At 45.8% G+C, this 272,685-nt stretch overlaps 3 protein-coding genes, 2 long non-coding RNA genes and 1 other non-coding gene across 15 annotated transcripts; 3 read left to right on the top strand and 3 right to left on the bottom strand.

Moving 5' to 3' along the window:
- Nucleotides 1–37,114: 37,114 nt before the first annotated feature.
- TRNAP-AGG (transfer RNA proline (anticodon AGG)) lies at nt 37,115–37,186 on the top strand. The gene has a single exon. It is a non-coding gene; the product is annotated as a tRNA-Pro (tRNA).
- Nucleotides 37,187–40,345: 3,159 nt separating this feature from the next.
- Nucleotides 40,346–132,868, top strand: LOC119179832 (uncharacterized). 7 transcript variants are annotated; one of them, XM_075882131.1, is made up of 14 exons: nt 40,346–40,368; nt 51,035–51,199; nt 63,437–63,583; nt 68,628–68,747; nt 70,259–70,391; nt 72,317–72,454; nt 115,773–115,868; nt 121,005–121,100; nt 121,954–122,076; nt 123,532–123,591; nt 123,733–123,795; nt 126,249–126,347; nt 128,214–128,259; nt 131,450–132,868. In XM_075882131.1, the coding sequence occupies exons 3-14, from the start codon at nt 63,518–63,520 to the stop codon at nt 131,592–131,594; spliced, it is 1,185 nt and encodes a 394-aa protein (XP_075738246.1). In that variant the 5' UTR covers nt 40,346–40,368; nt 51,035–51,199; nt 63,437–63,517; the 3' UTR covers nt 131,595–132,868. The 7 variants fall into 7 exon arrangements, with proteins under 7 accessions (XP_075738246.1, XP_075738243.1, XP_075738244.1 ...); XM_075882128.1 differs by lacking the exon at nt 40,346–40,368 and adding an exon at nt 48,814–48,960; XM_075882129.1 differs by lacking the exon at nt 40,346–40,368 and adding an exon at nt 48,951–49,087.
- LOC119179866 (uncharacterized) lies at nt 44,431–48,726 on the bottom strand. The gene is made up of 2 exons (XR_005110891.2): nt 48,483–48,726; nt 44,431–46,180 (listed from the first exon to the last, which is right to left on the bottom strand). It is a non-coding gene; the product is annotated as an uncharacterized LOC119179866 (long non-coding RNA).
- On the bottom strand, nt 132,816–152,279 carry LOC119179821 (diuretic hormone class 2). 2 transcript variants are annotated; one of them, XM_037430944.2, is made up of 4 exons: nt 152,138–152,279; nt 139,087–139,170; nt 137,719–137,799; nt 132,816–133,732 (listed from the first exon to the last, which is right to left on the bottom strand). In XM_037430944.2, exons 1-4 carry the CDS (start codon nt 152,173–152,175, stop codon nt 133,588–133,590), a joined length of 348 nt encoding a protein of 115 aa, XP_037286841.2. In that variant the 5' UTR covers nt 152,176–152,279; the 3' UTR covers nt 132,816–133,587. The 2 variants fall into 2 exon arrangements, with proteins under 2 accessions (XP_037286841.2, XP_075738251.1); XM_075882136.1 differs by lacking the exon at nt 152,138–152,279 and adding an exon at nt 150,055–150,158.
- A 30,484-nt stretch (nt 152,280–182,763) lies between these two features.
- LOC119179800 (putative fatty acyl-CoA reductase CG5065) lies at nt 182,764–251,986 on the top strand. Of its 3 annotated transcripts, none has more exons than XM_075882126.1 (12): nt 182,764–182,972; nt 228,777–228,893; nt 235,583–235,758; nt 236,828–236,900; nt 238,415–238,521; nt 239,190–239,367; nt 240,232–240,276; nt 241,224–241,342; nt 244,606–244,848; nt 247,050–247,179; nt 247,716–247,837; nt 249,990–251,986. In XM_075882126.1, the coding sequence occupies exons 1-12, from the start codon at nt 182,865–182,867 to the stop codon at nt 250,132–250,134; spliced, it is 1,563 nt and encodes a 520-aa protein (XP_075738241.1). In that variant the 5' UTR covers nt 182,764–182,864; the 3' UTR covers nt 250,135–251,986. The 3 variants fall into 3 exon arrangements, with proteins under 3 accessions (XP_075738241.1, XP_075738242.1, XP_037286818.1); XM_075882127.1 differs by having other exon boundaries at nt 182,782–182,972; nt 250,002–251,986; XM_037430921.2 differs by lacking the exon at nt 182,764–182,972 and adding an exon at nt 218,267–218,760.
- LOC119179816 (uncharacterized) lies at nt 191,565–216,232 on the bottom strand. The gene is made up of 2 exons (XR_005110883.2): nt 216,109–216,232; nt 191,565–191,727 (listed from the first exon to the last, which is right to left on the bottom strand). It is a non-coding gene; the product is annotated as an uncharacterized LOC119179816 (long non-coding RNA).
- Nucleotides 251,987–272,685: the final 20,699 nt, after the last annotated feature.

The raw sequence follows: 272,685 nt of genomic DNA, 5'->3' as shown, positions 1-272,685 counted from the left end.
CGGATTTATGGCCGGATAATCCGTTTAACACAGGCCCCCAGATGTCCGTCGTTGTCAGAAAACGAAGGCCGGCGCATAAAAGATAGCACGTAGACACGCATGCAACTACGGGCGCACGAACACGCCAGGCCATCGCCTCCAAAAAGAAACACTCACATGCATGTTGGGTTAGCTCACTCGTGAAGACTTGCTCTATAAGTAACATGAAAATAATTTTATGGCAGCTTATCGCTCATCATGACAAGACACGCACACACACACACACACACACACACACGCACACACATGTTATGAAATGGAGATGCTGTTGAAGCGCGTCATTTGTGGAGCTTGTTTCTGAGCCGACATAAAAGGAGATAATGCGTAATTTTGTAACACCGTTGCATCGGGGGTGGCGCCAGGATTTTCTCACTTGGGAGAAAGGAGGGGCGTAAACAGTGCGCGACATTTACTTCAAATTAAGGAATGTGACCGTATATGGAGACAGATCGAAAGAAGGGAAATTGTAAGGGCAGTACATCGTGTGTGAGGACCTTGTTTTATAATTTGATCTGCTTGGACCAAGAATGGATGCAGTGGCGTCGCCCTGTCTTACAAAGAGTCGTGTCACTCGATTAGCTAGAAGTAGGTTTTCTACAGCTGTAGAAAACTGGTAGATTTCTACAACTGTAGAAAACTGGGGCACCCACTAACTACGTTGCTATGTGGCGTGATACGCCGCCGTGACTTGTATAGTGTAGTGCACTGCGTTCCTTCCGATGTTTCACCGCAGTAATTTCCGCACTGCTGTGAAGCCCTCCCTCGGCGACAATTTTCCTTCGTTTGACTGACCGTAAGCAGTCGGCGACGGTTCCCCAAGGACGTCTTTCAATTTCTTTCTCACATGCAACACAATTTTAGTCTCGCAAAGGGCTGCTACGACTGTTTATTACTTGGCGCTCTGATCTGAAGCGTGTACTTGTCATGATGTCATTCACTTATCTCCGAGTAATAGTATGTGATCTCAGTGTTTTCCTTCAATAATTTTTTTTGTTCCCACGTCTATGATGAAAACACCAATACCACTCTTCAACAGTTCGCACAGATAATTGAAAAAAAAAAGTCTGACTATGACTGAGTCCTCTTCTTCTCTCGTCCTCGTTCCATCCACTACTTGAGGTCTCTTTGAGGTCCATTGAAGAAGATGGCGGCCTTTCATGTGAAGTTGGATGAACAGCTCGCAGACGATGGCGTGTTTCACGCCAGATGTCGTGGCTGGAGGCAATACAGACTTGCTCGCTTCACTGGTCGGGAAAGATGCGATGTTCTCGAGAGGCAAAGCGGCTAACTCCTCTCTAATACCGAGTCTGCTGGAGAATCGGCACTTGCAGTCGGGTTCAACAAGTTATTCTAACCTAAACCGAACGTCGCGGACACATCGCGCGGCCTTCTCGGTAGCTAACACTCTGAGCTGTTGCCATGGTGAACGTCCTTGGTTATATAAGAGACGCGCACTCTGCCTTTGGTGACCCTGAATATGCGCTGCAGCTTAGAACGTGAACTGAATCTTTCCTTTCACGACGTATCACAGTAAATTCAAAACTTGTTTTTTTTTTAAGTTCCACGCGGCGCAACATTTCATTTTTACTCTCTACACGGCATAATCTTTCTCCGATGTTTTGTGGAGAAAGGATGCATTAGACGACTGAGCGTACATTAGTGTAATGCAAAGCCCGTAAAAACAGAAGGAAAGACAAACAGGTGCCTGTCTTTTTTTTTCTCTCGTTCTTCTCTTCCGTTTCTTTTACAAACTTCGCGCCATACAGGACGCTCAGTAAACGCCAAATCCCCTGAGAATAAGTCATTCTGAATTATTAGAAGACAGCACAGAAGCTTTTTGAACCCTGGCATGCATTGCCCTAATGTAGGCGTCAAACGAGGCAGCGACAAAAATCAAAGGTCGGATACATGCTTCCATGGACTGCGCCAAATTAGCACCATACACGCAGAACAATCTATTCTACTTTGTTCATTAGGACTCGTATTCACAAAGCGTCTGATTCTTGAAATTCTGTTTACCATCACTGGTCGGCCATTCTCGTTATCGCCACTGTTTTTTGTTTGTTTGTTTGTTTTTTGCACCTGCTCTGACGTACAGCTCAAGCGCAAGTGTTTGTTATTATGGATAACAGCTCCAACTCTGATATTTTAATTCATTCCTCGGCGTTCTCAATCTTTAGTTCCAAATATATTCGCTTAAACAACGACTATACACGCGGGGCACTCAAAGAAACGTGAGCGACAGCACACAAGTACACCGCCCTTGCACGAAATCCAACTCGCCGTTTTCCTTTATTTCAGGCTGGTACTTCGGTCGCCAGCGGAGCGTTAAACTCACCACCTTGTTATTAGCTCCGGCCGCGCAGCGCTTGCTGGGAGCGGCGGCAACGGCAGTGCATAGGTCGCTCGCTGTCCGAGCGACGTGTAAAAGAACTGCGTCAGCGCGACGAGAGTCTGAGCACGCCCGCTGGTCGAGCGGGCCCATCCGGACGTACTCCTGAGCGGTCTTATCTCCCCCGTTGGCCGACAACGCGGTTCAGCCACCGACGAGGGGTCAAGACGCTCGCGGGCTCTCTCTGCAAGAACGACAAAACTCGGGATGCGCGCTTGACGATCCTGGCGTGCCTACAGTATTACTAGAGAGTTATATTCCAATGGCGGAGTCGGAGCAAGTTTTTCTGCTCCTTTCAGAGCAAGTTTGTTCCAATGACAGAGTGAGAGTGAGAGTCAAAAGTTCCAATGAGAGAGCCGGAGGGGATTCAGAGCGGGAGTCCCTCCGTGGAGCAGGAAAAACTGCTTCGCCGAAATCGGTGGAGTGGACCGGAACTCAGCGTGACGCATTTCCTTTAACACGTTTGCCTGCTTGGGGGCGCGGCTGGCGCGGCGCGAGTTGTGTTGATAATGGCGGACGGCTCGCCTACCTCGGCAAAGCGTGCGGCAATGCTTCTGCTACTCGATAGCGACAGCAGACATCATGGGCAATAGCTGTTGCACGCTTGGCGTGATATCCATTCCACACAGGTGAATAGCGCTGAACAAGCAAACGAACGATGCGGCGATGCTGGTAAACCACGTGGGAAACAGACAGCGGAAGAGACCACGCGCAAGGTATCCTGGGTAACGCGGCAGCTTCCGCCTTGCTCCAGCAGGGCGGGTTGTGTTCCGACGGCGGATTTGGAGGATTTGCTCTACGCCAGAGTCGAGTGCTCGCTCGCGAAGTCGGTCGGCTGCACCCACTCCGCCATTGGAATTCAACAATAGTATACCGGGCTTACCGTGATACCGGGCTTACCGTGATACCGGGCGTACCGTGATACCGGAATCGAAGTGCGCATGCGCATATACGTACGTTACGCGTACCGCTTACCGTACGCACGGTAATTCTTCAGATTTAAGGTAGCGTAGGTGCACATAGTGTACGTAAAGATGGCGGCGCTCTCGGACGCCCGCTTCTAAGTGATTTTGGCGCAGTTGTTGAAAGATTCACCTTGTTCGCAGCAAACGACTGTTCAAAGTGGCTTCGCTTGCCTTCAGTTAGCTTCGATGACTGAGTATTACGGATAAGTTGGCGTAGTTTTTGAGATAGCTTCCCATTTCGAACGCGCCTAGGCCTAACCACAAGATCGATGTAAACGAATCGGCAACGTAGATGTTTTCGCGTTTTGTACGTGGTTCATATTTATTTACTTTTATTATCATAAAAATATACTTCTAACAATGCTTTGCGCGGTGGCATAAGCAAACATTCTCGTTTTCTTTTCATTTTTCACTGTTTAACTTATTAACCATCTAATAGGTGGCGCTACCATCCCACTTGGAGCACGTAAACTACGTAAGCGCTATTTCGCTAAACTATAAGACGCTGCCTACAACGAACGTTTGCTGCATGGTAGCGCCATTCCCTTAACCTACGCCATCACGCTAACGCTAAACTCGAACTGTTTATTGTACGGTTTAGCCAGATGGCGTACGAGGTTTGGAGTTTGTATTATGACGATATTTTAGCCGTACGCAACACAGAGTTTCCCAAAATTAACTAGAGGGCACTCTGGCGCTGCGATCGTTCAGCGAACAGGGGAATGATGGGTAGTACACACATTTGCCTAGTATTCGTGCTTGCGGGCGGCGAATCGTACTTGCGGCTTCGTTTATTGCTGGTTACGGTTTTGTTTTGAAAGAAAGAATGAACCCTTTTGAACTTAGTGACTTGATTCAAAATGTTAACCCAAAAAGAATAAGGTTGTGAAGCGCAAACAGTGAACATTTGCTAGTTCATGTTTTCGTGAAAAAAACAGCTCTAAGCCACAAGAACACACACGGAGCCAGAAGCAGGCAAGAAGTACGAAAATTAGACAAATGTGTGTACTACCCATCATTCCCATGCTCACTGAAGCACCGTGCGTTGCAGCTGCCATAGACACTAGCGCCAGAGTTCCCTCTAGTGTATATTAGGAAACTCTATGGTGCACAAAGCCTGCTCTCGCGAGAACTGAAACTTCATCCAGCAAGGAGAGAGAGGGAGGAGGTTCAACCGTACTTTATTTTTATTTACAAATACTGCAGGCCCTACTCGGGCCCAAGCATGAGTGGGAATATCGTTAAAAACAATACCAACAATAAAGCTTAGAACTATCGACAACTTAAGTATAGTAAACCACAATTAACAAGCAAAAGAAGATGAATAAATAAATGCGCATCACAATAACAAACACACGACATTATAAATGATAAAATATGCTCGTACAATATTTTAATACATGAGATGAACACTATGCATGAAAAAAGTGAACGCGAGAATCAATTGCAACAAAGCTGTTCAGCATAAACAGAACTTTACACATCAAATGGAAGGTTATTTAAAAAGTGAACAAATGATTCGGCTGTGTTAGCGTTTACTACATCTCCGGGTAATTTATTCCATTGTGATATAGCATGTGGAAAAAAGGAATACTGATCTATATTAAGATTACTAAACGGTTGCTTGATTGTTTTGTTGTGGTTTGTATGACCAGACCGCAAAGGGGGCTCGGTTATGCAGTTTTCACGTGGTATTTTGTAGTGACCGTGGTACCGCTGACATAAAAATTTTAAGCGAGATACAGTTCTGCGATGAGCTAGTTTTTTTTTCAATTTGGCCCTGTCGCGAAGAATTGACACACTCGAAAAGCGCGAGTACGTAGTGTATATAAACCTCAAGGCCAAGTTTTGCACTCCGCCCCACCGTGGTGCTCTAGTGGCTAAGGTACTCGGCTACTGAACCGCAGGTCGCGGGCTCAAATCCCGGCTGCAGCGGCTGCATTTCCAATGGAGGCGGAAATGTTGAAGGCCCATGTGCTCAGATTTGGGAGCACGTTAAAGAACCCCAGGTGGTCGAAATTTCCGGAGCCCTCCACTACGGCGTCTCTCATAATCATATGGTGGTTTTGGGACGTGAAACCCCACATATCTATCTATCTATCTACCTCGTTACGAGCATGGCTATCCGTGACCGTGAAATCGCGCGCTATCCGCGAGCCTGCTCGTTAGAGTTACATTCGAGTGAGTTAACTGAACCATCTAGATGGGCTGGGAACCACATGACGTGGTACCCGCCTTCGCTGTACACTCCCGCGTTTGTTGAAGTGCTTTCATTGCGACACTGTTTGCGTGTTCATACACAAGGGTTACAATTCGCAGTAATAATACATGTTCGAGCGTACATTTATGGATTAAAAGTAGTAATGCACTTTTAAAATGTACGCATGCGTGTATGTTCTCGGGGAAGGGGGTGGTATCAGTAGATGAGGGATGGCGGGAGGGAGGAGTATATTCACACCTTCGCACAGAAAAGAAAAAAAAAAGATCTCTGAGGCACACCAGAATTCAAGCACTTGTTATACAGTTGGAATAGTAAAATGTGTCAAACGCCAGGAACGGAAGTCGCCATCACTAGACTGCGCTGTCGAATTCCCCAGCTAAATTTATAGTTGCGCAGAGCTGGTCTGGTAGCCTCCCGTCATCGTCCTGTTTGTGGAGTAAATTAGTCAACTGAACGTTACCTCATTTACTGTATTAGATTCTCTGCCTTGCGAAAAAAACACTTTAGGTGCCGTTTGCCACCTTCTCGGAATAGATTAAAATGCTCAAACTGTGCTTTATTTCGGGGCTTTGTCTCTTGGCCACAGCGACGGGAAGATTGTTGACGCATTGCAGGAGTTCGTCAAAAGTTCAAAGAGGTTCAAGTGTTGAAATCATTCTTTGGTAGATTTTTACTCTTCCAAATTCACGTTAAATCAAATAAGCCGCTTTATTGCATTAAGGCTACAGATTACTTACAATTCAACCATCAAATTCGTCCTGTTGCGTCTTTCTTTTATTTTCCGTAAGCAGAATAATGTTAACCTGTTATTAGGGAAGAAATTTACGAAAACTTTTCGGTTCTTGGCCAATCCCCCGGCGTGGGTATGCGCCACATCGTCTAGGATCTTGACTTGACTTGACTTTTCGTACGAGCAGCTTCCAGCCACTGCTTAGGTAAGGCTATCGGCCGATGCTATGAAGCTCTTGCGAACCATTGCGTATTCGACCTATTGTCCCTTGGTAACAGAGACAGATAGAGAGGACACCACCAGAACGCCACAAGAGCATCCGGACAAGCCGGGTGATAAAGCCAAACTAATCAACGTGCAATTAACTGAGCATGGTGGGGAGAAGCAATAAAGGTATTCCAAAAAAAGAAACAAAAATGACATGAGCGACCTTTAGCGACAGTCGAAGCAACATAGGATTTCGAATGAGCCGTGGATTTGTTCTTCGTACATGTCGGTGATAACGCAGAAAAAAGAGGTGCGAAGAAAACAGAGATGAAATTGAGGCCGACTGCTGCAAATGCTTTTGTACAAAGTCTAAAGGCATTACGACAAAAATATTAACGCTCACGTGAGAAAATAACTGTGGCACACAGTCTCTTACACAAGCAGTTTTTCCTGTATTTCGTTTTAGTCCAAGCACTCTCCAAGGCACATTGCCCCAAGTCTTTAATCGTGATGAAGCAGCTGCGAAGGTCTTCATTTGCGCACTCCCTGTTTTCCCATAGTTTATATCTGCCTCCTCTTAGTCAGGAGTAATACTTGCGTTTTCGTGGAAGGATCGAGTGAAATCATGAGAGTGCTGTCAGGTTGCTGTATTTATCTCGCCTTCGATGTATTCCCATATCGCCTTCAGCAGTTAAGCGACGTTGTGAAAGTTGGGGCACATAGCCAGGACACGTAATGTGGCAACAACCAGTAAAGTCTGTGCCACCAACTTACCTTTTAAAAAAATGAATTAACCGAAAATGCTCCGTAATGAAGGAGAGGAGAGATATTAAAATGAGAGGCAGGGAGCTCAACCAGAAATGTAGCACGGTGGGTGATTACACTAGCGAGAGGTATGCCGTCGAGCCGTAAGAAGTAAACTGGGGGTATATACAATGGATATTCATACAAAGTCATTTCGAGGGCGTAACAAGGCAGATTGTTAATGAGTAGACGCAGAAAAGGTGATGCGTAAGGTGAAGTTACAGGAAGAAAGCAGGAGATTTTCTGAAAGCAAAATGGAGAAAATTGTTAGTTGGTGCACTGCCTTTTCGTGTGCAACTGTTTTTAACCTGTAATTGAGTACGATATGGAAACAGTGTTACCGTGTTTTAGCATTGCCCGACGAAGCGTCATATTGTTGGCTAATATTGTTGGCTAATATGGTGGCCTTCGGTGAAAATGGCGCGTCCTTTTGGCATGATAAAAACCGTTCAGATGTCATTACAAAACGACAATTATTATTTTCTTGCGGCTTGATTGGTTCGTCATCGGAAGCACGTATAGAATTTATAATGTTACTTAGAACGCAAGTGTGACGTGTATCGAACTCATTCAGGCATCGTTCATATGCCAGGAGCACGAGGGAACATGCTCGACAAGATTTTTAGGGGCGAAGCTCCGAAAAAGTGGCACCCGTTTGTCTCTCGTAGTTGTCGCAGTCGTAGTCGTAGTGTGTAACCAGTCTTACATTTTGACATGCAAGGTGGTGCTGGTGGGAGATTTCTCCTGTGCGTTGCCTGAACAATAAAAAATTCGCAGCGTGTGCGTTAACTAAAAGCCGAGTTCTCCTGTCTCTCATTCCCCATTAGCAGCCATTGGCATGTACATTGAGCACTATCTGATAAGAAAGGGTTGCTACGTTATACTCGCTGGGCGTAACCTCCTTGGTGTTGGAAAGGTTTAGTGAGCGTTGGCCCGCAGTGCCATGAATACTAGTGAACTAGTATATACCATGAACTCGAGGTGGTTAAAGGTGGGAAGCAGACACGAAGCTCAAGCCGTAAGAAAGTGTGCGTGTGCCACCTCTCGTTTAGTCCTTGGAATGTCCGCTGGATGGCGGTTCTTCTATATGGGAAATATACGATGAAAAGATGCGAGATGGTGGTACTTGGAGTGTTGAATAAATGGACGAACGGACGTACAGACAGATGCATGGACGGACGCACGGATGGCTGCACGGACGGATAGACGCATGGACGGACGCAAGGGCGGACGCATGGACGAACGCAGGGACGAACGCACTGATGGACGTATGGACGCACGGACAGACGCACGCACGGGCGGCCACACAGACGCTCCCATGGATGGACAGAAGCAAGAACGAATGGACGGACGGATGTTTCGCCCCACTCTCCATCATTCACTCCGTGGATATGCCGCCATTTTTTTGTTCATTGCTATCAACAAGTTTTTGTCAATAGATGGCAGCGGCTGTGAGCAGTGTTGGCCCTTCGCATGGCCGATCAATTCGCTCCACGAAATAAAGCGGAAGTGCATGCCCACCAATGCCGCAAATTGAAATCGAACTAGTCTGCGGCCAATCACGTGTTAGAAACGAGTAGCGAATACGACGCGATTGAGGCCTGTTGAGTGAGAAAGCACTTTTGAAGACCATCTATTTCGCGCGCATCGCAACGTATGCGTGAAAGAATGCGTATATATAGTGCGCTGACTGCTCAAGTTTCTCACGCACTCTATCACGCTTATAGCACAATCTCTCACGACATCACATGAATTGCGGCTTTCCATTGTCGCCACACTGATGCTGCTCGAGTATTCCTCCTGAATTTGAATTGGCCAGAATGCTTTGGATGTTTGAAAATTAAATTGAGACCTTATCATCCCATTTATCCGGGGCTTCTTACAAGCAAACGTTGCCGTCCCAGGCAACAGTGGATTAGATCTTGACCGCTTTGAGATTGTAGTGTCGATTACCACGTTGCTACACGAACGGCGTTAGCATGGCAGGTATTCACCACGCGGAGGGCTGAGCGTACTAATCTATGTACACGAGCGCTTCTGAATTTTCGCCCAGCATTGAAGCGTGGGCGCCACGACCGAGAATCGAACCCGCAGCCCCTGCAGAACAACCCCCTAGCGACAGCAGCCGTCATGGCGGGCTTTACTTTCGTTTCCAGTTTCATTCGCGTGAAGGACGTTGGGCATTTCCTTTCGCGCGTCGACTGTACCGGCGCTACCTGTGCAGCCACAGAGGAAGGCGGCCATTGGAGAAGGCTCGATTCGATGCGTCGCGCAAGGCGTCTGCTGACACCCGATGCGCTGGGACACCTGCGCGCATGCACAGGCTCGCGCCGTCACGTAGTGGCACCGAATTGGCGCTGGCGGCGTCGTCACAGTCGTCTGGCGCTCGTCTATAGACATGCGACACCGACTCAGCGTATCCTTTCCTGCTGCAATATCCCCGGCCTTGTCGGCTGCAACGACGGCGCCACCAGCCACGTGGAACTCGCATGGAACAGTATCCCGCTGCCTCCCGCTCCGAAGACAATGGCTGGTGGGCACAACGCGAACCGTTTCCCGTTTCATTCGCGTGCTGGCGCTATGACGGCGGAATTCGCGGTATGGAGGGATCCGTTTCACCGCACTGTCTCCGCACGAGGAGGCGGCGGTTCTGCGTAGGTGTGCACATCGTTCTAACGGAGCCGCCTTGTTGCCGGGGGCCCGTTGTGCGCTGTACACGACTTTGTCTGCAATATGCGCACTGTATGCACTCGCCGAAATCGAACGAATCAACGCACTTTACTAACCGCATAAGTGCACTTTCTTTCATTCGGCATGAATCATCGTCCTTGGGTGGAAAATATTGAACGCTCATTTTACACCCAACCACGCTGCAGACACGTTTCATCACGGGTTATACAAATAAACGTCCTTGCTACGCTCAAGCATCTACTGCTATGAGCAATATTCATAGTATTGTGAGTGGTTCTCATGCGCATCACGTCTATATCATCATGATCGTCATCATCATCATCATCATGTCATCTCTTCTTCTTCTTCTTCTTCTTCTTCTTCTTCTTCTTCTTCTTCTTCTTCTTCTTCTTCTTCTTCTTCTTCTTCTTCTTCTTCTTCTTCTTCTTCTTCTTCTTCTTCTTCTTCTTCTTCTTCTTCTTGTAACAGATGATGATAAAATCGGGACAAAAAAGCGCCATCGTGCAGAATATGTATGGCATTATGGAAATTCCGACAGACAGAGAGCCAGGCAATGAACTTTGTTAAGGTACTGAGGAGCTGCTAGGCAGTGCAGTGCTACAGAGCACCTCTACCTTGCTGTCTGTTGATTTCGCGTTGGAGCCTGGAGGCCATGCCTCCCCGCTCTCTCACGGGCCATCTGGACTGCCCTTCCAGTGTGGAGCTTGTGATGGCATTTTGCCAGTCCTCGCTGTTGTTGAAGTCCTGTAACACAGGGCACAGCCAGAGCATGTGGGCTGAAGAACAAAAACATATAAAAAAATGCGGGCAATGAAGATCTATCTCTGTGTGGAGCCTGCTAAGAAAACATCTCGATGGGTACTAATACGTCTGAAGCATTCTGGGCGTACAACACTGTGCTCTACTCAGTTTTGGATGGAAAGGTTGAGAACTTCGCCACTCCCGTCAATAATGAGCCGTTATTTCGGAAAAAATGTTATTTCACCGTGCCCAATAGTCTTCGAATCCGTTGAGGTCCGCCGCGGTGCATCAGTTCTCGCACACGGTGGTGGCAATCTCATTGGAGTTCAGGCAACCGACAGCTCGTGTGTTGGCAGACGATGTGTTTTCTTTCTTTTCTATATATATATATATATATATATATATATATATATATATATATATATATATATATATATATATATATATATATATATATATAAATTTATCCTTCTTCCTGATCGTTTTGAGAGGCACGGCCGTCATGCCGCGAAAGGTCAATTTGGGATCACATTTAAGTGTCCCTCCTGACCAATAACATTAGCCACGGGCGCGACCTAGCAATTAAAGGGCATGGACACAAAAATGTTCTGTTGTCTTTTTGCGTCAGATGAAGGCCAAAGCCAAGAGCCTATAGTAAATGTATCCTACTGGTATGTGTTAGTGCACCACCAAAAGTTCATTACAACATGTTTTCAGACCGTCGTTTCGGCTACTTCTGTGCCCTGGCGTCACAATGCGGTACGAGTTTCTCGTCACGTGCTCGTATTGTAGATATCGTGAAGTTTCCATGGTAGCTCCTCTGCGTGGCTCCCTTGGTGACGCACGAAAAGCCATTCGTATTTTTTGGTACCTGACGTCACCACAACTATAGCCATGGTGGTTCGTGAAGGCGCCAGATAGTGTAAACTGACGTTACACTACTGCTGATGTCAGTAGGTGCACCATGCGGAAATTAACTTGAATATCGAAATAAAATATCCTGTCAGCATTTATTCAGCTTCATACTTGCATAGAATATTTGTGTGACTGAGTAAAGTCTACTTCAAAAGCTATAGCATGTCGATGCAGTAAGGTCAACAGCTGGGCTATGTATGGTTCAGTTTGAGATTTAAAATGCCCATAAGTCACGTCCAATAACTTTTTGAAAAAAAAAACACTTCAAGCAAACGCGCTCGTGGAGTTCAGAATGCGGTCGCGATCAACAATGTCTGACGCGAATGCTCTACGAGTCATGGGTGTGCTACAAATTCCAAGAAACAATCTTTTCTCCTCTCCGGGGTCTTTCGGTAATCGCCTGTGTCGGCCCAGACGTCCGCAGACAAAAGTCGACAAAAGAAACGAACATTCTTGTCTAATGGTTTTGTTTATATACCTCTGGTTTGGAAATAGGCAGTGTAGGGCAGTTTACAGGCATTATATGCTGTTGTGCTCCGTCGAATGCTTGATATACGGTTCAAATAAAACTTCGTAAGAGTGCCAAGTCAAGCTATTGGGTTATGTCCTTTCGTTTATAATGAACCATGCATACTTAGATTCATTTTTTTATTCTTTTCAAACTGAGATGACGCGGAGAACACTACACCCGAGACCATGTGTGCCATAAAACGGCTCTCGCCGTATAGTATACTATAGGGAAGAGTCTTGCGAAGGTGAGACGCTTTTTGCGCACGTCAACCATGTCGCACGCATTGTGACGTCGGCGTAATCAGATCAGGTGGAAACGTATGCACGCTCGCTTTCGCAGGAAGTGGGTGTCCCTTCTATTCCCATTGGCTCCTGCATCGCACCGCCCCATGGCGACGTCATCGCATGAATCGTATAAAAGCGCAATGGTATTGCTTTGGCGTGGCAAGCAAGCCTACGAAGAGCCATCCGCAGGGTCCTGCAGCGTCCTGGCTCCCGGACTGGCTGGCCGTCTTGTCTCCCCGCTTCTGCCCGTGCACCATGGAGCCGTCCAGGAGTCTCTCTGGCAGGATCGGCTCAAACCACGGATCTCTGCGCTGCGACAGTCTGGTTGGTGCCTTCAAGTCCTCAAGTAAGTGGCTTTTCTTGTTGGCGCTTTGTGAGAGCGCCCTCTTACTGACTACCTTACGGATAGATTTTGTTTCCGTCACATTTGGCTGTTAACCTGACCATTCTGTATCGTTAACAACTGTGTACGAGCAGTACTACGGTGGATGCATATAAATGTAGACGGCTGGGTTGGTGGATTAGATGTTCTGTGATCTTATCACTTAATGTCGCGATACACAAAATTAATGATACATTCGTTGAGCTGCCTAAACTGGCGGCGCTTGCATAATAGTCACACGCTTGACATGTACAGCGATGATTAAAAATTCTCGGCTCACGCTGCCGTGTAGGAATACATGGGGAAGTGACCTGGGAACTTTTACCCTCCCTTTCACATTTTCGTTGTAGATTAGGTCGAGCTATGTGTCATCGTATGAAGTTTTAAGGTCTGTAAATCAATTCCGCGGACACTTACATTAAAATTTGATGCCAGAAGAGAGAGAGAGAGAGAGAGAAAATTCAAGTTAATTTCCTTGATGAGGTTGCTTATGCTCGGAGCATGGCGCTCACCTCATTCCAGGTAGCTGTGGGCTGATAGCCTAGTCCAGTTCACCAGCTTCAGCTCATCTTTAGAATTTCGAAATGGCTGAATCGATTCATACTTTTGCGCCACGGCAGTGGTTATCACGCCGAAGTGATGAAACAGCCACGTTATTAGCCAGACTTAATTACACGCGAACACTTGTTCTGCCATTATTGCACCTGATTAGTTAGCGCAGCAGCAGTAATCATAATCAGTAGCGCACTTTGCACGGAGACGACGCAGATAAGAGGGACACACGACACTCGTAACTACGTTTATTTCATAAAAAAATACTTCATATATATATGTACTCCCGCACACCTGAGCGACGCAGAAATGAATAAACAGTCAATGCAAACTTATCAAAGAACAAAGTTGTGCGAAACTTCAAACGATATGATGATCGACGCACCTGTAGAAATGATCTAACAGTCTACGTATTCTCTTATCTAAAAACAAATTTATGGGTGCATCCGAGAGATAAAAAACGAAGTATGGGCAGCTTATATACTTTAAAAAATAGTGTACAGTCGAGGGTAATTGCAAGATGCTCCAGCAGAAGCTTACACGTGCTTCAAACGGAAGTGGACAACACGAATAATAGCGTAACGGATGCATAAAATACCACTGCAGATAAAGTCCTTCCAGGAAAGTGGTTCGAGAGTTCAATACTGCCCCCACCCCCAATTTATATATATACTATACTGCGTGTGTATGCTATATCTGCGCCCAAATCCGAAAGCAAACACGCATCACGCACAAACGAGCCCCCCCCCCCCCCTTCCATCAGTTAGGAACATGTGGCTACGTCCTTGGGCTCGTGCCTTGACGTCTGTGACTGCGCTTCTGTATGTATCTGTAATTTAGAAGGCACTATAAGCTCGGGTTAGTTGGTACAGATCCACAACATCTGTAAACGCGAAAGACACGTACGTAAGGCGAAGGAAGTACAGAGGCCAGTAGCTCGAAAATGCAAGTATTTGAAGAACCCTCTAATAATCCCCTCGCGCGCAATAATCAGCAACAGATGCGAATGCGCACTTGTACCTAAGAAATACGTTTCAGAAACAAGGAGTTTATTTTACGCAGCCACCAACAGCGGCGTGCACTCGAGCTGATAACGTTCACTTGCGCTCATTTGTCTTAAGGTTGCATGCACCCTAAAGTTGGGAAGGCTTTCGTTTTAATTCTGATTTTTTTTTTTGCTAGTCTCATTATTAAGTTTCATGAATATCCGGGTGTCCACTGGCCTTTGGCTGGCAGGGAACATCTTTCTCTTCATACCCCAAACTTAAAACTACTCCCCCCCTTTCGGTCAATCATGCAATGTGTTTTTATCAGTAGTCACTAGTCCCTATACTAGGTCGACTTATCGGCTACCCTTTTCACCCGGATTCTTACTAATATAACATTTTGTGTGTGTGTGTGTGTGTGTGTGTGGAAATATATATATATATATATATATATATATATATATATATATATATATATATATATATATATATATATATATGAACATGGAAAATTGAAGTGTTGAACGTTTTATTGTGATGGGAATATGATGCGATGTGATGATGATGTGATGCGAACTCGAAAAGACGAAAACTGAGTAAGACAGGTTGGCCGTTCACGTCCATTCTCTTCTATATTCCGTCTTAGTCGTTTTCGCGCGCAAGCATAAGCCAGTAGTTTTTGGCCTGCGCTGATTATCGTGACTCACCATGCGGGTTTTTGTTTCTTTTGACTCCAACGCAGGCCCGCAGCCGCCCGCAAAGCATGCCGGAAGAGGAAGTTTCTCGACTATACGGTAACGTTCCCGTGTCATACGGAATGGGCAACATCGCAACCATGATGGCCACGGTAAAAGGTAAAGCCCCGGGGACATTGCTAAAAAGGGGCAGCGACTGCGCCAAAAACGTAACGAAACCCTCCATTATTCGCGATTCCCAGTGACCTGCGTAAGCCACCGAATGAAAGGGACCTCGCAGCACTTTTTCAGCATGGTCGAGAAACGCTACCTATCGGCAGTCGAGGCTTGGGAGAACACGCGAGGCACGAGCCAAGAGTTATAGCGCAGCACGCGGCCTAGAACATGCAATTTATTCTCACTAGTCACGAGCTAGACGTCGTTCCTACACTCCTTTCCACAAATGATGCCATATACCCAAAATGACCGCACCATATGCCCAAAATCACGGTACTTAACTGAACTGAACATCGCGAGCTGACACTTAACGTTGTCGCCGCGATACGAATGATTGTTTTATCTTGAGTACAACTGCGTGATGGTGTCGCCACGTGCTTACGCTCGCTTTGAGGGCAAGCCGCGTTCGCAGAAAACAAAAAAGGTATAAAGAAAAACTGCTCGAGGTGATGACGGATGCGTGACGCAACCCCTTTCCCGCGTGTCACCCTTCCCTGCTTAGTTTCCAGCACTCGTTAGAACGAGCTGAAGAGAGAGAGAGAGCAACCTGCGATTAATCCCTGCACTAATCTAGACTAAACTTTTCTAGTACTTGACAAAGTCAGTGGGTAAAGACTTCACTGAGAAAGCCCGGTGTGGCATTTAGAGGGGGTGGGGCTACAAGCACCCCAAGCGCCTCGAGTCCTTGGACACGGGTTGCTTATTGGGCGTGCCGGGCGGCTCACACGGATTTCGCGGTGATTGGCTCTTGGGGCGAAAAACTCCTTTGACGAAGCCATTTGATTGTTGATTGAAAAAAGTGTAGCAAGGCCTCTTTAATGTTACAGAATTCTCGGTCGTTTAAAAGGATTTTTCCCTTTCGGTTTGATTCAAGGGCGAAAACGATCGCGAAAGTTGCTGATCGTAAGAGGATGGTCGAGCTGCTTCGCGCATTTGAGACATGAATTCGATGAACATTTTCATTTGTCTGGTTAAGGTTGTCGTTGGAACCAACAATGCTCGAGCGAAGCACATAACAGACTGCAGGTAACTACTTTCGTTATGGCAGTCATGCATAACATAGCCCAAATTAACATTGATTTAAGGGAACTGAAGGCTGTATATGAATTTGTGAAATTAATTCCGGAACTTTTTCGCGACAGTGACAGAATTATACATCGTTTTTGTAAGCTTCTAAATATTATTACAGGTTTAGTTAACACAAGAAAAGTCATTTCACGTTTATAAAGCCCGTGCCTCGTTTACTTATCTACCCGTTGTCTATTGCTTTGAACAATCATTTGCTCACTTGTGCCAATCCAACTGACACAACGTAAGGGTTGCCCTCCCTCCCCCAACAAATTTTCAATCTTGCACGGTCAAAGGCGACCGCTCAAAGTTAGTGTCCCCTCCCCCGATCATCTGAGGAAAGCCCCAAGTCTGCCCCATATCATTATTCAGTGGGACCTCTCCCATCGTCGTATGAAGTTCAAGGCTATGCCATGCAAGTTTTCAGCGAATACTGCGGCCGACGGCCACTGACGTGGCATTCCTAAGACTGTTAAGCTCTCATTTTGACACCCGGAAAGCCGGGAACCCAAGACCGGCCGTCGTGCTAAGCACGTCATTCCCTAATTTTCATTTTTGCATCCACTGCGAAGCTCCCTTTTTTTGTTTTTTTGAATATGACCAATCGGGGTTGAGAGGTGGGAGGGCAGTTTGAAGACTTCCGAACCAGCCCCCTAGCTACGCCACTGTCTGCGACTTCTATCGACTAAGCAATGGGCTTCTTTCCAGATTTGTTTCGTTTTTTACAAGCAGATCCACCTGGCGTGGGTATTCGTTTGTTCCTGCTCTCGTTTGATGACGTCTCCTTCAAGTTTCAGCCTCACACGTGAGTTGGAAGTTGCTCGAGCGGCGTAACGTAAGTTCCTGCGGCCGGAAGGAGTGCAACACGGGCACCCTTGCTAGCAGTCGCTGTCCACGTCACAAGGGTGACGATCGCTTTCTTGTGCGTGTGACAGCGGCTATTGGAGAGTGTCCCCTGCATCACGAAGACTTCAGTGGTGTCCCTGTCACCTTCATGGCAATGTCCAAGCTGTGCGACTGATGCCCGGATGTAACGAGACTGACTGTGCCGCTGATTGATCTCGTAAGCAGCTTTTATCAGGAAAAGGTATAGCCACTGTTACTCCGTATACACTAATGGTACGTTTGGCTCGTGGGCTTCTCAAACTGCTCTTATGGCGAACTGCACTGCATGTAAACGTCCCAGACTAGTTTGTTTTAAAGAAATTTTAAAAGTTCGTATTCGTATATAAAAAAAAACATAGGTCACCTTATGCATTCGCTTAATTAATGCAACTCGAATGTGAAAGCTATCCCGTATGGCTGTTTTTGGCTTGCACTTGCAGCTTTACTCTTTTTTTTCACAGCACTTGCAGCTTTACTCATTTTATTTTCTTCACAGGCCTACGCCCAAGGACAAAGTGAACACGCAACTCGTGCCCCTCGATCCATGGTTGCACGTCGCGGTGGTCATGCGACTTTCGTACCACAGACAGCATTTTCGCCGAAGGCCCACGTTCGATAATCGTAAGGCAACATAGCTTAAATGTATTCAATGTTCCAATCCCTCTTCTTTTCTCTTCGTTTTTTCGTTTCTAACAATAAATGATACATTTCCACGAGTCGCATCGTTCTGTCCTCCTCACGACCGCGGGACAGTGCGCTGCAGTCGGCGTTTGATGAACCAGGTTGCTCTCTCAAACTTCGCGGCACTTCATTATCGGTGTTACATTGCGCCCCACGTGCTTTCCGCATCGCGAGGCAGTGCCTCCACACAAAATTTATCTGTAGTACCGTCAAGGTGTAAGATGCAAATGGGAGATAAGGCCAAACCTCATAAGCGCGAAAATGCACGCGACAGCGACAAGCGACGCGACGTAGATCGGCTTCGCGCGATCAGTCGCTAGCGCAGGCAAACCTCATTCACGCGACGGCTTCGGCGAGTGAATTCCACTGTTGCTGACATGAGGCCGTCTACTCGCACCAAGAAAACCGCGTAGCGAGCGGTATGCAATTTAAAAATAAGATATATTGTTGTGTAATGAAATGGAAAGTGTTTATTATTGCCTTGCAGCACTTTTTTATATGCACATGCGTAATAAACAGTGCGTTATTTCTTGTTGCGCATACGTGACTCGGGCAGGGTCACGTGCGCCTATGTAGTCTTTGTCTTTTCCGGTTTTTCGCTATTGGCTGCTAGAGTCCAGCACTTCCGGGCGATGAGCGACGGTTTCCAAATCTGGAGAACCGAGCGATCACGCGAAAACGAGCACGCGACACGTCGCGCGAACGCCCTGTTTCGTCGCTCATAGCGTCGCTCGTCGCTGTCGCGTGCATTTTCGCGCTTATGAGGTTTGGCCCATATTCATAGAAAAAACATCAACAACGAGTATAGCTTGAGCTGGGAAGCAATGTACAGAAAAATTACACGCATCTGCATACGTCAGACCAAAGTTTCGCATGCGTATAGCGCCACCGGTCGGCACAATTTTGGGTAGTGCAAAGTCCGACTCTTTTGCATAGGCTGTTGTGCCTTCAGGTGCAACTAGCGCGTGCGAGAAAATGATTGAGCGACATATTAGGTGTGTTTGCGCATTTAACACTTTAGAAAAGCTACGGATTTCTATCTGCTATATACACTAGAACACAGCGAGCTCGGTGCTTGCCGCCATATTGAAAAGCGCGTGCCGCCATCTGTTGCAAGCACGGCGAAGCAACACTCTCAACTGACACGCGAGCAGACGCTCTGCAAACCAAACGCGAAACTTCACAACCCGAGCGCGGCTGTAGTCATGTTTTTTCACGCTGTTCCTGTGCAGGAATGTCACGGTGATTTCGTGTGAAACGTCGAGGAGACCTTTTTTGACAGTCCGGAATGCCTGCAGCACGTGCATTGCAGACTGCGGAAGCAACTTCGTCAGGCACGTATTATCCGACTGAAAGAAGCGCGAACAGCATTAACTGCAGCATGTGTTGACTGTGACAAGGCAGAATTCGTGCTGTAAGCCAGCGTCAACGTATACCGCTAGAATCTGGCTCAAACTTACGCTCATGAACCGCAAGTGTATCAATTTCCAGTCCTGTCAGGCACTCGGAACGCACACTGGGTGCAAAAGTGCCACCCAGAACAAGATTTTAAAATGCTACCGTGACGCCGGCAGCCCATGTAGATTCGCCTAGTGACAGTCAAGGCATGTCGCAGTTCGGCCGAGTCGAAAGCCATGCTTTTCGCTCCGTTCACATCTCTTTTCATCGTGATAGTAGGCCGTTACAGTTGTGCTAAACATGCGCGGCGCGTGCATCCACGCCTGAGTCGTAATACGTATATCATATTAGTGACGTGCAGCCTGCGAAAGAGTATATTGTTTTGTGCCTCATACTACGGGCATACTCCATGCAAATCGCTGCTGTAAAGTGGAACAGCTGGAGTCACGCTTGAATAAACGCAATAAGTATACTTACTCGTATACTTTACTGGGCTCATAGTTTTTCCTGCAGATTGTGATTATATCCTGTAGGGCGGCCGAGCTCAGCGTTTTTCGTTGTGGACGGAAATTTGTGCAATCGCGAAACACCGCATCGGCACAATTTCCGTGATGTGCTGTGAACTACACAGGTAGTGCTCAGCAATCTCTTCTTGCGCTGATTGTTGTCGCATCAGATGACAGCGCAGTGGTACCAAGATTATGGCGACGCTGCCTACGTAGGAATAAGGGTTTTCGTACTTGGCCTTTGAGATTAGCAGTTTTGGCGTTTGCTACTAATTTCAGAGGATGCCTTGTATTAAAAAAAGTTGCTAGTTGAATGGCGGCGTCACTTACGTAGAGTTATATTATAATTACGTTTACGCCTTTTAAAAACATTTTTACGTTATTTTTGTTACCAAGAAGCTCCGAAAACGTAAAAAGTTATTTGAAGACACCCCTACTTGAGTAGCGCCACCACCGTAGTTCCTACAACCGCCGCTCCCCAAGTGACCGCCGATAATCCGGCAGGCACGAGAGATCTAGGAGGCGTTGGTGGTACACACATTTGCCTATATAGTCTTCGTACTTGCGGGCCACGGAGGAAGGAACCTTTTTCCTTCCTCCGTGTTGCGGGTGGTGAATCGTACTTGCGGCTTCGTTTATTGCTGGTTACGGTTTCGTTTTAAAGAAAAGAACGAAACCTTTTGAACTTCGTGACCTGATTTGAAAAGGTAAGCTTTAAAAAATAAGGTAGTGAAGCATAACCGCTGAACATTTGCTGATTTTTTGTTTTGTGAGAGAACAGCTTCAAGCCACACGAACACACCTGGAGCCTGACGATAGTTATAGCGCGAGAACAAAACGACGACACAGAGACAAGAAGGACACGAAAGACGTGTCCTTCTTGTCTCTGTGTCGTCGTTTTGTTCTCGCGCTATAACTATCGTCATGTCATACCAACTAGCCCAAGCTGCCACACTTCTAAGGCACGTGGAGCCAGTAGCAGGCCAGAAGTACGAATATTAGACAAATGTGTGTACTACCCATCATTCCCATGCTCGCAGAAATGCCGTGAGTTGCAGCTCTCGTAGACAGCGCCAGAGTTCTCTCTAGTATATATTAGGAAGAGCGTCTCTCATAATCATATGGTAATTTTGGGACGTTAAACCCCACATGTTATATATTAGGAAACTCTGTGGTCACCGCTGTTGCCGGAGCTCTCTCGAAAGACCCGGTTTTGCCTTTCCTTGTACACCGAGAAAGTGGACACACATGCATGTCCCCATTTGGGGTGTATATAAATGAAATACAACCGTCAACATAACATTCTAGGATGTGTAATAGAACAGTTGGGTGCACAGAATGCGAGAGATCAATGGATAATAAAACTGCAAAGGCCAAAATCACCGGGTCCGTTCGTACCGGATGAAGTGACCATTGATCGTAAGATACATTGCTTGCGTATGCACTTCATCACTTTGACATCATGTGTATGCCCAATTTTAACGCATGTAGGCGTTTCACAAGGCACGTCGGAGTGCTTGCCTCCAACTCGATGTCATGCGATGCTCGCTAGCACTGGCATTGCGAGTTGTAGCACGGCCGAATGACGTAAACATATTTTGCCTTCTACTCGCAGTTCGCTTTGATGAGCTTCCTACTTTTCCGAAGCGAGGTTGTATTGACAGAAGAAGTTTTCCAGTTCCTTGATTTTCAGGAAACCGCGCCTAAACACCAAACAGGAGAGCCTATGCACGTTCGCATGCGGACGTATTTTTCTGTACCTAACTAGAGTGTACTAAAAGATCCTTCTAGTACACTCAAACCTAACTATGGCCAGCGTGGTGATAAGGGCGCTTGTGGCGGCGTTTTTTGCAGCGCCGCCTGAGAAGAGTGTGACGTCTACTCGAGACTCCAGTTGAGCGCTCGCCATCTAGCGACCACGCCTGAAAATGGCGCTAGCAGCGTCAACCTTGAAAGGAGATATGTTACCGCGTTGCGCGCGTTCAGAAGCGGCCACATAGTTTCTTTATTGTCGTCATGCCACGTGCGCGTGCCCGAAAAAAAAATAAATTGATGTTCAAAGACCGTTGCAGTGTGCCGCGGTTGTCGATTGGAGACTCGATGCCGCATATGCGGAGCCATATACGGGGCTGGTCATAGTACTGCTGAGTGTCAATCAGACAATAAGACATGCTGTTTGTGCAAGGCAAATCACGCTGCAGACGATCCTAACTGCCCTGCAAGATCAAAGGAACTTCAGGTGATTGAAATCATTGAAAGGAGACGATGCTCTCGTAGAGAAGCAATTGCAGAAATTCAAAGCAGGAGTCAGGGTTATGCTGGTATAGCAGCTCGTCCACCTCATTCTATGGATGCATCACTTTCTCAGTCCATTTCTGCTATGGTAGAAAAGGCCGTAGAAAAAGTATTAGAAAAATTTTTACTCAATCTGTCCGACTCACTCAATAGTATTATGGGTTCACAGATGTCGGGTGCATCTGATCGAATAACTAAGCGTATCCAACCTCCTAGTGCCTCAATTAGTAAACCTGCCGAACATCAGTCAGATGTCTCTATCGATAATGAGGCAATGCTTTCCAGTCCTAACACAACTGAGCAGGAAGGTATATCTGATTCAGAATCAATAATTAATCGGGATGTAGATATGGATGCTCGCCTTTTGAAACGCACCAGATCACCCACTAGCAAACTTAATAATTCTTCTCATCCGAAAACAAAAAAGAGTGTGAAGGAACCTAGGACTAAAGCGGACTTCTTAAAAGATAGTATCTTAGATCAAGCAGTTGCTACTGCTTGCTTATCATCATAGGGTACCTTAGAGTACTTCAGTGGAACTGCCGTTCAATTCTCTCTGCAACTACAGACTTATTATACCTAATTTCTCAGCAATCTCCAGACGTCATAATTTTACAAGAAACTTGGCTGTCTTCTGATCAAAACTTCTATCTAAAAGACTATCAGTGCTTTCGACTGGACCGAGACTCACGTGGTGGAGGATTAATGTTTTTCATTTCATCCAAAATTTGCCATAAAGCACACTTAGTTTACCAACAAATATCACACGATTATGAAGTATTGGTTCTGGAAATTCACTTTCCCGGATGCGCGCCACTATCTATAGTCAACAACTACTTTCCGGCTGGAATACAAGATGAAAGAGCCCTTGACGTGACTGCGACTTTTTGCAGAAACAGTATGCTATTTGCGGGAGACTTCAATTCCCATCACGTTTCATGGGGATTCCGCACTGATTCATCAGGAAAACGGTTGTGGGACTGGACTAACCGGAATAACCTTATTTGTTGGAACTCCAGAGTTCCGACATTCGTTCGATGTAATTCGAGGTCCGTCTTAGACTTGACATTTGCTAGCTCAAGTGTGACAATATTGTCTTGGACTGTTCTTGATACTGCTACAAGTAGTGATCACTGCCCCCTGGTATTTGAAGTCAGCATTCCTTTAGTGACGGTAGATCGCCAGGTGCAAAGTTTTGTAAACTACTCTAAATTTAAAAAGAACTTACAGTCAACGCTGTCTTCCTTGCCCAATATGGAAACAAATATGAAAGCTATGAGCCTTTGTTCCACCCTAAAGTGTACAATTAAAAAAATCACAGTTCACTATATCTTCAACAAAGGGAAAATTCATATATGCCTGGTGGAATGCGGATTGCGCCAGAGATTATAGACGCCGCAACGCTGCATGGAAAAAACTCCTCACCAACCAATGTCCGACTAATTGGAGAAATTATTTATTTGCTAAAGCTACCTTTAGGAGAACAGTTTCATTAGCGAAAGACGATTATGAAGAAAAACGGTACAGCTACTTATCCAAGAGTGGCAACAAGAAAGCTCTATTCAGATTTCTGCGTAATCGTAAAGCTATTACAGCACACGTAAATATTGACTCGGTTATTTTTTCTCCAACTGATTTGGAAAATACATTAACGGAAATTGCAATAGAATTGGAGAAGAGATTTACATCACAAATCCAAATAAAGTGTGCAAAACCGTCATTCGGAAATGATTTTATTGAAGTAAGTAGGGATGAACTTGCGCACGTCGTTCGTATTCTGCCAAACACAGGTCCTGAACCAGATGGCGTCACTTCGGAAATGTTAAAAATATTATTAGACATCTCTCCTGAAGACCTCCTTAACGTTGTCAACTATTCACTTGAAAATAGTTGGATACCTCCTGACTGGAGACTTGCAAAAATAATACCGCTTCTTAAAAAACAGGGACTAGGAATGCAGATAGATAACATTAGGCCAATCGCTTTAACATCACACGTAGTTAAGTTAATAGAAAGAATACTTTACATTAGAGTTACGAAGTTCATAACAGATAATGCGATACTCAGTGCGTGCCAGATTGGATTTAGACCAGGTTACTCTATATGGTGGGCGCATGTTGATTTAGAGGCTCGTATAAAGCTTGCTCGGCACAGACGACAATACGCGGCCCTAGTAACCCTTGATTTAGCCAAGGCATATGACAGTGTTGAATATGCTATTCTTATCAATGTCCTAAAAGAGCTTACGTTCCCGCAGTACATAACAAATTGGATATACGAATTTTTAAAAGACAGAAAATTTTATTGCTTCCAACGAGGTATTTCCACGCCGAAGTATAGCCAAACGAGAGGTGTTCCTCAAGGCTCTGTTCTATCGCCTGCGCTATTTAACATTTTGTTAAGTTCAATACCACAGAGTGATAAGGTACACGTATATGTATATGCAGATGATATCGCGTTCTTTGCATCTGACAACGATATTTATTCATTCGACTTTACAGTGTTATTTGGCAACATTGAAAACCTGGTTTCAGAAAATTCATATGAACCTGAACGTAACTAAAAGTGCTATAATAGTTTTTCCGTTGGACGCACCAGTTACTATTTCTCTTCAGTACCATCAAGAAATAATACCCCAGGTTAATTGTATTAAATATCTGGGTGTACTGTACGATCAAAAACTGAGCTGGCGTGACCACATTGAATATACTAAAATTAAGGCTACACGCGCTGTTGGAATGATAAGTAGGCTTGGCCGCCTCCGTTCCGGTCTTCGCAGAGATACGATGATCATGATTTATCGCATGTACGTTCGTCCGATTCTTGAATTTGGATGTGTACTATTCTCTGGTGGACCAGCATACAAAATAAACCCCCTCATTCTCTTAGAGCGGGAAGCCCTACGTAGTTGTTTAGGTGTGCCAAAATTCACAGCTAACAATGTTTTGTATCAAGAAGCTCGGATACCCACCCTTGCTTGCAGATTTCGTATTTTAACAGTAAACACCTATTTAATATTTTCTGAATCCACTTTAAGAAGGCGACAATTTGTATTCTTTGCCGAGCCTGGTGTCTTTTTCAATGAGCATTGGTCCCGTGCATATAAACCCCAAGTGCTATTTGTTCAAACACTTCTAGATGCTTTAAATGTTAATATATTCGAGATCACACCATCTGTCAAACCAATCGGCTAAGTGCAAATAGAATTTGACGATATCTTCCCCATGAACGCTAAACACTTGCCCTCTAAATATTTGATTGGTTTATTACAAAAACACCTGTCTCAATTAGGTACTAATACAGTAATTGCAACGGATGCATCTATGAGTGGCGAGAAGGCAGGTGTGGGTATTTTTTCTCTCTCATTATTCTGGTCATTTTCATTACGCCTCCCAGATTATACACCAATATTTGAAGCGGAATTAACGGCCGTTATACTAGCCATTCGTAAACTTCCTGCGACTCATTCGACAGCTGTGATAGTGACTGACTCGTATTCCGTGTGTTCATTCTTATCATCGTCGTCGACATCAGCAGTACTGGAGACTTTTGAATCATTAATCCCAGCAAACATTCGTCTAGTGTGAATGATATGGGTGCCAGGCCATCGTAGTATATTTATAAACGAGATGGCTGACAAACTTGCGCGAACATCTCTTGATCTTCCGATTGTGCCAATCATGCCTCCTACAGCTTATGTCACAGCAGCGAGGTTTAGAAAACTTTCCCTTCTTGAAGACTCATCAAAAACCATGATACCGAATCCAGATTTCTCGCACCTGCACTTCACATGGAATAATAAATGGTGTCCCACGCGTAAATTGGAAGTTTTGGTAACAAAATTACGTTGCCGTGTACCACCTCTTAATTTCTACTTAAACAGGTCTGGTCTGGTGCCATCCCCTCTGTGCTCAAGTTGTAACGAACCTGAACATATCGACCATTTTCTTATCACATGTCACCGATTCAAAAATCAAAGAAAAAACTGCTTCGAAATTTTATTCAGAAAATTAGGAATATCACTTAATACTCCCAATATTTTGTCTTTTGGGGCCATTTCATTGGGACATAGCGACACGAATATCTGCGGGGCTCTCTGCGAATTTATATATAACACAAGAAGATTACCTTGCTGAGTCAGCCATCAGCTCTCGAATTTTACTAGTCACACTACCACTTATTATTTAGCTGATACACTGCAATGATTCAACTTTCAGGAGAATTTCATATAACGATTCCACCACAGATATCCAACAAATTCTATTATTTCTCTCCCCCCTTTTCTTCTTTTTTTTTAACATTGCGCCAAATCAATTTTACAGTCAAAACACAGTAATCATATTCCCCTAATCTAGAAAATCTATAGGTATTTACTTGCATTAACCACCGGCTTCTTGGCCAATCCCCCTTAGTGGGTGAGAGCCACAAAATAAAGGAACAAGCAAGCAAGCAAGCAAGTGTGCCGCGATGCGTGGCATCGTGGAGGAAAAATGGGAACGTATCGTTCGAACACTTCCCGAAGGATGCAGATCGACGAGCGACGGTGAACAACGCCAATCAGAAACCTTTAGGAGGAAGGCGGCGGACACTATACGGTAGTTTGTTCTAATCAATTCTCAAGCGACGACTTTATTCTACTCGGTGAGTACACCATTATTTAGCGTATGTGCGTTATTATCAATATTCGGGCTCCTCTAAGCGTGGAGTATATATTTTCGTGTATATGAGTGCTTTAACAAATTTGTTGCGTTACGTGTGTGAGTGTATATTTTTCGCATATGCTCGTTTTCTGCGCAAGTCGTAGTAATCCTTCCCTTTGACGCGCGCGCGAAGTTGGCGCGTGCATTCGTAATGTGCGTGAGTGTGTCTGCTTTGAATGTCAACTACTGCCAACATGAACGAGCGAATGCTCGGAAGCCCACGACCTTATTCGTTAGAAACCCAGTAAAATAGATTGGAGTGAGCGAAACGAAATGAGCACTTCTATTATAATCGAAACGACGATCTCTAGATAAACTTATCTCAAGATACACTGGCCCAGGCATAGATTCATTCTGTAATCAAGAGAAACGCATGCGTATTCATTTTTTGACGGGACAACGGAACTTAATGGGATACACGCAATCGTCAGCACGAGTCGGAGCGTAGTTGCCTCGAAAACTGCAGCAGCGCAGCGCGAAAGTGACAGCACCTTACGGAGAGACCCGCTACACACTGCAGTTGCTTTTTTTGCTATGTTCAGACTGGTTCCGCCATTACTCCGACTGGTTCCGCCATTACCACTTGACGTGTCGTGACCGCTCTCCTGTTTTATAAAAGAGTGCCACTCTAAAACGCCCCATTATAAAATAAATAAGTATGATATTTAGGGATTAACATGCCAAAACCACCATATGATTATGAGAGGCGCCGTAGTGGAGGACTCCGGAGATTTTGACCACCTGGGGTTCTTTAACGGGCTCCCTAATCTGAGCACACGGGCCTACAGCATTTTCGCCTCTATTGAAAATGCAGCCGCGGCAGCCTGGATTCGATCCCGCGACCCTGTGGGTGAGCAGCCGAGTACCTTAGCCACTAGACCACCGCGGCAGGGCGTAGTTGCTTTCTTTAACCTTGGGTTCACGTGACGCGTTCATCAAACTAGAAGTAAATCTGATGCAGTTCGTCAAAGAGGCTCGATGTTTGCGCGCGCAGCACAATTAATTCCGCTGCTTCATCAGTGAAATACCGAATGTGGCGGTTCGCAGACAGCACCTTTTCGATGGATGGATGAATGGATGGATGGATATGGCTGTAGCCTTTTGATCGGGCGGTGGCTAGCGCCACCAAGCCGTAATACTTAATGAATCAAAAACTAGATTTTTCCCCCTTAAATAGTGAGGTTGAGGATTCGTACTTTGCAGTGAAGGGTTTAATTTTCACTCGTGCCTTGACTTTAGCCACCCATCAGATAACCTCCTTCTAGTTAATTCTACCCGCTTAATGTCTATTTTGCCCTCCCTGTCCCTAAACCCCAGTGCTTTGAGAAACTCTGCGCCATCATCCTGAACTGTAGGGTGAAGCCCTTCACAGAACATTATCGAGTGTTCGGCAGTTTCTTCTTCCTCTCCACACGCACTGCATACCGTGTCTACCCCTTCGTATTTGGCCCGATATGTCTTGGTTCGCAATACTCCCGTCCTGACCTCAAACAGTAGAGAACTACCCCGAGTATTATCATAGATCCTTTCCTTGGCAATTTCCTGCTTAAAAGTTCGATAGATCTCTAGTGCGGACTTCTTAATCATGCCAATTCTCCACATATCGGTCTCAGCTTCCTTCACCTTCTTCTTAACCGATAATTCTTTTTGGTTTGGCCCCCTGTTGTTTTCTAAGTATTTACCAGTCAATTTTCTGGTTCGCTGGCGCCATTTTGTATCGACATTCTTCATGTACAAGTAGCTGAATACTTTCCTAGCCCAACGCTCCTTCCCCATTTCTCTCAATCGCTTCTCAAATTTTATCTTGCTGCTAGCTTCCCTGCCCTCAAATGATGTCCATGCCATATCACCTTGTACTCCCTGATTTGGTGCATTCCCGTAAGCTCCTAAGGCAAGCCAACCTATATTCCACGTTGCTTAATTTCTAATCTTGCTTGAACTTCTGATCTCATGCACAAGACCGCATTGCCGAACGTCAGACCAGGAACCATGACCCCTTTCCATATTGACACAAGGTAGGCTGGCAACTATAGTAGCAAGCCTCTGAGGAGGACAACGAAGTAGTTCTGTGTGCGCGTGCTCTGGTATTCGCGTTTCTGGCCCTTGGGTTACGAAAATAAACGCCCTATTTTGTACCTGCGTACCTGTGTCTTTGCGGCATTTTCTGGTGGAGGTACCAGAAACGCGAACACCAGAGCACGCGCACACAGAACTACTTCGTTGTCCTCCTCAGAGGCTGGCTACTATAGTTGCCAGCCTACCTTGTGTCAATATTCCTCTCACAACATCATACCTATTGTAATTCCACAGTGCCCTGTTTTTCATTACCGCTGCATTGCTGTTACCTTTTGTTGTCACGTATATTTCGTGTTCCCTTAGGTACTCGGTCCCATTGCTCATACGCCCAGATATTTGTATTTATCTGTTATCTCTAGCGTGACCTCCTGTATTCTAAGCTCACTACCTTATGTCATTTCGCCTTAGACGAAGCCGCGTGATAGGACGGTACAATCAAGAAAATTCAGCACAGCGCCAAGTGAAAGTGTGTCACTGACGTTGTTCAGCATAGCCATCTTTGTTTTTTCGACCAGTGTTTGCCAGCACAAGGAGCTTTTTTTTTTTGGGGGGGGGGGTCTATATCTTTTATGTATGTTCATGCGTGTATAATATACGAAGAAAATTTGAGAAGGAAAATCGGCGAAGGAGTTCTGAATCCCCCTCCCCCCCCCCCCCCATGGCTACTCCTGGTCTAGTAAAAATTCTTACGCCGAAGGAACAAACGTGTGTTGCTGCAGTAAGCTTGATAAAACGTTCAGTGCAGTTTGATGAGATATGTCTGTTATGAAGTTAGGCAAGTGATCGCAAAGGATTGAGAGCCTGCAATAGTTTAGAAATATGGTGCGTTGATGTTATGATGTTTGTTAATCCCGTATGCGTAGGCAGGAGGGGGGGGGGGGTGCCCTAAGGACCTGGGCTCTCCTTGAAATTCGGTTGAATGGGTTGTTTTACCGTGGAAAAATAATAATATGTGTTATTTAGGACTGACAACTCTCCAGGACGCGTGATTACTGCCCATGGCCGAAAATGAAGAGACCCGTGAATTGTGCCAGTTTTAGCATCTTTTTCGCGATGAGAGTGAAGACCTACGTTTAGGAATAGTGTTTAAGAGACAAACACACACGTATGTCACGCAGTGGAAAGGATGATCCTTGCAGTTGGATTATGGTGGCGTTCAGTAACAGTTTTATTTTACTGCACGTATATATAGTCTCATGCTTCTAGGCTCACCGTAAGAATTGCTGAAAGTTAATATATATATATATATATATATATATATATATATATATATATATATATATATATATATATATATATATATATATATATATTGTGAGAATTCATTGTACGTCATCTTCCTCATCTATCAATTATCATCATCAGTCTTCGGCACGTTCCTCTTCATGATCGGCGCCATTTTGCTGTTGCTTCAATAAAGCGTCAGCTGCACCGTTGTATTTCAAGTGGTGGAAGGTGCTTCCCGATCTCTTCGACCTCTCTCCATCCAAAGCCAGCTCCTGGAGCTCCGTTCGGGACGTCGCTTGTGCCAGCAGAGCACCATGGCCCAAGAGCAAGCCCAACCGAACCACTCGCCGGCGCAACCACCAGCCGCCAACCCTAGCCCGGTCAACAACCCCCCTCGGGAGCCTCCAATCTTCTCCGGTCTGCCTGGCGAAGATGTCGAAGACTGGCTCGACAACTATGACCGCGTAGGTGTCTACAACAACTGGAACGAGGCATCGAAATTAGCACGCGTCCAGTTCTACGTCTCTCAGGTTGCCAAGACGTGGTTCCTGAACCATGAGAGCGACTTCCGCGATTGGTCTTCCTTCAAAGACCAGCTCCGACGCATTTTCGGTACACCAACCGTCCGTTCAGAAGTTGCTCGCAAGAAACTGGCAGAGCGCGTTCAACATTGCGGTGAGTCCTACACTTCCTATATTGAGGATGTGCTTGCACTTTGCCGCCGTATCGACGACACCATGCCAGAAGGTGATCGTGTCCGGCACCTTCTGAAGGGTATCGGACCTACCGCTTTCAACGCCCTCGTCGCACACAACCCTTCGACGGTTTCCGACGTCGTCTCGGTATGCCAGCGGCTTGATACCCTGCAGTCAATCCGCCTACGACCCGACTTCTCTGAGAATCCCCTGGCAAACAGTATGGAGCTCCGAACCATCATTCGAGACATTATTCGTGAGGAATTGCAAGCCTACACTTTACCTCCTTCTAACAACGTTCCCGCTCAACCCGCCTCTAGCGATCTGCGTGGAATTATTAGGGAAGAAATGTCAGCGTTCCAAAGCATTCACCGTGCTCCACCATGCGCCCAACCCCCCTCGTATGCACAGATCGCTGCAATGCAACCCTCGCCGTCTCAAGCACCACCACCTGTACCTGATCACGAACATCTCGCACCTCTAGTCGCCCGTCCACCGAACCCTACCTACCATTCTTCCTGGCGGGCCCCACGTCCTATTTGCTACTACTGTGGAATTCGAGGACACATTTCCCGGGTCTGTCGACGTCGGCAGCAAGATGAACGTCGTGGTTATGCCGCTTTTGAACGAGACGACACATATGCTCGAGGTTACTACCGTTATGCCGACAGTCCTTCCAACCACCGATCACCGTCTCCTGTGCGCATTTCCAACACGACCAACAATACACGTGCATCCCGACCACGCTCCCCTTCGCCACTCCGACGCTCTGTTTCACCACTTCGGCCTGTCTCTCAACTGGCTGCCCAGCGATCGGAAAACTAAACAGTGCAGTTTTTGGAGGGAAAACTGCATCGCGGCGAAATGACCCAAGTCCTCCTGAACGACCGTCAAACATGTTATTGGTAACTGTGGAAGGTGTGCGGGTGTTGGCTTTGGTGGACACGGGAGCAACTATTTCAGTTATGCGTGCCGACTTGTGTTCTCGATTGCGGAAAGTGAAGACACCCTACCTTGGATCATCTTTGATTGGGGCCAATGGAGCAATAATTAGACCATCGGCCCAATGTACAGCGCGTGTCTTCATTGACAGTATTCTTCATCACATCACCTTCGCTGTCTTAATTTCATGTGCTCATGAACTAATTTTAGGCTGGGATTTTCTCTCATCAGCATCTGCATTAATTTCTTGCCGTCAACGTGTAGTCGAAATGACCGAGACCGATCACTGCAGCGAACGCGTCGACGAAAGACCATTGCGTTTCTTCACAGCTTCCGAATCCATACTACTCCCGGGTCAAGAGCAACTCATCACCATCACTTCTCCGAATATTGCCAATGGTGACGTCCTCATCACCCCTTCCAGCAGCTGTCTAGCTCGCGGCGTTGTAGTCCCCTCCAGCCTGGTGCGGTTCAAAGACAGTGCAGCGATAATCATTGGCCTGAACCCTACCCCAGAGCCCGTCCTCCTACCCCAAGGTTCTGCAGTGTCATGTTATGTGGATACCCAACCGGTTTCTTTGGTCTCTCTTGACGCCTTGACAGCTCAGCCACAACAGGCCCAGTCTGTTACGTCCTCCTCCTTTGCTCCCGGGATAAATCCTGACCTTTCTGCTTCTCAGCGTGAGGCGTTGCTGAATTTGCTCAGGAAACACCAGGCCTCCTTCGACGCCAATGCTTCGGCACTAGGACAGACCACAGTTGCGCATCATCGCATCGACACTGAAGGTCAGACTGTTGTACGCCGTCGTCCCTACCGAGTCTCCTTGGCCGAGCGCAAAATCATCGAGGAGAACGTGACCGATATGCTAAACAGAAACATCATACGACCCTCTACCAGTTCTTGGTCATCACCCGTTGTGTTGGTACAAAAGAAGGATGGATCGGTACGATTTTGTGTTGATTACCGCGCGCTCAACAAGATTACCCGAAAGGATGTATATCCGATGCCCCGTATAGATGATGCACTTGACTCATTGCAAGGCGCCCAATACTTCTCCACCCTTGACCTTCGGTCCGGGTATTGGCAAATACCAATGGACGAAGCAGACAAAGAAAAGACCGCCTTTTCTACGCCGGACGGTCTTTACGAGTTTAACGTAATGCCATTCGGTCTATGTAATGCTCCCGCCACATTTGAAAGGATGATCGACACTGTTCTTCGTGGCCTCAAGTGGAAAACTTGTCTATGCTACCTCGATGATATCGTCGTGTTTTCTTCCACTTTTGATGATCATCTGCAACGCCTAGATCAAGTGCTTACATGTCTCTCCAACGCTGGACTTCAACTAAACACAAGGAAGTGCCATTTTGGCAACACAGCTATAAAAGTACTAGGACATCTCGTTACTAAAGATGGCATCCAGCCCGATCCGGACAAAATTTCCGCAGTCCTCAACTTTCCGCGACCCTTTCGCTCCAAAGAACTACGCAGTTTTCTTGGACTCGCATCGTACTTTCGCCGCTTCATTCGCAACTTTGCCACTATTGCCGCTCCTCTCCACAAGCTCCTTGCTAGTACCGGTTCCTTCGATTGGAATGATCAATGCGAAGCCTCATTCCAAGAACTCAAGCAGGCACTGACATCCCCACCGGTGCTTTGTTATTTCGATGACAAGGCACCTACGATATTACACACTGACGCAAGTGGACAAGGAATCGGCGCCGTACTGCTCCAGCGCGACCATGCCTTTCGCGAGAAAGTTGTCGCGTATGCAAGCCGCACTCTGACCACTGCAGAGAAGAGGTACTCGATAACCGAACAAGAGTGCTTGGCTGTTGTCTGGTCCATCCAAAAATTTCGTCCGTACCTACATGGTCGACATTTTACTGTTGTGACAGACCACCATGCTCTTTGCTGGTTGTCCACAATCAAAAACTTGTCGGGACGACTTGGCCGCTGGATTCTCCGATTACAATCTTATGACTTTGACGTCATCTACAAGACTGGAAGACAACATCAAGATGCCGACGCTTTGTCACGATGCCCTTTGCCGCAGTTTTCGGTGCACGTCACATCCCCTTGTCAAATTGGCTATACGGAGGACGCCTCGTCGATATCATCCATTTCTTCCCTACCTTCATCCACCCGTTCGTCAGCACTTGCTACTCACCAGCGAGCCGATTCTTATTGCACTGACATCATTGGTCGGCTTACCGGTGCTTCGTCTTCCCCTAATGCCAGGCTCCGGAAACAACTCCGACTATTCAAGTTGGAGGACGATGTGCTATATCGATACATTTTGCACCCGGAAGGCCACCGATGGGTTCCCGTCGTACCACGCGCACTACGCACTGAAGTTCTGCGCGCTTCCCACGACGACCCGACGTCAGGACATTTGGGTTACTACAAAACATACGAGCGCATCCGCAGTCGATTTTTCTGGCCAGGTCTTTCCACGACAGTAGCTAAATATATTGCCTCGTGCGCACTTTGCCAACACCGCAAGCGGCCCACTACTCCTCCAGTCGGGACCCTACAACCACTTCCTTGTCCATCGGAGCCGTTCTCTGTCGTCGGAATTGACCTCTTCGGGCCCCTCCCAACTACATCAGACGGCAAGAGGTGGATAGTCACCGCGGTTGATCACTTGACCCGGTACGCTGAGACGGCCTCAATCACTTCAGGAAGTGCTTCGGAAGTAGCAACTTTCTTCTTGAATGCTATTTATCTACGTCATGGAGCCCCTCGTGTCCTTTTGAGCGACCGGGGAAAGGCATTTCTTTCAAGCACGCTCAGTGAAGTTCTTCAAGCATCAAAAACAGTTCATAAAACAACATCTAGCTATCACCCGCAAACCAATGGCTTAACGGAAAGATTTCATCGCACGCTGTGTGACATGCTGTCCATGTATATCCGACCGGACCATCGCAATTGGGATGCCATACTACCCTTTGTCACGTATGCATATAATACGTCAGTTCAACGAACCACAGGCTATTCTCCATTTTTCCTAGTATACGGACGCCAACCGACATCACCACTCGACGTTTCATTCTTTTCTGGCCCCGTCAACTCTTCACCATTCGTTTGCGACCAGTTTCTGTCCCGCGTTGCTCGATGCCGTCGTCTTGCCCGCGTAAACACCGAAGCTAGCCAAGAAGATCGCAAACATCGTTACGATGCCACTCACCGCGTCGTTCTCTACCGCCCTGGCGACAATGTACTTCTGTGGACTCCTGCGCGAACGCCTGGCTTATGCGAAAAGTTTGAGTCACGCTATCTTGGCCCTTACAAAGTTATCGAACAGACCTCACCGGTGAACTACCGTGTCACACCTGTTCATGTTCCCACTGACCAACGCTGCCGCGGGACAGAGATTGTGCATGTTTCGCGTCTCAAGCCCTATTGTATGCGTTCCACAGCGTAATTCGCGGCCAGGCTGGCCGCTTCCGTCGACGGGGGAAATTAGTGTGAGAATTCATTGTACGTCATCTTCCTCATCTATCAATTATCATCATCAGTCTTCGGCACGTTCCTCTTCATGATCGGCGCCATTTTGCTGTTGCTTCAATAAAGCGTCAGCTGCACCGTTGTATTTCAATATATATATATATATATATATATATATATATATATATATATATATATATATATATATATATATATATATATATATATATATATATATATATATATAGGAAAGAAGTCTATTTTTGAGGGCTCGTTTTTCCGTGTTTGACGCAATAAAAACGAGATCAAACAGACAATAATGCCAAGGAAAATATAGGGGAAGTTATAAGACCAAATTGTAATGTAAATATGAAGAAAGACAAGTGGGTGAAAAGATGACTTGCCGTGGGCAGGAGCCGAACCTGCGACCTTCCAATAACGCTTTATCTTTTCACCCACTTTCCTGCACCGCATTGCACGTACGCGTCCGCTTCAGCTACGAGAAGTGCGGGGTTCGATCCCCAGTGCCGGCCGGCCACCCACCGGTTTATAAACAGGGGACAGACAGGCGGGCTTTGGGGCTGTGACGTGTCGCCCTGTGGTGAAGCTTACTGTGCCTGGAGGACTCCCAACCCGTTGCGCGGGGCCCGGTGCATCCCTGCTCTCTTCTGTGCTGCTCACTAGTTGAAAAAAAAAAAATGTATCCTGGGAAGCGGCGCTTTTATTGCGCGCACTAGTGAAACGTATCAAGCTGCAGCGCATGCTGCACGTGGTGTGCAGTACACGCATGCGGACCAAATGACTCACTGTACTTTTACTTAGCCACCATATCCTACTGGTTGCAGCATGGTGCATGCGCTGGACCTTGAACACCATTGCCATGCCGTTCTGAAGGTCAATTTGTACGTGCCGTCCGTGCGTCGGCGTATAGGAGGTGTTCCGGATGTCTCTGACCATTCAAGTTCCCGTACGTATCTCAAAACAATGCGTGCGGCGTCTTTTTTTTTTTTTTCGCGCGTAAAGTGAGAGCGCAGGCTTTCAAAACGTCGACCCCGATGGAATCGTGCCTCACAGACGACGTCAAGTGCTCGACGTCATCCGCCAGGAGCACCATACTTGCCGCGATCCATTCCTTTCTTGGACATACTGACCAGTAAGCTTTTCGTTGTGCTAAACAGGTAGTACCATAAAAATATGTTTTCGATATCTTTAACACTCGTTACGTAAACTATGGTGGTTTAATAGACAGACGGTGCCAGCTACTTCCTCGGTGTGTGGTCCACACGAAAAATGGCAGCAAAACGACATTTTTCAAATAAACCGCTTCAATACCCCGCGCCTTCTTCAAATGTTGATAGGTGGCAGCGCCAGGCAGACGGTTCTACCTCTTTTTTTTTCTTTTGTGCTTGAACATACAACTAAATAAATTTTTATAGATTTGTTTTTTTTGACAACTAAGCAGGTAAAGAGTAGAACATATTCATTTAAATAATTTAGACACAGACAGCGTCGTATTGCTGCGAATATAAAAACAAAAAAACAGTGAGAATTTAAAAACAATGGTCACTGCTCACTGTAACGCAAGTTATCTTCTCAAAACAAGTAGGAATTAGGCCCGCACGCCGTTCATCGTAAGTTTTTGACCATGACAAAACATATTTATGAATAAGTAGACGTAACATCTTGAACATATGTGAGCAGCATTACAGAAGATGTACGCGACGCCAATATAAAGCTTTCGAAGTTCAGCTACACGTTTAGCTGATGACATCTGAAAAATCTTGACTTTAACCGCAGTATTAACTACAATATTAATCAACCAATTGGGTGATTCATTCATTAGCACTGCCAATCACCGCGGCTCGTTGGTCTAGGGGTATGATTCTCGCTTAGGGTGCGAGAGGTCCCGGGTTCAAATCCCGGACGAGCCCGTTTTTTTTCTTTTTTACTCAGTCATCATCTTGAAGGCCCTTCTCTCCTGTGTAAGGTAGCAAATTGGACTTAGTCTAGTTAATCTCTCTACCTTTCTGATATTTTTCTTCACTTTCATCATCTTGATCAAATAGGGCAACCTTTTACATGATGAGCCTTTTAACATTTTGCAAACAGATAAAAAGTGTAGTTGCCATTGTCAAAAAATGTATTTTTTAGCAGCTTCAAATTCGCCTGACAAAATGCATTTAATCTGAATACCATTTAATACCATTTAATTTCAAGGACTTCACAGTCTCGTACTGAATATTGTGAAACAACCAATTTGATGCATGCAGTCCTGCTGCTGTGCATGCTTTTTGATTGTTTTCAATGAATGTCATTAAACACTTCTTTCGAATTGAAGTTATTATTCCTTCAATGACAAATTACTCATCCACAAGCTAATGCGGATGACCGCATTTGATGTGAAACAACATTTGGCCACAAAGAGAACAGTACAAGCTATGTGAGGATAATAAAGAGTTAGCAAAAATGGTTTCTTTGAGCGTTACCGGCAAATTATGTTCTCTATTAAAAGATTCCTGAACGGCTTTACCAAGTACTAGTCATCAAATGATTTTATTATCGGAGTTTAATGCCCTACAAATTGACAGCTCCGTGAATTTCTCGAATCCATCAAGAACCATGAGTGCACTAGAGGCTACAGAGAGAGTTAGGGCATGAGAGAAAGAAAGAAACTATGTCAGTGTGCATCACTTGAGTGCCCGAAATTAAATGCGATTGCGCTTTCTTGTTGGGATTCCTTTGAAAGATTATGGTTCACTGTGTAACGAGCAGGCTATACAGAGTGTGGCAACGGCGGTTGGGTGGCACCCCGTGGTGCATCTGATCGAAACTCCACTCTTGGTTTTGGGTTAGCTATAGGCCAGCAGCAATTCGCTGTATGTAGATATACAAAAAAAAAAAAAAACACCCCGCCCACCGAAGAGAGCAAGCACAAGTGTCAGTATGAAGAGAGCAGGCTTGAAAAAGTTGCAATTTTGCACTGCACTTTGAAACGATCTTCGTCATGCACAACTGAAAGATTTGTCTCAGCTGTTCAGAGCAGCACCCGATTTTCATAGGATGCGTTTTCTCAAAAAGTTCAAGGGGCTGTTCATTATCCCTTTCAAGGCGGAGCAGATGTGGCTACGCCTTACATGTAATGTACACTGTGCCATACAGCTCACGTAATCTGCTTTTTCAGCCTTAATTTTGTCACATTGCAAAGAGCCATCCAAACATCCCCACTGAATGACTTTCAGGAATCATGCCAGGAGCTGCAACACACCTCGACTGTGCAGCTGGCATTACTCACACTATGAATGAAGGAAAGAAGCAAGTTTAAGGGTTCGTTTTGTTTATTAGATTGAGAACAAACAGATAATTGTGCCAAGGAAAGTATAGGGGATGTTATTAGAAGTGTTTGAAATGTAAAAAGTGAAGAAAGAAAAGTGAACAAAGAGATAACTTGCCACCGGCAACGACCGAACCTGCAACCTTCGAGTTGTGTGTTCGATGCTCTACTACTGAGCTACATTGGCGGACATCCCTGCATCCACTTTAGAGGGTATATATGCACACTTAAATATGAAAGCGTCAGTCCCTTCCACAAGCAGCCATTACGGCGAGTGTGGCACATTCTTTTCTTTGTGCCTAGTATTGGCGTTACATATTATCCTATTACGTACGAACGACAGTTGACCAATAATTCCTTGACCAATAATCTCTTGCATAATCCCTTGCATACACACACACAAAGTCAGACCCGTAAATTGCCATAATATTGAAGGGGGGCACCGGGATGAATCTTCGTCCTTCATGAAGGGGAAACCTGTGCACGCCTCTGTTCAATGCAGACTTGGTGTGATGTCACTAAAACTTTCATTGCCCTTTTCGGAGCTACGTCAGTGTTGAACACGCTAGCAAATGGGCTTCGATCGGGAGAACAGCAATTTAAGCACACTTAGGAAGTGAACTAAAGTACATTACAAACCTTTCCTGTATCCAACCATTTCTGTGGAGTGTATTTGCAGACAGAGAAACTTTGAAAAGGCTTGCTTTAGCCTCGAAATTTGATGGCACCACCTCTTAATGTATTATTGCCTTTTTGTTCTCATTATTATTGTGTCACACTGTAAAAACAATTATAATGTTTATGTAAGGAATTAATCTCAATGAGACCTCATTCTTTTATTGGGCTCTAGTATGTTGTTTATCTTGCACAGCTCATTGGGTCCGCCGTGTGTGCCACTTCATTTATCATCACATTCAATTAAATCAGCACACTCGGATGGCTGCTTTGATAACCTTCTCAGTTTTTATTACACAGTGTCTCTCTCGTGTTCCTGCCAGCTCTACAATTTACAGGGAAGCTGTACATGACTATTAACAACTTTCCTAGAAAGTCATGTAAATACACGAGAACACAAGAACCACTAGTAGTGCATTCACAAAATAATCCCGATGATGTCATAATTACTGCCTACAATTATTCACTAGTGATCGAACTAGCTGCACTAAATGAAGAACCTTCTGTGCATCAAGAGACGTCATAACAGGCAGGCTGCTCTTTCGTCTCTGTTTGATTCATGGAAAAAGAAACCGCTGGACGTTACTATGGGGAATGCCACAAGTGGTTCAAAGGTTAAATTTTCGCCTGGTTAAAATGGACAAGTCGTGCTATCTAGCGAGGCCTAGTTGAACCAAGCATGCATGCCATCTTTGAGGCCACAGCAGGAAATTGATCAACGGCCGTTGATGCTGCTGACACTTTGCAAGCGTATAACATGTACAACTGCCTGTAATGAAAGGCATACAAGTGAAAAGTTGTTAAGCAGAGGGTGCTGTTGAAGTTGCAGTGACAATGAAGACAACATGGTTGAGCTGGTAAGATATATCTGTCATTTGACGGTACAAACATATTTATAAGACAAGGTAGAAAAGTGCTACAGCATGACAAAATTGCAATGTAATAGTGCATATACTCAATTTGATTTATTTTTAATAGTAAATTATGTATAACGATTGTACATTATTTATTTTTGTTGACTTGCAGTATGTTGATTGAATATCTAAGTTGATGGGCCAGACCGGAGATGAAAATTCAAGCTGAAGGCAAAGAAATGCTCCTAACATGGTGAGTTTAATGGTAAAAAAAAAAAAAAAAAACCTTCTTTGATATCACATGCCCGTAGCCTGATAAGTGGTGTCGCCGTGATATAAGCTCGCTGCATCTGCACACCATCGCATCTATATATTTCATTGAAACCTTTGGAATAAACCAGTCGTTAGTAGTGCCTGTCTGTCATATTCTGTCTGACACATGTTGCTGTCTTTTGTACTGCTAACATCACCATGTTATGTATAATTACCAACTCACCGAACGACAAGTTCTTATTAAATAATCTTTACACCATTCTGTAGATATTAGATAGTTATGTAAATTGTGACAAAAAATTTCATGATTTATTTTGTCTAGCTTAAGAGACACTAACAGAAAAAGCAATAAATGAATCAACAGGGCTCAATAAAAATGTCATAATAATGGCTTAAGCAGCAGAATTAGGTAAATATCCTGATGTTTTACAGTAACACATTGCTAAATATTGACAGTGCAAAAATAGATGATGAAAAAGATGAGAAAGACAAGAGATGAAGCACACCTTTCTCATCTCGCTTGTCCTTGTTTTTTGGCCATTGAGACTCAACAGGCATTGTAAACTTGTGCAAAGAATCAATTTTCACTGGTGTTATTATTGAACAGCCCTGGAACAGGTTTTGTGTGAAGGTAGTACCTAGATACTAGTCGTAGATTGATCCCATAGACATTGTCATCTGTCATTAATGTGGAGGAGGGCATTCGCACTTGAATGACACTAGTTTTAAATCTGACAAACTGAGAAGGGAATGATGAGCAGTTGTTGCTACATTCAATCTACATCTTTGGGTATTGCACATTCAGGAATACAGTATCGCTCCACTTCGTCATGGTCTTATAGACATCAACTCTGGTACCATCTGCCCAGTCCTGTTTGTATGCGACAGCACTCGTGTTTTTGCCCGCCGGCAAAAGCCATGCTACACATAACACACTTGTACAGCTTTTCACCCGCATGCGAGTGCAAGTGTTGTGTCAGGTTCTTCATCTCAGTGAACTTCGCTGGACAAAATTGGCAGGAGAATGGCAACTCGTCTGTGTGCGTGTGTTGGTGTTCCAGGACATCGGCCAGTACGCTTGAGCGGTACCCACAGAACCTGCAAGCAAAGCTCAAGGCGCATGCTTGGTCCTGGCCCAGAGATGGCCGTGAACCTCCTGCATGCACAGTAATGGTAGCGTGTCATTATGCTCACATAGACTGCTATGCATTATAACCTGGCACAAGAATGCACTCAGACTACCTGAAGTATGACTGTACCACAGTATGAATGATATCAGTGAACATGTCAGATTTGTTATTGCCTACTCCTTGCAATTTTCTATTGTTGCTATCTCAAATTAGGGACACCTTATGTACTAAGGGAAACTTATAAATTTATCGATATTTTTGTTGCAATGGCAAGCACAGACTGCCCAATTCTTTTACAAGCAACACCACACACTGTATCCACTGATGACTCCCTCTTCATTTGTGGTCGAATTTGTCAATTTCTGCCACATTAGGGAATCTCGAGAACTAAAGCTCCAACAGAAAGTTCTGTCAAAATTAGCTGCTAGCGTGAGTCACAGTTTTCCAAACAAGCAGGACAAAACATACAAATTGGATGACATCCTTGCGCAATTCTCAAATAAGAGCCGATGATGAAGACTTAATTCCAAGCTCTTCCGTGTTTCAAACTTCTCCTCTCCTATAGCTACAGCCTCTCCTACAGCTAGAATGGTTTCTATTAGCAATATGGTTTCCGTTAGCAATATTTCATTTCTTCCTACCATGTGCCGTTCTCATTTATAGTATTATAACTTTAACGATAGACATACTCTCTCTTTGAAACAGTGCTACTTGCTATTTGGGGTCATCGCACAGCAAAAAGCATATCGTCTTTTAGCAAAGCCTATGTAAACACCCTTATCCTCGGCTAGCAATACTGAATTGAATTGGATGCGTTCTTTGAAACAATACTTGAAAAGACTGAAAGCAAAGGCGCCGCAAAGGTCCCCATCTCAACATACGTGGCAGCTCAGCAAGCAAAAAAAAAAGGTGATATAAGAACCAAGTGCACAAACCGAAATTAATTGACCAAACAAGACAAACAACTATTTCTATAACTTGTTATGAATACACAACACTGCCTCACTGAAAAACAAAGCAATATAAGAGCATCAACATGCAGAAAAACACATTTAAATGAGATGGAGAGACATCTAATGTACTGAAGATCTGCATGTTTTAAGGCACTCATATTTCCACTCCCTATTCAAGATAAGCCCTTATATAGAATGAAATGCCACTAAAATTAGATTATATCTTAAAATATAAATTTGCATGATTGAGTATTCTTTATATGTTTCTTAAGTGCTACAGGTATTGGAGAAGTCTACATTGCCTTCAGTTTTATTTGATATTTACTTGCACTGATGTAGAAAGATCTGTTCAGCACACATTTTCCTAATTAAGGGCTTACAAAATATTTGCTTTGCAAGGAATATCATCTTGACTGTTCACTAACAGCATGGCATAGCATACATCTTTCTATCTCTTAAGTTATGATTTCAAGCATTCCATAAATTTCTCTATTGAGGCACTGAGCCTGTAAAAGATAGGCTGAATGCTACAACTACATCAAATGTGCCCAGCAACACTTTTCCAAGTAATCAGAGTATGACCTAAATACCGGTGAGTATTGCCTCACAAATCAGCTGCCACAAAGATTTTTACAATCTGTCATGTACAAGTGGAGTTCAAAGGATTTGTTGCATGCTTTAATGCTTTATTTCTTTTTGGGCCAGTGAACGAGTTGAAAGTAAAGTGAGGGTGACCAGGGGCCATTCAACTACATCCGTACGTCAGCACGCGTCATGATCTTGAGCACTTTCTTTCTTCTGAGCGTGTGGCTCACTTTCACCATGATCACGGACACACTGTTGTAATTTTTGCACTGCAGAGCAAAAATTACACAAGAGTGATACCCCATGGCAGCCATAGTAACTATATACAGCTTACGATGCTCAAATCAGATGGTTATGTCTCTGAGCATATGATGCAGTCAGGCTGGTGTCTGTGGAATCAACCGTCAAGACAAGAGTGAGCGATTTGTAGCCGACTTTGAAATGTAATTGTAGATTTCATGCTGTGTGTTGTGCCAAAATCTTTGGCTCGCAGGTTCACAAGAGCTTCTAGCAATCAGCGAAATTTTCTGATAATCTTCAAAAAGTGTGGCCGGGTCTCTTTAGGTTGCTGCCAAGTTTAAGCGAAAAGGCAATGCTGTCAATTTCGGCACACATTTTTTTGTTTTGTAATACGAAGAGCTTCTTACCGTAACATTTACAGTAATGTCATATAAGGTGCACAGCTTTCTCAACAAAATAATTTATAAAAAATAGATTGGATGGCTCCAAGCTTACACATGTAGCCACAACAAATGAGAACACGCCATTTCAGCACGAAATGATGCGCCATGCTAGTTTTCTCGTGGCACTTTTCCTTCTTGCTAAGACAATCTTATAACGAACTCAAATGTTTCAACAGCCCTTGCATTATTTGACCATGACATTAATTGAGGGATTAAAGGAACATTAATGGCAAATAACAATTTATCTTATGGTGAAAAACCAATGTTTGATTACATCTATAATGTCAATATTATGCACAGCAGCACCATAGTAATAGAAAAATTAAAGTGAATTTAGGACATGAGTCACCAGTGGCACATTCTGGTAGCACTCTGTCTCACCTGATGAGGAAGTAAGCCATCAGTACAAATTAATTGCTGGTACTCAAGCCACCTAATTAAACAGGAACATTGCAGTGTATTACAAGAAAGAATGAAATGCAGCTTTCTGCATTTCAGTTTGAGTTATGGAAAAATGAACTTGGTGACATTCCCTTGCGAATAAAGCAGCCAGTGCAAAAGTTGAATTCTCAGTGCATTGTGCTTCACCCTGCCACAGTGACAACTGTGGGACAGTAATGGGCGGGCATGGCAATTTCTACATCATGGGACCCTGGTCACAGGCACTAAAATAAATTGTGGTGACAGTACGCACATCACTAAAACATGAGTTTATTTATTTTCAAATTAAACATTTCCTTGACACTGAACAAGCACTATGAGTAATCTAGAATGCTATTTGAACAACTATTGTCAGTTTAATATTTGCTTTAACTGCCCCTTCAGAAGGAAACAACACGAAATGAAAGGAACACAGTGGTAATAGTGGTGACACGTCTGACTGACCAGGAACATAGGGGGGCACATATTCAAGCAGTATGTTTTACAACCACTTCGCCTTTTCTTGATTTTAAATTCAATTGTCTTGATCTGTGGTTGGCAACAAACTTCGTCAAAGTTTCACTGTACTTGCATGGCATGGTTTCAACACTTACTGCCCCAACAAATGCTGTAACTAACATGGACAAGAAGTCTCCATGAGGATGCTCAACAATGTCCACATCTGCTCCCTCACACAATAGGCACTCACTGAGAGCGATAACCCTGAAAGGTATCCCGTAATTTTATTTGCCATTTAAAGTAATTATGAATGTACACAGAGCTCTAATGTAAAGCAGTGCCATTTTATAAGACAAAGTAAACTTATTCACCTGGGAACAAAACTGGGCTCTCCTTCCTACTAATTTAATGTATTGTACACATGTTGAAAATCTTCTTAATCCCCCCCCCTATGTGATGCCCTCCCGGGTCCTTAGGGTATGTAAAAAAATGAAAAAAAAAAACAGCAATAAAATATAGCTATGCTAGACTAGAAAAAACAACCAAGGTATCGAAAATCAAACACGAAGACAGCTGAAAGTAAATAAGCTGCCAACATAGTCAATGATTCACAGCATCCCTTAAATATAGAAGATAAGTACACACTCTACAATACACTAAGTTTCAAACAGCTGGAAAGCCAAGATGTTGCGACATGGTCAGCGATGTGCAAACACACAAATGAAATTGATACAAAGATGAAATAATATGTATTATCAGACATAAAAGTTTGTGGGGTCACACTTTCAAGGATAGCAAATGTGTTTCACTTTCTTAGAAAATGTACATTTGAAATATAATTATGATTGACTTGTTTCATTTTCAGCACAGAATGGGCAGCATTTGCCATAGGGCATGCCATGTTTTACTGCTGCGCACCCGTTCCCCTCCCTCCACTTTGGTAGAGTTCAGAACAAACTTCACAAGTGATGCACTATTGAAAATGAGACTCTGACGTCTTCCTCACGTGCCGGCCCTGGTCTCCCGATTTCCGGAAATAAAGGTCAAGGGCAAACCATTCTTTGAATTCAACATTTGGGGTCTTTGGCTGCTAAACAGTGATGGGTCAGATTTGATTGAGTAAAGGTATGAGGCAGACTTGGCACCCCCTTCAGGCAATTAGGGGAGGGCGGCCGCCCATCACTACACTTTTCGTGTCTTGCGTGTGCGCTTATGGTTTCGACATTTCGTCACCAATAAGAAGCTGTAAAATTATGCACTGTGATGGCTATACTCATGTCTGTCACGTGTGTAGGCTCTGAAGAAGGCGAGACCGTAGAAACGGCACTTGTAAGGCTTTTCTCCCGTATGCATGCGCACATGTCGAATCAGGCAGGCCTTTTGAGCAAACCGTGCAGGACAGAGATAGCAATTAAATGGTCGTTCCCCTGTGTGGGTGCGCCGATGGTTCATCATGACAGCCTATTTTTGCGATCGGTACTCGTAAAAGTTACAGGCAAGGGTCTTCTGGCCTTTCCCACCAACATGGTCACCATGATGAACAAGAGAGCTTGGCAAGACTCCTGCAGAAATTAGACACAAAGTAAATATCACTTTTTTACTTTTATTTTCAAAGTTTAATCACTACTCTTATTATTTCACATATAAGAATAAGTGTAGAAATTCATCAGTGCATAATAGTTTGTTTATAGTGAATTATTGATGTGCTGTGCAAGCAGAAAGGAAGACTGCACTCCATTCTACCTTCTTTTTCCTCCTTTCAGCTAGAGCAGCATGTCAATGGTTTAGTAAGAGTAAGCACTTTGTGAACAGGGAACTGAACCTACTGTTAGTTTTTGCAGACACACACATGTACAGGCATGCAAACAACCCTTACAGTAATTTATCTACCATGGGAGTGACTCTAGAACTTTAATAATGTGAACACTACCATAAAGTGTTCAAAGCTTTATGCATCTAGGAGTTGCTGGATGTGATCATCTAGGGCTATAATGCGAATATGTAAGAACACATCAGAAACTGAACAGCAACACCTCTTAAAAGAATTACGATAGGTAGAGCAACTTTTTGGGTACAAATCATGTTGTGCTACCCAGTACATACTGAAGGCAGATAGTACAAGAAGACCACATTTTGCTGACTCCACAAAAATTCACTTGCATGTCGCTATTTCAAAAGACTGATATCCTTGTTTTGCTGTCAAACAAGAAGGAAAAGTATCTGAAGCTTCCTGCATGCTCTCTGACAAGTTAAGTTTGTGCTATAGAACTGCTTTGATCGAGATAGAAGCTTCTGTACTTTCTCATGCAGTAGCAATGAAGTGAAATTGGGTACCACTAAAACTCATGTGCATTGCACAAGATGCTCGAAGGTTAACGAGCACCAGCCAAGGTTTTAGGCAATACTAATGTTTCCAACCAATTTGGTTTCTTCCTCAGGGGTCGACTAAAGCGGTTAAGGAAGCACTGTCATTTTTTTTCAATAACAGCTTTTCTTTGGGGAATAATGCTTGGAGTGTTCATTTTTATGGAAGAGAACATGCGAGTGCGTGACTTGCATTCTCGCGTGGCTAGCTACTGCATCATCAGCCGACAGATAAAGAAAGCACTTCCGCTTTTGGCGCCATCGCTGGATGGGAGTGCAATCTATCACCGCTTGTCCAAAGGCTGTGGCTCGTTGTTTTGTTATCTAACAGATGAAGCGAAACGTGGATGTGCTTCATCTATCGCTTGGCACTGTAGACAGCTGCAGCAGAGCGCAGGCCACAGGCTCGCATGTTCCCTTTCACGAAAAAACAGTGTGCATATTGTACGCATGCTCCTCCTCATTTTCGCTGCTTGCATATTGCTGCTGTTTTGTTGTCTCCTTTATCTAGTGAAGGTTGTCATTAAACACAGCAAGCAATGTTCCCAACAAGTGATTGATGTTGCTGAGAGTCATAGCAAGGTCTGAACACTTTAGCTGGTGTCAATCAATGCAGCCAAGTGAATTTCCCGCTGATCCCGACAGACAGCCCTCAAACTTCATTTAGGACCACATACCATGAATCATCAGAGGGGACTTGATGCCTGCTATTTTAGTGACCAACTGTCTAACTTTCTTTGACCTACTAAGAAGTTTTAGCATTTTATATGTGTTAGATGACAACTACTGTGCTATTCCAGTGCAAAAATAGAATCCCTAAGGCATTCTATCATTTAACCTTCTCTGTTCCTTAACTGTGCCTGTAGAATGCACTGCAACATATTTGTAGGAGATATAATGAGCACATTAAGCTGCGGCCACAGCAGGCATGAGGCTCTGAACAAGCTACCTGCTGTTGTCATAGCAAAGAAAAACACCTCCACTTCTGCATACCAACTGCACCACACAAAACTATATGGTATTACCAAGTCTTTCTTTAGCTATTATCTGAAAATATGACACCAGTTCTAAAAGCCAATATGCTGTTTTCACTTTCACATACTAGCATCCTGGCTCAGGTGAATTTTGCACCATATCTATTATTGACGTCAGTTCACAATCACGCCACAAAACAACCGCATAAAAAATGCATGTATCGGTTTTGCACATGTAGCTACAGTAATGTCGCATTAGGCCAAGTTTCTTGAACAGAAACTTGACTTCAAAAACGGTCACCAGAGAGACGGAAGGTTCCACGACACGTGAAAGAATCTAATAACGTAGATTACATACGCATGCAGAAAAACTGCAACCGAATGAGAAACTTAAATCACAAATATCTGCGACAAGCACACGAGAGAAACGATAATCGTCATTGCTTGTTCACCAAGCGCAATCATTTGATACCGCCGCTTTTGAAGTTTCACTTTCCCTCAAAGTCGTAAATGGGAAGCTACGCACAGACGCACGCTCAACACTCTGCTGTCAATGGAGTTTATTTTCTTAGTCCATGAAGATATCGCTAACACAGCAAACACACGTTTCAAAGGAATATAAAAATGACAAGACAGCCGTCTCCAAACACTGCGAAGGAAAGCGCACAAAACAAAACAATAATCTAATCACGATGGCGATGATGGTTGGTATTGCTCTCGAGTTCATCTCTCGATAAAAAAAAATATATATATTTTTTCAGCTGACGTTCTGAGAAATTCGGTCGACTGCGAGGAGGCATTCCACTTCGCCCAACACTTGAATTATGCTTGGTTCTGCGAAAATCCCACTGTCGGTTTTTCCGATTAGTGTTTTCGCTTTTGCGTCGAAAACAAAAGGGAAACGACTAGCCTGCTTCCTAATTTCCAGCTTGCTCGTCGTCCGACAGCGCCATCTATTTTTGTTGCTCCTAGTTCTTGCTCTTCAACTGTGCCATCTTGAGCAAGTAAGTTCCGACGATTGCTTACCCGTTTCGGGGCACCGCTCTCGATAATTTGTCATTTGTGGTCACCCGGAGTTAATTGAATATGTGCCTCTGTTACTCGCCGATGATGTGAGCCCCTCGCACTCGCGTAAGAGCGCCGTGCATCTTTCCATTTCAGATGTTAAGCCTAAGCTGAAAACGTGTTGATTTTCGATTGCTTCCGATCCTCGCTCGGTCTTAAACAGAACGCGAGTTAATGTTCCGTTGCTTCGAGGATGTCGCCAATTTGACAGAGTGGTTTAAGGGATTAGAACTTCGCCTTCGCGAGCGATTCAAGCTGCCACAGAGACGTCGGCGGACAGAACCCTGCAGTTCTTTATATTTTTTTCCACCGTGTCGTTGGACGAAAACATCTGCACCTAATTTCTCTCCCCGACGCCCGAGTTTTCCGAAGTTCGCTTGCGCGCCTGGCCGACTGCCGTGTGAAACTCGTGCACACCGCACGCAAATGTCGCCGGCTGGTGTGGACATTCGGCGGTAGTGACCTTTCTCTTCGCCAGTCGGGATTGAATGACGCCACATCTTGGCCGTGCCGAAATTCGGCGCTCGTCGGCCGCTTCATTCCGGCTTTTTGACGACAATCTTCTCGAGGAACGGGATTTGCATTCGCACGTTCAGAGGTGTTCTTTGCAGCGCAGTTTCCGTCATGGTGTGAAGTAGTGGGTGTTCTTGACGGAGCCAGCAGTCGAACGCTGTTCTGCAGCTTTCCACCACGCCTCTCTCTGGCGCCCTCTTGACGGTACTGTCGCGAGCTCGCTCAACACCAGTTCATTGTAGTACAAGAATAGCGCCTCCGTTGAAGCGCCCAACTGACACGGCGAAAACGCCTTTCATTAGTGAGCGTCCGCACGTCTCCTTTAGGTTTGGAAGATGCATACGAGTACCGTGCTTGATTGCGCAAGCGCTGCTTTCGTTTTCCCAGCCGGCACCTTGGTTCGCGGAAGTGCCATGCCCGCGTGCTGTTGCATTCACTTAATTCATTTTCGGGACGACGCCGCTAGCCTTAACCACCACTTTCTGAAGAAAGGTTTTAGAACAGGCTCGTTCCTGCGTGATTTTTTTTAGTTTTCGGAAACTTCGGTATGAACGAGACCGAGCGAGATAAGGCACGAACGCTTTCCCCGTTTTAAACGTGCACGTGGGCATCCTGGCTCCGTATTCGAGACGCCGTTTGCTGAATGTATGTCTTTTTTGTTTGTTTGTGGTCGCCTTAGCGCTCTTTGTAATCGCAGAATACCTGACTTAATATGTGAGGTTTAACGTCCCCAAAATACCATACGATTATGAGAGACGCCGTAGTGGAGGCTTCCGGAAATTTCACCAACCAAAGGTTCTTTGATGTGCACCCAAATCAGATCGCAGAATACTTACGGAGAAAGTTGTCAATTTTTTTCACATTGGATAGTTCATGCACGTTTTTCTTTTTGGTCACGGCTTTACCTCGAGTACATAAGCAATGAGCCAATGTGTTCGTTGAGTTGTCGTATTAAACCGAGGCCACCATTATGGCCCATGCGTAATTGCAGTTAGAATTAGCTTGCCAATCTGGGCACATTAGTATGAACTGGCATGTGTTTGTACTCTGGTAGGAGAGTTACAAAACCTTGGGAACTAACCTTCGCTTGCCTTGTACCCCTTGTGGTCAAAACTAACATGTAGCCCCTTGGCTGTGTCATCCACTACGCAGAAGCAACCTCCATAGTTGGAATGTGTTCAAAGCCTGCAATACTCTCAATTTAATGTCGTGGATGGCTCTTGCATACTAGGGTGAAAAGTCTGGCGCGAGCTAATTGGAATTTGTGCTGAGCTGTATGCCTGAGCTGGTTATGTTTTACTAAGGTCACCGGACAGTACGTGTTTCTTGAATGCAGTGTGCCTCAACTCAAAAGCTAAATTTGTATTACCTTGTGAGTCATTGTCGTATTTTCGCAGCTGTAACAAATTGTCTTGGAACTTGTCGAACCCACACTTCCCCTTGATTGCCATAGAAATGTCTGCGAACAGGCGACACCAATTTATTTTCTTTCTTGTGCAGGCCGTTATGTCTCTTGGCAGCAACTAGGATGCCCGGCCAACTGCCGTGCCCACGTCACCCGCTGTGCTTTGTCGGTATTGACCTGTAAGCACTCGGCAGCTCCTGCTGAACATTGTCGTAGGCACACAAAACACACACTCACCAAAGAAAGGCACTTCCTGTCAAGTGAGTAGTTGTCGCACACATTTTTCCCTCTTGTTTCTTTGATTTCCTGGGAGTTTGGTTTGTTGGTTGTATTGTATGAAGTTGGCCCTCCATACCTGTTGTACTCATGTTAGATTCGCGATGGTGTTGCTTGCGCATAGCGGCGCTTTGTGTGGAAACAATAGTTTGCTTGACTTTAGACAGGCATTACCATAATTAGTGCCTGATGACTTGAGGAGGACATGTTCAACAACTGCCCAAAGTGTTTCTTGTTTCAAGCACACATATACTTTGATCACATATACCAAGCATTTAGCAATACAACTAAAACTGACTGAAAGGATCTTGGCCATATTGTAGCATTTGTACAAAATTGGGAGCCAAATTGTCTAATGAACTGGTGTATCGTTTGCTGATAATCAAGCCTCGTAAATGTAACAAACCTCTATATTAAGGGGGGACATGGGACCCGATAGTGAAATATATTAGTATTAGGCCTAGAGACGTGATTTTTTCAAGAAATATTGAGCTTTGTACACTGATTGAAAATATGTAGTTACATTTTCTTTACATCAATCCAAAAAAAAAAGTTGTAACTATTCTTATTTTATGAATTTTGGATGTGACTTGCATAAAAGGTAATGCATCAAAAGAGCTATAATTGAATCTGTATATTCCTGAATATTCAAATAATGCGAATATGCAATTTCATGTTAGTATCTAAATTTTACCCGAAGTTATGAAGCTTTTATGTCGCAGCCTCTTAGCTCTGAATGTCCTTAAACCTTTTATCAAGGTTTTCTTGCACACTTCAATACCCTAGCATTCAAACAAAGCAAAGATCAAGAAAATCGAATCAGTATTAGCGACAAAGTGTTCATTCCAAAATTCAAAACATGCAAAAATATCTGTTTGAGAAGAACTAAAAAAACTGAAAAGGTTGTGAAAATGAAAATTTCATGCATGAAAGCCACAGCACTTGTATTCACAATCACTCAGAAAGCCCCCGCGGAGTAGTCTGAAGCAGGCTTTTGCTTGTACTTCTTTGCGGCTGCCTGGAACGCCGCTGAAGGTGCACGTTTCCTCTCCGAGCCGACGGCACGGCGATAGTCTTTCTCAACCGCCCGCTGGTTACCTGTGCATGTTTGATCTAGCTGCAGTTCACGCAAAGGAAGGGAACTAGATTTCTTGTTCCCTAAGTTGAAACGCATAACAGTATCTGCCATGGCAGTCTGAACGCCAAACAGTGACACGTTCTTGTCCTTCGGTGAGAGGCTCCATATGACCGAATGCAAGACCTCATTCGCATTCTGCGTCTTCCCTCTGGTGTATCTCTGCAGGAGCTTCTTGTCGGATAAGCGTTCATAAACAGGACGTAGTGCATTGCTCACAGCCTCTGGCAAATTGTACTTGCTTATTGGGGTGGGCTCATTCCTTGCCATGGCTGCATTGTGCTTGCACCAAGACTCGGAACCGTGTGGACAAAAGCTGTTGTTTGATTTCTCGTCAGTGGATGTCGTATGATGATACGTAGCCCATACAGCCGTGTGCATCTCATCCACATTCTCAGAATGAGATTTCAAAGCCCAGCCGTAATAATTCGTCAATTTTGTGATGAGGTCACCCGTAAGGCGGCCCTTGCCACTGATGCGCTCACTGCTGTCCCCTTGTGCTGCTGCATGAGGTTCCGAAGTGCAGTCCCCACGCGCTTCTGCACTTGGTTCGAGCAGTCTTCTTTTTAAACATTTATGAAGCCGTACACCTTAGCTTCTTTGACGGCACTGTACGACCGGCTGTCACCATCACAAAACATGGTGGTGTACCTGAGGCCATGAAGCGAAAGGGAGTGCTGAAATAAAATCATTGCTGCCTCTACTTTCATTTGGCCAGCCTTGCATGAGGTATTTTTCTGGCATGAATGTTTGTCTTTCCATTCAGAGTATTCTGGGTTCTCAGGTTTCGGGCCACATTCACAGCCGAGGCAAAAATTAGAAAGCACAGCATTGTCTAGCACATAACCTGAAAATACTTCCATCACTGTAGCCATTCCAATGTGAGAGGTGTGTCCTCTTGTGTGCCAGCTTCCATCAAAAGACTGCAATATTTCCGGGGTTGCTGAAATAGAGGTCCTTGTAGAGGCACTTTACCATTTGGGGTCAGCAGGCTCAGGCCTGCTGACCCCAAATCGTGACTTTCGCACAGTGTTTCTACTGATAAGCGTCAGAAATTGTGGCAGAAAGCTGGAGCCAACGTTTATAGAACCTGTTCAGTTTGATAAATTAGCGGTGGCTGGAAGTAACACTGCTGTTGCGACAGGTTTCAGCCATTCCAGCAACGTGCGCCAGATAGTGTGTGTGTTTGGCTGCACTTGCGCTGTGTTTGTGTGTTGCAGTACACAGACTGAACAGATTTTGCGTGCTGTTGTGTTCTATATTGGCCATGAGGGCCTCCACTGGAGGAGCCAGCGCTGCGATCGTTTCGACGTCAGATAGGACGCTCTTGCTTGACCAGTCTTGCTGTGGCTCACCTCGCTGCATACTTATTGTGGAATGCGACATTCAGGTGAAATTTCAGTGCGCCACGTTCAATTGTCTGCGTGAGAAGCTTTCTTTGCCAGCTGGAAATATTATAACCGAATAAACAGCACTAGGCTGCGTGCAAGCAGCTTCATCTTGTTGGTCTATACGGTTTGATGCCTCATTGCTATATGTATTAGACAGATCCTGCTGAAAGTTTTCACCATTCCCCTCAATGTATAGAAATGCGCAACATTTAATTGGTAATGCCGTGAATGGGGAAAAGGGGCCAACGAAGCTCCATAGACAAATCTGATACTATCACTGCGCTGTCACACCTGACCGAACTGCTCGCGCATGTTGGGGCACGGAATTTGTGCCTGCAGGCTCCGAAAGAGGCAGCTGTTGTGAAGTATTAACCCAAAGCATAAGCGGCATACTTTGTTCGAGGTTGAAGCTCTCTAGCTCACTTGGTGCCTTTCTGCAACTTGTGCAGATGAGCCAGCGAAAAAATCTGGTACTGACTGGGCTGAATCACTATGGAAGTGTGTAGCGACACATGCATGACGTAGTCATGCGCTTGCGAGGGTTGATTTATGCGAATGTGCTGTGCCACAGTCTAATTTGCTTGTCAAAGGTAAGCGATGTTTGTTAGTTTTCTTGACGATTCTTCAGCACTTGGCACAAGCTATAATGGGTAATGCAAAGGATGTGAGCAGATCCCGCTGCACGACTGTCACGGCTCCAACGAAACTCTGATTTGTGGGGTTTAACGTCCCAAAACCACGCTATGATTATCAGAGACGCCGTAGTGGAGGGCTTCCAACGAAACTCTGCCGTTATGTATTTTCAAAGGACCTACCAGAACCTTTGGAGTCTTCCCCATTAGCTGAAAAAATTGTTGCTTAGACAATGAACAACACTAATGCCTGTTGCACTGAGCTTGAGAGCCGCAGCATCCGCCGATCACTGGGTGTCTCTTATAATTTTCGCAACATAGAATGCGCTTTCAGAGATTTTTGCTAATTAAAGCGTCACGATTACCTAGCAAGAAAAACTAGTCATTGTCGTTGTTGCGTTTTTAAGCAATTCAATATTAGTGCGGATAACACCTGCATGCACATTGTGCACTCGCGCTTTGTCTGCTATGAGGAGCCTGTTGCTGCGTTGGCGCCACCTAGACAGGAAGCAAGTTTTGCGCTGCTTTCAGTGTATGGCAGAGGCGAAGAGTTTGGCAGCCGTACAGGTTCTATAATGTTGGCTGTAACTACATAAAAACATGAACAAGCTTAGTGTGAAAGTCTGGCTGGGCAGGGCACAGTAGATCTTGTGGTGTGCCTGAGCCGTAGCTCAGAGTTCTGGGTCAGGCACGTGTTTGAGGTGGCAGGGTCAGACTGTGACGGCAGGCTTGTTGATATATTGTTAAGACCGTTCTATGCGAGTTGCTTATATGTATTCTTGGTAATTTATCTGAAACATGTGTGTGGTACAACTACTAAAGAAGTTTTATCTAAAGAATTTGTTACGCCACTTTGATTGATAGCTGCCATAGGATTCAATGTATTGGGAACACCGCTGTTACGTCACAACTGCGGGACCATTTCCGTATGATACGTTAACAAATGCACTCCTAGCTGGCCAAGCAACCATGAATGAAAGTGGGTAGGTTCACTTTTCACACAGCTTGGCCTGGCTATATCATATTAGCCTCGTGGTAAAGTGAGCAATGCGCATAACATATTTCGGTGACGGCAAGCTAAAGCGCAGCCTTCAGGAGTCTTGTTATAAATATGGGATTTATGATCTAAATGGTTTTAAACTTGTTGAAAGTAAAGCAATTACATCATGAAGTGAAAGTGCAAATAAGGCCTTTGAAATCTGCATATGGTTTTCACTGTCACATATGTATGGACTCGTTATTTTTAATTCAGTGGAGTAAAGCAATTACATCATGAAGTGAAAGTGCAAATAAGGCCTTTGAAATCTGCGTATGGTTTTCACTGTCACATATGTATGGACTCGTTATTTTTAATTCAGTGGAGTTCGTGTAATTCGCGGTTGGACTTGTTATGCTGGTCATGTTGCGTGTGCTCAGTTCCATCATTCTTACAGCTGTGGTTGTCAAAAGAATGGCATACATCGATTACATTTTTGTGGATGACACCGTTGTTCACTCTGTGGTTCTATTCTTTGGTTAGAGACGGCTGAGTGCACCAGTGCGTGCACCAGTGACAAAGTTTGGTAGTCATTGGAGCGGGCGTAATTTTCTTCAATGATTGGTTATGAGGATACCTTCACATGAGCGAGGCAACTGTCTACAAGCTATGGGTGTCTGACATTGTCAACAGTGCTAAATTATCACTTCGAGACGTTGACGCATCTGGTGACAGTCTTCCGAAGCTTTCGCCAAAAGTGACCACTTGCCAGGTGTCCGCCATGCTTCAGCTGCTTGAAAAACTTCTTGGGCTTCTTGGTCATGAGTGAAATAAGCACAGAAGGCTGGATTGCAGGGGTTTTTCAAGTGTATGTATTGAAATAAGGTTCTATGCCACCTAATTTTTTTAGTTTTTCCTGTTTCTCAGCTCTTGTGTTGACTAGCTTTTGCGTTTACCGTAAAAGCCTATGTATAGCCCGAGGTTTTGCTTCAAGATTTTAGGGTGCGAAATTTCGGCCCCGTACTATATGCAGGTCCCAAGAATTTTCGGCCGAAATTCAGTTTTGGTTTTGTCATAGCACGGTGCTGTCATCATCAGATGTTCGGGACCTTTTGTGCTAGGTGCTAGGTAGTGTCAGTGGCAGTAGCATGCGTTAGTCTTACAGACCCATGCATGCAACAGCGGTCAGTGGCCTTTGCTTCAACTTGGTGCTCATATCGACGGCTACAATTTCGCTCCCGTGATTTTGCTTCATGTCAGCACCGTGTAGGCAGTACTCGGCTGCTTTTAAAAGGAAATTTATCGCTGCTGCCGAAACCATTGGCTGGCAGCTGTGCTGTGCAGCGGCATTTCTGAGTCGACGAGCAGAGCAGAGTATTTGCGGTTGGTGAAAGCAGAAAGGCACCCTCTTTGCTTGCAGCGGCCAGCAAAGAAGTTTCCGCGGACCAAAAAGTGGAGCATCTCTTCACGTGGAACAAGAACTAGCAGACTTTGTGCGGGAGCAGCGAGCTGCACATCTCGCTGTTAACATCGACTGCTACAAGCAAAGGCACGGGAGTTTGCCAGAGACGAAGGCATTCAGCCGGAGGATTTTAAAGCGAGCTAGCGTAGGGTGTCTCTCTTCATGCGCCACGCTGAACTCTCCCTAGGTCGGCGTACATCAATCTCGCAGAAGCTACCAAAGGGCTACGAAGAGGACCTTGTGAAGTTTAAAAAGTATGTAATTGCGTTGCGAAAGGCTGTCCTCTTTCATCTGGGCCAGATCCGCAATGGGTATCAAATGCCGGTCTACCTGGATATGCCCTCAGCGCTGACGGTGCATCAGAAGGCTTCAGGCAAGTTATCGTGCGATCTACTGAGAACAAAAAAAAAATAAAAAAGGCGGGTGACTAATGTTGTCCTGCATTGCAGATGGTTGCAAGCTACCTCCCTGCATAGTGTTCAACCGAAAGACGCTGCCAAAAGGGGAGGAGTTTCTAAAAAAATGTTGTCTGCTGCCAGGACAAGAGGTGGATGGACAAATCGTTAGTGCTTGATTGGATTACCGCAATTACTCGAATCGAATGCGCACCTTTTTTCCGGTTAAGTGAGTTCATAAATCGCATGCGCGTTAGAAAATCGAGTACGAACAAAAAAAATTACGGTCAATCTATTGCCATCGGCAAATCCCAAATGGCCGCCCCCTACGTGCGTCGGCATGACGCGTCGGCCATTTCTGCCTATGTGTTTCCCATGTGCGGCACTTCGTACGTGTGCTGAGGAGTTCGTCATCTAATAGTGCATTAGCATCGACGGCGTGGAAGGGCCGACTCCAAAAACTCGAGTGCACCACGATGCCGCTTTTAAAAGAAAAGTCATTGCGTGTGTAGAAACGGACGGAAATGGGCCGCATCGCGGTCGTTTGGAGTTCTCGAAACGTGCGTGCCGGACTGGCGGAAACAAAAGCAGAAGATTGTCGACAGCAAAGCTTATTGCAAAGGCGTCAGTGGACCACAGCAGGGTCGGTTTCCGCAAATTGAAGAGCTGCTCGGCGAGTATGTGCTTGAGCAGCGAGCGGCACAGCGGCCCGTGACGACAGAAGTGCTCCAAGTGCGGGCTATGCAGTTAGCCTTAGAATATAAAAAGGGTTAATGCGGAGCCAGTTTAAAGCGAGCAGGTGCTGGCTAACTAACTTTATGAAGAGGAAAAGCTTTTCCCTTCGAAGGCGAACGGGCATATGCGAAAGTTTTTGCTGAGTACGATGAAAACCTTCACAGTTTTCAGAGGTTCGTCCTTAACTTGCGACGCAACAACGGCTACCTGCTTGGGCAAATCAGGAATGCCGATCAGACGCCTCTTTACTTCGACATGCCTGGCACCACAACCGTCGAGAAGAATGGGGCGAAGCAAGTTCGCGTGCTGACATCGGTTCACGGTAAAACTACAGTGACGGCAATGCTCTGTTACACGTCACATGGGCACAAGCTTCGCCCGTACCTCATATTTAAATGGAATACGCTCCCGAAAGGAGTCGTTTTTTCGAGGGGTGTGATCGTGCGGGCCAGCGAGAAAAATGGGTGCGCGTTGCAATCGATGTCTTACGTTTTTTTTTTTTTTCGCAATGGAAATCGGGTGTGCATTACAATTGAGGGGGCGGTAGAATCGAGTAAATACGGTAAGTCCATATGGTGTCGATGGCCCGGAGCACTGCTGGGGCTCCCTTCAATGCTTGTGCTTGATGAGTTTTGGTGTTACCTGACAGACTCGATAAAGCGATTGCCGCACTGAGCTGGGATGACATCACAGCTGCAGCCGCTTGATGTGTGCCTTAATAAGCCATTGAAAGACCCATCTTGAAATGTTTGTGCACGCAGACGGGGACACAGAATAGAATATAATGGGGCACAATTTCTAACCACTGGATTGTTTTTCGAAATAATTCACTTAGTACTCCTCAGATCTGTGCCATTTGGTTACCAAAAAAACATTTGGACTCCGCACATATCACAACTTACGATCACAGGCCCACTGAACACCAGACAGAAGCGAAATTTCTTTTGCTAGTAAGGCAACCGAAGGCTGGCTAACACGCATCTTTCAGCTTGTCACTGAAATGAGCTTCCATTATTTCTCTTGAAATTCTATATCAATGCCAATATTCCAAGGTAGTATTGTTACAACAAGGAGAACATGCACACTCGTTGCAATGCATTGCTAAATGCACCCGTTTGTGTTCTCTTCTGTGTCCCTGTGTGCCTGCGCAAACATTTCAAGATGGATTTGTTTCAATTAGGCCAAATCGCAATTTTGCTTACATTAAGGACCATGTCAAGCACCTGTATGTGGAGAGGATGAAGTCCGGAGAAGCAGAAGTGACCCCTGCCGGACAGCTGCAACGGGCCTCGCCAGCGATGCTGGGCTTGTGGAGTCATGGCTTGCGCCTGTATTCCCGAGGTGCTAGTTTGCCGCACGTTAAAAAAATGCTCAATCTCGGAAGGTGCTTGATGGCGCTGCAAATGATGTGCCGTGGGAGAACATTTCAGACAAGGGAGCTTCGAAAGAGTGTGTCTGACGGCGATGATAAATGAAGTGTGTCGATAAATACATTTTTCTGTTTTACTCGGGCTATATTCAGGTGACAGGGTGTCTACCAACCTGGAAAACCTGGAAAAGTCAGGGAATTTGAACACGCCTGGAAAAGTCAGGGAAAAGTCAGGGAATTTCTGAAAAATCCCGCCAGGTCATGGAAACTGACTGTAGTCTTTCAGATCGCCACGAAAATATTCATTAGCAATAATCAAAGCTTTAAAAATCGCTCCTTAAACCACACAGAACAGCTAAGCAGAAGCATAGTTAAAAAAAAGCAGTGCATAGCTGGCACTTCTACTTTCGGAGTACAACGTTACTCACGCGCATAAAATTGTGCATGTTTGTCTTGGCCGCGATCTCGGCTCGGCTTGGGCGTTTTCTGGTTAGGCTGGAAGTGCCATCAGTAGAGGGCAAGGTGCACAGAATATGCGAGTCGTAATTATTTTTTAACTGAAATGTGTAGTTTACAGGTGCGTAAATTGGACTGGGATACAAAAACAGTAGTAGAGCAAATATGGTAATCCAGATCGGATCCAATCCAATCCAATCCACATATCAAGATGCCTGGGCTGCAGCCATATTGCCATTCTTCTTGTGATGCCGTGACCATGCAGTGAGTTGCTATGCCTCTTGCGAAGAAGTGTTCGTTTAACCCTGATTGGGTGAACGCGGAAATATCCGAGCACGCCTCGTGGATTAGAGCAGTGCCGAACGATACAAGTAAGGCTCACTGTGCAGCATGCCAGAAGACTTTCTCGCTTAGCAATATGGGCATCGCTGCTGTCTCCAGTCACGCTGTGAGCAAGAAACACCTAACTGCTGTGAGCATTGTGCAAAGTGCTTCCCAGACAAACATCCGCGCGTTTTTCGGTGCTGGACCCAACTTGCCGTGTTCCATGACTGCTACGACTACGAGTGAATGTGTATCGACTGTGTCAAGCACGAGTGCTGAAAGCGTGCCTGCTAAACCGGTGGCCGTCGCGCCTGACGGGAAGGCATCCTTAAATGGGTTTCTGGTCAAAAAATGTGTCACGAAAGCAGAAGTTGTTTGGTGTTTGAGCACTATAGCGACCCATGGATCGTTTCATTCAGCAGCAGCGTCAGCGGCGCTTTTTCCCATCATGTTCCCCACGTGCGACGTCGCGAAGAAGTTGCAACTTGGTAAGGACAAAGTTGGCTATACAATTTGTTACGGTATAGCCCCGTACTTCCGAAACAGGCTGCTATCAAAGCTGCATAGTGTCCCACATGTGGTCGTGGCTTTTGACGAGTCCCTGAACAAAATTGCTCAGAAAGAGCAAATGGACGTTTTGATCAGGTTTTGGGACCCAGCTGACGACGTTGTTAAAACCCGCTACCTGACGTCCTGTTTTTTAGGACACACTCGCGCAGAAGATTTAGCTGCCGCTTTCAAAAAGGCCACTGAGAACATTGAGCCGGCAAAAATACTTCAACTTTCGATGGATGGTCCAAACGTCAATTTGAAGTTGTTGAAGTCGTTGAAGCAAGAGTTTTCTGCGTCTGATGGAAATCAGAATATTGTGGACATTGGAAGCTGCGGACTGCACGTTGTGAGTGGTGCATTTAAAACAGGCCACAATGTGACAAAGTGGAACACAGTAGTGTTTCTTAGAAGCTTGTACAATTTGTTCAAAAACGTCCCTGCACGCCGAGTCGACTATGTCAATTTCATAGGGAGCATACTGTTTCCGCTAAAGTTTTGCCCAGTGCGCTGGCTTTAAAATGGCAAGGCTCTTGCTAGGGCACTGCAAGTCCTCCCAAATGTGGTCAAATATGTTGAGCATGTCAAGAAAGAAAAGAAACTTCCAGCGTGTGGCAGCTATGCTCATGTCGAGACGGCTGTGAAAGACGAGATGCTGCCAGTAAAGCTGGCCTTTATGCTTTCAGTTTCAGAAGAATTGGAGCCATTTTTGGCTGAGTTTCAGACAGAAAAGCCGATGCTACCTTTTCTTGCAACAGCACTGGACGGCCTGTTGCGGTCACTGCTGGGACGAATCGTGCTAAAGGAAAAGCTGGATGCTGCAGGCACATTTTCAAAACTGATAAAAATTGATCTGGAGAACCCAAACAACATCATTGGTATAGCTGCCTTTGACATAGGCCTTGCCGCCAAAAGTGAGTTGCGAAAGATCACTAAACCATCTCACACTGCGGTGGTAAGTGTCAAAAAAGAATGCATCTTATTTATTAAGGCCTGTTCAGCAAAGATAATCGAAAGATCACCTCTGAAATACAAGCTGACAAGGGGGGCCAGTTGCTTAAACCCAGCAGTTTGTGCCGCTTCTGTGGAAGCTGGCCAGAAGCAGCTAAACATTGCACTTGAAGTACTTATAGAGCATGGGCGCCTTACAGGCCTACAAGGAGAGAGAGCAAGTAGATCATATGTACAAGTGTGCTCGAACAGCACTGCACAAGTGCGTTTGCGAAAATTTTATCGTGCAAGAGAGCGCTTGGAGAAGCTGTAAGTGGAACTCTGTGCAAGTTCTCATGAAGAGCTACTGCTGTTTGTGAAGATTGTGCTGTGCCTTTCACATGGAAATTCTTCCGTGGAGCGGGGATTTTCAGTGAACAAGGAATGTCTTGTGGAAAATATGAAGGAGGAGTCACTTGTAGCACACAGGTTAGTGTACGATGAGGTGTCTGCAGCAGGTGGTGTTGCAGAAGTTGACGTAACAGACAAGATGATAGACATGGTTCGAAGTTCCAACATCAAATGGAAGGAAGACCTGGAGAGGAAAAAGAAGGAACGGTTGGACGTATTGGATGCTGAAAGGAAAAAGAAGAGGACTGCGGCTCTTGTGAAAGAGCTTGAATCAAAGAAGCAAAAACTGATGGAAGACGCACAGCTTCAGGTCTCCATGCTGCAGCAAGAGATTGAATCCTTGAAACAGTGAAGGCATTGCCGATGCAAGTAAACAAGCTTTTCTGTTTGTCGAGGGACAATTATTGTGTCTTTGAATATTTTATTTATTGTAAAAAATGCTTTCAGACAAGGGAATGCCATAAAGCAGCATGGTTTCCATTTTATATGAGCGCCTCATAATTTCTTTTTACCGCTCAGGAGTTTGTTTTCCAGTGCGCAGTTTCTTCCAAGCAGACGTACCGGTCATGGAATTTGCTTGAAATGGTCATGGAAAACCTGGAAAAGTCAGGAAATTTGGAAAAATGTAATTGGTAGACACCCTGGGTGAAAACATTTTTTCTCGCGTTTGCTATCCCCAAATTACACCCTGGACTATATATGGGTCTAAGCTATATACGGGCTTTTATGGTATTGTTTATCGTCCCCCGATAAACATATCAGTGAGGGTCTGCTGTAATAGTTAACTTATGATACAGTAGTCTTGGTGATACAAACTCTGCTGTGATACGAATTTGGGAAATTCTCCTGCGCTAGTTGGTCTAGGAGTCGTGATAGTTGGCGGTCATGATGTGGGAATGTTTACTGCATGTGTTTCAGCTCAACCTTAATCTGTGCCGAATATGCTTTCAAGTAGGCTTCCCTGTTGGTAGTTGAACTAGATGTACATTCTCTTCCACAGTCTCACTACCTCTAAGACTTGTCTCATTTGAGACTGGCAGCTGTAAATGCTGGAAGGTACGTTCTCTCATTAGTACCCATCAAAGGTAATGGTGGTTACAATTGAGGAGCGATTGAGGTGTCCCCAGCTATTTATGATATAGCCTGTTGAATGAACTTTGCTATATTTGTTGTTGCTTTTTTTTTTGACTGGGCAGTGGCCCTAATGTGATAGTTTTCATGAATGTGAACATCAATAGCTTAGCAGATTTGTGTTTTAAGAACTTGCTTAGCTGTTTTACTTTGTTACTAATAAGCTATAAAGTGCCTGTACAGTCGGGGCCTATCTAGCCCCTGCATTCATTTAAGGATAGACGTGGCAAAGGCAGTTAGCAGAAATAGCTGTTACTGTACCTTCTGTACGAAGGCATAAACTTTTGTATGAGATGATCTAAAATGGTAACATTCTCACTTGCAGGAAAGGAGCAAGGCAGCCTACTCGAAACTACAATACAGCTAGGAAACTAACAACAGCCCAAGGTAGCGCCAAGCAAAAGTGATGGCTGCCAACCATGATCGAAAGAATGATGACTGCTACTTTTACTTTTACTCGACGTGCACCAAGGTGAGCCATTTTTGTAATGCCCACATTTTCTCTGAAGGCAATAGGTCTTCCACCTACCATTGTTTTACAGTGTAAGCCATTATGACCTCGCTACAATAATGGTTCTTCTTTAGTGGTGTCTGCTGCTGCTTGTATCCGTAGCTGCTAAATTTTACAGCGACAGGAATAAAGGCATCTTGGTTTCTTACCAGAATTGAACCCAAGGAGGCAGCATGCTAGTCATGAACCATGCTATTGACTTTAGTGCATGCTGCTCCACAAGGAGGCCCTTTTAGAGTTGTCTTCTAGCACAAGGAGAGACTCATTCAGGGGCATAGCAGTTTTGTAGTGTCATACTGTGTTGTCAGCATCATGCCATATTAAGGGAAGACGCGGCTCTTGGGACGCGAAAATTTGCCTGAAAATCGAATTTTTTTAGAACTGTCATTTTTGTATTCTTTCTACTGTCGGGCACCTGTGTGCAAGTTTTCGTTTCAAAATCCCACGCATTAGCGGCATAACAGTTAGCCAAAGATGCATTAGCGCGCCCCCAGCCCTTTCAATTTTGAACAAATAGCACTGATTTCGGCTGCCTGTAACTCTTGAATGGCCCGCTTCAACGCGGCCATTTTGGTGTCATTGAAAAGCTCTTGTGTTTGGCTTTCTTTATTGCTCGGTCCGGCAACACTCAGCTTGCCACCTTATCAAATGAAAATGAACAAACAGTCACACGAAGAATGGAAAGCAGAACGAAATGTGCTCACGTTTCTCACGGACAAATGATGCACGAAACGTACTCACAGGTACACTTAAACATGAATAAGTTCAGTTGTTACTTTGCTGTGTCTAAAAAGCACACCCTTTTTGCAAATGGAGACTGTGTAACAAGTGCAGTGACCTTTGTGTGCCCGGTAAATACAACAGAATCGTTCCAGTAAAAGCCCAAGGCGCACGCTTGAGTGTCCACTTCCCCTCTCCGTGGGGCAAACGTGTGGGAGATGAGGGAGAGAGTGGGCCGTCGCATTGTGACGATCTGGCGAAGCACGCTCATTGCGCCATCTCACTGGTAACGCTGAAAATACGATAGTTCCCCTAAGACGCCCATCGCCAGCGATAAGTGGTAGATACTATAAATAGCTTGCCGCCCTTCGTGGCTCAGTGGCTAACGGCTTGCCCTCACAATTCAGAAGTCGTACGTTTGATTGCACGTGCCAGTCTTTTTCTAGCTTTCTTGCGTTTTCATACATATAATAGTACGTATACGGTAAATGGCAGCGACGCCGGCGGCAAAATCTAGCTGAGCGTGTTTATATATTTGCTATCACAACAAAAAAAGTAGGCATAAATAGTTGTCATTGGCGACATCAGATCATGTGGCTAATATGCCGTCTGATTGGCTTGGGCGCTGCATTTGAAAACCTGGCTAGTTGGGGCGCCATTTTGGCTTAGGTTACAACCATACTATGAACATGTCTGGAGGAATGGTTGAAGGCGAGCCTCTTGGCACGACATTGCTTCGGCACCCGATAACTGCAATGGACGTGATTGGGGTCCGCTCCACAAAGGCACGGTGTCGCGCTGCTCTGCAAGTGGTAAACAAGTGACTCGTAGCGCTGGGGCATCCAACATCATAGGTGCAGGTGATAGTGGGCCGCAAGATAAAAGCATGCCATGGCGCGGCTTCACAAGCGATCAGCAAGCTACCTGCTACAATGCATCCGACAGCGATTCACCGGATAACGACGGCATTCTTCGCGTTAGCTCTAGCTGTGTGCGAGTTGACGTTGAAGTTGTGGCAATGTTCTGCTTGGTGCTGCATAAATTCGTTACCAAATTTAGGTGTCAGTGTTGCCAGATTGCTGCCATATTTGGCTGGTAAATTTGCTCTTGTAGCCGTTCCTTTCCCGTGAGAGCTCTGTGTCGTCCGCAGTGCATTTTCGTGAGTGCCTGTGCGACGTAGGCTGTTTTAATAAACAGAACGAAACTACAACGCGCGTTGCAGAAGTAGGTGCATGTGCGCAGCTGTACAAATAATAGGTCGGACTCTATCGTGTCTGAGAATTAGGGAATCAACACGCGACGACGTTTTTGAGTACACGCTCAAGGAGAACGGAATTTGTGCGCCGCATTTCACTTCATTGGACTCGTGTCACCAAAGCACTAAATATTTGTGTGTACCTAGTCGACTATACAGAGCAACGAATTTTATTGCTGAGTGCGCTGCTCTGCAATTAAGAGATCGGACTAGATCGTTTCTTAAAGTTAGGGAATCGACGCGCAAAAACGCGTATGAGTACATGCTCAAGAGGAAGTGAATTTGTGTGCTGTGTTTCAATGCATGGGACTCGTGTCGCCGAAGCACGGAATATTTCCGTAGCTGTACGTACCTTGTTGACTGCGTGCAACGACGCGTTTTCTGGGGAGTCTGAGTTGAGTCGCAGGAGGCGATGCGTTCCCTATTCTGAACGTGTCGGATCGTGTCTCAGAGGTAAAGAGTCTACACAACACAACTGATAGTGCCGCGTCGACCACGCATGACGATGGGAACGCTACGGTGCTTCCGCTCTTTGTGTCAGCGCAATACATATAGTTCAGACTCTCGTACTAATGAGGATTAAAACTATCTTGAAATAATTTCGCCGGCACAGGGGGACACCGAATAGACGCACAAACTGGCGCACTCTAACAGCTGTTTTTTTTAAACATTCAAGTAATAACCCTGAGATCTGTGCAATATGGTCACAAAAGACATTTGAACTGCACACATGGCACAACTTATAATCGCATGCTCACAGAACAGCAGACAAGAGCGAAATTGCTTTCTCTAGCAAGGCAATAGCAAGGCAACCTATGGGTAGATTACACTTTTCTTCCAGCTTGTCAATATCATAGGCTCCCATTAATTCTCTTGAAGTTCGGTTTCAATGCCCATTAGTACCAAGGATGGATGAACGAGTTGCGCTTAGCTCCAGCAGTGGTGATAAAGCAGCCTGCCTGGCCTATTCCGTGCTTTGGCGACACGAGTCAGATATATTGAAAAGCGGCGCACAAATTCAGCTCCCCTTTAGTGTGTACTCAAAACGCGTTGATTCCTTAATTCTGAAACATGATCGAGTCTGACCTCTTAATTGCACAGCTGCACACATACCCCAACTTCTGCAACGCTTGTTGCACTTTCATTTCGTTTATTAAAATGGCCGACGTTGCATAGGCACTCGAGAAAGGCACAGCTACAGGAGTAAATTTATCTGCCCGATCTGGTGACAGATTTATGCGATGCCAAACAGAACTTCGAAATTGTCACAAGCAGCGACATAGACCAAGTGAGTGCTCGTGCGCAGGTCATGGTTGATAGAATTGAGTCGACACCGGAAACAGTGCGAAAGACTGCAGTTTTCACCGATGCACGCAACACGTCATCGGCCTCTGGCGCGGACACTGCAGCTTTGTATTTTATCGTCGACGTGGAGATCTTGAATGGGCTGCTTGCTGCTTCCCTACGGTGCGAAGTATGTGGCGGGTGTGCGAAAGTAGTCACAGGTGACCGCGACTACGACCTCGCTAAGAAACTGATAGTGAAGTGCGACTGTTGTGGTGAAATGACGATGGCATGTAACTTAGCAGAATCAATGGTGAAAAGTCATGAAATGCATTTGAGATAAACATTTGATCCACGCATGCAATGCTCTGTAGTGGGATCGGCCATACAGTCGTGAACAATATTTTCGTGTCGATAGGTCTTTTGTGGCGGGGTCTCTTCAATAAAACATTTCAATGGCAATTTTTTCTTTTTTTACCTGTTTCACCTTGGTGGCATTTCTGATGGTTTTATATTAGAGCAACATCTCAGGTTCTACTCAACTAGTCTTAATTTTTTTTTTTTTTGGAAAGGGGATGAATTTGCAAGTGCAGTAGGACCAATATATAATTTGATGTCATTAAAAACATTCACAAAAATAAATTTTTTATATCTATTATTGGGTTTTTACAAGTAAATTTTGAAATGCTCTAATTTTATGCAAGATTGTTGCAAAAAATTTATTCTTGTCCATTTGAACCCATATATTATCCCCAATCACTCTACTCTTCAAGAGATTTCCATAATTATTTCTAACTTGTCTTGAACTTTTATGTCTCATTTTCTCAAAACAGCATTTTACATCGTGGTGTAGCTTTGGAGTGACATATATCTCTGGTCGTAGTTATCCTATTGCAGCAATTTTTGTTAGAAAAAGGGACTGCAATAGGCTTAAAATTTGAACATGTTTACGAAAAGTTTTCTCCAGGTTGCTACTTAAGCCTCTTTGCATGTTGTAGCTTTGGCCTAAATCAGTCCAGAACACTCATTCTTGTAGCATTGCAAGCTCTTACCATACATCATTTTCATATGATGATAGTGTCTTTGATCGCTACCAGCATTCAAGAGAAAACTCTCCAATTAGCCGAAGCAAGAAAACACAAATTTCTCAGTATTTTGAAAAGTACTTGTTGCACATAAAAGTTATTGTTTGAAATCGGCATGTCCAAGTACACAAAGGATGGAAGTTTGATCAGAATTCACCCATAAATAAAACAGAATTTCTAAGTATGGTATCCCCCTTAAGTACGCTGGCCAGGTGGTGTGTGTACTTTCGTAGTCTTACGCTGATATGAGATGTGCGGTGCACTCCCCCTCCCCTTTTTTTACTGCACTGCTTGCGCTGCTGCAAATTTGGAGCATTTCACTGCAATTTGTAGAATGCTCCTAAAGGAGCAGAGCTCATACCTTCGTGCGTGTTCACAATCCTGATATGTTGAACTTCACATATTTCTGTTTCTAGGCTGTACACATGTTATTGAGCAGATCTGTGGCAGCAGTGGCGATAACAGCTCTTTGTGCCTGAAGCTTCTGCATAATTGCTGTTGGAATTATTAGGAGCCCTTTAACGATAATCCCTCATAGAACTTGTGCGGACAGTATGGCAGTGCAATTAATGTCTAAGAAGTGTATATGTGCAGTTGAAGAAACAGTACTGTTACTTTTTTGGTTTCATGGAAAGATGATGAACAGCATTTTGTCTTTTAGGGGGATGACTGTCCCTTCCGGCACTGCGAAGCAGCTCTGGGCACAGAAACTGTGTGCCCAGCCTGGAAGGAAGGCAACTGCATGAAGAAGTCGTGCAAGTTCAGGCACATGGAGAGCAGGGTAAGAATGATAGTTCGATGCACTGTTGTAGCAATAGTCTGTGGGGTCTGAGAAATCATCGCTGTGTAACACAAGGACACAGCCACGTGGTCAGCAAACCCACAGGTTCACCTCACAAGAGCCTCTTCGCTGCTTTTACATCTCGATAAATATGCTAGCCAAGTGTAATGCACCACTATTGACATGCTACATAACCCACAGAAATTGCCTATACAACACACCAACATATTAGACGCAAGGTACCGCAAAGGCGGCGCAGCGGACATCAGACACTCTACAAGGAATTCACGGGAAATAACCTGAAGTGCCACGCAGCACCCGCCCATCAATGTGCGCTGGTTCGCGTGCACCGGCCTGACCTCTCTACTGCTAGGTGGACCTTCTAAAACCATCACTCTAACCCTAACCCACACAAGCACAGCACCACTTCTTGCTCAGTGATTGTTAAAGGGACACAAAAGTCAAATAACAATTTACGTCAGAGTGAACGCTCAATGCATGACGTCTAAAATGACAATATCAACAGCAGTGCCCTACTTAACGAGAAATTAAGGTAAATGCACGAGAACACATGCACTTTACGTAGAGAATTCGAAAAGTGATCCCGATGATGTGAAAGTTACTGCCTACAAATAATCGCTAATAATCAATCTAGCTGCACTAAATATAGAACCTTCCGTGCATCATGAGACGTCATAAATGCTTGTTTGTTTGTTTGTTTGTTTGATTCATGTAAAAAAGAACTGCTGGATGTGACTATGGAGATTGGCACGAGTGGTCTAAAAGTTAAATTTTCGCCTGGTTACACTGGACAGGTCGTGCCATCTAGCAGGGCCCAGTTGAACCAAGTACGCCTGCCATCTTGCAGGCTATGACAGGAAATTGTTCAATAACCGTTGTTGCTGCTGTGGCCCTCGCTACTTGCTGTTTCTACTTGCTCTCGCTGTTTCTATGTTTCAACATCGACTAAGTAGAAGTTGAAACCTAACTGCGGCTAATCCACGAGATGCGCATGTACCATGAGGTGCAAATCACATTTCAGGCAGTGATAACACCCAGACAAGTCGCATACAACTAAATATGAGATGCAGGGGGATCAAACGGGGAAAGAAAAGGCAAAAAAAAAAAAATGTTCTAAAAATCCCATTTGCAGTTTTTGTAGTCATTTTTCTATCTGGGGGTGAGACAGCTGCACATACTGCACATTTTTGATAAGTTTCAGTTTTCTTGCGCCAAGCTGCTCTAAAACAGCCTTAAAAGCAAGAATTTTGATGCCAGCCTCAGCTTCAGTGGGGAAAAAAAGCTGAAATATACTGAAGTGAAAGTTTCAAAAGATTTTTAATCCATATTAAGAATGATTCATCCAAGGGTGGTTGAGCTTGCTGTGTACAGGATGGTTCAAGTGACCTGTCTAAAAGAAGTCTGCTGAAATTGTGTCATGCTATTGCTTAAGTTGTACTTTACGAGTGTTGAGTGTTTTCATATCTCTCTGCTGTTGTTTGGACTTGCAGAAGAACAGGTCACAAATCCCGTGTTACTGGGAGAACCAGCCATCTGGATGTCGCAAGCCCCACTGCGTTTTCCTGCACAGCCGGCCCCGTGCTGCCATCCCAGATGTGCTAGGCGCCCAGAGGGCACCCGGCCGTAAGTGGCAATAATTTTTGGCGCTTTGACCGTTAATCTATTAGTTCAGACAGTTGAGGAAGCCTCCTTTTGAAAGAGGACAGTATTGAGGAGGTTTGTGCAAATAGTGAATTTTAGGCTTAGGCATATTTCTCATGACACATGTGATCTGCACAATGTTGTTTAAAAAATTTGAAACGAGGCCTGTGTAAATATTCTCTATTTTCCTTTAAAGAAGGTGAGAACTTTGAAAAGTAGCAGGATCTGCCTTTTAGGAAAATGCAAATTACAATCTGCAAAATAAGTTATGCTTTAAAATTTACTATATTTCGAGCATATTAAGCTTGTATAACAACATTTTAATTTTTAGAAGTGATGAATCAATGTGAGCGTAATATGTTCATTTGACTTTGAGGTGGAGCGTTGCTGCAGTCAGATTTCTCCTAGGTAGGCGTTTTCACGGCTAAGCGGTCACTTACTGCTCTGCAACCACCTCTACAGCTGGATACGTGTGAACTAATGTATATTCAGACAGGCGCTTTCATGACTTAACACGCCTTCACTGCAATGAAAACACTACAGAGGTTATATGCGGGCTAATCTGCATCTATTTGTTCATCTCGAATACATCGAAATTTTTTATTATTTAAATTCGAATCGGAAACGAATTCAAATACTGTAATACTAATTTGAATATTTACGGGGCGATCATTTATCAGTCTGCAGCAACAAGTGTCCTGCAAATGCTTGACCCTGTCCACCATTTGGGCATCTGCCTTTCTACGGGTGCTTTTCGCACCAGCCCCGTAGAAAGTTGTACGTTGAGTCAAATGAGTGGTCGCTTCATCTGCAGAGACCTTACATGTCCTTTTGTATGTTTCCTTAAGATAAAAGCAGACAAGAAGCACTCCTCATACTACACAAATAATGATTTGTCGAGCTAAAAAATGTCTCTAAAAAATGTCAAAGACCTGTCTGCCCCCTTAATTTGTCTCTCAAACGAAAGCTCAGGGATTACTGGCAGAGCAAGTGACATAGACACACACAAAACGAACTACATGTTATTGAGCCACACCTTGGTCATTGGCCGCCAGTATCGAAATCATGTCGTACAGAGGTAAACTAATAAGGTTCATGATAGGACACATATACATAACACACTCATATCATTTGTCTGCTGGCGATCCACCCTTGTGTGACAATGTGGTGAAGCACTAACAGTTCTTCGCATCTTAATCCAGTGTGAACAATTAGGCACTCAAAGAAAACACTTTCCATTACCCTATCGCCACCATATACCATTACACACTGCAATGTTCGTCGGTAGGGAACCACTTTTCACTCATAAATCTGTGCTAGCTTTTTAAAGAAATATCTGATTCTATCATGTAATATATGCAGGCATTGCGTATCGCGACTTCTCAAGAGAGGTTGCTGCTGCGGTAGATACATTGAAAAGCACTTGTCTCATGGCCCTTGGACACAAGGGCGCTGATAAAGCACTTGTGCTAGTGCTCAATATCTTCACACGTGGTTTTATTATCAGAAGGTTTTGCCACCCATTTCTATACAAGTCATTGTCATTATTTTATTACTTATATGTTTTACCCACTTTAGCGCGATAATTTTAGGCCCTTATACAGCCACCCAACAATTCAATGTTCACATCTCGTCTTATGACCTGGAGCTCTTTGGCCTTGAAATGGCCTTTGCGCCACAAAACACCACACATCATCATCGTTTCAATATTCCAATGTCTTGAATATTCACTCACAAGCCTAGTGTCGTATTTACTCGCGTAAGTCTTGCACTTGCTCAGCCGTGGTGGTATAGTGGCCAAGGTACTCGGCTGCTGACCCACAGGTCGCGGAATTCTGAGATGAGAGTAGAGTTCCTCGATGGTTGTCTGTCATACAACGGCCTTGTTCTTTTGATTGCCGTTGCAGTGATCCTGCCGGTGCCTGCTGCGCCTGTGGTAGCCCCAGAAGCAGCTACCCTGGTGGTGGCCCCTGGGGCCAAGCAGCCTGACCTGACTGCCACCCTTCCCCAAGCCATTGAACCGGTGGTCGTCAACTTTGATGAAGGTCAGTAGCCTGCTTCTTCTGTCAGCTCTGATAGCTCTGATAGGACTCGGTCACATTCAGATTCTGCCGGCTGAAACGTGGATATGTTTGCTACAGAAATAAGCAGTGAAAATTCAGTATGAAATGGCAAGCGATATACAGCAAAACCTCGTTAATTTGAACTTTGTTATTTTGAAATCCCACTTAATTAGAAGGATTTCCACTGTACCGTATTTTGCAATGTAAGTTCGAATGGATAATTTGAAGTGGCAACTGGCACCAGTCCGGTTAATTAGAAAACATTGGGTGCCATGTGCCAGTTCTAGATCCCGATTTTGCTCGTATCCGCGGAACGACGGCTATTAATAGCCACGAGGCAATGCAACCTAGTGATACTAACGAATGGCAGCTGAAGCACCCCAGTCTCGCTAGTTGCAGCGCAAAAAAAGAAAGAAAAAAATTTGGCCCCGTATCTGCAATTAATCTGCAAATGTCATCAAAAGACGATAGTCTTGCGGGTGGAGAGAGTTAACAAAACATTTATTTAATGTTCTGCTCAAGAAAATCGGTGAATGGTATTCTGGAGGCGCTGCGTTAGTGACTCGAGCGTGCAGCGGAGGCGAACGAGCGCATCAAGTCACGTCACACGTGAAACATGACCGCCATGTGGCAGTTTTTTTTTTTTTTTCAAAAACAGAGCGCGTGACTCTGAGACGGGCGTGCGTGCCCGCCTCAGAAATGATGAGGTGTAGAACGCAAGGTGACAAGTAGGTGCCACCACAGTCTCGTTTTAGCAAAGCATTGGAAACACTCGCCTTTCCGTGCAAGCGTTGGATGGTCAGTGCCACGTGATAAGCGCTACGATCGTTAAAATTACTTATGAAAGCCTTTTTTAGTAAAAGGCGCAAATGAAGAATATATACGTGTTGTTATGGTGCCCCAGACACGTGCAATAATTACTTTTTAATCGACAATTGCACAAGTATGAATGCTGAATCTTGAGCAACATAGGTGGCGCTGAGTACCCTATGCTGTTAAGAGTGCACAAACAGACAAATGTACAGACAGACAGACCAAAGTTTTTGCGTCGAAGGTCCCCAAGAAAGACTACCGTCTTTAATGAAACCCGTCTCGTGGTCAACCAAAAGGTGCCCCTGCGGAAAATGAGCCGTGCTTCACTGCAGCACAGCGGTGAGGCGCGGCAGCTCATTACATGCTTCTCGCAACGTCAGCGAGTCATGGTTCACCCATTCTTTCTGGGATGGTAAAGAAATTAATAAAGAACAGTTTTGTGGTAATGCAAACCTCTGATTGCCGGTCGCTCCAGCCATTTGCGTCTTTGCACTGCTGGCGGAGTTCTTGCCAGCAACACCTACTTCGAAAACTTAGTTTGTAAGTTTCAAAAATAGTTTTTTTCTAGCCAAAAAACATTGTTAGCTTCGTCATGCTGGCCATTATTAAATTCATAATTATAATAGAAAGAATTTGCGAATCGTTGCATCATGACGTGCTGACGGAGCGACGAGCAGGCGACATGCTCCCCGCATGTCACTGCTGTGTTGCAGTGAAGATGTCTTGTCCTCTGCAGGCACACATTTTACTCAATCACGACCGCGTTTTTTTTTTTTTTTTTGGTGGCAGAAGCGAGGTTCACCATTCCTCCGTGTTCACAGCAAAATAAAGACCAGGTATTGCTGGAAAACGCAATCTCTGGAGCCTCAAGCTAGCCGGCATAGCAAACGATGAGCACTGATTACTTTGAATGGTTCTAAGTTCCTTGCATCCCATTTTTTCTATGTTCTGTTAATTCGAAAACCCGCTTAATTCGAAGCTTTCTTGCGGCCCCAGTGACTTCGAATTAATGAGGTTTTACTGTACTCTGCGATGTCTCTTGGATGCGGCTTTTTTTTTTTTGAACTTCCAGAATTCGTTAGGAAGTTTTTGAGAATCTTCTGCAGTGACCACAGTACTTTGCTGGTGGGAACAGAGTTGCTGGCTTGATCCTTTGCTATTCCAGGCACACTAATTGGTGCTAATGCACAAGCCACTTTTTACAGGTTGGCCTACTGTTAGAGGCAATACGTGCGCATGTGTCGCGCACTTCTCATCGCGCCATACATTAGATGCGCCGGAAACAAAGCACACGTGCGAAATGACCCAGGGGGGGCATGTGCTGGGCATTGTTGGCAACTGAACACCCATTCACATAGCTTGTGTGCGGCCATGCTATCGCGACCCTGATGTGCAGCCACACGTCCAAGGGTTAATGGTGACCGTACTATGTAGTTCTAGATCGGTAGCTAAAACAAAATGCTGTTTGCATCCACTATGGATGATACTGAATGGCTATCTGTGTATTGTTAATTTCATTTATTTTTTGGGGGCACTTGCGCAGCCTACGTGCATTGATTTTCTAGAGTAAGCTACTGTTGCAATGCAACAACTGCTGTAAATGAAATGTAGTTCGCAAGCAGCATGATTAGTGACTGCGGCCATGCTCTTTTGATAGCAAGCAGTCATAGTGCTACAAGCAAAAAAAGAACTGCCTTTTCCCATTTTTGGTTGTGGATTTCTTAGTTCCTATCTATGCGATCATAGATAGTACCCAAGCAGCTTTGGTTGCACGCAACCAACACTGTCACACTTGGTGGCAAATGCATATAGGCACGAACATTCTGGCATTTGTGTCATTAATATACTGTTCGGGCTGCGCTACATTCTTTTAGTTGGACACTAGCTTTCTTGTTTCTTTTGTGTTGCATATTTACGTTCTTCACTCTCTGCTTGCCGTAAGGATTGTTTGAATGTACTGGGGCATGTTGAAGTAGACATAAATTGATAAAAAAAAGTTTGATGCCATTAATGCATATGCTTTCCGAGATAGAGGATAAATCCTAAGGCTACTAGAAGCAAAATGGGATATCATTTGTCGACCATGTATGGTATTAAGTGTTAACATTCTGTCGAAAATCTTTCTGCCTAGCTAAACGAACTCTACATGCTGAAATGGCACTCGGTTTTTAGATGGACCTGACATTGCGGGACTGCTTCGGTCCCATCCTCAGGTTTTCAGTGTCAGTTGTAAAAGTGGCATGGCTTTTTCTCCTGCCTTGGCTACTCTCTTTCCATTGCTTCGCGAAGGCCATACGCATTACAATTGGCATTGTTCTCATCGACCGGTTCTTTCAAGGGGGGTTCTCAATGGGCCAAGACTCGAGCAGAAGCCCTTTTACTGGTTTAGTTTCGGGCTCTGATCTCAAAAGCGTAGTAAAAGTTAACCACATCGTCACATTTTTTGCTGTTCTCAGCAAAAGTGGTGTGCTGCGCTTCCATTCTCTGCATGTGGTTTTGGCGCTGATGGATTCGTTTGTAAAAGCTGTTCCTTCTACCTATTTAACAGGTACAGTGGAATCTCGATGATACGATCACGGCTAATACGAATTTCCGGATGATACGAATTTTTTTGTGGTCCCTGCCGAGCCCCATTACTTTGCGATGCGCTAGAGTATGTTTGTTACGAATAGATTTTCTGCCCGTGTCGTTTGATACGAATGAACGCCGCCCCACTGACGGCCGCGAAATGGAACAGCGCTGAGCCGCGCGCCGGAATGCGCGCTGCACCGCCGGTTTGGCATTTTGCCAACGGTGCCTGCCAGCAGCGCGTGGCGGACTCCAACATTGGCGCGCGGCGTGCGCAATATCGGAGACCTCAGAGACCGCTTGCGCCCTCTGATTTCGGTTTAGGTTTAGAGATGGCGCTGGCCACGGTTTCCTTTCTTTCTCTTTTTTTGGGTGCGGCGGCGAGGACGCGACGACGCGGCGGACTGTGCGGGTCAAGTGGGGCGGTGACGCTTTTGTTGCTGTTGTGCTTTTCCTCTTTCTCTGGGTGGCGTTGGACGGAGTGGCTGCAGTGCTGTGCTTCGGGCCGCGTTCTTTGTGTTTGCAACATTTTGCCTAGTCGCAACGAGCTATGTCTCGCAAGCGATAAGCGCTCTCCTTTAAGGAGAAATTAGACATCCTTCGAAAGGTCGATGAGGATACTAAGAGAAAGCGGACGGAGTTGGCTAAGGAGCTAGGCCTTGCAACGTCAACACTGAGCACAGTTGTTGGACAGCGAGAGACCATAATAAAAAACGTGCTTTCGTTCAACGTCAACGCAAAGCAAGCGAAGACCGCTCAGCACGTGAAACTTGAAGAGACTCTCCTGACTTGGTTTAAAGAGGTAACCGCAGCTGGCGTGAATATCAATGGCAAAGTTTTGCGGGAGAAAGCCGACGAGTTTGCACTTGCTCTGCATATCGACGGATTTCAGGCCTCAGATGGGTGGCTGCAGCGCTTTAAGACTAGGCACGCTCTCGTTTACAAAAGCGTCTGTGGCGAAGCGAAAAAAGCTGACGAGGCAGTTGTCAGCGACTGGTTAGAGAATCTGCCGTCACTCATTGCAGAGTATGAGCCTCGTGATGTTTTTAATGCTGATGAGGCAGGTCTCTTTTTTAACCTGCAACCCGAAAAGAGCCTCTGTCTAAGAGGCTAAGCATGCAGAGGAGGCAAAAAAAGCAAACAGCGTATTACTGTGCTCTTGTGCTGTAACGCCGACGGATCGGAAAAGCTTAAGCTGACCGTAGTCGGAAAGTTCCAAAAGCCCCGGTGCTTCAAGCGCGTGAGTCGTTCGCCGTGCGTCTATCGCGCAAACAAAAAGGTGTGGATGACTGCGGCGTTGTTTGAAGAGTTTTTGTCACTCCTGGACAGGAGGATGGCTTGTAAGAATCGGAAAATTCTTCTTTTTCTTGACCAGTGCACCGCCCACTCGAGGCAAGTAAATAAATGCTTTTTACGTACTTGTGCCTGGATGAGTTCACGTCTGACTCTTTGTTAATTTAGCTAGTTTTATTTGTTTCGATGATACGAATTTCGGCTAATACGAATATTTTTCGTGACCCCGTGAGATTCGTGTCATCGAGATTCCACTGTATACACTGAGAACATTGTCAACGACCTTCTGGTATTTTCCTTTAGGGCGCAAGAGGGGGTTTAAAATGCATGCTTGAAAACTATGTATTGTGATGACTAAGAGCAGCGGAATAGGGGCTCTGGGCACGAGGAGCTAGCTGGAAGAAGCAGAGAAAGACGAAGTACAGAATAGAACAGCTGGTCCAAGATCGGGTGCTCTCTCTGTCGTTTATTCCTTACATTGGCACAGCTCGATAATTGAACCTTGCGGCTCAAGCCTTCTGTTCATAGCCTCATCGGCAGCGCGGGCTTCTCCATCCAGGAACGCTGTCCACGCTTCCTTGACGATGAAGTCATCAACCCGGCCGCCGCTTCAGCTGCCCATCGGACCATCAGTGGACGGCGTCCATGCCTCTTCTGCGGTACCAGGGCATGACCTAACGGACACCATGCTACCACTGCATGGCAGGATTATGCATGGGCTCCTATCCTTTGAGAATGCAGTTCAAGCTTCCCACAACCTGCATTCCGTTACCAGCACTTTTCCAACATACGGGCTGCCACGGAGCATTGTCCAGGCTTCCTTGGACGTGCATGTCTCTACCGTGAATACTGCTCACACCGCATACTCCGCGGACGCGAATAAGAGTGGTTCCGATGCCTCATGTGACAGTGCCGTGGAGCTGTGGCGTACCATCGCGCGACTCCATGTCACGGTCAACGCTGTTACGGCGACGAGCTTCGTGCTGTTTTCTGCCATCCTGCCCGCATTGAGCACCCCCGACGCCATGCTCAACTTTGCATCCTCACATGACCTGAAGGTCAGCCCACCCGAGCAATGCAGAAAGCTCCTGGATGCCCTCATGCAGTTCTCGGACGAGGTGGGCGGCTTCTCGTTTGCGCTATCTGCATTTTCACCTGCCATTTTATTGTCGCAACTCATCGCCCAAATATCGGAGTTTCACGACTTTGAGAACGATGCTGACAACTGGGTGGCGACCTTTGTGATAGCGATGCGCGAGGCCTGTACGGAATCTCAGAAATGGTCCGTGGCTGTAAACCGTCTTCGGAAAGGTGCAGCGGCGTGGCACCAGTATGAAGGCTTCAAGGAGCAGTCATAGGCGGAGTGGAGCTCCAAGGTCATAGCTGCCTTCAGCCATATCTTCCTTCAACCACACCGTTCTACATGACCACTACCGAAGATAAGGCGTAGGAGGGTTCCGCCTCCATACTGCAGTCATGCGTTGCAGCTGACCACTTGAGCTTTCGAGCTCTTTGCTGTCGTCTGATTCAAGTTCATCTCAGCCACAGACCACTATCGAAGACGGGCCTCGTGAAAGAAGTCACTCGAACGACATACCCACACTGAATCATCCCAAATGTGCAGCTGTACCCTGCATAAGCTTTGATGACCTCTTGGCTGAATGCTCCGCAGGGTACGCTGGAACAGGCTCCAAGGCGGGCGTCGCTCTTCCGATGCCAGGTTCCATGCCGGAACGCATCTCACGAATTTCTGTGCCAGCAACCAATGCCATTTCCAAGACAGAGCTGTCGGAGACAACCGTGGATAGCAAGGAAACAATCTTGGACCAGTCTGTACCACATCTGCAGTCATTGGCCGAGCGTGTCAGTTACATCGATGCGTTCCACGCACAGAGAGCCAGCATCGGCCTTTTCAGCAACATGATGTACGATCTTGCAGACGACGACAAGCACGCCATTCTGACTCCCGACGTACCACGTGAACGCCGCGCAGACCCCCACGAAGTCGTTGCTGTCACCATGGAAATCGCCCTCTGTTATTCAGGCCATGACCAGCTCGGTCAAAACAAGAGCGATAACAGCAAGGAAGCGGCGGGCACGTCTCATCATGATTGTGTCCAGTGGCCTGTGCGCACTCACACTCACCCTGTGTTGTGCAAGCATTTTCCAACTCTGTATGCAAATGCGCGTAAAAACCAAACCACCATACTAAGACGACCTAAGTGTCTACTCGGCAAGCGACGACTGCTCCAACACACCCTTTGTCGCCCACCAAATCTCTACATGATGTTACAGCGTTGTAAAGACAGACCATCAAGGTACAGCTAGTTTCATACCCCCCCCTCCCCCCTCCCGAGTCTTCATCGACCAAGGTGCGAACGAATGCCAATGCTCAACGTCAACGACGCTGCGACCCAACAAGGCAGTGATTACAGTCTCAGCATGCCAAATTATAGCCCAGACGGGTCCACCGCGGCGAGGCAGTCAATGCCACCCGCCAGAACCGTTTTCACCAAGTCTTCCGAATACGTCTAACCTTAAACAAGACCGACCGCAGCGACAAAACTCGTTTCACCTGTCGGAAAACTCACTGGAAGCGTCACAACGTGGCCAACGTTATAGACCGCCGCAACACAGTCTTAACCCAGAGTCGCTGTCGGCCAAGGCTTTGGCCAAACCTCAGCAAACGTCAGCGTCTTTACCCACATTTCGAACAACCACGGCGACACATCCAGTGTCAGCCACTGGGTTTGGCTCCGAAATATTTTCAGACAAAGTTCAAGAGTGGAAGAGTTCGACTAGCACGATGCAGCCAACCCCGTCCACCTTGAAGCACTGTCGGCAGCTCCACTCACTCGCAGTCATGGTCGAGTGTGATGACTAAGAGTAGCCGAATCCGAGCTCTGGGCACGAGGAGCTAGCTGGAAGAAGCAGAGGAAGATGAAGTACAGAATAGAACAGCTGGCCCAGGATCGGGTGCTGTCTTTGTTGTTTATTCCTTACAGTATGTTTATATATTAAAATTCAGCAAAGTAACTAGTCCTATATTCTCGATTTGATAAAATCCCTGTGCACCGATTTGTGAGACCTGGTTATTTTTTGATGAATGATTGCAGATGAGTAAACATAATTTCAGAGAAAATAGGCTGTCTAAAAGAAACATATTGTGTGAATATGTTGCTGAAGTTCGGCAAGAAGGGACCACATCCTGTAGTTATTGCTTTTGGTTGCATATCCTCGAGGTGATGGATTTTTCTGACTCAAATAATTGACACTTGACAGATATTTCGGAGTTCAGTAATGCACTGTAAATGGTCCCATAGAACTACTATTACATTTTGGCTGCTGATTTCTTAAAACAAATTTATGCATGATGTTTGTTATTTCGAACTAAATCACTTGTGTTGTGCCGTGCCGCTGTATTTTGGAAGTTGCCGTGTTGGATTAGTGCTGGCCTGCTCAAGTCTGGTTTCCAGTGGCCAATTGTGTACCCTCGCAAGACTGGAAGCATGCACAATGTTTCGATTTCAAAGGCCCGCTTTTCCTTGGCTGACAAAGCACCCTAGAGGACACGACTTTTATTTTTCAGTCAGCCTTGTTATAATCATTACTATGCGGGCAGGTCCTTTCACTTTTTTTTTTGTTGCAATTCTGCATGTGGTCGTGTCGGTGGTGTGTCCAATGTTTTTGAGACATGTGCGTCACATGTTCTCTGCTTATGTGGTCGCTCTGTGGTTAAGGGGCTCGGCTGCTGACCTGAAATGCATGCTTGGTCGTTGCCACTGCAATATTGTTTGGATAGAGGCGAAACGAAAGGCTGGAGGCTCACAATCTGCACAAAGTCAGTACAGGTTATAGGAGCCCTACAACTCTTTCATGTAGCCATGGAATGAACTCACTAAAGGCGGTTATTGCCTCGCGAATTCGCCGCTGCAAGAATCCTTAGAATCCATCCAGTATGAGAGGAGTTATAGATTTGTTACACGGTGCAATTGCATTCTCTTTTCTCTTGTCCCGAGGAAAGCACTGGAAGCGAAGCAGGGAGGGATGGCACAGGGAAAAAATGAAAATAAAGAAAATAATTCACATGCGTTGTGAACTCGAGTGCATCTTTTTTTTTTTTTCCTCCATAGAATATGCAGATTTCCATTGCAACCACACGAAATATTGTAGAGAAGTCACGGCCTCTCGCAACAGCCCCTTTGACGACCGAGCACGTCATGCTCATTATAGCCAATGGCTAGATACAATGGCTGTGACAAGTGATTTTTGAGCCTGTTGAGTCTTTTGTCGAGAGAAGAAAAAGCCATATTTAGATGACTTTGAGTATTTAATGTAGATTCCAGGCCATGTGCTGCACTATAATATTTTGTTCTTAAGAGCGTCAACTACCAATTGGTGGTGTATTCTGACCATGCTCAGAAGGTGTTGCAGGGCCTCTTTAAAGAATTATGAAACCACTAAGTGTTTCTCCTCACCTTCGTGAGCTTACCGGTTTGTGAGCTTACCAACTAGCCCATACTCTGCTTCTGATTAAAGCTAAACAATGCCTGATGGCGCCATTAAATCTCACCAATTAAGACACTGTGTACATCTATCTTTAACCTTGAAATTTTGTGTGCTTAGCATGATTAGGCCACCCCCTGCCTTGCTGTAAGTCAGCGGCAGTAATCCCCAGTGCACTGATGATGTCACTGCAGCCCAAATACAACGATATCTGCTCATCTGGATGCAAACCATGAGGCAGGGCATTACAGTCAAATCCCGTTACAACAAAATCAGCGGGACGCATGAAAAAACTGGTTGCGGAATTTCGTTGGAGTGAAGTTTCATTTATAGACCACAAAATTTGGCAAGATGTGATGATTATGGCTCGTACTTTGATTTTAGCAAGCCCATGCATAGAACTCTTGCTAACTCGGCCGTACCTGCCGGCACAATGAGTGAACGCAATTTCTCGTGCACAATCGATGTACGTATTACAAAAAATTTTGAGCTGAAGTCCGGATGTGGATTATACAAGAATTTTGGTGCGCAAGTTCGCTTCACGGCACGATTTCACGACAATGCAGAGGTGGCCTTGCATCAGAACGCAAGGTAGTTTTTCTTTCTGTCGCGGTTTGTGGTCGGCGGTACCAGTTATATGCACAGGCGTGTTATACAGAAGAAAGTACAATATTCAGACGACCTTTCAGGCATGCACCGAGTGCGTACCGCCGCGAACGGGGGTGGGCGCAAAGTTTTGCTAGAGGCCAACTGATAACTGCAACTGAAAATCGCGAAGCTCCGCACTACCGTGGCCATAAATGAACGACAGAAAAGTCGTAATGCTTCGTGTCGTTTCATGGCTTTATTATCTTTAATTTAGGGCTGTGTTATCTGTGCACCTTTGGATCGTATTCGCTATCGATGAACAAGACAATAGCAACCGTGGTTTCCTGCAAAGCGGTTGCGGCAAACAGTAGTTTCGGTTTCAATCTGTGCGCGTAAACTGGGTCATTGCTTTCGATAGGAAACAAATGCAGTCAAACACGGATATAGCGAACTCGAAGGGGATTGTGAGTTAGTTTGATATATGAAAAAATTGGTATTAAAAAGTTGAGGCCCTCGGGGCTTACCTGTAGCGGATCATCACCTACAATACGTGCATTAAAGACTGACAACTAATTCGCACACACGCCGCAACAGGATCTATTTGCATGGAAAAAAATTGCTAACTTAGGCCTGCTTCTTCGTCTTTGAAATGTTGAAAACTCTAGTTTCTATTTTATCACAACTCTCGAAACTCGTTGTCTATGCGCTAGTGGTCGTCTTTACCGGTTTCCGCAAGTTCCGCCGTCTCAAAGCCTGCCTCGCGAAAGCAGTTGACCATGTGTCCGTCTTCATGTCTCGCCAGGCATTGAAGATCTCCGCGGGAGCAGCGTGCCGAAGCGCACCTTTTAGCTTGCGCAACGTTCGATATATTCGAAGGTGGGTAAAAATACCATTTGATATAAACGTGCAAATTTTTATACCTTTACAAAGGAATTTCAAGGGCATAACTTGCCAGTTCGATATACTCGGAGCTTCGATATATGTGGGTTCGATATAACAGTGTTCGACTGTATTGGGTTTAGTCAGGGGCGCGTTAACTGCGTGCGTGCTTCCGGGGTCGCCCATGATCGCGTTCGACACGACCATATTTGAGTTCGCAGCTATTATGGCAGAATGCAGGAACGCTGGGACTAGCTGCCCGCGCGTGTGCCTTCACAGTGCGTGGTTATCGTTAACGATCGCACGGCTAGCGACGACGACCGGTAGTTTTCTTTTGAGCGTGACGTCAAAAACATATGGCGTGCTGGATGTCAGCAGCCATCGAGAAATTACCGAGTTGTTAGCGGAATCTCACAGCAATCATAGCAATCATCAGAAAGTTCCCTTTTCTTATGGGACAGTACTCTCGAAATCTTCGTTAAGGTGGAAATATTCAGGAAAAGTTCTTATTGTGACGGGACGTTTTGCACATTGGTTTCTGTAGGCGGCTGACGGGGAATCGAAAATATTCGTGGGGGATGAAATTTCGTTGTAGCGGACTTCGTTATAGCAGGATTATACTGTATTAGAGATTTTCTTTAGGTGGCTGAGATGCAAATGAACTTCATTTTCATGCCTCCAGTTTTTTTGGGGTTTATTCGTATTTTGGTTGTTCGATTTCTGTTGAACTAGGTTGTTTTAGAAGTTTCATAATTTGAACCATTTTTATAGCGGCAGAGCTTTTAAGACCTTGCTAGAAAGCAGTCTTTTTAGTGCTGAATCAGTGTGATATTTTTCTGTCAAGTACACTTGTGAGAATTTTAATGCTTGTGCAAGTGAGTGTTGACCTTTCCAATTTTATTCTATTGTCTTTCATACCCAGTGAAAGACTGCTGGGAGTCAATGCTGTAAAGAAACTGTGCACGGTTTTCTCCCTCCTTGTCATTTCATGTTAACTTTTTATTTAGTAATAGAGTAAAAAGCAAGTTTTTGTATTCAATTCATGCCTGCCAGTTTTGACATTCTTTCTAGCTGTTGTGCTTTAAATAAAAATAGGCATGCAGATACTCGGACAATTTTCGTCCTAAGTTCAGTAGGGTTGATAGCTGGGCTAGTTGGTGAGACATCATTTAACCATATGGTGTAGTAGCGCAAATTTGACGGGGACGAAGACGACAAGAAAACACGACACTCGCTACACTCGCAACTAATTTTTATTTCAGAAGCAGCACTTCATATATAACCCAAAACCCTAGCGACACAGAAAAGAACTACGAACGCTGAATCATTGCCAACAGAAGCTTTTGCGCAGACTCAAACGATAGTACACGGCAGTTAAGCTTAGACACTTTTAGATGACATAACTAAAACAGCCCTGGGTAACATCAAATCAAAAAACAAAAAACACAAGAGAGAAAAACAAAAGAAAGAAAAACAAACAATTTGGCGGGATGGTTATCGGACAACATGAGACCGCACTTGCCAAAACCAAAAAAGACACAACCTTCAGAAGGAAAAGTGATCGTTCTGGGGGACGTTTCGGTTCCCGAAGAGTACAAAAAAATTCTTGGACTGGGTCCGAAGTTCTGTTTCGAACCGTCGCTCTCTCCACCGGAAAAAGTGACACTGGTCAGGACCATGGCGCGTCGTGTGTCGGAGGAGGATCGTCCAAGATTCATCACCGAGTGCGTCGATGTGCTTTCCAAGACAATAACCAGCGACAGGAAACAACATCACGTAAGGAATTCAGTGAACTTTGGTGTAAAAAATAGCTTGCGTTTTCTTACGTCAGATAAGGAAGGTTGTTTGGTTGTCATACCGGAAGGTCTCTTTCAAGATAAGGCGTTGGCAGCCGTGGAAAAAAATTTTGTCCGTGTAGACATAAAAGCAAACAAGGTTAAGCAAATGGCTCTCACTTTACTAGAGAACAGTAAATTGGAACGGCTTGCATCAGCAGTAAAAAGCGCAGGTAGCTTACATCTTGAGTTATTTTTTGCGGCAAAGACTCATAAAATTGATATTCCATTCAGAGCCATTGTATCTGAAAGGGACTCGTGGCAACTATGCTTGTCTTCGTATCTTCAGTGTCACCTTAAGACATTGAAGGTATCGGATCCTTTCAGTCTGCCAAACTCTGAGGCGTTAGTTTCGTATTTAAGCACACATAACCCAGGAAAATGCTATTTCTTCAGCGTAGACATACAAGATATGTATTACAACATCCCGCATGGTCCGCTATTGTCAAGTGTAAAGCAATGTATAACAGAAGAAAACGATGAGTTAGAGTTTGTGAATAAGTGTGGTGTATCGGTGGATGCCTTTCTTGAATTGTTAACCTTTTACCTTAGGTCGACGTTTGTTATGTGGCACAAGGCTATGTACCGACAAAAATCCGGTATCACAATAGGCTCGAAAGTAGCCCCGGTTTTAAGCACATTTTATTTAGCAAAAATGGACAAGGCAATAGATTTAAACCTTAAGGGGCTTGCACTCAAAGTGTTTCGGTTTGTAAATGACTTTTTGGTTTTTATTGAATCGGATGGTCGGGATAAAATGGTCGCAGAAGTTTTGAAAGTCTTCAAGAAAAATAGTAGAGGGCTTGAATTTACTCATGAATTACCAGTCAATGACAAACTGCAGTTTTTGGATATTGAGTTAGATGCCTCAGCAGAACAGGTATGCTGGTCATACAATCCGCGAACGGAAAAACCCTTACTTAGCTACCGATCGGCACATTCTAAAGTTGTGAAGAGTGGCATAGCCTTTTCATGTTTGAGAGCAGCCTTAACAAAGTCATGTCCAGAAAAAATTAGCGAAAGCTTCAACCAACAAATTATCAGGCTAAAAAATGCTGGGTACGAAAAACACGTGTTGTGTAGATCAGCTAACAAGCTGATTAGTCACGTATGCAACAACTTTCATAAAAAATGACAAGTAATGAAAACAGGAAGAAGATAGTGTCAGTTCCATATGCGCACAAGATTGCCCATAACTTAAAAAACGTAGGTAATCGCTATGGCCTAGAATTAGTTTTTTCGGCACCCAACAAGCTTGGTAAAATATGTTCCAAACTAGACCGTAAAGTTTCCATAGCAGTAAACACTAAGGCTGGTAGTTGTACGGTAAATCACACAACAAAGTTTAAGTGTAGCCTATCAGTCGTGTATTGCTTGCCGCTAACGTGTGGAAAGGTATACATCGGCCAGACGGGTCGTTGTTTGAACACCCGACTTTTAGAACACAAGCGATCATTAGAACTGACATTCATTCTCGCATAAAGAGACACTGTTCCCAGTGTGGCTGCTCACCACTGTACAGTGACACAACCGTAGTCTTCCGTCATGGAAACCAACTAACCAGGGAAATTGTCGAAGCCTTTCACATTAAAAAAAAGAAAAGGATGCATTAGTCAGTCATCGGTTTCGTTAAGTAACCGAGAAGCCAGCTACCTCGAAGGACTTAATTGAGATCAGTGTTTGCATGTGTTATACTCTCCTTCTTGTCGTTTTAAAAAATTTTGTTTCAAACACGTGTGAATTCCCGCATAATCTTTTGTTTTTTGTTTTTTTGATTTGATGTTACCCAGGGCTGTTTTAGTTATGTCATCTAAAAGTGTCTAAGCTTAACTGCCGTGTACTATCGTTTGAGTCTGCGCAAAAGCTTCTGTTGGCAATGATTCAGTGTTCGTAGTTCTTTTCTGTGTCGCTAGGGTTTCGGGTTATATATGAAGTGCTGCTTCTGACATAAAAATTAGTTGCGAGTGTAGCGAGTGTCGTGTTTTCTTGTCCTCTTCGTCCCCGTCAAATTTGCGCTACTACACCATATGGTTAAATGATGTCCTAAGTTCAACTTGCCTAGGATGAGAGTGTATGGCATGTTAAGGAAAAAAAAAAAGCCATCTTCGGGCAATTTTTGGGTGGGAGGTATACTCTGAGTGGCTTAGTGACTTGCAAGGCCTTTGCAGCACATGAGGCTGCAGTTTCAACTCCTGATATAGATTATTTTACCTAAGGCTTATGGGTGCTGCCACCTTTGTGTCAAAACTTTCTTATTTTTTGTAATTTTGGCATGAATAACGAGGTAATGAAACAATACCATATACACCAACTGAAGTGTTTTCATGCATATACAGTAGACTCCTTTTAAACGAAACCTAAAGGGACCAGGAAAATGCGTTTCCTTTAGGAGGAGTTTTGTTTACTGAGAGATAAAAACATATTAGTGGCAGTTGTTCCATTTAAGCAGCATTTTCATTTAAGAGAGTTTCGTTTAAAAAGAGTCTACCATAACACTGTTGATTTAATAGTTGCGAAACGCAAAGGTTAACATTCTTGTAGGTTTGTGCGAATAGTGAATTTTAGGTTCGAAGGGAATAGCGGTTTTGGTCAAATAATTTCGAATCAAATTCGAATAGTATATCTGACATATACAGAAAAATGAACATATTTATCATGACATGACTAACTTGCACAATAGTTTTTAAAATATGAAGTAAGGTCTCTAATGCGAATGCCATTTTTTTCTTTCGTTCAAAGGATGTCGAAACAACTTTGAGTAGCTGGATTTGACTTTAGGTGGATAGAAAATGATGTCAAATACGTAAATTATTAAATAGAAAATGATGTAAAATACGTAAATTATTAAAATTTATTATACTCAGAGCATATAAGCTGGCATAACAAGCTTTAATAAATCCTAAATTGATTTGAGGGTAACATGTTCATTCAAAGGGGCCCTGCAACACTTTTTCAAAGTGCAATAGAATGGGTTTATTAAAGAAGCTTATTGCTTCGCGAACGCACCGCCGCAAAACTTTTCAGAATTCTTTCAGTAAGATTTGTTGCACGCTGCAATTGCATTCTCTCTTTTCTTGTCCCGACGAAAGTGCTGGAAGATAGGCAGGGAGGGATGGGACAAGAAAAGAAAATACGTCACAGGCGCCTCGTGACCTTAAGCACTTTTTCTAAATTTTTTTCTTGAAATACGTGGCTTTTTTGTGCGATCGCGCATGTACACACTATTGTAACTGTTTATGCTCTAAAGGTAGCATATACAGTTACTCTAGTACCTAAGATCAAGGCGCGATCTCCCGTGGCGGCCTTAGTAATGACTAAGTGCACCATATTCAAATTAGCCATTGGCTGATAAAATGGCTTTGATGAGGGATTTCTTTAGTTTGTGGCGTAATTCGCAGCGAAGAGAAAGCAATTTTTAGCTCACTTTGAGAATTTAATGGGAATTGCTGGCCGTGCGCTGTGCTATATTAGGCTCACATGTTCTCAGTAGCCTGGGCTACCGATCGGTAACGTTTTTTTGACCATGCTCGAAAGGTGTTGCATGGCCGATTTAAACTTGAAGTAGGGCTTTGCGGCAAAACGGATTTCCTCTAGATGGGTGCTCCCACGGTTTAGCACCCGTACACGGCAGTGAAAGCACCTTTACAAGAAGTAACATGGGTATTATTGTACACTTATTCGTTCATTGCGAATACTTTGAAATCTTCAAATAATCAAATTCAAAACGAATTAGAATACTCTCCTATTCGTTGAAATATTCGAAACATTGGAATATTCACTCAGGCTTACATTCTAGTATGGCGTTGGTATAGTATTACGAGACCTCGTTCAGCTGCATTTCTTAAGTACTGCAAGGGCTCAAGGCTAGTGCAATGGCCAACAGATATCGACATGCCTGATTATTCGCACATCTCTGAAACACTGTCACTGGCTTTAATGTATTTGGTCACCTTGCAATGTGCTATGTCATAATTGGAGCTCTAGTATCGTGACTGCATGCTGATTTGGCCAGAGTCTAGCATAAATAGCTCTTATCTTAGCTCAGAATTGTAGCCCGCACCTCTTGAAACTTGTAACAGTGGAACTAATCACTAATGTAACCACGTTTAGGGCATGTCACAAGCCAAGCCACCTGTTGCACTTATGTAACGTGTGGCTTACATGTCACAAGCCAAGCCACTTGTTGCACTTATGTAACATGTGGCTTATATAAATGCGAATGTTCCATTCATGCGATTTATCATGCTAGTTTTATTCTATGCATTTCTGTTTTTGTCTAATGTGACACTGTATTCGGCAGCATTTTCTAGAATTTTCATACATTGCCAACACTACCTTGGTCGTGGTTTTGTAGCGATGCTTTCCGTTTAATGTGGGGACAATCTTTATCAACCACCATTCATGGCCACCTAATCCTGTTGATGATGCAAGAGGAGCTTTGCTCCTTTTGGGAGTGAAAGAGGAGACGGGACGAGGAAGGGTAGCTGCAAATTTGTGGTGGCTACGTACGTGCATTTAGGCGATAGGAAAGTGTGTGTGCACGTAGCAAAGCATCGACAAAGTTGGACAGCAATTTCCGGTGACTTATGTGCTCACTGTTGAGTCTGTACTTTGCAAACTGAGAGGAACGTAAGGCTTCAGGGTATTCATTTTTGTCTACCTTGTGAATGGGGCATTGTACTCTCCGTAACCTGTTTATGCGCATTGACATCTTTGTGCCTGTTCGAAACTGCTAACATTGCTGCACTGGGTTGCTGCACTCTGAGCGCTCATTTATGTCGGATTTGCTCAGGGATGTACTGGCAAACGGGCATTCCTCCAGATCTCCATCAGTCGAGCATGGCCTCAGGCAAGTGCGGGTGCTAGTTAGTGCCGCTTTGCTCTGAGCTGTTCTCTGGCCTACTAACACAAGCTGTTAGTGCACTGAAAAAAAAAAAAAAAAGCTTCTGCATGTGCAAACACAGCCTTTGTCTTTTTTTTTTTTTTTCGGGCCAGTTTTGTCCAGTCACTGAATGGATAGTATCATGTAAAAAAGCCCAAGAAGATGTCTCACTTTGTAATGGGAGTCCATCGCAATTTTTAGATACTCTCACTAAAAAAACACGTGCAGATCTTAGTTTTATGCTTAACACTGACAGGAAGTCGTATAATATTTAATACTCCACAAGTTCTCAATGAGGTTTTTAGATCGCACTAATGGCCTTTCTTTAACTATACCTCTTCTGCATATATTGGCTGAGCGAATCGGGCTAGTCTCTTTGCAGACTTTGTAAACTGTAGTTGTGGCTCATAGTCAACCATAGCCATGGAGCGATATGGACAGGGCAGCCAGGGGCCAGTCAGGGGTCAGTCAGGGCCTGATGCCCAGGCAGACTGCTGTGCATTACATTTATAGTTACACCGATCTGCTATCTTTACTTGATCTAACAAATCGTATGGGGTCAGAACTGATTTTGAACCCATCTCGCGTCAGTATAGCACAATGGTATGTTTGTGTTCCCCCCCCCCCCCTCGGTTTTATACCATTTGTGCGTAGTACATCTGTCTTTGCATTTGGATGAAATGTATCATGTTGTGATTGTTACATTTTTCGTCAGCACAGGATTTATTCTTGATTATCAATTTAGGAATACTTTTGAAGTGCCTGGTAGTCAGTGGAATATTACACTTATACATTTTAGCATTTCTAATTGTTGATTGTTATAAGTGCAAAGATGGAAGTGTTACGCCATTTTCTTCACGCTGTGCCAATCTACCTCTGTTGCGCCATCCTGCTCCAAAGCGCGTTATTGCGTCGAAACTCCTTCCAAGCGGCATTTGGTGCCTTGATGTGACGCTGTCACTTGCGGCACGTCACGTCCATGGGAACTTCTACCATCATAACCACCTGGCGCGCTCTCGATAACCTTGACGACGGTGCGAAAAAAACAACAGAATTTTTGTCACAACGGCTAAGCAGCGAATGTGACAGAAGAAAATTGTAATGTTATAGCAAAATCTTGATACAACGAATCTCAAGGGACCTCTAAAAATAATTCGTTATATTAAAAAGTCGTTTTAGTGAAAGTATTAAAAGTTTGCACAGAAATCGTGAATTCAAACAAGTGAGGTGCCTACCTGTGCGACTGGGTTATGATCCAAAGAAGCGTCAAAAGGCAAACGGAAATTATTATGGAACCAGTACACGTTTCTTTGAGGAACAGAGTGATCTATTCCGCTGTGGGCAGCTATTGCGCTGTGGGCAGCTCGACTGCTGAAAGAGTGCGCATCAATGTTAAATACAGCAACATCAGCGCCAAATACAGATTCCTGACGTTGGTTCGCGCGCGCTGTTACAACGTTGTCTTTGCACTTGTCCCTGTTTCCTTATCGCGACAAATGGTATGGATCATATCTGTCGTCTGCTACGCTCACATGCATGCTTCGTCGTCGCATTGGCCGTAGTGTCGAGTGTTAGTGAAGGATGCACGGGTGCTCATCGGTGGCTTAGTCCCACAGGTCATTTGCGTTGAATTTTTCACTGTTGTAGCATTTCTTTCGGGTTGCATCTGCAGCTCATCTTTAACATTCAACCACCTACCGAAAGGCTCGAACACATCCGCATAACAAACACTCAGATAAAGCTGCCCGACGAAAACAAAGACAATGGGACAAAACCTGACGCGAAAAACAACTTGCAGGCGATGACGATAGGGCTGTCGCACATTTGAATAGGGCAGGCAAATAAAAAAATATGCGGACATTCTGATAATGATGACAGTGGCAGGTTCGGAGTTGGGCATTATTTTTACACCCACGAGTACCTTTTTACAATCGCTACTTGTTATTTTGCAGTGTTGTTGAGATATAAGGGGGATAAAATACTCCCTATTTTGAAACAGTCAGTATTTGAATTTAGTAGTAGCAAAATATTTTTGCATTAAACGAATGGACATTTGGAGAGAGATTTTCGAAAGTCGTTCATTTGAAAAAATTGTTCATCTGAAGTTTACTATAACCAGATTTGGCTGTATATGAAGTAAGACCAGCAGCTGACTCGATTAGATTTGATCTCGTGCAGCTCTACAAAATGCTGGTGTGAAGCAATATGACTACTGTTGCAGAGAGCAAAGCAGTCTTCATGCTGCCTATTGTCTCAATGCAAAGCAACCATGGCCTTTGCCAATGTCTGGCGAGATAGTGCGTGTGTAAGGCTAGCGACGACAACTTTGATTATAGTTCGCTGTTGCTGTTTGAGTGACCTAACCCCTCCACTCTCCTCCCGTTCCCTTCGCGTTTCTTAGCCAGACAAAACACGGAGGTGGCATTTCCTCTCCACCCGAGGCTCGAGCAGTCAATGGCAGGCCTTGCACGCAGGATGTTTTTGTGTGCACCCTTCGTGCAACAGAGATGACCGGCTCATTTCATATCTGCTTTAGCCGCGTTCGTCCCCAGCGCAAGTGCTTTTACTAACTATAACTTAGAACATGCAATGTGCGGGGCAACATTATCGTTTTGGGCTTCATCCAGAAAATGGTGACAGAGAGTCTGAACTTCATGCAGAAAATAGCTCTGTAGTCTCATTGCATTTAGAATGAAGGTAATTTTGATTAGTTTACCTCTAGTCTTCAATTTTTTATGCTGGACGTTTTGCTTTATTGACATGGATGTTTGTAATTCGTATGAGGTCTAGTCAGGCATAGTTATCAAAAATGCCGCTTATTGTTTTCTGTGAGTTACCGCTGTGTCAGGTGGAATGCTTTCATGAAGGGAACATACATGCACGTATCCACACATAGATAGATGGATAAATGGATGGATAGATGGATGGAATTTGCAATTAATAGGCCTGTGAGTGTATAATGCCCAGTAATTATAATTTCCTCTGTTTGCTAGCAATAAATTAAGAATGATGCTTGACCCGGCAAATCTTTCGCATAACTAACTTAACATTCCTCTAAAGCTTTCTTTTACAGCTCCAAAGCTGCTCTAAAACAGCATTATTCCTGCTCCCTGAGCTGCTCCAAAAGTCTGAAGCCCACTTCCACCCCGGTGTATGATTAGTTGACATCGTGATTGGGCAGATGTTATGCTAGAGACAGTTATTCCTGCTTGTCTACTCATTACAGTGAGGGGCTGCAGAGAGAAACCTTTTGTAGTTAGACTGCGCTAAGGCTAGAATGCATAGAAAAATTCATACTGCAACTTCAACGGAGAAAATAATTTTGAGAGCTTTACTAAAGAATTCATTGGGTTCGTAAGGGGATCGAGCTATGTCTTTTTTTGTACAGCTATCAGAAATTCTTAAAACAGTTCGTATGCATATTCTGTCTGCTCGTACCGCTAAATGGGAGATTGGATCAGTATGTCCTTCACTGGAATGTCATTATGTTGAATGCCTGTGCCCGCATGACCAATCTGTTCTTCGGCCTGGGACATTTTGCATGCAAAGCTCCATGTATACTACGTGTTCCTTCTTACTGTGCTGAATACTCACTTGGCCTATGCTGCCATTTGGTGGCAAGAATAATGCCTGTGGTCGAAATTGTGCGGTAGTGTCTCTTTTGCTGCTGCTCGTTGTGTTCTGCTAACACTATTGTAGGCCTTGCTGCAGGAACGTTTTTTTTTTTACTTTTTGCCTTACCTCGCATGCTGTGCATTCTTCTCGGGCTTGTCGTCATGTGGACAGGGCATCCTGTGGACTGTTTACGCAACTTGGCCATTAACTGCTGCTGCTGCGCTTTTGCCTTCTTTTGTTTATTTTGTTTTGTTTAGAAAGTGGTTTTGTTTAGAAGTGGTTTGTTAGAAAGTGGTTTGTTGTTTAGAAAGTGGTGTAAGCATTTATTACTTGAGCCAACATGGCTGCATCTCTAGCCGGCCTGTTGTATTGCTGTCTTCAACTTGTTAGTTAATGTGGCATGTCAATCTCTCTGCATTGTATGGTTGACGGTGTGTACTGTTGCATTGGCGAGGCATGGCTTACTTTAGTTGGTGTGTTATTGCTGCAACACGACATAGAATGCTTGATGTAGAACCACATTGGTTAGAGCTCGACGAATGTGTGTTCACTTGTAGTTCAGAACTTGTGTGCTGGTAACAAAAACTTAATTCGGAAGGGCAATTTTAAATGGTACATTCTGTTTCAAATGGTTTTCAAATTGTCGTGTTACTACACTCAAGCCTCGACATAATAAACTCAGATGTAAGGAGATATCCGTTATAACAAAGTAAATGAAGAATGCCCTTGCGATATAGTGATAGGAAAATGCTTTTATAACCAATTTTTGGATGTAACAAATTTATTTTGGTGTAAAATGCAGCTTTGTTTTAAAGAGGTTTGAGTGTAGTATTGTTTAATACTTCAACAAAATTAAGGCCGAGAGGTTCAGAGGCCGAAATAAATGTTCATAATAGCGTGTTTTCAATATTTAAGAATATTTCTCCTGGTTTAGACATCCTCTGGCAAAAAATTCTTTACATAATATTTCGTTGAGCCAAGCTTTTGTTTTTTGCTATACCGTGATTGGAATCCATGGGTGTGGATTAGGGAGACTTTCCTCAAGTGTAGCTTGGCTTTACACAAGTACATATAGTACAAGTAAAACAAACATTACAACCCATTGACAGTGCAAGCATAGCATTTACCTTCTCTCTAAATTGAGGGGCTGTCAGTACTAGTAGTTTAAAAAAGAGGGAAAATGTTTATACAACAACCCAGGCAGTGTATATATAATTAAGGAGGGAAACTTTTTCCGTTATAATTTTTCATGACATTTTACTGTAGAAAGAAAGCTTTGTGGTAGACCAAATACAGCTAGCCATACATATTTGTGTTGCAATAGTTGGAGGAGGATACGGATTTCAAGCCACCAGATTCTGACAATTCCATGTGTATGGCAGCTTTGGTTATTAGATACGGGTGTGCAAATAGTGGATTTTGTAATTGGATCAAATACGAATCTAATAGTTATGACATCGAATCGAATGCTAATAAAATAGTTTAGGAATAAGGAGACAACCATTTTTAACAGTCCTAAACTCCAAAACATTACATTTGAGGAAAATGTTCACCAAGTTTCACCAAAAAATATTGCGGCTACTTTCAACAGATTCTGATTACCTCATTTATATCATACGTAAGTGCCTATATGACAGTGACTAAAGTGATCACTTGTTGCCTGCATTTAAACCAAATTGAGATTAAAAAAAAAACGAAGTAATTTTGAGCTGGACACAGCAAATACCGCTAAGACTATAATGAAACAAACATGTCGCAACGTGGACCTCTGCCCTGAAAGCTTGTAAACGTCATTGAAAGCCCTATCTGCAGGAGCTTTTCTTACAAAAACACAACACTTGCTTCTGTTATTTGTGAAGCTTAATGCAGTTGTATTTGCCAACTTCGGTTACTACAGGATGGAAACAGGAACTGGTTAATGCAATGCAGCTTAGTAAACTCCGATGAAGAGTAGAGTTTTCATAAACTCCTTCATCTATGAATCAAAATTGCTTGAGCTACCTCAAAAGATTGGGCTGCATACACATTGGTAATTTGGGGATTCAAAGAAAAGTGACCTTTATTTGTTTCAAAGTTTCGTGGTTTTAAGGTGTTTTGTCTGTGCTGATTATTTGTAAGCGATTTGAAAAGTATTCGGCATTCCAAATATCTACTATTGATTCAAGCTGCGGATTGAATGAAACCGATTCATTGTTCAAAATTTCAATATATCTGCACATCCCTACAGATTATTCTTTTGTCTGTGGTGCAAAGCAGTCTGCTTATCAATTGCACCTTCAAATTAACTTTAATGATTTATTAATATTTCTGTGTTGTTACAATGCCCTGTCACTGTAAACTATAAAAATGAAGTCAATAAGCTTGTGGTGTACCGAAAGGTTAGATTAGTCTCAACGATTCAGTATATTTTTTTCACTTTTCAGTTTTTAATATAATACATTGATTGAAATTGTGAGAGTTTGCCATATACACAGAAAAACGTCAGTTTGACTGCAGTTTTCCATTGGTGCTTGTAAAATCAACAGTGCCGCTGGCTGCGAGCATTGCTCAGCATCCGCATGAATTTTTAAAGAAGGGAACAGGCGAGAGCGTTGCCTGTGTCTGCCTGCAGCGTGCTAAACCGGGAGTGAGAGCAACCGCAGCCTCTCTTCGCATCATCCACTGGCATGCAAAACAAGCAATCATTGGTAATACGGGACTGGTGGCAAGATTCAACCTCCTCCCCCTTCAAGGCGATTATGCCAGTGGCCGAGGGGGTTGCAATCTTGCCGCTGGTCCCATATTACCAATGATTGATTCTATTGCTCGCCACTGGATGACGTGAAAAGAGGCTGTAGCTGCCTAAGTGTGCAAGCCACGCTCTCGCGTGTTCCCTTCATTGAAAATTTGCACTGTGCATATATTGTACGTTAAAAGTGTTCATTAGGTGATGCTTTGCTATGTGGCACCATGTTTGAGAAAAGCAAATGAATACTGTGGGTAGCTGTTGAGTCGTATGTACATGCAGTTATAGCGAAAGAATGACTTATGCCGAGTCAAGTATTGCAAATCTGACAAACAAGCATCTCCCAGTCTATACGGCCCAAATATTTCGGGCCATACTTAATGAAAATCTTTCTTGAAAAGGCCTTCATTGTTTCTTTCTTGCCTCTATCAATATCATTAACAGATAGTGTGTGGCAGTCTAGTGCATGTCTACACCTATGGTTGTCGTAAATCGTTATGTGCTACATGCGCTGCCAGACCGTCGTCGACGAGACAAGCTTTGTTTGCAAGCCCCTTCACCAGGCAGAGAAGTTTCGCTACAGCACTTCTACATTTATCAGTGTAGGTTGCATTGCATAGTTACCTCTGTCAGGCAGGCACTACCATAGAGCCGACATGTTCTATGAGGCAGCAACGGCTCATTCACACTGGCTACCCAAGGAGGTTCTGTAAATTGGATTGCTAAGAGATTGATCACAAAATGTTGGGTGGCAGTTTTTATTCAAAATTTGGGTGGTAGTTTCCGTTTGCAAACCTGTTGAACTGATGCATTGCACAGCGGTAAAATGTGCCTGCGCAAACCCTTAATTTACATGGCGGTAAAATTCTGAGACAAAAACGGCACCTGCGAGACATTTTAATGTGGTGACAGTAAAGTCGCTCTCGCTGTTGGCATTGGTTGTTGCGAGTTGTCCCTTGGTCATTAACAAATGAATTGATTGGTCCAGGAAGAGCATGTTAATGGCTGTCTTTTAGCCGTAGTGTACAAATTAAAACATAAGTTGAAGTGAATTGAAGTGGATGAATGAAGTGTAGCACTGCTGTAACAAGACGGAGAATGTTTGAGGTTGTACCACATGGGATGAAGCAAGACGAAAGTATGTTGGCTTGCTGTGAACAATAAATTCGTGGATTTGACGGTTGCGGGTTCAGGTCCCACTGACAGAAAATGAAATTTTTCTTTTTTTTCCCACTTTTAATACATTTCAATTTTTGTCACAATAAGTGCACTGCAGTTAGACAATTACCATTCTCCATGCTTTACCTTGCTTAACTGCCCTTTGATTCATCATGTCGTGTATAACACTTAAACGAGCTGCTCATAAAAAAAACTTTCCCCTGGTCAAGTCGCCAACAGTTGTGCAACCTCACAGTCGCCGGTGTGAGTGTTTCTTGAGGTCAGGAAAGGGAGGAGACGAGTGATTAGGGAAAAAAAATTGCATCTGGTCTGGTTTGTGGGAGAGATAAAGGGGAAAATTATTCCAAGAAAGGGGTCGGGCTGCGCTGGCTCAAGCCTCTTGTTTCCGGTCTTTGCAGGGGTGTCGACGTCTCGCTATTGCTAGAGGCAGGAAGAGTTAGGTCTTGGGCGCGCATGGTGTGCTTGGCTCCGGGGCCCTGAAGGCTGCCAATACTCCCTCCTCTGGCACCACCATTGCGACACGCCCGGATTGGCATTCTCCTCCTTCGCACTCTGCAGTTGCTACCACCTCCTTTTTTTTTATTGTTGTTATCACTTTTTTTTTACCTTTATCTTTCCTGCCTGTCTTTATTTTCCCCCCATCCTGTTGAACAGTGTAGCACAAGAGCCACAAGACCACCTCTTTTTTCTTCTTCTGTTCTTCCTGCAAATTTTCTCTTTGTTTGAAAGAAACCCACGCGTGGACTTGTGCCAGGCAGTTCTTTCTTGTTTGTTGAATATATTTAAATGTTTGGTTGTTTCTCCTCACTTTATTTTACATGCAAACAGCTCAGCTGTTGGCTTGGATTTTGGGAGACCGAGTCAGGAAAATGAATTTATCTTTCATGCAGTTTAGAAGTAGCAGTTCTGTTATCATTAATTTATTGTTTGCGAGTGTGTCAGCTTTGTACAGAAAAGAGATATATTGCCAGCTGGGTTGTTTGCTGTTTCGGCGACGTGGTGTTGCACGTGTACCTGTGCGGTTTTTTTTTTGTAGGCTTGGGATTTTTTCCAGTGATAACCAATGGCTTTTTTTTATAGTTTAGTTACATAATGCACTCATTCCGTATGCCGCTTAGTCTTCTTTTTTGTTTTCCTCATTTTGTTTTACCAGCTCATGGATGCGCACATCAACTGCGAAGCATATCCTGTTGCTTCTTTTGCTCTCCTGTGCATTTTGTTTGCCCGTTCCCCTGCGACAGGGTCACTGTGTGCATGTCTCGTGTGGTGGTGTTTGGGACAATGCCTTCGTTCTGGATTTGTTTGATTATTTGTTGCTTGCCAAGGACAGAGGCATATTTATATAATGTTTTCTTTTTCTCTGAGCGTGCTGGTCAGACTGTCTGCAGTACTGTTGATAAAAAGAGAAAAAAATTCTCGAAACAAATAAAGTTCTTGCACAAGGAAAGGTCAATCATGCATGTGTTGTCTCTTTCACAGTTTTCCTGCTTTCTTTATTTTTCTGTCTTAATATATTTGGTTGCCAGAATAATTTCCTTGACTCCTTGTTATTGGTTTGTTTTCCCTGTCATTATCGTTAAAGAAACAGTGCAGGTAAGTTAAGAATGGGGGTCGAAGCAGCTGCATTGTTGCTAAAAAATATCGGATCATGAAATGGAGGTATCTTTTGGAGCCTTGCGCTCCAGATGGCTTCTTTCACATACCTTTATAGTGTGCCATGAATGCTTCAGTGGCACCTCTTGAAAGGCGTGCGTGCCTTAGGTCCTGAAGGGCGTGGTACTTTGTCATCATTAATCCCTTTCTCTCGACAGCATACTAAGCTGTGCTGTGCGGGCGTATTTAAATACCAGCTGAGCTTGAGATGAACATCAAATGTGTTCATTTTCTTTGCTAGTATTGCTTTCCAATATTTTCATTTATACATTTGGTTCATTTTGAGAACAAGCTATTCTGGGAGATGGGGAACTTTTATTGTTAATTGTACTTCTTTACCATTCCTGCTTTCAACTTATCCCACATACGTGTTCGCACCCATATACACCCTGGCAAGATTAGTTGTCCTGTTGAATATTGCTGCCGCATGTCTGTACTTTATGTATTGCACATATTTCATTTCTGTAGGTATTGTTACATTCATAGTACAATGGGGACAATGATGAAAAAATATAAATTTGCCATTTGAGGAGCACATAACGATTGGTATGTGGGGTTTAAGGTCCCAAAACTACTATATGATTATGAGATGCCACATAACAAACTAAAAGTATTTACCATGTGGTAATCAATTACCATCTTAGTCCTTGTTAGTCGAGATCATTGCTTTTGGCACTTTTGTACTGTAGACCAACTATGCTATTTAAGAAAAGGGGGGCTGCGCTGGGAGGAAGGAGATCAAGCTGCTTGCCTATTAAAAAGAGCAATCTGTAATGGTATGCATCATTCAAGTAGCCACTGTATGCAGTTTTGACTATGACCGTTGTGAAATCGTTAGCAACATTCTTGTTCTATCCAATGTTTGTAAAGGATGCGTTTATTAGAAATTTACCTATGAATGACTGTAGTGTGTTCAGCGTTTGTGGCTATAACAACACACATTGGCGGCACCATAGTCTCCAACACTCCGATGGTAGTTTTGGGAAAACTTGACCTACATTCATAAAGTGTGATAAAAAAATAAAAGCTTGCAGAGCTTGGGGCCTTGTGGATCTGGGCTATGTTTCTCGAAGGAAAAGTTTAACAAAATTTACAGACATTGGTAATATAACATGGAGACATCCCTCGCCTAATTAGCAACATCATTTTTGTTAATTGTTTGCTATAACGGAATGTTATATTTTTTGTAAACATCTGTTTACTTCAATTGTAGCGAAATGCAGAAAAGAGTCTGGGATATAAAAAAAATTTTCAGAAAAGCTGAATTTTTGGTTTGCTTGTGAAACGTATTTTTTGATAACTAGCTTATGAAAGTTTCCATGAATCATGAGAGCAGTGGTGTTTTAGTGTCTCTTGCTTTTGCACAAAGAAATTTATAGAAAAAAAAAAACCAATAAGATGTTGCTGCTGAGGGGGATGTGAACAAAAAAACTGGGATAGAGCAGGACTTATTCCTTTCTCCAGAGGTTTTACTAGCAGTTGTAGAAAGCAAAGAAACTGAAGGCAGTCGAACTAAAAAGTCGCGGAGCAGCTCTGTGAAAAGCGTAAACATTTGTCAAGATGGGAATCCTATGCAGTGCCAGACCTGGTAATCTTTGGTTGGTAGTATTGGTCTTGCCATATTGGGAACATTGCAATTTCGTTCATAATGATATGAACCCTGTAATTGAGTGCTGGCACGCCTAGCTTTACTTCCACCAAGGGCTGTTGCCAAACGCTACTGAACCAGCCTCCATGTTGGTATGGTTATCTTTGCAGTGCCCATGTGCGATTTGATGTGTTATCGAGCCCAGCAAAGCTTTCTCTAAAAGCTACTACAGAGTGTGTTGACATGCTTGTCAGAAATGATGCTCCGAGTGCCTGGTCTAACATACACGTTCTAATATATATTCTTTGGCTGGTGCAGGTGTTTTTTCATGAAATTTTTATGAAGTTTTGAAGTGTTCTCATAGCCATTTGGATACTTGAGCGCTGCACCGGGCAACAAATGTACAACAGCCGTAGAGAAGCAGTTGGTGGCACGCCTACTTCCAAGTTGCTTCAATGCCAAGCATTATGTTCTGCGATAGTGTGCTGTCTGAACGCTGAAGTGTCCGTGTGATTTAGGCATTGGCAACGTCAGTTGGTCAGACTGTACACTTGCCTCTTGTTATCATTGTAGCTGCATAAGTGGTGTAACCTAGCTGTCAAAGTATGTTAGGACATCAAGAGTAAACATGCAGTTTTGGGCTAAATAGTTAGTTCCACATTTTGTCAATTGCTAATATTTTCATTCATGGGGTACTATTTGAATAAGTGCTGCACAACCTGTTCACATAAACATTCTTTGAGCGTTGATGCATCCTACATGCAATTAAGTGTTATCTGTGCAAGCACACCTTGGTATGAAGGACTAAAACTATAGTAGTGCCAGGCAGCCAGAATTTTTCATAGTAGCTGTGCGTGTGGTGAACCAGAGAGCCCGGATTCACTTGTCATTTTGAGTTCGTAACACAACCCATATCTCTATGCAGGTCAAAATGCAAAAACAGATCTTGCAATTCAGCCACATCATACAGACACTAAAATGAGACATTAAGTCTTTCAAAACTTGGAAATTGGCAATACAAGTTGTAATTATATATATTGAAGAGTGCAGGTTCATTTTGTTTTAATTTTGTGCCTGCCTCCAACATAGGGGGACATCACTGTGATGTCATGTATTTCAATGGGTTGGTGTTTTGGTCCCGCTGGTTCAGTAAAAGTTTCCTAAAATCGAGTCGCTGTTCCCTTCATAATCGATGACGTGCACGACTAGCTGATGCATCGACTTCGTGGTGGTATTGATTTGTTTTTTCCTGCACTTCCAGGCATCTTCTCACTGCTAAATTGTGTTTTAGTGTTGTAGGAACATGGTGCTGTTACAAATGAAATGACCTCTCAAGACCATGCTTTAATCCATTGCACATAAATGCGTGTAATATAACTTAGGCATGAACTGGCGCTCTTTGGCCGTGAATCGGCCCTTGCGCCATAAAACATCAAACATCATCAATATAACTTAGGCAAGGAGTGCATTGTATCACTACTTGTTCCTTGGCTTAGACGGAAGGGAACCTCGATTGATTTTTTTTCTTTTTTCGTAGAGCAGATATTTGTTGAGGTTTTCACTACATGGTCAGTAGTAGTAGAAACTTTATTGTACTAGAGGGAATTAAGGGTAAAGGTGGTTGGGTCCCCTAGTTCAGGGCTCCGCTGGCCTTAGCGGCTCGCTGGGCCTGATCGAGCTGAGCAACTTGGCTCTCTAGATCCTTGCTCGCACGCTAGACCTCTCACTGCCTCTCAAATTGGCTTCTGCCTAATAAGAAAGAATAAATTAAGAATAATTAAGAAAATAAGAATAATAAGAAAGAATAAAACAGCATGGACATGTGTCCGGGTATGGCGTTGGGTGGATTTCGTTGAGGATTAGTAGATAGAGGTACGTGTTAGTATCCGGCGTCAGTCCCTAGTCTGCCCGATATCTAGTTTGGGGTGTGGTGGGCTGAATTCAGGACTGACATTGCCGAGTGCTGAAATCTGGATGGTGTTGGCATGAAGGTATGGGTGTTAGCTTAGAATTGTGCGAGTAGCATTGTTATCTTTATGGAAGATGCACACATGTGCCTGTGCATGGCAGGAGTCTTGGTTATGGCGAGGTTGAACAACTGTTGCTTTGATACCAGAATATGGGTGTAATCCCGGGGAGCATTTGGAAAACATTGGGCACCCACATCTGTACATTGTAACAGCGTCTTGTCGCGTTGGCTGTAGCTGAAAACATGGCGTGAAGCTGTGACCCACATGTGATTCGTGTTAAGTCGTATTCCTGGCGCGCCTAATGTGAGGCAACTTGTAATGTCCTCGTAGTGGATACGATGGCTAGTAATCCGAGCTACGATTTTCGTCATGGCCACAAACAACTGAGCTGAAGGTAGGTCAGTAAACATGGACAGACTGCGTGACCTGCGGTGGCAGTTTCCCAAACATATGAACTGATTGATTCAAAAGTTATTGCCATCAAGCTCCGTGGAGACTCGTTATTGTATCTAGCGCCCGAGTGGCGGCTAAAAGTTCAGCAAGAGCAGTGTTACGCGAGCTTATATGCAATCGGGTTTCGGGCTAGTACCGAGGACGTCCTGCTCACTATATCCAGCTGGTACTTGAGCGCCTGTATTTTTTTAGCGTTGGAAGCAAGTTTCGTGTCTCCTTTGCTGACATTGCTTTCTCGCGCCAAGAAACGGGATGCCGGTACGCCCAATCTGGCCTTCGTGTACTTATTTGCTTCTATGTATGTGTGTGCGTCTGTGTGTCTGCATGCCCGTAGCATGTTCGCGTGGGATCGGTGTGTACTTATGCGCGCGCGTGTGCACCCCCCGCCCAGGGCGCCACCACGCCGTGTTCCAGGGGTTCCTGCGCCATGGCAGCGTCTACCTGGGTCGACCCGGCTGGCATTGAGCGGAGGAGACCCGCAGCTGCCAACTGTATCGCTTCTCTCACCTCTTTTTCCCTTCCTCCTCCTCCCCGTGCCTCCCTTCTAACCCTGCCCTTCTTTCTGTTCCCTCTTCTCGTCTTCAAAAGAACGAGCGCGTCGGTTCGCAGACGCATCGCGCCCTCCCTCATTCCCTTCTGCTTCCCGCGGTCGACCAGAGTGTGCCGTTACCAGCTGGCGTCGTGGAGTTCCCTGGTGGTCCATGTGGTCTGCTACGGCTCGGAGCGCCGCGGGTGGACTAGAGGGCGTCAGCGGCGGCAGGGACCTCGGCGCACTCGCGAACGAGACGTCGGTCTTGAGACATGAGCGCGTGCGCCGATTTTGACCTCGCTCGCCTCTGATGCGTTCTAACTCCGGTGCTTGTCGCTCGTCGGCGGCTTCAAGCGCGAGTCTGGCACGTTTAGCGGGCTCCGTAGCCGATGATTGACTGATGATGCCCCCTAGTGGGTGTGCGCTTAGCCTCACCCAACTAGTAGGCTTGCTGATGAGCGAAACTGTTTCGACAGCTGCGGCACAAGAGTAGGGGTGCCAGAGCTCCCGCTTCCAAGGGCGCTGCTCGTGACTGATGTCGAGCCAGAAGAGTGCGGGCTTCTGCGTCCGCTAGCTGCGTCCGCAGAAGGCTGGTGGAGTGGATGTGGTTGAAATGAAAATGCGTTTCCTGTTTTGGCGAGTCGGAGGAGTCTGCTCGGCCTGCTGTGTTTCGCACACTTTTTTTTTCCCCCCCTTGTCGAGTCCGTGACGGGACTCCAACGCAGGGATGCCTCGTTTGTTCCTTTCTCTGTGCGCGTTTGCTTCTTTCCTCCGGGACAAGTGAGACGTTCCTTGAGACCGCGCTCGTAGTTTTCGAGAATCTCATGCGCGTTCCTTTCGAGCTTTCAACCGACTGTTACGGCAGCAGCTCCGAACGCTCATGCGGGTCAGCATTCCCTTCCCCGTAACTAAGCGCCTCAACCTAACCCCGGTGGATGAGTCTCAATGCCTTTTTTTTTTTTAATGTTGCACAGGCTGTTAGTATCTTTGTGTGTTTCTCGTTGAGTCTTCGTTCCTTCGCTGTCCCTACCAACAACGACCCGGCCCGACAAGCATCTTGAACATGCGTCCGAGTTCTCTGCTCTGTGCCTCCCTGCCTCCTCCTGCCCTCCTTTCTGTGTCACGTGACCCCTCACACGAAAAAAAAAAGGCGCTTGCTATATGCTGGACGTCACTAACAGAAGAGAATGCAAGCTGTTTGTACATAACAATAAAAAAATACAAGAACCATCAGGCCACGTACGTAGTACATGTGATTTCTCCTGTGGTGCGTAGCGCATTGGTGATTGAGCCTGTGGCAAGTACATGGGCTGAACACAACAGCTGATGAAGCGGCAACTGCACTCGTTGAAAGCTTGGGGCTCTTTGCTAAAGTATGGCTACAAAATATGCTTGGTGTAAGCGTCATGTATTGCGTTAACGGAGTTATAGCCTAGTTGTGTCTCCCAACCGTTGTAAAAAATTTCTTATTTGCTGTTGCCTTCGCTATCAAGTTTCTCAGAATCCTTTCCGGTATGGTTGTAATGTTGCCATTCACAGGGATGCGTCGATGCACTTTCGGGGCTGAACTGGTGTGGATGGCGACAGTCGCTACTGGAATAAATGACATGCAACCAGGCACATTTTCGCTGAAACGTATAGACTTTCCCATTAGACGTTCAGCGCACATTCGCAACCCCTTTACCCCTTGGAGAGTGTGAAGTCGCGGCCTTGAACCAAACAGGACTCGCGCAACTAGCGAGTTGAGCGCTGTGTATCATTCCAATCAGGTATTGCATCCTAAGCACGTAGGCCGTGCACTTGATTCTTCAGCATGGTGACGCCACGTGACACGTCCATGGATGTTCACGTGTCTTGCCTTTAGCGCGCTCTGTTTCAATGTCGTGGTGCCACCCAAAAAGCAAATTTTAGGATATTCATATATTTCGTCATTTTTGGTAATATTAGTGCGAACACTAAGAACGTTCACACCGGTTGGAGAAATCTGTTTACAGATGTGGCGAATGTAAAGGTATTACGAAAAAAAAGGGGAGGGGGGAGTTTCGCCTTTTAATCTCGTCATACATGTTCGATTACTGTCCACGTAATCTCGTGGCAATAATGTGAAGACTGTGACAAATTTCACTTAAAATATCTTGAAGACCATCGTGGTCTTCTGATAGATTGATATGTGGGGTTTAACGTCCCAAAACCACCATATGATTTTGAGAGACGCCGTAGTGGAAGGCTCCGGAAATTTCGATCACCTGGGGTTCTTTAACGTGCTCCCGAATCTGAGATCATGGGCCTACAACATTTCCGCCTCCATCATCGTGCTCTTCTATTGCACAGCGCATCTGCCAGTGTATAGAAATTGGTGTGCAGTCAATCCACAGCACTCACCCATGTTCGCGGCCGGGCATCGCCGCAGAAGTCGTGCAAGTGTAGCGAGTCTTCGAATGTCACTTACGGATGGCGTTACTGAAGGCGTCACTTACGGAAGTGCAGGCTGAAGCGAATCGGGCAGAGATCCGATGTTCGCCTTCTAAAAATTCTATAATTGTAAGTGCACCCGCACGTTTCACACCAATTCAATGCCCGTTGAACAAAATGGAACCGAGTAATTGAGGCGGCGGGGTAAGAGGGGCACACCGTCCCTTCGAAAGTGACGCTTTTGATGCAGGCTAACTTTCACTACAGCTAGCTAATAACATGGAGGCGGTGGTGTTGCGGACATCTGGATGGAGTCGAGTCTAGCTACCTAAGTTAAGAATGCGCACCACTGCGTAAAAAGAAAGTAACTTGATATGTGGGATTTAACGTCCCAAAACCACCGTATGATTATGAGAGACGCCGTATAGTGGAGGGCTCCGGAAATTTCGATCACCTGGGGTTCTTTAACGTGCACCCAAATGTGAGCACACGGGCCTACATAATTTTCACCTCCATCGAAAGCGCAGCCGGGATTCGATCCCAGGTCGCCAGCTGAGTACTTGGGCACTGGACCACCGCGGCGGGGCTAAAGGAAAGTAGACGCGCCTAATGCGTGAATATGATGTTGGAGAAGAAGGCAAGGGGTCTTAACTGTACCGAAATGTGTTAAGTCGTCTGCAATTATGCATATTAGCATCCATGCAGCGCGCTCGTGGTAGAACTTGCCTTTGCTTTCGCTCAACAAATAGTATACTTGCCTCAGCTAGCAAGCCGCAGTCACAGAAATTCATTCCCAGAAGGGACGGGAAAGTGGAGATGGTGGGAAGGGTAGATAGTGTTTGAACGAAATGATTGAACGGTGTCGTTGAATGACCGCTTTTCTCATATCTCATATCAGGTTTTCAAAACCTATCGATACAGATTTGCACATTGACTAATATCTGGGCACCAATTCTGAAACATATAATCTTGTCCTAAGGTGATGTGTCACCTAGAAGTGGCTGCATGGGTTGCCTGAAAAAAAAAAAAATGCTCGAGACCAGTCCCGTTACAGCAGCCTGCCCGAACAAAGCGGCATTAATTGCTATATAGACAAGAAAATAATGCGAGTGTTATCTGGCAAAATCAGCCACAAAACTTTATTCCGTGTGCACCTGCGGGGAGCGTGTTTGAGATGCACAGGCGCCAAGCTTGCCAACTTTCCTCGGTTCGGCGCATTGTGATACTCCCGCAATGCAAGAAGTGAGGACGTCGCCTTGGAATTCTGCAGGAGGGATACACGGCTGCCCTCGTGAATATTTATGCTTGACCTATATAGCGCATTTCGTATCGGCCTGCCCTTGGTGGCGTAAGAAGCGGGCTTATCGGATCACTCACCGTGCAGTTACGCAAAACAAAACATCCAGCGGCGTAGGGGTGTGCGCGTTATTGCAATAGATTAGCCTAAGCGAAGAGGGTGGTCTGTTTTTGTATTTTTATTTCTAACGTAACCATTTCAATGGAGGCGTCGTGATTTTCGCGATGTCAATCGTGGATGAAATCTTCTGGTATGTTCAGTTTATACAGGAACCACCAAAGGCGCGCAGAATGTGCGTTAAATTATTTAGCCTATCAAATATTGTGTGTAATTTATGAATTCTGATTGTACTGCAGAGCTATCCGACAGCTTGCCTTTTCTGTCTTATTTTTTCTTTTTTGTTTTTAGTTGGCCGAATACAGTAGTGAATACAGGGACGATATCGTTGCTATCGTCTACATCATTGTACGACTCCATAAAGATGCCAATAGTTAACGCGCAAAATGCTTTCTTACTGCTTCGTTTCTTCGGTTCGGCACATTTTAGCGCTCAAACATCGCGCATTCCTCTCTCAATTGCAGATCAGCAGATTGTGAATTTCTGCCGGTAATAATGAAAATAATATGATGCTATAGATGGCAACCTGTTGCGGATCCGTCAAGCGGATCAATTCCGCTTGCACATCAAGTATTAAGTAGCAACTACAGCATTTCCTTCCCTGCCCACACGCAATTAATATCGCTAACTGCTTCCCAAATGCGGAACCAGCAAACATGCACGAAGGATGTGTCATGAGATTGGAGGTAATTATTGTCAGCCAGTACAACTAAGCACTTGCAAGCTGTTCCAGGAGACAAAAAACCTCATTAAGAAACGTCAAACTATGAAAGCCCCAAATGCAACAAAGTAAAGCTGGCGGAGCTTTCGAAGTTAATCAAAAGGCGTAAGGTAGCCGACATACGGAGGTATGGCATGGAGTGAATTGAGCTTGCTCTAAAAAACGGAAGAAACCTCAAAGCTGGGAAGACAAAACTGCACAGGTAATAATCAAATGTATGCGTCAAGAGACAAGGAAGGCAAAGTCACGACCAGTATGGATAGGATAATTGATGTAGCGGAGGAATTCCACAGAGATATGTACAGCAGCCGAGAGTGTCAGGATGATAACGTAAGAAGCTGTAAAGCATAGGAATCGCACATGCCACCACCAACAACAGAGGAAGTAAAAGAAAGCCCTTGAGGGAATGCAAAGAAGCAAAGCCGCTGGTGAGGATCAGGCAACATCAGACCTGTTGAAAAACGGTGGAGAGATTGCGTTAAAAAAGCTGGCCACCCTGTATACGTTGTGCCTCTTGAAGGAGAGGATGCCATAATCTTTGAAGAATGCTAACGGCATATTAGTCCATAACAAAGGGGACGTCAAGAGCTCGAAAAATTGCAGGCCGATCAGCTTACTGTCCGTTGTCTACAAGCTATTTACAAAAGTGTTCGCTAATCGAATAAAGATTACATGAGCGTTCGGTCAATCAAAGGACCAATCAGGATTCCGTACAAGCTATACTAAACCATAGACCATTCTCATACTATCAATCAGGTGATAGAGAAGTGCGCGGAATACAACCAGCCCCTTATACATAAGCCTTCATAGATTACGAGAAGGCATTTGATTTGGTCGAAATATCAGCAGTCATTCAGGCGCTGCGGAATCAGGGTATCGATGAAGCCTATATAAACATACTGGAAGAAATCTACAGCCGGTCCACTGCCACCATAGTTCTCCATAAAGAAAACGCCAGAATCACAATAAAAAAGGGTGTAAGGCAGGGCTCTCCAATTCTTTTCACATTATGTTTACGAGAAGTTTTCGTGGTCCTAAATTAGGACAAGTTAGGTATAAGAGGTAATTGAGCGTATCTTAGTAATTTGCGATTCGCTGATGACATTGTATCGATGAGCAACTCCGGAGGCGAATTACAACTGATGATTACTGAATTGGTCACGGAAAGCAGAAGAGTAAGTCTGAAGACTAATATGGATTGAACTAAAGTAACGTACAACAGTCTATAGGCAGTGAACAGTGCTTTTAGATAGGTGGCGACACACTGGAAGTTGTAAAGCGACATGTCACATACTTAAAACAAGTAATAGTCGATGAGCCAAACCACGAGAGCGAAATAACTAGAACAAGGATTGCAGGGGGGGGGGGGGGGAGAGAACATTGGGCAAGCATTCTTAAATCATGGCCTAAATCATGACCGCTATCCCTCAGGAGGAAGGTGTATCGCAGCTGCATCTTGCCAGTAGTTAGCTACGGAGCAGAAGCTGGGAGGCTTACAAAGAGGGTTCAACGTAAATTGAGGATGACGCAGTGAGCGTTTGAAAGGAAAATGATAGATGTAACGATAGTATACAGAAAGAGAGCAGAGTGGCACAGGGAAGAAGCAGGGGTTAAGGATATCGGGGGAATTCCACGTAAGATCGAACAAAGGATGGCTGGTAGACCTCTTAAATTTCCTTCAAAGTTTTATATATTGTTGCTTGAAGAGAAAGAAAGGATCCGCAATTGGTGTTGCCTGAAAACAAAAATTTGAAGCGCAGTAATCAATCATGGCGAAGAGGTGGAGTGCCAGGGTCACCTGCAGTGCTGTTTGGGATTTGGCGATTGTTACACAGAATATATTGAATCTACGTACCTCACATTTGTTTAGCTAAATATAGGCGTACTTGCGCTTCCTATCAATTATATTTCGATTATTTGCGTAGTGTAGATTGTTTTATTAATATTCTCAAGTTTGCCCTAAAATACGTTTTTTTTCCTTGCCTAGTTTGCAGGTTTTATTTCAAAAAGGACCTATGACAGAGCGGTAAAAATTCTGCATTACTTTCTCAGAATGCTTATTTATAAAAGTGCCAAAGTTTATATTAATAACACATTTCAATAAAAATATACAATGGCGCTAACTTCAAGAAAAGAACATGCAAGAGAAGCTTCTGACGACGACTAAAGAAACATTTTTGACATTTTTTTATACTTTCCCCACTTATTCTCCTGTACATCAGCTTTCACGATCAATAAAAAAACATGTTGCCTAATATGGTCTCACTTGCAGTTATGACCCGTCAAAAAAAAAAAAAACGCCCTTGCGCAAGGATAGGCAACGGTTGATCGGACTTCCTGCCCGCTAAGTATGCAATGCAGGCCTATACTTCGGTTTCTTATGGGAGCTACACTGCAATAGCTGTCTATTGCACTGAGGACGCCAATTTCGAAGGGGTTTGGCAACGGGAGCGGCCATGAGTGCGGTATTGACGAGAACGCAAGCGCGCACAGTCCGGCGAGTTCCGGGGCAAAAGGGGCTCGTTTTTGTGTGCACAGACGGATACGTTGCGATACAGCAGGGTGTAACGTACATGCATGGGCATTGGAGCGTAGCTATTTCGCCTTTTGCTGGCGTAGCAGCTACCTCTGTTAACATTGCAGACGTAGCAGACATTGTTTGCGCTTTTTGTGTGTCCGAAGTAAACGCAGACAAAAGCACGTCTACAATACGTACTTGTATATTTAAACAAAAGTGGCCCGAGGTGACTGATCTAGGATTCCAACGCATGTGCTTGGCGCGTACACAGGGGCACGGCCACTGGATGAAGGGTTTGTTTTTTATCCAGAGGCCTTGACAGGGGCAATCGGCCAAGCTCACAGATTCGCTGTCTGTAGCTCAAGTTGCCCGATCGTATTCGGCGCCCGCACAAGAAACACTTCGAGGCATCGACGTGGAATTTGAGATTTCGCCGTGTTCCTTCGGCGGGAAGCATTTGAAAACTCTTGTCGGGAGGGTGACAGCCGCTTTAGCTAAATAAGCCGCGCTGCACGCATTGATCCAAGTGAAAACCATAAACGTGGTGCTCCATTAGCCAAATCAAAACGGAAATGGCGGCCGGCAGCAGACGACTTGTACTGGCCGTGTGCGCAGTCCGCTACTCGCACTTCATTTGACTCCGATAGTGCTCGCGCTTTGCTCCGCTGCTGTGCGTTTCATGGCGGCAAAGTGTAGCTCCTGGCAAAATTATTGTGCAGACTATTTGCTCCGCTGCTGTGCGTTTCATGGCGGCAAAGTGTAGCTCCTGGCAAAATTGTTGTGCAGACTATACCATTCGAACGATAAGGCCGAGAAGCTCATTTTCAAAGACACGAAATTTTCGCAGAGTTACCGAATTACACATCACAGCTTGATGCAGCTGTGCCTCAATGAACCCCATACGTACAACACCAATTTCTAATAATTCACTACCGTGTTTTTCACTGCTAATTTAGCAGTGATAAGACATAATTAGACGTAACTAGAAGAATAAGAATGGGGTGGAGCACATTCGGCAAGCACTCTCAAATTATGACAGGTAGATTGCCGCTATCCCTCAAGAGGAAGGTATATAACAGCTGTATCTTGCCGGTACTTAGCTACGGAGCAGAAACCTGGAGACTTAACAAAAAGGGGTCAGCTTAAATTGAGGACGACGCAGCGAGCAATGGAAAGAAAAATGGTAGGTGTAACCTTGAGAGACAAGAAGAGAGTGGAGTGGATTAGGGAACAAACGGGGGTTAAGGATATCGTAGTTGAAATAAAGAAGAGAAAATGGACATGGGCCGGGCATGTAGCGCGTAGACAGGATAACCGCTGGTCATTAAGGGTAACTGACTGGATTCCCAGAGAAGGGAAGCGGGTTAGGGGGAGACAGAAGGTTAGGTGGGCAGACGAGATTAAGAAGTTTGCGGGTATAAATTGGCAGCAGCAAGCACAGGACCGGGTTAACTTGCGGAACATGGGAGAGGCCTTTGTCCTGCAGTGGACGTAGTCAGGCTGATGATGATGATGATGATGATGAGACATAATTACTCAATACAATATCATGCAAATTGAAAAGCCGTAGGAGGAAGAGGAGGAAACAACTTTAATGACGCCAAAAATGGGTCAGGCGAGGGAGATGGATGGGGTCAGGTTAGAAGACGATGAGTCCTCGGGCCGCTCTAGGTCGCCGAAAGTCCGTGCGCTTCGGCGACCGCTATGGCCCAGCGTACGATCCGGAGTTGGTCATCCGGTCATCAGCTGCGCAGAGCAGCCTCCCGTCGCTACTGTCGCTCAGCCCCCGCAAAGGGGGTGTTCGGCTTGTTTGGACAAGTTGTATATGTACGTGATCACGGATTTCACACGATCTTCAGACCCACATGTCGTGCTCAGTGACGGGCCCTCACCGGCACATGGAACGGCCATGAGTGCGGTAATCTTACACTCATGGCCGCTCCCTTGACCGCATCATTTCTAAAGTGGTGTCCTATGTGCAGTCGACAGCTATTTTAGTGTTGCTTGCCTTTTAAGAAACCGAAGTGTAGGCCTTCATTTCATATTTAGCGGGCAGGAAGTCCGATCTACAATTGCCTATCCTTGAGCAAAGGCTGTTTTTTTTTTTTTGATGGGCTGTAAGTGCAAGCGAAACGGTAATATGCAACATGCTTTTATTGACTGTGAAATTTGATGTGGTGGGGAATATATGTGGAAAGTATAAAACATATCCAAAATGTTGTTTTATCGTCGTCAGAAGTTTCCCTTGCATGCTCTTCAAGTTAGAGTCATTGTACGTTTTTATTGAAAAGTGCTATTAATATAAACTTTGGCACTTTTATAAATAAGCATTCTGAGAAAGTAATGCAGAATTTTTACCGCTCTGTCATAGGTCCTTTTTGAAATAAAACCTGCATAGTAGGGAAAAAAACGTATTTTAGGTCAAATTTCAGAATTTTTATGAAAAATTGAGACTACGCAGAGAATCGAAATAATTGAACGTAAGCGCAAATACGCTTATATTTAGTTAAACAAGTTCGAGGTATGCAGCTCTGAGATATTTTGTGTAATTCATCGCCAAATTTGAAAAAAGAAATAAAACAACAGAGCAGTTAAACGAGGCGCTCCATCTCTTCGTCACTATTGGCTTACTGTGCTTCGAAAAAAAAAATTTACAGCAAAACCAATGGCGGATCTCTTCTTTTCACTCATCAGGCAACAATATATAAAATTTTGAAAAATATATTATGAGGTCGACGAGCCACGCTTTGTTCGATCTTACGTGTAATCACCCTGATACATATAGCTGAGATCTAGAAGAAATGGGCGGGGCACGTATCAGGGAGGCAGGATAACCGCTGGTCATTAAGGGTAATCGACTTGATTCCAAGAGAAGGCGAACGCGTGAGGGGAAGACAGAAAATCAGGTGGATTAAGAATTTCGCAAGCATAGCGTGGCTATGAAGCGTGGAAACTTGGGCAAGTTGGTAGGACATAACTGAAGGTATAGGAACAGCGCAACCTACAAGTAGTTCTAGGTTGCGCTGTTCCTACGTAACCTCGCAGCAGAAACCACAGGACCGTGTTGATTGGCGGAACATGGGAGAGGCTCTTGCCATGCAGTGGACGTAGTCGGGCTCATGATCACATCTTAAATCATAGCTATGCCTAAGCTCCCGCGTAAGAGGGAGTGGGGGTGGTGATGCCATTGTTTTGCAAAGGGCCTCTTGCCGCCTGTTGCACATGCACACACGCACACAGAATATGAAGTGGTTTGCGTAAACCGCGCGAGCCACGTAAAAATGAACACTAGATCACGGTCAATATTTCTGATTTTGGTGAAGTTTGCCTTATGTACAGGCTTTGGATCCAAAACAATCGTTGTGATGTAAGCTTGTTAAAAAAAAACTTGCTCGCCTAAAAAGAAAACAAAAACAAATATACGCATTGCGGCCGCTAAACACATGTTTCCGCCAGTTTCGATATTGCGTAATTTTGGAGTGCACCTAGCGCAAACAAGCTATACTTTTTCGTCCCAACACTTATTCACAGCTAAGAACAAAAAAAAAACGGAATGTTATGTATTTAGTTTCTTTTTGCTATAGAAAGAGTTCGGAGAAAAATACATAAAAATATGGTTAATGACCCAGAATGGCTGTAGCTTAAGAATTCATTATTTTGGACAAATTAAACTGAAAGTAAATTATAAATATTGACTTTCATGTTTGCACTTTCCAATAAAATGATTTTCCTAGTTTTTTTTCCACGCGCCGTTATGCCTCAATATGGTGCCGAAGCATGCGAGGTTTACCGAGAACTCCGCAGTTTCAAAATCGTTTTTAAGAAACTGCCATTTTATATTTTAGTGAAAATCTGTGTGGTGGAAGTCAAGAACGTTGTCTATATACCATCTGGCGAAGAAAAAAATCGCAGCATATCCGCGAGGTGAATGATGACGAGCGGGGCGAAGCACGGACGGACGCACTGATGGACGCACGGACGGACGGACAGACGGACAAACGAACGTACGGACGCATGGGTGGACTGAGGGATGCTTCGTTCTACTCATCGTCATTCACTCCGTGGATATGCTGTGACACCGTTTTTATTGACATACAATGCAACTGGCTACTACGACGACACAGAACATACGGAGATTCGCCCCTAAAAAACAAAACACAAAAAACGTTGCATTATTTGAGTTTTTAACATGTCACAATGCCCGCGTGCCACTGATTTTCTGCGGCAAATAGTATGCAGGTTTCTGAAAATCACTGTTCACGAAATATTACGACGAACCTGTTCAAGAGGAACAAGTGCGCAGCCTGACTGCATCTTGCATGGTGCATGGCGCTAGTGGTTAGCGGGCGCTCACACTACACCAGTGCTGCTCCGATTAGACGCGAATTCTGCTTGCGCGTGCCAACGACGTTAGAAGGGTGACTGAGGTAAGGAAGTTAAAGCCGGTAATTGCCATCAAGGTCCGTATTACGCAAGAAAAAACTATGCGTAAACAGACGTGCCTTCACTTGACAATGGAGGAAACGACACAGAAAATGAAAAAAGAACATCGTTCTGCATAAATGAATTCAGCAGAGTGCGTTTTCTCTTTCCACGAGCATCAATTTCTGAACGAAAACCTTATTGTCTCGCATGCAGGGTCATCCCGCGCGTCGCAATGAGCTTGAGCAGCCGGGGCGAAAGGGGCAGAAGAACGTTCGATCGAATTATCCAAAGTTCGAAGCATGTATGATTTGTCATACGTGTCATCTTTTCCGATATTTGAATGGTGACAGTCTGTCGATTCGTGGTCTTGACGGTACCCAAACAAGGCAGGTTCCAGCAACACTCCAGCAAACGTTGGTTTCAGCAACACTGTCTGTTCAGCCATTATTCCGTAGCTTGAAGGTACTACTATTCTGTGGAATGACAACACAATTAGTTTTCCTTCAAAACAAGGTGGTGATAAAAAAAATTGGATAAACTGTTCTTTAACGCGTTATTATTTGTTCGTCAGAGATGTGCCTCTCCTGGCGCCTCAGAGAAATAGGGAAAGCGGGAAAAGGGATAATTATTTGCGCCCGGAGTTGGATGGCTGCTCGTGATTCCCCCATCGAGGAAAGTGAAGCCAGACGAGTTAAAAAGGCATCCTCGGCATTCTTTCGACATGTCTCTTTCAGAGTCTGACAACGACAGCACCTTTGGAACGCCGCAGAAAAACCGCGCTTCGCCTTCGCCACTCTGCGGACAAACAGGAGACCGAAGTCCGTGCAGAGGTAAGCATCAAGCACATCGCATGCCTCTCTTTCAGGCATCGTCTCCGAATAAGATTCATGTTGTGGCTATTGTAAGCAAGTGGCACCCATTCCCGTTAACTATAGCACATGCATTCACCGGAATTTTACTGTCGGTTTCAATATTGCGATTGTAGTTAAGTCGTTCGTGTGTAGGGCAGCCACAATTCGCACTCTACGGGAACTTGCCGGAGCTATTGTTGCCATCGGGGGGGGGGGGGGGGGGGATGGCAACCCGCCCTCAATTCGACCTCTTTCATAATTGTAACGCTAGCTTTCCTGCGATGCAGTTAGCCCAACGTATTGCAGTCAGTCACTTCTGCGAACGGCATGTTGCGGAAAATGCTTAGTCATGTTTGCTCAGCTCTCATTATAAGCACGCATTTATTTATTTTAGTCATTCGTTCAAAGTACCTGCAGCGCCCGAATGCATTATTGCTGAGGAATACACTGGGCAACATTCTTCATAGAAAGGATGACTACGAAAACAAGATTAACAAAAAAGAGAGATGTAGCTAATAGTGTAACAGTATATGTTTCAATGCGACAGTCTACACTTTTTTTTGTGTGGAAGCCGATTCCACTGTGACATTGTGCGTGGAAATAATCAGTGATGGTAGACGTTTGTTTTTATCTTTATTCAGTGGTCATACCTTTGAGATAAGACTAGGACAATCTCTGACAAGTGCAACTACAAGACCTCGCCTCTACTTGAAGCACGTCAGTTGCCGCCATCTGTTTGCCAATATGTAGCGCGGAAAAGCACACGGGTCGATTATGAAAATGATCTGTTTCAGGGGTTTTCAAACATGTTGGTCCCGGGGAACCTTGCGAGGCTCCACTGAGTGCCAAGGAATCCCCCTTTCCGCTTTTATGCAAACAATTTTCGTTTGGGTCACGCTGCCTTGACGTACAATATATTTAGAAGCAAGGGTATATAAAGAATTTATTCTCATGCTTTTCTTGCTCCAACAAATTCATGCCAGGTTCAGTAACACCCAGTGCCAGCCGCATTTGGCTGCTGGATTCAGCCGAGTGTTGTGCTTATTTTTCTGATAGACTGTACATAGTGTCGAGAATGCTCGTCATTGTGCTCCTGGGTGGCCCCAAACGCAGGAAAACTGCGCAGCTTCCAGGGGTACCAATTGATTCAACAATGTATTAAGTTCATAGGTGAGTGAGGTCAGCATAAAATGACGTTTATAATATATTTATTTTGAGATACGGTTGCACTGTACACTATTCATAATATCCTAATCACAATCATAATTTGTTGCAAACGGGTAAAGTCTGTCGATCGCCTCATCTTCGAAACTTATCTTCAAACAGGAGACTTGCTCCTCCGAAATTCAAGTGCAATAGCCCAACCGCACGGCCCGTTTCCTGCGTCTGGCTCGCGAACAAACTGTTGGTGAGCATTATTGCTTAGCTCGCGCGTGTTTGTTATGCGCTGACATGTGCTTATTGACACTCGCGTGTGAGCAATAGAGGTTGCTTATATCGATCACACCTCGGGATCGCCATCTAAGTGACTTGGCGAGTGCGGAACCAGGGAAAGTGTATCAGCAGCTTACGTAAATACGGGGGGGGGGGGGGGAGGAGGCCTACTGAATTCACTTTGAGAAACCGTGGTCTATTTTTTTTTCTCGCTTTGTGTTTGATGTGTTTTGTCTCAGCAGCGGAAATACAGGAGGTTCTTACTATAAACAGCAGTTTAGCGTAGTTGACTCCTACAGTATAGAAAAAAAGAAGTGCAACTTCATCGTTGTGAAACTTGGGGAATAACGTAGCACAGTCACGGTGCGATTCCCGTCCGTAAAGGGAGTTCCCCCTGGTCCGTTTACTAAACCGTCGATCACGGTAATATTTGAAGTAAGCGTGTAGGGTTTCCGCGGCATGAGCAGAAGTTTGAGAGATTCGCAGACTCACTGTGCAACATGCGCACTAGCTTTAGATGCGGAGCACCTGTATCTCGCGGGTATGTCACGCGTCGACCGGCGTCCGCACTCACACTGCGCTTGCGAGACTATCCTCCTTCACTCTCTCCAACAGCTGCTCGTTACTCTCTCCGCCTATCTTCTACACCTGCTTGCGCTCGCTCTCCCATTGCGCATGCGCGTCTCCCTCTCCTCTCCTACGCTCCCCGTCCCCTGCCTCGCAATGCCGACGCAGGAATGGCGCGTTCACACTTGGCCTCGAAGAGAGCGAAACCGGCGAAACTCTCTGGAAACTGGCTCGTTTCGCCGCCAAAGTGGCCGGAAAACCACGCCGCGTGGCCGGTGCGCAAGAATCGCTCCGAGACCGATTTTTCCGCCACGCGAAACCGGATCCGGTTTCCGCTTCACCACAGCCTTGGCTGCGCTAGATCAAACCACGTGACCTAACCAGCTGGCCGCAGATTAAACATGGCGACACAGGCTTCGGCGGTGGCTCGCATCGGCTCAAATCGCAAAACTACCCGTGCAGCACGACGAAGCTTGATGGCCTCAACGAGGACGCGTTCATCGAGAGCCTGACTTGGATTACGATCGCCGGGAACTCTGGAAGTAGAATTTGCAGCGGCAGCGAGTCAGGACGCGCCAACGTGTCTCGCGTTTGTGTACAGCCAGCTAAATGCGCCGCCGCCGCTGCGTTCGCTCGTGTCGTTTCTGCTGGCTTATCTCCCGAAACAACGTTTGAAAAGGTGCGAGATGTTTCTCTTCCCTACTTTGCGTGAATAACTAAAATTCGGTACGAACTTTAGTTCTCAGATAGCAGGCGAAATCGAATTCATTGTCAGGGTATCGACGGCAGCGGGATAGGGCAGAACGAACGTGAACACCTTCGACGCGCGCGGCCGTGCTTTTCCGGCCGCTCTGGCGTTTTCGTTTCTCTACACTTCTCAAGTGTGTCTGCTAACCGGCGCTCGCTTCCTCCTCTCCTCTGGCATTTCTTTCCGCGGCGTTCAGCTAAGCCTACGCAGGCAGCGTCGAGTTTCTAGAATGAAAAAAAAAAAGCGTCTGCTTGCACTGCGCGTCCTTTTGCTGGTCACCCCTGGATCTTGACCCCCAAAGTAGTGCCGGTGGGAGATTTCTCCTGTACGTTGTTGAACAGTAAAAATTCGAATTAGCAGCGTCCGCCTTAACTAAAAATTACACCATCTCCCCGTATGGGACCATGGTGTCCGAGAACCAATAACACGCAAGGTTATTTTATTATTTTTAAGTTAAGAAGGTTTGAATTTTAAATTAAGAAGGTTTGAAACTCCCCGTGAGCGACTTCTCTCTGGTTGTTTCCCCACTGATATGTAGCAACCAAGTGCCGGCGAAGTACGAGTGGGGGGGGGGGGGGAAGCAATCGTGCTCCCTGGATGGATGGATGGATGGATGTGGTTGTACCCTTTAGATCGGGCGGCGGCTAACGCCACCTAGCCGTAATACTTAGTGAACTAACAATTACATTTATCTTTTTTTTTTCTTTAAATAATGAAGTTGAGGATTCGTACTTCGCAGTGAACGGTTTAATTTTCACTCGTGCCTTGACTTTAGCCACCAATCAGATAACCTCCTTCTAGTTAAGTCTACCCGCTTAAAGTCTATTTTGCCCTCGCTGTCCCTAAATCCCAGTGCTTTGAAAAACTCTGCGCCATCATCCTGAACTATAGGGTGAAGCCCTTTACAGAACAATATCAAGTGTTCGGCAGTTTCTTCTTCCTCTCCACACGCACTGCATACTGTGTCTACCCCTTCGTATTTGGCCCGATATGTCTTGGTTCGCAGTACTCCCGTCCTGGCCTCAAACAGTAGAGAACTACCCCGAGTATTATCATAGATCCTTTCCTTGGCAATTTCTTGCTTAAAAGTTCGATAGATCTCTAGTGCGGACTTCTCAATCATGCCCATTCTCCACATGTCAGTCTCCGTTTCCTTCACTTTCTTCTTAACCGATAGTTCTTTTTGGTTTGGCCACCTGCTGTTTTCTAAGTATTTACCAGTCAACTTCCTGGTTCGCTTCCTCCATTTTGTATCGACATTCTTCATGTACAAGTAGCTGAAAACCTTCCTAGCCCAACGCTCTTCCTCCATTTCTCTCAATCGCTTCTCAAATTTTATCTTGCTGCTAGCTTCCCTGCCCTCAAATGATGTCCATCCCATATCACCTTGTACTCCCTGATTTGGTGTATTCCCGTGAGCTCCTAAAGCAAGCCTACCTATTCCACGTTGCTTAATTTCTAATCTTGCTTGAACTTCTGATGTCATCCCTCCCTCCCGCGCGATAATCCCTCCCGCGAGATAATGGCGCCCTCTCCTGCTAGGCGCAAGAATCAACGGCGTCTGTCCGAAGCCCGTTCAGGGATCTTATCATTACCTTGAATGCATGTTGTTTATTGTGGGTAGTTATTTTAGACTTTCTTCGTTTATTTTAGCTCGCATTCGAGCATTACTAGCCGTGGTTTTAAGCCTGTATGTATTGAGCGCTTGATTGTGAGCGTGACTACGCCCGCATAAAATGAATGTTTAGACAACAAGCAGGGTCCCTGAAGTGGTACGCACCTAAATACAAGACCTGTCTCCTCACTTCTGAAGATCTTATCTAGTTCAGGAGAAGATGGAGGCATGCAGTGATGAGAAGGCCAACAAGAACTGTCGCTGGAGTCGATGTTTTGATATGGGACGTGTCTTGGTCGAGGCAGCGTCGGACTTCCTTAGTGGCGTTTCACGTACGCCTATCTCATTCTCCCCAACCTCGATTGGGTGAGAAGGAAAACGAACTTTCGTGCACATAGCGACTTCTCATTTACAGGTGCTTTATGCGCGAGACAAATGCAAGAGGGAACATACCAATCCAAAACATTTTCCTGACCATCAGTCGTGTTTATGATCTCGGTTATATCTAATAAATATACTTAATGGCACTCACCGGCACATCAAATACTTTTGGACGACTAAATACGCGCTCAAGTTGAAACTCTCGCGTCGTTTATGCGCGCTGGTCAGACGAAGATTTGATCGAGTGGCAATGAATGCTCCAGCAGGTTTGCTTGACTGTCAAACTTGGTCGTCGGCAATTACCGTTCTAAGGAAATTATTTCGATCTGCGTCGCCACGACACTGACGACATTTTTTCTCGTCGTTTCAGATTGTGAAGACCCGCTGCCGTTTCAAGTCAAGACGCTCGCCGAGATTCGACACGAGAAGGCCATTGCCCACTCCACGGTTGTCACAAGCACGGAAGGTGAATTTTATTCGCAGAAAGCGCGTGCGTCACCATCGTTATCATTATCACAACTATGCCCGTGGCGTAGGACAAAGGCCTATATCGTGTTTAACTAATTAACTCGGCTCTGTGCTTAACTGCGGCCTCTTTATCTCAACGAACCTCATTTCATCTTTCAGAGAAGTGTGGCAGTTTGGGCTAGTTGGGATGATGATGATGATGATGATGATGATGAGCCTTCAGTTTTGCTGGCACTCGCCCACAAAGGGGGATTGGCTATGACGATAGTTATAGCGCGAGAACAGAAAGACGTCCTTCTCTTCTCTGTCGTCGTTCTGTTCTCGCGCTATAACTATCGTCATCTTGTATTTATTATGTATTTATTTTTACTTTAATCGCACGACATATGAAGTGTGAATTTGTGGTGTTTTTTTCTTCTCTTTTGTCTGGTACAAGTGTTATTGGGAAGTAATTTGCTATGTCGCTCCTTGTGTTCACTGTGAGTGTATGAAACACTCGCCCCAAGCAATCTTTATGCCACTTCTTGTTTCTATGTCTCCATGTAACTGCCCACCTGCTTGGACCTAAAGGTCCGCAGTATGTTATAGATAAATAAATAAATAAATAAATAAATAAATAAATAAATAAATAAATAAATAAATAAAAGAATAAATAAATAAATAAATAAATAAATAAATAAATCTTTATCTCCCAACCTCACTTTGAACGAGCTAATTTTTACCAGATGTTGTAACATTACTGGATCACGCTTTTGTTAGTTTCAAGGCGCCGGAGGGCAATCTTCGCGTCGTATACGCTAACTTTGTAGCTTAGGTATTTGCGTCGTATACGGCGCCGCTACCAATTTCAGAGCTGGACGTACCGGTCCCCATTGATTCTGAGCGATTACAAGAGGAAAGGCTGCTCAAGCGCATCCTGGGCGTGGCTGAAGTCTACACTGCTGTTTTGCCGGAGACGCAGAAGGAGTTGAATGGTGAGTAGGATGGAGCACAAGGTCTCTAACCGAGGCTACAGCTCACGTGTTGTGTGCAGTTTTACCGGTTAAGTTCACCGTCTCTGTTGTTGTCTTGTCTTGTCTTGTCTCCTAGGAGATCTTGGATCATACCCACATGGGGGATTGGCCACACTGTACCTCATAATAGATCATTTGATACAACGCTTGCTAAACAAAGAGAGAAATTAGATAGGAACAATAATAATGTTCCTTTGAAAAAACGTGAAAAATTTCAGAAGAATGCGATAAACCAGAATATATAAAACAAATTAACAAGAATGAGGAAGGGGGAGAAAGAATTGGATATATCTGGCAGTACCACTAGCAGCGTATCTTTCCGGTTGCCTGAATGAATTTATGTAGTGCTGACAGAATTGTCACTTTGTCATGTGCCTGGTTTTATGTTTCTTTTCTGTTATGTTCTTTTGCAGCGTTTCATTGTAAAATGTTCTTGCGTTGTATACATTTTTCTCGCTCTTTGACGGCATAGCTCTATAATGATTATCATCTCTCGCTATTTTTTTAACCAATATACCTAGTGTACAATATTGTGAATGTGTACCACGATATTTCTATTCTCTTTATATCCACTCCTGCGAAATTCCTGACGGGATGGATCGTATTACTAAGTTTTAAAAAATAATAAAAACGTACTATACGTGGTGGGCCTCACGATGAATGTGGGGCACCAGCTTTGCGTTCAAGTAATTTTCAAAAGACTTTAAAGTTGAACAAAGAATCGGTTTAGATTTCTAAGTTGTGCTTTAAAAACTCTAATTTCAGTTCACCACGTATGTTCTTTAACAGAGGAGAAAAAAATCAGGATAATTTTTAAATTTAGCGCCGAGATCTTTTCGCGCGACGTCACGGATTTCAAAGGGCATTTTTTTTTTTGGTATTATGGTGACTTCGCTTTACGAAACTTCCTGAAACTTTGTATGAAAAGTTTACGCAGATTGTCTCAGAAGTCAATTTACGTCATTTTTTACCAATTATGAGCTTCGCAGGAACCAGTTAGTAGACGCCGCCAAATCTGGGATGTCATGGCACTTGGTGGGGGGAATATCAAGGTGGCATCGGTACCCGCTTTCTTCTTCATCGTCATCTTCTTCTTCTGTTGCGCGCGTTTTCCCTGTTACCCAGCCTCTAATCGTGGCAAGCGTGGGGACTTTTATCAGTTGTGAAAGGGTCGCTTGGTGAGTAATGTGAGCGAAAACCGGTTTTTATCTTTAGTGTCCCTTTAATGGTCACGACACTGAAATGAAGGCAACTTCACGAGCAGCGTTGGGCAATGTCAACATGGCCATCTTGTATCGTGCCGCGTTAGTCCAAGAGTTTGCCCGGTTAAGAAAAAGGGTGTACGGATGTTGCGCCTCTTGTCGGATGTAAAAACCCGATGACGGCGTGTTGATTTTTTTTTTTCATTCCCTTCAGTTGCAGACGAAGTCGTGGACCTGCGTCAGAAGCTCGGCAGAAAGAGAAAGTCCGAAAATTGTGAGTCAATCAGCACTTAGTCGCGATAGACACTTTCCTCTGTGCTGTCTCATCAGCCATTGCGAAGATATCAGTATGTCACAAATGAGCTCCGTGGAAGGAAATTTTGATTTCGCGTCTTTCTCTTTTGCTCATATATAGCTTCGGCGGATGACGTCGACAGCGGGAAAGGGAAAATATTGAAACGTGGCGACCTGACTGCAGGTTAGTTTGAATATTTATACTTGTTAAACATAAAAGGGAAACGTGCAGTCTACTTCATAGTACGCTTTGTCGTACTTTTATGCTTCGTAGTATGCTTTGCCGCTTTTTTATATTTCTTTTACTTATGGGCCAGTTTAATAACAATACTACTTTGGCCTAACCGATCGTCAATGCCGTGCTCACAACTGCTCATCGTGCTGTATAGCAGTAAAACAGGATGGTGTATGGCGTGTCGTGAGGCGCGCAATATAAACGCGTGTGCACCGCTTTACATCGCTTCTCGTTTGCATTTTCTCAGTGCTGTATATTAGTTGCAATTCTTTTCGAGTGGGCTCAATGCAAGACGTGCCTGTCAGGTTCTCGCGTTCCCTACACAGCTGCTCGATCTGCTATCAATCCAAGATGGCGCTCGTAATTACTTCAACACAAACGATCCATATCGAGGAGCTTGGTAAGGCATCAACAGTAGTGACTGCCTAACTTTTAGAGATGTGCAAATATTCGTAAACTTTGAATTTAGAATCGAATCCTATTCGATTAGTTCTTTGAGTCGACGGACCTCATTGGTTAGGTCTTTGAATCTCATAGCCGCTATTCGCAGATACGAACATTTTTTGTAATCGTTTACGAACATTTCAAAGTTTCGATTTCGCCCACATACGAGCACGTAATTTGTGCGGTAGTACGACACCTTTCGTTGCTGCTATAGCATTGTACAAATAAGCGTGAAACATGAGAGCTTACACAACGCGACGAGCTTCTTCGGTCGGCCAAACTACGTCTTACTCATTCGATCCCGTGCGCATTCTGGAGAGTTTTGTGCATGCGAGGGATTTGTTTGTGATGCAACATTAACGTGTTCAGTGCCAAGATCGTGAGTGCTAGAATCTGAATCACGTTTTATAATCATCGCTAAAACAGCTCCTAAATATGCAATAACCATTCGAACATTTATTGAATGTTTGATACGATTCAATTTGCTTCTGCAGCTATTCGAGTCGGTCTCAAGAAGTGGTATTTACGTAGCCGTGCCGAGCTTTTTTTTTTTTTTTGTCGATAGCCAACGCCGAGAGATGATGCGTACACCTTCATTCGGTTAGTGGTGGATACGTTTGATAGATATGTGGGGTTTAACGTCCCAAAAACCACCATATGATTATGAGAGACGCCGTATAGTGGAGGGCTCCGGAAATTTCGACCCCCTATAGGGTTCTTTAACGTGCACCCAAATCTGAGCACACGGGCCTGCAACATTTCCGCCTCCATCGGAAATGCAGCCGCCGCAGCCGGGATTCGAACCCGCGACCTGCGGGTCAGCAGCCGAGTACCTTAGCCACTAGACCACCGCGGCGGGGCAGTGTAGGGTACGTTGCAAATACCAGACCCGCCACGGTGCCACGTTGGTCTTGTGAGGTGCTCGACTGCAGACTAGAAGGTGTGGGGTTCTAATCACGGCCGCGACGGCCTCATTTTGATTGACGACGCGAACATGCTTTTGGCCCGTGTACTCATATATATACTTAGGTGAACGTTTAGGAATACCGTGGGGTCGAAATTTCTGTAGCCCTCCTCAATGGCGTCCCCCATAATCATCGCGGTTTTTGAATGCGAAACCGCAGTATCATTATTATTATCGGTATGAAAACCGTTCTCTCTCACTCGCGGTATCTTCGATGTTTCACGCGTGAAAATTTGTACGCGAATGTCGTCAATATCTGTTCTGCGTACACCAATAACAATATTTGGGGTTTGACGCCTCAAAACCACGATGTGATTATGAGGGGCGCCGTATTAAAGCGCTCCGGAAATTTAGGACATCTGGTGTTCTTATCCCCGCTGAAGTGGTCTATAGTGGCTAAGGTGCTCGGCTGCTGACCCACAGGTCGCGTGATCGAATCCCGCCTGCGGCGGCTGCATTTCCGATGCAGGCGGAAATGCTGCAGGCCCGTGTGCTCAGATCAGGGTGCACGTTAAAGAACCGTATAGGGGGTCGAAATTTCCGAAGCCTTCTACTACTGCGTCTCTCATAATCAAATGGTGATTTTGGGTTGTTAAACCCCACATATCAATCGATCAATCAATCAATCAATCAATCAATCTGGTGTTCTTTAACGTGCACCGACAGCGGGTACACTACACGAGCCTCTAGCATATCGCATCCATCTAAAATGCGTGCAATGCATACAATAGAGCATGGACACGTTCACTGACTAAAATTTTGTTTCGCCCGGACTTTATCGAGTCGCTGTGAACGTGCGAGCCAGCTGGTGATTTGCCATGCACGTGCGATGAAGCAACGCGAGAAAGATACGACAGCTCGAGGGCACATGTGGCACTCGTGTATCGATCCTATAGGGCCATTTAGCCGTTTCGTCGTCATTTGCAAATCACGTGCGTATATTCGTGTGGATTTTCGTTTGCATAACCGCATGCCTCCCTCTCTGTACATTCAGTGGCTCCCACACGCACGAAGCGTCCAGATTTCAAGGAAACGAGACGCACGATATTCATCGGCAAGCACACCACGGGACCACGCAGGCCAGCACTATCAGGTACGGGTCCGCGCTTGAAGCACCTGGCGCCGCACGCCAAGTGTATACTGTGTCGGAAGCGGCAACTTCTCTTCTTTTTTTAAAGACGATAGTCTTTCTTGGGGACCTTCGACGGAAAAAATTTGGTCTGTCTGTCTGTCTGTCTGTCTGTCTGTCTGTCTGTCTGTCTGTCTGTCTGTCTGTCTGTCCATTTGTCTGTCCGCTCTAACGACACCTCGAACGACATCAAACGGCCAACCCCATCCGCAGCGCCCGCCTATATTGCTCAAGGTTTAGCGTTCATGGTTGTGCCGATTGTCAATTAAAAAAACTCCCAAGCATTTCCCCGAGGGTGAACATGGTTAAGTGCGAATACACGGGGTGATGCTATGAGGGGTATTTATTAATTCGCACTATTATATTTATTAATCACACTATGGTGACTTTATGGTGTAATGGTTCCTGGGAATCGCAATTTGATCACACGTGGGAGTTTACGTTAACTCACTGGCGAATGCCAACGGATTTTAACTTTACTCCCCCTCACGACCCGCTCTCGACGGGAGACTGAGAGAGAAGGCGGGCGCGAGAGAGAGAGGGGTGCGCACGCAGCTGCAGCGAGCGAGGAGAGTGGAGGAGCGAGCGAAGGGGGAGGGGGTATAAGGCGCGTTACTGACACCGATATCAGCGTCGCGTCCGTGGCTTATTCGGTAGAGCGTCGCGCTGCGGCCCGCCAAGTCCTCTTTCTTTTAAAGATAGAGAGAAGACTGCGGACGCCGCCGACGGCGGTGGATGGTTTGCGGTCGCTTATAAAGTGTATTCACACGTAAAAAAGCAATTATTGCGCGTATCTGAGGTGCCACAACAACGCTTCCATGTTTTGCATGTCTGCCTTTATACTAGAAGAGGCACACACAAGTGACTCTAAGGGATTTAGCGTTTAATCGCGCTGCGCTTACAGTGCAACGCGATGCTCAAGAAGGTGTTTCCAACGCTTTGCTATACGACGTCACGGTGGTGGCACCTGCCCGTCGCTTTGCGTTCTACACCTTATCGCCTCCGAGACTGGCGCGCATCTTTCTCCGCGCGCTGCACGCCTTCCTTTTCGAAGATAACTGCCAGATGTCACTTGTGTCTAACGTGCCTAGATGCGCTCGTTCGCCTCCGCCACACGCTCGAGGCACTCTAACGAAGCGCCTGCAGAATACCATTCACCGATTTTCTTGCGCAGAAGATCAAATAAGTGTTTTGTTCACTCTCTCCAGACGCAAGACTATCGTCTTTCGACGACATTTACAGTGTAACATGTAGATTTGGGCCATTTTTTTTAATGGAAAGAAGCTTAGGAGGACTAGTAAAGTTCGGCTCGCCTTGTTACTGATCGCCGGCCAGTCAGTAGCCGTATAGACAATTGTAGGCATCTCTCAGTGTTACATTGTGGCTTGCAATAAATGAACGCCTCCTTTAAGTAAACAAAGCGTCGACTAAATATATTCACAGAGCTCGAAACTCTAGTTAAGCCGGGAAATTAAAGCGTAAAGGGCTCCACAGCGAGCCTCTATATGTAATGACATTTCGTCGCATCGTTTCATATTCACCTTTGCATCTAATGCGAAACTTTTTTTTTCAACTCAACCAACCCTAGGGGGGGGGGGGGCTGTGCTAAGACAACCTTCCCCTGCCTATAGTGGAAAACTTTTCGCTCGCCCATCTGTATTGTATAGTTCTTGAATAACGAACTGTAGAGTACCAGTGGTTGCATGCAAAGATGTTTAACATGAGCGTCGGCAAGCTTTCTATTGCCTAAGAAATAAAAACAAGTTAATTCGTTTCTAATTTATCGATCGTGCTGTTGTGAAGCATATATTTTCATTTCGCTTTGCGCAGTTGTGAAGCGTACCGTCTTGGAACAGGAGACCGCTGTCAGTTCGAGGTAAGTCAACGTATACCTTGCATTGACCTTGCCGTAAATGTACCAAAAATATTTGTTCCTCTTGTGTTGTTTTAAGGGCTGAGCCGGTGAAATCGTGTTCCGTGATGGGGAAGTCACCGGGCGCTGCTGTTAATGTTATTAATTTAGTGTTTGTCGCGTGGTGTCCATTGGCGGCACGCTAGTTCTTTCTGTTTCCATTAACTTTTTGTGTTCATTTTTTTTATTTAAATGATCGCTTGGACATACGGTCTTGTTTTTTTTCTTTATAGTGCACGCTTTTTGTGGCACATTTACGTGTTTGCAGAAGGAGATTATATAACCTGTCTTTTATACAGCAGTATTCAAAATGTGTTGTTTACTGCAGTATTCAAATGTGCTGCTTTTTTTTTTCTCGCGGTTCGTCATCCACGACAAATCTCACTTCAGAGAGTGGTGACGCATGGTTGGCAATGCCTACACAGCTATACTCGGCGACAGCTTTTCTTGGCATTGGAGCGATGGCTAAAGATCCAAATCACGTGCATCCTACCGCCAGTAAAAGTACTTCCAAAGCAGCGCCCGTGTTTTCAACGTGAAATATAAATGTTCCTCATTTATCTTCTACATGGAGCTATTTGATACAGGACGCAGCTCATACCTGTGAGATATTGGAATTTCTTTTAATTTATGTGTTGTCACTTCGCATTTTTGAAAGCGTGAGAAAGTCCCGCCTTTTTACGCGCACCTCAAACGCTAAGCGCCGTCTGCGTCTACATGAAACGCTTGTGGTCAATTTAGTCGGCGTTGTTATGGTGCGCCCCCGTCACTCTCCACAGCGTTACGAGACCCGCGCCAAAACGGACTATACTTCGCGTATAGTGCTACACGTGCAGAATACCCACCCCCGTAGCTTTCCCTTCGGTGCCAAGAAAAGTTGTCGCCGAGTATAGCTATATTTGTGCATTTGTTAGGTTGTCTAGTATGTTCTAAAAGCGTCTCGTATTCGCCACCATTGTCTCAAGCGTTAAACAAGATGTGACTGCGGTCTCCGCGATTGGTTAATGAGGGGGCTCGCTAATGCATTTATGTGACGGCATTAGTAACAGCACAATCGTTTTGGATGTTGACAACCTTAATTTTAAATGCGAATGCACTTTATAAGGTGATGGTGGTAGTGGTTAGAAGGAAGAGGAAAAAGGCACCTAATTTCTGTCTGCTTCAGGCGACACGGCGCAGTGCCTTATAGGGGTGGGGGGAAGGAGGGATAAAAAGAATAGATGAAGAAATAGACAGGCAAGCAGCGGAAAAAAGAAGATAGGGAAGTGGGGATCCGGTCGAAGCAGTCCAAGGGCGGGGCGCCACAATGCGAGAGCTGCACGACCCTGAATCCGCCGTTCGTGGTGCGCCTCCTCCCCTCCCCTAGCAACGGCGCGAAGAGCGGAGAGGAGCGTCTGTAGCAATGGCGCAGCGACGTCACACACCACGTGATTGAGCGCGCTCCGCCTTCCGCGCAGCCACGACTTCCTCGAGATCGGCAAGTCGTCATAGGTATGGATCCATCGCAGGCATCAACCTCGACTGCGATACCTCCAACAACGAGTTCAACGCACTCGAATGCGAGCATTGCACGCATCGTTGAAGATGTCGCGCCGGTTGAAGACAAGGCAGCGCGGCGCAGGGCCCTTGATGCCGAGCGCAAGCGGGCGAAGCGGGCCGCGGACGTAAACATCATTATAAGGCGAATTTACTCTCACATATACGCGTAAACTCACCAAGATTTCCCGAGAGGGTCTAATGGTTCCTGGGAATGGCAATGTGATCACACGGGGGAGTTTACGTTAACTCACTGACGAATGCCAACGGATTTTAACTTGACTCCCCCTCATAGCATCACCCCGTGCATTCGCACTTAACCATGTTCACCCTTGGGGAAATGCTTGGGAGTTTTTTCTGCCGTCGTCGCTCGCTTGTGTAATGTTCTCACGAATTTTCTTGCGTCCTACGTATGTAATGGTCTCCGATGAGCTCGAGCACCTAATTTTTTTTTCTTTGGATGCGCTGCTTGCTTACAGTGTGATCGTGAGTGTGGTCGTGTTATATCGAATGTGTGTAATTTTAGCACTGTAGAGTGCAGTGCTGTCATGTGGCGGCATCCCGCGGTGGCCGTGGTAGCATTGCAGCTCACGATGCTCAAATCACTCAACGGCCGTGGACATTGCGACGCGGTCCTATTGGATTAGGGCGTCATTTGTCGAGCGAAAAGTAAGCGATCTTTACACTCGAAGCGCGGTAAGTGATAAATTTGATTTTGTGAACCGCTATTAAGGGTTATGAAGTTTATAATTCATGCACTCAATAATGTAATTCTTACTATACAGGTGCACAAAATGACATTTATTCGTTACCACGTTTAGAAGGTTGTTGATCTTGAAATTCAATTGTAAGCCCTAGATTATGTGTTAGAGACTGTAATGTTTGACTTGCGTGGTTCTCAAGAGAATCGACTACCGATTGCCAGCGTTTCTGACCATCGTAAAAAAAATGGCGCAGGGCCGCTTTAAAGTGGATGTTTCACCACTCGGAAGGTAATCGTGAGGAAATACGAATGCATTGCGGAGCGTCCATAATGGCGTTTAGCACGTGATAACCCAGCGTTAGAATAAATTTTTGTTTTCTTACACCGTGTAGCCAATAGCGCCGTTCGCCGCACGTGGTGTGTTTCTATCGCGTTTCCAGCTCCAGTAGCTAGCGTGCACGGTTAAAAAATACTATGAAGTGAACAAAACAAACAGCGTTCTCGGCTCGGCGTTTGCGTTTCACAGCGGAGTCTTAAGCACACATTTCCGCATGTTTTTGGGAGGCGCCCAGAGAGCGAACGTACGAGATTGAGGCGTGAGCGGGCGGGAAAGGGGGGCGTAGGGAGGAGAGAGAGCAAACGTTGAGAGAAGGAGCGGCGAAGCACTGCACCTACCTCTTCCTGCGCTCTCTCGCACCACATGATCCGTTCGCTAGGGGCGAGGATAAGCGTGCGCTCCCGCAGCTGTTGCTATGAGAGAGGGAGCGACAGCGGAAAGTTAACACCTGCCGGTGCGCGGACACCGCTGGGGACGCCGCGGACAACGCCGGATGCCTGACATAACATGGCTAAGAAATACATTCGCATTAAAAATTGTCGGGCTCCCGGTAATCGTTCATTTGCTTTTTGTTCCAGTACCCCTGACATGGAGTTAGAAGTCGGCAACGTCGTCCGGAGACTGGACAATTTTATCGCCAGAGACATGACGGTGTCGGACGAACTGGATCTCTCCGCTGACGATGTGCTGGAGGGCTTGGACGGCGACCTCGGCTTACTGTGACACAGCTGGATATTTCATGATTGACTTGGCATAGCGCTCCTGAACGATGGAATCGCAAATTTTCCGTCGCCTAGTGGCAGTGCTGTCCCCAGATATTGGTGTGCACAAGCGCTAAGCCATCTGATCCACGTGCATAACTTCCTGGACCCCATTCCTTATTTTATTATTTTTTGGAGTAATGACGATGAAGAAAGTTCCATGGTAGCATTGCTCAACCTACACTGAACCAAGTACAACGAGGTGTTGAATGAATCGTCGACTTATCTTGGAACGCCGCAACGCCGGAGGGACGAGTGTTCTCATGGTTTGGCTATAGTGAATTTACGCGGTAGTTTTCTTTTGTGCGCATATCTTTGCACTTCGTATTGTGTTTGTTTTTTGGAACGAGCTTATAGTTTTCTTTTTGTAGTTGCTGCGTTATAGCATCCTGTTCTTGTAATATAGCATTCAATTGTGTTCTTTTTTTTTTACTTTTTTACCTCTGGTGTACATAATTGTACATACACGCAATGGCAACGTTTCATCGTGTGTGTGAGACTGTGAGTTCTGTGGGCCGTTCTGTATGTTTGTATAGTCGTTAATATAGTGTTGACGAGTTCACTTGTTCAGGCAATGTAGAGGATGTGGCGTCTGGTTTATAGGAAGCTTAAGCTTCGATCTGTTACACGGTGGTTTGGAGAAACGGTAAATGTTTCGTACTTTGTAAAGTGTTTATTCAGCGTGAAAGTGGTTGCGCTTCCAGTGACGATTTCGTTTCACGTAATTGTTTGTTGCGCACAGCGCAAAAACAAACAAAAAAAAGTTTTTGTATCGAATGCGTCAGGTGATGAATATGAAGAATATGGGTATTCTATCTTTTTCTGAAAGTGTACCTAAAGCTAGTTCTAATTTTTACATTTTTTTGTACGTTCATTAAACATTGCTGTGAACTTCAAACTACGGAAGTGCAATATCTGAAGCGCAAACCAGTCTGTTATTTTGTGCTCTTGTCAGTTTTGTGTTGCGTGCCGTGATACGGCGTTTCACTAAGTGCAAATTTTGTCTGGTTTTGCTATTTTCATATGGTGATGAATGATTTTGAAGTTCATCCTTGTCTGTTTCTCACAGTTTTTTTTAGTTTTTTTTCTGCCGGATTACCTTGAGTGTTTTCATTTGAACACGACTGCTTGTTCAGTCCGTGTTTTCATCTTGAATCGAGCAAAGATCTTGAAACGGTTTGGGTTAAGCTCGATCGATTTCTTTATTGTGTACAAATAAATTATACAGTGCGCGCATCGCCGTGTGCTCGTGTGCTTCATACAAATGGGATAATGTCTGGAGGCGTAAAAAAAAAAAGCAAGCTTGCTTCACAAATTTAAAAGAAAAAAAAACGGAAATTTTGACGGAAATCTAGCGTGTGCTAGGCAGCATCCGTCTCGTACGTGTCGCGAGGTTGAGCTCCCAGAAAACAAATCCAAGGTGGCCCAATAGGTCAGCGTTAAGAAACGTCACTAATGCCACACTGTTTGAGAAGAGACCACCTGTTTTTATTGCCGTGCGTATGTACAACGGAACTTAAAAACGAGCACCACCGGGCATATGTAAAAGAAGCAACATCTCGTGACATCATTTTTTTTAGAAGTCACTACCTTCGCGTGAAAAGGAAAACCTGCAGAACGCTTGAAGTATAGTTCCGGTCGATGCTTCAGTGCTGCTGCCTCTGCGTCAGGTGTGGAAAGTGACCCGAGTGAGTACAATTTTTACAAGATTTGCGAATAAGTTGTGGCGTGACGTTGCACCCCTAATAATGCCGTCTTCGGGTGCTTTTTTTTTTTTTGAGTATTTGTGAGCCCACACAGACAAGAGCTGCACAGAAGCGCGGTTCAGCCTACGTAGCGAAGCATCTATTTCGGGGCATCAGTTGTCGCATTGACGTCGCCGCCGGAACTGGGAGGAGGTGGTCCTTGTTGCGTTCATCTTTTCCGATCTGTGCGCTCGCGGGGTCCGACCTCCTTCAGCGCCTTCCCGGTCCGTAAGGGTCGTGGGCAAGTTTGAGTCCCAGGCGGGCTTTGGCCGCTTCGGCCCCGGACGCGCCTCGCGACACGCCGAAGTCCAGGAGGCCGCCGGCCCGCTTCTGTTGATCGAGCACGGCGGGGTGGCTGCGTTGCCATGGGGCAGGAAAAGAACGAAGAGGTTTAGTTTGCCCGTGAGCATTAATAGAGAGTCTTAGTACTGCGTACGTGGCGGCGTTGCGTACGTAAAGACGCCACGTTCTGCGTAGTGCGCATGCGCAGACCGCAACGCGCACGTATCGCGTTACGTACGCAGCCGCTACGTACGCACGCATGAGATGCGTGCGCGCGTACGTATGAGCTGATCGCGCCGCTCTCGAACAAGTTCGCGACAGCGCGAGACTTCGATTTGCAAAAAGGCGGCATCGAAGGCAAGCACCGACCGGCTCTGTGGCTTAAAATATGGCCATAATCTGGCTATAACACTTGGTTGGCTCATATTGGCTGTCAACAACACGTGCTTCCATTTTGATCTACCAGATGGCGCAACCCGCTTCTCGCTCGTTACGTACGCTGGTACTACGGCGTACTAAAAGCCGATTAGTGGCAAACGACGCCACGTAACGCAAGGCGCTTGCGTGATGCGTACGTAGCACCATTCCGCAGTACTAAAACTCTCTATTGAGTTAGCGCTGTACATGTACTGTAGCTATAAACGCGAGAGTCCGAATAATTGTTCTCATCTAGGGGAGGGGTGAGATGAACCAGGCAAACACAAATTTTTTTGTCGCAGAAACCTAGCACAGTCTTCCTCACGGCTGGTATACATTCTCGGCAGCATGCCTAATGCCGAGTGAGTTGCCTTTTCCAACTTTTTTTTTTTTTTGCTAAGACAATGAACGAAAACGATGAAACTTGTCCATAGTTGTGGTTTCGCTAGGTGTCACAAAATCTCAAAACCATCGTCTGGTAGCCCAGTATTACGTACATCCCTTTGCTTATACCGGGATAGCAGACAATCTAAAAATATCTGATGTCACACAAGGCTTGCGTTTCCACAGTGTGGCATCCGTCCGTTAAGACAGCCCTCTACATCGCTCTGTATTCGTCGTCCGATATATTCTGACGGGTAATGATTTTGCTAACTTGATTATTGGTTTCCTGGTCCCTGGATTAGACGAAATACGCTGATAAAGGGAATTGTGATTATCTATTGGGGAGATTGCCTTGTTCATATGACATTGTTCGGCTAGTCTGCTCTACGGACGGTTTCAAACACCTCGAGAAAAAACCGATGGTCGCCTAAATCAAGGTTTTCTGAACCGAAGAATAGCTTGTATACACACTCGAGACATGTGCCTTTATTGACGTTGTTGATTAACCATAAAGATTACTTTCAAAATTAGCATAAAGTTCAGAAAGGCATTCACATGGGGACGGAAACTTACACTTTGATTCATGTATAAGTAAGCGTGTACTACATGTGACCAAGTTTTTGCATAGTGACAAAATTGCATGCTAACACGAACAGCCCTAGTTGCCGTCATGTGATTTCACGGATTCGGGTGCGTGTATTGAATGCGAGTTCGCTTCTGGCAGTGCGTGAGTGCTTGCTTCATCCGGCAGCGTCACAGATATGGTCTGGTATAAATACGCGTGGGCAGATTTCGCTATACCCCCTTCGATTCTTTATCATGGCTGGCACGTACCAGCTTTTACCGCTCACGCTGGGACCCCAAGCAATGTTTACTCTAACGGCAACGTATTGCGCTATCGCAGTAAGCGAGTAGCGGTCCACAGCCACGGAGTGTCGAAAAACATTAGCTCAAGCGACCATTGACTGGTACAATCCCTAATGTTAATTTTTCTCTGTGGGATCTACACGTAATGCATTAGCACTGGCAGGCTCACACTTTGTACATATATCTAGGTGGGCTTACGTTCCAGAGGGCATGACGTTGTAGGTGAAGTGCTCCTGCGTTTTATTATTCAGAAAGGAAGTGTGCACCGGCACATCTTCATCAAGCAGGGAACTCATCCGACACGGTTGCTCTTGCTTCTTTATGGTGGATCCTTTTCGGGTCGTTTAACAACAGAAAGGTGCGTCGAATATTTATTAATTGATTGAAATAGCCTCACAGGCTCCTACATCGGATAATTGTGGTGCGCTTGGGAGAGGATGTCCATCGGTATAGGGCTGCTATCAGGTGCATGATACGTATTTATAAAATGCTTATTCATTATTAGTTCCGAACACCGAAAAGTAAGAACAGCCTTATACAATTGTTAATAACACATCAGTAATTAGAAAATACAGCCGTTAGGCCGGCTCTAAGATTAACTGTATTGCGAATGTTAGCGATGTGTTCCGAAAGACCATTCCAATGAATAATAGCCTGCGACAAAGCTGGTTAACTAAACACAGGGATAGTACGTGAAATGGTTTTGAAGATTAGTGTATTACTTACACGACGTGGGAACTGAGATTGAGCGTTCAACGGTTTGTCACTATACGTGATCTTATGAAATAGCAAAATTAAGGCAGTCTTCGTGATTGCAAAGTAGAAAGAGAAATGGGTGATTTAACGTTCGTTACGCTGCAGTGACAATTGTAGCTATTTCATATCGCCGACAACTGGCTTTTCCCGCAAGAAAAAAAAATTGATAAAGCTTCCGTCGACGCCTTCGAATGGACAAGAAATTGGGCTGATTTGCGGACACGTCAGTTCGTGCAGTAATGGTGTAGTCATAAATAGGGAAGGGAGCTTACCCTCTCTCCCATTTTTATACTCAATTTTTACTACCTGTAGAGCCGAGTCGAAGGAGCGGGGCTTACTCCCCCTTCCCCCTTTCAACTTGGTCCTACAGGTGTTTTCGCATCTGTACAGTCGTGCTTTGGGCGTCTAACGTAATCAACGACAGCATTTAATTTTTTCGGCGGCATTCACAACTAAATCCTTTTTTGTGTGTGTGTCAAGAGGCGAGCAGTGACATCGTCTTTACCGTACGCTATTGAACAGGGGCGTAGTCAAAGGAAGGTTTGGGGGTGGTATAACCTCTCCCCCCTACCAAAAAAACTTTCGATTTTGCTTGCGTATAATATACATGCACAGACAAACGCACGCGCGAACGTACATAAAATATAGTTGACCCCCCCCCCCTCCCCCGAAGAAAAGATTTTTGGCTACGCTATTGAAAGTTTGCTAATAATAATAATTTGGAGTTTGACGTCTCAGAGTCAAGGCATTGAAGGCTTGTTGTGCCGGCGTAGTAATGTCTTGCAGGCGATGTATCGGTCGCTTCTGCAGCCCTGAACTTTTGCTCAGTCTCTCTACTCCTGATCCGATGTGACGGAGGCGGCATTCATTCGGTCATCAGCGGAAGTTCCTCTCGGCCGTCGGTTCCTTTCTCTCAATCCTCCGGAAACTAACCTGGCGTTCAAATTAGTGCATGCTTTACCTAACTCGCATCTGGCTGTTGGAACGTCTCGCGATACAGCTTGGGGCACCGGATAGACTGCCCGAGTTTACCGTTAATACCTAATGCAGCACCATGTAACCCAGAGGTCACTTCTGTCGTGTTCGGAAACGGTAAGCTTGCGTACTGAGCATTTCGGAAGCATTGTTTTACTATCCCCTTCACGCACTAACACCCAAGAAGAACTGCGTAACAGCGACAGATTACGCAACAATATTCAAGGCACTCTATATTCTGGTTAACCAAAACAGTCACGATATGTCAATTTATGTATCCTATGGTGATTGCAATGAAGTATATATTTGTCCTCAAGTCACTATACATTCGACAGTAAAATGCAAAACTAACTTAAGTTAGGACACATTCATTAGGCGGGAGATGCCAGCCATTCACCTAAGGTCACTGCATCTTGCGCTTTCTCCGCCACTAGGTGACACAACTAGCAAAACAAGTTGCGTACCCTAGTTGCGTACAAAGCGCCTCAAAGGGCTGCACTCAAAGTCTGGTTAGCGAGTTGCGACGTACTTCAGTATCTCTGCGGATGGGTGAACATTCCGATGCGTTTCATTTCTGCAATGTCACATAGCTTCTCTTGCGTTATATGGGTCTGAGAAGAGAGACACCAAGGCGTGTCTCGTTCTTTTCGCTGTGCTCACCTGAGGCGGTTACGAAGCAGGCCGAGCAGGTATTCCTCGCCGGCGTCAAGGGAGGAGTCATAGTAGACGTCCCGCTTTGGCCTGTGTATGATACGTCAGTGTGATTACTTTTGTGCGTACACTGAAACACCAATGCGTACACTTAAGCTTTCGCATTTCGCAATGCTACTGATGTGGCCGGGAATCGAACCCGCTACCTCGACGAGCAGTGAGTCGCCAAGCTAGCACTGCGAGTCCCCTTGTATACACTTGGTAAAGTTGCAGTGCAAGGTGCAACAGCGCCAGCGGCGTCGCACGCATTTAACCGGTTGGCCCGTTCATCGTGCTATAACGGTGAAGTGAGATTGATTGCGTTAAGGTCAGTCGCAAGGCTTTCTCTTTTCACACCGTCCTGGTAGGGTTATTTGAAGGGCGTCGAGAGTGAAAGCAACGTGCGCCCGGCCGCTGCATGCGTACTGCATGTGAACAAAATAAGACCACATATATAATGAAGAGTGATGGCGCAGTGTTGGTAACGCGGGCGCAATTTTCGTTAAAGGCGGAATGCGTGGGCAAGTGCATGCTCCGGGTGTAGTAAAAATACCGTCATTATAGGCGCACGTCTACAAAAAGCAATGCCAGTGCTTTTTTTTTTTTGTTGCGTCGGTTACGGTAAACATTTATTGCTGTATAGAGCCTGCGTCGAAACACGTGCCTTAACTAAACACATCATTTATATAGGCAGTCGTTCTGAGTCCCTTGATTTCGAAATTGGGTGGTGCGGCCCAAATAATTCATTGTCGGTAAAAATTAATTACATAGCATTCTGAAGGAGCCAGATAATTAACACTGCACGCTTAAGAAAACAATATTGAGACAATGTGGCCAAACTATAAGAGTGAGGCTGAAATGAGTCACACTGGCATTCAGCTGCTGATGTTCTGCTGCTACATTCAACAATGAAACCTCGGCCTTTACTTTCCTGAATTCGGAACCTGCGATTGCGAAATTAATGACAATAGAGTTCTCAAAAACTGTCACCTGATGCACTCCCATCATCGTCGACGGAGAGGGAAGAGACAGGGGTTAAGCCCCTATTTTCACCGCCTCGCCCGAAAGACAATGCCTGGCTTTAAATAAAGTTTATTAATTCATTGAACAGGTTGTTTCGTCTTTCACTTTGGCACCAACAAACCACTTTTTAGTCGCACTAAGCTCTGAACGAAACTCGCTGTCAACATCATGGTCAGCTGTCAATCAACGCCGGGAGCACAGATAGCTTCGCTTACTAGTTCTCCCACAGTGAGAGGGGTCCGCGATATTTAAAGGGGGACGGAAGTGTATCTCATCGTTCGCACTGCCGGAAATGCGTTTGAAATGTTTTCGTACCTCGAGCGGGCTGGGGAGGACGCAGCGATCGCCACCACGGCCAGGATGAAGATCCATGTTGCTCCGGGCAGACCAAGTTGCATCCTGTAACATGACGGGAGAAACAACACGTCTTCACATCGAGCATTCCTCAGTTCACGCAATTCCCTACATGCGAACAACATCGCCGCAAAATGTAGGAGAATTTCATTATATCGTCGTCGTTATTACTAGAGGCCACTTTTCTAAAACCTCAAAGTGGCGATGGGTTCTTCGCATGAAGGACTTCAATTCTCCCTTCTGACTTTACTGCCTAACTACACTGATTGAAAATTCGTTAATATTACTTTCTTAATTGTTGCTAAAAATTATGTCTTCAACCCTCTTGAGATGCCTGCCGAGACAGAAAACAACTGCAAAGACGGCAAGCAAATAGCGTCTTTTGCTGGTTTTTAAGGAATATTGAAAAAAAAAATTTGAAACACCCTGTATACACAGCTAAACTATGGCACAAGCTATTCTGAAATTGAGTTCTCAATGGCACCCTTAGCATCACGAATAAGTTGACCACACGCGTGTTGTCTGAATATAACGAGAAAGGTGGCCCCAATTTCGAGCGAACCCTACAACGATGTTGTTCCTCTGCAGGAAATGGTGCGTTTCCATACCTATGTAGAGACAACGGCGGCTACTAACGAAGGTTTAAAAATGCATGCTCGGGTGGCTATACCTGCTTTACAAGTTTCGTCAGCCAAGATAACATTTTCCCTCGAAAGCACGGCCGTTCGTTTGCTCTGCCGACTACCCGCAATTCATTCCAGTTTCGTTTTCGGGAAGATGCCTCCACTGGGAATTGTTTCGTGAACCGTACCTTGCAGATGTGCTCCGCATTTGATTTTATTTTTTTGCGTGCTTTCAGTTATCCAGCAAGAGGAACTGTGCTATACTCACACGAGATTATTAAATCCCTTATGGTTCAAATCACAGTTACATTTTTATACGTTTACTGAAAGCCGATTCGTTTTTCATAGACCCATTTCTTGTTTCTAAACCGCGGTAGAAGCCGTCGACATACTGAGGCGCTTGTGTCGATGTCGCGGCGGAGGCTGCGTCTATAGCTCATAGCTCGCCACCGCCGTCTATGATCACGTGACAAGTAAAACAGCAACTGATAAGTTGCCTCTGGGCTATCCGAGGCCAGCGTTTTGGGGATCTTCCCCGCGTTTAGATGGCTCTGACACTGAACATTTAATTTGCCACATGCATGTCAAGCTGCAATTGTCGAATACACATTTAATTTGTATCGTTACAGATTATCTCAGAATACATTAAATTGAAGATATCTTACTTTCCGCTCTGTATTGGGCAAGACTTTAGTGTTGATTCTTCTTCTCGGAAGATTGTTTACCATCGGACCGCTGTGCCTAACGTGCCCATACAGTTTATTTTCTTCTTTCTTTCCTTTTTTATTATAGTTACTGCGTGCGTAAGTGGAGCGAGAACCCAAGGTCAAGTTTGGGTGGGCCGCTCTTGCGGCCAGGCATTGCGTTACTGGGGATAGACGCTGTTGGCGAAGGAGGCTTGTCACCGGATGTGACAGAGGCGGCGGCAAGGACACGTGCGCACATGGTCTTCACATCCGGCACGTAGCACTGCTATAGGAGGCAACTTAACTTAATTGTGACGCACCACAAGTGCTCTGCTCTTGCGTGGATGTGGGGGTGGGGGTTGTGGTGTTACCGTCATTTCTCGCAGAAAAACAACAACAGAAATTGTTGTGGCGACAGGAAGGCTGTGGAATTCCCAGTTGCGGTAAGAGCCGTGGCGCCATTCCACATTGATTTGGAAGCCTAATTGCCCAATTTTTTTAAGTAGCATAATGATTCTTCAGTTAGGAGGAACATGTTTTCGACTTCCGCCTCCTGCAGCCACTCCTTTTAAATGAAGCAGCCATGGTCGGGAGTTGAATCCGTTATCTCTGTAACAGAACGCCATGTACAGTCTCGTATACAAAAGCGAGTGCGATTCACGCATGCGCATCAGCCACAACATCGCAGTTCGACTGACGTACACACTTCAGAAAGGACTGGCCGTCACTGCGTGAGTCAACAAAGGGTTGGAGTTTTGATAACTATGGGCGATACACAGCGTTCCTTGCACAGATCGCGCTGGCCATGGCTTTCTCGAGCGAAGCCTCGTTCTGCCATCTGCATACACCGTTAGAGAACAGCATCGATGCATGCCGGGTAAACAAGGCTATACAGCTGTTAGAGCCATGATATAAAAAGCAAGTCGGCAGCTTGGCAGACTGGAATGCAGTGTGAAATGTCCTTGGAACGCTGTGGTTGACCTACTCCACGGCTAATCTCACCGGCAGCTAATCACGGTTCATTGCGCATACGTATTGCCCCACGGTTTCGCGTGCACCCGTGAAAGAGGAAAAAAGAAGTTCGGACTGAGCCGCTAAGCCTAACTCAACGCAAGGTGTCCTTGAGCGTGACAGATGGATCGGTGGAGGTGCTGGTTACGACAACTCACGACTCATTCCGCGCACAAGAGCCCGTCCAATAGCCAGAACACAAGCTCTGTGCTCGTGAACACGCCAGTTCAACGGGGCAAGCCGCCGCCAGCGAGGCCTACCACCAGACACACCGGAACAATATAAACCGTATGCGGTGGTCCGGGCCTTCACGCTGGACAGCACAATGCCACGAAGGGGTTTTCGGGTTTCCATGCTGATCACGCGAGCCGTCCTCGGGGAGGTAAACAACAACAATTAGCCGAAGAGGGCGCCTGTTTGTTGTGTAGGTCGAGGTTGCGGCCGGCTAATCGCAACAACGGTTCTTGGCTGTGCATTCTCGCCGCCCCTTTGCACGCGGTGAGTAAGCCGAGCGGCTCGTTGATCCCTTGGCCGCATTGCACGGCCTTTCGAGGTTCCGTTCTTGGTGACGTCGGCTGCAGTGTCGCGACGTTGCTTTTTTTGTTATTTACTCTCTTTCTTCTATTTAAGTGTGTGTGTGTGTGTGTGTGTGTGTGTGCGTGCGTGCGTGTGTGTGTGTGTGTGTGTGTGTGCGTGCGTGTGTGTGTGTGTGTGTGTGTGTGTGTGTGTGTGTGTGTGTTTGTGTGTGTGAATGGGGGGGAGGGGGCATGCATTAGTTAAGGTAAAGGAAAACGCTGCTCTTAATAACTGAGCTTGTTCAGTAACTGTGCCCATACTATATAGGGTCACAACTATAAAGACGCTCGGGGCATGAATGCTAAGAAAAAAAAACTACACGGACGACGAATGAAAAACGAAAAAAATAAACTGCCGCACAGGCTTTGTTTGCTCGTGTGCATGTGTCCTTCGGTAACCAGGTCATAACGCGCTCATTACTCGCCTCTATAATCATCAGGCCTAAAATTCATACAGTGGGATAAAGATGCCTAGAGCACTTCCTTCGAACATCGTCGTGTGGTAACGGAAAACTCTACAACTTATTTCGTCACTTTTATTACCTCGAAAATGAGCATAAATATAGGGTGAGCGGAACTTCGATGAACAAAGTTGCCAGTGACATATTGCTTGTCGAAATTTGCGACTCTCTTTCTCTCTAAAAAAAAAAAAAGAACGTTCAGGCCGACATTATGCGGTAAACTTGAAATTCACGTTCGCCGTGGTGGTGTAACGGTTACGGTGTCCGGCTGCTGACCAGAAGGTCGTGGGCTCGATGCCGGCCCCGGCAGCCACATTCAGATGGAGGCGAAATGCTACAGGCCCGTGTATTGTGCGATGTCAGGGCACCTTCAAGAACACCAGACGGTTAAAACTTCCATTGCCCTGCGCAGACGACTGAGTGACTCATAGTCATACCGTGGTTTTGACACATAAAACACCAGATATTCTTATTAAATCTCAAGTACCCGAGCCGCCAGGATGCTACTGCCAACCAATTATGCGCTAAAGCATTATGTTTACTTATCAAAGTTTTCCTCCCGTGCTCTAAATACAACGCCTCCAAGACCCACGCTACAGTCACCGCACCTATGTAGGGGAGGAGGAAGCAACAAAAGGGAGAAGGCAGGGAGGTTAACCAGAAAGACATCCGGTTGGCTACCCTACACTGGGGGATTAGGGAAGGAGACAAGAAAGACGAGAAAGAGGGAAGAAGGGGAAAAGAAAAAAAAGGTGGGGGAGAGACTGACAGTAATTTCACTGCAGCGTGCAGAACTCTACCACATGTCAGAGGCGTTCACACAAGCCTGCCTTTCTCAGGAAACACAGGAGGGCTTTCACTGCCTTGTGGGCTGTCGAGGCATGTGGACGTTGCTATGTACCTATGCACCCATGTAAAGTGCTATGCACCTATGTAAAGTGCTATGCACCTATTTAAAGTGCTATGCTATGCACCTATGTAAAGTGCTAGAAATGACAACGCTCCAGGCTCGCAGCGTTCGTCACGTGCACATTATGCTCAAGCGCCCATTTACCATACTCTTTCGTAAATACGACGCCTCGTAAAATCTGTGGAAACTCTTAGCCCTCATCATACCATTTATATACGAAGGAGGCCTATTAATTCAGTACGTCATCCACCGCTTCCACAACCGTGCGCACTCTGATGGGAAGGGTGCAAGTGATATCACATAAACACTTTTATGACATCGTTGCAGATTTGCGAAACTTGGTGGCGGAGCACTTGTGTGTCCCCAGAGTAAAAACAAAACAAAACACACACACACACTTCAGCGCCTTAGCGGAGCCAAAAAACAGACAGAGAAAAGGCTGAGATATAATCACTGTGATTCTGACAATGTATTAAAAGGACACTATATGCTTCTTCCCGCGCTGCAAGTAAAACATGTCGAAAAGAACAAAACGGCGAAAGAGGCTCCCGTAATAAAGGGGTTCATTTCTTTATTGAATTAATATTTTGTCAGTGTGCGCCTTGGGGGTCGCGGTGACGCGTTCGATTCAAACTGGGTGAGAACGTTTGGTCCACGAATCGAGTCGGGGTCGTTATTATCGCTAATTTTTGTGGCTTCGATGCAGTCCGTGCAAAAGGCAGCAGACAGCTGCGACCAACGACAGCGGACGATCAATGAGTGGGCGCCGCGAACGACGCAAGCAAATGGACGTGGACAGCGCGTGTTGCCTCTTCGATATTGTCTTGCTCCGAAGAATCGCGATGTCTTGTAGCCTGACGACGAGCTTGAGTTAAATGTAATTTAGAAGCGTGGCAGCTTGGGCTAGTTGGTATGGCATGACGATAGTTATAGCGCGAGAACAAAACGACGACACAGAAACATGAAGGACACGCTCGTGTCTTTCGTGTCCTTCTTGTCTCTGTGTCGTCGTTTTGTTCTCGCGCTATAACTATCGTCTTGAGTTAAAGTTGTATACGAAGTCATTACTGACTCCTTCGGGATCGTTATTAATAAAACGCACGAATAAATGTGGACATTTGCGAGCTCCTCCAGAGGCGCTTTTCTGCTTATGTGTTTTCGTGCCCAGTAACGCGGACCTATAACTTCGGTGTCTGCGTTTCGACGATGTGGTGCAACTCGCAGTCGATAAGATGACTTCCCTCACCGCTTTCTTAAAATATCAGCGCGTCGGAACGCTGGCTCGATCACTTTCTTGGTTAATTGTGGAAAAGGTTGTTGCTTCTACGGGTTCGTTGCGTCACTCGTTAAGGACTCGCAAGACCCCATATGTTCTCCCTCACCTTACGAGTTGCAGCTTTGCTATAAAGAAAAGTCGTAAAAGTGACTCACAACATTCGAAAGGTTTGATAGATGCATATCGAAGCCGTTATATTAGCAGTGATTTTACTATGCAAGCTTGTGCCTAATTGCATTGTGCCACTGTTCTGATACTGCGCATTATACTCTGGCATCTTGACGTAAACTCCACTTAAAAAAGGGAAATTTCGGTGCATTTCGACCTTACTAAGATAATGCCGTTTTTTGAATAGTACTAACAGTCCTATAACAAGTGTGGTTTATTTTGCTTAGAGAGTCGTCAGTAATTTTAAATGAGCTATAAACGATGAGTAAAAATTGAAACTGGAATCTGCAGTGTGCTGCATCGGTATGCCTATAGGTGACGTCACGAAATACGCTAAACGCGGCCATAACAGGATAGAATGTAAACACAACGCGAGTGCTTGATTTATCGCGCGAAAAGCAAGATGGCGACGTCATCCGAGGTGAAATTGAGCTGTGCCAGCCATACTGAACTTACCAGTGCAGTGATGATTACAGCTACTATCTCAGCGCTGATCGCATGACCTTTTAATTTCGACCCGCCGGTGTATGGAGCATGCAGCTAAGGGGCCACCTGTCGATCTCCTCGTTTCTGAATATGGTGCGTGCTTACTATGTAAGACCCGATGTTAACGACGTCTAACATACAATGCAGCTGACAGAACCGAACAACAGTGCTCGCGTACCCGTAGGTCGCGGGTTCGAATCCCGGCTGTGGCGGCTGCATTTCCGATGGAGGCGGAAATGTTGTAGGCCCGTGTGCTCAGATTTGGGTGCACGCTAAAGAACCCCAGATGGTCAAAATCTCCGGAGCCCTCCACTACGGCGTCTCTCATAATCATATGGAGGTTTTGGGACGTTAAACCCCACAAATCAATCAATCAATCAATCAATCAACAGTGCTCACGTCGTCGTGGTCTCGTAGAAAAAAGCACGCGCTGCTTCCGTCAAGTGGGTGAGGCGCGATATAGGAAAAGTTGGCGCCTTACCAACTTTAGAAATATACTTTTTCTAGAAAACTAAATGATGCACGGTTGTACGATTTGGAAAATATCACCAGGATACCGAAAAGGACATGCGTTGAATGCTTTATTGAAACCGGTGAATATCGAAATCCGCCGGAGTTCCCGGCCTTTTAAGCAACCGTCAGAACTTTTGCTGGCCTCATCCTTGTAAGAAAAGAGAAGCGTCCTATGTTTTGAAGGATGGATTTTTCGGCTATTACTGCACGTTTGTTTTTCTTTTTAGCTCGCCGGGCATGATAGAGGTTAAGATTACCATACACGCGCTATAGCCTCATTATGGCGGCGTGAGGATCAGCACACCAAATTTCCTCAAGGCGCTATTCTCGTCACTTTGTGCCCAATTAAGCGCATAAATGTTCAAGCCTGCGTGATGACAAAGCTTAGATTATCGCGCACGCGCAAAGGCCACACGTCGTTAATGCAGCTTTCTGAAAATTGTGCTGCATGTACACAGTATCGCGCACACATGCACTAGCAGTGAGAAATTTCGTGTTGATTGATTGATATGTGGGGTTTAACGTCCCAAAACCACTATATGATTATGAGAGGCGCCGTAGTGGAGGGCTCCGGAAATTTAGACCACCTGGGGTTCTTTAACGTGCACCCAAATCTGAGTACACGGGCCTACAACATTTCCGCCTCCATCGGAAATGCAGCCGCCGCAGCCGGGATTCGAACCCGCGCCCTGCGGGTCAGCAGCCGAGTACCTTAGCCACTAGACCACCGCGGCGGGGCGAAATTTCGTGTTCCAGTAGTTTATTTTATCCAATGTGGGGTTAGTGGCTTTTCCGGAACACACAGAACGTGCATTGTGGTTTTGACAATTCTACGCAAAGCGTGTGTCATTTTTTTTTTTGCTTGCTTTATTTCTCTAAAGCATGGAACGAGCGTCCCTGCGCTTTTATTTTGGTTTACCTGTTAGCTATTGCCTTTCATCGTGCACTAACTTGAGTTCATCAACATTCTGCACCCGAAATTCAACACCCCATCGTAACGTTCATTTCTTTTACCACTGCAGAAAACGTTCAGGATTCTCATTGCCAATTATAAATATTTGATGCACCGACGAGACGCTACTATGCTGTGAAGATTATGGCATAAGAGTAGCATTTACCAATGCGTACGCGTTCCTCATAGGAATGGCCGACACTGCTGCATGCGACCATTGCGGCAGTGATGAAACAACTTGGCACATTCTGTGTAGATGCCCACAACACTGCTCGCAGAGACAACCACTCTGCAATGCACTAGACGAACTGGACAACCAGACTCTTTCGGAAGAAAGAATCCTGCGCTACCGACACGACTTTATGTCGCAGAAGAAGGCTGTGAAGGCGCTCCTGCGCTTCTTGCGTTCAACCGGCCTGTCCAAACGATTGTGATCGGAACGCCCTGCATGTGTGTGCATGTGAATTTTTTTATAATTTATTTTATATCTCTATATCTCTATCCTCTTTACGACCCTTATTTCCCCACCCCTGTACAGTGTAGCAAACCAGTTTTAGGTTAACCTCCCCGCCTCTCCTATTATTTATTTCTCTCTCTCCTAATGCACCTCAACAATCAGTAAAAACAGATTTTTTCCCGCTCGACCAATTAATCTTACTCTAAACGCAACTTGGGTTGATACGTCGTGGTATAAATAAAGTTCAAGGCTCTTCTTCTTAAACTAAACGCTGATTTCTTTTAATTTACGCTAGGAAGACAAGACCACTTTTCAAAACGTTGACTCCAGCGTAACTCCGTGTTCAATATTTTTTTATCTCTAACCCTTACCCCATTAGAACATTGTACTTGTTACTTGATTAACACTGCACTATACCGCGGACTTATGCAGCATGCTCGTGTACGAAACATGAATTTCTCGTCTAGATTCGTTAAGGAATCTGACGTTTCTCTTCTTTTGGCAGTCCGCTAATGCACACCGTTGGTTTGGTTCGACCTAAACGGCATGGCTAAGCCGATCTTATCTCCTAAGTTTTCAGATTCGCGGGTGCCGATGAGATTAACGGCTATAGTTTAAACACAAGAGTATTGCTGGCATTACTTTGGCATGCAGTCGCGATTATCTGTTAAGTGTCACACGACCGCATGCAAGGCGGGTGAGGTAATCTCGGTCCCAAGTAATGATAACTCATCACTGCGTTATAACTATTCCCGTACCAACGTGTTTCTTTTTCTTTTTTTTTTTACTGGTCGAGACTCGATTACTAGCTTTGACTCGACGTGAACAGATGCTGCCCTGCGGCGTCCGGTTTGGAGTTACTTTTACGAACGCCCCCATTTCTACTTTAAATGTCGGACAGTGACAACTGGGAGACGTGTGATGTAAAATAACTATAGAGCACTACATGTGTGACGGTTCAGCATGAGTTGATGAGAGGCTTCTCCTTCGATTAACACTTGATACGCAAATGTAATTGTATGCGGCCCTCTTACAGGGGAAAGGGGTGCTATTTTGGACATTTTTAATTCCACCGTCGTTAAATTCCGTCATTAGCCAATTCTTGTTAGCTCAGAGAGCTGCTACGGCCTCTCTCGTTGGCTTAAAATGCCACTTTTACAGACTTTGACAATACGGCGGAATTTAAGTGTCAAGAATATCAACCGATATCTTCTTGGGACAGTTGCTTTTGTGTGTCTGCGATGGGTAATGCTGCTAAAGCGTTACCACGTACGCTCCATGCATGGGATAGCGCAATACTATACACGAACGCTCGTGAATAAACTCGACAATGATCTCTTTTTATATTGCGTGTGTGTTTGGAATACCCCAACTTCGCGCATCGATCCTCATTAGCCAGTCCTCTTTTCTCTTCCCAGTGCAGGGTAGCCAAAAAGATTCAGTCTTGCTAGTCTCTTCCTCCCCTGTTTTTGGTGTCTGTTAATCTTAGACAAACACTAGACGGTGGTCTAGTGGCTAAAGCACTCGGCTGCTGACCCGCAGGTCGCGGGATCGAATACCGGCCACGGCGATCGCATTTGCGATGTAGGCGAAAATACTCGAGGCCCGTATGTGTATATTTAAGTGCACCTTAAAGAACACCAATCGGTCGAAATTTTCGGAGCGCTTCACTACGGCGTATCTCATAAACGTATGGTGATTTGTGACGTTAAACGCCAACCATTGTTATTATCTTAGTCAAAAGTTGTGAGTCGTGATATTGCTTTATCACTATTTATACAAGTAAGCAGTAACCACCGGTGAAAAACCACGACCTCAACGTATCGCACGATCTCAGTAGGTCAACGCGCACGGCACATATCAATGATAAAGCTCTAGGCGCCAAAACTTGCGTCTTTCTTCTCGTTAACTACAATCTTCATTCGCACAGGTACGTCCAAAAATGTTCTGTGTATGCGCAATTTAATGTACCCGTCTGTCTATCTACAGGCTCTGTACTTGTACAAGGCCGTGCAACGTGGTTAAGCAACTTTATTTCCTGTCTTTTATTCTTTTGTTTTTGCTGTTACGTACCGTGCTAACCTTCATAAGCTACAATCTAAACTCAGTTACCGGTTTTGTCTTCCGTAAGTTGGACCTGACGTAGGTTATCTACGCTCCAATCCGTCCAGTACACCACATGGAACATCACACAAGCAACTTCAAGGTTCATAACGCACCTTGCCCAAACTTCAGGCCATCTTCGTTCATTCTTCTGTGTGCGTACTTCTAAACTATAAAAAGCCTTCCCTACAGACGTCGTGCCATTCTGGAAACCTTGCTAAACACTGGAAGTTTCGAATAACAGTACACCACCTCCATGTATTACTCCTTCAGCGAGTCATTCAATGTACTCAAGCAATAACAGAATCGTTAAATGAGCTTCTGTGAGATTAGGGAACATGACAAATGTGAAAGAATAATATAGATATTCTTTTGATCCAGTAACAACGTTCTGTTAGCATGAGAAACTTCGATATGGCCCAGTAAATAAAACATCACACACGCGTCAAGGTATAGTTAACCTCTCGTTCTTAATTGTACACGAGCTGAAATTGATTAGCACAGGCTCTGCAGTGAGACTTGAAGCAGGGATAGCTTAAGGCATGCATGACACAGCGCCATAACTACCTGGTCTGTGCAAAGTATTGGACTCAACGTAGGATAACATGGACTGCGGCACAGGCAGAGCTAGCTGCAAACTATAACACGTGTACAGATACGTCCCGAAGCAGCAGTAGCAGGTGACAGGTATACGTCACGTTCACTCACTTTGCTAGAGTGTGGGAGGCGTGCACGCAGCCGCTGGATTTGCGATGCCCAAGAAGTCCTCACTGTCCGTGGAGCGCGATGGCACGTTTCGGAGAACGCGGGCCCCGGTGTTTTAACCGCGGAGCCGCCGGCCCTTCGTCGGGCTCTCCGCCAATCGGGAGGAGCTGGTTTCTCTGACGTCACAGGCCCTCCCACGTGCCTTCGCGTCTAGTGGCAATCATAGGGATGCGGAAGAGACGGGAGTGAGCCGTCGGGACTGTGGGAGCCGTTCTCCTCGTCGTGACGATCTCTCTCTTCCCTAAAACACTTTGCCGAGACGCCTTGTTGTGCGCCTCTTAATCCAGCGGGGTCGAGCTGCGCCTTCTCCCCTTCTTGTTCCCGCAATCTAGTTCTTGCTTGCGTTCGGTTCGTCCGCATCTTTAGCGTGGCCTTTGTCTCTTAAGCGATGAGCCGTCCTCTCAATATGCGCGCGATGTGCGGCATTCAATTGAAGAAACGTACGAGTCTGGTGCGACGTATAGACATCTTCTCGGGATCAGGCGTGAGTACGGGATTAAGGGTCGCTCAAAACTATTTGTGGGGCGCAATTAAGCGTCGGCAAGGGGCCGGCAACGATGGGGAGCAGGGGCGCTCCGTACAGAGGGGACGCCTCGCTTTTTCCTCCGGTCCGTGTAAGAGCTCAGCACAGCGAGCATGCATAGGTACACGCCAGTCTGCAAAGCAGCATCTTACTCTATGCAAAACACCCAGCCTTGCGAAGCAGGTTAATGAACAACGCAGCCCAAGTGGAGAACATTCGTCATCTTCGCGCAGCCCTTCGTTTACTTTTGAAAGAAGTGCTACACGATGGGACAAAAAAAAAAAAAGGCTGTGCACAGGGACGATCACTTGCACTTCTCTTATATCTTCGAGAATTACGATCATGTCAACATCAATGTCATAGAAGAAACACAGACCACGCTTGGTCTGAGGTGTCAGTTAACTTCGTTGAAATCTGTTGTTCCCTTCAGTCGTCATCAATTACGTGTTTTTTTTTTTTTGCCGAGCATGAAAAGAATTGAAATAGTAATGAACGAAAACGGCACTGAAAAGGCGACGAAGTGAACACCGATTTCGAGGAAGATGAGGGAGAAATATTGCATTCAGTTTTCGTACCCTATATAGAGCCAAAAGAACAAGTGGGAATAGATACCGCATTCAACCAGCAATTAATGTATTCTTATGTAATCGTCGATAGGTTGCCATCGGCCCGCTTTTTACAGCCAGCTACTTAACGTAGTGGCAAGAGAATAACATAAACCCATGGCTCTGCTACAATCTTGTCCTCAACATCTTGTGCAAGCTGGCGTAAGATGCCGAGGGAAACGGCGAGACGGTAACAGTATCATAACGCTCGGCAGGGTACATAAGCAATTGTTGGGCGTTATTGCAAATGTGAGAGAAAAAAGAAGTGTGGCCGAAAGCAAGGCTGCTCGTACCGAAATTATGACTATGAACTGCAACCGCAACCATAAATAACAGCAACGACATCAAGTGCACTTAAAAATGATGACATAAGAGAAAGAGAGAGAGAAATAATTAATTTGAAAGCAGAGATGCCGACCCGGGCTTATGCCCTCTGTCCTGCTACTCTGCACCGGGAAAAAGGAAAGGAGAAAAAACAGTGATGAAGATGGGACAATGATCTCATAAAGTATTGTCTACATAAAGTAAATTCTACAAGAAAAATGAAGAAGCACTACCAAGCCAATCCTGTTGATCAAGACAGAAAAATAATGAAATGAGGCAGTTGACTACAATTACAACAAAAATACCTGCAGGCAGGGTGAGCACTAAGTAAAATGAAAATGCACATTAATTGTCACGCACAAGAAGTTTATCAGTTTACTGCCTATACGGGTAAAGACGTGGTGACACCCAACAACAAGTGGTTCCCATAGCCCGGCCGCTCCATTGCTGGACGCCACAGCCAGACCCGAGTGAAACGGGGAGAGGATTAGTTCTTTCCCCGCGTTCGTCCAGCGTTGACTCTTCTACTGCACGGAAATCTTTTGTGAAAAAAAGGATTGCCTCCTGTGCCCACCTCATTACCGCTGCTGTCTGTGCCTGGCGTGCGCTCATTCCGCCGTCTCCTTCGTTGCTCAGCGCTGTGCAGCGAGTTTTGAGTGAGATCCGCCAGTACTTAGGCAAAGAAGCGGTTAGCGCTAATACATGGTCGTCTCGTCGTTGCCACTGATACACATGCGGGATTTGGCTCGCTGCCTCCGACTCGGTTCTTTTTGTGGCTTGGGCGGATTTCGGGTTCGCGTGGGGTAACCGCTCTGCTCGCATCTACATGTCTACGTGTACACGTAGAAACGCCCGCGCGCTTTTTCTTCGCGCTGAGCCATATCTAGTGTCCCCCCGTCAGCTTGCTCTGCTCCGAAATAAGCGCTCGAGCTCGCCTATAGCGAAACAAAGTGCTACTTTTACCGTAATGTGCGCCACTCTTTCGAGTTCGCGACGTTTAAGCTGTAGAGCCTTGCGCACGAAATGCGTCGTATAGGGCTCATTAAATGCATTAGGCGGACGCACTGCACTCATTTTTACGGCATACGTGAAGAAACGGAACAACGAAGGTAAGCTGTTTTCTTTTAACGCGACGCATCGTCACGTTGCGTGAACACATGCATCACAGCACGCATCTATAAAGTGTTTTTTTTTTCCCTCGAACTTATGCCGACGTCGTAGAGTCACTTTTGATCACGAGTGGACCTGATACAGATAGAATTTCTTATTCATGAGTGGGATCCCTTACGTTAGTCGCAGTATAAGGAGCCAATAACTTGAGAAATTTGATCCCGAGCCGACTTACGTGCGATCATAAGCGCGCACAGCGTGACACCGGAGTTAAGCTCTATTTCGCTTGAAAGAACTGAGCATATTTTCACGCATAGCCACTGTTTTGATCAGTGTGCTCTACCTGTTTCTATTACCGCATTTACTCGTATGTAACGCAAGCTTTTTTTCCACATATCTGATAACTAAAGTCGACCGACGCATTACAATTAAATGCCGAGATCTTGTTTTTTTTTCTTCCTTTACACCATGAAAAGCCACCCCTCGCTTTACAATCGTGATCGCGTAAAACCGAGTAAACACGGTAGTAACCGTATTTTGCAGTACCTTGTGACCTCTCCACAATACGAAACTGTTTCTTTATTATGTATAGCCAAGTCGTATAAATCTGTACATTCTCTAGCTAAGCTGCCATTCCCCACTGCCTCATCAGTTTACATTGAACATAGTATATCGAATTCTCTCTTTCCTCGTGACCGTCGATACCAGCGTTTACATCTCAACCAATAGCGGAATTTTCGATGCAGCACGCGTCAGTACCGTCCTGGTTTCATTCATTATCGCGACTCACATCGCTGCCTTCTGTACTATATGCGGTCTTAGTGCATACCAGCATCTTCTTTTCGTGTTGGAGTGGTTCTGGGTATTTGCTATAGCTCATTCACTGCATGGTGCACTTGAGCTCTTAAAACTGGCTTGCCTTCTCAATCATCACGTCACCCAACAAGATGCTAGCTGATGTTCAATACTGCAGGGTCACCCAGCTGACTGCCCAAGCTTACTGTCTGTCGGCAATTTCTCCAACCGATATCGCCTCGCTGTTATACTTGTTTGCACGTGAAAAACTACGTTTTTCAAATAAGAGATGTCGTGCAATGTATTTGCGCACAGCGCCATTAAAGTACGTTTGTGACACACACACACACACACACACACACACACACACACACACACACACACACACAGATATATATATATATATATATATATATATATATGTATATATATATTTAGAGAGAGAGAGAGAGAGAGAGAGTGAACTCCCTCTAAGAAGAACTCTGTTAAGACGAATTCCTGCTTAAGACGAACTGCGTAACACGCCTTTTCTGTTAAGACGAACTCTCACAGCAACCGACAACGACGGGAATTCTGCGCAACAAACATTAGTCTTGATGGGGGCATTCAGGCGAACAAGAGAAAGCAAAATGAAAAAAAAAAAGTCAGTTTACTTGAGCTTCTCTCCTTTAATCTTCTAATCGTGAAAAACAGAGTCATGCTACAGTTCCACTGTTAAAATGTGGAATTCTGGTTCTTTCGAATTCGTCTTAAAGGGAGTCTACTGTATATATATATATATATATATATATATATATATATATATATATATATATATATATATATATATATATATATATATATATATATATATATATATATATATATATATATATATATGTGGGAGTAATAATTCAATGGGCCAGTTAGTCTTCGTGAAGGTATGAGATATGGCACAACGGGAGCGTTGTCAACAAGGATAAATATATTTATTTCCCAACAGTTTCGGGAGGGGTCCTCCCTTCATCAGGGGATGAGTTATAACTCATCCCCTGATCAGTCAGTCAGTCAGTCAGTCAATGAACTTTATTTACAAATTGTCCTGAGGAGCCGATTCCCCTCAAGAGGGAGGGTCGGCTGCGGGCCGCACCCACGTGGGGACAGGAAGAGCGAGCCCCTCCGCCAAATTGCGGGCCCTCTGGACAGCCCGGATTTGGACCTTTCGGTCCGAGCTTGTAATTGACGTCCTCCAGGCAGCTTCTGTGCTGAGAGGCTCGCCATCGCGCAGCGCCGCGCATTGCCAGAGCATGTGGGGTAACGTGCAACGTCTCTCTTCGCAATGAGGGCATTGCGGGTTTATGCTGTCGATAAACTTGCTGTACACTAAAGGCGACGGGTAAGTACCCGTTTGCAGCATTCTTAAAGTGACTGACTGGGCCCTAGAGAGTTGCGGGTGCGGGAGCGGAAAGCTACGCCTGGCCAATTGATAATTTTTGCAAATTTCGTTAAAGGTGAGGAGCGAATCAAGCTGCCGGATGCCATCCCCAAAATTAGATGCCGATTGCCCGTCACGGTGGGACAGTTCGCGTGCTCGGGCATGGGCAAGCTCATTGGCATTGGGGATAACAGGGTGGACATCCTTGCCCATGTGGGCAGGAAACCAGGTGATGTGGCCGTCGATTTCCGTGCAATGTGGTCTTTTGGTAAGAAGATGGGCCGCCTGCTCACAGACTGATCCGGTCATGAACGCTCGTGCAGCAGCTCGAGAATCAGTGAAAATGCGCGTGCGCATGGGAATCGCCACGGCCATTGCTATAGCAGCCTGCTCTGCCCTAGCCGGCGTGGTATCTCGAAGAGATGCTGCTGTGAGGATTTTACCGTGAAGGTCAGTGACCACAGCCACGAAATTGGATGTGCCGGGATACTGTGCTGCGTCAACGAACGCCACAAGTTCAGGGGTGGCAGCGGCGGAACTGAGGAGTGACCTAGCCCTAGCGGCCCGGCGGCCGACATTGTAGAGAGGGTGAACATTTCTAGGAATTTGTGAGACCGTAATCTGCTCCCTCAATTTGGGTGGAAGCTGTATCTTTTTGTCTGCTACCATAGTTGGTTCGCAGCCCAGAAACTCCAGGATGCGTCTCCCAGCTTTGGAAGAGGACAGTCGTGCAGCTTGTGCTGTTTGTTGCGCTTCTGCAATCTCACTAAATGTATTATGCATACCAAGAGCCTTGAGCTTTTCCTCATTTGTGTTGTTTGGAAGGCCCAAGACCCTCTTAATGCACTTTCGAATAATCGCATCCAGTTTCCCTTGTTCTTTCCTTTCCCACCTATGCGCTGCGGCAATGTAATTAATGTGACTCATAAGAAAGGCATGGAAAAGCCTCATGAGGTTGGCCTCACAAAGCCCTCCACGCCTGTTAGACACACGAAGTATAAGCTTGACCATGCTCTCCGCCTTTGCCGCAATACGAGTCAGAGTATGAGAGTTACTTCCGTGCTCCTCCAGGAACATGCCTAATATCCGAATTTTATCGACACGGGGGATGGCCTGCCCTGACCGTGTGTGAATTTCGATCCTGATCTCTTCCGGCGGAAATGGAATAGTGGTGAACTTGCGTTTCTCCGGCTGTGTGTACAGGAGGAGCTCCGACTTGGCGGTCGACAAGTGCAGCCCCGTGCTATCCAAAAACTCCTCCGTGCACCTGAGGGCCTGCTGGAGGGACTCCTCAACGTCTCCGTCCCTACCCCCAGTGCACCATATAGTAATATCGTCCGCATACAGCGCATGTCCGATGCGGTCGATACGAGAGAGTTCGAGCGAGAGTTTCCTCATCGCGATATTAAAGATTAGCGGCGAAATGACCGATCCTTGAGGGGTTCCCCTAGGTCCAAGGTGAAATTCCTTGGAGCAGAGGTCCCCGAGCCGAATGGTGGCAACGCGATCCCTGAGAAAAGAGCGGACGAACCCGTAAAAGCGGGCCCCCAATCCCAACTCAGAGATCGAATCCAGTATGTGAGGATGTGAGATATTATCGAAAGCTTTCTCCAGATCGAGTGCAAGAATCCCTCGGACATCTCTGGTGTCTATGTCGAGAATTTGATGTTTAATCATTTTCATAACGTCCTGCGTAGAGAGCGCGGGACGAAAGCCAATGAGATTGAAAGGGAAGAGCTCGTTTTGTTCAATGTGATGGGAGATTCGGTTAAGGATTGCATGCTCCGCGACCTTACCCACGCAAGACGTGAGCGAGATCGGTCGGAGCGTGCCGAGCCCGAGAGGTTTACCAGGCTTGGGAATGAGGACGACAGAGGCCGTTCGCCACTCCTTCGGCACCTGCCCCGACTCCCAAACCCGGTTGACCTCGTCAGTTAGTAGCTCAATGGATCTATCGTCCAGATTTTTAAGTAGCCTGTTAGTGATGCCATCCGGCCCGGGAGCCGATTTTCCATTGAGATCAAAAAGGACCGCCCTGATCTCTGCCGTGTTGAAGGGGGAGTCCAGCTCCGCATCCTCCAGACCAGAGAAATCCGGGTAGTCTGCATCCGTGGTAGCCCCCAGGGGGAGGTACCTATCCGCCAGCTGTTGTAAGATTTGATCATTGGAGAGCCCAGCAGACCTCTCCTTGTGAATGAGCCGATCAACAGTGTGTTTCTGATTAGCTTTAGTTTGCTTATCTCCCAGGAGGTGCTTGAGAATGTTCCATTTCGCCCCTGACCGCATCTGCCCATCGACATCGTTACAGACCTCATCCCATTGTTGTCTGGCCAGGGTTTGGCTGTACGATTCAATCTCCTGTTTGAGCAGAGCAATTTTCTTTCTGAGCCGCCTGTTGGGTCGCTGCGTACGCCATCTGTTAAGTAAGGAGTTTTTGGCTTCAAGGAGCCTCGCTAGGCGGCTGTCCATGCGTTCCGTTTTAAGATCCGTCTCCACCACCTTAGTGCCAGCTTTAACATCTGCCTTAAGACGCTCAAGTAGCTGGCCAAGGTCATCGTACTCTTTTTCATCGTTTTGTCTGAGTTCCCGAAAGGCATCCCAATCAACTATTTTGAAGACCCGCGGCGGCGATGCTTTAACATCGAGGGAGATAGACGCGATGAAATGGTCGCTCCCCAAGTTCTCATGCAAGGTCTGCCAGAAAGGGCACTCGAAGTTCCTGACAAAAGCCAGGTCCGGCGTGGTGTCCCTTGCTACAGAGTTGCCGAGACGTGTGGGAAAGTTGTGATCAGTAACTAGTAACATATTAAGATTGGTAGTATGCTGCAGAAGCGCCCGCCCCTTAGCCGTATTATTGATATAGCCCCATGTCTGATGTTGCGCATTGAAGTCGCCAGCAACTGTCAACGGAGCCGAGCCCGCGATTTTGGAGGCTTTGCAGAGAAGCGCATTAAAAGTCTCCCGAGTATCAGATGGTGAGCTATAAACGTTGAGAATGAACAGGTGCTCCTTAAGCCGAGAGTTTGGGATCAACTCAATGAGTATGTGTTCCACCTTTAGGTCTGGACGTACATCGCGAACCTCAAAGGAGAACTCTTTGGATATGAGGGTGGCGACCCCGCGTTTTCCTTCCCCCCAGCAGGCCACGGAGCGATAACCCCGGAGGGCCACCTCTCCTTTAAGGGTCTCCTGGAGGAGTATTACGGCTGGCTTATTCTCCTGTGAGCTGACGAACTGCTGCAAGACTGCCTTCTTCCTGTGGAAGCTCGCGCAATTCCATTGCCAAATGACAAATGTTTTATTTAGCTTCGCCATGATTGCTACTTAGGTTTTGCTCCACCACCACCACCCTTGCAGAAAGGGACTGGATGACAGAGCTGACACCAGCGATGGCCTCCTTAATTTCATGGACCACCCCCATAATTTCCTGTTTAAAGTCACTGAACTCCTTCTCGATATCTACCGGAGGGTCAGCGGCTTTTCGCTTACCGCCTCTTGGTTGTGCCTCGGCCTGCTGCACTTTCACCGCCCCTTCCGGCGTGCGTTCGCGCTGCCTAAGCTCCTCAACTAATGCTTTAATCTCCTGAAGCTCACTCCTCAGAGTTGCATTCTCACGCTCTAGCTGCTGTATTCTAGCCGTAGCTTGCTCTGGCAACTGGCGCTGCACGATAGTGCGAGACTCACGTTTTGGGCCCACTCGTTCAGCCCAGGTAGGTTCCTGCTGAATCCGGGCACAGGAGGCAGACCTATCCCTCGAGTGAGAGCGGTGACCCGCACCCCGCCCAGGGTTATCAAGGCCACCCCCCTGGTTGAACCCAAGCCCGGGAGCTTGCTGTGGCACGAACTCCGCGCGCTGCTTGTTTGCTTTTCTCCGTCGTCGCCTTCTACGCCGAACGATGTAGGGAACCTGGTACCTGCTTTTGCAGGCCCGATCCGCCGTCGGATGCGCTCCTCCACAGATGGAGCACTTCGGCTGGCACGTATGATTCTCAGGGGGCGATGAGACCCCACAGTCCGGGCAGGTGATGACTGTAGGAGTGGGACAAACGTCCGAGCGATGTCCCAGCTTTCCGCAGGTTCGACAGGCGTCGATTTGTCGTCGGTAGAGCGTGCACCGGATCAGGTTCGTCCCACACATGACGTAGTTTGGAACTTTCATACCGTCAAACAGGACGATCACCGTGGGCGTTTTCTTGATGCGCCGTACTCCAAGAACCTTCGGATTTCTTGCGTGCACGAAGAGCTCACCTAGCCGGTCATCAGAGAGCTCAGGGTCGATACCGCGAACAACTCCTTTGCACGTATCCCCGGGTGGCGTCACGTAATTAGAGACTTCATGGAGCGTTTCTCCCACTCGAATTTGCTTCACTTTAGCGTAGGCTTCTGCGTTCCTAGCGTGTGGCGTGCTGATCACAAAAATGTTCTGCATTTCATTGACACAAACAATATCTTCCTCAGCCTGCGGCGGGCCGAGACAAGCAGCCATCACCAAAGCTTGGGTAACCTTGATTACACTGACCTTGCGCACATCCATGCCTCCCTTGGGACGTACGACAACCCGGTAGTGATCTTTAGGCAATCGCGGCAGGCGCGACGCGGCGATGAGCTTGTTTATCGGCCCCTTCGGGTGCGCTGGACGGGCGGCACGATGACCGGCACTGGGGCCAGGGCTGTCGCCGGGCGTAAAATCCTGACGCTGCTTCTTCCGAGAGTGGGCAACAATCCATCCGGAGGCTTCATCCTCCTGCCTGGAGATTTCTTCGCCGAAGACCATCTCCTCGAGTGGCATCCTCGAAGCGTCTCGCTCGGCAGGCCGAGCTGAGCGCCAACGTGGCACAGGGTGAAACACCCAAATAAAAGTTCGAAAGCTTGACCTACCCGCAAAAGTCGGGTATCCACTCGATCCTTGAAAGAAACTGGATCAGATGAGTCGAAAAACCGAGGTCGATCGGCAAATTTGCGGTCAAAAACATTTAAAAAAGCAGGAGCCGATGCGAGCGCGTCCGGCTCGCGTCTAGCAAGCGGCGTTCCAGTCCTGATGAAGGGAGGACCCCTCCCGAAACTGTTGGGAAATAAATATATTTATCCTTGTTGACAACGCTCCCGTTGTGCCATATCTCATACCTATATATATATATATATATATATATATATATATATATATATATATATATATATATATATATGAGCAAGAAAAAAATAAAACAACTAGGGCAGCTTCTAAAGTGGAGCTAAGCCTGAAATATAGTGCGGAGTTGTGCAGCCATCTTTGTTTCTTTTCATTTTTCTATCTCTTCAGTCTTTTCTTTGCAGTTTTTCTCTCTTTATTTTTATTATTTTTCGATATTTCTTCTATCTTTCTCTTCTCTCTATCTGTCTCTCGCTTGTTTTTCTTTTTGCAGTCTTTATTATACCTGCATTACGCCAAGAGATGACACAGCATAAGGCAGCCTCGGCCTCTGCAGTCCTTCGCACTTGAAGGAAACAGACAGGAGGATTCTTGCCCCGAACATTCGGGAAACTTTGTCCGTGACTCTGTACTTTAAACAAACAGCGCTCGTATCTGAGCTACGAGAGAAAGGGAAATCAGCAACTACCCGTTTGTAGACCGAAGTAACAAGGGAATCCATCGGGAATTCTCAGAAAACAAGCTTCTTAGTTACCGATGTCATGCGCCCAGATCAGTGTATCGAGCCTGGAACTATTGGTATAGAGCGACCTCGCCGGAAAGGAGTTGGTCTTGTAATGTCCACAATATGTATCTAGCCGAATGTGAATATTCTGTGGGTGACTATGACAGGCAATAAACATGGTAGCTTAACAAACGAGAGGGTTTGCTGCTTATATATGTATGGGTTCATTGCTTGATAAAAATTGGTAAGACGCACAAAGGACGACATATTTATATGATATTTATATGATGTTGCAGCCAGGCTCGTCGCATGTCCTATATTACAGACATAAATACATGCATAATCATGAGGCATTGAATTTATATCTGTAATGTGATTACCTTATTTGGCAGCATATTACAAATTAGCGTCTTTTCTAATAATAAACAGCTGGAAGTTAGCGCCCGCGTTCGTTTCGTTTCACCGTCGCCGCCCCCTTTTTTTTGCGTTTTATAAGTTTTTCTCAATTAAAACAACCGAGCTCGTATCATCGGCGCCAATCCGATTAATCAGACCCATTGCTGGCCTATACGGGAACATTTAGGGTCCCAGGTGCGATCCCCGCAACACGACAAATTTTTCGGCAACTAAGAAGATTTTGCCTTGAGAAATCCGGCTTCATTAGAATTTGCCCTCCTTGTCTAGTCTACTTTCTCTCTGCGCAGCTCGTGAACTTAAGTTTCAGTTGTAGCGTCGGACTGACAGTAATGATTTCGCACCACTTCTCCATTCGCTTTCCTGCCCCGCCGCGGTGGTCTAGTTGCTAAGGTACTCGGCTGCTGACCCGCAGGTCGTGGGATTGAATCCCGGCGGCGGCGGCTGCATTTCCGATGGAGGCGGAAACGTTGTAGGCCCGTTTGCTCTGAATTGGGTGTACGTTAAAGAACCCCAGGTGGTCGAAATTTCCGCAGCCCGCCACTGTGGTGTCTCTCACAATCATATGGCGGTTTCGGGACGTTAAACCCCACTTATCAATCATTATCAATCAATCTATTCGATTTCTTGCAGCCGATAACGTTTCGCATACTTTTATCTTCACGCAGCACTTTTTTTGTCTCGTGCGAGGAACAAGAAACCCGTGAGTGAAAGAAGGCGTCTCAGAATTAGTCGTAGCTTGCGTATGTTTCAGTCGTCCGTGTCTTTGCATGAGAACATTCACACTTGCTCGGGCTATGCTGCGATGCACTTTCGTTTCGCAATTAACGAAATCTCTTATAAAAAAAGTACAGATCAGTAGTCTTCAAGAACAAATGTGGCCTGAATGTTCCCTTTCTTATTCCATGCTGTCATTTTTTTTTTCTGGAACATCACTGAAGTACTCCAACAATGTGTCATTCGCACTATATTCAACGAACGAAAAAAAAAAACTGATGAACACGACACCGCTGAATCATTGTCGGTTTAAAGGGTACTTTTATAAATTAAAATTTCCTGGCGGCATCGGAACTTTGACCAATTCTCAACACTGGGTACGATCCATTAGTTTTCTGCCACTGTGCCTTTCGCCGCGACATGCGTTTCATCGCAGCACCCAGCGCCCCTCCCTCTTTTGAAAATGAGCTTCGTAATGGAGGCAAAAATAAAAGTTAAAATAAAGCGGTGACGTACTTCTCAAGGTTTGCCATTGGTTCCCAGCCGAGGTGAAGATGGAAAGTAAGCAAATATTCGAGGGTAACATTAGGTGTCATTGGTCGCCATTATCGTAAGCAAAACATACGTAGCAGTAACCTTGTGCATTGAAATATGACGTCAACGGTCCTACTCGGTGGATGAGCGGCCACCCGTGCGCATTCCAGTGACCACCCGTGTGAGCAAGAGTTGCTCGCGGGGTATCGATAGCCTCCTCGCCCTATAGTCTGACACTTAAACGCCGTAGCTTCGTATCACCGTTTGTGCATCCATTGAGCGATCATCAACACATGTACGCCGTAGGGAGGACGGCGACCACTGCCAGCCGATGCGCTAATAACGCGAATGCGCCCCGCAAAGGGTCCGCATGCTTCAGCGGCCGAACCGAAACTATGCGCGTCATGCCACTCGTGGACGCCTAAAGGCATTCGCGAAATGTTAAACACGAAGCAAAAGTGTCGTCCGAACCGCTGCCGTCTTTCGGCCGATGGCTCTCGTTCCGAGCTGTGCCAAAAAAAATGTAACCCCCGAAGCTACGTGCGATAAGTATTGGCGCGTGCATCGCTGTCGCGGTCCGGCACGTTGCCCGCCGTGCCCTGTAGCGCTGCGTTAGGAAAACACTGCGCGTGAGATGTGAACTGTAGCAAGGTTTTGCTTTTCGCGCACGACTGAGCTTCTCGCGGCTGTCTCTTCGGGAACGTTTCGCTTTAGCGACGCTCTCGCCTTCGCGGCAAATCACAGCAGGATGTCGGCAGACGTGCGTCCCTTACTCAGTTAGTCTATAGCTATTTAATCGATTGATTGATATGTGGGGTTTAACGTCCCAAAACCACCATATGATTATGAGAGACGCCGCAGTGGAGGGCTCCGGAAATATCGACCACCTGGGGTTCTTTAACGTGCACCCAAATCTGAGCACACTATTTGTTCCACCTTTGTTATTTGCTTTTCTTTCTGCGCGAACTGTCTGGTACAGAGTTTAGAATGAGTCGTCGTACGATTAGTGTCACGTCAGAGACGCGTTCGCCGATCCGCACGAAGAAAACGTCATTTCACGCAGGCTTATTGTTGTGCGCCGTATAATTTCGTCCATCCCCCTTTATTCACCTCTTTTTTTTTTTCTTTTCTGCAGATTGGTGAAGATTGACCCGCTACAGCCTTCCGTTGACTCGCATTGAACAGCGTGCCCGCGTATTGCGAAAGCTGCAACGAAAAAAAAAATTCCCTCTATTGCTCACAACGTTAACTAATTAGATAAAACAGAGTTAACTAATTACCTGTGCAAGGCTTTGATGAGACAGTTGTCTCTTCAAAACTTGATATGACGTCAAACTGTGTCGTTGTATATGCTGAACTAGGTTTACTCCCTGGGCTCTTATCCCGGCTGCGGCGGCTGCATTTCCGATGGAGGCGGAAATGTTGTAGGCCCGTGTGCTCAGATTTGGGTGCACGTTAAAGAACCCCAGGTGGTCTAAATTTCCGGAGCCCTCCACTACGGCGTCTCTCATAATCATATAGTGGTTTTGGGACGTTAAACCCCACATATCAATCAATCAATCCCTGGGCTCTTCTACAGCACATAACAACGACGTAACGCGACATCATGTGTTACTGCGTATGCGCATACCTTCGACGTTGAACTCCCGTCAAAGCATGCAGGGCGGGAATAAGCCCAAAGCTCGTCACTCCGCCATAGCTACTGGTGGCGCTGACTGACAATCCCACGTTCAAATTCACATATATCCCCAATAAAGTGGCTGCGGAGATAGCTGGCATGGTAGCTCAGTGGTAGAGCATCGAATGCGTTATCCGAAGGTCGCAGGTACGGTTCTTCTTTTTCTCCTTCTTTTTTTTTTTTTTTTTTTTTTTTTATGACGCGGTATGGTCGAAGGCTGCTATAGGGAGCCAATCGTCTTCTGGCTAGTTGCGTGCAGCGCTCCGCCTACTTGGCGTACACACCGTGCCGACCCGCTTGCACCCACTCCGCTTCAAACCGTGCACAGATGCGGCGAGAAGCATGTTCCGTTAACGCGACGATGTGAGCTTTCTGCAAGCGATGCTCTAGCAGTCCTGGGCGGAGGCACGTTTGGAATGTCGCTTCATGAAAGCGCGTGCTGTGATTGCTGTCTCGGTGCCCGCGATCCACGCTCAACTCCGCAACAACGAGCTGCTTTCGTTTCTGCAAATCGGTGCACTCTGAACACGGTCTCACAGAACGATCGAGGCAGCAACAATCGGTGCCTCAGCACTCTCAGGTAGTCGCCGGCTATAAAAGCGTGCAGTGGGTTCAAAGCAGTGCTATAGCGCACTCACGTAGGCTTTTCGTCAGCGATAAGTCATACTGGCGTGCCTTTCGGTAGTCGCCACATCGCTTTCGTTCTTTACCAATGGTTTTCAGAAAAGACACTGCCGCAATCGTGGGGAAGTCGGAATAATTGATCGGCCGATTGCGGGCTTTCGCAGCAGCGCAACTGTACGCATCCAACGTTTATGGAACCTGAGTGCAGCAGCGCACGTGTACAAGATGGCGACCGCCACGTAATATCCTCTCACGATGAGTGCTGTCAATATTGCTTTCGGTTCCAAAGCCAGGCTGTGGCGCAGCACTGGCACAAATTAGAGAAGAAAAAAAAAGACCCTCTTGGAGCAGTATGGTGCAGTAATTTACAGTTGGTGCAGGTTGGCGCGATTGGCGCAAGCTTCACACCGCTGATGGGGTATCATTCTGGAAAAGAAAAACCTTGAAAAGAAAAGAAGAAATTGCAGAAAGCAGTAGAAAAATGTGACACACGCACCCCCCCCCCCCCCGCACACACACAGCTAAATAAAAATTTAATCTGTGTGCCAAAGATCGCCCCAAATCCAGGTGCTTCGAAAATAGAAGCGAAGAGCCAGGTTTAGGTAATCACACCCCAGCCATCCATCGCGAGCGAGGATAACAACTACCCGCGCGTCATGCGTCCGTGCCACGGCTGATGTGAAGCGCACTGCAATTCTGCTCCGGCACGAGGGAGTCGGTGCATCCATAGGTTTTTTTTCTTTGACTCTCTTAATGGTGCGCCTGCAACACAAAGTCGTACGTAGGGCGATGCAATATGCAACGTACCGCAGTTCGGCCTTTTCGTGCCATGAGTGACTGCTGTTTTGCGCTCGCACTGCCTCCTTTGATTCCGCAGCGACTGCTTCCTCTTCCTCCTCTCTGGATGCCCACCGCTGTTGCGGCCGACCTCTTGTGTCAGCCATACATTATTTATTTTCTCGTCTTCTTGTATCGATTTCAGCTGCCGCATTGAGCCTCTCACGGTGCGTTGTCTCGTAAAAGCGGAAAAAAGGGGAGAGCGGACAGGAATTGCGCATCGTTCCGTCCCGGAGTATACGTCGAATAAAAGAAAAAGAAAGTTGCCATAATCTCACGTATAGTGGGAATCGACGATATGCGAAGCACGAATGAGAAATGTTGATATCGTTACGTGTTCCATCCCGGAAACTCCGCTTTGACGACCACTGCGGAGCTCCGTTGTATGGCACTTCGTTACCCAGCACCTCCACCAATTTGTTACTGGGATTACGAACAAACGGAAACGAGAAATGATTGTAGGCCCGTGTACTCAGATTTTGGTGCACGTTAAAGAACCCTAGGTGGTCAAAATTTCCGGAGCCCTCCACTACGGCGTCTCTCATAATAATATGGTGGTTTTGCGACGTTAAACCCCACAAATCAATCAATCAATCAATCAAAAGAGAAACGAGTGTGTTTCCAATACATACAGGTAGGAGTGACACCCCAGGGCTGCCAGCATCTCGCGCGGCGAGTCCGCTTCTTCCTTATCGATTCGTCTACGACGATTCGTCACTTTAAAATCAGCACAACGTTACGACGTGGACGTAAATGATGCCGTACATGACTTCAGTGCCATGATTATCATGTTTGGATGTGTCGTTTACCATCGTCATCTGTTCACGTCACGTGATACCGAATTCAGCATATGTGGAGCTGGCGAAACGGCCACGAGCGCACTATGAGCGTGGTATGCTGTCATGTTCTTATATGACACGCGTGTCAGGATTATCATGTTTGCACCAGGCATAAATTTCGTCATCCATTGACGTCACGTAACACCAAATTTGGTATATGCGGAGCTAGCAAAACGGCCGCGAGCGCATTATGAAGAGCCCAATATACTCCTATGTCACGTTGACGCGCGCGCACGCTGGGCAAAGCGACGGTACGTTAGCAAAACGCGAGCACTCTATAGTCTGACGCCAGGCGCGACCAGAGTCCGTCGCCGCGGCCCGACGGCTACCGGCGCGAAATGCGACATGCTGCATCTCGCGCCGATGCGTTACCTAGACAACACTGCGTCTCTCTTCCTTTCGTGACGGAGCGACGTTGGACGCGCTGAAACGCGCATGCGTCAAAGCAACGCAGCGTGGCGTGCACCTGCGAGTTCGAGAGCACGCCAATCTCGCACCCAGGCGCCTTCGGCGGTATACCCTCGCTCCCAGAGACCCTATAATTTGTTTGGAACTACCAAGGCGCGCCTTGCTAGTATGGAATGCAGTGCCTTCGGTAGTTTAAAACTCAAAAAAGCGCCTGTTCACGCGGCGCCCACTTATAAAATGTCATCTGGGTATCACTGTCCTGTCATCTGATGCGATATCAATCAGCGCAAGAAGAAAAGATTGCTGAGCTTGGCCTGTGAAGTTCACAGTGCATCGCGGGTATCGTGCTGGTGCCGTGTTTTGCGATTGCACAGATTTCCGTCCACAACGAAAAACGCTGAGTTCGGCCGCCCTATAGGATATAATCACAATCTGCAGGAAAAACTATGAGCCCAGTAAAGTATACGAGTAAGTATACTTATTGCGTTTATTCAAGCGCTACTCCTGCGGTTCCACTTTACAGCAGCGATTTGCATGCAGTATGCCCGTAGTATGAGGCACAAAACAATATACTCTTTCGCAGGCCGCACGTCACTAATATGATATACGTATTACGACTCAGGCGTGGATGCACGCGCCGCGCATGTTTAGCACAACTGTAACGGCCTACTATCACGATGAAAAGAGATCTGAACGGAGCGAAAAGCATGGCTTTCGACTCGGTCGAACTGCGACATGCCTTGACTGTCACTAGGCGAATCTACATGTGCTTTCAGCCTTCGTCATGGTAGCATTTTAAAATCTTGTTCTGGCTGGCACCTTTGCACCGCGTGTGTATTCTGAGTGCCCAGCAGGACTGGCAATGAATACCCATGCTGTGCATGAGCGTAAGTTGGAGCCATATTCCAGTGCTACTTTGACGCTGGATTACAGCACAATATCTACCTTGTCACAGCCAAGGTATGCCACAGTTGACGCTGTTCGCGGTTCTTTCAGTCGGATAATCACGTGCTTGACGAAGTTGCTTCCGCAGTCTGCAATGCACGTGCTGCAGACATTCCGGACTGTCAAGAAAAGTCTCCTCGACGTTTCACACGAAATCAGCATAAAATTACAGCGCAGGAACAGCGCGAAACATGATTACAGCCGCGCTCGGGTTGTCAAGTTTCGCGTTTGATTTGCAGAGCGTCTGCTCGCGTGGCAGTCGATGGTGTTGCTTCGCCGTTCTTGCAACAGATGGCGCCACGCGCTGTTCGATATGGCAGCAAGCACTGAGTTTGGTGTGTTATGGTGTGTATATGGCAGGACCGGCGACTGGCGTTGCAACGCCGGCGTGACGCGATGAAATGAACGCCGGTGAGCACACGCACGGCGTCACGTTGAATCGTATTGGCGTCTTGACTGTAGCATGTAGTCATGCTCTCACATGACACGCATCTCATGATAATCTTGTTTGCACCAGTCACATACCTTCGTCATCCATTGGCGTCATGTTATACCAAATTTGGCATATGTGAAGCTAGTGAAACGGCTGCGAGCGCATAATCAGTGTGGCATGTTGTCATGTTGTTACATGACATGCATGTCGTGAGTATCATGTGTGGATGTGTCATTTAGCTATGTCGTCCGTTCGCGTCGCGTAATACCGAGTTTGGTACATGTGAAGCTAGCGAAACGGCCGCGAGCGCATCATGAGCGTAGCATGTAGTCATGTTATTACATGACACGCATCTCATGTTTATCATGTTTACACCAGTATCATACGTTCGTCATCCATTCACGTCCCGTAATACCAAATTTGGTATAAGTGAAGCTAGCGAAACGGCCGCCAGCACATCATGAGCGTGGCATTAGTCATGTTGCTACATGACACGTGCCTCATGGTTACCATGTTTGCACCAGTCATACCTTCGTCATCCATTCACGTACAGTAATACCAAATTTTGTATATGTGACGCTAGCGAAACGGCCGTGAGCGCATTATGAGCGTGGCATGTAGTCATGTTGTTACATGACACGCATGTCTTGATTTTCATGTTAGTGTCTGTCGCTTTAGTTCGCCATGGAATCATGTTACACCATACCAGTTTTGCAACATGTCATGTGAACGAAACCACCGCAAGAGCTGGAGGACCATAAAATGTAAATCACAACATTCATGACATATATGTCATAATTTTCATGTTATGACTAGTCAAATATGTTCTTCATACAGTCATGCTATGCCATACCATGTTTGGTATCGATACCGTAATCGAAACGGCTAGGAGTGTTAAAAGTCGTAGGCGGCTAGATAGATAGATAGATAGATAGATAGATAGATAGATAGATAGATAGATAGATAGATAGATAGATAGATAGATAGATAGATAGATAGATAGATACGCTCAGTCACCGAAATTCGCTAAGAAATGTTTCGCTTAAAAAAGGCTCGCAACTGAGTGTGTTGAAAACGCTGCGAAACCAGATAGCATAAATGCCGCCCACAGGTGGTATCACGCTAAGGTTGCGTAATTGGCTATGGTTTGGGAAAGCTGAATTGTTATTTCGCCTTTCTTATTCATTGAGTGAAGGAGAAGCGTTGTCTTCAACGTCAAGCGAAATCCAATTATAGACGCTCTTGACAGAATCCTGAACGCGTTATCCTGTGCCTACATACACGAGGTGGCAAGTGAACGGTTGTGCAGTGCAAGCGGTCGTTTTTTTTTTATCGGCATTGCAAGGCGAGAGAGGGAGAGGGGAGCAACGGTGCGGGCATGGGGCACGAGACGCGAGCATGCGCAGTGGGGTTGTGGATGGCGCCGACGCCGAAGCGTGACATGTGCTCTGCACTTAAAACAAGAACATAAGCCGTGGTATCGCGTTGTCTACGTTCACTTACTTTGTTCATATTCATGCTTACACTTTGAAGGTACATGAAACAATTGATTGATTGATTGATGTATTGATTGATTGATTGATGTATTGATTGATTGATTGATTGATTGATTGATTGATTGATACGTGGGATTGAACGTCCCAGAACCACCGTATGATTTTGAGAGACGCCGTAGTGGAGGGCTCTGGAAATATCGACCACCTGAGGTTCTTTAACGTGCACCCAAATCTGAGAACACGGGCCTACAACATTTCCGCCTCCATCGGAAATGCAGCCGCCGTAGCCAGGATTCGATCCCGCGACTTGCGGGTCAGCAGCAGAGTACGTTAGCCACTAGACCACCGCAACGGGGCAAGGTACGCGAAAAAAATTGCGCAAAAAGCCAGTGAGCATGACAAAATCAAAACCTTCTTGCAGAAAGCCAGTTTACTTGTTCCATCCCTTTAAAAGCTGGTTGTTTTTGAAGTTGTATTCCTGTCATTGCCGATGTATATAGCATATACACAAAAATTGACAGAGCAAGACAAAGTGGAGCGACAAATACATAGCGCCGAGCAAGAACGACTCTGAAGTTCTGCGAAACGGAGTTTACCTGCGTGTAGATTCCTACAGGACCCGTTTAGGTCTGCTGCCATTTTTCACTTGTTAAATCACTTCGCGTGGTAATTCGTATACGGCCTCGGCAAGCACGCACAACCAGAATGCTTTCGTCACTGCGATGAGCCATTTCACATCGTGGTTGTCTGTCCCACAACGGTTCTAGCACTCCAACAGGAAAAATAAATCCGAATGCTATAGCTGCTGGATGTAACTTCAGCCCTCCAGAACAGCAACAAAATATTGCCAGCTCAACTGGAATGTTTCAACTATGTATTAGACCCCCCTCCCCCCCCCCCCAACTCTTTTTCGTCGCCATTGCCCCGCCCCTTACTCTTAGTCTTCACGATCATAGAAATACTTACCCTGCGCTAGACGACTTGAAACTATATTAGCACGTTCGCTGCAGGTTTTAGGTACTTATTATGTACAGTTATATTGTTGTCAATAAGGACGCATGCTGCATCAGCAAACAAAAAAGCCTAATGGAACGAGCAAGAAATTTTTATACATATATTGACACACCTACTAGTACACAGACGTCTAGAGGAGCACCGTTTCTTCGTTTTTTGTGAACTTTATGCCGGCATGTTGAACGGTGCCGAGCCGTGTCCCGACTCTGGCTACGGCTGCCTCGTTTTGTGCACTGAAACGCTCTGGCGCGTGTTTCGTTTCGGCGGAAAGGGAACACCTCATTCACAAAGTGTGGGCGTTCGTGCTGTGACGACGGTTGTAGTCACGGAGGCTATAAGGCGTGCGCCACGGGAGAAGAGAAGGTACCCCTTTCCCCCATGTTACCTAGTCTGCCCCATACTTTGTGTTAGTATGGGGGGGGGGGGGGGGTGCTCCCTATGAGGTACCCCTTTCCCTCATGTTACCTAGTCTGCCCCATACTTTGTGTTAGTATGGGGGGAGGGGCGCTCCCTACGAACTTGTACATTCCCTCTCCCCCTCCCGACCCCCTCCCTCTCTTCCTCCCGATGGGGAACCCTGCGCACGTCTATGATGGCGATGGCGTGAATCCAGAAACGCTTTGGTGCAAGTTAATTAAGTTTCGAAGAGCGTGTAACGAATTCACATGCATACACGACATTTCAAACCATGGGTACTGACTGCCGAGTAACCGTGACCAGTATGCTCCTGAAGCTGCAGAATTGTTCGCGCTGATTTTGGAACACTTTTGCTGCGTCCAAATCAACCCTACATGCAGCATCTTTTCGCAAACTGAAAAAATGAATAATAAACTACGCGCTATTTCCTGTTCGATGGATGAGCCTTTCGCTATACATAATGGATCTAAGACGCGCGTATTGGGACGATCGCCGTTCAAAATTACGACTCCGCGTTTTCCTCTATATATAGAAGCAGTGTCGCTAACGTATGCAGCACACGAGGGTATTTATGCGCACGTCGTGATATGTGTACAGGAATGTCTATGCCGCGATGATCTCGTAAGGAAATAAATAAATAAAACAGAAATAAAACAACTGAAAAAGCAAAGTATTTAGTCTGATGCCCGTTTTGTTCGAGTGAGAGTTAGGAAGCTACGCGGCCGCCTATCGCTTCAGGCGTCGCTGGGTCCTACGTCGTGCGTCATCGCTGGCGTCATTTGTCCAGCGCCTCCTCATCATCTTCGTCCAGTGAAGTGTTCTACTGTGGCGCTGTAATGTTTCCATTAAAAAAAAAAAAAAGGAAAATGTTACCAGGGAGGTTCACGTATGGACCCTTCGAGCGCGAAATGATATTGAAGATAATGAAAGAAAACAATTAGATAATATAATTAAGCCGCTCCATTATAATTTAAGGTGAAAGCCATAGACACCCCATAAGAGGCAACATCGCCCCACCGCGGTGGTCTAGTGGCTAACGTATAGTTGCTTGCTAACCCGCTGGTCGCGAGTGAAATACCGGTTGCGGCAGCTACATTTTTGATGGAGGCCGAAATTCTGTAGGCCCGTGTGCTCAGATTTGGGTGCACGTTAAATAACCCAAGCTGGTCGAAATTTCCGGAGCCCTCCACTACAGCGTCTCTCGTAATCATATGGTGGTTTTGGCACGTTCAACCCCACATATCGAAACGCCAACTGCCAAGGCAATGTTTTAAAGGTTCCGTGTTTAGAAATCAACCGTCCATCTTACAGAAATTCAATTTCAGCTAAAGAAAAACACCTGCGTATCGTCAATTTCAACGCTCGTAGCGTAGTAAACAAGACAGATATATTTGAAATTCAACTGCTACGGCATGATCCACACATTGCAATCATAACAGAAACTTGGCTACGTAGTGATATAACAAATGAACTGGTCTTTCCACCCAATTACAAAGTGTTTCGCAAAGATAGAATGCACAGAGGCGTGGGTGTGGCCGTTCTAGTGAAAGATCAGATAGATGCGACGCTTATCTGTGACAATCCCAATCTGGATTGCTTATGCGTCAAGTTATCATGCTGGGGTCATTGCTTCGTGTTGTACGGATGTTACAGGCCACCTGACGCTACTCCAGATTATTTGATTAAACTTCAAGAGCACATGTCTTCTTACCAGAATAAGAAAATTTTATTGATTGGCGTTCTGAACCTGCCTGGTGTCAATTGGGAGCTCCTCCAAGCAAACAATAAGAGTGATGAAAACGCTAACATTATTTGCGACACTATGCTGACACATGATCTAATCCAAGTGGTTAATGAACCCACGCGTGTGCAAGAGTCATCTGGTTCTGTATTAGATGTTGTATTTTTAAACCGCGCATTTACTGAGCATATTGTGTCAATTGAGGATGGTTTGTCAGATCATTTCCTTGTTGCGGTTTCTGTACCCATTGTCAAGATTGCTGTTCGCAAAATTCCCAAAACCATATCTATTAAAGATTATTCCAGAGCTGATGACGCCAACGTCGTTGACTACATGGAAACCTGTCTTACGGGCTTTTCTGATAGTGGCGGTGAAGTGAGTGCTCTGTGGGCAACCTTTACTACAATGTGCAAGCATTGCATAGATACATTCATACCTACTAAATCTAAATGAGTCAATAAAAGTATACCATATGGATGACGCGTGGCATAATTCAATTGAAGCGCAAAATAAAACGAATAAAGAAGAAAAACGCGCGTACGGGGATTATTAGTGCACGTACGAATGTTATCAGTGAACTACAAGACAAGCTAGCATGCGCTGTACGTGGTTCGAAAGACCTATATTTCACTGCAACATTGCCGAACTTTATAAAGAACGCGCCGGATAAGTTTTGGGAATACGTAGGCGAAAGCAAGAAGTCTGTCACGGAACTCACAATTACTGAAACCATTATTAACAACTTGAATGCTATCGCACAGCATTTTAACGATTATTTTCATAGCGTATTTACCCGTGGTAGTTCAGGGTTATCTTTAGACTCTGTAGTGTTTCAACGCCATGAGGCGAACTTCATCTCATACCATGGTATTGTGTCTATGTTGTTAAACTTAAAAACCAAAACAACTCCTGGCCCTGATGACATCCCAAATGTGTTCCTTAGGTGATACGCCGAAACTATTGCTAAATTCTTGGTTGTGTTATTCAGAGAATCTTTGCTATGTGCAAAAGTACCTAGTGATTGGAGGATGGCTCGAGTTGTCCCAGTCTTTAAGAAAGGCGATCGATCGTTAATACAGAATTACCACCCCATATCACTGACGTCATCACGCTGCAAAATTTTCGAGCACATAATCGCAAGTCACATTAATGAGTTCTTAGAAGAAAAGTCGATACTAACCACTTGTCAACATAACTTCAGAAAAGGCTGCTCGACTATCACACAATTAGTTATAGTAATCGATTCATTTGCTAAAGCTTTGGATGCTAACAGTCAAATTGATGCTGTATTTTTGGATTTTAGTAAAACTTTCGATAGGGTCATTCACGAAAAATTAATTCTAAAGCTAAGAAACATTAAGCTTCCTGATATTTTAATTTTCTGGGTCGCAGACTATCTGAATAACCGTAAACATGTATGTTTCAGTTGATGGACACAACTCGGGCTGTCTACCAGTTACTTCAGGTGTGCCCCAGGGCATTGTCTTGGGTCCATTACTCTTTCTTTTATATATTAATGACATTGTCACCGTCGTCACACCTGGAACACAAATAAGACTGTTTGCAGACGACTGCGTTGTGTTTCGTGCAACTAAATCTGTGGATGATCAGAAGGAACTAGACTTCAGCTTGAATAACATATCCTTGTGGTGCGAAAAATGGGGCATGGCTGCAAATACCGACAAAACAGTCTCTCTTCGCATAACGCATAAAAAGAATCCCCTCGATCACGTGTAAAAAATGGGGTCTTTCCCATTAAAACAAGTTGATAGCTATAAATACCTTGGCGTAACCTTCACTGCCAATTTATCTTAGAACCTTCATGTTGAGAACACATGCTCTGCTACATTCCGCAAACTAGCTTACCTGCGACACAAACTTAGAAATTCTCCTTCAAACGTTAAGTTACCCGCCTACCTAACCTATATCCGCCCAAAACTAGAATATGCTTGCGTAGCATGGGACCCGTATACTAAGCTCAATATCAACAAACTTGAAAGAATACAAAGAAAGTCGGTTCGTTTTATTTATTCAAAATACAAACGTTCGGACTCCCCGTCACAGCTTATGTTGGCTAATGAGATTCCTTCCCTTGAATCAAGAAGACAGAAGTACCGCTTGGATTTTTTACATAATCTAATTGACCACAAATTCACCCTCAACTCTTCGCTTTATGTAAGCCCTCTTTCCACAAGGCAAACACGGCACCATCACTCTGATGCATTAACACCTATCTATGCTAGGACAGACACGTATACGTTTTCCTTTTTTCAACGGACCATTTCAGAATGGAATTCTCTGCCCGCACCGTAGAACTTGTGACGATGGGTGACATGTACTTTTCTGTACCTTTTTTTCATGTGCATTCACATGAAAAATCAGAATTTTGTTAAGTTCTTTTGAATATGTTGGTATAGGCATTTATATATTAGTATATATATATATATATATATATATATATATATATATATATATATATATATATATATATATATATATATATATATATATATATGTGTATATGTGTGTGTATATATATGTGTATGTGTGTGTGTGTATATACATATGTATGCTTTAGTTTTGTGTACAATTATGTATGCCCGTCCTGCAAGGACCACGATGTGGTCTGCAGTATGTACTAAATAAATAAATAAATAAATAAATAAATAAATAAATAAATAAATATCAATGAAATCAAAAGTGAACATTGACCGTCGGCATCAACATGAGTGATGCAAAAGATCGCCACGTGATGACGCCATCGTACCGTCAGAGACTGCCGAAATTTGTTACTTCATCATGACGTCACTATGACGCAACATAACATGCAGTCGAGTAGTGACGCCATCAAATGACATAGTCGCTCGATCAAGGTCGGATGATCGCGGAGGAAATGTGAAACCAGCTGAGGTGCAGAAACCTTGTAGAAATCTGCCCGTATATCTTTGAATAACAAATTATTATGCTTAAGGGCAGACTTTTTTAAAAAAAAGAAACCATGCAAGTCGTCTCGCAAGGAACCCTGCGAGTATTTTTTTAGTGTAAGTATGACCAACCTAACTAAGCACCCTTTTGAGCTAAAATCGTGCTTCGCAGCACGTGGTTGGTGATAACGATTAATAAAGCTTTAATATATCCGACAAAGGATTGCAGCGATGATTGCTGACTCAAATGGCTTGCAGGAAACACCGTTTGCCAGTCTCCGATGGAGATAGTGTTAACGAACGAAGCAGCATGCGGCATAGAAACCTCAACTGCAGGTGTACGCCGCATAGAGGGCCCTTCACGTTTCCAGTCACCATTCTCACCAACGAAGATCATCTTTGCATGTCCTAGTGACGTCACTGGGACCTCACACTGGGTATCCGCTTTATTGGAAGCTTCCGTCATAACATCGCACGTGGATGGTGCCGGGCGTGGACGGAAACAGGTCACGGAAATACACGTTGCGTAGGATGAACATAGACACAATTTTACACGTGAGAAAATATGTATAGCGTCATTTATTCATATGCTGCAGTTTGGACCTGCAATTCATGGCATTTATCATTTCGCTTTGCGTCCCTTTTCCCACTTCGTTCTGCTGGCCACCGTTCAAGCATAAGTAGCCAAGTTTCCGACAGCTACAGTGTGGCCAGCAGGAGTTCCCTAATCCAATTCTTCTATTTCCTCTTCAGCGAACTACTTTCTTTCTGAAGTCGGCTAACTGCTATAACCGGGGAGTAGTGGTACATGGGGCATCACGCTTTACCAAATAGGAAGCATTATTCGAGGCGAAAGCCATACGGCTTCCCCTCGAATAATGCTTCCATCTTCATCATCAAGCCATGGGCGTCGGAAATGTTGTAGGCCCGTGTGCTCAGATTTGGGCGCACGTTAAAGAACCCCAGGTGGTCGAAATTTCCGGAGCCCTCCACTACGGCGTCTCTCATAATCATATGTTGGTTTTGGGACGTTAAACCCCACAAATCAATCAATCAATCAAGCCATGGGCGCGAAAACTGACTGTCGGCATCCACACGATTGTTGCTAAAAATAATCACGTGATTACGCCACGATATGGCGTCTACATGACGTCACAGAGTGCCGAAAATTAGTTTCGTCGCTATGACGTCATGCAGCGCGACATCGCATTAAGCTGTCGTCACCCGACGGAGTCGCTTGGTCAGTTTGGACTGATCACAAGATGACGAGCAGAGAGTTTTCGGAAGGACAGCTGGACCAACACGTGGGTCAAGAAGAAAGAAGGTGGTGGCTATCCGCTTTACGTCGTCTTAGTGAATGCACAAACGCTAATGCGAGTTCATTCGATGCTGCTCGATCTAACTTGCAAGAATATGAGAGTAGGCTTGTAGGTGGTGACGCATGATGAAATTTGTGGTGAAAAAAAAAAAAAACGCATCGTACCATCGTCACTTGCTCCGCCCGTTTCTTTCTTTCTTTCTTTCTTTCTTTCTTTCTTTCTTTCTTTCTTTCTTTCTTTCTTTCTTTCTTTCTTTCTTTCTTTCTTTCTTTTTTTCTTTGCGCTGCAAGTTTCATCACAGCTCGATGTTTGCCAAAACGCGTGCGTGCCAGTTCAATGCAGCTGTAGTTGCGCTACCTTTACGAAACACTGCAAAAGCGATACCCTGCGAAGGAATCCGTAACTCGGGATCAATTCATATATGCTAAATGCATATGCACACATGTATGGCCAGGTGTCTTAAGACATATGTGGAATTCCCCGAGAAGGAAAGGTGCGCTTCTCAGAATGCTTCAAAGCTAAATTTCGCAAATCAAGGACTGAGATGAAGGCATTGGCTGACATGACAGAAAATTTCGAAAACAATGTATTTTATCATCATATGGTAAGGAAAATGGCTCTCTAATGAACCAAAATAAAATTTGGAAAGTAGCCATAAAGTAGCCCTGGAGTCTAACTTAATTTTTCGTCACCAGGCTGGGGTCAGGAAGTACCCAATTTGGTGCAAAGTAGGTTAGAACGGCAACTATGCTGCAGACGTACTACAGGGCACATGTTCAAATAAGGGCGCATTCGTAAAAAAAAAGGGTGTTTATCAATAGACAACATCTGATATCCAAGGCTGATAATGGTCCACTGAACGCGCGAGCGTAAGGAATTAGGTGCACCGTCCACTTCGCTGACAGCACAAACTGCGATCGCGTGTAGTTAAATCACTTCCGTATACGTCACATACGATGCTGTGTGACGTAAACGACACCATTGCATGCAAGGTAATACAAGGTAAACCACGCCAGGCCGAAAACAACTGCACGCAACCTGCCACTGGACGCATACCAAGGTATACAACACAGAGCACTTGCTGAAACAAGTATGGCAATGAAATAAGATTTATAGGTGGCACCACCGCGTGCGCCGTCTACACGAAAAACCGGTGGATGGATGACTCCCTTGCAAGTCGACCAATAAAGTCGATTGACCTCAAAATAACCATCGGCGACAACAAAGCCAATCAAATATCCAGGCCCAGCTCGCCCGGAAACCTTTTCTCCAGACATCGAGAATACTATACGGATTGTTGTATAGTTTTACGTCGCATGGCCACTGTATGATTATGAGTGAGTAGAGGGTGCGGCGAATTCAAACTATCGGGCATTCTTTAACGTGCAGCGGAATCTAAGTAGTCGCGCTTGTAGCACTTCGCTTTCATTAAAATGGGGTAGCCGTAGCCTGGATTTGATTTCGCAGTCTTCGGGTCAGCAGTCCGGCACCATATATAGATCTTTAGGTGTTAGATATTTCCGGTTTTGCTTGTAGATGCCATTACAAAATGCCCATCTGTACAAAAAAGACAGATGGTGGCTCCCGAAAGCTTGCAAAACACTATATATGTATACAACGCAGGCTGTGCACACGCAGGAAAGAAATATAGATCACCACTTCGCCCGCACCACGGCAGGTCCGGAAATGTGCTCAGTACATACTATAAGGCCAGCCGCAGCCACACAGACGCCACCCCATTTGAGGCTCAGCAGACTCGACAACTCCACTATGTAAATAATTAGGACAGTACCTAAACTCGGAATACGCATTATGAAACCGCTATCCCAACTCACGGTCCATTGCTCGTAAACGCAACACCCCGTTACTCCTAATGCTTGTTGGCTGGCCTAACCGTCAAAGACCGAAGATCAAACATTGTCTTCTGCGTTCATGGAACCTGCGCTGGCGAACGCATCACGTGACATCTTGCTTGAACTAGAGGTATCTTGTTACCGATAACATGCAATCATTTGCTTCCTTTTTCGGCAATTACGTGTAATTAGGTTCAGCTGGCATCATCTCTCGAATACTAACTGCATACACCAGTTAGCACTGCACTTATGTTGACTAAACATGGCTAGCTATTTACTAAGGTAGGCTAATGTTAACTGTAGCCTAATGTTAACTGTAGCCTAATGTTGGTTTAAGCCAACGTTTCTAGAATTAGGTAAGTTGCAAAACTGAGCGATGTTGCGCGGCGCCGCTGCTGCCAGCGACAAATGTGGCGCTGCTGTCGCATCCGGATTCACTCACTGCATGCTCGCTCATGTCACTCCCGTAACCTCCGTTGGCTCTGCATGTTGCAGTGCGTCTTTATCTGTGGAGGCTTCTTTCTGCGTGAACAGTTTTATGCTTCAGCACGCCCTGTTCTGCTTTGTATGTGTTGCGTGTTTTCATCATGCCCAGATGTTGCGTTCTCGGCTGTAGAGTAGCCACTGGAAATGAGAGACAGCACAACATTTCTTTTGTACCCACGTGTACCTGAGCAGCGAGAGGTATGGGACCACGCTATTCTTCGTGCGGATAAGAAACTGTCCAGCACCTCACATGTGTGTGATATGCTCTTTCATGAGAAGGACATCCTGAAGACTTTCACTCACGTCATATGGTAAGAAGGTACAAATCGCAAGAGGAAAGTGGGACCTCGTCGAAGGATGCGTTCCACGAATATTTCCGAATTCGCCCGCTTACCTTGCCCGCTTACTTTAGTTGCGGGGCCCGCGACGACGACGCGAAAGCTGCCCGATAGGAGTGGGGTCTTTTCCAGAATATCATCGGCGAAAAAGAATAGACTATCTCCGAGCACTGAGCTTGAAGAGAGTGAAATAAGTCCCGACATGCCGTCGTCAACTAGTGGCGTCATTTCGCTTAAAGGCATAGAAAACGTTTGTTTGCATGCTGGCGGAAAGTTTTTGAGGATGGCGAGACAAGATGTCTTGCGGTGTTTCTAGGGCTCAAAGAAAAAAAAGCGCTACTTGTGCAGAAATGCGTTTTCGTCGCAGAAGACATGACAGCCACCATTAGCAGCCGTCACAATCGCTTAGCCAAGTCGCCTGGCAATGCAGATGCCATCACCCTATGGGTCGAACTTCTGGAACACAAAGAAAAGCTGCAAGTGTGTTCATGTTGTCCCAATGCATCAACAGGCAGACTCGTGAGCAATGGCTATGAAGTGCTCACCGATACCCCAAAGTGTGGTGTCTGCTCGAAGCTTTGGCTGCAGCTGTGTTAAAAGGTTTCATTACAGGAACTCCATAAGAAGCAGAGGGAAGACACACTCAAGAAAATGGCCGCATGCGTAGCTTTTCGACGGTCCAAGTTGCTAAAGAATGTGACTGACATGAAAAAAAAAAAAAAGCTGACTACATAACTAGACAAAAGCCACGAGATTGCGCCACATAGTTGTAATTTATTTTCAAGCCCGAAAAACACGGCCACACGGTCAGTGCCGCTGGCTGTCTCCTTCTTTTTCTTGTCTCTCGTTATTGGCGCTGTTTTTTATGTGAATCATGTCGTACCAACTCGCCCAAGCAACCACGTTAGCCACAAAAAAGGATGCGAGACATTGTAATTGGATTTTTCGCGTCTAAAAATCTATTGTGAACGTACACTAACTAGCAACTAACCGACAACTCATATACCATGCTATATATATCAAGCATTGTTTATTGTGGGCAGTGCAGAAAACCAAAATTATACAGTATTTGCCTTACACCGCTTAATATTACGCAGTATCAAGTATCTGCGGCAGCACAACGAATCTCGATAATATACTGTTGGCAAAGCTCTTGCAGAACGGCCACCACGGCGTCTTGCCACGACGACTACGCGTTTTCGTCTGCTAGCGGAAGCTTGTTGCGCCGCCAGCGCCACCAAACCGGAAGCTGTCCCGGCGCCGTGTGACGATTAGTCTGACACGGGGAGTTTTGCAACTTACCTAGACTAGAAACGTTGGTTTAAGCTGGCTTGTGTGCGTATTGTTGGCTGAATGGCAGTAATTTTAGGCTATGTGTTGTCGGTTATGACTATCTCATGTAATAAGAGGAGCATTTTCAATCTCAAACAAATGACTCATTATACTTTTCCCCCTTAGCTTGGCGTTAAAGAGCTGAAAAAAAAAGTGATTGCGACAAACGGCGCGGGATAGCGATAGGGCTCTCGTTGACAATGACGAAATCTGATTACATTTTTACAAAAATATGCTTGACCTTATCGGAGGAAAATACTTCGGAGGAAAATGCTTCGGTGCCTCAGGCTTTGGATACTGCCACATGGATGTCTTTGATACCGTGTGTAATTTCATTAAATATACTCAACGAGTGTCATTTTAATCTGGTGTTTAAAATTCTTCGTCATTTCGTTAGGTTAAAACTTAAAGTTTTCAAAACTATTCCCGTCAGGTTAATACGGCAGTCTGGAATACAGGCTCAAAAGCATAATACTTGTAGCTAAATTGAATATTTCACGTATATTGCCATTTCATTTCCCTATTTTCGGTTTTAAATTTCATAGCGTGCCTAAAATAACATTTAACAGGCTCTACGTTGCATTCTTGGCTAGTCCCCCAAAGTGGGTACGTGCCATGTATCAAGGATAGCAAAGCAAAGCTTCAGTCAGTCTCAGCTTGGCCAACAGCTTCTTTCAGTGCGGTTACTCTACTTTCTAAAACACTTTTTACTTTCGTCCGTCCCTTTAGTGAATATCGGCTAGGCAAAACTTACAACCATGTCGAGAACTCCCTCGCTTCAATAGTTGGGACAAGTCGTCTCTGAAACACTTCGTGTAAGCTCATGTCAAAAACGTTTTATTCAGAATGATATTCTAAACAGATATGAACAATTGCACCTGTTCCAATGCGCCATGTGTTGAAATCTGCATACAGCTAAGCTCCTTCGTCATATTCACAACAAGATGGCGAGCTGGGCTGGCTGGTATGCGTATATCTTTCGAAAATTGGGAGCAAGCCACCGAAGACAGAGGCACTAGAAGTAAGCGCTTTGCCATCCACAACCACCGTTCACAACTTCTTGCGTATCGTACTAATTTTTGAAAGGCGTCCTATTCGCCTTTCACCGTATACCATGGCTGCTCGTCAGTAGTAGTAGCAGGAATAATAATAATAATAATAATAATAATAATAATAATAATAATAATAATAATAATAATAATAATAATAATAATAATAATAATAATAATAATAATAATAATAATAATAATAATAATAATAATAATAATAATAATAATATAAAATTTCTATATCTAGAGCAGTAGTGGGGTGCTGGTTGTATAGGTACCTACTTCATGGAGTTCTCCGCCACCTTTAGACTACCCAATTACCTACGTTCAACTTTGAACAGAGCTAAAAGTCATCTTGAAGAGGCTGCAAGCAAGACCGGAAGAACATATGCAGAAGTCCCTTCAGTAATTGTTAGCCAGTATAGCATTCATGATTAGCAGAGCCCGGTGAGGTTCAGAGAATAGTTTCGTTTTTAAAGGATCAGCAGTTGCTACAGGCCTTTTCTTTCTCGAGGCGTCTTGTGGTTGTGAAGAGGATAGCAACTTGAAGTGTCAACTTATTACCCAGCGTTTCCAGGCGCAGACAGCGCCGCTGTGCCACTTTTACCTGTGCAGTAATTGGAAGAAAACCCATGCTAGCAAGGTTGTTGCATCTTTTGTTTGTGCCTGCAAAGTGGTCGATGAAGACGACGACGACCATGGCGGGACCGTTCTATTGGCTCCGCGTCTTCGTCTTCCTCGCACTGGGTGCTGCAGCGCCTACGGCGGTGCCCGCAACCACAGCAGCGTGTCCCTTGCAGCTAAGTGCGCACATCCATCGAGGGCCCTCGTCACCATGCCTCCCGGTCCCAGTCCCGGAGGCTGAGGTCCCCGGCGGACCTTACGAGGGCCCCGAACAACCGCGACTCCTAGCGGCACCACCGCCGTTCACCACCGGAAGACCAGCGCGCAATGACTGGAATGACCGATACGCTAGGCCGACCGCTGGAGCCCGGAATCGCGCGGTTCTTCGCCCGCAGCAGCGTCCTCATTACGGGAGTTACAGGCTTCGTTGGCAAGGTGAGCGTCTCGATGGGGTGAGACATCAGGCCGGCAGTGTGGACGGGCCCTTGTTTGGTTCTGGAAGGGCTTGTACCGGAGTGCACGTGAGCCGCGTGCCGGCAGGGCAGCTGATGCGGTGTTCTCCTACTTTGACGTTGAGCACGCTATAGCTTGTGCTTCGTTTGCACTGTCCCGTTATCCGTGTCTTGCGAAGTTGCCGCTTTAAAATAACCCGCCCACCGTTGTCCCTGCAAGGACGCGTTACTATTGTGACTTGTGTCTTGTTAGTGAGCGCAAACTTGATGCATTAGTCAGGCCACCTCCACGTCACGCCGTAACGATCGTCATTGATGCCTATAGAGCCGCAGACTTGAGCACGATCGCACATGTCCGGCGATTCTGTCACTCGACAAAAGTGCCGCTAAACACACTGCGCGTTTATGGAGTCCGAAAACTTACGTATTCTTCCTGTCTATTCAAATGAAATTGCCCACCATTGTGAATATACCGCATACTGTCATCGTTATTGTTACACTGTAACGCCACTTTTCACCTCCTTACGCTTAAGGTTCCATGGCGTAAAAAGTGCTGATAGCTTTAAATAGCTGCGAATGAGGTTATGTGTGTTTGCACTGCTCTGTACGGCTTGTGAATTTGTCAGTACTTCTTTTCGGGTACTTTCAATTCATTCTGATTGATTGATTTGTAGGGTTTAACGTCCCAAAACCACAATATGATTATGAGAGACGCCGTAGTGGAGGGCTCCGGAAATTTTGACCACCTGGGGTTCTTTAACGTGCACCCAAATCTGAGCACACGGGCCTACAACATTTCCGCCTCCATCGGAAATGCAGCCGCCGCAGCCGGGATTCGAACCCGCGACCTGCGGGTCAGCAGCCGAGTACCTTAGCCACTAGACCACCGCGGCGGGGCTTTCAATTCATTCTTCGGCCAGAGCATCAAGATAATGTCGGAAATTCAGGCATGTTGTTTTGAGGCTGACCCAGCGTACCTTTTATAAATTTCAACTGTTATTTACGAGTACAAGACCAAATAGTGGTGTTGTCATCACTGGAGTTATATTTTATGTCACCTATGGAGCTTTGCCTGCATGAAGTATAAGTATTCTTGAAGCATGTGTCTCGGAATTTCATTAGGAAATGTGCTAGAACTTGACCTTTGGCATTGCTCCGATATTGTGCCGCTTTACACATCCGCCCGACACATGCATACGCTGCAGTGGTGTTCAAAGAGCTGACCGAACTTTCATAGATTACCTTCGAACTTTCAACGGCAGTGTGTGGCATCTGGCTTTTTGCCCGAGGTTGTATGAAAGGAGGGGGAGGAGGAGGATGACGAAGGAAGGAAGGAAGGAAGGAAGGAAGGAAGGAAGGAAGGAAGGAAGGAAGGAAGGAAGGGAAGAAGGGAAGGAAGGACAGGGAGGTTAGACAGTTCTCTGACGTTGCACGTGTTACCGTGAAAGATGAACTACTGAGGCCCTCCCAGTAACATCACTGTTTATTACTGGAAGCCAATTCTACCAGATTTCTCTATTACATTATCCACGAACACGAATTTTTCGCGAGGCAACATTCTGGGACCGATCCTCGGCTTCTCGACGCACAAGTGTTCCGGGCCATTATAAAACCTGCCGATAAAAGTATATCTTCAAGAGCCGCCTTTCGCGTTTTGACATCCCCTGATGAGGCTGCGTTTGTTGCTGTTCCGGAATTGAGGCTTTTTTTAGGCGAGTGATCCCTCTCGCGTTAGCTGACAGTCTTTTATCTCGGCCGCGCAACCTTTGCGTGTAGAACGAGCGACTTCGTGCGCTCATGCGGTATGCGCAAAGAACGTCCTTTACGCGCGGAGGAGCCTTCGGGGAAACCTAATGGACGCGTTATCTGTTTGACCGCAAGTCGGCTTGCTTTATGTGTGCTTCGACGTATGCACAACCACCCCAGGACTGTTGTGGTTGTTTCCTTATTATTATTTAACGACAGCAAATAGAGAAGCCAGCCTGCGGCATTAGCAGTCTAGCTTGACGATGGACGCCTGAAGTGATCCGCAGCCAAAGCAATAAATAAATAAATAAATAAATAAATAAATAAATAAATAAATAAATAAATAAATAAATAAATAAATAAATAAATAAAAATATGAATAAATAAATAAAATGTGTAATTATGTTGAAGTGCACGCAACTATGATGAAACTCTCGACTAAGTCGACGCACAGGTTGCATAAAAATGCAAATTCACTAGTGAATTCATTGCGTGCAATGTATGACACTATTACGCAGATGCAAGTGCAGCGGCAAAATGCAAATGTAAGAACAAGCTGGTTTTGGTTCTATAGGGAGCCGCATTATTAATCAAAATGCTGTACGCACGTAAGCTCTTACGCAGAGGCTCTCAAACGCGTGGGCCGCCCACCTTTCTCAAGTGGCCCGCGGCCCACACATTACAGCTTCGCCCCATATTTTCTTCTTTTTTTTTGTATTGTGACTGTTCATTGCATTGCTAAATGGTGCTCGAATTATTTTCTAGCCTGTCTTAATAACTAACAATTTGTTTTAGTAAGCTCTACATCTTTATAAATAACAATTTGTTCGGGTAAGCTCTACAGACGTGACTATGGTCTTCTGCATTTTGCTTTTTCGTGAGCCACCTCATACGGTCAACTTGTCTCGCACCATAACGACAAAAACTGCACTTCCGCATCGGCGTCCGGATTTTAATCATTGTAGAAATTGGTATGGATACGCTCTCGAATTCCGACGCCAAATACTCTTCAAAAATGGTCCACATATGCGATATGGGAAAGGCCTTTAAGATGGCAACCTTAGCTGGGATCTTGGGCCGGGGAGGGGCGGAGCTGTTCTTGCTTTTTGCAGGACTAAACTTTGTGACTGCGTCTCGATATCTAATGTAAGTTTAAGACTTCTGTCTTAGGTCATGCGTTAATACTGTTTTAGTACTCTTATAGTTTTATTTGAACGTGTATTGATTGATAAATGTAATTACGCGCTCAAACAATGTAAAATTTAAGTGTGGTCTACATCGAAAACTAAAAAAAAAAAAACATAGTCGACAATTTTGTCACGTTCAGCCATTTTTTTTCAAACACTTTCGGAAATATCAGAACAGTTGCTTTGAACAGCTCATGATAAAAACTCATTTTGATTTATAATAGACTAGTAAGTCGCCATTCTCATATCGTTTAACGTATTTGATCAACAGCCTAACTGTGCTTGCTGTCTAACCTTTGCATAATCAAGCGCGTGAACAAAATAAGAACATAATGTTCGTATTTACGAGCAGCATATTTGGTTAATATCTTCTCAAAAGGAGCTGAGAATAACGACGTCTGATGCCCCACAGTTTGTGCGTTCCATCAATTTTACTCCAACTTGCGATGGCTGGCCAGCAAGGCCTAATATACACCCCTCAGTCTTATTCGAGTTTCAATGAATATGCGACGTCGACTCTTCCCTAATATTTCTCTCCACTGGCGGTTTCGTGAAAAGCGGCACCTTGAGTTCTGGCATTGACAACGTGACAACCTGAAAAAGAAAAAGAAAAAAAAGGAGTCCATGAACCCACTTTGGTGTGTACACAAGGAAAGCTAGCGTTACGTCGACCCGGTAACCGCTGTCAACTGAGACACCCATGAGCGGTGTTACGCGTGCCTGTCATGATGGGACGGCTTGTCCGCCCCGTGTCTCACTTTCCTTTGACTCTACTCCTTCCCCACAGCTCGTCGTGTCCCACATTCGGAGTAAACTTTTCGATCTGTTTACGGCGCATAGATCAAGCACCGTTGTTGGTTCTTTGATCTATCGCGACAATGCAAACACGGCCCTCTTGGTTTGCTCGCATTTTCGCAGCTTCAGCTCGTGTCCTCAACCCGTGCGTGTCGTGAGGTGGAAGTTTTTTTTCCGTGCACTGCGACCCCCAAGGCCCTCTGGGGTAGTGTTTTGCGGTCACGTAGAGATAGCATATCCATCTCTCCGATAGCGTTCATTCTGTATCCTTGGAGAAACGTACAACTTGATTTCGGGCGTCAGTTTCTTGCAAATCTTGAGACTTGGAAAGTTTCATCCTTCTTATGCACACAGCATTGTGTGATGAATGCGAGCTGCCAAGTTCACTGGGCTGACCGGGAACTCGAACGAAATAATAATAATAATAATAATAATAATAATAATAATAATAATAATAATAATAATAATAATAATAATAATAATAATAATAATAATAATAGGGATGGTTTTTTGTCCCAAAACCACATATGATTATGAGGAACGCCTTAGTGGAGGGCTAAAAAATTTCGGCTGTGCAGGGTTCTTTATAGTTTACACCTGAATCTGAGCACACGGGCCTACAGCATTTTCGCTCCATCGAAAATGCAGCCGCCACAACCGGGATTCGATCCCGTGACCTGTGGGTCAGCAACCGAGTGCTTTAGCCACTAGACCACCGCGGCGGGGCACGCAGATAAAGGGGACCAAAACATGCTAGGGTTTTAATGAAACACAAGGCGGTGGCACATGTCTTTGTCCCCAGAGGATTTGGATGTAGCCAAAGGAAGCGCGGTGTTGGCTTACGCTGAACTTATTCCCATTTACTTGTACTTAAACCGCAAATAATTCATGCTCAGGTGAGTACAAATAAGCGTGTTCTATGTGAACAATTGGGAGACTTCCAACCAGTAACCCAGCAACTTCTGTATAGGAAGGCGCCTATAGCTGTTCTCTCGACAATTCACGGCGTTCGCATCTCAACTCAACCGAAAGGCTGGCAGAGCCACGGGCTTTTGACGACTCGGAAGTTGTCACAAAGAACGCTTCTATCTAATGGAATGTAAGAGAGTCACAAGTGGTCAAAAAAATAAATAAATAAAGGAGGCGACCACATCAATATAGCCGTTTCCCAGGAACGATAAATCCAAAGCGGAAAATAAGTGCGTTAAGTAAGCCATCATAAGAACTTAGATTTATGAGAAGACTTACGGGAAGGCATTGTTTTGGAGCTTATAAGAAGCTAATAGTGGTTTTGTGGCTCAAGGGTTATTTTTAACCAAGATACAGGGAAATAAAACACACTAGCTTTCATGAGGTGTCAGTTTCACTGAGGTTTGGAACCATATTCCTGGTATATGGTTGATCATCAATATTCACTGCCTTGTCGGCTTTTTTTTTGGTTTTGGAAATTAGACGTTTTATTGAATTAATGAACAGGCATAGCGGGAACCTCCAGCGATGAACGACGGTACCTTTTTGGTTACTGTGAAGTGCATGTGTAAGTGCACGTGTAATACAGAAAAAACGAACCACTCGGATGATTCCCTTATGGCGAGGGCTTCCATTCCCAGGATTTGGGGCATCTGTACGTGGTGCCAAGTCTCAGTGGCAGCAACCGCGTCCTGATTTAACTGAATGGGAAATGGGCGAAAAAAATATATCTGCCGAAAGAATACCAGTTACCCAGCAAAACGACTTCTGGCTATATGGAGCAGATACACGCTGAAAGATTCTGGTAAAATTGTAGCGTCGCACTGCAAAGAACGTCGCTTTCTAGGACAGATGGGGCCCCATTCTAAATTTAAAACACTCTCGAAATCCACGCGGTTCCTATAGTGCCACAACAATGCAAATTGACCGGAATTTTGCAGTGGGTATCTGCTGCAAATAAGCGGTAGTCGTTTTCGGTAACCAGCTTTTTTGCATTTGATGAAAGGTTTGCATGCGTCAGCTCACACTTTATGCTATGCTCACGTCCCCGTGACGCCCTCTGGCGGAAAATTGTTCCACACTCGCCACCTAGGCGAGTGTATAGACGCGTGTGCGCCCTCCGTCATGTGTGGTAGAGCATAAGACGCGTTATTTCGAGGTTTTGGGGTGGTATTCCATTGACCGAAGGGGTGATTTGTCGTATTACTTTAATACCTTTCAATTAAAGCGAGATTCATTACAACACAGTCACATCCCCTATGCCCTCCTTGGCTTAATTGCCCACCGCTTTCATTGGTTGCGTATAACACAAGGAAGTGAGCCCCTCGGACTGTTCTCCTACTTTAGTACACCGACTACAGCGCTGTTTTTCCTCTTGCGTTATCATCATCATCATCATTCGGATATTTACTCAAGCTCGCAGTGTTGTACATCGTCCGGATCAGCGTTCAGTCTCGTGCACACATCGGGCGCCCACGACGAGGTATGTGTGTGTTTGCGTCCGCATGCCGGCGGCTTTCGTAACTTCTCCGGTGCAGGGATAGCCTGGCTCTTCGACCACTCCACCTCGCACTTTGGTGCACAGTGCTCTCCCACTTTCCCTCGCTGTCGAAGCCGCTTCTCGGGTCGCCGGTCGCGACAGCGGTTTGTCATCGGAGAACGGGGGCGGGCGACATTGTCTTTCTCCCTCTCACCCCCACAGGCAATGCCTGTGAAAGCAGCGCTGCTTCTTTTTATACCGATTTCTTTTCTCCAGAAGCATGCAGCGCTATTGAAGACTGTAGCCTTTATGCGAAGTTAAGAACGGTTCATTGCAAAACCGAACACGGTCGTCCTAACGTCCCGCAAATGACAGCTGCCTCGGCCATACTGATTGGCGCTATGGGTGCCTTGTAATCGTGCAGATTAAATGTAGCTGATTGGATCAGACTCCTTCATTCACTGGCTATTCTTTCGAAAGCCGTGTCTAATCACAATTGGATCAGGGAATCAGAATTGGACCAGGGGAGCAGTTCACGTATTAAGCGTTGCTGCTGGGGCAAACGAATTCTAAAAATTGTGGAAAACAGTATTTTGCCTTCTGTATGAACACACAAATGATCACGTTAATACAACCCTTCCTCTTCACCTATTTTTCGAATAGCTGCCTTCTCTCGAAAACGTGTTGTGACTGTACCAGCAGTTGCAGCGCCGTAACATCGTCACAGACGAAGACACAAGATAGTAGAAATACGAGTACTGTAATTATGTAATTAGTATGTATATTTCTGGCTTTCTTCTCTTAAGCCTGGGGCGATAGCTGACTATGCTAATCCCTTCTCCCCTTCCCCTTCCTCTATACGGTTTGTCAGATAGACGCGACATGGATGTTCCATGTGTCCCTCCTACTATACAGCACATCGGTAAGAAGGCAGCCCCTGCGCCTCTCGTCTTACCTGTGAGGCTGCTCCGGCGCCCCCTAACCTAAGCGTGTGCATAAACGCTGCACGTAACTAGCGGGCCTGAAGAGGAACGCCGCTTCCTGGCTTTCACCCTCTGCTGTTCCGACTGCCGCGTCCTCCACGAGAGACAACGCCCCACGATGGCGAGTAAACAAAAGACTGGCCGCCACGTGCGGGATCCCGGCCCTTTTTCCTCGATTTCGCTGACGTTTGTGCTGAGTGTATACGCATGCACTTGCCGCAGATATCGGCGGTGTTTTGTACCACGACGCAAGGCTTGTATCGCACTTCTGCAAAGTCGGACAAAGTTTCTAATCACGCTTAGGTGGCAAATCTAGAAGTGGCTCATTATTTTCCCGACATGCCTCGTCGTCGTACAAACGTGACAACGCCTGCGGCAAAACGAAATTGAGATGTTCAAACAAGAACAGGATGATGAGAAAGGTGTTCCGAATGGCAGGAGGCTGAGTAGGGAGAATGGGTGATCACCATCATCAGCAATTATCATCACCAGCATTCTGTTTCATGCCTACGGCAGGCTCAACGCTTCTCTCGTTGTTCTCTAAAGTACCATGGTCGCAAGTTTATGATTTGTGGTGTTCATGAAGCCACCGTTACATCCTTGACATTTATCAGGATAAAAATTCAAAGGGTTATGAGCTTTCTTTCTTTCTTTCTTTCTTTCTTTCTTTCTTTCTTTAGTTAGTTAGTTATTCAGTTATTTCTTTTTTCTAAGAAATGTAAGTACGAAATGTGCGTATACGCTTGCCAAGTCTGAAAGAGACCAAGCTACGTTTGGGGGCACATAATGAAAACTTTGTTAAGCTATGAAGCTTGAACAATTGTTCTTGAATCCCTGTCCCAGAAGCATGAAAGGAGGCCAGAGAAGGTGGGCGAGGAGATCAGCTGCGTCCCTCAAAGAGCGTGGTCGCTGGAGCACGCGCACACGGTGCTCTACAACATCTTGCTTCGCGTTACTTGATAGCACGAAAATCACTTTGCTCCTTTGAGCGGCCGTATGAGCGTTTTGTCGATTTACGCGAATTCAGATTGATTGATTGATTTGTGGGGTTTAACGTCCCAAAACCACCATATGATTATGAGAGACGCCGTAGTGGAGGGCTCCGGAAATTTCGACCACCTGGGGCTCTTTAACGTGCACCCAAATCTGAGTACACGGGCCTACAACATTCCGCCTCCATCGGAAATGCAGCCGCCACAGCCGGGATTCGATCCCGCGACCTGCGGGTCAGCAGCCGAGTACCTTAGCCACTAGACCACCGTGGCGGGGCGTACGCGAATTCAGATCCAAAAGTGTCATCTTCTAGATTGAATTCGCATAGTGTAATAGTTCGCTGCTAATCACATTCATTGCATCGTCCTTATGCGATACTGTGTCTTTTTTTTTAAACATTGATGATCACGTGGCTTCACATATTAGTCATTATGGGCAGCCTTTTTTTTCTTTATTGGTATCCTCTTGCTTGCCAAAGTAAGCTTCAGTTGAGAGACAGCACCTGTTCTCGTCTGTTCTTCTCGTGATCGCTGCACGAACATCTTCACCAATTTTGAGCAGAGTTGTCGCCTTCATCTGCGAAAACTGAAAAAAAAAAGAGAACATTTTTACCTATAGTGCAACAACAAGCCTAATAATAACAATAATTGTGACGGTTTTGCGCCCCAGTACTGCAATAACATTGTGATGGACGTATAAGAAGGCTCCAGAAATCTCGACCACCTGGGAACTCGCACCCTTATACGTGTACGTGGGCTTTAGCGTTTCCCCTTAATCGGAACGCGGCCGCCACGGCCGGCATTCCATCTCGCGACCTTCCGGTTTGCAGTACCATCACAACTAATAGACTACCGCGATGGGTATCTTGCGTCAGCAGCGCAACATGAACCACTTTAGTTTAAAGTAAAACATTTAAGTTAAAGATACGCGTTGAAAGTGAAGGGCCTCGGAGTAGTCTGATACGTATGTTTACCAATATATACTGCTTATTCAGCGCCCCTGCTTATTGCACGAAACCACTATTACAATGACAACCACAATGTAAACTTTGAAATCAGATTTTGCACTAAATGACGCTCGGTGATGATTCTTTTTCTAAGCTTAAGAGTTCCGCCCTTCAGGGCGAGCTTCTTAGCTCCAAAGGTACCCTAAACCACTTCTAATTATTTGTTTAGCACTTCAACATGTGCACACTGAGTTCAGAATGGCGTCACGATTGACAGTGCCAAAGGCGGCAGCGCTACGCTCCGTGGGCGGCCACAAAGCGAAACAATTTCGTGCTTTTCCCCGGATCTTTCCGTATTTCCAATCATTGGTAGGGACGTCATTCTGGTCATGTCAGCCGCCGAAAGAACCTGTTTCTTTGCCTGCAAGTACACGCGCACTCTATGCTTATCCTCTTCACCATGCGAGCTGGCTCGCCTCTCCTGCTGGTGTCCTTATCCTTCTCGCGTGGGATAAGGACCAGGAGGAGAGGCGAGCCAATGAACCTATAGAGTATACACGGAAAGAATGAAATGAGGGAGGGCCGCATTTCGGTCATCAAACGTGTGCAGCTCCGCTACTACGGCACCATTTAAAATAATTCTTGTGCCTACGGGTTGGTCGTGCACCTGTGCACAACTCCTACACCACTACTAAATTTCGACCCCTGGGTGGTTTAGGAGTCCTCTAAAATGCTGTGGGCAGAAAGGTGGCCTGGCGATGATGATGCAACGAAAGGGATAGACGAACTGCCGTAGCCAGCTCCTTCACGCTCCAAACAGCTTTCAGTGTGGAAAAGGATAAGCATGGTTTGCGGCAAAGACCCACTCGTCGCATTAACCAATAGTGCATAAAAATACGAGCAGCGCTTCCCACACGTCAAAAGAGGTTATGCGGTATATTTAGCAGGCACTATAGACTCAACAAAGTTGTCGGGCATGTTTTTCTCATTCTCTTTCTCTCTTATCTGTTCTGAACAAAAATATCGATCTGACAAAGCCGAATCATGTATGTGCGTTCCAAGCTACATCGTTTACGTAAAAGATGAAATGGCACATTAATGGCAAAAGAACGTTTTTATCCGCTCAAACCTGTGACGCCTTTCGACATCGCCTTACGAAACTTGCCAGCAAAGTCTCCAGCTAGGCGGTCTTTTCATCTATCGGTGATCATAACGCGGTAATTGTGGTACATAATTTATTTACACTTGTTTTTCACGTAGGATAGCCGATGTGTTAACTTTATCAAGCTATAGGGCAAATTCGCCTAGCATCGCTCGGTGCGGTGCTGAGTTGAAGTGGACTCTTATGTAAAGCTGGTCCATAAACTTCACTGCCGTGTTATGAGAGCACCGTACGCTGTCAATCGCGACGGCGCTATTGGTTTTAAGGGAGTTCTGACAACAATTTTCGAAGTCGTTTTTACTTCGAAGCTGTTTTTACTCATTCATACCAACCTAGTGCGTGAAGAGACCGCTCTGAGAAAATGTGACGATCAGCAAATGCTGATAGGATATTTCATTTTTGGCAGTGAAGTCGGTTTTTCGCTTGATGCAACTACTGGTATCGACACCGTCATGACTTGAGGTTACATCGTTGATTATCGGGTCTTCACGCACCTTTATATGGCTGGTTGTGATGGCGTGAGGTACAAGAACATTCAAGAAAACCTGCAGTGGACAGGTTTGCATCCCGTGTGCTTAGATTTGGGTGCACGTTAAAGAACCCCAGGTGGTCGATATTTCCGGAGCCCTCCACTACGGCGTCTCTCATAATCATATGCTGGTTTTGGCACGTTAAACCCCACATATCAATCAATCAATCAATCAATCAATCAATCAATCAATCAATCAATCAATCAATCAACAGGTTTGCATCGCGGCCGCGAAAGATGAAGCGACGGAGACGCTCGGTCATCATGGCCGGGACATCAGTTCAGTCACCCGATGATTGAACGTTTCTTTTGTTTTGAGCCTTCTGTTCCCACAAGTTGTTCCCACGGACCGTTTCTGATTCACCAGGAGCACTCGAAATTACCTTCAGTGCGTCATCAACGGAGCCATGGAGTGGTCGTGTAAACGTCACGTTCTGCGCGAGAACGTGACGAGAAGCTGATACCGAGTTGTGACGTCAGGAGAGTAGAAACGAAAACCAACTTTGAAAAAATCCGCTGTAATTACTGTTTTGTGGAATATCTCACGTTTCCAAGGCTCTTTAAAACGTCCCGGGCCTTTCAGTAAAAAAAAAAAAAAGAACGGGAAATATTTGCGTCATAACCTGTTTAAGGAAGCTGCATGGGACATTCGGCAGCTTTCTTTTGGTCTCCAAAAAAAAAAGATTTAAGAATTAGCTACAAGAAGAATTACACGTGTGACCAGTTAGGATTTAATGAAAAGGTTAACCGATAATATCTTCAATCCTAGCGTATGACTTCAAAACTAAGATTACCGTTCGGTGTTGCAAGTAAACAGACAATTGTTTTCTTGCTCATAAAAAAAACGTTAAAAAATTGGGGGTATACATATAACAAGATTCGTGGAAACTTGTGTGTAACACTGCTTCACTTAAATAACTGATATGCTCATCACTGCCCACAAGTCATTTCCTTTCTGAGGATGTATGCACCTGGAGATGTGCTAGTCAAAACGACATAAAGCGCTCATTTTAAAGTGTCGTGTGAGGTAAGTAGCATTGTACGCCAGCGCGTGTCTATGGCTACTCTAATTAAGTGGCTATTCTGGCAAACTTCTGCCGTCTGCGCCGCGACCCTCATGCTTCGTATTAATATATCTCCGCATAAATCTTTCCGCTTATCGAATTCCTGTAATACGCTAGGATAACAGGGGTGCTCCCATAGACACTGTCTCATTGACGTATACCCGCGATAAGGCCGTATAACAGCATTTCTGATGGCACATCTCATACATGGGTATCCCAGTCGACCTATGTTAAAAATCGCTTCGATATACCGCCGTCCCAGTATCGGCACGAGCTCACAAGCACTTGTGGTCGCGCTTGACTCGAGTAGGTCGCACTCGAAACCAAAATTTGTTTTGATTTTTTTGTTGCAAATCACGACTTGACACATACAGCTCGATAAAGATACTCGCCAATTCTCACTTGAAGGTCCTTATTTCTGCGGAGTCGTAGGAGGCGCAACTCTCCAAAAGAAGTAATTTCTTAACTGCAGAGTGACGTCCTTTTTTTTTTTACTTGACGCCAACATTTAACCCCACTTTGAACAAATGAGGCCATCCAAGTATCTAAAGAAAACAAACACTGTAAAATAATTACTGGTGTTTTACGTACCAAAACCAAGGTTTCATTATAAGGGAAGGGATGCCGCAATGGTGGGCTTCTGCAATTTCGTCCATTTGGTGTTCTTTAACGTGCAGCTAACGGGCCTCAAGCATTCCACCTCCATCGAAATGCGGCCGCCGGGACTCGATCCCGCGACCTTCGATCGGGTCAACAGTCGGGCCCCATAATCACTAGACCACCGCGGCGGGTAAACCCCGCACTTGAGCAGAACCAGCTTGTATGACAGATGCAGCCGCTCGAATAGAGTTCCAAACAAGTTCCCGTATGTCCCCGTATGTCAGTCCATTTCTCGTCTCACAACGAAAGCTTCACCGGGATGGTGGCGAAAGCCGGTGTCTCGCACATCGGATGTAGTCAAGGAGTCGCGGCACAGTTTCCTGTGCGAAATTAGTTAATGCAGCGCCGGAGCGAAATGGGGGGGGGGGGGGGTGAACCTTTGCTGTGCTGGCCAAACATTTATGCATGCCGCTTTATGCTTTCAATGTTTGTTTGTTGTTTCACGCGTGGCGATGCGGACCTTCGTTTCTTGGTCATGGCGTAACACCTTGACAGACTTGGCAGTGAACTGCGCCCGCTGTCTGGGCAGTCTGCCGCGGCACCAAGGCGAACGCAATCGCACGTGCCACTGAGACGGCCGTAGGAAACGTCGACAGATAAGGGATTAAGCGATCGCCTCCGATGCCGCGGGTGGACGCTGCTACTTTATATCGCTCTAATTGCTCCGTTTTCCAGCTCTACCTTGGTGACTATGAAAGCCTTGGCTTTGGAAGTTAATATCTCTGTCCTGCCAGCCAAAGCTTCATCTAAAACATTCAAAGGTCTCGTCACTCCAACCGTACCAATAAGAGTAATTATGAAGCCGATACTACGGATAGCTAAATTAGCCTCGTTTGACTATTGCGGTAAGTTATGCAATGAGAACAATCAACTAGAAAGCAAGTGTGTTGCGGCTATTCTCTTGGACGGAAAATTCAGGAGGCCCTTCTCGATTGGGAAAATGAGGCCAAGCCGAGCTTAGCGTGTGCGTGCACGATGTAATATTTTAACGCGATAACGTTAACGACCTCGCTTCGCAGAAATTCCGCTGTCTGCGTGGGCGTCGCTGGTTGTGAGCGATAGATCTGACATAAGTATCCAGAAGACGCAAATAAAATAAAATAATGAAGATTTTCGTGTCTGAGTGAGGAATGAACCGTGACAAGCAGCTATTCTTTCCCAGAGCCAAAATATTTGTTGAAACTGCTTTAAAAAACATTATATGAATATAATATTGTGGAAGGGCTCATCGTATATTTCGTGACTGACGCGTAGAATCGCGCCAGGCATAAAAAAAAAACGTGAATCGAGCAACGTGTGGGCGATTTGAAGGCCCTCCCGTTACAAATCGCTCAGACATATTTAATCCTCGTGATCACCAGGACCATCAATAAAGTGAACAGCTGCACAGGGTTCGTATGTTGGCCTACGGACGCATAAAGCGGGCCCTTCACTGATTCACCAAATAAACACGTATGGCGAAGTTGGCAGCTCACAACTGCGCTTGAAATAGGCATTCAGCGATGCTTTCGTTTTATTGCGGTGTGGTGAAGGCGTGCATCGAGAACCGAGGCAAGTTGGCAGTTCAGAAGCTGATGCGCAGGAGGCCCGGTTACGCTATTTCACGAGCTACACTTGAAGGCGAACCTCAAGGTGCCCTCCGATTTCTAAGAAAGCACTGGGTTCAGGCTAGTTGGTACTCATCCATAGCTTTCGTAAGCGCTAACGAAAGGTACTACGTAAGACGAGCGAAGGGCACAGGACAAGCGCAGGTCCTGTGTCCTTCGCTCCTCTTACGTATACCTTCCTTTAGCGCTTACAAAATCTATGGGTCCTTTCTTTCTTTCTATCTCTCTTTCTTTCTTTTTCTTTCTTTCTTACTGTCTCTCACATTGCGCAATGCTCTCTTCTCGACCGATAAATTGATAAACTTGCTTTCTCTTACCAGTCCACATCCACACTGATATTCGCATTTGTTAGTCGCAGTTCTAGCCCCCCATTATTCGAACTGACCTCTGATTAAACTTTGTGACATTGACTGCTAACTCCCCGGTCAGCTGACTTAATTAATTGGTTGATATGTGGGGTTTGACGTCCCAAAAACCACCACATGATTATGAGAGACGCCGTAGTGGAGGGCTCGGGGAATTTCGACCACCCGGGGTTCATTACCATGCACCCAAATTTGAGCACACGGGCTTACAACATTTCCGCCTCCATCGGAAATGCAGCCGCAGCAGCCGGGATTCGATCCCGCGACCTGCGGGTCAGCAGCCGAGTACTTTGGCCACTATAGTCCACCGCGCTGGGGCTAGCTTAATTAGCGTACACTGGCTGCGCAAGGGCACGTGCTGACGCCGCTACTTTGTTACTTTATACATCGCATGTCTTTCTTCGCCTGTTTGCGTTGATTACTGCAAAGAGTCAGACAGAATTCCACTTTGCTAGTCTGCTTTAACTTTAACGATGTGTTTGAATTTATGTGCAATATCAATCCAGCTCCAAGCACTCGTCTTCAATTGAAAGTTCGCGGGCTTTCAGCGGCGTGCCAACACGTCCAATTTCCAATATCTCAGAAACTGTAATGCAAATTACGGGAACGCCGGTGAGACTTAGCATGCTTAACTTTTCATTTGCAGTTTTTCAGCGTGTTTTTTTTTCCTTTTCATCTCAGCTGAGAGCTCGTTGCAGCAGATATCTACCGAGAGGGTCCGCGCAATTTTTTTCAAGCATGTATATAGCTCCGTCTCAAAAACTCTCTTGGCTATCTGTTTTGAAGGTAAAGTCTAAATAGTAGCGGAATGCACTATTACCTAACGTGTACAAAATTGCGAGCACAGAGAAGGCGTTGCAAGTTCTTCTTTTTGTTTTCGTTTTACGCAATGCGAAAGAAGCACGCGGTGTGCTGAGGCACCGGGTAACCAGATAGTCGGAAGGAGAGTTTCATGTAACGAGCGATGCAACAGTGCTCTAAAACACGGTCGTCGTTCAGTCAATCAGCCGCAGATCTAAGTGCGGTGGCGAGGCCAACTACTTATGATGTTGTGCATGCCGACCAGCTTTTGCAGAGCTGCCCTTGAGCAGAAAAGGGGACCTCCTCCATCAGCCTTCGTCGTGACTCGGCCACTGTATAGGAAACAAGGTTTAAATGTGTGTCTATCTAAGCACAATCTGCCGGTCCTTATCTCGGCCTCTGCCAGGGCACTACTCCAAGCGCTGGCGGCACCGCTTATGTAACGCCGAAGCGCATGCATCTAAGTTCGCCAAACGCCGACGTCCTTCCTCGACTGGCTCGCTTTTTGGTTTCGTAGCCAATTGGAAGTGTATACCATTTTGAGTTATATACGTTACATATCTCGTAAGGAACGCGAAATTCTTTTTGAGATTTCTGATTGACAATATAGCAGCGTCATTATCTGCTTGAATAGGACATTGATATTTCAATTCTCATGTTAGTCATACAAGTTTACGTAGTGATAGTCAGCACTGTCAGATAGAATCATCATCATCATCATCATCGTCATCATCGGGGCAAATGTTCGTACTCTGCTATGTGGCACATATGCAGATATACTAGCACTGTATTCAGTGCCCTTCTTGGTCTTGCTTGAAATATTTTATGAGCTCTGCCTCGTGACGAGAGTACCAACTATCTTCATTGTCCGATGTAATTTTATGGCACCGAGGATGCCGCCAGAACAACGAATCATGGCTGTCACCTAGGTATAAGTGAAAAATCCTTCCCGATCTTGCCGTTTTCAGTGAAGTTATTTCCTCCTAGCACCGATCGAGGCACAGTTAACGGGTGATGTTAACGTTGCATAGGCGACGCGTGCACCGATTCAGCAGAAAGTGTCCCTAAACCACTCCAAATTCGAAAACGGGAATGGCTTCTTCCCATCTTTCAGTACCCTTCCGATAACATACAGGCGACATCTCCTCCTTGTCACTTATTCCTACTCAAAACACGTGCACGATGTTGGCACTGAGTCTTTAAATATTTTGTGCTTTTCGGCAACACACTGTTGTCTCTCTTTGTGCACTAAAAAACGCTCGAAACGAAGTGAAATAACGCACAAATGTCATGCGAGACAAGGCATAACGTCCGTGCGCATGCTTGACAACTCAGTGTGAGAGACAATGCACGACTGATATCTCTCCTATGTGACCCAACTGAGAGCTTATTTACTAGTGACGTCATGCTACCAGAGTGCTGCAGCGTCATGAATAGTGGTTGAAAGAAGGAAAACTTATTTTCAGAGGTCGTTTGGGTATACCTTATATGTTCCACATCATCAGATTCACCACCGCAGGGAGTTGTCTGTAAATAAGCCTCTCCCAAAGAGAAGTGTATGCCAAAACAAAGCATAAACAAGGAGCTGTTAACTTTTACATAGGGTAGATATAACGCATATAACGCCCGGGTAATTAACGAAAAGTTATTGAACGTTGATAGGTGTTCATTGAAAGTTAACAAAAGAACGCACCTGTCCGCCCAAACAAAACACGTCAAGTTGACCAACGGGCGTGCTGAGTGTGCGCTTTGCCACCCGATCGCTCCACCGCGCAGTGGCTCCGTGGTCAAGTCATGACCTCCGAGATTGCGGGGCGAACCCGCCCGCTATCTCGGAGGCCATGGTTAAGTGAACTTTGCGCTGGTCTCCTCCGTGGGGTGGCGCTTGCTTCTTGCCCTCCAGGCATTGCTCCGTGCACTAACGTACTAGACTATGGGGACTAACGTCAAGACACTTGAGTGAAGATTAAGGACGGCTGAAAATTTCATTGCATGATTATTTGTCTAACTTACATTTAACAATGATCGCTTGGTCACCTAGTGGAATTAAGTGAGCGAATGTGATTAGTATCATGATAAAAAGCACACCATGATAAGCACATCATGATAAAGAGAACATTTTCTTTTTCGCTGCCGTAGGTCTTTTCAGCTGATATATAGTCAGCATTTACGTTGATTTGACCTTATTTTCTTATCTGCACACCTACATTTCGAATCCATGCCGACTTGCTCAACTGTCCATGGTAAGCGAATAAACCAAAAGCACCGATAACTCTATATACTGTTTGAAAACAATCGCGTGTACTATTTGGCGTGCTTCCTCGAGTTTTTCGCGTAATGTTATTCAATCAGCTGTCATCGAGCGTCCTCGGTATCCTTGAATCTTCACTCGGGGACAGCCGTAACGCTTTTGTTTACCCTTTAGCGTTGCCTTCCGGCTTTGCTGTGAAGAAGAAGCGCCCTGCGCTTCGGTAATGGGGACGGTAATCGTTCCAACTCTGAATGATAAACGCATGAGTGCGGTTGTACGGTTGAATAAATGGTCATGGGCTCTATTAAACAATGCGATGTCACCGCCTGAGCTGATGGGAAGGGTTCAAGGTTTTCCTCATTCGTTAATGAATACCATATATACGGATCCACCGTACGACACCGACTCCGAAGTTGCTGCCACGTCCAGCTGCTTTCTTTCTTTCTTTCTTTCTTTCTTTCTTTCTTTCTTTCTTTCTTTCTTTCTTTCTTTCTTTCTTTCTTTCTTTCTTTCTTTCTTTCTTTCTTTCTTTCTTTCTTTCTTTTTTATTCTATACGTTGGTAGTTGCAAGAAAAACTGCGTTCTTTAAAGAGTACCATAGCGCGCAGCAAGGCACGGAACCATGAATCAAGGAGTGCAAACGCAAATACGAGGATATGACGAGGGAATGACCGTTTCCTCGTGCCCCTGTCTTCCTCCGCGCTGCATGCATCACTTAGTGTAATGCAGACTAACTAGCCCACACGACCATCCGTAAAAGACGTATCATGCACCCTTTTGACAGCGTTAGTTCTTATTCGCCCGAACGTTGTGCACGCCTTCCGTCACAAGAACGACGTTAAGTACAAAGGAAACAAATCACAAATAAATAAGGAAAAGCCTTGCGCGCACCCCGCTGGATGTCGCCTATGAAGTCTGAACCGTTTGCGTGGGGTATCAAGCGACACGTTGCGCATTCGTCAGTTTGCAGCTGAAGCCAGCGTTATTTCTTATAAACACGTACTTTCATTTCTATAAGTACTCGTGTGATACAGTATTGCGGGCGGCAGTCTTTCCATCTCGTAGTCAAACGACCTGATGGCGAACTTGCGTACACGGTCACCTATCTGTGCAAGTGGATAAAGAAATATCTCGCAGAGTCCCATGTGCTTGGTACGATTCGAAGGCCAAATATTTTTCCGTCTCAGTCAATGTATTGATTGCCTGCTTACGAAAGAACTGCAAGACGGGGATCTTAACCAGTCTAGCAGGACTCGTATGCTACCCTACACAGGGGAAAGGGAGCTTTAAAGCTAACGTGATCAGAGTTCATGCACGGCATCCGAGATGTGCGTCCGAAAGCAGATGTCTTGTGGGCAGCATTCGTAGTGCCGAAACGCCTTCCATGTTTCTCATTTGTGTCGAGAGTTGCGAAAGCTTCGTTACGTTAAAATGACGTTGCGGAAGAAAGACCACAAACAGACGGGGCGCTGCTTTCCGAGCTCCAGCCTATCAGTGGAGGTCGAAGTGACAGTCCATTAAGTGAACAGCACCAGGATCATGCCCCTGGTTTTGACCGACTCCATCCGTGACCGGTTCACCTTTGACCAAGCGATAGTTTCCCGTAATGAGAACATCAGGCGACGTTACTGTCATCACGCGATGGGCATCACATTCCAAGGCATCCACCGGAGATTCGAACCAGCAACCCCTCGCTTCTCAGCGCGCTGCATTAACCAACTAGCCCATACCACTCATGCTGTCTATCGCACTAACGGCGACCTATGTATATACGCCTTTTGCAACTACATCTTTCTCTCAATGGACTTAAAAGAAACATTCTTGAACAAAGCATGTACTTTGTGTATACAAGCCACAGATTGCTTTCCCTAAAGATTGAGGTGTTTGATTGCTTGATCAGTAGAGGAGTGGATTCACTGAAGCACATACAGATAGATGAAAGGGGCATTCCAAAACGTGTCTGACTCCACTTTCACTTTGAAGCTAGAGAAAAAATTGTTCACATCAAGTCCAGGACTACTTGGGAAGTCGCCGGTCCTGTCATGCCTGGGAATTCGGTTCCCATTGAAATGTGCACCGCCACTATCACGTAAGACGAGCTAACTCAACTAGCTGCCCCATATGAGTTGTGTTCACGCTTGCGCCATCGCACGGCTTCGTCGTTGCAACAGTGTAAATATCACCAGGAACCTCGTGGACTGACGTCATGAACTCCTTTCTGCACAACTTCTGTGTGGTGGGCCTATAGGATGTGCCGGTTATTGTCACTGGATACTTCAACTTTAATGTGCATCGACGTGAGAACCAGTGGCTTGTCGCGTTTTTCGATGCCAAACTTGGACTTTTGTCGGTTGCCACGCAGTCAACTATTTCCAACAACACCTGTTTAGATATTCTGGTTATTTTTTTACTGTCAATTCAAGCATAATCGACAGTGTTCACTACGTTTGGTATGGCTCCTAAATCTCCTAGCCTTACTTCGTATAACACTCCGATGTGTTGCTATCGCATTCAATGCTTCGGCCTTATGCCGGCAATGTGAATTTTTTTTTGCATCACTGATGTTGATGCCGCCGATGACGAAGGATGACGCCGATAGTCAGTGGTAAACAGTGACTTAAAACGGTGACTGCCTCACTAACTTGAGTGAAATCTAGAGTGAAAGCTCACTCTGGAGCCTGGGCCTCGATAAGCTCGGACCACACGTGCATGAAAAGAATGTATGAGAAGAGCGTGCAATAGCCGAAACCATCCATGCATGCTTGTAGGCCATTTTCGTGTTGCACACTGACCTTGCAGTGCGTCGTGTGTGGAAAGCACGTGCTAGGTGAAGGCTCTGGGATAAGCCGGTGGCAAGTTTTTTTGCCTTCCATTTCCCTTCACCTTCTTCTAGTTGCGCAACCTGAATTTTTTGTCGGGAGGGGTTGGAGGAATTCTACTTTTTTTTATGTGTGTGCGCGCGCTTGTATGTGGGCAAGTATATTGTAAATTGTAAATTCAGACACATTAGTGCGCCCACCCACCCACTGGCTTCGCCGCTATCTTATATTAGAACTTGGGCACCTTATCGCAACGAAACAAACAAACGAACAAAAGAAATGCATGCAAACAGGACGATTGTACGGGCGCCAGAACCCGCCCTGTTTACGTGCATTTCTTTTTTCTGGTTGTTTGCGCAAATGCGCCAGTTTTACACCCACAAATTAGCCCAATTTTCTACGTCGAAAGTCTCTTAATAACCTTACATTAACAAAAACTACGGGTGTCTGCCCCTACTATTTCCTTGGCTTCACTCTCTGTTGGCTTCGGATGGTTTCATCTAATATTAAATAAATAAATAAATAAATAAATAAATAGAATAAGCAGGTCTCTATTAACTTTCTTTCTTTATTTATTTCTTTCTTTTTGTCTTTCTTTCTTTCTTTCTTTCTTTCTTTCTTTCTTTCTTTCTTTGCCCCGCCGCGGTGGTCCAGTGGCTAAGGTACTCGGCTGCGGACCCGCAGGTCGCGGGATCGAATCCCGGCTGCGGCGGCTGCATTTCCGATGAAGGCGGAAAAGTTGTAGGCCCGTGTGCTCAGATTTGGGTGCACGTTAAAGAACCCCAGGGGGTCGAAATTTCTGGAGCCATCCACTACGGCGTCTCTCATAATCATATGGTGGTTTTGGGACGTTAAACCCCACATATCAATCAACATATCAATCATCAATCGTAGCACTGATAATTAAAGTGTGACTGTGAATTATGTATGACTCATAACGATAAATCTTTGCACCTATAATCTCATAATTTGTTTTCTTGGAAGCAGATGATAAATCTATTGCGCATGCGTCTGTGACGACACGGGGGTGTTTTCTGCGGGCTTGGAGGCGAAAAGCAATGCAACGGTATTCAGTGTCATATTACGAAGTTGGGGGCATGCAAAGTACACGTGTCTTCAAAAGTCTGGCACTTTCGACATCAGTGGAAGCTGCTGTCGCGCCGTATGCATTATTTAGCAATAGGTATCTACGAATTTTTTCAGCACACCTCATTCGCCAACTGCAAAAGAGCTGCCGAAGTTCGTAACACCGCAGTGTCACGAAACGTTAACCATGCTGCTGCATTGACGTGTGTAACGTGTTTTTTTTTTTTAAGAAAATGGCGGCAACCGTTCTGCACTCCCCCCCCCCCCCTCCGACGCATGCTTTTGGAGTTCAATGTGATTCAACGCGCCTTCCAGCTGTGTTAGTGTTGCGCACGAATGTCCTTGATGGAGGGGGAGTAAGGAGCGGCAGCTTAAGAGAGTTTAACGTCCGGAATTCTTCCTCAACGAGCTCTTGTTATAATTAATGACGTAGCGCGTAAAATAGGAGAAACACAGGACAAGGTAGGGGACAGAGGGAAGTGCTCCCCTCTGTCCCTTCCCTTGTCCTGTGTTTTTTCTATTTTACGCGCTACGTCATTAATTATGTCTTACCAACACGCCCAACTTTATACTCTAGTGAACTCTTGTTATTTCTCTGTTGGAGCACGTATGAAAAGACAACGATGGAGCGCTTAATTTGTTGTTGGGTGCTCGTGTCAGTTTCTGAAAATCAAATACTTCAGCGATGCGTGGCTTACATTTAGACAGCAGTGCAAGGTGGGAATCTCCGGTAATGTGAGAAGACCGGAGGATATGTTAGGGAATGCACAAAGACAGCTGAATGAAGATGAATTTTGTGGACCGTAAGGTGGCAGAAGGGTTAGGAAAGAGAGAATATAACCGCTCATTTGTAGCATGAAGCCACGCGGAAATCCTTGCTGATTTTTCCGGGGAAAAAAAGCTTCTTAGTTGCCGAAAAATTTGACGCCGGACAAGGATGAACTTCTCAACAACTAAGAAGCTTTTCTTTCGGAGAAATTCACACGGTGGCTTCGGGCTACAAATGGGTTGGTGTCGATTTTCCCTTTCATATACAGCTGAACGTTCTTTATTTAATGGGACGCTATGTCCTGTGGAAATGCATCACTCTTTATTTACAAATTGTAACAGTCTCCCCTCCCCCCACTCCCACCCCTAGATGTGGGTTTTTCGCACTTTGCAACACGTTTGAGTCATGACAGCTGCTATCGAAATCTTTCAGTTAACTTATCTTATTCGTATCGTGTTCTTTAGCATACGTGTGCACAGATTTAAGTACCGTGCGCTAACCAATTGCGCAACTGGGGATGCACAGATTTCTTAACTTTCTAAAATGTACTTGTACTCAAAGCCCGCGTATAAGGTTGCCACGACAGCCAAATGCAGAGTCTACTGCACATTTCCAGTACATCGTAACAGATGCCATCTTTGTGGAGGAAGGGATAGGGCTCACGGCTATCTGAAGCCAGTTAAATTTTGTGCGGACCTGGTGTGGTTTTCGTAACCTTGGATAGCTTGAGTTATTGCTCAACTTTTCGGATTATGCAGTCGTTGGTATTATATTTTCCAACTTATGCGAGGAACATACAACTCACTAACTGCTACGAACATTTTTTTTTTGAAAAGCTGCTGCGAAATACGAGTATTTAGGTGAAAATGAAAAGAAGAAACAAAAGAAATTTGGCCACCACTGAAAAAACCCGACCAGATCTGGTTCTCTCTCTTTTTTTTTTTTACCACGTGTTGCGTGTGTGTGCATTTTTGTGACGCAATGCGATGCGATTTGAATCAACGCTGCCGACAGTCGCGTAGCTCCAGTGACGCTCACTCTGGATAGCGCAACCCACGGTCGCCTTATCCAGATCTCAGAGTGGGCGAGGATGTAGTACTACAGACGTGGCTGCGGTTTTTCCGCAAGAGCCAATGCCCTGCCAAATTTTCATTGACTCGCTGCCAAATGTGTGATCGCCAATCGCCCGCATCGCACGCACGATGGCCCCGTCCCAGATCTGGCGGGCGGATGGCCTTTGGATCGCCACTGAATGCAGGCGGCGTCCGGATTTTGACTCCGATGCACGGTCCCCTCTCACGGAAGCAGGAGTCGCCTTGCGATATTACAAGGGCGCTCTATCTCGGCGTACGTTCCAGGGACGTAGATTATCGATCAGTTTTGCAAGTCTCCCGCCGTAACCAGTTTTTTTTTGCCTGCTATAGGGTGCGCCTCCTCCCTCGTTATTATTTCACTAACCGGCGCTGCGTTTTCATCTTATCTCCCATCTCGGGTGCCGCCGCGTCGGAAACCTTGCCCGTGTCATTGGCACACTGTTTCGCAGTCCTTCTCGCACTGCTTCGAGGCTTTCGTGGACGTCGCCGGCGTTGTTGATGATTTCGCTCTGCGTTGCGAGGCGCTACGTGCGCTTGCTCCACCTTCGGACATTTTTTTTTTTTTTTCAACAGCGCCGATGCCTCACTGCGCGTCTTGAGCTCGGTTAATTTTGCGTGCGCTTCGCAACCGCTGTTCGCAGTGAATAGGGAGTTTTAGAATAGCGCACCGCGAGCCCTTGTGGTGAGGTCGCTGCCACTGCGCATGCGTCGTAACGCGAGTCGGCGTTCGCGTTCGCGGACCACACGCAGAAAATCCGAAATTGCGTGCGGTGATGGCGGCCCGCATGTGGCCCGCAAGCGCTGGTTTCGAGGCTACGTTGCCGCTGCGATCGTGCGTTGCGGTTTGCAGCAGGGCAAACGCTATTCTAAAACTCATAAGGTGCCCGCTTCGCCCGCAACGCTTGCAAACGGTATTCTAAAGCTCCCTAATGTATCTAGCAGCTTCGTAACAACGGTGAATGCTTAAATGACACTATAGTGTCACTGACCGAATTTACGTGTGTTTTACTGCTTGATGATGTGTTTACCAAGTGTGACGAATCGGTGACAATTACGTTCACTGCAGCATGACTGGCATTACGTTGGTTATAGCGGCTATACCTTGTCAACAGACTGCAGGAACTGCGGGAAGCTTGTTGCCAACAGGGTGATCTCGTGCTGTTATTGTTAAACCCAGCACCACAAGGGAGATCTTGGGTCTCCTTAGCGCATCTGGCTGTAACGACAGCCATAAGATGACCCAAATGAAGTCGTGGCAGCACATGTCGTCACGTGCATGCAATCCGTGAGCGCCACCAGGACTAATTGTACGAATTGTGCACGTTGCAGAACTCAATTGTCATCCGTGTGCACCGATGTTCGGAATCCGAAAGTTGTCCTCGCTTAAGCAGGAATCTTGATTGATATGTGGGGTTTAACGTCCCAAAACCGCCATATAACTATGAGTGACGCCGTAGTGGAGGGTACCGGAAATTTCGACCACCCGGGGTTCTTTAACGTGCACCCAAATCTGAGCACATGGGCCTACATTTCCGCCTTCATTGTAAGCAGGAATCTTGTCTGGCTGTTTTGACTAATTCACCTATCATACTATCAAAAGCACTAAAATATGGCAAATCTCACGTACCTGGGTATTTATGTTATGCGAAGCATGCGAATGGAAGCTGGCTGCGTTGTAATTTTTTTTGTTTAGCGCCATAGTTATGCACAAATTCACTCGCAGACATACGCTAAACAGCCGAATATGTTTTGTATTAGTAGTTGTTAACAGTTGCGTAACGATGCCACCAGCAACATGCATGTTAACAACAGCAGAAGCGGCAACCGGATTTGAAGCGCTGATGCTTGCGAGGATGGTCGCGCTGGACACTGATACATAAATCAATTTCAGCGGATGGCACGTGCAAGCTGTCATTTTTAGGGTCGAAGCTCCTTAAAGCGGCACCCGTTCGTCCCTCGCCGTAGTACGTAACATGTCCTACGCTTTGACCTACAAAGTGGTGCCGGTGGGACGTTTTTCCTGTGCGTTGTTGAACAATAAAAAAATTCGCAGCGTGTGCGTTAACTAAAAGCCGAATTCTCCTGTCTCTCATTCCCCATTAGGAGCCATTGGCATGTACATTGAGCACTATCTGACAAGAAAGGGTTGCTACGTTATACTCGCCGGGCGTAACCTCCTTGAATTTAGAAAGATTTAGCGAGCGTTGGGCGGCAGTGCCATGAATACAGTGAACTAGTATATACCATGAACTCGAGGTGTTTAAAGGTGGGAAGTAGACTCGAAGCGCAAGCCGTAAGAAAGTGTGCATGTGCCATTTCTCGTTTAGTCCCTGGAATGTCCGCTGGATGGCGGTGCTTCTAAATGCGGAATATGAAGAAAAGATGCGAGATGATGGTACTTGGAGTGTTGAATAGATGGACGAACGGACACGCAGACAGATGCATGGACGGACGCACAGATGGCTGCACAGACGGTCGGACACATGGACGAACGCAGGGGCGGACGCACAGATGGACGAGTGGACGCACGGACGGTCACACAGACGTACACTTGGACGGATGGAAGCAAAAACGAAAGGGCGGGCGGATGCTTCGCCCCACTCTCCATCATTCAGCCCGTCGATATGCTGCCATTTTTGTGTTTTCGTGCTGAACGTCATCACAACCAACCAAACTGCTGCGTGACGTCACCGAAATTGCTACTGTACCCTGACGTCAAAATAGTGTTGATGTCGGTAGGAGCGCCGTGAGAAAACATACTTCATTATCAAAATAAAATATCTTATATGCATTTGCTGAGCTTCACCCTTGCTCAGAGCCATCTCTGTATACAGAAGATTTGTTTGGTAGAGTAACCTCGCCTTCGAAAAAAAAGGTGTCAGTACCCCTTTAAGTGCCTCAGAAAGCTGTCCAAGACATCCTAAATTCAGAGCTTCCTAAGTTCTCACAATGCTTATAAAATTATAATGTCTTTTCCACTTAATTTATAATGGCAAAAGTTTGAGCTATGATTGAGAAAAAGTAGAGCAGATTACGAATATTTGAAAATGACACATTTTGCCGACATCATCTTCAATTTATGTAGAAGTTTAGTTACTCCAGATATTTACAATAGCGCTGGTAAACCTATGGCCTTGGGAGACACTAAAAGCTGCCTGACTGGTTCGTGCCACCTCGGCAGCGATACATACTGTGTGGAGCGAGGTGTTTTCCCTTTTGTCATGACTCGGACTGGCGATAATGCCTGCACGGGTCCCACGGAATGACCCCGCACGGAAAATCTGCGAGGCCGAAGCGACGTTCACCATTGCGCGAGCGTTATGTGGCAAAACCACTCCCACCTTGGCGGTGCACTTTTTGCGACGTTCGATCAGGGAAAAAACTTGTCGCCACCGGGGGCTCTGTGACGGGCTATCGTCACAACAAGACCTTGATAGAAGTCCGCCATTTCACTGGTATCGGCGGACGCTGCAAGGCCGCTGATAAATGCGCGTAAAGACCCCACCTTGCAGTGTTCGAGAAAAGTGGACGTCTACACGTGCTAAGTGTTATGTCTCGTCCTTTGTATAATATCTGTTCATGCCTGCGTCAATCGAACGTATAGGCGTACACATAAGCCCCCCCCCCCCCCCTGTGCCCCCCTCCCGAATGGGAAACACTGCGCACGCATGTGTCATAAAGCTCACAACTTGGTGCCTTATGGTATCGTGTCATTTGTGCTAACGCGTTTCGGCACATTCATTGCGGTAATTCTGCGGAGCTCTTGGCTTTTATTGCAAGGAAAACATTGCAGATGGATCACCATCGCCGTTATCCCTATAGACGCACAAGCACGTAGCGTCGAATAATCCTGCGTCACACTTAAGCGCACGACAGAGCACGTGGCCGTCACCTGCCATCTGCACGCGCGATACATGTATCATAGAAGAATTAGTTGTGGTCTTTTTCAACGGCGAGGGAAAATTGGTGCTATAATAAATACGAGACAAGAAACTATTCAATAAACGTATGTATACGATTATGTTGTTGTACGAGTATTTAATTGATATTGACATTGCTTAGAAGATCATCTAAGTGACGCATCTTTGCTCCACAACGTGAAAGCGTTACTGCTTTTTCATGTATACGTCAGCATGCCCGTACCTGACGCTTGTGGTTGTTGTCCAATATTGACGCTATTTTTAACGATACACAGTAATCTATTTCAGCATTTTATTTGACCAACATTCGCTATACTGCACGTTAGTGTTACGCTCTGCAGCATAGCTATTACTTTTATTTTTGAACTATCTTCAGTGTTTCGTAATAATAACGTAGTAAGAAACTTGTTCACATGTCATCATGGATAAATGCGAATGCGGAAATAGATGCTCTCGTGTAGCGGCAGCTAAGGAAAGTGTACACGTTGAAACAGGTATCGTACTGTGATTTATAGTCGCAAACGTTGCGGACATGCATGGTTACGAAAATTAGCTGCCGAGGTTGGCTAGAAAACGAGATCTTCAGCGGGAAAGACGACACGGAAAGGTGGTTTAACATGATCGGGCACGGACGTCAGACAAAAACCACTGCAGTGTCGTAACTGATCGGTAATGAGAGGATGGGGGAGTGAATACTCGTCACAAAGAGGGAGACCTTGCAAAAACATATCAGAAAGGTCTGCAAGCAATCGTCATATGACTTTTTCCGTATTTTCAAATGAATGAAAGAAGTGGACACTTAAAACCCCTTTTTTTTTTTTGCTAAACACAATGCTAATAAGAACAGGCAATGATACCAAGGAAAGTAAGTATAGGGGATTCCGTTAGTAGTAATTGGGATATAAATGCTCAGAAAGGGAAGTGGACGAAACGATCGCTGGCGCACACTGAACCTTGGAATTCTAAGATCGCAAGCTCGGTTCATGTCAGGGGCAAGTTATCTTTTGTCCACTTTTCTATCTTCACATTTACACTACATGTACTACTACTACCATTCTCTCTATTTGGGCACGATTGTATGCTAATCCTTGTCGATATCCATACCTTCAATGCTTCCCTGGACTTTTAGCCAGTGTGCATCGTCTAGTTTGTCTTCGAGAAAAGTGAACCATGATTGCTCCACTTGCCACGTGAGTAGAATGAAGTGCTTTGTGGTTACGATACAAATACGTTGAGGTACTTGTAACCTGTCTCCCAATTAGTTCACACTTTGGGTCGAGCGCTTTCGACGTTGGAGCGATTTCGCATCCAGGAAGTTGGCCGAGGGCCGGCCGTTTGCAGGAAGAAAGTGATAATCGTCGGCAACAAACCGAGGAAGCTTGCGGAAAGGGAAAGTGCCCGTGTACACACTACGCCGCACGATGAGATCGGCGTGTGTTGTACGCACGTCGCGTCTCGCCCCTTTCGATTGTTTGCAGCTGTTACTCGGATCTGCATAGGTTGGGTGGGCTAAATACCGTGTTTACGCGTATCTAACTCGACCTTAATTTCCAATACCAGGAATGGTGTGTTGATTGATTGTTTGATTAATTGATTATTTGATTGATTATATTGGCACAAGTCGTAGCCTGGTAGTCAAGAAACACGGCAATGGATGTTGCCGTATCCATTGAGATCACCTTGATTTATCGGTGCGAGGGGCTGCGTTGACCTACCGGCTTCGCTCCACCAGACTTAGAGCTTCCTCAACATTTTCGTAACACGGTCAGGTTTGTGCACGCAATACAGTTGCTCTCAATTTCTCTTTGTCTTCGCTCTCTCCCCTCTTTGTTATGTTTGTGCTCAAGCCGGAAAAAATTCTGTAGTGTTAAACAGGCTATTACCTCAGCTTATAACGTCCTGGTGGCAAGACGCCGCGTGGGGAGAAAGATAACACCGCAATTACATCAAGACGGCGACTCGCACGATAAGAAAAAAACTGAATTCTGGGATATTACGTGCCATAACAATGTCCTTATAGAGGCAGTATAGGGAGGGACGTCCGATAATTTTATGGTTGTTCAACGTACACCAAGACCTAAAGATACGAAAGTTTTTCATAGGGATTCTTAGGTGGGCTGATAGGTTTACGAAGATTGTGGCGAAACAGCGCACACGATTGGACAACGCTGTGTCCTGTATATCTTTCGTCGCATAGTTATCGCTATTTAGAACAACGACAGTATTCTCCATGCCGCCCCTGTCGAAATGAGGGCACTGCGGTCGTAATCGAACCCGAGACCTCAAGCGCTAGGCCATAGTCATATATAATGATTGATATATGGGGCTTAACGTCCCAAAATCACCGTATGATTATGAGAGACGTCATAGTGGAGGACTCCGGAAACTTCGCCCACCTGAGGTTCTTTAACGTGCTCCCAAATCTGAGCACACGGGCCTACAGTCATAGACATAAAGGTGTGCGCACAAGTGCGGTTGGTTGCCATTCTATGCTCCGTGTCCCATGGCAGAAAGAAATTTAAGGGGGGGGGGGGGGGGGGCACGGGTATGGTTTTTCAACGGCTGTCCTTCAACGCTTTTGTGGATCCGGGGATAACGTATCGCAGTTTCATCTGTCATTGGATGACGTTGAACACTGCTTTCCCATTTTGGTGTCTGCTTATGCATCGCAAGAGTGGCATAACGCAAAATAATAATAATAATAAAGCGCTCCATGTTTACTTTTACAGCCCATAGTTATGCTGCGTCAGTTAAAGTGAAATGACTCATCTGTTTGAGCAGTGCACATCTATGCAGGTGCCGATGTGGATGCACGTAGAAAGGCGAATTTTGTGTGCTTAGAAAAAGTGTTGAGCGATTTGATTGATTGATATGTGGGGTTTAACGTCCCAAAACCATTATATGATTATGAGATACGCCGTAGTGGAAGGCTCCGGAAATTTAGACCACCTGGGGTTCTTTGACGTGCACCCAAATCTGAGCCCACGGGCCTACAACATTTCCGCCTCCATCGGAAATGCAGCCGCCGCAGCCGGGATTTGAACCTGCGCCCTGCGGGTCAGCAGCCGAGTACCTTAGCCACTAGACCACCGCGGCGGGGCGTGTTGAGCGATTTAAAGTACTTGGTAATATACTATGGGATGAAAATCCACGCATAGTGAATGCCAAATATGGGAATCAAGCCACCCTTTTGTGAATCGCAGATTTCGGTGCCGACATAGTACGCGATAAAGCCTATACACCGTCGAGTGTACAGCAGCGTGACCCCCCACTCTGCGCCAGCAACATACGTGTTAGTGCGAGATTCTTTACCGTAACTGATGTTCTCCAGATCGTGGGCTCGTCAGTGATCAGCCGTCTCTGATATGGAAGTCTCATCTTTTGTCCCGGTCACTTCTCGTTTAACGTTGCTACAATGCATTGTTGCATAGATATGACTGTCGGCGTCGTCTGTAGCAAATATAGTGCAGCGCTGCTCCAAATTCCGACATTGAGGAAGGGAACATTTAGGCGGAAGTATCGCGTAATGTGAAAAGAACGAAATAAATAAATAAATAAATAAAAAGTAAAGGACACACAAGGCTTCGCTTAGAGTGATTTTCCCGATACGTCAAGTGCTCCAGAGCTTTTTCTCAACTTCTCTTTCCCCAATGCTGATGTCTCAACCGTTTTGATCGCAACGTTATATTGTTTTAGTTTTTTTCCGTTCTGGTCGCAATCGTCATGCATACGAGTCTTCACACCACTTCGTCATTGTGCACACAGGCTGCGCATGCATACAGCCTTCTATAGTCTTCCGGTCTGCCATCTGCGATGCGGTGTGCGCGCTTTTTCTGTTTGTTTTTTTTTCCTCGTGTGATGAATTGCACGCAGTGACACCAGCACTTTATTATTATTATTATTATTATTATTATTATTATTATTATTATTATTATTATTATTATTATTATTATTATTATTATTATTATTATTAGTATTAGTATTAGTATTATTGTTGTTGTTGTTGTTGTTGTTGTTGTTGTTGTCGTCGTCGTCGTCGTCGTCGTTGTTGTTGTTGTTGTTGTTGTTGTTGTTGCTGCTGTTGTTGTTTACTTTATCTAGACACAAAGAACTCCACGAGGATGCAGATGAAAGTTTTGCGGTAATTTTGCCGTAAAGTGAATTTCCATCGCATCATCTGTCTTGGTGTGTCCATGCATGTGTCAAAACTCCCAAACAATATGTTCGGAGGGAGTCTACCGGAACGGCTTACGTGCGGTTAATTACGGTATACTGAGAGGAGGAATTCGGCACATGGAAGCAGCGTGAGGCGAGGAGTGCGTAATAACTGGCGGTGTATGCATACCGTCTCGAGCTGTGACTTCCTCGGCACGCTTCGCTGAGCGAGGCCTCTCGAGAGTTCCATACAGAATGCGAGAATATTGCGAATTTGTGCTTTCACAGCCGGAGAAGATGGTGCTGGAGTAAAGAATAACGGAACCATGGTAATAAAGGTTGAATGACACTGTTTTACGTCTTAGCTTTCGCTTGAGCAGTAAAAGCACTGACGGCTGTAACTTCGTAGTCAGCAAAAAGAAAACTAGTAGTGCCTCGCTCGTGCCATCTGAATTCCTGTGGAGAGTTACTAACGAAGGATACTTGTATTATCATGCCATCACTTTCTTGAGTTGAGAGTACCTGATAAAGCAGAGAATAGGAGCATAGTCCATGATTGCAAACTGCTGAGCAATAGAAAGATGAACTTACTCCGCGCATCGTTATCTCTGTTTTGTTTGATGCAGCGTATAGAAAAATTATTAACTTGCCCAATAGCTCAATTTAATTAATAAGAATAAAGACAGCAGGTTCGTACAAAGTTGGATGCAGTGCACCGAGAACTATGACGCATTATTTCGCACAGTGATGCAAGGATCACAGTTAACTCTACTGCAGGCAATATTCAAAGTGGCACTTACTGAACAAAACAGTTTTCTAGCTAACTGACCCGGGCCCTGGACTTGTGTCCAGGGGCGTAGGCATAATGTTTTTTTGTTTGGGGGGGGGGGGGGCACCTTTTTGAAGTAGTCATTTGTTGCACTGTATGCCATGGAGAAAAAAAAAACATGGGGGGGGGGGAGCAGCCATGGGCTTGGTGTGCCGCCCCCTGGCTACACAACTGATTGTGTGCTGTCCAATGTGCTCCCGAATTCCCCACCACCCATTTCTTACCCCTTCACTTATAATAAAGTTTTCTTCTGCTTCTTCTTATTACTTCGCGCCTTGGGCAAAAATACTGTATCTCCGAGCTTTACCTAACGGACTCTTTCGCGAAAACCATTATACAACGTGTATGACACAGACCCTCGTTCTCCCGCCTGCGGTTGCATTCGGGGGCGGAAGGAAGGGGAGCGGGGTCATCGACTCCATTCACGCCAGCAGATGAATAAAACGTGGTGCACTAATAAATTCGTCAAGGTGCCTGTGGGTATACCTTCCCCAAAATGCCTTGTGTCGGCCCCTTACTGTTTCGTCAGCTGGATGTCATCGCCATTCGCCACTGCGTCGGTCTTCGGCAGACATGACTTCAAACTCTGTCGTGCGGGACACTCATTGAGCTGGCGTCATGCAGCTGCGAAGCTCGCAAAGTTTGGAAGAGTTAAAACGGAGAAACAGAAACCACCGTTGGCTATTCCAACAGATGCTCGTTCCACCTCTCTCTCAAGAATCAGAGCTAATGTGAGAAAATGAAGTAATCCTTTTCAACCGCATCGCGCCGATCGTGCAGCGATGTTTCTGCAATGTTCCTTTCCCAACGGCTTCGTTCTCTGTTGACGAGAATGTATAACTACGGGGAAATTCTCAGTAAACTGCGCCGTCTTACTGCTTGGCATCATTGAGACTCGTGTATACTTACCTCATCGGTTCTGACGCCTCGTATCTGCTTCCCGCGAGGCCACAGCTTCAATTCCTGGCTGTGGCAAGTGCTGCTGCGGGAGGCTGAGATGCAGAAACAACCGCGTAATGAACTATGAGGGCGCGTTCATGGAACGCCACAGATGGTCAAGGTTTATAGTCCGCCGTGTCCCTTGGCCAACGGCACCCTCTCCTGCTTGCCCTTGGCGCCGTATTAAGCCGCGCTGAGCACGATTTAGTATCTCGAAAGCATCTAAAGTTGCCTTCCTAACCTTGAGAACGGTATCAAGCGGACACTCGACAATTGTTTCATGTGCCAATAGCGTAGTGTACGTTTCATGCCACTATCACACCCGATCCCTTTAGCGACAAGGAGACGTCTGTGCCAACGCGTCCACTGATATTCATGCAAATAAGGCGATCACTAAATTTTCTAGCCAGAGCTTCCGAAAATATGGGACAAGTATACGCTGAAGAAAACGAAACCAAGGTCATGTCATTAGAGCTGCTCGTTCGAACCAAGACTTTAACAACGGGTGCTATTTGTCACTTTTTTTTTCTTTCGCTCGCTTTTCACCCCACTTTTTTTTTTTACATACGGGGCTTAATTAGTGGTTTCATTTTTTGACTCACGTGAATGAGTTTGCGTACTTTAGACTTGCTATTAAATCTAAGACGAAATTAACTACTCGATAACATACTGTGAGAACAGCACGATCGGAGGCTCACTGACACCACAGAAACTTTTTGTACCGTGTCTGCCGTCCCCCTCTCTTCCTTTCCCTTTCCTTCTGAAGTTATCGCCAAACATAGAACTGATTAAGGAAAGTTTTCGAGCTGGCTGTTTGTGCAGGAAAAAGTCTCCTTCGCCTTTAACTGGCACTAACGGCATCACAGTTGCTTTTCCATGACATCACGCTGAAAGTAAAGCAACGTGATTGTTGTATCAATAGCAAAGTTTTGTGTGTGTGATTCTATCTCCCTGATTCTTTCTGCCAGTAGATTACTTACACACACAAACCTCACTGAAGTAGCGTTCCTTGCGAAAACGTGGATAATGAGAAACATTTGCTGCCTCGAACAAAGCGAACAAAATTAAAAAGTAACGAACGAAATAAAATCTGCTGAGAAAGACAGGTTTTCCTGGACAGAAAGCCGCTCTCGGATCGACGCGTACAGGAACGTGTTCTGTTTGAGTGTTTAAAAAAAAATAGCAAGGTCCTCCAATAAGATTGACAATGCTGCACAGTGAGTAGACTCCCCTGCACCACAACATTCATTTTTTTAACCACGTAAGAGTGCACGTGTAAGAGGCACTCGTTTCAATCACGCAAGAATGCACGGGCATGTGCGCTTATACTTCATTATGTGGCTCACCATGTCGGGTATGATATGTTACTTGCCACCCACCGGTTCATCCTGTTAAGAACAATGTGCGAGACATGCTAACCTCCCTGTCCTTCCTCTTCTTCCACCTGCGAGAATTCCAACAGCTTCGGTTGCGTAAGCACGTCTGCGTGACGCCAATCGCTTGTCGAAGCTGTTGCCCCCTACCACTGGCCGATAGGTTACCGTTGCATTCCAGCACCCGTAAGGACGCGTCACATCATGACGCCTTGAACTTGAGTCGTACACGAAAGCATCTTGCATGTAGTTCCTCGGACTCGATATAATCTGGAGGATCTCTCGGGGGAGGGGGGATCCCGCCTCATGGTTTATTAATAGCGAGCAGCAATGTCATTCAAGCGTTGGCTTGTGCCGCCACAAAAAAACTGTGCGCGTCGTTTCCTTCACTCGTCTCCCTTCCCCACGTCGAGGAGAGAGGAGTCGTCGCACCGTCTTCTCCGCTTCTTCCTCCTCGCATCGTGGACATGGCTTGCTGGTTCCGACGACGCCGTCCCGTCTGTCACTCACCCGCTCGAAGACACTAGAAGCGCGCGTACGGAATTTCGGGAAAGGGCGGGCACCTCGTGGAACGCGAGCCGATCGCTATCTCCGATGGAAAGCGCATCCCTGCGGTGACGAGCCACAGGTTTAGTGTTGTCTGATAACGGTTTCAATCGGTCACTCAGTGTTTTGCCGCCAGGCCGGCTCTGAGCACACTAAAAGACGAGGCAGTTGGGGACAGTCGATCTTCTTGAACGGGCAGTGCGCACGGAGTTAAAAGGCGGGCTGTGCTTTGCGGTGGCAACTACCCTCCTCCACCAACGAGCCCTCGGGAAGAGTACATCTAGAAGGCTATCGTGAGGTTCCCTCCCTCCTTTCTCGGCGGGCGTCCTTCGGAGAGCCGCGCGGAAGTTCGACCCCCTTTCCGAACGAACCGTCGACACCGTATGCTGTCAAGGCGACCTCCCGGCTGAACCGTGTGACGTCATCGCGAGCGAAAGGTTCTTGTCGGGCTACCGTGCCACTCATTCAACAGTCAGCCCTCAGCCGAGCCGAACGGTCAGAGCAGCACTCCTCGTGTGCGCGGTGGAAGTCGTCGTCCGCACGGAGCAAGCGCCCGAGCGAACCCGCTGGGGAAACAGCCGTCACCATAGCGCGAGACGCAGGCATGAGTTCGGACATGTCCAGTCCCCGCCGACCGGGCATGCTGGAGTTCTTCAGCGGCAAGAACGTCCTGCTCACGGGTAGCACAGGATTTCTCGGAAAGGTAGGGGCTCATCCATTGTTTGTCCAGGAACGGTGATGTGATAGCCGGACGCTGCTGCCACGAGTAACCGCGGCGTTCAAACCCCCCTCGTGTCGCTTCGCAACAGCTTGAGCTCCAAGTTTTTTTGTTTTGCTCAAAGATTGTTTCCCGAACCAAGAAAAGAATTCATTCTGTGACGCGTTGTTCTTGGTCCCACTACGGGCATTTTCGAACACGTGCACATGCGCTTATCGTCGACAAAATTCAGGAAACTGCGGTGAGTTGATTGCATCTTGCCTTGACGTTTTAGTTTAGTGCCAGAAGCACAAACATATTCGGAGTGCACTTACATATATTGCCGCAAATGGTGAGATCAAGTAGATATCTAGTACGTTTGAAACAGTTCCTTAAGAAATGTGAAAATTTGCGTCGGCCCTATGGGAGGAAACATATACCTCACGTTCGAAAATGTCAAGATGCTACTCACGATTGAACCCAACTGGTACTACGGCTGTTGTTTGCCACCGATGCAGATAATTTACACACGTAAAGTGTTTTACCCACCCGCAGTTGTGAAGCACGCTGAGATGAACAAACAAAAGTATAGAAGGAAACAGTAGCACGTGACCCTTTCGATTTTGCACATTCGTCATCAAACGAAAATGCTCGACAGTGTAGATTCAGCTGCTTTCATACTCGTTAGCGTTTGTGTAAGTCAAGGTTGAAATAACAACGAGACTTCCATGTGATGACGCTTCTTTGTTCTGTTAATAGCTCGCGAAAGTCTTTCAATAACGTTCGTATGAGCGCCACACTTCCGAGGTTTCACAGAAAATGCTCGTGATGCAGCTGGTATACGAGTCAAACTAATGCGGGACACAAGTGCTCTTACATGTGATGTCTTCAGTGTTTGTTAGGACACCTTTGTTAAACATGCGAACTTTACATTCTATTTTAAGGGAAGAACAACCAATTATGAAAAAAGTTATGGTGGTTCTCTTGAAGAACGTGCGCAGTTTAACGTTCATCAGCAACTTGCAACCTCATGGCTTTGCATTTACTTGCCACAAGTATAGAATACATAGAGTCGATTAAAAAAAGCTTGCGGACTACGTGAGCTCGTAGCCAAAAGCCTCTTTGCAGCAATTCCGTTACGTCAGCGGCGATCTGAAGGACCGCAGCGTCCAATACGCATTCCTCCTGGTCTGTCTTGTTTTTTGACTGGGTAAAGAATACATCTCGGCTTGAACTTTTTAACGCGACACACTTTTTGGCATCTGCGTCTACGTGCTTCTGCTTCGAGAGCAGTTTTATGAGCACGACTGTGCCCCGCCGCGGTGGTCTAGTGGCTAAGGTACTCGGCGGCTGACCCGCAGGGCGCGGGTTCGAATCCCGGCTGCGGCGGCTGCATTTCCGATGGAGGCGGAAATGTTGTAGGCCCGTGTGCTCAGATTTGGGTGCACGTTAAAGAACCCCAGGTGGTCTAAATTTCCGGAGCCCTCCACTACGGCGTCTCTCATAATCATATAGTGGTTTTGGGACGTTAAACCCCACATATCAATCAATTATGAGCACGACTGTTATCTGTCACAATCTTTATCACAAAGTGATACATAGCCAACGGCACGCCGAAATAGCGCTGATACTGCTATGAAAATAGAAATGCGACTCTCGTACGCATGAGCGCTTCGCGTGAAAACTGCGGACAAGCAATGTGCTACGCAGCGGTAGAAAATCGAAATGCCAGCGAATCAGAAGAGTAGTTTCCGCCCTAGCACTGTGGCTGATGGTAGATTGCGCTCCACTAGGTGGCACGGACAGGCAGTTTAGCCCGTGCTCGCGTGGTTCGCAAACTTTTTTGGTCGGCTGTACTGTACATAGACAAGTACCCCAAGGGTAGTACTGTTGTTGGTTTGCAGGAAGGTTATCTGGGGTCATTGCAGCATGCTCCTTAAATTGTCCTTGTTTAGGCCGTGTTAAAGCAAGAAACTCGTTGAACAATGATGCGTCCTATGATTGTTATGAAATATTGAATCAAATGTTCTAATTTGTGCGTATCTTCTCCAGCGGTATCTTGTTGGGCAGATGGGTCGTATGGAATGCAAAATTGTATTTATTAGTTTTTTCTTCTAGCGCTAGCGGTTATGAACACGTCGATATAACGATATTCCCCTTGCGATGACACAGTCAGCAATGCCATGTTTGATCACGTCCTTTCTGTTTTTGAGTGAGCCTGAGTGGGGCCCAGTGCGAAGTTCAGCGAATATCGCGTGGGAACGATTCGAGCACGAGATTGTAGCAGCTACGCGTGGCTGTGGGCTATAGCCATGAGCGATACACACTTAATCTTTTAGCGAAAACGTTTCGAGAGTCTTCCGGCAATGCTATTGCTCATTCAAGTACACATTTCCCAAAAGGAACACTGCTAACTTTCCCTCTACGTCGCAATAGACGACTGCAGCTTAGGCGTACGTATACCAACGATAGAAAAGGCGAAATATTTTATAATAATTACATGCAGCGTGGAAGAAGGCATCATGCAACTACAAGTGATAAATTGCTGCTTATATAGTTTAATGAATGACGTGATTGTAGTTCTCGAGACACGGGTGATTGCAATTTTTATTGGCAGATCGGTACCATGTTTTTTTTTTGTTCAAACAATTCTCTGTAAGCGAAGGGTTAATTTAAATCAATGCAGCTACAACCTGACGTCTTTAGGTGTTTCTTAAAGACGCCTGCTTTGGTGGCATCGGTCTGCATGCATGGCGTTTCCTTTACGCACAATATGCCGGCACAATGGCGTGCAGCTGGTCAATCGTTGTTTATGTGACGGCGTCAGCCCCCGACATACGCCTCCTTCCTCAAATGCACGTGCAGAGCGAAGTGACACGCGCGACAATAATTGTGTCCAGACTGTGCCGCTTACCTTATTCGCAATAAGAACTGAAAAGTAAGAACGAGATAGCGCGAGACACGTTCTAGAGCTTGAACAATGAGTGGACGGCGTTATGGCTATACGTTTGTGACGATAACCATGCAGCTAAATTGAAGTTGTGACGTAACGAGATAATTTCGTATCGCCAAACTAATAACATGTAATAAACCAATAGGGGAGCTGATACTCATCCAATCCTTCGTAAAAGAATAATAACGCTGTGCCTCAGCTGCTGGTTCAGAACACGCATCAGTCAAACCACAACGTATTTGCCGTGCCCACCGCGGTCAACATATTAATGCCACAAGCACGGGTGGAGAGAAAGAGGGGCGACCCCCTAAAATGGAACCCTGCGTACACCTATGAACATATACCAACATCGTATCAACACATTAATGGCCAGTTTACGAGGCCTTACATAACGAAACAACAATATTCAGCGATACTTCTTGGATTTTTACGTCTTCAAACCAGAATATAAAGACGCCGTAGTAGATGGGCAGCCGAAATTTCGGTCACCTGGTGCTCTTTAAAGGACCCCTGACACCAAATTTGTAAACTCGAGATACTGTTATTGTTTGATAGTCCTGCATGCGGGGCCCGCCTCTGACCGCTTATTAGTGGCTAGCGTTGCCTAGACGATATTTTAATTTGGTTTTAAAGTAAGGGTGCGTTCTACTCCGAGTGTTCAGGTGCAGTGGACAATTTTCTGTGGTTTGACGTAAGTAGGGGATCCCTTTGTGACGTTGCAGAGATCAAGAACATTTGCGGGGCGTGCACGATACGTCGACTGGCACCCGGAGAGAACTAGTGTTCGTCACCCCTCTCGATCTGTTTTCGGGCTCCTCTCGAGGTGGTTTAGTCTGCTTACGCCAGGGATGCTTTTCTTCTTCTTTTTTTTTCGATGGGAACATGCTCAGCTCTCCCACATCATTTCATTATTCACCGCCCACGGGTCACCCTATTTGAAAACAGCGTGTTTCAGCGTTACCGAAGCTTGAGCCGTGGCCCTCGAGATAGCAAGCGTGCGGCGAGAAACGCGCCCGCCATCTCGGAGGCCATGCTTTGAAGCACACGTAGTTTCAGGCACTGCTCCGCTGTGGGTCGCTAGTTTCTTATGGTATTTAGGCGGGCGTTTTGAACTGACGCCAAATCGTTCTGAATCAACGCCGCTAGCATTAGTTACACGTTGCGTTAGAGCATTCACGACATAATTTCGGCATTACCAGATGCAAAGCTACAAATTGCTGTAAAAAAAAAAAACTCGCAAAGAAAACTTTCGCACTCAGGGGTCCTTTAAAGTGCGGCTAAATCTAAGCACACTTGCCTCAAGCATTTTCGCCTGCGTCTAAATTGCAGCCGGCGACCTGCGGATCAGCATTCAAGCTCCATAACCGCTGGACCGCAGTGGCTGATAACGGCGATCAGTGGGGCAGACTGCTTCGACAATAAAGTAATGGAAAGTCCCATGCACTTTAGATATACATAATGCATACTGTAGGGACATACCGGTTTTCTCGCTTAGTAGAGGTTCACGGGTCTCACACCGGAAAAACATGAATGGGTTTTTCTAAATGGTGTGTTGAAACTTTATTTTGCCAAAAGCATCCACATTTTTTTTTCATAAGCGTTATGAGCTCGCATAGGTTTATGAACCTGCCATACAGCGTACCGCAGACATCTGCAGCCTGCACGAACATAAGGCCACAGACACAATTCCTGATCTTAAAATAAAAAAATATAATAAAAAAGAGAAAGGAATTTTAGGAACCTAAGTATAACTCAGTGAACGCTGCTGTGTGTACAAAATTAGTCCCAGGTCCATTCACCACTGTAAAGCAAGCGCTCATAGTTCGCACTTAACTTTATGACGTTGGACCCATAATATAAAAGCTATTGACAATCTGTCTCTTAAGGTAACTTTCGTAACGTAAAAACAGGATCTGCGCTACGTGACTACAATAAGCAATAGCTTATTTCGACGCTATCGATCTCGTTTTTGTTGCCCCCGGTACCCCAGTAAGACGAGTCTTTATTCGCCGTATGGCGTCTGTTACCGAATATACGCTTTATTCACAACCAGTGCGTCGTGTTCAGAGAAGTAAGAGAAAAAAAAATAGCGTAATGTTTGTTGTCCGCCAGACACAGACAGACAGAAGCACGGACGGACGGACAGACAGACACAGACGGACGGACACAGACAGACGGACGGACACAGACAGACGGACGGACACAGACAGACGGACGGACACAGACAGACGGACGGACACAGACAGACAGACACACAGACAGACGGACGGACGGGCGGATGGACGGACGGACGCACAGACGGATGGACGGACGGACAGATGGATGGACAGACGGACAGAGAACTTTATTGAGGTCCTGAAGAACAGTATACCTCAAGGAGGTAGAGCAGCGGGCCGCTCCCACGTCAGAACGGGTAGGCCAAGCCTCACCGCCGCGTCGTGGACCCTCTGGACAGCCCAGAGTTGATGTGCAAGTTCTGAGCGCAGAGCTCCATTCCTCTTCGGTCATCTGCCGAAAATCGCGTGATGAGGGGCACTGCCAGAGCATGTGTTCTAACGTGGATACGGCGCCACAATCTGGGTATGTTGGATTAATGCTTTCAATAAACTGGCTGTGGGAACGAAGATTAGGGTACGCCCTGGTTTGAAGCATGTGGAGGGTAGATGCCTGGGCCCTACAAAGTTCTATATGAGGAAGGGGGAAATCTTTATGTCCAGCTGATAATGTCTGGTCACCTCGTTGAAAGTGATGAGAACATCCCCAAAGACTATTACGTTGTAGACTGAAGGTTCCGCAGGCTGCCCAGCATGGTGAGCAAGTTTGCGTGCTCGGTCGTGGGCGATCTCGTTTAGGTTTGCCATGGACGCCAGATGTGATCCGAGGTGAGCCGGAAACCAAATTATGGCGTGTTCAGAAATATCCCTGTTACCTAAGATGCGAGCTACTTCAGCCGATCCAGATGCAAAGGCTCGCACTGCCGCTGGTGAGTCTGTATAGATGTGTTACCGAGAGTCGTCAGGGAGAGCGAGAGCTATGGCTAGCTGTTCAGCTTTAGCGGGAGTGGTGTTCCTGACCCCCCTCTCCCCTCCAAAAAAATATTCACTTTGTGCTCCGCCAGACCACACTTAAATCACTAGCGTACGCGTAATGAACCACACATGTATAGTCCATATTCGTGGATGGGCGGCTAACATCGAGAATGTGCAAGGCACTAAAGTCGGGTTTTCTCGCGAAACAAATCGTAGCGTATGGTCTTTGTGGTTCGCCAGCTTGCGACACCATGCGGTATACAATACTAGATAGACATTTCATCCTTCCCTTTTGCTAGGAGGTACTCTTTTATAGTTTACCATTTCATGTCAATATTTCCACTCATGTGTATATCACATTTGTACATGTTGTGAATGGACATGAAGAACGGCCTCCAAAGATGGCTGCTCAAAAGAAAATTTGAACCGCATCTTTGTTTCTTCATTCTGCATGTCACCTTCATTCTTGCACTCTCGCTGTAAGTACTATTTCATCGTTGAGTAAACGCTAACAAGGACACGTAATGACGTACGAATATTAAATCCACCTCGCTCGCGCGTAGCACGTGCAAATGATCTCTTATAATTGCAAGCTGCGTCCACACCCAAATATGTGAAGCGCGAATGAGGTGAGTTTCTCTTTTTGGCAACTCGGATGACATTGCATGCATATGCATTTTCACTGCCCATCTATCGGGTCTCCCGTTTCAAGAACATTCGAACCGCATCTTTGTTTCTTCATTCTGCATGTCACCTTCATTCTTGCACTCTCGCTGTAAGTACTATTTCATCGTTGAGTAAACGCTAACAAGCACACGTAATGACGCACGAATATTAAATCCACCTCGTTTGCGCGTAGCACGTGCAAATGATCTCTTATAATTGCAAGCTGGGTCCACACCCAAATATGTGAAGCGCGAATGAGGTGATTTTCTATTTTTGGCAACTCGGATGGCATTGCATGCATATGCATTTTCACTGCCCATCTATCGGGTCTCTTGTTTCAAAGAACATTAGCGTGCGCCGACAGTGTGATGACGCAAGTCTTAAAAGTCTGTGGACACGGCTTCTTCATTCGGTTCTGTGTGTCTTTAGAACGTCCTTGGTCGTTGCTTCCTCTCACATTCGATGATTAGCGCCCTTTCCGGCTAATTATACAGCTGCGAGGCTTGTGTTCTCCGCCATGGTCTCGAACTTGCTTACGGGTTTACAAAAGTATATCGATGACTCTAATGGTGATAAAATGTTCAACGGCATCAGGCCCATCGTGTATATTTGAAGCAGTTAGCTGCTACTGTGCGCGAATGCTGACTCCTCGAACACAGCGTGTTTAGAGTTTTGCTTATGCACACGCATTATCAAAACGAATGAATGAATGAATGAATGAATGAATGAATGAATGAATGAATGAATGAATGAATGAATGAATGAATGAATGAATGAGCGACGATGCTGCCTTTTGTACGGTGCTTGAAAAGTACAACAATATACTTGAGCAGGCAACACGAGCCATGGGTTCACGTACCACAGCCAAGCGCCATCTTTTCTTCCCTCGAGGTGGCGCGCTCTCCGGTTATTGTTCGTCACCCAAACGGGGGAGGGGGGGGGCTACAATGACATCATCTGTAGCACTGTAGTGACTCTGAACACGTGGCGTTACCTCACATGAAGTCACGCAAGGATTTGTGATGTCACAATGGCATCACATATTTGGTGATCTGTTATGTTCATGGCGACGTCATTTGCTGGCGTCATCAAGCACTGATTTTTTTTTGCATCACCCTACCCCGACGCCGCCCACGGTCAAATTTCACGCTCGATGACTCATCAAGCGACTTTCGCCTTCAAAATCAATGACTTTCGCCTTCAAAATCATTAGTCTCGTTTATATTCACTGCAGGACAAAGGCTTCCCGCATTGACCTCTGGCTGCCCCTTTTTTGCTTAAACTGATTCCGTTTTATGTCAGCGAACTTCTTGATTTGAGCAAACCGTCTTATTTCCTATCATAATCGGCTGCACTCCCCGTCGACATGGTATCAGCCGTTTTACCATGTGCTTTAGGAGACATTGCTTGACTGTCATTCACTGTCTTTATTTACCTTGCTGTCAAATAGATTATCGGTTACCACCTGCTCCTCCTCCTATTCACTTCTGGCGCATTTTTTCATTGGCGCGCCTATTTTTTTTTTTTTTTGGAGGGGGGGGGCTGCTTTTCGGCACCCATTCGTGCGCTCAGCGTCGTCGTGACCGCCACTATAGAGCACACCGTCGTGTGGTCTCTAATGACGTAATTGCTAATGTATGCGGCGAGGACGTCCACCGATACCATATACGGAAATGAAACGCTGCACGATCAGAGGCGTATACCTGCGGCGGCTGTTGTGGAACGCGGCCACGCGCTGCCTTCCGCCGTCTCCCGGTTATAGTCGCGCCTCAGCTTTTCGCAAAATCAAAACACCTCAACAACTGCGCTCACAAATAGCATTAGGCAGTATTGTATTCGTCAGTGACTTTTTTTTTCGTTTGCTGCAGAAGAATCATGCGACGATACACTGATGCGTTCTTATTGTTATACAGTGGAATCTGACGAATTCTCGGTCATTTGAGCTTCGAGCATCGCCTCTCAGCAAACCATAAATTCTTCTCGTTAAAGCCAGCATGTTATTCGCTTGGTATTGGGAAGGCGAGCAAGCGAATATTTCAGAAAAACTATACTCCTGTGCACCTGACCGTAGATACATGAAGGCTATAGCTTGTCTATATTCGGCACATTCGCGTGCCTTCGTCGGCAACTGCGCGCGTAAATCATCCGTCGTTTAAGCACGTAGTGTGAGCTGAATAACTCGTAGCGACGTTAAAGCGTGTACGGGCCTCACACGAGAAGCAGTTGCAGTGAACACGTGCTACACGATTTCCGCCATTTTCAAACAACTTGCTGGCAGAGTGGTCCCGTTCAGGAGACCACAAGTCTCGACATATATGGTCACAATGCAAATAAAGTAAGTGAGTGCCAGGGTGGAAGAGCGTGCAGAGCAAACTCAGTCGATGACGTGTGAAAAACAACGCTTTTCCTGTGAATACCTTCTACTGCACCACCGTGACATGCGTTGCAGCATCGAGAAGTACGTTTTCAATGAGTTGTTGGTCTCTTTCCTGATGGCTGAGGTTCGGTTGTGGTCTTTCTTGCTTTGCTTCCGCGTTGCCGATGAAGTTATTACAGTTGTCACTCACTCTAGACACTCATACTTCACCTAAATATTATCACTTTGACTGAGTACGATTGTATGGGTGTTGGTTTTAAGAACGAAGGAGCCAACATTAACTCTGAGCATCAACTTACTAAGATCTGTGAGCTGCCACTCAAGACCCTTATCGATGCTTGCAAGAATAATCACAACCTTTTCCGAAGGAATTGGACAGGATCTATCTATAAGATAGGTTATTTGTTGACATGAAGCCAACTGACGATACATGATGGCATAGTGAACGTTATCCGTAGTTTTTAACTTTGGTGTAGTAATTTTGACATTAATAGAAAGTAATCAAAGTGACAGTCCGTGTCACAAAGATGTGATTTCGACTGTAACACTTAGGTCAGAGCCAAAATTACCTTTAGCGGCGACATTCATAGCGGCATGGCGCAGTTGTTCGTAACATTTACGCACATGAATCGTTACGCTACAAGTTCTGATCTCACGTTTCCATCCATGAGCGCTGTATATGTTCAGGGCTTTAACTTTGTCAGCTATGATGTAACTTGCAACTTGTTTGCACTTGTTGCTGGGCCTTTCTCAATAACTGTGGTTACCAACCTGTGTTGGCAGTTTTGGTCAATAATAATAATAATAATAATAATAATAATAATAATAATAATAATAATAATAATAATAATAATAATAATAATAATAATAATAATAATAATAATAATAATAATAATAATAAATAAATAATAATATAGTTATCTGGCACTCTTTTCGAAACAATGCAGGCGCATATGCGATGAAAGTGACGAGCATCATTTTTGCCTTCTCGTCACAGGTTTTGTTGGAAAAGATTCTTCGCTCGTGTGCCGACGTTGGATCGATCTACCTAATTGTTCGTGGCAAAAGGGGACTACGCGGCGAAGATCGCATTGCAGACATCCTCAAAATGCAGGTGAGTCATTTTGCACTGCGTATGGCGTCCCATTCAAGGAACAGTTGTGTGTACGTGCTCATTAATTCGCCCCTTTTCTTAGTTTTACACTACTGCACACCGCTCATCCCTACGCACACATGCACACACATCTACTAACCCATATGTTAATAAAATATCCGTAAGCAGTTTCCAAGCGTACTGTTTTTGTTAACGAAAGTTTTGAATATACTTAGAATTGATTTATTTTTCTTTCTGTCTGTAAGCCTGTCAATACTATTGTATGTTATTGATCTTTATTTTTGATGTGTGGTAGAAAATTGCGGCGTGGAAATATAGCGCTTAATTGTGCAATAGTCTAACAGTGAATGGACTCTTTTCACAAGACATCTGTGCTGCAACATCTTCCCCCATCTGCGGTCGTTAGTAAAGAAACGGCCGATGTATGTACCACCGATATTTTACAAGCATGCCTTGTCGGATGCTAAGTGGGCAAATGCTGTGGAATGTGTCGTTAAAGTAGAGCGTGAACGAACAGGCACTCGTACGGGAGTGACCTGTCTGGCGACGTCTCGGTTTTGCTTGACACTGCAGCAAATAGCTAACAAAAAAAAAACTTCGAAATAAATGCGAAAAGAAACTTAGCTATCGACGTGTTCAGCCAAAGCTCGTCTTTTTGTTTATGTTTTTTTTTTCCTTTTTGTGATTGACGCTCCATTCAGGAAGGGGGTGAGCCTGCGCAAAATAATCACAATGTTACTACGGTTAGAACACCCGTGACAGTTGTCACATTTGCTCAATGAGCGAAACTGGGACTTGCCCTTGAATGTTGCGAGAAATTGCTTATCTCCAGCGCAGCACTTTCTTGCCGTACTTGCACAACATTATTAAGGACGCCTGCAAAGGATGTCCGAACTACAACGAACGAATACGCCCTTCTGTGCTGGTGAGCCAAAAAGGAAGAACAATGCTTCGATTTCGATACGCCAACACAGCACACATATGGCTGTGGACGGCATCCTAACAAACACGTGTTGCGGAAGGCTATCAGCGTCGTCAACGATGCGCGTACGCCGCCGCCGCTGCTGCTGCGATCGCGCCTCAAACGTAAACACGATGCCGGTGGCTCTCCTCTCCAAATGACGACCTTGTCCAAGGTTGTTACGTCGGCAACCGCGGAAGCCCGAAGCGCTGTTGTGGCGAGACGGTCGGCCCTGGAGTATCGCCGTCGGTCGGTCGGGCGGGGCCGGCTTGTCTGGCTGCAGCGTGCTCGAGAATCTCGCGCCGAGTCATGTCTCGGATAAACGGCGAGTCCAGTGTCTTGGTCCGCCTCTTTGGAAAGTTCCACCACTCGGGGGCGATCGGCTGCCAAGTGTCGGGGAGAACTGTGCGATTCCCACGGCTACTGGGCGCATACGCACGCTACTACACTGCAAGGACGGCGTTTGTTTATCGCTGACGCTGAGCTGAAAGCCTTTCCGAAATCGCGCGAATGCGAAGGGCACTGGGGGAGCCGAGGAAGAGGGTGGGGGGAAAGGGTCGTTAGAAGATAGGGGTTTCAAAGCCCACCGCCTCGTAATTTTGTTAACTTTGCATGTGTACACGCACGCATACAAACGCCCCGCATCGAGAAACAAATCTTGTCACGCCCCTGCAGCGAAAGGCCACGTGGTCACTTGGACTTGCCGAGGTGTTCCATAACACTCTGCTGCAGCAAGAGCGATGTTTGCAAGTTTGATTGCCTCTAGTGGCGCTTCCGATAGATGCGAGGTGCTGAACCGCGCGTTTACTGCTATTCGTGATCACGTAGAAGATCACAAATCTATACAAATCAGTAAAATACCCTAATTTAGTCGGAAGTGTTACGACGTGAAATACAAGCTATCGATCGGTCATTCACACGTAAACTGCGACATCAGTGTGTTAAACGCACGGCGTATGTTTTCGTTTTATTCGAAGGTAAGCTGCGAGAAGTCAAGCTTCATAAGTCTCACATAACACGTGTGCTCATTTCGGACATTTCGTGTAACATTTGAAAATGCCAAGATTTGTTCGGACTGTGCTTCACAGTATGTGCGTGTAATGCCCACCTGTGCATGTGCAGCACTCCAGAACTAAGGGAGAGAAGGACTTCAGTGCTCGCTGACTGGAGGCTGTGCATGTTATCGAATGTTTCTTGAAAACCACTTCATCCAGATTAAGTTAAAAGAAAAAGAAAAACTTCTTTTCTGTCACGATGACAGGTCCGGAAGTACGGCAGCTTGTGAAGATTACATAGAGCCAAGATAAGTAAACGTGATGTGCTGCTTGTTACATTACCTGAGCTTGACTAGACAGCGTATTTAAGTGTCAGTTTTTTTTCTTTTATTCCTGTGACGTGCATTCTGCTCACATTAGCGAAAAGGCGTAGACGACGGACACAATGTGATCGGCTGTGCTGCTGAAAACATGAAAAAATGGTGAGCAACACTCCACAATTGCGTAGTGGTCAATCTGTACTCGGTAACTATATTTTCATGGCGCACAGAACAAGTGCACAGAACATGAACCACCATACCTGTTCATGAAGATGAACTGCCATGAAGATGAACGCTCTCTAACAAATGAAGTTACGCAAGTACGAATGTCTGTGTCGGAGTCTCTATTCCAGGCATGCACACACACACAAAATAAACATGGCTGAGGAGAAGCGAGAATACCCGGCTGTGGTGGTCACATTTCGCTAGAGGCGAAAAGGTTGAGGTGCGATTACTGCGCGATGTCAGCGCGTCGTAGAGAATAACAGTTGGTCAAAATTTCCAAAGCCCTCCACCACTGTGGCGTTTCTCATAATAATACTGTGGTTTCGGCACGTAAAACTCCTGATAATATTATAGAAGAGAGAGAGAGAGAGAAAAGCCGCCCAATGTTGACTTGACGGTGCTCCCTTGTCCTCCTTCGAGAATTTCGGTACTAGCCAAGCGCACAGAACAGAGACAGCACTGACGAATAACGCTGCATGAAAAACTCTGAAGAAAAAACAAGGAAAGCTGGCGGTGCATCGTAAAACTATCAATGCCACAAATACAACATACATGATGCTCACTCAGTACACTTAACACATAAACACGCACGAGAAGCAAAACAATATAGTGACGTGGCAATGCGCAAATAACTAAAATAAGTTTCGAAAAGAATTGTATGCTGGACGTGACAAACTTGTTAGGCAGAGAACGGAAGATGTTGTTCAGAGTTTATAAACCGTAGTTGCTACGTCTTTTTGGTTTCCCCCAAGAAAATTACGCGTCATCTTCGATTTCGGACCCGGAATGCTCCCACGAGCTCATTCGAACAAATTCGCTACACGACATTAGATTTTGATGTGTTCTGTTAGTGTTGAGTACTAAATATGATGGTGCTTTATGGGTATATGACAATAATATATACAACTATATTGGTGAGTACCTTTATGGTATGACTATACTCATTATTAAGGGTGAGCATACCCATGAATGTGCTCTTCCTCATTTTTGGCATAACGCCAAGAGTTCATGGTGTGTTTTTATTTGTGAAGTAGCTTCAACTTTACTTACTAAAATTCTTGAGTTGTGTTACTGCTTCCGCTGCAGCTAGCATTTCTGTCAACTCGCTTGCGATATGCACCGAAAAATCAAGGCGGTATTTCTTGTATGACGCGCTCCGATTGCTAGTACGACCCCCTGCCTCTCTAGGATATTTATAACATTTATAATACTGATTACAAATAGGGAATGGCCCAACTTCGTGATGTACAGGGTTGGCCACATCTTAGCTGAACATCTCATTAGTACTCAAACCAGTGAAACTACGCTTATTCTGCTTCACGAGGTCAATGTCCCTTATTTGACATCTAACCATGGTGTCGACAACCACCGCAATTATTTTTCCGAATTATACGTTAGACTTCAGTTTCTAAGAGCTATTCAATACCAATTAGGATGTCACCTTCGATACGACCTACCCTATACAATTAATTTTGACCTGTCTCATTTCGAGCTCTAAAAAGACATAACTGACTAAATGTATTCGTTTTCCAAAGCTTCTGCGGTTGTCACATATTAGTGCGTTGTTGTTAAAGTTTATCGTAAGTTCAGTTATCGTATTCTATAGTGGACTGCGTTGCTTCTCCTATGTTAAGTTTATATAACGTCACCTTTATTATTGTCACGGGGTGGTGACGTGGACGAAGGAAGCAGACCCGATGTTCAGATGAAACTGTTTATTTGGCTGAACTTGTGGCCAAGAGACCGAAAGTCGGATTACAGTAGCACACGGGCACTGATATTGGCGAACAGAGCGTCGGGCTGTCGATCAACTGACAAGCCGTGAAGTGCGGCGGCGTTTATGCAGGTGCCGTCGAATATTCCAGTCTTATCTTTGGGCATCGCGCGAGCTCTGGGATAATCTCGAGTGTTCCCGTCTTGCGCGCAATCTCAACAGAACGGTCTACAACGATCGCGAACCTTCTCGAACAGTGAGACGCACTTTGCGCTGAGCATTCCTGACAGGCTTTGCGGGCGAAAACAGAATGAAACAAAGGTGAAGATAACAAACGACCGTAACAATATCACGACTCTCAACCATTCATTATTCACTTCATTGATTTGTGGGGTTTAACGTCCCAAAACCACCATATGATTATGAGAGACGCCGTAGTGGAGGGCTCCGGAAATTTTGACCACCTGGGGTTCTTTAACGTGCACCCAAATCTGAGCACACGCGCCTACCACATTTCCGCCTCCATCGGAAATGCAGCCGCCGCAGCTGGGATTTGAACCCGCGACCTAGGGGTCAGCAGCCGAGTACCTTAGCCACTAGACCACCGCGGCGGGGCATTATTCACTTCAACACGTATTTTATACCCACTCGTGGTCGCGCATCGCCTTAAAGAAACGCACAGTCCGGCGCCTGTTTTCGTCATCGTCAGTTGATTGATTTGTGGGGTTTAACGTCCCAAAACCACCATTTGATTATGAGAGACGCCGTAGTGGAGGGCTCCGGAAATTTTGACCACCTGGGGTTCTTTAACGTGCACCCAAATCTGAGTACACGGGCCTACAACATTTCCTTCGTCATCGTCAGTATTTCGCGTCTTTTAGTTGAGCAGTTTTATAATCACGAGCCCATACCAACTTGCCCAACTCTCAGTGACATCTTTGTTATGACTGTTGGGATAAAATGACGCTCAAAACTGCTGTGTTGGGGCTGGCTGGTCCCGACGAAGCAGAAGAAGAAGAAGACGGCCGACGGAGACGTACGCGGCCGGCGGGGACACCGACCAGCCCGAACACGCGGGTTGGCGCGAAGCGCCGAAAGAAAGCACAACAACCACACTCCACGGTTACCTAACACACACTCTGTCTTTATTTTACAGTCGCCTTGAAATCCTAGATGCCAGAGCGGCGCCCCCTGGCATCCTCACATGTCAATCCGAAACCGAAACACAGAACACAACAAAAACCTGAGCCTTTCTTTTGCGCACTGAGACTACAAATGAAACTTCACAATGTATACAGGCTGTCTGTGTTTCCTCGCGGTTGCTGTGCTTCCCCGTGGAACGGAGAGGCAACGCTAGAACATTCACAGTTTCCTCGAATAATAAAAAAAGGTTTCCTTCTACGAACACGCGTTCGGGTCGTCAGTCGTTGGCACGAATTCAATCGTGTATAGCTGCCACTCTATCAATCGTAGCCGATTATGTTTCCTTTCGCGGTGGCCGAGTCGCGTGCCGCTTGCTACCGACGTCAGCATCCCACTTGTCGATTCGTCGTGACACTTCCGTCCGTGTCCATCGTAGCCTTTGTACTTCGTGTAGATGAAAAGTGGCGTGCGTCTCTGCCTGATGTGGTGATTTACTGCATAATAATTCCCGCATGCAGCCCAAAAACTGGCAGAACAACAAAATAGGATAATGAAGGAAGACTTGATTCGTTGGCTTTTTGTTCCTCGTCGTGTTTTGCACATGTTAAACGACGTATTTGAAAACAGCGTTACGTGCTTTTGGGCGGAACAGAGAGAGAGAGAGTTGTAGAAATCGCACCACATGGCTGGTGACACAGAAACTGTCCTTTTTTTCAATCAAATGAAAAACAAAATTATCAATAGCCTAGAAGATGTGCTGAGGAGTGTGAGTGCAGCCTGAAAACTTACATAATGTTTTTGTAAGCTTGCTTCGGCTTCTATACTATACACTAACGCCATGACACGGTATGAGTTCCTCGTCATGCGATTGTACTAGTTGCGTTTCCATGGCTGATCCGCTGCGTGGCTCCATTGGAGACGCACAAGCAGCCACTTTGAACGCGCTTAGTGACGCGCAAATGGCCATATTGTGTATTTTAGTGTCTGACAAGCCATATTGGTGCGTGAGGGTACCAGAAATGACTCTGTGTAGTGACGTCAAGCGAGTGTCAATGTTGGTAGGGGCACTATGGGAAGAAGATTCAGTGTAATATGAAGATAAAACGTCAGTATCTGCTCAGATTCACTGTCGATCACAGTAATCTCCGCGTACAATAAATCTGTGTGATAGAGTAAGCTCTGTGTTCAACTTGCGATTCCCATATCATACACTTGCATTGGCCAATCAATAGCTTTCAATTTTCGAAAATGGGTAGCGACGTTCTATGCGTTGCTTTTACAATCTGTGGTTCCAGTATTGTGAGGCTCCAACGTGTCTGGCGTTTGTGCAGCTGTTCCAGAGGCTGAGGCAAGAGAGGCCGCAGGCCTTTCAGAAGATTGTTGTCCTGGAAGGCGACCTGACTCTTCCAGATTTGGGCCTCAAGCCCAAGGACAGGCAGCTGCTGCTGGATACAGTAAACGTTGTCATCCACTCTGCTGCTACAGTAAAGTTCGACGAACCCATCAAGTGAGTGTGTTCCCTCATTGACAGCCATAGGCAAAATGCTCTAACAGAGAGTTTTAGTTTATCGCGCGCAACGGCCCTAGCGCACGCATCGCCCGAGAGGGAACATGGCTGCGCATGCGCTGTACGTAATAGTGATGCGTGCGTTTGCGTACGCGAGGTATGCGTACACTAGATCTCGGCGCTTACATTGCGCACGCTGAAGCCGTTGGGTACCTTAGCAGCGGCTCTCGCGAGATCTCCACCTGGTGAGAGCACAGAAACCAAGATGGCCGCGACCAAGAGCAGCACAAGCAGCAGCGCGGTCGTGGCTGCGAGTAAATCCCGCGTCCATTTTACGATTGACCTCGATTTGGAGCTGCTTGCTTACGGGAGGAGCTTATTTCTGTTCGCGGACCCCGTGCGATGGACAGCTATCGCTGTGAACATACAGAAGCTGACGGGGATCCCTTTCAACGCCCGAAAATGTTTGCAGTTTCATGTCTCATGTCTTGACTCGCGTCAACTATGCTTGGCTATTTTAGTTTAGCGCATAGTCACTAGGTGGCGCTAAGTAGCACTCCAAGACGAAGGTGTTGACGCTTAGGCGCAGTCCATGGGTCCGTTTTCGCGTACGATAGACTAATACTGCAGGAAGCAGCCTCAGTTGTAACGTATAAATTGCGCGCTAGCCGTTGCGGACGTACCGCCTTGCGCGCGTTGCTCAACTAAAACTCTCTAATATTTCACCTTTTGTGTGCTTCTCGCCGCTTTCTTGCTGCAAGATCGATTACCAAACCACGTAACTGCTTCTTTTTCGAAGCTTATATTTATGTGAAACCACAAATCACGATGTCATTTCTTGGAACGAGAAATGAATTAACTCATTCATTCATTACTAAATAATTAGTTACCAGGACAGCAACTTGAGTAGAATTTCACAAATTGATAAATTTCCCAAATTCATGGCATGTATATGTTATAATTCAGTGCCCAAACTTTGTAACGCTTTATTATTTGCTGACGTAAAACCTCGTGACATAAACCTTTTACCTGGTACTGATGACTCCGTTTTTGCCAATTTCGCTTACAGGAATGCCGTCAAAATGAACCTAAATGGCACGAGAAGAATAATAGAGCTTTGCAACGAGATGGAGAACATAAAAGCAAGTATTTACTTATTGTTAAATATTTAATTCGGGCTGCAAAGTGAACAGCATTGCAGTCATATGATCAACACGAACATCGTATTCGATTATCTCAAATGACCTCATAGTCGTAGAGATTCCTAAATATACACTAGAGGGCACTCTGGCGCTAATGTTCATGGGAATTGCAACACATAGCGCTTCAGCCACCATGTGAATGATGGGTTTTTTTACGAATTTGGCTAGTATTCCCTAGTCTTCGTTCTTTTGGCTCCGAGTGGCCTGAATCTTCTTTGCTGCAATACAACGTTCAGCAAAGGTTTAGCAGCTACGTTTCACCACTTTGAGCTTTATATGCTCACAAATTTAAATCGGGTCAAGAAGTTCACAACAGTTTGTTCTAAAAACAAAACCAAAACACAGCAATAAACAAAGACAAAAGAGCATTCGAAGCCTGCAAGTACGAAGACTAGGCAAGATGAGGCAAATATGTGTACTACCCATCATTCCTATGGGATGTGTTCCAATTCTTACACAGCCCGTAGACAGTCTACGCAGACTGCTTAGAAGACAGCACTGAGCTCGTGCTGTCCGAAAATTGGAAGGCATCTGGACGGCTTTTATGCGACGAGACGCCACCTCGCGTAGAGAACAGGAGGTTAAATTAAACAAACGTAACTGTTGTACTGTCTGGCTTATTTTGTGTTGAAATCTGAAAAAAAAATTAAATGTCACTCTCATTTAGCGTCTGGAGAAGCGTCTGCTTGTCTGCAGACGACCATTCCGGCGAGATTCGATCTATCCGAGTGATTCGCTGAGCCGCCATCTTGTTTGGACAGCAAAGTATCAAAGTAGCCTGCATCGTATTTGTCTGTGATATGGTCTTCTCGGAGATGTCTATTTTGCTGGCTTCGTGAGAAATGGAATTGGACTTAAAATGGCCGCCGTCTGTTTAGCCATCTACAGTGAGTATTGGAACACACCCATGGTCGCTTAATGATTACAGTGGCTTCCTGTAGTTAACTTTAGGAAACTCTGCGCTCATAGTCATTCGTGTGTACAGCACAGTCATGGGTGGGTGCACATTCGCGTGGATGACACAATAGAAATTAGTGTACTAAAACGCAGAACTCTCGCGACATACAAATTTTAGTATAATTTATCAAAAAAAAAAAAGAAGCTTCGCTGTCTACGTCTGAGCTGTTTTGAAATATGAAGTGGTCATATTCGTGGCATTTCAGGCTGTTTGTCTCAAAGCGTCGGATGTAATATTGAATTATTAACACTGCCCATTTCAGAGAGTACGGCATGAAGCAACACTTACAAATGACTTGTAAGAAATAACTACTGATGAACACGTGATATATCCCAATTTCGTTGCATTATGCCATTGTGCAATACGTGAATAAACCTTGTTATGTTCTCTGCATGAAGTTCTGTTGAACTGCGATGATGATAAGGTGACATTTCCGAAAAGCGAAATTGAATGCGACGTAGTTTTTCTCCTAAATTTGTTTTTGTTTCCGTTCCAGGTGTTTGTTCATGTTTCCACGTGTTACTGCAATTGCGACAGGGGAGAAATCAAGGAAGAAATTTACCCACCCATTCAAGACCCAGACCACATAATCAAAATAGTTGAGTGAGTATGTTGCTCGGACGCTTTCGCTACTTATACTGCATAGTTGATTCTACTTCCACTCCAAAAGACAGGGGCGCGCAAAACTTCGCACACTCATCGTGTTGCACTTCGGGCAGATGTAATGAAAGCAGAAAGTAATTATAAGTATATAATAATGCGTAATCGGTACACAACGAATGTTTGTCCACGTTAATATTACGGTGCAAAATTCTGAAAAGGAAACAGCTGCTTTTATTTTTGTCATCTAGCAATTCAAGGTACAGCAGTCTTCTGAAAACTAAATTGAGGTAGTTAATCATTCGTTGAATTTGTATAAGTGTTATTTCTTACAGGGCTGAAGTTTCTAAGGCAGTAGAAAACATTGCTCTTTTCCCTATTTTTATTTTACCTGCCATGTATACGGGTCATAATAAAGCATAATGTCAACCAGCTCATCTACTACTATATCTGTTTTGCGTTGTTTCTGTTTGTTGCCTTTCTGTTCAGTGGGTAAATTTAAGACCAGAATGGCGTAACCAGATGTGATTGGTGCTATATGTCAGCACTCATGGTGAGCATTACCCGGAGAGATTCACGCATAAGGTTTCGATTTAATTCATTTGTTTTTGTTTCTCAATAACCGCGTTCCCCCGTTAAGGGTCCCGTTTTAACCGACGCTCTCCTCGCAGTTGGCTCGATTCGGAGACGCTGGATTCGTGCCAGTCCAAGCTTCTCGGGGCAATGCCCAATACGTACACATTCACCAAGGGGCTGGCCGAGACGCTCGTCCAGCGAGAATGCAAGGGCTACCCCGTCGCCATCGTCAGGCCCTCCATCGTCGTCTGCTCCTGGAAGGAGCCCTTCCCTGTAAGGCACATATCTCTTTAGGTTCTCTTTTGCAACAAGCTCCCACCAATTTGTTATTCCTTTTATAACATAGAAATTTTAGACCAAATAGAACGGAATACCTATATTACCCGCAAACGCGTTTAGGGCTCCCGCGTTGGGACTGAAAGGTCTGACAGCGGGTGTGCGCAATTCCATGGACGCCGATCGGGAAAATTGGCTGCAACCTGCATTCAGAACTCTAAGCGAGCTAAGAACGTTTGAAATCGTTCTTACACCATTTTACCCTACCGGGTGAAACTTGTAAACTAGATTGATTTGATATGTGGGGTTTAACGTCCCAAAACCACTATATGATTATGAGAGACGCCGTAGTGGAGGGCTCCGGAAATTTAGACCACCTGGGGTTCTTTAACATGCACCCAAATCTGAGCACACGGGCCTGCAACGTTTCCGCCTCCATCGGAAATGCAGCCGCCGCAGCCGGGATACGAACCCGCACCCTGCGGGTCAGCAGCCGAGTACCTTAGCCACTAGACCACCGCGGCGGGGCAACTTGTAAACTAGATCCAAGAAAGTGAAATGGGGCTTGTAATTGTTTTAGTTAACGCGCTATAATATTTTTTCCAAATCAGGCCTCCCTTTTGCACGTTTGCTCACAAAAGGCTACTAAAACATGGTTTCGTGTATATGTAAAGGTCTGGGGTTATTGATCGCAGGAAGGTTGTCGCACTGTTCTGGCGATATGGGCAAGCAATTTCTGTTTGGACATTTCTAAGACGTCATTTTTTTACCATATAGCGTAAGAACACCCGCTGTGTTCCATATTTTAAAACCTATGACAGTGAGCCACATTTTTAAATTCACGGTTTGCAACTATTTCAGGGTTGGGTTGACAACTTCAACGGACCCACAGGCTTGATTGTTGCTGTGAGTACATGTCGCATTGTTATGTGCATTTTTCATTCTCTCTTGGTCCTCAAAGCCCAACGTCGCCGTCCAGAACATTAGTTCAAACCAGCAGTTAGGTATTTATGAATATATTCTGATCACTGGCATAAGTGACGGACATAATTTACGAATAATTGTTGGGATCGAACGTCCCAATATCACCATATAATTGAGAGACTTTGTAGTGGAGGGCTTCGAAACTTTTGACCACCTGGGTTTCTTTGACCTGCACCTAAATCTCTAAGTACTCGGACCTCGATAACTTTCGCCTCCATCAAAAATGTGGCCGCCCCGGTCACCATGGCGGGTGGGCGTCAACTACGTAATAACTTTTTGAGGCAGCACTACTATACATTGGCCATGTTCGTTGCCAAGAGTACGCAAAATACGTTAATGAAATTAGTACGCTTGCTCGGATATCTGTTTGTGCTAGTTGAAAGAGCACTTTTCTCATCAGTACATTATCGTATGAGCCAGCCGTAAAAACGAAATTCGGGGCATTTTTGTCACCGTATAACATTACCCACGATCTGGAACAGACCGCAAGGTGTGCCGTTTGTTGGTTGGAGTAAGGGGGCTTGAGCGGCCTGGGGCAAACGATACTGGATCTGTAAACCATAGTACTTACAGAAGCTCAAACACGAATGGATTGTAGTTGCTTTACGGGGACTTTAAAACAACCATATTTTGTGGGAAATGTAGGCGTAAAATTTGGCACTGTGAGACAAAGCACCGATTTTTCCAAGCGTACCATGTGGTTTTTTGACAACGACTTCTAGTGTTGTGTGCTAGCGATGATCGCAAATCATGCTTATTGCCATTCACAGTCACGCTTATTTTCGCCTATATGTTTTTAAAACTTATTGCATGGTAAGAATTTTTTTCGCACCGTTAATACTAAGCCTTGTGCCTTTTGCTGATCGCAGGTGGCCACTGGTGTGTTGAAGAGTGTGTACACAGATCCCGACATGGAAACAGACTTCGTCCCCGTTGACGTAGTCGTCAACTGCATCCTGGCTTCAGCGTGGAACGTCGCCGTCACCAGGTCAGATGACTTACTTTTCAGGCGTCTTGTCTTTAAAGGGAAATTAAAGGAAACTATTAAGGCGATGTTGATTGCTGAAATAGTGGTCCGGAAACCTCATACTGTTACTTTTGTGCCAAGGAAAGGCATATTTTGAAATAAAATTGCGTTTTAGTGCTCCACATCGGGTTAGCACGTTTCAAATTACCCGCCTTAAAAAGCGGAACGTCTCACGTCACTGTTGCCGCGCACAACGTTGCCCGGCTTTACTGCGTGGCCGCCGATACTAGTAGCAGCAGAACGAAAGCAGCGGGAGCCACAGCAGAAACAACGCCCATTGATCAATTTTCCGACATTGGCTCCGAGATGGCAGACGTGCTTGGTTCAACTGGGCCCTCCATATGGCACGACCTGTTCAGTTTAACCAGGCAAAAATTGAGCTTGTGAACCACTCGAGTCATTCCCCATAGTAACGTCCGGTGGTTATTTTTTCCATGAATCAAACAGAAACGAACAAGCAGCATTTTTATTTCGTCTCTTGATGCACGGAATGTTCTTTATTTAGTGCAGCCAGATCGATTACTCGTGATTAATTGTAGGTGGTATGCCTGACGCCGTCGGGATCATTTTGAGAAAGTCCTACTGTGGCGCATGTATTTTTGTGCATTTACCTTAATTTCCCGGTAAGTAAGGGCACTGCTGTTGATAATATTGTCTAGAGGTTTTCATACATGCGACTTTCGCTCTGACGTACGTAAATGATTATTTCATTTTAGTGTGCCTTTAAGCAAGCCCTCAAATCAGTTTGCCACTGCATCACTATGTTCGAATTCATCCATAGATTGTATGTCTGGTCGTGAAGTGTAAATGACTTCTTAGAGATGCGCGAATTTTCGGAAATTTTGAATAACAAATCGCATAGCATTCCATTCGATTCGATACTCGAATAGCGTAGTACAATTCAAAAACCGAATATTTGTCGAATAGTTTTCGAGTATTCAGCACCGAGCGACAAACCTTGGAGTAGCTAATGGTCAGTTATCTTTTTTTTGGGGGGGGGCGGGGCACTCAGTAAATGACCATTTTGCGTGCAGCCTGAGATTTTACGACGCTGCCGATGCTAGAATCATTACTGGATAACGATGTTTTTCTCGTGGTCATCGCTCGAAAATTTAGTCTGTATGTCTCAAATTTATTTAAAAGTGGCGACAAACTATCAACTTTATTAATATAGTGTTTCAATGTGTTACAGAATATTACGATGGCTCTGGTCGCTGGCAACGTTACTAGAATGCCGCTACTGCATATTAGGTTACTCAAGTTGTATTTTTTGGTGAAAGATTGTCAATATTTTTTTCAATTAAAACATTATAGAGTTAAAGGACCGTTTTCAAAACGCTTGTCTTGCTGTCCGAAAAGTATTCGTATTGAATTTGGTGTTATCACTATTCAGTTCCGAAATTCACTATCCGCACACCCCTAGTTCGTGTAGTTATGTGTCGTGACGTGGGTGTTCTCAGTTATTACCTCTTTGTGGTTGAAAAACACGGAGCAGCACTGGTGATACGATGAAACCACGCAAATCTAGTGAACCAGTTATAATGTCACGATAAATGGAGAAATGAAACCATCTACCCGAAGGGAAGCCGGATGGGTTGCGAAGAAGCAGCGGTGCACACGGCGTTCCCCCGGTTAAAACATGCGTCCACGCGGGGGCTGGAAGAACGGTTTGAAGCGAAACTCGGTGCAGTGTTTACTCGAGTTAGCGTTTGTTTGAAACGCACCGACACGGGAGGTGGGTTAGGTTTCGTAAGTTTGATTAAAGCGTTTGGCAAGACTTCGTAGATGTCGTTTTTTTTTTCGGAGTGAATACGGGCGCTGGACTGGAGTTGGCGCGCGTTTCGCCTTTACTATACCATGGCCTTATTGTTGGTGAAGTCCACGCTGAGAGGTTCTTGCAGACATTCGACGTCGAAGTAGGCAAAGACCAGATCGATGCACGTTACCCTTATCGTCGTGGCTAGTTCAGCGGCGGTCGCGGCAGGTGTTGCGGGCGAACGGACGAGCCGGCAGCTGCGGGCGCTGAGGCGAGCGCGCGGCAGGCGAGGGAAAGACTGACGTCAGCGCGCACTGCTAGGGGAGCGTGGCTTCAACGTGAAGCTTCGACGGGACCTACTTGGCACCGCTCGAACACCAACATCGAGGGGAACACATTTTTTTTTTGCGCGTTCGTACGGATGCACGTGCGTCGGCGTTACGCACGTGAGTCAGAGCTGCTTCGCATCTAATAGAGAGTTTTAGTACTGCGTACGCTGCGTACGTGGCGGCATTGCGTACGTAAGGACGCCACGTTCTGCGTAGTGCGCATGCGCAGACCGCAACGCGCACGTATCGCGTTACGTACGCAGCCGCTACGTACGCACGCATGAGACGCGTGCGTGCGTACGTATGAGCTGATCGCGCCGCTCTCGAACAAGTTCGCGACAGCGCGAGACCTCGTTTTGCAAAATGGCGGCATCGAAGGCAAGCACAGACCGGCTCTGTGGCTTAAAATATGGCCATAATCTGGCTATAACACTTAGATTCGCTCACATTGGCTCTCAACAACACGTGCTTCTATTTTGATCTACCAGATGGCGCAACACGCTTCACGCTCGTTACGTACGCGGGTACTACGGCGTACTAAAAGCCGATTAGTGGGAAACGACGCCACGTAACGCAAGGCGCTTGCGTGATGCGTACGTAGCACCATTCCGCAGTACTAAAACTCTCTATTATCTCAGTGGAGGAGCATGTATAGGTGCATATGAGAGCAGCGCTGGGTTTCCCCACATTGCAGCAGATGACAGCGAAAACTGAAGCTGCGAAACGGGTTCAGCATCGTGGCATATAACTTAAACCTTCTGTTCAGAATACCCAGATTTTTGTGGGTGCGTGAATTCCAGTTTATTTGCCTTACTCGTGCAAGTCTGCGCATACTCATCGACCACTCATCGAAGCGATTCTTGGAAGTAGCAAAACTTTAAGCACACAACATCCTGACGTCGCCCCTGAAATTGCGCATTCATGAAAGCAATGTACACGACTTCTATGCGGCTTCTCATTCTCAACAATAATGCATTCTGCGTAGATATTCTGTTTATCTTGTGCATGACTAAGGAAACCTGGAGACTGAAGAGGGTACCCGCGTAAGGGCGGGGGTGTTGGGGTGGTGTAGCTCAGGCCTCTCCTGACCCTCGCGTCTGATGCTTCTGCTAATGTTTTCCTCATATGCATGCACGCAGGCCGTCCGATGTGCGGGTAGTTCAATGTGCGTGCAGCGGGCGCTCCCCACGGCTCCGCTGGCGGGACATGAAGGCCATACAGGAGTCCTTGATGACTGAGCTGAGCTTCAAGAGTGCTATCCGATACCCGGACGTCCACCTGAGGCGCAACATCGTCATCCACCGGACCTCCATGTTTCTTCAGCACTATGTGCCGGCATGCATAGGGGATGCCGTGCTTGCGTGCGTCGGAAAGAAGCAGTGGTACGTGCATGCATCTTGTCCTTTGCCGAAAGGCTCACAGACATCCAAGCCAAACGAATTTTGTTTTTCAAATAATTATTCGAATTATTTAGAAAAGCTGTTTGTATGGGAGTCAGGAATAAGCAGAACTACTCTCGAAGTTCGAACCACTTCACGACCCCGGCTGAGATGTGTACATTATGCTGAGGAAACTGAATTAAATGGCCTTTAGCTTAGAATAGTGCTTTTTTTCCCACGTTCTTGCACTAGACTCGGACTTCAGCTCTAACCACACGTATGCGTTACAACGCGCCAGCATGCAGCCCGATGCAGCTGCGTGCTTTCTCCTTCCACAAGAACCCGACATGACGCTGAGTGTACACGGCACGCGCTGATAGACGCGTTGTAACGTGTATGAATACGTGTGGCTAGGGCTTCAGGAGACCCGGTCTGTCGCCGTTGCGGCATTCTTCAAAATATTCGCCGTTGCAGATGTGGTAGTTTCAGTGTATCCTATTCAGGCACTAATTATGATGCACTCTCTACCAATCTGTCAAATTCGCAAAGCACAATTTTTAGGGACTCAATATTACATTCTGAGAAATAAATTGTAGCAATGTTCGGCTTCGTGTAAGCTTCAGCAATACATTGTAGTTAGCATGTAAATACATATCTTATTGTTATACGGACCATCATGTGTCATTTTGACATAAAAAGAATAGAATCATAGGCTCTAAATGTATTTGCAATTAGTTTTGGTTGTATTCATTTAGATAAAAAAAAAAGTAACTTTTGATCTTGGTGCTCGAATGCGGAACATCGAACGACCCGTCGAACATCATAGTGCCTCCATCACAGTGATCAATCACAGTCGTACGCAGCACACTGGGTTTAAGTGAATACATACTCTGCGTGGAAAAAGTTCAGTTCATTCAATGAGCGAAGTGTATCGCTCTCTGTTAGCCACAAGTGGACAGAACTAGTGTAAAGTTGGGTGCTCAAACGTAGCCACCGCTGCTAAAGTGTTTTTTTTTTTGTTGTTCGCCTTGCTTAGCAGCACAATGCTCTTCCGAAGTCGGTAACGTCGACACGCCGATCAGTTTTTCCCAAATGAGCCCGCATAGCGTTCACACAAACACTTATCCTGTAGCGTTCACACACACTCATCCTGAAATTTTCGTTGAAATTCATTAGCTCAGATTTTGTATAAACATCACGGCACCGGTCGGAAGAAGCCGGAATTTCGTGTTCTCTAAAGATACGCGATTCCTGTATATGGAAGCAGCACATGCGCTTTGTGGAATGTCACCAGATATACATTTAGAAATTCCTGTTCCGTGTGCACGCCGTCATATACCAGAGGCTGCAATTTGTTGCAGCTTACAGGGATACGCAAATGATGGCGTTGGTCTTCGGATGTTGTGGAGTCGTGTTCATGCACAAGCCCGACTCCCTGTGAATGCTCACTTCCACGCACTATAGACTTGAAGACCGTTCATATCGCTAAAATGTATGTGAGGACGATGACGATCTAAACTTCACGTAATTAACACGCCAAACGCGCAGATCGCTCAACACGTTTAGTACATGTGCAACCAGATATTGAGGTTGTCCTATTGTGCCAGCCTTGTTCTGCTGCTTTAATGAGAGTGGGTTAAGCTGCCGCACTGTAAATAATTTGGAGGTCCGCTGTGGTGGTGTAGTGGTCGCGGTGCCCGGCTGCTGACCCGAAGGTCGAGGGTTTGATTTCGGTGGTCGCATTTCGATGGAGGCATAATGCTGTAGGGGCCCATGTAGTGTGCGATTTCAGCGCTCAATAAAGAACACCAGATGGTAAAAATTTGCAGAGGCCTCTATAATAGCGTCATTCACAATAGTGTGATGGTTTTGGGACAAGAAACGCCAGATATTATTAAACCATGTGGGGGCGGTGTCACTTAAATGACGTACGGCAGCAGCTGAAAATTTCCTTTTGGGTTTCGTCTTCTATGATTCAGTCAGGCGTAGCTCGTAGCAACGGAACACACGCAAATTATTTTGCGTATCCAAAGTTTACTTTTTTTCATACCCTAAAATATTTTTTTTCGTAATGGCGTAATTGGTTGTGTAATTTGTAAGTCGGTCATGTATAAAGAGTGAGTCCGTACAATGCGCGTATTGTTTTATTTGCCTGAACGAAACACTTTTGTTGATTTTTCTTTGTTGGTGTCCCCTCCTTGAAGGCTAGTCAAAACATACTACAAGCTCGAGCTCCTCCTGGAGGCCCTCGGCTACTTCACAACGCATCAGTGGAAGTTTGAGACGAACAACATGATGGCCATTTACAACGACCTCTCCGAGGAAGAAAAGAAGGTTTGTAATCTCTATGCATGGCTGGGCAAAAATATATTGACATTCTATCGAGATATGACACGAGATATTTGGGCATGACGTATTTGAGATACATATACAAAATGCTGCCGAAATAATCACATCCGATACGATACGTCCCTAGTGTATATTAAAATAATCCGATAATTTGAAAAGTTGGAAGTACATACCAAATTTGTTGTACTTACCGAGCCTCCCGGATTTACCGGGAGACTACCAGATTACAACCAGTTCTTACGTTTGTGCGGCTGTCAAGAAAATCTTCCCAAAATCTAAATTTCTGTGCGTGATCTGGCCGCGATGACAAAAATGCGGCCCAATTCGATCCAGGCGATTTTATACTTTAACGTTCTTCAAATGAATCTACGTTTTCATGGCCTCCGTAGGACGCATAGAGACGCTGCCTCAATAAAAGCAGGCATGTTTGATGCTGACATTGACAACAAGTGTTCAAACGAGCACTCACTATATACGCCAATGAGGTAATCACCTTTGAGCCCGTACACTTTTCAATGCAGATCTTCAACTTCGACGTGAGCACGTTAGAATGGAGACCATTTTTCTACCACTACGCTATCGGTGCCAGGGACATCCTCCTCAAGGAGGACCACTCCAAGGTCAAAAATCGGAACTTCCAAAGGTGAGGCTACATATTTGGAAAAAAAAAATTCACACCATCTTCCCCAATTGAAACCCGATGGGATACGAACCACCAGCGCTGCTCACAGGTGGCGTCACGGGTTGAACGGCGCTAACGCGAGTGCTGTGGTGTTGCAGGTGCAACGTCTCTATTTGCGAACGCGATCGGCGTCGCTGAACCGCGCAACCACAGTGGCGCAACGCCGGCGACGATTGTGTTAGGCCTTATCGCTTCGGCGGATGTGTTGGCGGGCGAAGGAGCGTCGTTTTCCGGCGTCCTCTCCAGCGTCGCGTTGTGAGTGGTGGAGGAGAGGGTGAAGCACTTTGAAGTGAGCGCTCGTCCATATACATCTGTCTTTCGTTTTTTGTCTGTTTAAGCGCTCTAAATACCACTGTGTATAAGCAAGAGAAAGGTAACACGTACAGACATATTTCAACGCTTACATTAGACGCGCGTCAGGTTTGGTGCGCCTGAACCGGTCACTGGTGAGTCGGCAGTGTAGCGAGTGGCGGTCGCGGCAGGTGTTGCGGGTGAACGGACGAGGCGGCAGGCGAGAAAGAGTGTGGCGTCAGCGTGCACTGCGAGGGGAGCGTGGCGTCAACGCGCAGCTGCGGCTGACCTACTTGGCACCGCTCTAACACCTGCGGCGAGGAAAGCGCGTCGCTGCGCGTTCATACGGATGCACGGGAGGACAGCATTACACAGGCTAATCAAAGAGCTGCTTCGTGTTAAAAAATCGCAGCGTATCCACTGAGTGAATGATGATGAGTAAGGTGAAGCATCCATCCGTCTGTCCGTAGATCCGTCCGTCCGTCTATGCTTCCATTCATTTGTCCGTCCCATTGCACGCACTTCTACTGGACCAATGCCATCTAAGAAATGAGGCGAGAAATTTGATCAGACAGCGCCATCTATTTACTGTTTGAGAGACACCTCCGGTTACGCCTGACGCAGAACAAACTAAAAGGAGCTTCGCCCCTAAAACGAGCATCCAGGTTATCCGAGGTTAACAGCGCAAAACACCCGGACAGGAGCGATAGAAGGACACGGTACAGCGCTGTGAGCAAGATGGAAAACTGGGCTAGTTGGTGAGCATTCATCGTGGTTAACAGCGCATCGTGGTTAACAGGCAGCGCTGTACCGTGTCCTTCTATCGCTCCTGTCCGGGTGTTTTGCGCTGTTAACCACGATGAATGCTCACCAACTAGCCCAGTTTTCCATCTTGCTCAAGGTTATCCGAATTAAGCACGCTATGAACAGTATGTTGTATGCAATGTGTGTGGTATCTGCTGGGATTTCCCTTCAACACGCCCGTCATCAAAAAATCACAGCAAATTCACGGAAGAGTGACTGATGATGAGTGGGGCGAAGCCTCGGAGGGTTTTGTCGTAAACCGTGAATTGACCATCTGTCTGTCTGTCTGTCTGTCTCTGTCTGTCTCTGTCTGTCTGTCTGTCTGTCTGTCTGTCTCTGTCTGTCTCTGTCTGTCTCTGTCTGTCTCTGTCTGTCTCTGTCTGTCTCTGTCTGTCTCTGTCTGTCTGTCTGTCTGTCTGTCTGTCTGTCTCTGTCTGTCTGTCTGTCTCTGTCTGTCTGTCTCTGTCTGTCTGTCTGTCTGTCTGTCTGTCTGTCTGTCTGTCTGTCTGTCTGTCTGTCTGTCTGTCTGTCTGTCTGTCTGTCTGTCTGTCCACATCTAGGTGGGACAGACTCACGGCTTTAGAAGCTTCGCCCCCAAATTAAAATGATTGCTTGATAGTATATATGTTTTCAGCGTATTTACTATTAAGAACAAAAATTACTTTTACAGTATCTGAAGCCTCCCTGTTGCACTGTTATGCTTGAACACTGCGTTCTAAAAAGCAGCACATTTTTAATTTGGGTTCCTTCATGGTTCTCGAGAAATTATTGCGCATGTGCGTGCTCTGTTACGAACCACAGCTTTACAGACAGCCTTTCCGCTTGTAAAAAAACTTACAGGCACACTATTTATTAAAGAAAATGAAGGAACTATAGTCGTGTGCCTTGGCCGAATGCGCTATTGATGAAGTGATAGGTTCACAGAAATGTGAATGGTGAGCTAGTGCTTCAAATGAAGTAGCTCTCTGATGACTTCTAGCTAAAGAAGGTGAAAGCCTACTAGAAGCCAATCGGTCAGTTTCGCGCGCAGGCTGTACGTGGTGAAGCAGGCGACCAACGTGCTGTTCGCCCTGGCCGCCTGGAAGCTTCTGGACATGGGCCCGACCTTGTGGCGGTTGTGGGATTACCTGACGGACACCGCAGCGTCGACGTTTACGGGCTGATGACGGCTTGGCCACCGCCTGGCCCAAGCCACGACAAGGGACCAGCCGCCGCCCCAACAGCAGCACAGCACCGTACAGCTCCGCGGTTGACCTTGCACCGGGCCGTCACCGTCACAGGAACCTGCACCACCGCATCGGGAAGGCACACGCATCACGCGAACGACCATCATCACATCCATCCCGTCCACACCCACACCCTGTACTCTTTGCTCTCTTTGCGATGCTGTCATGTCATGTTGTTTATATATGTGTGCATATATGAACAGTGAGTAGTCCTTGCGAACGTTTGTACGCGTGTTTTTATCTACGCTTTGATTAGTTTTAGAGACAGGCTACCGTAACATAGCAAACAGCACAGAGGTCAGAAATGCCATGTAGGCAGCTCCGAGGAAGGCAAAGAGAGTACAAGAAAGCAAGGACCTTGTTCAGGTTACGGGCGGTTAGAATGGCATATTTTAGCCAATGTAGAGCCCGTGACATTGGGCTTCTTTTCGCATCGCTGTGCCATCCGGCTCGTTGTATGGGCTGCGAGTTTGAACCAGCTGATCACCAAGCGATCAACGCAAATCTGAATTCCCATTGGCTGTACGGCGTTAATTTCGGGTTTTAGTGGTGCCCGGGCTTTCGAAGAATATTCTAAAAATAATAAAATCCGAACGGTGTGCTCGTCCCACCAAACAAATGTGACTGGCTTCGTGTTTTCAAGTCAACGTCCTGGACCCACCGCTGAACAATGGTGTTTGCTGCTGAAAAAAATTGTTTGACATATAGGCGATTGTCAGTGTTTTTGGGAGGTTTTAATTCACGCCTCTTCCATGTTTGTTCTGTGTCCTGTGATACGCCTTGTCGGCAGCCAAAATTTATTTTAGTTATGGCTTCTGACGATTTCTGCTGAAGGTGCTGCAGCGTGTATTCCTTTGGTAGTGCGTACCTGTATCATTTACCGTGTCCAAAGTGTCTATCGGAGTTACTGCTACTCCATTTAGCTTATGCAAGAGTTCGTTATGTATATGTGAAACTTTCATTCTGTGTTTATTTGAAAGGGGGCCACAGAAATTCTTCGGGCCGCCTCTCCGAAGAACGTTTATGCAATGAGCATAACATAAAAGCATTCCCGTGATAAGAAAGTCAATCTTTGCTTGTATTTAGGCATCTAGGAAGAAACCACTGGGCAACAAGAGTATACTACACGTTCTCATCGCTAGGCATTTAACTGCTGCTTTAATCATTTTTATTACTAGTATTCACTGAAAGTATTTAGGAGCGTCTTTGCTTGCAGATTCTACTGTCATTCAAATAAACGGAATGGAAATTAATCGTTTTCTTTTTCGTGATTTTAGACCTTTAAAGTTTATCCTGCTCATCGTGGTAGTTACCTTGATGCACAACTTGTGCAGTGCCATAGTAGCAACTGCAGTGCTCAACTATATATATTCAAGAATGACAGGGATCCCAAAACCATGCGACGTGTTCTGGCTACACTTTTTGGTTCTGATCTGTGGCCCCAGTTTTCCTGCAGTTGTTCTCTGATCTTGGAAGCCTTAGCAGTGAAGCGAGAAGTGAATTCTTCACCAATACAAAGACACTGTGTACAAAGCCATCTGTGCCTACCATGCTGACCATTTGTCGGTGACCTGCTGTCAGTGCATGTTGTTTTCATGTGCGAGAGTTGTTTTATACTTAATGTTTCTGCCCACTTGCCGCACGGTCCATGGGAAATGCAACATAGCAAAGAAGTGCTTCGAAAGAATTTAGGATTGAGCTGGCTCAGTTGAATTATTTCTGTTGACAAATGCTTTTGCTGCAAGCACTTGTTCACTGACTGATGAAAATAAAGACGTTTTCATGTGTAGCTTGAGTATGCTTTCCTGAAGATTTTTGCGTTGTCTTCATGCACGTAATGGTTTGCATTGTCAAGAACTCGTTGCCGCCTGATAAAGTAGGAAGCTTTTATATCCGTGTTTACTGGTTTTGCATACAAAAGTCGCTAGGGTTAGTCATTAGTGTTACGTCATGCTGAGCGTCAAACGAAACCCGAACAGCGGCAAGCTTTCGCGATACCACAGTGCGCGGCGTCCAGTTATCACAATTGGCAGGCGTGCGCATTGTTTGGCAGCTCTGCACATATGAGTGCCTGTCCGAGGTGATAAGTGGAGGGCACGCACTATAGCATCTCGATGGCTTGCTGGTGTCGCGGTTTCATTTGACATTGATATTACAGGAATGCTTGATGTGAAGCTTGCATTTCCCCTGCTTTCACACTGCAATATCATACAAAAGTTTGCCGTGTGAAGCCTCCACACGCGCACGCACACACGCTCGCACACGCGCACACACACGCACGCACACACACACACACGCACACACACACACGCGCCACAGCTTTGACGCAAAGGCGAAGCAATGAACGCGATAGCAACAAATTGGAAGGTCACACGCAGGATGGCAAGCAGATCGAAGCGTTCCCCGCGTTTCTCACGCACAAATAACGCACGAAACGTACTCACAGGTACAGATGAACGCGAATAACCACCGCAGTTGTTACTTCGCTGTGTCTGAAAAGTGCGCTGTTTTCACAAACGAAGATTGTGCAACGATTACAGTGACCTTTGTGCGCCCGGTACCTACAACAGAGTCGTTCCGTTCCGGTGAAAGTTTAAGGCCAGCCGAGAAGTACGATCCTCACCACCGCGAGATAAGGGCGCGGGAGTGAGCGTCGAGGGGCTTTACGCCTACCCCCACACTCTGCGGGCACACTACGCGTGGGAGATGAGAGCACGCGCCGCCGCGTGCTCATTGCGCCATCTTGCTGGTAATGCTGAAAACACGGTAGTCCCCCCCTCCAAGATGCCCATCCCCAGCGGTAAGTCATAAATATAAATAGCTTGCCGTTTGATCCTTAAGGGACGGGCTGCTCCGTGGCTTAGTGGTTAACGCGTCACAGACACGTTTCAGAGGTCCTAAGTTTGATTCCGCGCGCCGGAGTATTTTTTTGAAACGTTTTCTTGCATATTCATATATATATGTACCTATGAATATACGGCGAGTGACGCCGACGACGACGCCGGTGGCAAAATTCAGCCAAGAGTGTCCATATAATTACTATCACATTAAAAATATCCGTGCTTCGTAGTTTATATCGACATTGTAGTTACCTCGCAGACCATGCCTATAAATAATGCTTATCATTGTATCACGACTGGGGTATTTTGACCCCCAAAATCGCTTTTGTCATGAGCAATAAGGTGTATGGCTTATGCAAAGACTCCTAACACAGATTTCCTGGTCGATTGTTCATTTCAGACTGTCACGTTTGCATCATGTGGGTCACCGCATTCTCTTTGTGTATGTTCACTTGCGTTTGTACGTGTACGCGCACGGATACACATACGATAAAGAGTTGTTCATTGTGTGGAACTTCTGCACCAACTGCACTGTTATTTCCAACGCGTATAAATGAGTTTAAGTACACCTCTATTTGGCTACAAGTATGGCTTTTACATTGTGCGTTATCACTACCATTGGCAATACTTTTATTGAGTTCTGGCTCCTTTTCAAATCTGCCTAACGGCAACCTTGCCTCTCGTTGAACTTTAACTCATGTTGAGCAGTTCTCACTGGTGTTCAATCAGTCATGTCACCTGAAGTCGGCGGCTTCATATATAAAAACACTATTCAGCCGTGTGTGTACGCCGGACGCTGATTTTGCCCGTTATCGCTGCATCATATGTATTGTGTTGCGAATATGAAACGTCACTACGTTACGTCATACTACATTACGTATTACGTTACGTAATGATCCCCAATATAATTGGCAGTGTAATTCTTGAAATTTTAAATAATTAATAATTAAGGTAAGACTAATGCCTCAACAGGGCCCTTGCTTAACCTCAAAGGCTTCGAGACATGTGCCTCTTAAAACTACCGCAGCAGCAGCCTCTCCTGAGAGGCTGAGCTACGGCACTGTTGGGGCATTGTTTGAGATTCGTTTAAAAAGCCTAAAATCGAGCTTGTATGAATTAAGGGGTCTGAGCCGAGAAATAGCCCTGGGTGTTGTGGTATATTCTGTTTATACGCCAGGGAAAAGTACTTTCTTCTTTGTGTGTCAAGTCTCCAGCATTCCAATAATGTGTTAAGGACTGTTAGTGTCTCGCCACACTTACCACAGATAGGAGGATCATTGCCAAGGAGCTGGAGAGTGTGCGCATCGTATGTATAACCTATTCTTAGTCGGCAGAGCGTGACCGCAGCGCGTCGCACTTTACTCCAAGGAGGTCATTTTCTTATCTGTGGTTTGATTAAGTGAAGTTAGTTCGAAGCCTTAGTATCCCACAGTCGGTGCCAGTAGTTCTCACCTTTCTACGTACAAATGTTTTAAGATCTAAGGCAGGAAGACCTATAGAAAGGTTTCTAGATTCCGTTCCTATGGCAGTAGCCATTCTGTTGGCAAGCACATTGCCTTCAATGCCCCTATGGCCAGGAACCAAACATATTAATACATGTTGTTCTGCTAGAACAACATATATATTCCCCTCACCCCTTTCCCCAGCACAGCGTAGCCAGCCGGTCTAAGAACTGGCTAACCTCCCTGTCTTCTACATGCACTTACTGCAGCTGCGAAGAAACCATCGCGCACATTCTGTGTGAGTTCACCCATTTCAACGCGCAAAGACGAACTCACTGAAGCTCTGGATAGACTGGACGATCGGCCTTTGTCGGAACAAAGGATTCTGGTTCAGTGGCCGAGCCCATCCTCAGCCCAGAAGGCTTTGAATTTTGCGGACAACTGGCCTCAGAGACAGACCTAAGTGTCTTATACTCTTTGATGTCTTTCCTCTGTCGCAATTTTTTGTAATTTCTCTCTCTCTTCACAACATTTCTTTTTAACATCTTTGATTCCCCTCACCCCTTTCTCCAGCACAGGGTAACCAGCGGGTCTAAGAACTGGCTAATCTCCCTGTCTTTCCGCTTAAACTTTCTTCCTTCTTCTTCTGCTAGATATATACGCTTTGCACAGAGCTGAAACGAGTTGGACAAGAATTGAATTTTTTTCTGTCTTTAGTGATTTCAAAGCTTTGACAGCACTAAGCGAGTCTGTATAGATAACCGTCTTTTGGAGCTTCATACTATAAATATACCTAACAGCAGGAAGGAGTGCATATGCCGCAGCTGTAAAAATACTCGTCTGCGGGTGCAACCTCTCGCATTCCGAAAACGATGGACCCACAGTGGCATAGGACACGCCCGCGTTGGATTTTGATGCGTCTGTGAAAAATTCAGGGCAGGAGTACTTAGACTTTAGTCCTCGGTAGTGCATTTGTATGTGTATTTCTGGGGCGTGCTTTGTTGCCTCCACAAAAGACCTGTCACACTCAGATACCTGCCACTGCCATGGTGGCAACAGGCTCGCAGGGGGCAGTAAAACATGCTGAAGGGGGACATTCATTTCTTCACTTCGGTTTCTCACCCGTAATGAGAACTGTTGTCCCACTGCAGGTCGGTGTGCATACAGCGTGGCTTAGCTCACATCATTTAGAGTGGTTCAAGTGGGATGCTGTGGATCGGACAGTATTTTAAGAAAGTACGTAAAGCTTAATTATGACTTTTGCGAGTGGAGCGACCATTCGTCACATTCCACATAAAGGCTCTTTACTGGACTTCTCCTGAATTCTCCAGTAGCCAGCCAGATACCAAGATTATGAACTGGATCGGGCATTTTCAAAGCACTTGGAGCGGCAGAATGGTAAGTCACATAGCCATAGTCTAAGCATGTGCGTATTAGACTTTTGTAAAGTTTTATGAGACATTCTCTATCACTGACCCATGCCGCGTGTGACAGTATTTTAAGAATATTCATGCTTTTAAGACATTTGTTTTTCAGGTATTTTATTTGGGATATAAAAGTCAGCTTAAAGTCTAAGATCACACCTAAAAACTTTTTTTCCTTGTTCAAGGGAATGTAGTGCCCTTGTATATGAACATGAAGGCGACGAAATAGGCCTCTCTTTTTTTTTAGAAAAGGACGCAGGAGCTTTTCTGAGGGTTTAAAGCCTATTCTCATTGACCCAAGTTGACAGCTTATTGAGACCTAACTGTATCTGCCGCTCACATGCTGCAATGTTACAGGATCTAAAGCCTATCAAAACATCATCAACGTAGACTGAATAAAACATGTTTTTTGGAATGAATGACCATAGAGAGGTCATTTTTACTATGAAAAGGGTACAGCTTAGTACTCCGCCCTGCGGTACACCAGTCTCTTGGTTAAATGGTTTAGACAGAGCATTGCATATTCTGACGTGGAAGGTGCGATCACATAGGTAGCTTTTTGTAACGCTTAACGTGTTGCTTCGAATACCAAATTCTGAGATGTCTCGCAAGCTTCCAAATCGCCAAGTAGTGTCATATGCCTTCTCCATATCAAGAAACACGCAGAGAAAAAATTGCTTGTGGATGAAGGCATCCCGAATGTAGGCCTCAATACGCACGAGATGGTCTGTTGTGGAGCGGCCCTGTCTGAAACAGTACTGATGCATACCAAGTAGCCCATTAGTTTCGAGAAAGTACAAGAGCCGGTGGTTTATCATCGTTTCGAATAGCTTACAAAGACAGCTTGTCAGGGCTATGGGCCGGTAACTTGCTGCACAAGATGGTTCTTTGCCCTGTTTCAGGACGGGGATTACAATATAGCCTCTTTCCATGCTAAAGGAATACACCGGCGGTCCAGATCTTGTTGTAGAGACTCAAAAGCACCATTTGCCCATTGGGATGTAGATGTTTTATTATTGTGTACATGATTTTATCGGCTCCCGGAGAAGAGTTGTGACAAGCGTTCAAAGACGCCATAAACTCAGCCATGCCAAAGGGACGATTGTACGGTTCATTTCTATTAGGCTTACGGTTAAGTGGTTTCTTTTCTGATATTTCCTTCTATTTACGGAAACTTGCTGAGTAGTTTGAAGAGCTAGACATGCGCTCAAAATGTTCACCAAGTGCATCTGCCTGGTCTTCAAGGCTGTTGCCTGTGTTGTCAACAAAAGGTGGAGCGTTGAACTGCTGATCTGACAGTTTTCTTAGCCTATCCCACACTTTTACTTGTTGTGCGTTTGAGTTGATACTCAATAGATAGTTCACCCAGCTATCTCTTTTAGCACTACGACGAGTGCGCCTGCCCTCGGACTTCACTTGTTTAAAGTTTTCAAGATTTTCTGCCGTCCAATGCTGGCGTAGGAAATGCGACGCCTTATTTAGAACACGCTCAAGGGAGCGGTGCCGCTCTTCGACACCACCGGTGTCGAAGTGGCTGGTGATGTATCCATCACCTCGCTGGAGACGCTGGATGAACGCACAGTGTGCGCAGACTATTCTTTCAGCCTCTACTCGCGAGAAGAGGCCGCTGAACCGCTAGCCTGTTGGTTTTTAGTTGAGGGCAGAGCAGCAGCAGATGCTGCATCCGCCTGGGGGGCCCACGGCTTAGCCGCTGCATCCCTGCGCCATGTCTGAGTGGAAGCCACTGGCCGTTGTGACACTGCCCCCTCGCGTGTCACACCGGCATATGTAGTGTGCTGTAATATTGAGAACCGCTTTCGCGCTTCCTTGAACGATACATTTTCTTTGAACATGAAAGTTATAATGTCATTTTGCTTTTTCCATGCAGGGCATGGAGTAGGAAGGGTGTTCACCATCGCAGTTCGCACAGTGGGGTGGGTTGTCACAGTCATCAGAGGAGTGTTCATGCTCACCGCATTTTGCACACGTTGGCCATCCTCGGCAACTCAAAGATCCGTGGCCGTACGTCTGGCACCGAAAACATCGTCTGGGATTAGGTATGCACTCTCTGACAAGAACTTTCATATAAAAGCACTCCTGTCAGCTGTGTCGACGAAGGAAAACATCAATAACTCTCAAAATTTATGGCACATGATTACATTACAGTCTTGAGCCTTAGCGGACAAAATGCATCGTGGAGAACGCTTTAACTGCTTCAGACACCTTTGAATGCTGAGCGTGGAGACACTTTATTGTCACAACTCTCAAAAACAATCCAGTACATTGTTTGTAAAATAGTTGGGGCAAGGTAACTTACAAATTTTGTGAAAATATGTGTCCTGGAGTTTGAACAGACCACGAAAGTTTACTGCTTGGAATGATACGTTATGGAATAGGCGGGAAGTACAACCACATTTCGATATTTTGCTGAGCACACCTCTATTTCATGATATGCACTGGCGAATTGCAGTCGCAAATAAGTAACGGCTGCTCAGAATTGCACAATTACGTTTTATTCTGCTGAAGTCTACAACAAATGTATTAAGGCATTTAATCGCCTGCAGTGCTTGGTCAAGCGCTATCTTTTTCTCTCAGGTAGGGAAGAAAATAAGAACGCACAATGTTTAATGGATATTCATTCGAAGTGTTCTCAACCTTTGGTCTGGGCTATCCTAATTAGGTATTTATTTTTGGAGGGCAGTAGGTTAAAGACTACAAGTGCTTATAATTTCTCGGACAGCTCATTTTAAGACAACACCGTGCGCGCGACGTTCGCATAATGTCGGTTTTCGCACTATGTCGTGATGAAGCCAATTTATGATGCGGTGTTGTGATCAGTTACCAATATTGGAAAGTGACCTGAAATTAGTACGTGCAGTCTGTGATGACTAGTTTCGCCATCGGTAAGGGCCCATGACACCAGAAAGAGAGCTTGTGGCGACTTTCAAAACTAAGCCATCAAACTTCAGTGTTGTAGTATCGACAAGCATGGTCACATGCCGAGAATAATTAAGCCTTGAGTAGGCGTACAGTAATGGCTAAACAAACCCGCCACGGTTGTCTAATGGCTAAGGTACTCGGCTGCTGACCCGCCGGTCACGGGATGAAATCCCGGCTGCGGCGTCCGCATTTTCTATGGAGGCGAGAATGCTTGAGGCCCTTGTGCTTAGAATTGGGTGCGCGTTGAAGAACTCCAGGTGGTCGAAATTCCTGGACCCAATCACTACGGTGTCTCTCATAATCCTATGGTTGTTTTGGGACGTTAAACTGTAAGAAGTATTATTATTATTATATTAGTAGTAGTAATGACTGAAAAAAAAAGTGTTCATGCAGTGGCTGACGATGATTAGAAATCATGGATGAAGTGGGTACGCGCCACAGTTAATAGGGGAACAAGAACTAGCTTTTGTAATGGGTTAGAGCATTGGATGGCCCGCTCGTTACGCTATTCGCATTGTGTGACGACTGGTTGTTATTTCGCTGTTTTAAAACGCTTCACAAGCCGTTTTAACACAGTTGATTTCCCGACATCAAGCCTGTCTGTCGTCCGTCACAAACACCGGCGTATCTCAGTGGTTGAATACTGGGCTGGCACCCAGCAGACGCGGGTTTCAAGCCCTACTGTGTCTTTGGTGCTGGATTTTTGTTTTTCTAATTTCGCGCGAAGTGGTTACGGGCACCAGCGGAGGCGGTGGACAACTGCGCATGACCTGAGTAGTGATCTCATAAAGCTTTCGCTGTCAAAATTATGTCGAACAAAGACTCCCTACACATGTAATACCTTCATTGTATACAGCTCTCACGCTGCTATACTTGTTTCGCTTCGAAGACAAAGGTGACAGTTTTCTTCTAATTCTTATTGTTTTGAACGACGCATTACTTACATCCTGGAACCCAACAAGTTCATTAAAAGGTCAGGTACGATTCTAATAGCACAAGAAATATGCAAATACACGAAACAAGTGTATCAACAATTTCTCGTTCAAATAAGACTGTGATCCACTCGCGTATACTTACTTCCGTAAGAGATCTTGCCTGTAGTTTTACGTTCTGCTCCTTCATCCTAGATCTGGACCTGGCGAACAGCTTCGTGAGTCGGGACATCCCAACTGCCGGAAGTCAGGGCAACAGCTTGCTGGAAGCGGACGCTGGACTTGGTGGACCGGTGGAATTCAGTGGCATGCCGTGGCTCTTGTCTAGGAACACCCGTTTGCACTCCTGTTTACGCAGACCTCTCACGAACCGTTTCTCGCGTCGAACAGAAAAGAATACAACATCTACGGACACTCATGCGAAGACATTGCATCTAGTCTGTATTCACTCCAAAGTGTGTGTACGTTAGCGCACAGAAATCCAAGTCATGCTTCGGTAAATTACCAAGCCCAGCAAGAAACGTTTAAAGGAACTGACGTACGCTTATCTCTTCCAGTGCGGTTCGCGGTAAACCACGTGACATGCTTGTCGTGTAGAGTGCTGGTTTTATTATTTAGGCTCCCCGTGTTTTAACAGCGAGCTCTGCTTCTATACAGCGATGTCGGTTGTGCTCTGCTATTTTCCTGTCCCCAAATTGACGAGGGACCAAGTCATACAGGCGCTTCGCAAGCAACGTTAAGATACACTCTATACCTTTGCTGTGCATTCTCTGAATGCGTAAGCGCACACATTTGGAATCGCAAGCCTCAGAAAAAAATTATTTAAGGAACACTGTGTCGAAACGCTGTGCTGACAGTGGTAGAGATCACTTGAAATCGGACTGGAACACGTTAGATGGTGCTTATGCAGTACTTGTAAATCATGCAATACGAGTGTCTGATTTACCTCGACCGTTTCTAGGTCATCTTCCGATGTCCATACCGTGAGACCTCGGAGGCACATGATCTGATGCGGACTATGGTTGACACGCAGTTGGAAGTGATAGAGGTACGACTATTTAGACGCATCACGTCATATTCGATAAGTCTAGTCGTCGCAGCCTTGTGGCAACATGATGTGGGCTGTGATAGCACCGAATATACCGAAACACCACTCTACTTGCGGCAAAGGTAAATAAAGTTAAACCCGAGCAACAGTCCGAGTCAGGCTGTGTAAGTTTGAACGGTGTGCTTGAATTACGTTGTGTTTTTATCACGATGATATTACCGATAATTGTGAAGGCCATGTTTTTGTCATAAGTTCCACACGCAAATGGAGATATGCAGCCAACTAAATTGAGCTATGATTCTGGGTTCGCCATAAGGTGTTCGATGCGATGGTTTTATAATAAAATAAATAGCGCAATGATATTACATAGTGTTATATGAGGAAAACCCACGTTCAGTGTGCGCTCGTAGAATGAAGAACTGAATATGCGAATATTTGTGTCAACATCAAGGTCATTACATGAGGTCGCGAGGTTATTGTTCTATGGCCTAATGTATAAAAGCTATTCGCTTTTTCTGTTCAAAATACATGTGTTTGAAGGATTATAACATGTTCGCTGCTGTTATCGTCATTATTGTACCCTTGTGCCATCGGAGAATCGTTTGTTGGCGCGAGCTATGCGACGAGCAATTCTGTGACAGGAAAGGAAGACGTTTCTAAGGAGCCTAACTTTAAGTACTCACCACACAGGTAACACACTACCCCAATTTGAAGCATTCTATTTAGCGGTCGCTTGGGCATTTTAAACTGAATTGCAAAATGTTCACGTGGAACAGTGCGCTACGAAGCTACCCAAGGGTGCTATACATTCTTAATCGGTGTGGTTATCGGTGAGCCTTGTTACAACGAGGGAGTTCTGCAAAATACCCCAAGGTAGCGAAGGTTTACAAATTGTAAAAATGACAAGCACACATTTGTAGCACGAACCCACGAGGAAATGCGCAAGGATTTCTCGAAAGAAAAAAAAAATCTAGCATGTGAGGGTGCCGACACCCCTGTAAAGTTATTTGAGCCGCGTGGCACAAGTGTCTCGCGCAGAAGGCTTATTTTGGGGTCACAACGATTGAGCGGTAGGTAGCGTTGTGTGCGCGAGCGTAGATCACCGCTATCATCATCATGGTTGTTAGATCGGTAGCGCCGGCGGTGACCCCTGGCGGCAAGCCTTGATGGCGGCTGAAAGAATGGAGTGAGTCCACGGAGGAGTGAGTCTCTTCGGCTGGTGTCATTTGGCGCCACGGAGGAAGGAAAAGGTAAGGAGAGGCCCTGACGTCACTCGTTGTGAAGCCGCGATGAAGCCGAAAGTCGGCCATATTGAGTAGGCAAATTCTCCTCTCTTGTTTACATATGAATGCGAAGCAGAAGGCGCGACTCCCTCTCCGGCTCGGAAAGCACGTGCGCTGCACAGCGCGTGTGTCGTGACGATCCGAAACTAATGGAACGGGGCTCATCACTCTGAGCCAGCATGACACCTTCAGCGAAAACGCTTCGTCCGAGTAATAACAGGGAGTAACGGCTCGCCGACAACGAAGCAACTACGAAAGAACGCGCGCTAGATGCACTGACAACGGCGAGTGCTTTCACGTCATTAATTCAGCAACTGTACAGACAACACGATCGGTCGTGCGCCTTCTACGGTTGCATTCCGCCACGCGACTGACGCAGCGTCCTGCCACTGTGTCCGTGTTCCGCGTGAAACTCACCTGCGTCAGCATTCTGCGACCGTGGTGACTTTGAGCACGGTGCTAGTGACAGTTGAACGTGGTTGCTGTTACGTTGAGATTACATGCAATGCTGGTGGAGAGTGTACCAAGCGGAACAGAAAAGGTGTTTTAATACGCTGTTACTGTACACACACAACACGAAACTACGTATGTGCACATGGTCCTCACGGCGTCTTGCTGGGCTCAACAGCGTCGTCCGTTGTCACAAGCAGGAGCACTGCTCAACCGTCACTGACCTGCAAGGCGTTCGTCGTCATTCAGCTTCGTCATGATGCCCAACGCCATTTCGCTGAACACTAACTGCTTCATCCGCGTCATCCGCCGCACGACACATGGATATGCACTTGTTCTACGCACTGTTGAAACCCCGTGATGGACAAAGAGATTTGTAAACGTTGCTAAGAGTAATGTAACAGCCAGACGAACACTGCGTAACCAATAACGCGGCGCAGAGCACTGACATTGTCCGCCACGGCTCAGCACGAGACCCGCGGAGGCACACATTCGGCCGCCCGCCGCGGCCGCTCACTGCTAGACCAGCTTCACTGCGCAACACGTAACCATAACAACGCCGCCATTGTGCCTACTGAAAATGGCCGCCATGATGTCATTTCCGCCACATTTTTTACGTCCTGCGCCGGCTGGGCATGCCCTCTCCTTACCTTTTTCCTTCCTCCGTGTTTGGCGCGGACGGTTGTCTCTCGCAGTGGGACCCCAGTGCACGGCACCACGGGCCATCTGCCGGGGTACCTAGTGGTGAGTCAAGCGTTGGCGACACCACCTCGTTTGTCATGTTGTTGAGTGTGGTGTAATATTGTGTAAGGTTGTTTAGCGTGTGGATCACAATTGGTGTTATAATAATTCGGCTTACGATATCGTCGTTCAAAAAGTAGTTAAATAAAAATGTAAGTTGTTTGGCTTGGTTTTGCCCGACCGCGTCGGCTGTGTCCGTTTACTCCAAGAGCGTGGGGCTCGCTCGCCACTTCGAGACCCCACAGGTACTTGCAAAATGCACAAGAAACTTCGCAGAGGCAATCGTGAGAAAACTGTTCACTAACACGATAGCATAACAGTTTGAAAACTCACGTTGCCCAATCTTCAAAAACCACCGCAGCGAGACAGCCGTTTTGAAAATATAGCTTTGGCAGCCGTAGAGTACAGCGTCTCGTTGCTTAGCGTGTCGTGTGCACTGTCACCAGAGGCAAGGGCACGCCATCCATGCGCCATCGAAAGCAGTCGGCAGTCACAGGAGCGGCCCTCGACACATTTCGTGAGCTATAGTTGAACTCTCAAATGCCACACAAGTGAACAGCGCATAAAGAATGAGTAAACTACTGTAAGTGTGCACGAAACCACCACGAAAAAGTGAGCGACGCCTCGTTTGCCTGGAAATGCACCAAACCAAAGAATACGCCGAACTAAACACACGCAAAGAACACACGTTCCAAGGTTGGCTCATGTTGCCAGACTGCTTGCATGTGCCCGCTGTTTTTGAAACTAAACGAACAAAATAAGGCGCTCAAACACATACCAAAGTATTCTACAAAATTTTATTTTGTAACAAATAAAAGTTAAACTTATAAAAATAAACGTTTCGTCGATTTTTTGTTATGAACATTTGTGCCGTCATCACCTAGTCGCGCTTCAATCGTCACGCGGTTGTTGATGTCTGTCGCTACAGTTTCGGACCATTTTTCGTTCCGACTTTCGCAACCTATGTATATTGACTTTGCATACAGTATATGCTTCGGTACGGTACGCCGGAGGATTGTGCGTTCGTTGCGCCTCCGCCAAACCAGCATTCCCCGGTACGTCTTTATAATATACTAATGTGCATCTCTTCATGGTTCAGCTGCTCGTGTTTTGCGCGTTCCTGTGATTGTTTTCGTGCCTGAGTTTAAATTGTGAAAAGAGGTACACTACACACTAAGGCCACGACCCTTTCGTCGAAGCTCCATGAGGCTCTTGCAGAGCTCTGCTCTTGACGACCAAACCTGGACGACCCAGCACGCCCGTGAGGTGGCGTCGAGACAAGCCCTTGACGTCACCTCATGGGAGGCCTAGGCCCGGCCACCTGAACCTGCTGGTTTCTTATAATAAAGTTTATTTCTCCTCCTCCTACATGCCGTGCAAATGACATATATGTCTATAGTGTCGCTTTAAAGGTAACGCGATGGCGAATGCAACGTTATACTGGTATCTATATAGTAACGATGGGTGAATGTTCTCGAAAACTGCAATTGGCGGAAATTTCAGAGTAAGCCTGTAGAGCACCTTGATGACTACTTCTACTGACCAGTACTGGTAAGGGCTACACAAGCAGATCCCAATGACATGCTTCGGCCGCAAATAACACAAACACGAATTAAACGAACAAACAACAACAAGCACAAGCGGCTTGTCGGTGCGTGTTCCTTTGCTTTGTGTTTGTGTTATTTGCGGCCAAATCGTGTCATGAAGCAAGTACCAACAGGGCCAGCAGTCAGTATTATTACAATTACATCTCAGTTGTCATGATGCGACAGAAGTGAGACTTTGTCGAAGATGCAAGACGCCTAGTAAACGTGGAAGGATATGCAATGTACGGGACCCTAGAGAAATGTTAACTCCCAAATTCAGAGACGCCCTCACTACGGATCTGCGACTAATGCCCAAATAACAAAAAGAAAAAGAAACCGCACCTTGATCATGAGGAAATGCGAATGCGTTTGGGTGCACCCGATGAGTGTGCGATTAAATAATGAAGAGAGACGAGAATGTGCACGTAAGCATTATTTAAGCATTATTATCGGCGACTCGCTTCACGCGCATGCGTTCAGCATTACGCGCTCTTCGCTTCACAGCAGTGTCTTCTTCTTCAGCCGATGATGACGTTGAAGCAATCGCAGTGATGCCAGCACCATGGATCGAGAGCCGAAATGCTCGACGTACATTGTGTTACACCTCGTCCGAGTGGTTTCGTTGCCGCGAGAGATTCGACCTCGCCGACTTCCATCGCCATGCAGGCACCAAAGCGCGCGCTCTGTGCATGATATTATATATAGGTCCGAGTACGGAGAGAAGCATGGGGGGGGGGGGGGGGGAGGCGCAGGGACAGCCACATACGGAAGTAAGGAGAAGATAGGAAAGATGGACAGGGTCGCAGAAGTCCGAGGACGGGGCACCACTCAGCGAGAGCTCTTGTCGGCGTCAGGAGATGGCGTAGGGCAAGTCCAGTCGACCAGAGCTGCGCTGTCGTCGGAGATCGCGGTGGCACAACCGGTCGGCCCGAAGTCCAACGAGCGAGTGCGGCAACATCGTGATTACATAGGTGGCGCGAGGGTACATCCAACACAGCCGTCGTTGAGAGGATCGCCCCGAAAGAGACGATACTGGAAAGTACACTTTTGGCGAAGCTTGCAATTTTCCGCGCTTCGGTGGGCCTTCGATTTATGTTTTTGAGAAAGTAGGGGATCACTAACATAATATATTAAGTAAATAAATGCTGGGTAGCACATTGGCTAGATAAAGATGGGCTAAATTGTAAATAAGACACACACGTACAATAATCACCAGGCATCGTGCATAATCGCGCGCAACGCCTGGTGTCATGTTGGAAAATGATTATAATAGGAGTCTCAGTACAACATTCTCGGTAATGTGAGAAGCATTTTCGCAGACGTGCTCTAATTTGTCTTACAGTTTACCTTGCGTTGTATTCTGCGCAAAGCTTGTTCAGCTCACCTAAAAGCACGAAGCAGAGTAAGCTGACGAAAACGTTTATGTTTTTCAATGCCGAGCGCAAGGGCCATGTCATATTGCCGGCAATATGATTTTAGGGTGCTTTCTAGACTTAAATAACAACAACAGAATATCAAGAGAATGACTTCGGCAAGCAGCATGAACGAAACCAGTGGTAATATACAATTTCCACGTTTAAGAGGGGACGCCCCCGTTAGTATTCTATTTTTCGGTGTTTGAGAAGTGCAAAAGATAGCATGGTATGGGGCAGAAAGCGCACACACACACACACGCACGCGCGCACGCACGCACGCACGCACGCACACAAATGCCATCAGCAGGGAAGGCCGAAAACAAATTGCTGCAGATCTGAAGGCCATGGAGGCACTTCGCAGACGCCTCAGATGTGTAATGATGCGATGAATGTTCTGAAACCAGTCTTTTCAATCTATTATAGGGGCAAAACGCATTCCTAATTTAGTTCTGGTATTGTTTGCACAGCGGCCGTGTCAAGCAGACGATCTAAGCGCGAGAACTACAAATCTGGAAGTTACTCACTCGTACACAAAATAGGTGCTGCATACAATCACGGGTTTCGGTTATTTGCCTGTTAATTTTAACCCTCGATCTTGACCGCTCATGGCTTTTTGGGGCGCTAATTTGAACGGGAGTCTTACTTTTCCTCACGGTGTATATAGGCTGAGCATCGAAGCTCGCCATCAGTGAGCTTTCGTTGACTGAGATCAGTTGGTTTTTTCTTTTTGTTTCGACTTTACCTTTGTCTTGAGAAACTCAAACGGTTTCGGTAACATCGAGGACGTTCACAACGTTGCAAAACGACCACAAACGCGGGAAAGCAAGCAGCGACAACTGATGTTTGAAGCAGGTCCAAAACTTCAACCATCTAACAGAGTTTCCGGCCGCCACCGCAAAGTGGCGCCACGGTACCTGGAAGTTGCTCCGCTTCGATGCAAGAGTGAGCAAGCCAGGTGTTCTGTGAGTGAGGGTACAACCTTATTCACTTCATGCAAGTTACCGGGCTGGGTTCTCGCCTAGGAGTCGGCCGAGAGGTCATGTCTCTCAGCAGCTTCCTTGGCCTGCTGGATCACCCAGAGTTGATTATCTAGTCCTGAGCTGAAGGAAGGAAAATAGCAGGAAAAGAACGGCAGGGAGGTTAACCAGTCTATAGGCTGCCGGTTTGCTACCTTGCGCCAGAGAGGGAGATGGGGTGATTGAAAATAGAGGGGATAGAGGGAAGAGTAGCACGGTCCGCCAATGCTTCCAAAGGTCCTCATTGGAGGCGGCGTCTCTCACATTGCCAATTAGTGCTGGGAACTCCCAGAGAACAGGCGCCAGTGTGGCCCCATTACTATACAATACTTGCACGAATCGGTCCTATACAAATTGGGGTAAATATGCTTCATAATCACGGGAGTGTAGGTGCCTGTTTTGTAATTGCCGCCACTGAACGGACTGGGCCTGACTGGGCTCGGTTGAGCTTAGGGTGAGGTGGGGAGTATTTTGTTTTTTCCTTTGTATGTGTGTGTGTGTGTGCACTTGTGGGACCGTTGAATCAGGTTTCGCTATATATATATATATATATATATATATATATATATATATATATATATATATATATATATATATATATATATATATATATATATATATATATATATATATATATATATATATATATATATATATATATATATATATGCCTTTACTTTTGGTAAACAGCCAGGCATACAATATGGAGCCCGGTCTGCACGAGCTCGCGCTAAACATCGTCCTCTTTTCTAGAATGTTCATTTGTGGCGCCCCGTAGCATCACCCCCGGTGGCGAAGGCACCGTCTCGGTGCTTGGTTGGTCTGAGTAAAATTGTTTCAGCCGAGTGACCTGAACAACGTCAGAACACGATCGCGCGCTGTTGGCGTTAAGAGGTTCAATTTCATTTGTCACGTCGGTGACTTAGCGCACCACACGGTACGGACCCGAGTACGGTGAAGTCAGCTTTTCGCACAGGCCAACTCGCCGCGACGGCGTCCAGAGAAGGACTGTGTCACCTTGACTGAAGTGGACATCATGATGGCGCGCGTTGTAGACCTGTCGTTGTCGTTCCTGCGAATTGCTCAGACGCCGGCGAGCAATCTCACGTGCCTCTAGAGCTCTACAAATCACATCGCGGGCATATTCTGACGTGTGGCCAACGGCAGGAAGGAGCGTGTCGAAAGGCATCGTAGGTTCTCGTCCGTACAGGAGGAAAAATGGCGAGAAACCTGCAGCGTCATGCCGAGACGTATTATAGGCAAATGTTACAAATGGAAGGGCGAAGTCCCAGTCACGATGGTCGGAAGAAACGTACATGGCGAGCATGTCCGTGATGGTTCTATTTAGCCGCTCCGTGAGCCCGTTGGTTTGAGGATGATACGCCGTTGTGAACTTGTGCTTTGTAGCGCAAGATTCAATATGCCTTGGATAACTTGTGATAAAAAGTAGCGACCCCGATCGGTAAGCTGTTGCCGAGGAGCGCCGTGGTGTAATATGACGTCTTCTAGAAGAAAGTCAGCGACATCGGTCGCACAACTGGTAGGAAGGGCCCGTGTGATGGCATACCGAGTGGTGTAATCCGTGGCGACTGCTATCCACTTGTTTCCGCTCGCCGATAAAGGAAACGGTCCTAGTAAGTCAACACCTACCCTATAAGATGGTTCGGATGGGATCTGAATGAGTTGAAGGCGTCCCGCTTTAAGGGTTGCTGGTTTTTTGCGGTGTTGGCAGGATTTGCATGAGGCGACGTAACGGCAGACGGATCGGTAAATACCGGGCCAAAAGAAGCGACGTCGAACGCGGTCATAAATTCTTGAAACTCCCAGGTGACCAGCTGTCGGAATATCATGCAACTGTACAAGGACAGTCTGACGCATATGTTGTGGTATGACCAACAACAGCTCAGGTCCGTCAGGATGCATGCTGTAGCGATATAAGACGCCATCTTGGAGCAGGAACATACGAAGAGACGGACGAGTTGTGGAACCACTAAGCCGAAGGATTATATCTCTGAGGTGAGGATCACGGCGTTGCTGATCTCCTATGTTGCTAAACGCGGAAAGTGCCAAAACGCAAGAAGACTCATCGCTCTCAGAAAGGTCTGCTGGGTCTACTGGATGACGCGACAAGCAATCAGCATCCTCATGGTGGCGACCTGATTTGTAGACAACCGTGTAGGAATATTCCTGTAGCCGTAGAGCCCACCGGCCGAGACGTCCACTAGGATCTTTTAAGGACGACAACCAGCATAAGGCGCGGTGATCAGTGACAACCGTGAACGGGCGTCCATACAAATACGGCCGAAATTTAGCCACTGCCCAGACGAGTGCGAGGCATTCGCGTTCTGTGATGGAGTAATTTCGCTCTGCTGGCGATAAAAGACGGCTAGCGTATGCAATAACGCGCTCGCAGCCATGCTGTCGTTGTGCCAAAACGGCTCCGATGCCGTGGCCGCTGGCGTCGGTACGCACTTCCGTTGGAGCGCATATATCAAAGTGGCCGAGAATCGGTGGCGTCGTAAGTCTACTCGTCAGTTCAACGAATGCTCTGGTTTGTTCAGGTCCCCACACAAAAGTCACATTTTTTTTAGTAGTTCCGTGAGTGGTCGTGCGACGTCAGCAAAATTCCGCACAAATCTACAAAAGTAAGAACAAAGGCCCACAAAGCTTCGAACATCGTTCGCAGAGGTCGGCACAGGGAAATCTTCGACGGCACGGATTTTCTCAGGATCGGGACGAACACCAGAAGAATCGATAAGGTGTCCAAGGACAGTGAGCTGCCGGTGGCCGAAGTGACATTTCGACGAGTTTAGTTGGAGCCTTGCTTTGCGGAAAACCGAGAGAATTGTTGAGAGACGCTCGAGGTGAGTTTCGAAAGTTGGCGAAAAAACAATGACGTCATCAAGGTAGCATAAGCAGATTGACCACTTGAAACCGTGAAGAAGAGCGTCCACCATTCGTTCGAATGTAGCCGGGGCATTGCATAAACCGAACGGCATTACTTTGAACTGATAGAGCCCGTCGGGAGTTACAAATGCCGTCTTTTCACGGTCCAGATCATCAACTGATATCTGCCAGTACCCGGAACGAAGGTCGATGGAAGAGAAATAATTTGCGTCACTAAGGCAGTCAAGAGCGTCATCTATCCGCGGCAGAGGATACACGCCTTTTTTTGTAACCTTGTTAAGATTTCTGTAGTCGACACAGAAGCGCCAGCTGTTATTCTTCTTTCTCACAAGCACAACGGGCGAAGCCCAAGGACTTGAAGAAGGTTCAATGATGTCTCGGGCAAGCATCTTGTCGGCTTCTTGCTGGATCCCGTGGCGCTCGGTGGAGGAAACTCGATAGGGTCACCGGTGTACTGGATTTGCATCACCGGTGTTGATCCGATGTCTTACGACGGTCGTTTGACCTAGGGGTCGGTCGCAGAGATCAAAGATGTCTTGATACGACGCAAGAAGGCCACGAAGCGCAGACACATGCTCGGCCGGGAGAGGCCACGAAGCGCAGACACATGCTCGGCCGGGAGATCAGAGGCAATCATTCCAGTTATGCAGTCTAGTGTACTGCGCGACTGAATACTTGCAGATGACGGTGTATCCTCTGTTAAGGCCGATATGTGGTAGTCGCCGGCCGGGGCAAGGGTTGCAAGGGATATTCCTCGTGGCAGCACTTCAGAGCAAAGTCCAAAATTCACAATAGGGAAACATGCCACGTTGTTCTTCATTGTGATGATGGTGTGGGGGAACGCAACATTGAGCGAACAGAGTACTGTAGGATTAGGTGAAATGACATAATCGCCGTCAGCCACAGGTGGATCAGAAGAGACGTCGATATACGTCACAGCTCGACAAGATAGGCGAACAAAGTCGGCGGAGCATAGCTTTGGCGGCGCAAGATCAGGAGGGTCAATGGCGTGTGGTAGGACGAGCTGAACAACACCAGCAGAACAGTCAATTAGGGCGGAATGCTCCGACAGAAAATCGAGTCCCAATATGATGTCATGTGGGCAGTGGTCCAGTACGTAAAACAGAACAGTGGTATGACGTCCAGCAACAGTGACACGGGCGGCACACATCCCGGTTACCGCTGGTGTTGCACCATCAGCTACTCGGACAAGAGTGATCGGAGCAGGAGTGAGCACTTTCTTGAGTCGAGCACAAAGGCTGGAGTTCATGACTGATATGTGAGCGCCGGTGTCAATGAGTGCTGCCACAGAAGTACCGTCAACATTTACTTTAATCAAGTTGTTGTGTCCGGGTATCGTGTGTAGAGGAATTTTGGGTCGGGTCGTCGAAGCAGGCTCACCTCTAGGAGCTGAGCCCGTCAGTTTTCCGAGGACTGGTGGTAGGGGGGCGAGGGGGAGCGACGTCGGTTATTTGAGCGGGACATGCGTCCAGAGGGCGACGGGAAGCGGCTTGGTTGGGCGGGCCTGGATGGCGAAGCATCATCTTGTGCCGTGTAGATCGGCATCCGAGAGCCAGCAGGTGGGCGTCGGGTGTTGGCATAATGCGACCATGGCTGCCAACCCCAGGAAGTGCGGCAATGACGTGAAATATGGCCCACTCGTCCACAGTTGAAGCAGATCGGCCTGTCATCGGAAGTTCGCCATTCTGCCGGGTTCCGGTAACGTGGGCGGTTGTTCGGTCCGCGGGACATATTAGGTGTACTGGGCAGTCGGTAGTCAGGTCGGTTAACGGGGCATAGCGTCTGAAGTCCGGCGTTGGCCAGTTCCTGGCGTACGACACTCTTGATTAAAGAAATCGTGGCGCGAGAGTCGTCAGGGGCCTGGACTTGGTCAGACAGAGGAGATGCTGCCACGATTTCGTGGCGCACGATATTGTCGGAAGCAGCAGGGGATGGTGCCAAACGGGCGTCCTCGCAGGTTGATATTGCAGCCGTGTTGGGAAGACGCGAAAAGTGTGGAGTGATAATGCGACTTTTCGCGTCTTCGAAGCGTCGGCATTCATCAATAACGTCGTCTACGGTCGATGAGTTTCGATATACGAGGAGATTGAAAGCGTCATCGGCGATTCCTTTGAGGATGTGCGCGACCTTTTCAGATTCCGGCATCTTGTCATCAACCTTCCGGCAGAGGGCGAGTACATGCTGTATGTATGTGACGTACGACTCGGTGCCGGACTGGAGTCGGGACGCTAGTTCTTTCTGCGCAGCACGACGACGCCTGATCGGCTTGCCGAAGAGATCGATGAGTTTCTGCTTACAGACGTCCCAACTCGTGATATCTTCCTCGTGGTTGGAAAACCAAACTTTAGCTGTACCATCAAGGTAGAAAATAATATTGGCCAACATGAGCGTCGGATCCCAGTTCTAAAGAGCGCTCACCCTTTCGTACAGCTGGAGCCATTCC

Source organism: Rhipicephalus microplus, chromosome 2, assembly GCF_043290135.1.
Source record: "Rhipicephalus microplus isolate Deutch F79 chromosome 2, USDA_Rmic, whole genome shotgun sequence".
Lineage (NCBI taxonomy): Eukaryota > Metazoa > Arthropoda > Arachnida > Ixodida > Ixodidae > Rhipicephalus > Rhipicephalus microplus.
The sequence above is the reverse complement of the archived record's forward strand: the minus strand, read 5'-3'. Positions and strand labels throughout refer to the sequence as shown.

What these genes read in the sequence shown, in the direction of transcription:
- LOC119179821 (XM_037430944.2), bottom strand. Translation starts at nt 152,175, where the DNA reads ATGAGCGCACGCCAGGCACAGACAGCAGCGGTAATGAG. An exon ending in TCCTCCCCAGCCCGCTCGAG is followed by an intron (nt 137,800 to 139,086) that starts GTACGAAAACAT and finishes TATCATACACAG; the next exon opens with GCCAAAGCGGGACGTCTACT. An exon ending in CTGCTTCGTAACCGCCTCAG is followed by an intron (nt 133,733 to 137,718) that starts GTGAGCACAGCG and finishes ATGGCAACGCAG; the next exon opens with CCACCCCGCCGTGCTCGATC.
- LOC119179800 (XM_075882126.1), top strand. Translation starts at nt 182,865, where the DNA reads ATGACTGGAATGACCGATACGCTAGGCCGACCGCTGGAGCCCGGAATC. An exon ending in ACGAGATGGAGAACATAAAA is followed by an intron (nt 236,901 to 238,414) that starts GCAAGTATTTAC and finishes TTTCCGTTCCAG; the next exon opens with GTGTTTGTTCATGTTTCCAC. An exon ending in TCTCCGAGGAAGAAAAGAAG is followed by an intron (nt 247,180 to 247,715) that starts GTTTGTAATCTC and finishes TTTTCAATGCAG; the next exon opens with ATCTTCAACTTCGACGTGAG.
- LOC119179832 (XM_075882131.1), top strand. Translation starts at nt 63,518, where the DNA reads ATGGCTGCCAACCATGATCGAAAGAATGATGACTGCTACTTTTACTTT. An exon ending in CGCCCAGAGGGCACCCGGCC is followed by an intron (nt 70,392 to 72,316) that starts GTAAGTGGCAAT and finishes TTGCCGTTGCAG; the next exon opens with TGATCCTGCCGGTGCCTGCT. An exon ending in AGACCGAAGTCCGTGCAGAG is followed by an intron (nt 115,869 to 121,004) that starts GTAAGCATCAAG and finishes TCGTCGTTTCAG; the next exon opens with ATTGTGAAGACCCGCTGCCG.